General features: G+C 42.5%; 3 protein-coding genes and 1 pseudogene across 4 annotated transcripts in view; 2 read left to right on the top strand and 2 right to left on the bottom strand.

The window, feature by feature from the left end:
- Positions 1-7,442: 7,442 nt before the first annotated feature.
- LOC309550505 (uncharacterized protein) lies at positions 7,443-8,921 on the top strand (the record flags this gene model as incomplete). The annotated part of the gene is made up of 1 exon (XM_082250870.1): positions 7,443-8,921. The coding sequence occupies one exon, from the start codon at positions 7,443-7,445 to the stop codon at positions 8,919-8,921; it is 1,479 nt and encodes a 492-aa protein (XP_082106996.1).
- A 3,813-nt stretch (positions 8,922-12,734) lies between these two features.
- On the top strand, positions 12,735-14,466 carry LOC309550504 (annotated as a pseudogene). Its single transcript has one exon. The product of its transcript is annotated as an uncharacterized misc_RNA (transcript).
- A 46,224-nt stretch (positions 14,467-60,690) lies between these two features.
- On the bottom strand, positions 60,691-257,029 carry MUC4 (mucin 4, cell surface associated; the record flags this gene model as incomplete). The annotated part of the gene is made up of 56 exons (XM_082250869.1): positions 60,691-61,049; positions 62,139-62,245; positions 62,359-62,402; positions 68,790-68,978; positions 70,097-70,238; positions 72,615-72,787; positions 85,293-85,372; positions 89,262-89,335; positions 90,567-90,737; positions 119,574-119,675; positions 120,800-120,959; positions 147,574-147,749; positions 148,047-148,187; positions 148,386-148,625; positions 151,010-151,111; positions 151,244-151,417; positions 152,024-152,102; positions 159,203-159,408; positions 159,547-159,666; positions 161,279-161,419; positions 162,554-162,733; positions 163,800-163,849; positions 164,299-164,426; positions 164,512-164,658; positions 164,866-165,030; positions 165,122-165,255; positions 167,657-169,177; positions 170,808-170,936; positions 173,713-173,835; positions 174,009-174,131; positions 174,380-174,616; positions 174,978-175,091; positions 178,958-179,083; positions 179,262-179,387; positions 179,932-180,112; positions 180,259-180,440; positions 180,536-180,682; positions 182,850-183,113; positions 185,460-185,573; positions 185,697-185,864; positions 186,671-186,740; positions 186,902-187,107; positions 187,452-187,571; positions 187,852-188,088; positions 190,283-190,510; positions 190,658-190,779; positions 216,409-216,542; positions 235,040-235,213; positions 237,547-237,714; positions 241,916-242,040; positions 246,770-246,892; positions 247,010-247,120; positions 247,401-247,514; positions 247,641-247,757; positions 253,545-253,661; positions 256,888-257,029. The coding sequence occupies 56 exons, from the start codon at positions 257,027-257,029 to the stop codon at positions 60,999-61,001; spliced, it is 9,339 nt and encodes a 3,112-aa protein (XP_082106995.1). The 3' UTR covers positions 60,691-60,998.
- A 14,983-nt stretch (positions 257,030-272,012) lies between these two features.
- LOC309550501 (uncharacterized protein) overlaps positions 272,013-288,358 on the bottom strand; it is a gene marked incomplete at both ends in the record, with an annotated part of 47,879 nt that continues 31,533 nt past the window's right edge. The window contains 4 exons of the mRNA XM_082250868.1: positions 272,013-273,082; positions 283,802-284,047; positions 284,678-284,887; positions 285,155-287,705. Of these exons, the coding sequence (XP_082106994.1) occupies positions 272,013-273,082; positions 283,802-284,047; positions 284,678-284,887; positions 285,155-287,705 (4,077 nt within the window). The remainder of the gene's footprint in view (positions 273,083-283,801; positions 284,048-284,677; positions 284,888-285,154; positions 287,706-288,358) is intronic.

Here is a 288,358-nt window from a genome sequence, read left to right as displayed (position 1 = left end):
ACCGACCCAACAGGTGATCCTGCTGATCAAGTCTGGCAACCAGCGTGGGTAGCGAGGATGGCCCTGTACCGTCAGAATTCATGGCTTGGTCCTAATGTCACGGAACCATGAACCAGACGTACAACAACAGATAAGTGAAAATAAGAAGGCTTTATTGAAAAACAAGCTGTAAAGCAAAAGTCCAAACGGATGGCGAAACCGAGGCAGAGTCCTTGCGAAGCCAGAGGTCAGGAACCAGGAGGGTAGTCAGACGAAGCCAGGATCAGGAACCAGCAGGGTAGTCAGACGAAGCCAGGATCAGGAACCAGCAGGGTAGTCAGACGAAGCCAGGATCAGGAACCAGCAGGGTAGTCAGACAAAGCCAGGATCAGGAACCAGCAGGGTAGTCAGACGAAGCCAGGATCAGGGACCAGAAGCAGCAGCAGTCTTAGAAGCATGTGAACACAGGAGGACCAAGCAAGGAACTGAAGCCACAGACCTCCTATATATATGAGCTAGGCATCCAGCTCCTCCCAGTGGGAAGGAGGAGCCGCAGGGTGGGAGGCTACAAGAAACCCAGAAACCAAGATGGCCGCCAGCACATGTCAAACGAAGGAGAACAGCAAGAAGGTAAGACCATGACAGACCTCTGTTCTTGGGACCTTTCCCAATCAAGAAACTTATTGGAAAAGCTGCAGTACAGCTTACATTGCCAATAGACCTCAAAATACATCCCATTTTCCATGTGTCGCTACTGAAGCCCCATGTTCCTGACCAAGGAATAAGGCCTACTATCCCACCTCCTCCTCCTGTACAAGTTGAAGGTGGAGAAGAATATGAGATAAAAGAGATTCTGGATTCTCGTATCCACAGAGGAAGACTTCAGTACTTGGTTCGATGGAAGAACTATGGGGCCCAAGACGACACCTGGCTAAACACCTCTGACATACATGCCTCTAGATTAATCCGCAATTTTCATGCGAAGTACCCAGACAAACCAGCTCCAGAGGCCTTCAGGAGCCGGCCTTAAGGGGGGGTACTGTAATGTTCTGGTACCTTTGGGTACCCTAATTACTCTTTCATAAGTGTATGCGCCCCACCATTCTCTTTTGGTAAGGTGCGCATACACCTTTAAGACTGATGCTGTCATCACTGAGCGCCGGACTGGATGGCTATTTAGATCGCCGGCTCTCACTCACATGTGTTCGTTCAAACTGCTTTGTGCCTTGATGCTAACCTGTCTTTAAGCTCACATGCTTGCAAGCATACCTCGCTGTCGGAACCACGCTGCGCTGATCCCTGTATCCCGCTACCGGATCATCCGCTCTTGCCGAACCTCTCCTCTGCTACATTGCTATTAGTGATAAGTACCCCACAGGGGAAACCTCTATAACCTTTATACTAAAGCTTACACTATCTAGCTCTGCATACTAAGGACTATTACTACATCTGCATTATCTAAGATTGCTAGCTCTTGAGCCTACTACCACCTGTTCTTGCACTGGGTTGATCTCTCTTGTATGTCCACCTGCTACTCTGTCATCTACTACCATACAAGATTGCTAAACCTATCTGCATCCCATCTGCTACTATCTTACTTTCAAGAACATTTCCTTTCAAGTGTCTGTCATCTACCATCTCTACCCAACCTGTCTCTTCAGCCTATCATCACTGTGTTACTATATACATAAGTCACTCTAGGAAACATCTTATTGAGTGTGTGTATTTACTTGCTGAATTGAGATCATCCACACATGATGAGTCATTGAGAGTTGGGAATGGTGTCTCAGCGTTTCTCTACATGACTACTGAAGTGGAATATTTCTGCAGCTGAAAATCCACATCATACGTAAAACGCAGGAGCGTTACAGATGGAAGGTCAAAGTAGGCCTTTTGCGGGTCACCAGTGAGGAAAGGGGAGATAATGCCAGCCCATTGGTCACGGGGCCACCCCTCTCTCTCTGCTATCCTCTCAAAGGTGGTAAGAAAAGCCTCCACATCATCGCTGGGTGTCAGTTTAAAATAACTGGCTCTCACGGACACCTGGTTGCCAGCAGCGACGACCGGTTGCTCATGTCCCTGAGCCAGACGTCGTACTGCCTCCTGCAAGGCCACCACTTCTGCTTGCGTGAACTCCTGCTGGGCAGTAAACTGGGTGGCTAGCAACCGTGTGCTTTCCTGTTATGCAGCTACAGCCTATGCCAGGGCCTGCTGCTGCTGGGCCATCGCTTCCTCATGGCGATGGTTTGCCTCTGCTGAGGCTTGCTGCTGGGTCACAGTGGCTTGCGCCAAAGCTTTGATGACCTCCTCCATGCTTTTTCTTGCTGTTTGCAGTGTCTGAGCTGATTTCACCCAAGACATGCCATAAGTACACTGTCTCTTTAAATGTCAGTTTTAAGTTTTTAAACGGCTTTTGCGGCTGCAAGTGCACTCTGCCCGCATCCGAAACACCAGTTGTAATGTTTGGGGGATTGTAGCAGCACAGGACCGAGTGCAAAACCGTTAAACTTCAAACAAAAAAGGCTTTTATTCAGCAGGTAACATAAAAATAAGGCTTCCAGCAGCACACTAGCACAAAAATACAAAATAAAGTCCGCTTATTTTCAGCACAAAAGTAAAAGCAAAAACACATACAGTTTGTAGTTGGGTCTTCGTCCCAAGGTTTAACAGTCCTTGTTAAGTCCTGTTTCTTGCAGCCTCCAGTCAAACTCACAGCTCTCCAAAACAGGTGCATACACCAACTCCTCCTCACCACTAGAGATGTACCGAACTGTTCGCCGGCGGACAGTTCCCGGCGAACATCGCTTGTTCGCGTCCGCCGCTGCGGGCGAACATATGCGATGTTCGGTCCGCCCCCTATAATTCATCATTGAGGCAAACTTTGACCCTGAACCTCACAGTCAGCAGATACATTCCAGCCAATCAGCATACCTCCCTCCCACACCCTCCCACCTCCTATAAAAAAGCAAGGGCAGCATCCATCTTAGATCATTCTGAAGCAGTGTGTTAGTGAGAGCAGGGAGAGTGCTGCTGCTGTTAATAGCTAGGGACAGTTGTTAGTCAGTGTTCTCGGTCTTGTTAGTCAGTGTTCTCGGTCCACTCCTGCTGTAAGGACAGCATCCTAAAAAGCACCCCAAAAAGCCCTTCTTAGGGCTGGTATTTGAGTATTTTTTATATATATATATATATATACATATATGTCTATTGTCCCCAAAAAGCCCTTTTTAGGGCTGGTATTTGAGTAATTTTATATATATATATATATATATATATATATATATATATATATATATATATATATATTGTGCAATTGCCTGCCCGCTGTGTGTGAGGGGCCACAGACCCACCACAGACTGTACTGTGTGCACACCACACTCATTTCGGGTGGCACAGGCACAGTACCTTGCAGTTTAAAAAATATTTTTTTTTCCTCTGTCATAATTGCAGTGAGTGTCAGGTCCACAGAGTGTACTGTGCCCACTGCAGTGCCCACCACGGATATATATACGGTGGCACAGCAGCTTGTTGCAAATTGAAAAAAAAAATATTTTTTTATAATTGCAGTTGCCTGGGCTGCCAGTGAGTGACTGTCAGGTCCACAGAGTGTACTGTGCCCACTGCAGTGCCACTGCCCACCACTGATATATACGGTGGCACAGCAGCTTGCAAGTTAAAAATATATATATTTTTTTATAATTGCAGTTGCCTGGGCTGCCAGTGACTGTCAGGTCCACAGAGTGTACTGTGCCCACTGCAGTGCCACTGCCCACCACTGATATATACGGTGGCACAGCAGCTTGCAAATTAAAAATGTATATATTTTTTTTATAATTGCAGTTGCCTGGGCTGCCAGTGAGTGACTGTCAGGTCCACAGAGTGTACTGTGCCCACTGCAGTGCCACTGCCCACCACAGATATATAAACGGTGGCACAGCAGCTTGCAAATTAAAAATATATATATATTTTTTTATAATTGCAGTTGCCTGGGCTGCCAGTGAGTGACTGTCAGGTCCACAGAGTGTACTGTGCCCACTGCAGTGCCACTGCCCACCACTGATATATACGGTGGCACAGCAGCTTGCAAATTAAAAATATATATATTTTTTTATAATTGCAGTTGCCTGGGCTGCCAGTGACTGTCAGGTCCACAGAGTGTACTGTGCCCACTGCAGTGCCACTGCCCACCACTGATATATACGGTGGCACAGCAGCTTGCAAATTAAAAATATATATATTTGTTTATAATTGCAGTTGCCTGGCATGCCAGTGACTGTCAGGTCCACAGAGTGTACTGTACCCACTGCCCAACACTCCTATAGGGTGGCACAGCACCTTGCACTCATAGTACTACAAATCTAAAAAAAAAATGACAGGCAGAGGCAGGCCACCCCGCAAGGGCCGTCGTGGTCGTGGTGCTGTGATTTCCTTTGGCCCTAGAATAATGCCCAGTGTTCAGAAGCCACAGACCCTGAACTCAAAAAATTCTGAGGACATAGTTGACTGGCTTATACAGGACACCCAATCTTCTACAGCTTATGCTCGGAACCTTAATGCACCATCCTCCTCCAGCTCAGCTTCGGGCACCTCTCAATTTACCACTCGCCCGCCCGCCGGCACCACCACCAACACTAGCACCACAGCTGCTTCACTTGATCTGTCAGAGGAGTTATTTACACATCAGTTGGAAGAAATAAGTGATGCGCAACCATTAGTGCCAGAGGATGTAGATAACGGGGATATGTCTCAGTCAGGCAGCATTATACACATGGACGTACATTGTGATGATGATGATGATGTTGTACCTGCTGCTGCTGCCTTTGCTGAGTTGTCAAGTGAAGCGGCTGATGATGACGATGTGTCCGTGGATGTCACCTGGGTGCCTGCTCGAAGAGCAGAAGAAGAGGGGGAAAGTTCAAATGGGGAGACAGAGACGAGGAGGAGACGAGTTGGAAGCAGGGGGAGGTCATCGCAAGGAGCTAGTGGCACAGTCAGACAGCATGTATTGGCACCCGGGGTCAGCCAGACAGCACACCAATCAACGCAAGCTGTTGCCACCACCAGAATGCCATCATTGCAAGGCTCAGCAGTGTGGCATTTTTTTGTGTGTCTGCCTCTGATAGCAGCGATGCCATTTGTAACCTGTGCCAAAAGAAACAGAGTCGTGGGAAGTCCAAAACCCATTGTCGCTATTGGGACACCGCAGTGGAAGGTACCCGGCCAAATTTTTTTTTCACAAAAGGCAATCCCCAACCTGTACTCTATTGTGCAAAAGGAAGTCATGTCATGTCTGGCACACAGTGTTGGGGCAAGGGTCCATCTGACCACTGATAGCTGGTCTGCAAAGCACGGTCAAGGCAGGTATATCACTTACACTGCGCATTGGGTAAACCTGCTGGCGGCTGCCAAGCATGGAATGCGTGGCTCTGCTGCAGAGGAGTTGGTGACACCGCCACGACTTGCAGGCAGGCCTGCTGCCACCTCCTCTACTCCTCCTACTCCATCCTCTTTGCTAACCTCCTCGGCTGAGTCCTCTTCTGCTGTTGCGTCTTGCTCCACACCAACTGCACCCCCCCCCAGCTCCCCAGGGGCTATTCCACATGCCGGATACAACAGTGTCACGCTGTCTTGGGGTTGACTTGCCTGAAAGCAGAGAGTCACACCGGACCAGCACTACTGTCCGCCCTGAATGCACAGGTGGATCAGTGGCTGACCCCGCACCAACTGGAGATCGGCAAAGTGGTGTGTGACAACGGAAGCAATTTGTTGGCGGCATTGAATTTGGGCAAGTTGACACGTGCCGTGCATGGCACATGTGTTGAATCTGATTGTACAACGCTTTGTGCAGAAGTACCCAGGCTTACAAGACTTCCTCAAGCAGGCCAGGAAGGTGTGTGCCCATTTCAGGCGTTCCTAGACGGCCATGGCGCACTTTTCAGATATTCAGTGGACGAAACAACATGCCAGTGAGGCGCTTGATTTGCGACAGCCCGACACGTTGGAATTCAACACTGCTAATGTTCGACCGCCTGCTCCAACAAGAAAAAGCGGTCAACGAGTATTTGTATGACCGGGGTGCTAGGACAGCCTCTGCGGAGCTGGGTATTTTTTTGCCACGTTACTGGACGCTCATGCGCAATGCCTGTAGGCTCATGCGTCCTTTTGAGGAGGTGACAAACATAGTAAGTCGCACCGAAGGCACCATCAGTGACATCATCCCATATGTTTTCTTCCTGGAGCGTTCCCTGCGAAGAGTGCTGGATCAGGCCGTAGATTAGCGTGAAGAGGAAGAGGAAGAGTTGTGGTCACCATCAGAGGCGTAACTAGAACCTTCAGGGCCCTGATGCAAGAAACCATGAAGGGCCCCCCAGACCCCTGGCCGGGGCCCTTACCTTCAAGCCCAGGGCTCTTCCCACTAATCCTGGGGCTCTTTACACTCGTTGCATGGCCTTTTATTATGGTCCCGCAGCAGGATTCTTTCACAAGTTCTGCAGTGGGCCCCCTTCCTGCAATCTTGGGGCCTCCCCACAGTGGTGCAATGCCAGGGTCCGGTTGCAAGTGTGACCTTTGCGATCCTGGAAGTTCACCCAATGGTTTGCTACCGGGCCCCCTGGAGCATGGGGCCCGGTAGCGATTGCAACCCCTGCAACCCCTGTAGTTACGCCCCTGGTCACCATCACCACCAGAAACAGCCTTACCGTCTGTGCTGCCTTCGCACTATATTTCATGTGCTCGGCACTCAGCAGTGTCTGTCCCTTTAAGACCCTCCATTTTCTTGTAGCCTAGGGGTGGGTCTTCTCCCTTCTGCTTTGGGCAAGTCTAAACTTGTCTATCCATTCCAGCGTGAGACACCATAGGGAACAGACATAGGACCTCTCAAGCTAATCTATTGCAAATCTGATGAACACCAAAAGCATGTAAGTAAAGGATTTGCTAGTTCAGCCTGTATAGAGGGATGTTAGACCTTTGTATAGATAATATGTGTTCCAGTATGTAGTAAGCACATGTTAGTTAGTCCCTATCTTCTGCATAACTATGTATAATGTATGATGTTGAATAGCCATACTTATACCTGTCTTTGATATGTTTGTTTTACAGTTTTAACACACATACTTTTATGTCCTCTCATGTCCACCACATATCTGCTTATTCATATGTAAAGGCACATGTATGGATTATATCTCAGTAAAGGTTGCATCAAAGAAACCAGCGCTTCTTTCATTGAGATTTGGTTATTACTTGATGTGAAGCTGTGTACTGTACCTCAAGCAACACACAGCCGAGACATTACAGTAAAAAGGCTTTAAAACGTTGTCAGAAGCAGTTAAACAGCTTTGAATCGTCTGCAGCAGTAAAAGGACTCATAAATCCAGTCTGTGTAGGAGCAAAACGAAAGTGAAACTAATTTCACAAGGCTGTGTGTTCAGTCATCATCATCATCAGCAGCATCTCACACTGTTAGCAAAATGGAGAAGCAGGACACAGAGAACAACACTCTGTCAGTTAACCCTCAATGCTCCTGTAAAGAGGAAGACACATGCAGCTTGCCAAGAACTAGGTCTAGATGCACAACACTGTCCGGAACATCCAGTCAAGCAGATCTGACTCCAGCTAGCGCCGGTGCAGCAAGATCTAAACGCACTAGTTCTAGACATTCAAGCATCACTAGTTCTAGACATTCAAGCATAACTAGTTCTAGACATTCAAGCATCACCAGTCTGTCATCAGTTAGCGTCAAAGCAACCAAGGCAGGAGCTAAAGCAGAAGCAGCCTGTGCGATGGCTTCCTATGCAGAACAGGAAGCTGAATTGATGAGAGAGCAAGCAAAAGGTGAATCTGAGGCACTTAGGAAAAAAGCAGAAGTGCAAGCATCTTTACACTTACTCAAACAGCAGAAAAACGCTGCAGCAGCCTTAGCAGAGGCAGAAGTTCTTGCAAGGGCTGCCGAAGCTCAGTTCGCTGGCATAGAAACCCAGACGTCAACCCACAGCGCAATCCAACGCACTAGTGAGTACATACAGTCACAAGCAACGATGTACACTGACCAGCCGTCCAATGACATACCTAGGTCATCATTGACTCCACCAGCAGTAAGCAACTTTGATACTACGCAACACTGCAAGACTGAATCAGAACCTCAGCATGAGGAGTCAAGTGGTCGCATGCTCAGAGACCAATCTGCCAACCCTCCAAGAGTGCAAGCAGATGCTGACGTAATCCCTCCTCAAGCAAATACAAGCCTGGATTATAGCAGAAAGATTTACAACAGACGAGAAAAAAAACCTAACCAAAGTGGACTTAGTCAAGCGTCTAATAAGCCTTACCAACCGCAGCCATACCCTGAGTTTACACCCAGGAAGTACTCACCAGACGCAGCAAGAGCTACAGAAGTCGCAAGATTCCTGATGCTCCGTGAGGTAGTGAGCGCTGGTCTCATTAAATTCGATGACCGTCCAGAAAACTACTGGGCCTGGAAGTCCTCTTTCCTGAGCGGTACCCAAGACTTAGATCTGACAGACAGAGAAATGCTTGACCAGCTCGTCAAATGGCTAGGACCAGAGTCCACTGAGCAAGCCCAAAGAATCAGGTCAGTACATGTTCATGACGCAGCAGCAGGACTTGCAATGGTGTGGCAGAGACTAGAACAATGCTATGGATCACCTGAAGTGATCGAGGATGCGCTTCTGAAGAGGATAGAAAACTATCCAAGAATAACAAACAAGGACAATCAAAAGCTGAGAGGTTTAGGGGACCTACTCTTAGAAATAGAAGCCGCTAAGTCTAGTGGATATCTGCCAGGTCTCTCATACTTGGATACAGCACATGGAATTGATCCCATAATCGAGAAACTTCCTTACAACTTGCAAGAAAGGTGGGTCACTCAAGCACCAAAGATACAAGAAAGATCGTCGAGTTGCGTTTCCACCGTTTGCTTTCCTTGCTGAATTCATCGTAGACCAAGCAGAAACACGCAAAGATCCAAGCTTTGCTTTCCTGAACAAGAGAACGGCAAGCTTCCCAAAGGTAGAACAAAAACCTCCAGTGCTTTACAAAGAATGCAGAGCAACAGTTTCTGTACGGAAGACAGAAGTCCCTACTGAATCTGCAGCCAATCAGGAAGACTACGCAAGTAAGAAAGTGGAGGAGCCAGACAAAATATGTCCGATCCACAACAAGCCTCACCCACTAAGAAAATGTCGCAGTTTCAGAAGTAAGACATTAGAAGAGCGCAAAGCTTACCTTAAAGACAATCGCATTTGTTTCAGATGTTGCGCTTCAATTCAACATCTTGCAAAAGACTGTACAAAAACCATACAATGCACAGAGTGCAACAGTGACAAACACCTGTCAATAGTGATGTCGCGAACATAAAATTCGCTGTTCGCGAACGGCGAACGCGAAAATCGGCGAATGTTCGCGAACCGGCGAACATTGCGAACCGCCATAGATTTTAATAGGCAGGCGAATTTTAAAACCCACAGGGACTCTTTCTGGCCACAATAGTAATGGAAAAGTTGTTTCAAGGGGACAAACACCTGGACTGTGGCATGCCGGAGAGGGATCACACAAAAAAAAGTTCTTAAAAATGTAATTTTTTGATAGAGAGCCAATTATTATTTTAAAAAAAATAAAAATAAAAAATTTCTTTGGATTTAGCATCTGGGGGGGTCTAAAAAGTGTACCTGTGAAGTTTCAGCTCTGTAGCATGTCCGGAACCAGAAAAAAACATGAATTAGGGTTAGGGTTAGGGCTAGGGTTAGGGTTAGGGTTAGGGCTAGGGTTAGGGCTAGGGCTAGGGTTAGGGTTAGGGTTAGGGTTATTTTTATGGCTAGGCTTAGAGGGTTAGGGTTAAGGTTAGAGGGTTATGGTTAGAGGGTTAGGTTTAGTGTTAGGGGCTAGGGTTAGGGTTACGGTGAGATACTTAGGGTTAGAGTTAGTAGCCCTACCCCTACCCCTCTAACTCTAACCCTAAGCACTAAAAATAACCCTAACCTTAGCCCTGACCCTAACCCTAGCCCTAACCCTAACCCTAACCCTAACCCTGATTCTATTTTTTTTCTGGTTCTGGACATGCTGCAGAGCTGAAACTTCACAGGTACACTTTTTAGACCCCCCAGACAATAAATCCAAAGAATTTTTTTTTTTGTTAAGTTTTTTTTTTTTTCCCAATAATTGGCTCTCTATCAAAAATGACAATTTTTAAGAACTTTTTTTTGTGTGATTTAGTGTCTAGGGGGTCTAAAAAGTGTACCTGTGAAGTTTCAGCTCTGTAGCATGTCCAGAACCAGAAAAAAAAGATAATTTTTCAGTAGAGCAGGGATGGTGAGAACCCCTTTTACACCTATATGATCTTTTTTTTCTGGTTCTGGACATGCTACATATATATATATATATATATATATTAAAAAAATACTCAAATACCAGCCCTCAAAGGGGCTTTTGGGGACAATATATATATATATATATATATATATATATATATATATATATATATATATATATCACAGAACAAAAAAAATTACACAAATACCAGCCCTCAAAAGGGCTTTTGGGGACAATAGATATATATATATATATATATATATATATATATATATATCACAGAACAAAAAAAATTACACAAATACCAGCCCTCAAAAGGGCTTTTGGGGACAATATATATATATATATATATATATATATATATATATATATATATATATATATATCACAGAACAAAAAAAATTACACAAATACCAGCCCTCAAAAGGGCTTTTGGGGACAATAGATATATATATATATATATATATATATATCCAAAAAAAAACTCAAATACCAGCCCTAGGAAGGGCTTTTTGGGGTGCTGTCCTTACAGCAGGAGTGTACCAAGAACACTGGCTAACAAGACCGGGAACTGTCCCCAGCTATAACAGCAGCAGCAGCACCAGCACTTTCCCTGCTCTCAGTAACACAGAAATGATCTAAAATGGATGCTGCCCTTGCTTATTTATAGGAGGTGGGAGGGTGTGGGAGGGAGGTATGCTGATTGGCCTGGAATGTGTCTGCTGACTGTGATGTTCAGGGTCAAAGTTTGCCTCAATGATGATGTATAGGAGGCGGACCGAACATCGCATATGTTCGCCCGCAGCGGCGAACACGAACGTTCGAAGTTCGCCGGGAACCGTTCGCCGGCGAACCGTTCGGTACATCTCTACCTGTCAACACTGCACCCAGGACCATCACCATGGAAGCAAGAAGTTCCAGCAACTCAAGAAGATCATGGTGGGAAGCAAGACGAGAGTACAACGCCAGCAGTAACCTCCAAGTGCACAGAGATCTGTACAGAGCAGGGCCGTCCTAGATCATGCTCCAAGATATGCTTAGTCAAGGTGTATCCTGCAGGTTTCAGAGAAAAGGCAATCAAGATGTACACAGTCTTGGATGAACAGAGTAACAGATCTCTGGCAAAAACAGAGTTCTTTGACTTCTTCGATGACAAAGGAAGTCCAACTCCATACAGCTTGAAGACTTGTTCTGGAGTTGTAGAGACGACAGGGAGAAGAGCAAACAACTACATCATCGAGTCATTAGATGGAAAGACAAAAGTGACTCTTCCTACCCTCATAGAATGTGATGAGATACCAGACGAAAAGTCAGAGATCCCCACACCTGAAGTTGCTCGTCATCACCCTCATCTAGTGAGAATAGCTGACCAGATACCAGCACTAGATCCAAATGCTGCAATCACCCTTCTACTTGGGAGAGATATCCTCAGAGTGCACAAAGTCAGAGAACAGTACAATGGGCCACACAACGCACCATTTGCACAACGCCTTGATCTCGGATGGGTCATCGTTGGAGAAGTATGTCTAGACGGACTGCACAGACCAGCAAAGGTAAATGTTTACAGAACACATCTGTTACAGAATGGTCGTACATCTTGTCTTTACCCATGTACCAACAGTCTACACATTAAAGAGAGATTAGGTAGCCCAACACATCAGCGGAGTATCCAGAGGTGCATGGAAGACTTAGCCTCAACTGGAGATACAGATGAACTAGGCTGCAAAGTGTTTGAAAGAACACGAGACGACGACAAGCCAGCACCCTCGGTGGAAGATACACTCTTCCTTGAGATCATGGACAGAGAAGTCTTCAGAGACAAGTCAGGCAGCTGGGTAGCGTCTCTACCCTTCCGGTCACCACGCCATCGCCTTCCTGACAACAGGGTACAAGCTGAGAAAAGCTTCACGTCTTTGCAACGCACTCTACAAAGAAAGCCAAGTATGAAGAAACACTTCCAAGCCTTCGTGCAAAAGATCTTTGACAACGAGCAAGCAGAAATGGCACCACCACTACAGGAAAACCAAGAACACTGATACTTACCAATATTTGGGGTGTACCATCCTCAGAAACCAGGTTAGATACGTGTAGTATTTGACTCTAGTGTGAAGCATGAAGGCATCTCACTAAATGATGTCCTTCTCAGCGGTTCTGACCTGAACAATACACTCCTGGGAGTACTCTTCAGGTTCAGAAAAGAACTTGTAGCAGTAACAGCAGACGTACAACAGATGTTCTACTGTTTCCTTGTTCGAGAAGATCACAGAGACTACTTAAGGTTCCTGTGGTATGCAGACAATGACTTTAACAAAGACATCACAGAGTACAGGATGAAGGTACATGTGTTTGGAAACAGCCCTTCTCCAGCTGTAGCTATCTACAACTTGAGATGAGCAGCACAGCAAGATAAAGGACATGGTCAAGAAGCCAAACAGTCCATCATGAAGAACTTTTACGTAGATGATGGACTTGCTTCTTTCTCCAGCAACGAAGAAGCTATTAAGGTCTTGAAAAGTACAAGAGAAATGTTGGCAGAATCCAACATAAGATTGAATAAGATAGCTTCCAACAGCAGCAGAGTTATGGAAGCATTTCCAATGGAAGACCGTGCTAAAGACCTCAAAGGCCTGGATCTAGGAACAGAATCACCACCCTTGCAAAGAAGTCTTGGACTTAGTTGGGACCTGAAGACTGACAGTTTCACCTTCAAGGTCGCCAGAGAAGAGAAGCCATTTACAAAAAGAGGTGTCCTATCTACAGTCAACAGTCTTTATGACCCCCTGGGATTCGTAGCACCTATCATCATGCAAGGCAAAGCTCTTTTGAGACAGTTCACTATTGAGCAAGAACAAAGTGACTGGGACGTACCTCTACCTGAAGAGAAGGAAATGCAGTGGAAGTTGTGGAAAGACTCATTGTTAGAGCTTGAACAACTCAGCATCCCAAGACCGTACGCACCTGTTTCCTTATCTGCTACAAAGAGAAGAGAAATATGCGTATTCTCTGACGCTTCCACTATGGCTATCGCAGCTGTAACCTACCTTAGGGTAAAAGACACTGAGGGACAAAGCCATGTCGGGTTCATTATGGGAAAATCTAAACTGGCTCCGAGACCCGCTCATACTGTCCCACGTCTAGAACTTTGTGCTGCTGTCTTAGCTGTAGAGATGGCAGACATGATTACGACAGAACTGGACATTGAGATCCATGCAGTGAACTTTTATACAGACAGCAAGATTATGTTAGGATATATTTACAACGCTTCAAGAAGATTTTATACATACGTGGCCAACAGAGTGACACGTATCAGAAAGTCTACAAGTCCAGAACAGTGGCATCACATCAGCACGGACAAGAACCCAGCTGATCAAGGGACAAGACTGATGTCAGCCGCTGTACTCAAGCAAACTAACTGGTTCGTAGGTCCTTTCTTTCTTGGTAAGCCAGAAACCAAAGAGACTACTCAGGTAGAGACTTTTCAGCTCATAGAACCAGATCAAGACAAAGAGGTAAGACCTCAAGTTGCAGTTTGCAAGACTTTAGTTACAAGAGACAGTCTGGGCGCCCATAGATTTGAAAAGTTTTCCAGCTGGAAGTCGCTGACCCGTGCAATCGGAAAACGTATCTGTCTAGCCAGATACTCCTGCAGAGCTACCAATACTGATCATCGTAGCAAAGACCACCTTGAACAAGCCAAGGTCACGATCATCAGATGTGTCCAGCAGGAAGTCTTTTAAGAAGAAATCCAAAGCCTTCTGAAAAAGGAAGAGATTTCTCGACACAGCTCGACCCAGAAGATGGAACCAGTGACAGCTCCCACAGGAGACTTTGACCTCAAGGACTTGTACAACAAGTACAACAAGCAATGGAGACAAGTTCAAAGACTTGCAGACATTTTCTGGAAGAGGTGGAGACAAGAATACCTGGTGACACTGCAGTCACGCAAGAAATGGCAAGATGACAAGCCCAACTTACAAATTGGAGACGTCTTACTAAAAGACACTCAGGCCCACAGGAACGAGTGGCCTATTGGACTCATTTTTGGGAACCGATCCTAGTAGTGATGCTAAAGTTAGAAAAGTTGAAGTTAGAGTTGTTAGACAGGGCACTCCCAAGGTGTATGCTAGGCCAATTTCTGAAGTAATTTTACTTCTGTCCAATGGTTAGTGGCATAACAAAAAGTATGCCAGGTGGGGAGTGTGCTGCCTTCGCACTATATTTCATGTGCTCGGCACTCAGCAGTGTCTGTTCCTTTAAGACCCTCCATTTTCTTGTAGCCTAGGGGCGGGTCTTCTCCCTTCTGCTTTGGGCAAGTCTAAACTTGTCTATCCATTCCAGCGTGAGACACCATAGGGAACAGACATAGGACCTCTCAAGCTAATCTATTGCAAATCTGATGAACACCAAAAGCATGTAAGTAAAGGATTTGCTAGTTCAGCCTGTATAGAGGGATGTTAGACCTTTGTATAGATAATATGTGTTCCAGTATGTAGTAAGCACATGTTAGTTAGTCTCTATCTTCTGCATAACTACAGTATGTATAATGTATGATGTTGAATAGCCATACTTATACCTGTCTTTGATATGTTTGTTTTACAGTTTTAACACACATACTTTTATGTCCTCTCATGTCCACCACATATCTGCTTATTCATATGTAAAGGCACATGTATGGATTATATCTCAGTAAAGGTTGCATCAAAGAAACCAGCGCTTCTTTCATTGAGATTTGGTTATTACTTGATGTGAAGCTGTGTACCTCAAGCAACACACAGCCGAGACATTACACCATCGCTTGCTGGACCTGCGGCAACGCTGGAAGAGGAGTCTGAGGAAGAGGAGTCAGAGGAGGAATGTGGCTTTGAGGAGGAGGAACACCAACCACAGCAGGCATCCCAGGGTGCTCATTGTCACCTATCTGGTACCCGTGGTGTTGTACGTGGCTGTAGGGAAGAACACACCTTCAATGACATCAGTGAGGACGAGGAATTGGACATGAGTAGCTCGGCATCCAACCTTGTGCAAATGGGGTCTTTCATGCTGTCATGCCTGTTGAGGGACCCTCGTATAAAAAGGCTGAAGGAGAACGACCTGTACTGGGTGGCCACGCTAATAGACCCCCGGTATAAGCAGAAAGTGTCTGATATGTTACCGAATTACCGGCAGTCGCAAAGGATGCAGCAGCTACAAAATAAGTTAAACAGTATGCTTTACACAGCGTATAAAGGTGATGTCACAGCACAACGGGAATCCAACAGGGGAAGAGGTGAAAGTAATCCTCCTCCTACCACAACCATGCCGGCAAGGACAGGACGCTTTACAGACGTCTTGTTGATGGAGGACATGCAGAGCTTTTTAGTCCTACGCATCGCCACAGCCCTTCGGGGTCCACCCTCAGAGAACGACTGGACCGACAGGTAGCAGACTACCTTGCCTTAACTGCAGATATCGACACTCTGAGGAGCGATGAACCCCTTGACTACTGGGTGTGCAGGCTTGACCTGTGGCCTGAGCTATCCCAATTTGCCATTCAACTTCTGGCCTGCCCCGCTTCAAGTGTCCTGTCAGAAAGGACCTTCAGCGCAGCAGGAGGTATTGTCACTGAGAAGAGAAGTCGCCTAGGTCAAAAAAGTCTAGATTACCTTACCTTTATTAAGATGAATGAGGCATGGATCCCGAAGGGACTGACAGTGGGGGATGCATTTGACTAAAAAATGCCTGATGAGATGCCTTGGGCTAAAAATGGTCCACACACTGCTGTATTTAATCTCTGCATGTCGGATGACTTATGTGACGTCCCCGCCACCAACTACGGTTCAAGCCGCAATGTTTTAGTGCACTTTCTGCCTTGAAAACCTCAAGGCTGCAACAATACCTGCTTTTTCATGCATGTGTACATGCCTAATTTTTCTGGCCTCTGGTGCTACACTGTGGCTGCAAAAAAACAAAAAAAAGGCACATACATGTGTCAATTCCCCTTCGTGATCGTTACCTTGTTGTGGTGAAGGGGCTTGCGTATCACAATGAAGCGACCACCTCTAGGAGTGTGTTGGCACACCCCAGATGATAAGGTCGTTGCTTCATTGTGAACAGAAGCGATCCGCGGGATAATTTTTCATAGAAAAAACATTAATTTTCTTTAATTTAAAAAAAATAGGACAGCCTCTGAGGAGCTGGGTATTTTTTGGCCGCGGTACTGAATGCTCATGCACAATGGCTGTAGGGTCATGCGTCCTTTTGCGGAGGTGACAAACCTGGTCAGTCGAACCCAAGGCAACATCATCGATCTCATCCCATATGCGTTTTTTCTGGAGCGTGCCCTGCGAAGAGTACTGGATCAGGCTGTAGATGACCATGAAGAGAAAGAGTTGTGGTCCCCATCACCACCAGAAGCAGACTTGTCGTTGTCGATTGCTAGACCTGTGGCAATGCAGAGAGAGGAGTCTGAAGAAGAGAAGTCAGAGGAGGAAGGTGGCTTTGAGGAGGTGGAAGACCAACCACAGCAGGCGCCCCAGGGGGCTTGTTGTCACCTTTCGGGGACCCTTGGTGTTGTACATGGCTGGGTGGAGGAAGAGACCTTCAATGACGTCAGTGAGGACAAGGACGGGACATGGCTAGCTTGGTATCCAACCTTGTGGAAATGGGGTGTTTGCGGTTGTGCAAATGGACTGACTGACTGTTTAATGGGTGTCAGGTCACCTGTGGCCAGGTGACAACTTCACCCTGTTGGAGGCAGGGGCGCAGCGCAAGGTAGTGAACCCGATAGCAGACTGCTGCGGATGGACCGGAACATGAGCCCAAGATTCCCCAGGGCGCGGAGTCTAAGACCCAGCAGGTGTTCACCAGAGCCTCTAGTGGTGAGGATGGACTTGGCTGCAGCTGGGCCCAGGTCGCGGCCCCTGGGGTCCCCCAGGTCACGCTCCGTAGGGAGAGAAGGGAAGCAGCCACTCAGGACACACGGAATGGTGATGGGTAAGCCGAGGTCGGGGTAACAGGCAGACAAGGGTAACCACAGGACAGGCCAAAGGTCAGGGTAACAGCCAAACAGGAACAGTCAGAGACAAGCCAAAGTCAGTACACAGAACAGTAGATCAAGCACACAGGAAACAGGAAACTAGCAACAGGGAACAGCAAAGCTGACCTGCAGTGCACTGGTTAATATAGACTTCCTGGAATGGCCTGGGGTGGAGCCAAACAGGGAAGAGAGATGATAAAAGCAGCCAGAAGGAAGAGTCTGGCCCTTAATGCAGACATGAGGATGAGGAACAGCTAAACTACCAGACATTTATTGCATGTCCATGACAATGGGGAGTTTTGTCTGTCAGAGTTTGGTCAGACTGTCACTGTGAAGCGGGCGTAACCCTTACACTACCTGATTGATACAACATCATACCTGATCGTCTACACACACTGGATGTTTTAAAGCACATTATTCCAAACAATTTAGGAATGTTAGGTGATTTATGCCCTTTATGGATTAAAACCCGACTGCGTCAACTACCTAATTTTCCATGGGAGTTTTGCCATGGATCCCCCTCCAGCATGCCACAGTCCAGGTGTTAGTCCCCTTGAAACAACTTTTCCATCACTATTGTGGCCAGAAAGAGTCCCCGTGGGTTTCAAAATTTGCCTGCCTATGGAAGTCTATGGCGGTTCGCCCGGTTCGCGAACATTTGCCGATGTTCGCGTTCGCCGTTCGCGAACGGCAAATTTTAGGCTCGCAACATCACTACTCACCACCCCACCTATCACTACTTCCTGTCTTTTAAGAGCTGCTTCCTGGAGGTTCTTAACCCTGTGTGTGCTGGAATCCTCATAGTCAGAGGTGGAGACCCCTTCCCACCCGAATATCGCTTCAGGGTCTCCGAAATCCCGGGTCACAAATATTTCTCTATTAAACCAGAGAGAACTGCGAGTCAGTCCTCACCTGTTTCAGGCTATTCCCGGGAATTCCTCACCCGTCCTGGGTGACCCCCTGAGTACTTCCACACTTCCCTTAAAGGGACCATAACCCAAAAATTGGTGCTATATAGCACCCGTCCAGGACCCAACCTTGGCATCCTGTACAATATATATATATATATATATATATATATATATATAGATGTAGCCAGGTGAATAAATCAATTCCGGCATTAATAAGGCTGATGGACTCTCTCTTTAATTTCGGGATCTCTGTCAAGAGGATGGTGTGTTGGATTGTGGGAAATGTAGTCTTGAAGCGGATGAAGACTGTGGAGGATGGATTGGATTGAGCTATACTCCCAGGGAACTGTGGGTTCCGTGGGGGCTGATGGGAGAATCTATAAATTGGGGGTGGGACCAGAGGTTCGCTCTCTTACCTCGAGGACAGCGTGCTGTGCGGACGGAGGGAAGAGCTGCTGCTGAGTGCAGAGAAGGAGAGGCCGCGGGCCTAGCGGAAGACACCTTGGAGAGGTGGCGTGTGTCACGGAGGAAGGTGACGGACTGAGCGCAGAGACACCGGAGAGAGGCGGCGAGTGTTACTGGCCTGGTGTGGAGGTCTGCTGAGCGAGGACACCAACGGATTGGGTGAGAGACATCTGATTACAGCAAACACTGTAGTTTACAAATACAGTACCAGGACAGGCCTGTAATGCAGTATAAATACTGAGGAAACGTTTCTACTATAGAACAGTTGCCATAGGACACTGCAGTTTGTAATAATGTGTGGCAAACCAGAAGGCCTCAACTAAACACACGTCAGCCCTTAGACTGTATACATCCTAGACAGATCCTGGATAATAATATTTCTTTTTCCCTGTTGGATTACAAATATTTCCCTTTCTCATACTGGATTACAAATATCATTCTTGGAATGATTAAAGAGCTTCACTGCCGGCGAAGATAAGCAAGGCCTTGCCCAGGAGGAGACTCATATAATCCACAGAGAAGGGGGTCCCCTATAGGTGACAGAGTGCACTCTGTTAGGTTGTGTTGCAATACAGTGTTAGAGCAGATGAGCTAATTCATACTAAATACATTATTCTTTTATAAACTGAGGATATTTATTTATACCTTTTTGGTCACCCTCACATCTCTAAGGGAGGAATGATCTATTGAAGTAGCAGCTAAGATATTATTCCTCAATCAACGCAGTAATATATTTACATTTGTTTATTTGGGGACTGAGTCTTGAATCCCCTTTTGCATTGGGGTTTTGGGACTCAGAGGCTTAGTTTGGTTATCTTTACCTATATTTCCTGTTTGTGTTGAACTCACAATTGTTCATTTTTTTCTGCTAAAAGACAGTAAAACTGATCTTTCGTTATTGAACCTTTGTTGTTAACTATTTACTCACTATGTCAGAACCCATAGTTACAGCCGGGTCGGAAGGGCCTCAGGGTCCAGGAAGTGAGGAGGATCTGAACACACTCTGCTACCCCTGTAGGAGTAGTGCTACATATATATATATATATATATATATATATATATATATATATATATATATATATATACTGTATATATATATATATCTTTATATATCTATTACTAAACTGCTGAAATTTGGCTTCGAAATCTGATGTGTCAAATTGAGAAGAACAGAATCTATATGGCCAGAAAAGCATGAAGATCCTCACTTCCCCCTACTCTATACCAAGCCATTTGTGTCTGGGAAAAACTACAGCCTTTCTTTCTGGCAGAAAATCTTACCTTTCCTTTTCTACCTATTATGCATTTTAATTGGGCAGTGAGGCAACCCATCATATCAATGGCAAATCGGTATGTGTGGGAGGCAGGAGGAACTTTTTACCATACGTGTCTGAGCTTGGACTGCTAAGAATGTCCCAATGTTTGAGTGTACAGGGGCTCTGCAGTCTGGTAGCATTTTTTTTTTTTTTTTTGTCAGCTATCATTTCTAGAAAAAAAAACAAGTTTTTTCTTGTTATGGAAATGAGGAAAGTGGGTGACCTACCTGGTAATGAGGAAGCATTTTTCTCAGTAATTCCAGTTTCTTTTCTTTGCAATATTTACACTGCTTTTGTTTGACATTTTACCTCATATTTTACACCAATTCTCTACTCTTTCTGCAAATATGTATGTTAGAAATGCTTTTCACATCAATCTAGTTTTTACCTTCGGCACTAGTAACTTTGACCTTCCATTTTTTTGAGGAAGCTAAACATGAATTAAATGCTGCTTATCTTAGGGATTTGACAAAAGCAAGGGCATAAACGGTTAGGCATATCTGCAGTATGTACACATTTCCTTAGTTTACAGTTTAAACCCAGTAAAGTAACATCGGAAATTCCCTCTGACTTGCACAAACCTAAAAGCACCCAAAATAGATGTGTGGAGTTCATAGACTTTTTATAGACAAATATCCATGCATAGTGTCCGTAAAGTTTCTCCTGCTTTGTACAACATTGAGATAAAATAAATTTCTCCATGTGAATGAAACATTTTTTTTTTAGTTCCACTGCTCCAATATGCAAAACATCCCATCTGGTGGGGCCAGAGATACAAGAGTTCTATATTGGCGCTGATACCCAAACTTGTATATATATATATATATATATATATATATATATCTAGAGACAAGACTAGATTTATCCTCTATCCTAAAATGTATTACTTATGACTATCACTAAGCTCAGGAGCTGTCAGAAGAGGGTGTGCCAAATCCAATCCACGTGCAAAGGTAGTGGGATTTCTGTTAAAAAATGACAATGGATTCGGGATATGATAAATGGTACACACCATAGTTGTATACAATGCTAAATTCTAAGCTACCCATTTACACTGGCAGTAAAGAACACCAATAATTGTATACCAATGCCTGAATTTTGGGAAGGAACAGGTGATAGATAACAGTGCCAGAAAAGTACACATAGGGTGAAGCTGCCAAAGTGTGCCCCCACCCCTTCCCCTCCATCCCAGCTGACAAAGGCAAAGTGTTTAAATGTCCGCATGCTGTCTGCCTGTCCTGCATTACTGCCATTTGGTCCATAGAATATCAAACAAGGTGAAGGTTGGGATGTTGCATCATGGTTAAACTTGTGTGATTTAGTCATTATGAGTAGAAAACAAAGCCAGGATTTCATTAATTTTATTTTAACCAAAATGTTCTCTTCTATCTGGTAAATAAAGTAGCTTAAAACTCATTGAATGTACACATTTTATTATGTGATTGTTCCCTTTATTAACCATTTGCTTACTGGGCACTTATACCCCTTTCCAGGCCAATTTTCAGCTTTCAGCGCTCTCACATTTTTAATGACAATTGCACAATAATGCAATACGGTACCCATATGAAATAGTTAATTTTTTTTCACACAAATAGAGCTTTCTTTTGATGGTATTTAATTACCGCTGGGGTTTTTATTTTTTGCTAAACAAACAAACAAACAAAAAAAAAAAAACACTGAAAATTTTGAATAAAACAGGTAATTTTTCTCCTTCACTGATGTGCAGTGATGAGACAGCACTGATGGGCACCAATAGGCTGCACTGATGGGCACTAATATGCTGCACTGATGGACACTGATGAGGTGGCATTGATGGGCACTGATGAGGCGGGAATGGTGGGCACTTCTCAGGAGGCAGATATGAGGCCGCACTGATGGGTGGCACTGATGGGCACTGATAGGTGGCACAGAGAGGTGGTAATGATAGGTGGCATTGATGGGCACTGAGAGACAAAACTGATGGGCACTGATAGGCACTGGTAGGCAGCACTGACAGGCAGCACTGATAAGTGACACTGATGATGAAGCCCCGATGGGCACTGATGGACACTGATAGATGGCACTGATTAGCAGCAATGCAGGGCACTGATTAGCATCACTGGAGGGCACAGATAACAGCACTGATGTGCACTGTGTGGGACCAATGTCCCTCTAACAGACCTGGTTAATGGCTTTCTTCTTTTCTTCACGCTGACAGTGTAAAGAAAAAAAAAAGCAAATAACTGGCTTCTGTTTACTTCCGTGATCAGCTGTAATTTGCTGACAGCTGATCATGTAGTAAAGGGCCCACTGTGATTGGCCCTTTACCCGATCTATGATCAGCCGAGTCCCAAGGACTCGGCGATCAAAGAGCATGCCGCCGGCGTGCAGTGCGAGAATAGGAAGACATCTTTGAATGCCCTCCCAACATTTAAGCCTATCTTTCGGCTATAGAGCAGGTGCCAAGTAATTAAAGGCAAGTTATGTTTCTGTAGCAAAGCATTTTTAATATGACACTACAAAAACAAACCAATGGAAATTTTGGCTAAAAGAAGAAAGGGATGAAGTAATAATGATTACTTGAGAGAGAGAAGGGGTATCCGCGCTAAGGAATAGGGACAGCAGGGGGAGAGGAAAAGTATATATAAATAGAGAAATTGGCTGCAGCCCACTACAAGATATAACCCTGAAAAGGGCTATATAATAAATGTGTAAAAAAGAGGGGTGAAGTGATGGCACTGCCAGGAATGGTGTCTAATGAACTGGTATGATTAAGATTGTGTGGTGTCAGTAATTCAATAAATAGCAATCAATGTCCTCTGGCTGTGTATAGTGTACCAGTAGCCTCAGACCAATGCTTTCCTATATATCATATAAATAAAGATAAAAATCTCAATGCAAATAAAGTGACCGTACATCAAGGAAATATCTACACGTATTTCACATAAATATCTCAAGTGCAAATAAGGTGGTCATATATTCAAGGAACTCTCCTTACATATATCACATATACGTAGGATATATAGTGTGCAATATGTGCAATAATAGACAAGTGGTAAGAAATAAATGAATATAAATGAATATAAATCGAAGATATTATATATAAAAAATCTAAGTGATTTAAAGTGCTGAGTGGTAGTGAAAAAAAAATATATAAAATAATTTTGATCAATCCTGAATAAATTGACCGATAGTTAATAGTAAAGTGGAGGATCAATGTGCACGGATCCCGACATATAAAGTGCAAAAAAACTGGTACATAAAAATGATGGTGATAGTGGCAGTGTGCAGCCAAGAATGGTGGTCGGGATTACTAGAACTGTGCTAAACCCACAGACTAGTGGTTCCAATATAAGGTGCAAAATCAATAAGTGATGTGATAGCTATTAAAGAATAAGTGTAAAGAACTCCTTAAATAATAAAAATAGTAATATATATATATATATATATATATATATATATATATATATAAATATATGTGCAAAAAAGTCCTAAAGCAGTACAGGTGCAAAGTCCACAAAATTGATAGAGTGCTCCCTTGAAGTGATTCGAGTGGGTGTGCGGGTGAGAATCCTGTGTTTCCCTCTCAATGTAGCCTGCGCTTACCAGAGCTAGATACCCCTACAGGGGTAAACCGCTTTTCGATATTGGGGATCGCTCCCGTGTAGCAGGGGTCCGGGACCCTGTTCAGCCTGGCCGAGGGCCTCCTCTCCAATCACTTCCTGGGGGTCTCAGTATGGGCTCATATACATAAAGCAGGCATCAATATTCTCAAGGTGAAAGAAGTAATCCCAGGACATGTATAAAGGAATAATCCTCATATAGTGAAGTATTGCTTAAGAAATTGTTCCTTTATTGTAATAAAATCAAGTACTCACATTATCAGTAATTCAAAATCTTGCACGTCTGTCATAGGGACCGCAACTTTCTCGTTAGCGGTGAATGTCCGAGACGCCGTGCGTTCCACACGCCAGATGTGCGTTCCAGACCGACAGACCAACAAGCGGAAATGACGTAGTTATGCTCTCGACGCGTTTCGTCACAATGACGTCATCAGGAGAAGAGTGAACCACGTCTATTCCGCCTGAGATATATACTAAGAGGTTACCAGGCAACCGGATGGACATCTGTAAATAATTAGTGTCCCGCCAATCATATGTGTCAGTTCTATTGTGTCTACTGTTGCCGGGTAGATTTCATTTATACAAATTTCTTTGAAACTGAACCAGCCAATAGTTAAAAATATATATGTCGATTCTCTTATGTATACTGTTGCCGGGTAGATTTTGTGTATGCACAATTCTGGAAACTAGGCCAGCCAATAGATAGACCTAAGATTCTTGCATTCTATTTGCTAGGCAGAAGTTGCTGATAAGAAAAACGCATGTAACTTCTCATATTATATTTGATTAGTAAAAAATTATAATTATGAGGGCAGAAAAATCCAAGGAATATCCGTATGAAGGGTGTATATAAAAATAGGATGTCTGGGTACTTTTATGGTCAAAGTATATAAATATAAATGAAAAATGGAAAAATGAAAAAAAGGGGAATGTATATTTAATATAATAAATATATAAAAGAGGAATGTAAATATAGATGTATTATAAAAATGTAATCAGGTATATATAAATTGAATATGAGTAAAAAATCTAAATATACGTAAAAAATCTGTAAAAGCCTGTAAAAATTCCCATAAACCATTTGCTAAAAATATAAATATATGTGTCTAAGGGAAGATGTAATGTGTTATAAAATATATATATATATATATATATTGGTGAAACCGGAGATATAATGTGTGGTCAAGGTTATATGCCCCTGATAATCACCTAGTATACATATATATACTCTTAATAAATATGCAGACCCAAAAATACATGTTTAAAAATGACTACATTACATCAATGCAGGTAAACGTTATACATAAATTGCGGCATATAAACATTAAAAATATATTTCATATGTATAATATAAATATATCGCAAAAAGTATGGTAAGAGATGTATCAAAGATAAACAATAAGTATGATATGAATCTCTGTGACTCAAAGACTAAATATACATATATATAATAGTGTTAATATCTATGTTGTTGTTTCCTGTGAGGTGAATAGGATAACGGATATATTAAAAGGAAGGTGTTAGTTATGAGGATATGTAAACGTATGGACATATGGGTAGGGGTGTGTCGAATAAATATATAAGGGTATAAAAATATAAAAATATATATATATATATATATATATATATATATATATATATATATATATAAGAAATTGCATACCCTACATATGAATATGCGCATTCCTGTGGCCTAATAGATATATGTGTAGGGGGGTGGTTTTACGGTAGAAAGGTGGAGATCAAGAGTATAAGTGAATATTAGAGAAAGTATTAATAATTAGAAGTGAAACAATTCAAATCTATGTCCAGATTTAAACCTCTGGGCTGGAGTGACTCTAGCTGGTAGATCCATTTTGTTTTGTTTTTGGATATTTTTCTAGTTTTATTTTCTCTCCTCCAATGCTCTTTTATAATGTCTATCCCATAGAAGACTAATCCCTGTGGATTCTTATTATGGGTCTCCAGGAAATGTCTGGACAGACTGTGCTTGGGGAAGCCCTTTTCTATGTTGTTAATATGTTCCCTTATGTGTACAAAGAGAGGTCTGGTGGTCCTGCCGACATATTGGCGTCGGCAGGGACATTCAATAATATATGTCACGTGAGTGCTAGAGCAAGTAATTAAATTGTTAATCTTGAAATTCCTTTTATTCACATTAGATTTGAATTGTGTTGTTTTTCTTGGTTGAAGTGGGTTGTTTCTGCATGCCAAACATTAGCGACAGCGTATAAAGCCCTTCATATCTGGGAAAAGTTTAATCTGTTTAGGTGGATCTACTACGTTGTGGACCAATCTGTAAGAATATTTAATAATAAATATCTTGCGCTCGTACTTAATTATGTCAGAATATTTATACTGCTCTGAATATAGCAGTGTCTATGGTTAATAAGCAAAGATCTGTGAAAAAGGAGAGTCTTCACCTATTGCCATAAATCAATGTTGTGAATTCTTTTTAATTGATTAATTTCTTTTTAAAAGCATATACCAATCTTAGTGAGTACAGTCTACAGGGTGGAATATATATAAAAATATTTATTCTCAAGACATGTAAATCACAATATATGATCAAACAAGAAATGACACAAAAAGATAACTCTACAGAAAAAAACTACTAACTTCAAACAATCAATGCAATGTGATGTTTAGCTCAATAATGAAAGTGAAACTGAAACAAAGTGAAAGCAAAACGAAAGCAAGATTACCATTTCTTCCCAGGTATAGTATAAACCATAGGTGTTCTATATAACAGACTACAATGGTCTGCGTAATGCATAGCCGAAAGTCACTTCACTGCAGATGAGTGAGAATAAGCCATGCAAAACGGAAGACTTAAAATTGCAAATAATGCACTAAATCTGATATTAATAAAAATGTATAAAAACAAAAATCAGCTTTTTAGAGAAAAATCTACCATGGTTTATACGGCTGGGATTGTAATCTCATTACCCTTAAATATGCAATATAAAACATATAAGGAAAGAATAAACAATTGTTGAATAAAATCAAATAACATAGCAAGGCATCTTTACCACACTTAAGATGGCCGCTAGCTTCAAATGGGCGTTACCAGAGTCCTAAGATGGACGCCTTTCTTAAGATGGTGGCTTCTCTTCAAGTTTCAGATGAATGATGGACCAGGGAGTATGTCTGGATGAGTCTAAAGTCGAAAAATGTAATAGCGTGTGTGTGATGTAAGTGTATTGTATGTTGGGCAATGTAATGTCTCCCTCTCATCTGGGTTGGTCTTTTATATGGTAAGAACAAAGAGCTATAAAAATTACCATAAGTAAAACCCAGAGGGATGAAACATTATCTCCATTGGTCGGGATATTCTATACCTAAACTGGTGAGGTCAGAGACACACCTCTTTTGATAATTAACCCAATACTTTGTATAATAAAATTAAAGGATGATTTCTCTATATGTAAGAGTAATCATAAAACTATATAAAACTTTGTCCAGACTCCCAGTACATACATGAATGTCCATCTGTATCTCCATCATTCACCTTGGCAAGTAATGCCATTTCAATAATTATATTTTTAATACAATATAATATTTCTTACATGAGAAATATCTAAAATATCCCAAAACTGCATTTGGTATTCGTCTATAGAGGGCAGTATCGTACCGTTCATTAGATTTTGTAGTTAAATAATAATTAAAACATTTTGTTATCTGGTGATCTTTAACCTCTGGCTAGTGAAGATCCATTAATTATTTGGATTCTGACATAACTTGTCAGACATCTAGTCTAGGATAGGAAGATCTATGATACCTCTGAACACTTAGACACAAACTTCTCTGAAATGAGGTAATTAGTGACGAGATACATCTGTCCTACACTTAAAAATAATGTATTCTTAGTAAGATTACTACTGTAAGAATATAAACCCAAAAGGTAATATAACATTCCTAAATATATATGTATATGCCTTACACAATATAATGACATAATTATGGCTAATATCTTCTCACATATAATGATGTACCTTTAACATTTATATTTTATATGTCTGATGAAGAACACTGAGCCATTGTCTATTGTTAAATACAGATAAGATTACAAGCTAGACTAGTATGGTGTCTCGCTAATTGTCATTATCTGATAGAGATGTCAAAAGGGATCTTATTTATGATTTTAAAAGAAATACAAAGATCTCTGTTGAAACCATAGACCCTTTGTAAGCCTGTGAGAGACATTTTGTTTAACAAGTACATAATGAACTCTATTTCACCTTAAAAACAAAATGGAGGCTGCACCATTCAGAATCTCATATGCATAATATGAAATATACATGGCTTTTAAAATAATTTTTATTCTATTATTATTTTAATCAACCACCCCCAATAGTCCCGACAAATCTGTTTCTCAGCGCTGGCGCTTTACGATATATAAATTTTGGTTTGTTTGGCAAAATCTTAGCAAGTGTTTTGTCGGATTTTAAGATAGGCCAATATTTGTTAAAAATCTTCTCCATCTCTTTGTATTGGTTATTAAAACTCGTAATAAAAGCACAGTCAAATTGTGTATTCTCATTCCTAATTATTTTGGTAAGTAAGTCCTCCCTTCTCAAGTTCTTCACTTTATTTTTTGTTACTTCCAATGTTTCTCTTCGGAATCCTTTCTCTATAAATCTTTCCGTAAGTATTTCAGCTTGTTCCTCGTATTCCTCCAATCTTCCACAGTTATGTCTGAGTCTCATATACTGCCCCTTAGGAATGTTTTGTTTCCACTTGGGGTGGTGGCAGCTGGAAATGGGTACGTATCCGTTTTTGTCTTTCGGTTTGAAATATGTTCTCGTTTGTAATCTTTCGTTCTCCTTAAATATTTGTAAATCCAGAAAATCTATCTGTGATTTATCCTGGTTTCCTGTTAACTTGATACCAAATCTGTTGTTATTTAGCTGCTCAATAAAAACATCCAATGATTCTTGTGTCCCTTCCCATATCATAAGAATATCATCAATATAGCTGTGATAAAAATGTAAATGTGGTCTATGTGTTTCATAAATTAATTAGTCTTCAAGTAGGTTCATAAAAAGATTCGCAACACTTGGGGCATAACGTGCCCCCATTGCGACGCCTTTTGTTTGAACATAAAAAGTGTTGGAATACCAAAAATAGTTGCTAGACATAGCTAACTGTAAACCTTCAAGTATAAACTTGATTTGTCGCAAATGTTTGGCATGCAGAAACAACCCACTTCAACCAAGAAAAACAACACAATTCAAATCTAATGTGAATAAAAGGCATTTCAAGATTAACGATTTAATTACTTGCTCTAGCACTCACGTGACATATATTATTGAATGTCCCTGCCGACTCCAATATGTCGGCAGGACCACCAGACCTCTCTTTGTACGCATAAGGGAACATATTAACAACATAAAAAAGGGCTTCCCCAAGCACAGTCTGTGCAGACATTTCCTGGAGACCCATAATAAGAATCCACAGGGATTAGTCTTCTATGGGATAGACATTATAAAAGAGCATTGGAGGGGAGAAAATAAAACTAGAAAAATATCCAAAAACGAAACAAAATGGATCTACCAGCTAGAGTCACTCCAGCCCGGAGGTTTAAATCTGGACATAGATTTGAATTGTTTCACTTCTAATTATTAATACTTTCTCTAATATTCACTTATACTCTTGATCTCCACCTTTCTACCGTAAAACCGCCCCCCCTACACATATATCTATTAGGCAACAGGAATGTGCATATTCATATGTAGGGTATGCAATTTTTTATATATATATATATATATATATATATATATTTTTTTTTTTTTATATTTTTATATATTTTTATACCCTTATATATTTATTGGACACACCCCTACCCATATGTCCATACGTTTACATATCCTCATAACTAACACCTTTCTTTTAATATATCCATTATCCTATTCACCTTATAGGAAACAACAACATAGATATTAACATTATTATATATATGTATATTTAGTCTTTGAGTCACAGAGATTCATATCATGCTTATTATTTATCTTTGATACATCTCTTACCATACTTTTTGCAATATATTTTTATTATACATATTAAATATATTTTTAATGTTTATATGCCGTAATTTATGTATAACGTTTACCTGCATTGATGTAATGTAGTCATTTTTAAACATGTATTTTTGGGTCTGCATATATATTAAGAGTATATATATGTATAGTAGGTGATTATCAGACTATGGGCATATAACCTTGACCACACACTATATCTCTGGTTTCACCAATATATATATATATATATATATATATATATATATATATATATATATATATATATATTTTATAACACATTACATATTCCCTTAAACACATATATTTATATTTTTAGCAAATGGTTTCTGGGAATTTTTACAGGCTTTTATGTATTTTTTTATGTATATTCCGATTTTTTACACCTATTCAATTTATATATACCTGATTACAATTTTATAATACATCTATATTTACATTCCTCTTTTATATATTTCTTATATTAAATATACAGTCCCCTTTTTCCATTTTTCCATTTTTCATTTATATTTATATACTTTGACCATAAAAGTACCCAGACATCCTATTTTTATATACACCCTTCATACAGATATTCCTTGGATTTTTCTGCCCCCATAATTATTATTTTTTACTAATCAAACATAATATGAGAAGTTACATGCGTTTTTCTTATCAGCAACTTCTACCTAGCAACTAGAATGCAAGAATCTTAGGTCTATCTATTGGCTGGCCTAGTTTCCAGAATTGTGCATACACAAAATCTACCCGGCAACAGTATACATAAGAGAATCAACATATATATTTTTAACTATTGGCTGGTTCAGTTTCAAAGAAATTTGCATAAATGAAATCTACCCGGCAACAGTAGACACAATAGAACTGATACATATGATTGGCGGGACACTAATTATTTACAGATGGCCATCCGGTTGCCTGGTAACCTCTTAGTATATATCTCAGGCGGAATAGACGTGGTTCACGCTACTCCTGATGACGTCATTGTGACGAAACGCGCCGAGAGCGTAACTACGTCATTTCCGCTTGTTGGTCTGTCGGTCTGGAACGCACATCCGGCGTGTGGAACGCACGGTGTCCTGGACATTCACCGCTAACGAGGAAGTTGCGGTCCCTATGACAGACGTGCAAGATTTTGAATTACTGATAATGTGAGTACTTGATTTTATTACAATAAAGGAACAATTTCTTAAGCAATACTTCACTATATGAGGATTATTCCTTTATACATGTCCTGGGAATCAGATGTGTGACATTACTTTAATCTATAAATTAGTTCTGAAACTGCATAGCTGACTGATGGGGAACAGATGAGATGCAGTCCTACTAATTAGGTTCCATAGCACATGTCTACCTTCAGATTTACATCTAGTTATGATTCTCAAGACACAGGAGTGCCCTTCAGTGTCGATAATCAATGCCCTGCATTTAGAAAGTGCACTGCTAATTTGTAGGAGAAATTCAAAGCAAAAGTTAGATTTTTCAGGGTACTGCTAAGGCACAAATTAAATGTCTAAATATTCCTCGATGAGATAGACGAGTTAATCTAGTAAATACTGGACCTAGAAAGATCTGTGCAGCTAATGCTTGTGCACATGTACCAGCACACAGATGAGCGTATGTCTTCGCATTAGCCCTAGACGGCCTATTTAAAGGACACCCTGCTTGATACTAGCTGCTGGATGTTCTTCAGTTTCCTCTGGCCATGTTCCTGTGTACCTTCTTGTGCTGACTGATCTTCCGTAGCTGACCTGGATTGTTCTTGACATTGCTCTGTGGATTCGGGATTCTGACCTTGGCTTGCCTCTGACTATTCTCTGTCTGATCTTCTAAAGTTGAGTTGACCTCAGCTTGTTACTGAACCTTGCTTTGCCTGCTTCCCTGGTACAGAGCCCAGCCTGCCTCCTGACCATGCTGCTGTCTCACAGTGTATGACCCTGGCTCACCTTGGCTACGTCCCTGACCCTGACAGCCATCTGCTTATAAGCTACTGGCACCCATGCTTCTTTGAGCTTTGTAACTCTGTCACCACATTCAGGGGAGCTCGGTCCAAAGCCGCAAGGGAAGCCCTCTTGTCAACTCGGCCTCCAACCAAGGTACGTGATATATAGACAATGAAATACTCAGTATTGGAGCTGCCTAGGTTCCAGGCATCACCTTCAGCCAAGTTTAAAGATATGCATTTTGGGACAAATTAAAAAAAAATGCATGTGTTTTCATATTATTAGGAACATTTATTGCTTGGGTTGACAGCCTTCCCATCAGCAAGGAGCTTGTCAATTTTATGTTTTTCTCTATGAGGTAAATGTTATATTGTGGATTTGAATGACCAATGGTGTTTCTACAGGTATAATAAAATTACAGCAAGCATCTAATCTTCACTTGAATCCAGCTGCACTATATCCAATGCTACGGCCAGAGACTTATAAATTACTTTTAATTCAATTTTTTAGTTCTTATTCAGGAACTGATAAATGAATGCATAATAGTATAATTTGTTACATACTGCTAAGCTTGTACAGTGTGTTCAAGAAATCATGTGAACACAATCCATGGTGCAAAGGTTGGCTTTGTCTCTTTGGGAAATAGTTGGATCTCCTTATTTCTGCTTCTAGTCCCTTGCAGGATGCATGTAAACTCAATTGAAATTCCAATAGTGGCTACTTTAAATTTTAACCACTTCCTGCCCGTTATATAGCAAAATGACAGCTGCAAAGTGGTTAAGTTATCCTGACTGGGCGTTATATGACGTCCAGCAGGAAAAGCCAATTGCGCGCACCCGTGGGTGCACTTAGAGCAGCGATCGGTGGTGAGCTGTGTGACTCTGACACAGCGCATCTCTGATCGCGGTAAAGAGCCTGACGTAGGCTCTTTACCATGTGATCAGCTGTGACCAATCACAGCTGGTCACATTGTAACCAGGAAGTGCTGTTTATCAGCTTTCCTCCATTCGCGCTGACCAGGTGCGAGTAGAGGAGAGCCTGACAGGGGGGGGGGGATGTCTGCACTGATAATCAGCACATTGATTATCTGTGCAGACGCATCAGGGATGCCCACTAGAGCCCACCAGGGATGCCAACCCATGGCCACCAGGGATGCCAATCAGATGCCAAGCAGTGCCCATTAGTAATTCATGTCAGTGCCTCATCAGTGCTGCATATTAGTGCCATCTATCAGTGCCCATCAGTGCTGCCTATCAGTGCCACCTATCACTGCCTATTAGTGCCACCAACAGTGCCCATTAGTGCCGCCTATCAGTGCCCATCAATGTTGCATATCAGTGCCACCTATCAGTGCCCATCAGTGCTGCATATCAATGCTACCGATCAGTGCCGCCTATCAGTACCCTATCAGCACCCATCTGTGTTACATATTAGTGCCTCATCATCAGTGCCCATCAGTGCCACCTCATCAGTGACTATCAGTGCCGCCTCATCAGTGCAGCCTCATCAGTGCTCGTCAGTGCAGGAGAAAACTTACTTATTTACAAAATCTTTAACATAAGCAAAGAAAAACTTTTTTGGTCTTTTTTTTATTTGTTTAGCAAAAAAAGAAAAACCCAGAAGTGATCAAATACCACCAAAAGAAAGCTCTATTAGTAGGCAAAAATGATAAAAATGTTGTTTGGGTACAGCGTTGCATGACCGTGCAATTATCATTCAAAGCGTGACACCGCTAAAAGCTGAAAATTGGCCTGGGCAGGAAGGGGGGGAAAGTACCCTGTATTGAAGTGGTTAATTACTGTATAAGAATAGTAGCAGACATTAGCAGGAAAAGTAGGACATTTCTGAGTATGTAGGATTAATAACAAAATATTTTATGGTCTTACCTTTGCATTATTAACCACTTGTCAATAATCTGTCTCTAACCCATAGTGGTAGGGTTTAGAGTGTTCATACAAGCCCCTACAGTTGAAAACAATGATACTTATATCATTGTCAGTTCAGATATCATTATCATGGTCAGGTAACTAGAGAGCAATGAGGTGGTCCTTTGAAGGGCAATACCAAGCAGTGTTGTGGTAGACATTTTCAAACATCTAAAATCAATGGACAGTACAATTATCATCTCCATTCCAATGGAGACTCTACTTTTCTTTGCGCATGTGACACACATAACATGAAATAGGGATACACTGTGAACCTGCAATGGGCAATGTAATGAGCAGACATTTCATTGCCAATCTTGCTAAGACATCTGCACATTTACAGCAATCCTCAGGGCCTGTGTCTGTCTGCTTTTGTTCATATAAGAGCTGCTTCTCTCCCCATATATAGATCAATAGGAATGCAAAAGCAGCATGAAGCAGCTTAATACTGCTTAGCAGAAAGCCAAATGCCCCATCAATAAACTGTATGACTCAAACTGAAATCAATAAAAGATAAATGCACCTGAAAGCAAGCGGGATTTGCTCATCAACACAAGATCTTATATGACATTCACACAGGCAACTAGTGCCAATGCAAGCACAAGATCTTATACGACATTCACACAGGCGACTAGTGCCAATGCAAGCACGAGATCTTATACGACATTCACACAGGCGACTAGTGCCAATGCAAGCACGAGATCTTATACGACATTCACACAGGCGACTAGTGCCAATGCGAATGACAGCAGCAGGAATCTGCTCATTCTTGCAGCTTTTCTAGCACTACAAGCAGCTAGCTGTAGCTGCCAAGCCTTGTGCACTTCGATGACAAGTTGGTGGCGGCCACAGCTATCTGTGGCTGTCTACACAGTCAGTGATCACCTGTGGTGACTACTGCTGGATGAACTTTGTGTGCTTCCAGGAGCGATCAGGGTAGGCAATCAATGGCTGTACAGACAGCCACAGATGGCTGCCACAACTGACCTGTCGTAGCAGTATAAAGGGTGTACCGGTCATAGCTAGCCCCTCACAGGTGGTAGAAACAGCTGCAGGAATCAGCAGATTCCTTCCACTGTCCTTCACACCAGGGCTAGTTGCCTAATTACATTTAACTACCAGCACAGCACAACAAGGCAAGAGATTCATAGTTTGCATACCAGAGCATCAAAACAGTCTAATATCTTAGACAAAACAATAGAACAACAAAGAATAGGGACAAAAACTTAAATAAAAAAAGGATATACGCAGAATTAAAGAAAACCAGTCAATTATAATGGGGCTTAGCCTTAAAGGTGCTCAATCCCCTGTGGTTGCCTGATGATTTATCCAACAAAATGACTGTTTATCAAATGTTTTCTGATAAAATAAATGTGCATTCTTTTTAAGCAACAGCATATGATCACCATTAGAGACAAAAGCCCCATTCAAAGCTGAACACTGGAAAAATAAGAGTGAGGCTCCCCTTGCAATGCAAGATTTAAATGTTTGTTTTGTCTCCCTTCTGCTGGCTTTCTCCAAAACATACACCTGGTATCAGAACCAGAACACCCAGCCACATCCGGGAGTGTTACAGAAAGAAGAGGGAGAAGGAAATATTAATACGAGAGTAAAAGCAATGCTAAAAGAAAAAGCTAGGTAAAAAAGGCATTGTCTTACACCCACATACAGGTCTGTACTGTTCTTTTTACAAGATCCTTCCCCTTACTCCCAAGCTCAGGTGGATGGTGCTTGTATGCTCATATGTACAATAGCTGGTTCCACAATTTCTGCACCCTGAGCAAAATGATGTCTGGTTTTAGTAACCATGTGTGGTTACCAGTGGATTCATTGTTGAAATTATATTTAATCACAAAGATCCTCAATGAAAGTGTTGAGGGATTCTATAAGTCTGCACAGCTACAAACCAGTGTTGTGAAAGCTGGTGGCTGGTAATTGTAGTTTCGCAAAGATGAAAGACCAAAACCGCAGTTAATACAAAAACTTACAATGTTTATTGGTCCAACAACAAACTTAAAAAGGATAAAAAGGCTCCTGTGTAAATAGACTGGACTGTGTAAGTGTCAATCACAGGTTGCTATGATCCCACATTCTACTGAAAAACTAAATGATGGGCACTCAAGGATGTTCTTATATCATAATTAAGAGTTAGGCATATCAAGTGTCTAAGTTTGCCAGTTTGCTTTTACTTAGTTTTCCTCATTACTATGTACTGGTTTACTCCCCCCCCCCCCCCTTCCTCTTTTGTATACTACAACCACCCAATCCAAATAAAAATTCACTGGAATTGAAATAATTTGTTTATTGAAAAAAGAAAAAACTCATAAAAATCACAAAACACATATTAAAAACGTCTGGCATGGTGAAAAAACCCACACCCAACCACAAGACAAACCAACACACACAGGACACACATGGATAAAATCAATCAAACATCATCATTCCCCCTCTATTCCTATATTCCTATATCATATAGATCATTTGTCAAAAGGTCGAAGAAATACCAAAATACTGTATATATATATATATATATATATATATATATATATATATATATATATATATAAGACCATTAAGTAACAAAGTGATGAGAGGCTGGTTATAGTGTGCAGTATAACTCTTGATAAATAAAGCACATAGGCTGGTGACAGGTGAAAGATTTGAAATCTCAGAACTTCATTTAATCTCCTGATGGATACTCAAACAAGTTTTCAATCCACATCATTGGGATAAAGCACTGTAGGTGCGCTGGACATCTCAAAAATGCATTTAATCTCCTGATGAATACTCAAACAAGGAATTAAATCTACAATACCAAAGGATGGGGGGAGGGGGAAGGAACACCAGGAAATCAACTCAGAGCCCCAAAATCCAAGGGCAAGAGGATGTGACACACTTAATTTTGATACATCATTACACTACCCAGCGGTATATGTCCGGTGAGCCAAGCAACTGAGACAGTAATTTAACAAAAGAAAGGAAAGAAGTTGCAAATATGGCTCAAACAAGGGTGTGATGTGGATAAAATTGGTACTTTATTAAGGCAAACAAAGAGACAGATAAAATATCAAAAACAAAAATGATTATAGAAAATGCTCATGGACATAAGATAAAACCATTCAAGAAGAGATCCTAACTCTCAAATCACGCTGATGTCGCCAAATTAGGCTCCACCCCCCACCCCACCTTCAAGCCAACAACCCGATAGCTCAGTGACTGCTTCTATTTCCATAAGTGAAATCCTGAGAATGATATGGGATTCAGCAGTGAGTAATATGTATCAAACGGTTTAAACAGCAAAATAGAGGGAAGCAGGCTTCAGGCACAGGGGTGGGTGCCCACTGGGTAATGCTCCTAAGGCAAATGTCACTCCTGTGGTGATCAAAGCAGGCGGCTTGAAGGCTCAACCACTAGTAACTCTGGCATACAAGCGTTTGGTTCCAGATGTAGATCCTCCGTAGGTGCATAGTCCTGTGAAAGCAAGTGTAGCAAAAGCACAGCAAAAGCACAACAGATGTATCGTGGATCCAGAGAAGCAGAGAAGCAGCAGGTAATGAAGTGACAAAAAGCAAATCAGCTGACAGGTATGTAAACCTCTTAAAATCAGAGTCCCTCCCAGGTCAATGCATCAGAGAGTTAAACATCACCTCTAGCAATGGATGTTAATGGAAGTCCATACAGAGTGATGGATATGGAGTCTATGACCGTAATAGGGTAGGGGATCGGTAATTACTCCAGGCTCAGGTGCTGGGACATAGAGGAGGTATATCAAGCGGCTGGAAGCAATGTGAAAGAAAATGCTGTAGCAGATAAAGGTTTTGCAAGCAAAGCAGCCGGCTGTTAGCGATAGAGTGCTTGTAAATCTGCATTCACATACCAGTTGTTGGTCAGTCTGTGGTCATCCGGTATCAATCTCGCAATCTAGCGATGATTCTGGATCAAGTTGCAGGGGATAAGGAGATCCCTAGGTGCCCACCAGAGGTGTGGGAGCTTGCCGCTGTCACCAAGAGAGGGGTTGGCGCCAAGTGAACCAGCATCAGCTGGAGCAGCCGGTGGTTGCGGTATGACGGTCCGGGTGGTGGGCGGAGCCAATGGCGTAGCAGCATGTGACGGCGACGCGTTTCGCGTGACGCAGCACGCTTCTTCAGGACGGGCTGCTCCAGCTGATGCCGGTTCACTTGGCGCCAACCCCTCTCTTGGTGACAGCGGCAAGCTCCCACACCACTGGTATGTAGAGATAAATGGGGCTGCTGTGTGTATGTAGTCCAGAGGGGGCTCATTCAAAAATCACTTGAAGACAGACTGAGCATATATAAGTCACTAGATCCATATAGATATACCTCCCTTGCACATCACAGAGAAGAAAGTGGCAGCAAATTTCCTAGGAGTAGTCCTCATATCCAAAATAAATAATATAGAATGATTGAAGTTGTATACTCATCCATCGATGGAGATCAGGTAGTTGTCCAGCAATGAGATTCAGGAGAAAACAAAGCTTGAAATTTTGATTGATCCCAGATAGAGTGCATCGCTGCCAATTTCTTCTCTGTGATGTGCGAGGGAGGTATATCTACATAGATCTAGTGACTTAAACATGCTCAGTCTGTCTTCAAATGATTTTTGAATGAGCCCCCTCTGGACCACATACACATAGCAGCCCCATTTATCTCTTTTGCATCTATGGATGATCGCCACATGCTGTTTTTTTGGTCCAGCGCACCTAAAGTGCTTTATCCCAATAATGTGGATTGAATCCTTGTTTGAGTATTCTTCTGGAGATTAAATGCAGTTTTGAAATGTCCAGCACACCTAAAGTGCTTTATCCCAATGATGTGGATTGAATCCTTGTTTGAGTATCCATCAGGAGATTAAATGCAGTTTTGAGATTTCAAATCTTTCACCTGTCACCAGCCTATGTGCTTTATTTATCAAGGGTTATACTGCACACTCCAAACCAGCCTCTCATCCCTTTGTTACTTCATGGTCTTATACAGTGGCGGCTGGTCAATACGGGGCACAGGGCCACCGCCCCCTCAAAGGCTAGTCTCATCTGTAACATCACCATTAAAAAAAAAAAGTGTACCTTTAATGGGAGCGGCCGGGGCGCCGGACACATTGCTGGTTATTGAGAGGGGTTGGGGATGTGGCATCACGTGTCTCCTTCTTTGAAGCTGATTGGCGTCCTTTCAGAGTGTCCTCGGGGCGCAGAGCATTGCGCCCGAACACTCCCACTGTGCGATTGCTGTCCTGTGATTGGTCCAGGATGTCATAGGGGCGGTGCTTGGGTGTCTCTCTGAGTCTCTCCCCATGCAGACGTCATCTCATCTGCAGGGCACACAGGACGATAGAAGACAGTGACAGTGTCTTCAGAGCAGCATCGTGAAATCAGTACATGTTAGTAGGTAAGTTAGGGGGTTCTGCCACCACTGATCTATTCACTTAATGATACTTACTAATACACTGTTGTTTGAGTTTGTATTTATGCATAATGTATAAAATTTTAGGTATGGGATGAGATTGTGAGTTGAGGAGATTTTCGTCACTATTCATTAGGTGATATACTTACACATTTACACTTGTATATATTTTGCACCTGTTAGGATTTTACATAGAGAGTGGACTGTTGTGCTGTATTCTTTATATCACTATTTAATCCTGGAATACAGCTCATGTCATCCAGAGTGCTTGGCAGTCTGCTGTTCTCAGGAATTTGGTCAAGGCTTAACACACCAGCATTCAGACTCTAACAGGTTCTCCCTGGCTGTAGTCACACACAGTAACAGGTCCCTCCATCTCTGGTCCCAGCACAGGAAACAACCTTTCAGTTGCTCAGTCCTCTGGCTCTCTGAGTACGCAGAACACTGTGATGGCAGGCTGCAGCCGTGTAGAAGAAGAAACCTCCTTGATCTGGCTGCTGCAGACAGACATCCTAGCTGGTGAGATCACCAGTGTTATAAATATCTTAAGCAGTGCCAGTGTGCAGGTTGGGTCTCTCACTAAAACTTAGCCATGCCTACCATCTCTGCATGCACACATCAAGCCTCTGGCTCAGTGCCAGATAGCCATTCACTCACCAAGTAGCTTCTGCTGCAGGAGCCACCGGGGGCAGCAAAATGCTCTTGGGATACCCCTCATTGGAAGAATGAGCTTTCCTTCCTTCTGTTTTCATATTATTTTTACTAGCTACCACTAACCTCTGGACCTCAGAATCAGCAGCAGCCCCCAAGCAGAAGAAAATTAAAGGACAACTTGCCAAGGGCTCCAGCAACGTCAAGAGAACCATCCCATCCTCCCCTGCAACCTCTTCTTCCTCCCTATCTCCAGAAAGTTTCCTGGCATCAGAGCCCAGGACTTCCCTGTGGAGCACGGCAGGGAGTGAAGGACTGGAAGCTTGTATTGCAGAGTAGGCATTGGCTTTCCCAATGTATTTTAGTAAGACATATTTGAAAAAAGTAGTATTGATCCACACCATCCTCTATCTACCGGACTGCCTTTGGCAGCGCTACACACTCTCTACAAGAGCATGATCGTTCTAAAAGTACATTAAACCTAATCAGTATAATAAATGAAACTGAAATATATATATATATATATATCACAGGACAGCGCTACAAAGCCAGCCAGCCCGGAGGACAGGACAGCAAGAGAGCGGAGGGAGCCCTCAGCCCAGTCGATCCCGACTTCAGTTCTGCAAACACAAAAGGTGAGTGGAAGCAAGGAAGGTCGCCCCAGGAAGTAGCGTCGCGGTAATGTGAACCGGCGCTTAATTGTATTTTTAGAGGACCAAATAAGAGAAATGTATTGTTAGTGTTTAAACACTTTAACCACTTTAGCCCCGGAAGAATTTTCCCCCTTCCTGACCAGGCCCTATTTTGCGATTCGGCACTGTGTTATTTTAACGGACAATTGCGCGGTCGTGCAACGCTGTACTCAAATAAAATTGATGTCCTTTTTTCCCATAAATAGAGCTTTCTTTTGGTGGTATTTGATCACCTGTGCAATTTTTAATTTTCGCGCTATAAACAAAAAAATAGCGACAATTTTGAAAAACAAAAAACAATATTTTTCACTTTCTGCTATACAACATTCCCAAAAAAAAAAAATTAAAAATCAAAATCTTTTAACATTTTAGGCCAATTTGATTTCTACTACATATTTTTGTACCTTGATTACTGAAGGCACTTTCACACTTGTGTGACCTCAAAGTCACGCAATTTTTTTACCTCGTTTTTTGCCACAAAGCAATGCCTATTACATTTTTCGGTTTGCGCCCCCCCCCCCCCAATTTTGAGCACCAGCCGCCACTGGTCTTATATACTGTATATATATATATATATATATATATATATATATATAGTGGGTACGGAAAGTATTCAGACCCCCTTAAATTTTTCACTCTTTGTTATATTGCAGCCATTTGCTAAAATCATTTAAGTTCATTCTTCTTCCTCATGAATGTACACATAGTACCCCATACTGACAGAAAAACACAGAATTGTTGACATTGTTGCAGATTTATTAACCTCCTCACATCCGCGCTACAGCCTATATACGGCTGCAGCGCGGACTCGAATTTTCGGGAGGCCGTTTTTAAACGGCCTCCAGTGACACGCCCCCCCGCGCGCTCCTGCGAGCGCGCAGCGGGGAGAATCTGTGTCGGCCGTGTCCAAGGGACACGGCCGATCACAGATCGTGGTGAATGGCCAATCACAGCGGCCATTCACCACGTGATCAAGCCGTCCAATGAGAGATGATCTCATATGTAAACATATGAGATCATCTCTCATCACCGGCGCTCCTTCCTCACACGGAGCCTGCAGTGTGAGGGAGGAGGGGGAGCCGACAGCCGCTGGGGACACAGAGACATGTAATCAGGGCACTGATCACCAGTGCCCTGATTACTGAAGGTAAAAAAAACACACACATTGCCCCCCCATCAGTGCCCACAGTGCCCGCCATCAGTGCCCCCATCAATGCCCACAATCAGTGCCCATAGTGCTGCCAGTCAGTGCCCATCAGTGCCTGCTCATCTAGGCACTGATGAGCACTGACTGGCAGCACTATGGGCACTGAGTGTGGGCACTGATGGTGCTGCCCATCAGTGCTCATCAGTGCCGCCCATCAGTGCTCATCAGTGCCACCCGTCAGTGTCCATCAGTGCCACCCGTTAGTGTCCATCAGTGCCGCCTATCAGTGCCCATCAGTGCCACCCGTCAGTGCCACCTCTCAGTGCCCAGCAGTGCCACCTCTCAGTACCCAGCAGTGCCACCTCTCAGTGCCTATCAGTGCTGCCTATCAGTGCCGCCTATCAGTGCCACCTATCAGTGCCACCTATCAGTGCTCATCAGTGCGGCATATTAGTACCTCCTCATCAGTGCCCATAAGTGCCACCTCATCAGTGCCCATAAGTGCCACCTCATCAGTGCCCATAAGTGCAGCCTATCAGTGCCCATAAGTGCAGCCTATCAGTGCCCATCAGTGCCACCTCATCAGCGCACATCAGTGAGGGAGAAAAATTTATTTTCAAAATTTACTCGCAGAAAATAAGAAAAACTTTTTTTTTTTTTCAAAATTTTCTGTCTTTTTTCTTTTTTTTTGTAAAAAATAAAAAACCCAGAGATGATTAAATACCACCAAAAGAAAGCTCTATTTGTGTGAAAAAAATGATAAAAATTTCATATGGGTACAGTGTAGCATGACAGCGCAATTGTCATTCAAAGTGTTAGAGCGCTGAAAGCTGAAAATTGGCCTGGATGGGAAGGGTGTTTAAGTGCACAGAAGGCAAGTAGTTAAAAAAGAAAAACTGAAATATCACATGGTCCTAAGTATTCAGACCCTTTGCTCAGTATTTAGTAGAAGCCCCCTTTTGATCTAATACAGCCAGGAGTCTTTTTGGGAAAGATGCAACAAGTCTTTCACACCTGGATTTGGGAATCCTCTGCCATTCCTCCTTGCAGATCATCTCCAGTTCTGTCAGGTTGGATGGTAAACGTTGGTGGACAGCCATTTTTAGGTCTCTCCAGAGATGCTCAATTGGGTTTAAGTCAGGGCTCTGGCTGGGCCATTCAAGAACAGTCACGGAGTTGTTGTGAAGCCACTCCTTCGTTATTTTAGTTGTGTGCTTAGGGTCATTGTCTTGTTGGAAGGTAAACCTTCGGCCCAGTCTGAGGTCCAGAGCACTCTGGAGAAGGTTTTTGTCCAGGATATCCCTGTATTTGGCCGCATTCATCTTTCCCTCGATTGCAACCAGTCGTCCTGTCCCTGCAGCTGAAAAACACCCCCACAGCATGATGCTGCCACCACCATGCTTCACTGTTGGGACTGTATTGGACAGGTGATGAGCAGTGCCTGGTTTTCTCCACACATACCGCTTAGAATTAAGGCCAAAAAGTTCTATTTTGGTCTCATCAGACCAGAGAATCTTATTTCTCACCATCTTGGAGTCCTTCAGGTGTTTTTTAGCAAACTCCATGCTGGCTTTCATGTGTCTTACACTGAGGAGAGGCTTCCGTCGGGCCACTCTGCCATAAAGCCCCGACTGGTGGAGGGCTGCAGTGATGGTTGACTTTCTACAACTTTCTCCCATCTCCTGACTGCATCTCCGGAGCTCAGCTACAGTGATCTTTGGGTTCTTCTTTACCTCTCTCACCAAGGCTCTTCTCCCCCAATAGCTCAGTTTGGCCGGACGGCCAGCTCTAGGAAGGGTTCTGGTCATGCCAAACGTCTTCAATTTGAGGATTATGGAGGCCACTGTACTCTTAGGAACCTTAAGTGCAGCAGAATTCTTTTTGTAACCTTGGCCAGATCTGTGCCTTGCCACAATTCTGTCTCTGAGCTCTTCAGGCAGTTCCTTTGACCTCATGATTCTCATTTGCTCTGACATGCATTGTGATCTGGAAGGTCTTATATAGACAGATGTGTGGCTTTCCTAATCAAGTCCAATAAGTATAATCAAACACAGCTGGACTCAAATGAAGGTGTAGAACCATCTCAATGATGATCAGAAGAAATGGAAAGCACCTGAGTTAAATATATGAGTGTCACAGCAAAGGGTCTGAATACTTAGGACCATGTGATATTTCAGTTTTTCTTTTTTAATAAATCTGCAACAATGTCAACAATTCTGTGTTTTTCTGTCAGTATGGGGTGCTATGTGTACATTCATGAGGAAGAAGAATGAACTTAAATGATTTTAGCAAATGGCTGCAATATAACAAAGAGTGAAAAATTTAAGGGGGTCTGAATACTTTCCGTACCCACTGTATATACAGTATTTTGATATTTCTTTGACCTTTTGACAAATGATCTATATGATATAGGAATAGAGGGGGAATGAGGATGTTTGATTGATTTTATCCATGTGTGTCCTGTATGTATTGGTTTGTCTTGTGGTTGGGTGCGTTTTTTTTCATCACACCAGAATTTTTTGATATATGTTTTGTGATTTTTATGAGTTTTTTTATTTTTTTTTAATAAATTAATTATTTCTATTTCAGTGAATTTTTTATTTGGATAGGGTGGTTGTAGTATACAAATCCAGGTTGCTTTTACTTAGTTTTCCTTATGATCCCACATAGACTTGAAAAGCTACAAACACATACCATTATTCAAGCAGGTGCTGGAAAGGAGAGAGGAGGTCATTTTCCCAGGTAAAACCACTCGTTCTCCCAGATGGACAAAAGCAGATGCTGTGGGAAGGATATGGCGAAGAGCCCAATGTGTACCGCTGTAATAGACTACTGGCACAATGTGGAAAAGCCAGGGATGTATTTTGCAGGCAAGGATGACATGAGGCTGTGCAGCAAGACTGCAGGCTCACTGATCAAACCCAGGACAATCCCGGGAGACTGATTTTACATGGGAAGATGACCTCCTTTCTCCCCTCTAGCCCCTGCTTGATTAATGGTATGTGTTTTCAGCTTTTCAAGTCACGTCCACGTGGGATCATAGCAACATGTGATTGACACTTAGACAGTCCAGTCTGTTTACACAGGAGCCTTTTTATCCTTTTTAAGTTTGTTGTTGGACCAATAAACATTTTATGTTTTTGTATTAACTGTGGTTTTGGTGTTTCAACTATGTGGCACCACAATTACCAGCCACTAGGTTTCACACTGGTTTGAGGTTGTACCGACTTATAGAATAACTCAGTGCTTTCATTGAGGATCTTTGTGGTTAAATTGTCATGCTTGGGCTCACGGTTTACCTCCCAGCTGCAAGGGATTTTTTTCCACCATTTTATGAACTGAGTATCATTGAATAGCACCTGAATTGTCTATTTTGTAATTTAAATGTTGAAAATATATGAGAAACTCACCAGTTCTAATATAGCCACCCTTCCCTCCCAAGAAAAATTCCTCCACCCTCTCACCCCAACTGTACATTCCCTCTTTTCCACAAGCAAAGATTTCCCTCACCTAACAAAAATGTGCCCCTCCCCCCAGTAAATGTCTCCCTCCCTACAAGCAAAAATCTCCCTGAAAACATTTACAAGACCTCAGATGGAGATTGTTGTTGGGCAAACTGTTTGAGCCAAGCAAAAGTTCGTCCTGAACATTTCCTGTTTGCCCATTGAGTGAATACCTGAACTTGTAGGGCGTTCAGCGAAATGTTCGCCCACCGAGCGCCCCACAATGCACTGCGTGCCTAAAATTTGTGGTGCTGCAGTGCTGTATACAGTGCTGTATACCCTGTCTTCTTTTGTTTGTTTTTTGTCTTTTTGTATTTTTTTTCTTTGTCCCCTGCCTTCCCTCTTTTGTTTAAATTGTCAGCCACAATTTTATGACTGCTTACCTGGTGTTCCCCTTTTTTAATTAATTTATTTTTTTTATAGTTTTTACATTGCTGTCAACCCTCAATTTAAAGTGCACCAAACAGCACTTTTCATTCAATAAAGTGCGTCCAATCACACATTTCCCAGTTTCTAAAACATTTGGGCAATAAGCCCCCCAAACATATCTGGGAGGCCAGCAAAGAGAGGCAGTATTTAGGGGGCCAGGAGCATCTGTGTCAATAGGCAAAGGTGGACGTGGTCTGTCCTCAGGCAGGACACATTTGTCTCTGTTTAGTTTTGTTGCCCATGCTATCCAGCCACTGCATGCAGAGGAGGTGGTGGACTGGCTTACCAAACCATCCTCATCCTCCTCATCCTCTATGACCCAAGCTGACACTAGTGCACAGTCCATTGCAGCTGCCAGAGAGGCTTATTCTGCCTCCTTGTCCACAGCTACTCCTGCCATGGCCCCAACATCATGCATGGAGGAGTCAGCTGAATTATTTGAACACAGCATCAGCCACCTGCTTTTTGAGGATGCACAGACATTACTTGATTCCAATGTTGGTTCTGATCTAGAGGAAGGGAGTAACATGAACCTACAGAGAGGGAAGAACACTGATAAACAACAAATTGGCAGTCATGTTCCCCCTGCCACAGTGTATTGACAAGTTGGCTTCAGTGATGATGAGGGGATGATGATGATGAGGTCACTGATGTGACTTGGGTGTTGGATAGAGCAGAGGAGGAAAGTGAGTGGGAGAAACAAACCCAACTAGGCAGGATGTCCTCCAGAAGCAGCCATCATGGAAGAGTACAGAGCAGCCATCCTATTCCATCAGATTGTGGAGCTGTTATCTCCCGGCCCACTTCCCAGAGCTCAGCTGTGTGGGCTTTTTTAGCATATGTGCAGCCATTTACACTGTTCCAATTTGCAATCTCTGCCACAAGAAGATCAAGTGTGGTAAAAATACCAGCCATTTGGGTACCACATGCTTGACAAGGCATTTAACCTTCCATTACTCAGCTCATTGGCAAGAGAACCTGAAAGCACACACGGGACACAATTCTCTTCCTCCTCATGCCTCACCTTTCATGTCAACCCCCGCTAGATCTCATGATGACCTCTCAGCAGCCTCCACTAATAGGGATGATGATATAGCAAAGGGTGTCACAGGTCCTTGCAACATGTCTGCCAGGGAAACACCACCAGCTATATAGTATAGCAGGCAAATTTCTCTGCCCCAGCTGCTGCAGCGAAGAAAAAATACACTCCCTGCCACCCACATGCCCAGCGTCTAAGTTCAAGCTTGTCCAAATTGCTACATTTGCGAGCTGTCCACGGCTCCAATGGTCAAATGGGCTCTTTGGCGTATGAGGCCTTTCCAGAAGGGGTTCCTACAACAGTGGAACCCGGAAGAGGGGGAGCAATACATTCACATCTCCTCCAGCATGAGATTCAGTCTTCTTTGGTGGCTCCAACGCAAGAATCTGCTCAACTGCCACTCTCTGGTTCCAGTCGCATGGACCATAATCACAACAGACGCCAGCAACTCAGGTTGGGGGGCTCATTGTCTGTCGGAAATGGCCCAAGGAAAATGGTCTTCTCAAAGACACATGCCAGTCTTCAATATACTGGAGCTCCGGGCAGCATATCAGGCTCTTCGATCCTTCCAACACCTGGTGGAAGGGAAATCGGTCATGATTCAGATGGACAACACCACGGCAGTGTCTTATGTGAAGAGACAAGGTGGGACACGGAGTCTCTCTCTACTACGAGAATTAGACCCAATTATCTATTGGGCTCAGGCTCATCTAGTCGATATATCAGCAGTCTACATTCCAGGCCCTCAGAATGTTCAAGCAGATTTTCTGTCCAGGGTCCAGATGAACCACAACGAGTGGTCTCTCCATGTGGAGTCGTTCAAATGGATCCTGTCGTTGGGAGTGTCTCCCGAAGTCGACCTGTTTGCCTCTCCTTGCAACCACAAGTTGGAGAAGTATGTCACGAGAGGCAGGTGCCATCAGGCCTACGGGACGGATGCGCTAACCGACAGGTGGGAGTTCAACAAGGCATATGCCTTTCCTCTGGTACCCATCATTCTCAAATTCCTGCAGGGACTTCAAGCGGAAGATGTAGAGATAGTGATGGTGGCGCCTTTCTGGCCGAACAGGCCATGGTTTCCGCTACTCCTACAGCTAAGTTACCGGGACCCGGTCCCTCTTCCCCTCAGACCAGACCTGCTCCTACAGGGAACGTCAGTACACCCCTGTCCTGCAATACTCTGGTTGACGGTCTGGTTCTTGAGGGGGAGAGGTTGGAATCGCTTGGCTGCCCACCAACAGCCATTTCCACCTTAATGAACGCTAGACGTCCGAGCACAAATAAGGTATATTGCAGAATCTGGTCAAGATTCATGAAGTCTGCATATCCAGAAGGTATGTCTTCCTCAGTTCCTGGGATTCAAAAAGTACTAAGATTTCTTCAGGCTGACTTAGATATGCCCCTTTCAGTATCAACTCTAAGAGTCCAAGTATCGGCATTATCTGCCTTCTCTGGGATCATGTGGACTCAACACCCACTTATTCAACAGTTCTTTAAAGGAGCAGCTAGGCTCAAACCTCAAAGAAAACCTATGTTTCCGAAATGCAGTGGCGACCCATGCATAGGGGGCGCCAGGGCGCCACCCGCCTTAAAAAAAGGAAAAAAAAAAATGACAAAAAAGAACAATAAAGTTCTAGAAAAAACGCCGGCCTATGTGGTGGCTAAAGGGGGGGTTGGGTTTATGACCCAGAAAGGCGCCGATTGGCTGCCTTCTGGGGGCATAACCTGGGCGCAGGAAAGAGCGCTTGTCCACCCCCACCTTCGTGATATCCTGGCTGTGATTGGTCCAGTCTCCAGCCTGGACCAATCATCATCCAGGACATCCGATCGCTGACGTCACAATGGGGGCGGTGCCGGTGCGTGTGTCAGTCACTCACCGTCACCGCCGCTTGGAGGACGAGGGAGAAGCCGCTCACCTTCCCGCCGCCACCGCCACAGAAGAGGACGAACTGGATCGGGGAAGGGAGAGCCCACCGCCGACAGGTAAGTGCATTAAATTGAAGGGAGCACGCACGCTGGTCTCTGCATTGATTGGGGGACAATGCTGTGGGCACTCTGCAACCATTGGGGTACGATGCTGTGGGCACTCTGCAATCATTGGGGTACAATGCTGTGGGCACTCTGCAATCATTGGGGTACAGTGCTGTGGCACTCTGCAATCATTGGGGTACAATTCTGTGGCACTCTGCAATCATTGGGGTACGATGCTGTGAGCACTCTGCAATCATTGGGGTACAATGCTGCGGCACTCTGCAATCATCGGGGTACAATGCTGTGGGCACTCTGCAATCATTGGGGTACAATGCTGTGGCACTCTGCAATCATTGGGGTACAATTCTGTGGCACTCTGCAATCATTGGGGTACAATGCTGTGGCACTCTGCAATCATTGGGGTACAATTCTGTGGCACTCTGCAATCATTGGGGTACAATGCTGTGGCACTCTGCAATCATTGGGGTACAATTCTGTGGCACTCTGCAATCATTGGGGTACGATGCTGTGGGCACTTTGCAATCATTGGGGTACAATGCTGTGGCACTCTGCAATCATTGGGGTACAATTCTGTGGCACTCTGCAATCATTGGGGTACAATTCTGTGGCACTCTGCAATCATTGGGATACAATGCTGTGGGCACTCTGCAATCATTGGGGTACAATGCTGTGGGCACTCTGAAATCATTGGGGTACAATTATGTGGCACTCTGCAATCATTGGGGTACAATGCTGTGGCACTCTGCAATCATTGGGGTACAATTCTGTGGCACTCTGCAATCATTGGGGTACAATGCTGTGGGCACTCTGCAATCATTGGGGTACAATGCTGTGGCACTCTGCAATCATTGGGGTACAATTCTGTGGCACTCTGCAATCATTGGGGTACAATGCTGTGGGCACTCTGCAATCATTGGGGTACAATGCTGTGGCACTCTGCAATCATTGGGGTACAATGATGTGGGCACTCTGCAATCATTGGGGTACAATGCTGTGGGCACTCTGCAATCATTGGGGTACAATGCTGTGGCACTCTGCAATCATTGGGGTACAATTCTGTGGCACTCTGCAATCATTGGGGTACAATGCTGTGGGCACTCTGCAATCATTGGGGTACAAGGCTGTGGCACTCTGCAATCATTGGGGTACAATGCTGTGGGCACTCTGCAATCATTGGGGTACAATGCTGTGGGCACTCTGCAATCATTGGGGTACAATGCTTTGGCACTCTGCAATCATTGGGGTACAATGCTGTGGCACTCTGCAATCATTGGGGTACAATGCTGTGGGCACTCTGCAATCATTGGGGTACAATGCTGTGGCACTCTGCAATCATTGGGGACAATGCTGTGGCGCTCTGCAGTGATTGGGGACAATGCTGTGGCGCTCTGCATTGAAAGGGGCACGCACGCTGAACTCTGCATTGATGGGGGCACGGAACAGTGTTCATTGCATTGAAGGGGGCACAGCACAGTTGCATTGAAGGGGGCACGCACGCTGAACTCTGCATTGTGGGGGCACAGCACAGTGTTCATTGCATTGAAGGGGGCACAGCACAGTGTTTATTGCATTGAAGGGGGCACAGCACAGTGTTTATTGCATTGAAGGGGTCACAGCACAGTGTTTATTGCATTGAAGGGGTCACAGCACATTGTTCATTGCATTGAAGGGGTCACAGCACATTGTTCATTGCATTGAAGGGGGCACAGCACAGTGTTTATTGCATTGAAGGGGGCACAGCACAGTGTTTATTGCATTGAAGGGGGCACAGCACAGTGTTTATTGCATTGAAGGGGGCACAGCACAGTGTTTATTGCATTGAAGGGGGCACAGCACAGTGTTTATTGCATTGAAGGGGGCACAGCACAGTGTTCATTGCATTGAAGGGGGCACGCATGCTGATCTCTGCATTAAAGGGGGCACGCACGCTGGTCTCTGCATTGAAAGGGGGCATGTACGCTGGTCTCTGCATTGAAAGGGGGCATGTACCATCTCCTGTACCATGACCTGTGGCATGCCTATACCATCTCTGTGCCATGCCTATACCATCTCCTGTACCATCACCTATGCCATGCCTATACCATCACCTGTGCCATGCCTGTACCATGACTTCAAAGTCACGCAATTTTTACTGCGTTTTTTGTCGCGAAGCAATACCTATTACATTTTTCTTTTTGCGCCCCCCCCCCCCCAAAAAAAATTTTGAGCACCAGCTGCCACTGCCGAAATGGGACCTTCCTCTTGTCCTGAATGCCTTCTCAAAAACGGGCATAGAATCTTCTTCTTCTATCAAGGACCTGACCATCTGGACAGTCTTCCTGGTAGCTATCACTTCGGCTAAAAGGGTCTCTGAAATAAGTTCCCTCGGCTATAGAGAACCATTCCTGACTTTCTTCCCAGATCGGGTAGTGCTGATACCCATGCTGAATTCAAATCCGAAAGTCACCTCGGTGTTTCACCAGAACCAGGAGATCGTCCTGCCTACTTTTCGGTCTTCTGATGAGTCTAATCCTCATCCGTTGGATGTAGGAGAATCCTTAAAAGTTTATCTTCAAGCAACTGCACCATTCAGGCAGTCTGACAACCTCTTTATCCTGTTCTGGGGGAAGAACAGAGGTAAATGTGCTTCATCCAGAACTATTGCATCATGGATAGTGGCGGCTATCCAACAGGCCTATAGAGCAGAGGGTTTGGCTCCTCCAGAGGAGGTGACGGCGCACTCTACAAGGAGTATTTCTACGTCCTGGGCGGCCTCGCGACACGTGGCTCCAGATGTGATTTGCAGAGCGGCTTCATGGTCTTCGGTCAATACTTTTATGACGCACTATTGTGTGGAGCCTGCTTCTTTGCCTTCAGTTAATTTTGGTTTGACTGTTTTGTCTGCAAATAGCATGAATTAAAGTTTCTTTGCTAAAGCATTCCCACCCGTGTGGCGTGAGCTAGTTATTTCCCACACGTAGGCTGCCATGGAGACTGCCAGGAAAACGGAAAATTCCTATCAAATACTTACCATAATTTTCCTTTCCTGGTAGTCTCCATGGCAGAGAGCTGAAATTTATGGGAGGGGGGTCCTATACCCTTGGAGTGGAGGCGGGGTTAACCCACACGTAGGCTGCCATGGAGACTACCAGGAAAGGAAAATTACGGTAAGTATTTGATAGGAATTTTCCGTTTTTTATGTTGGTAGCCCTCCTGTAGGAAACCTTGGGTTTGGTTGGGATGGTGTGTTTGAAGTGTGGGTCCTCAAGCAGAATAGGCCAGCGTCTAGTGATAATTTGTTCCATCTTCTTGTGTTTGGCATGGAACTGGCTGGTAGAACAGATGGGCTGTGGCTTGGAAGTCGGTGGGACTGAAAAGCCAGGAGGTGTATTCGATGAGTACTGGGATAAGTAATGGGAGTGGGCCTGTTGGATGAGGGGGAGTGGGTAGCCTTTTTGTGGAATTTTGTTGGTCAAGAGGGCCCTTTGTTCCAGATAGTCTTGTTGTTTGGTGCAATTTCTTTTTAAGGGAAATAAGTGGCTTTTGGGAATATTAGAGACCCGCCTGGGGTGATGGCAGCACTTGAAGTGTAGGAAGCAATAGCCAGCAGTTGGTTTTGTGCAATTTTTTGCCAGTATATGTCCATCCTGATGATACAGCAGGAGATCCAGAAAGGCCAATTCTGTAGGGTGACATACTGAGGTGAAAGATAGGTTGTACGAGTTGTTGTTGCAATGTTGCACATATTGTGTAAATGTGGGTTCTGGGCCGTCCCAGATGACAATGATGTCATCTATATATCTGGCATAGAAGATGACGTGAGCAGCAACAGGGTTGTTTTGCCAGATGCTGTTGACTTCCCAGAGGCCCATAGTGAGGTTGGCATAGCTGGGAGCAAAATTTGCCCCCATAGCTGTGCCAGTTATTTGGAGGTAGAAATCACCATTAAACTCAAAATAGTTTCTGGTGAGACAGAATTCTGTAGCCTCTACGATAAACTGGGCTTGTATAGGATTTAAAGTGGAAGCTTCAGTGAGGAAATGTGTCGCTTCCCTAAGGCCTACTTTGTCGGGGATAGAGGTGTAGAGTGAGTTAACATCCAGGGAAGCCGACATATAGGTGGGTTCCCAGGAGAAGTGGGTTAAGAGGTCTAGAAGGTAGGCTCCATCTCTAGTGTAGGAGGGGAGGTTTTGGGCTAGAGGTTGGGGAAACTGGCCAATATTTTGAGAAAAGGGACTGGTGATACTGTCCATGGCAGCTACTATGGGTCTTCCAGGTGGGTTGGTGGTATTTTTGTGAATTTTGGGTATATGGTAGAAATATGGTGTGGCGAAAAAATCCTTATTGAAGATTGCACTCTCATGCAACAGTATTTAGTGGCATGATTTTTAGTCAGCAGTATGTAGTGTCAGGGCAGTCAGTGAGTATTATTTAGGAGCAGGACAGTCAGTGATCAGTATGTAGTCTCAGGGCAGTCAATGAGCAGTATAGTCACAACGGGAGTCTGGCACTCCACAGTTTTAAATGCTTAAAAAATCACCTGGACTGTATATGTGGGGCATAAAAGAGATCTTCTGTCCATGCAGACTAGATACACTTGGATTTAGCTAGCCCCCCCTCAGAGAGTGCTCAAGCTCTGTAACACATACAAGAAGAAAAGAGGGGGGGAGGTGCCACTAAGTGCAGTTTTAAAAAAGTAAATTTATTCCACAAGATTAAAAGCACTTACAAGAGTATAACATTGACAGGCTGATCTGTGGCTGTATGATCCGGCTGTCCACTGAGTTCCTGGGGACTGTGTCTTCCCAAACATCTCTGGCCTGTTTCCTTGGATTGAGTGTCTGGTATTGATGGCCTCATGGTTTTTTTTCCTATTTTTGTGTGGGGTCCCCCTTGATTTCCATACCACATCTTCATCAAGGATAAGGTCTGGTGTTTTTTTTTTTTTGTGAGGTCCCCATTACCATCTGTACAACAACCTCATCAAGGGTCATCAAGGATCTGGTAAAGATTAAGGGAATTTGTGACCACTTTGTTTACAAACAGAAGTAAGTGACCCAGAGCTGTCATATGCTGGCAATTTAAATGACTTTTTTTCTTTGTAAATGTCAGTTTTTCCTTAGTGGATTGTATATATACATTATATGCAATAAGTAAACTGTGCTCTATACCTACCATAAAGCGAGACAATGGGAACAATATATAAAAACATCAATCAATACAGCATAAATCAATATTTATAAAAGTCCAACATAAATCAGTAATGATAAAGAATCCAGTGAAAGTCCACAGTGATTAATCAATATTTAGTGATTCCACTCTAATCATGCACAATAATCCAAACTTATTCAGTGGGGTGACTTCCCAGTGATTCACACTACCCATGCACTCTCCGGAGCTCCATGACCCATTTATTTCTAAAGGGGTCTAATAACTTTTATCTCCACAATCCTTATATGTGTCACTGGTATACTGAATCGTTTACCAAAGTTCCTCAGTGTCCCTCATATGGAAAAATGCCAAGACCAAAGAACAACCATCATTGCGCAACAAATGTATTAATATAGAAATCCCCTTAAAACTACCTTTAAGCTCACATGTATTTGGGCCTTAATACCGACACCCAGCATCCACTGAATGATTTGCCCTCAGCACACCCAGGTTGATCAATTTTCAAATTTTTATACCATAGATTGTAGACTCTACACTTTCACACAGACTAAATGATATACAGTGATTTGAGTTATTTTTGGCAAAGGAATGTAGCAGACCACATTTTAGCCTAACTTTATGTAGAAAAATTACTTGTTTGAAAAAAATTATAACAGAAACTAATAAAAATGTGGGTTTTTCTTCACAATTTTCATTTTTTTTGTTTATATAGCAATATTACAGTTTGCGCAGCACTTTACAATGCGAGGGAAGACAATACAGTTACAATATAATTCAATACAGGAGGTCCACCCTGCTCGTTAGGGCTTACAATCTAGAAGGGAGGATCAAGTGAAAAAAAAGGCAATAACTGTGGGGGATGAGCTGATGGAGAAAATGGAAGTATAGTTTTTAGGTGTGGGTAGGATAGGCTTCTCTGAAGAGGAGGGTTTTCAGGGATCGTCTAAAAGCTAATAGAGTAGGAGATAATCGGACAGATTGGGGTAAGGAGTTCCATAGGATTGAAGAGGCTCTGGAAAAGTCCTGGAGGCAAGCATGGGAGGAGGTTTTGAGAGGAACGAAGAGAGTGATTAGGCTGGTATTTTGAGACTAGGCTAGTGATATAGCTGGGGGCTAAACTGTGGATAGCTTTGTAAGATGTTGTTAGCATTTTGAATTTAATTTGTTGGGTGAGCGGAAGCCAGTGGAGGGCTTGACAGAGAGGAGTAGTGGACTCTGAGCGATTGATAAGGTGGATGAGTCTGGCAGCAGCATTCATGATGCATTGAAGGGGGGATAGCCTATGTAGAGGTAAGCCAATGAGAAGGGAATTGCAGTAGTCAAGGCACGAGATGACAAGGGAGTGAACTAAGAGCTTTGTTGTGTCATTGGTTAGAAAGGGGCGTATTTTGGAGATGTTGCGGAGGTTGAAGCAGCAAGATTTGGACAGTGCTTGGATGTGGGGCTTGAAGGAGAGTTCAGAGTCCAGGACAACAAATAGGACCTTGGCATGCGGGGATGGGCTGATAGTTGTGCCATTGATATTGACAGAGAGATCGGGGGAAGGGGCACATGGTGGAGGAAACATTATAAGTTTGGTTTTGGATAGATTGAGTTTGAGGAAGTGGTATGACATCCAGACTGATATATCTGATAGTAAATTAGTGATACATGAGGAGACTGAGGGAGTGAGCTGAGGGGTGGATAAATAGATTTGGGCATCGTCAGCATAGAGATGGTATTGGAAGCCGTGGGAGGCTATCAGCTGACCCAGAGAGGAGGTGTAGATTGAAATAGGAGAGGTCCAAGAACAGAACCCCAACAGAGAAGGGAAGGGGAGAGGAGGAAGTAGAATTGTAAGTAACACTAAAGGTGCAGTTGGATATGTAGGAAGAGAACCAGTGAAGAGTACAGTCACGAAGACCAAAGGCGTGGAGCTTTTTGAGGAGGAGGGGGTGGTCAACCGTATCAAAGGTAGCAGAAAGGTCCAGGAGTAAAAGTACAGAATAGTGTCCATTAGTTTTGGCCGATAGTAGATCGTTTGTAGTTTTAGGAGAGCAGTTTCTGTGGAGTGTTGAGGCCGAAATCCAGACTGAAGGGGATCAAGAAAGCTATTCTCGGCAAGGTGGTCGCACAGTCAGTTGTAGACCAGACGTTCAAAGAGTTTGGATAAAAAGGGGAGCAAAGAAAAAGGGCGTAAGTTGTTAAGATTGGTTGGGTCCAGTGAGGGCTTTTTAAGTATGGGGCTGACTAGTGCATGTTTTAGAGAGTTGAGGAAGATGCCAGAAGAGAGGGAGAAATTTAAGTTAAAGTAGTATATAGCAAATATGCCTTGATCATGAATAGTGATGGGGCGAACACCCCCCTGTTCGGTTCGCACCAGAACACCACGAACATGGGAAAATTTTGTTCAAACAAATGAACTCCATTGAAGTCTATGAGACTGGAACGTCAAAAATCAAACGGCCTCATTTTGAAGGCTTAAATGCAAGTTATTGCCCAAAAAAAATGTATGGGGTTCCGGGTCCTGACCTAGGGAACATTTAACAATGCAAAAAGATTTTTTAAAAATTATTGTTTTAAAAGGAGCAGTGATTAACTGATTTTAATGAGGCCTAAAGTGAAACTATAAAAATGAAAAATTACTTCAAATATCGTGCCTGGGGGGTCCCCTTAATGTGCCTGTAAAGTAGTGCATCTTTGGTCGTTGGTGGTGCCTGAGCACTGTAACTCCTCGCAGTTACTCTTGCTGGGCGCAGGAATGGGCCCTGCTGGTAAAAATTTCATACAAATTTGAAATCGCATGTACTTGTCATACAGGTGCCAAAAATTGGGCCTTTGCTGTTAGTGGTGCCTGAACACCGTAACCCCTCACAGTTACTCTTGCTAGGCGCAGGAACGGGACCTGTTGGTAAGAATTCTATACAAATTTGAAATTGCATGTACTTGTCATACAGGTGCCAAAAATTGGGCCTTTGCTGTTGGTGGTGCCTGAGCAATGTAACCCTTCACAGTTACTCTTGCTGGGTGCAGGAATGGGACCTGCTGGTAAGAATTCCATACAAATTTGAAATGGCATGTACTTGTCATACAGGTGCCAAAAATTGGGCCTTTGCTGTTGGTGGTGCCAGAACACCGTAATCCCTCACAGTTACTTTTGCTGGGCGCAGGAATAGGACCTGTTGGTAAGAATTCCATACAAATTTGAAATTGCATGTACTTGTCATACAGGTGCCAAAAATGTTCCTTTGCTGTTGGTGGTGCCTGAACACCATAACCCCTCGCAGTTACTCTTGCTGGGCGCAGGAATGGGCCCTGCTGGTAAAAATTCCATACAAATTTGAAATCGCATGTACTTGTCATACAGGTGCCAAAATTGGGCCTTGCTGTTAGTGGTGCCTGAACACCGCAACCCCTCACAGTTACTCTTGCTGGGTGCAGGAATGGGACCTGCTGGTAAGAATTCCATACAAATTTGAAATGGCATTTACTTGTCATACAGGTGCCAAAAATTGGGCCTTTGCTGTTGGTGGTGCCAGAACACTGTAACCCCTCACAGTTACTTTTGCTGGGCGCAGGAATAGGACCTGTTGGTAAGAATTCCATACAAATTTGAAATCGAATGTACTTGTCATACAGGTGCCAAAAATTTTCCTTTGCTGTTGGTGGTGCCTGAGCACCGTAACCCCTCACAGTTACTCTAGCGGGGCGCAGGAATGGGACCTGCTGGTAAGAATTCCATACAAATTTCAAATGGCATGTACTTGTCATACAGGTGCCAAAAATTGGGCCTTTGCTGTTGGTGGTGTCTGAGCACCGTAACCCCTCACAATTGCTCTTGCTGGGTGCAAGGCACAGGGACAGGGCCTGCTGTTAAAAATGACAAATACAATTTAAATTGTATGCACCTCTTATACAAGTGCAGAAAAATTAGGCCTTGGAGGTTGGTGGTGACCTAAACCAAAAACATTGTTGGAAGATAGCAGAATCAAAGTTGAGGAATAGGATAGGCAGCATATGCAGTCTTCAAGGGATGGTAGACCCCTAGTTAATTCAATCAGTTACTTCATCAGGGGCTTTATAGCTGCTGTTGATCCAGGACTGATTTATTTTGACAAAAGTCAGCTGATCAACAGAGTCTGTGGACAGACGCACTCTTTTGTCCATCACAAAACCTCCAGCAGCACTGAACATCCATTCGGAAAGCACGATGGAAGCGGGACAGGCCAGTAGCTCAATTGCATATTGAGCAAGTTCTGGCCAGTGATCCATCCTCAAGACCCAGTAACCCAGTGCATGCACACTTGGAAAGGTCTCCAAGTCTGCTCTTGCCCCTAGATAATTATGCACCATATGATGGAGACGCTGCCGATCGTTGCTTAAACCCAACAGCCCTGGGTTCTGCTGAGGACTAAAGAACTGTTTAAAGGCATCGGTCAGCTGGCCGCCTTCTCCACTGCTCCTCCTTTGGCTGAATGATGCCTCAGAAACATGTCTAGAGAATGTTAACCTCCCAGTGTCTGGAAAGGTGGTACACACATTTTTTTTTTCAAGGTCTCCTTAAGATGTTTCATCCTCTGCTCCCTCTGAGAAGGCAAGATGACCTCTGCAACTTTACCCTTGTAACGTGGATCAAGAAGGGTTGCCAACCAGTAATCATCCCTCTCCTTGATAGCACGAATCCTCGGGTCCTTTCGCAGATTTTTGCAGAAACATGGAGCCTATGCAAAGTAAGTTGGAGGAGGCATGAGCTTCTGAGTCCTCTGCGTCACTAAGGATGACATTGTCAGGAGCAACCTCTCCCCAACCACGTACAACTCCTGGGGTTTCTGGGGAATCAAAACCATCCCTTGAATGCTATCCACTACATCCATGTTGCCGCAATCCTCCTCTTCCTCCTGTGTGCTTTGTGGCCCTGCAGGAATGATATCTGCATATTGGGGGCCTTGTGAGGAAAGGAAGTCCTCCTCTTCATTTTGCTGTTCTGCCTCAAGTGCCCTGTCCATGATTCCACGAAGTGTGTGCTCCAGCAGGTAGACTAGAGGGATAGTGTCACTGATGCATGCATCATCCAGGCTCACCATCCTTGAGGCCTCCTCAAATGGTGACAGGACGGTGCATGCATCCTTTATCAAAAGCCACTGGCGTGGTGAAAAAAAGCTGGACAGCACTGGAAAAAAAGGACGGGCGTGCCCTGCCTGCAGAGGATGCACTATGTTGACTGTGACCACCACTTTTCACTGTGGACACAGAGGCTGCTTGCCCTCTTTTCATGGCCTGTGAGCGTCTGCCTCTCCTCATCAGCCTTTCGGACATGATGTGGATTTTGATATAATATATAATGCACTGCTGATATGTACTGAACTGACCAATAGATACTGAATGGCCTGATATCTAATCAATTGTCCTATACGTAGATAGAGATCAATACTTACGTTCGACTTACGATCGACTCGCACTCGAAGCTCATCCCTAATCAAGAAGGGGGTAAAACCTTCTAAAGGTCAAGTGATTAAAATTTCTGCTCCCTGCCAACCTAATGTTCTTTCCTTCGGTACATGTTCCCCCAGCACAGTGCCCAGTATCCCATGCTATTTGTATTACAATCCATTTCCTATTAGGACTGGAAGTGGTGACAAATTTCTTTAAAAGGGATACAGAAAAACATAAAAACTAACATTTGCACTGACACTAAATATGAAACACTTATATGTAGCACCCAGGGTTAAAGACCCCCTCCTGGACGCTGCATATATGTTTTATGCAGTCATATAGGGGTTAAATCTTTTCCACTCTCTACAAAACTAGAAAAAAAAAAGATTGGCTACAGTTAGGCTTTTAATTATGAAATTGCTATCTGATGATTTGGACCAATCTTTATAATCGTAGTTTCCAGCCTTAGTTTAGATGGGTACTATAATGTGTTAAACTCCTCCTCTGCAAATAATAGATGAACAAGTAAAAAACAGGTTACGCCCATAAACCAACAAAGTTAAATTAAATCTTAAGAGGTGAAATCAATCATTTTTATTAAAACTGTAAGGCATATAAATAGGAAGAACTACACCATCATCAATTTTGGTTCTAATCATTATCATACTAGAAACTCAGGTGCATTGTATAACAGATGCTCTGTTACATAGTTTCATACAATAATACATATTAGAGAATAAAAATACAACTTTAAAATCAAAGGCTGTACATGGCTGATACAAAAATATACTCTTCAGTCTTTTAACAGTAAGCAAAGACAGAAACAGTGCATTATAATATTGAGAAAAACCCTAATCTTCGGATATACTCAAGTTTAAAATCGCAATGACTAGTTTTCTAGCACTGCAATATATTGTCAGGTCATTGTGTAGTGTACAAACCATTCACAATTCCCATAAAACTACCCTTCATTATGGTACAGACCTGTGACAGATTTTAGACCTTTTAGAGCAGGGGTGTCAAACTCAATTTCATCGCGGGCCACATCACCATTATGGTCGCCCTCAGAGGGCCAGTTGTATCTGTAGCCCACCACTATCAGAAGCAAGAGCCCCCACCCTCCCTTACATCACAGTGCATCCCATTTACCATGTGCTGCTGCTGGGAAGAAGCTGGAGACAGAGCTGGGAAGCAGCAACTGCAGGGTCTGGAGGAGGGCTGGAGTCAGCTGCTGGAGTCTGCAGGATGCTGAGACCAGTGGAGGGGGAGAGGAGGAGGGTGCAGCAGCTGCACAGAGTGGTGCTGGATCTATGGGAGGAGTACACTCCTCTCTGCTGCCAACTGCTGAATTGGGGGGGGGGGTCCTCTCTGCAGCTGCAGAGGGAAGCACAGGATCTGGCAGAGGAGTTCTGTCCTCTCTGCTGCCAACTGCTGAAACAAGGTGGGGCAGAGATGAGGGAGATGCAGCAGCTGCAGGAGAGGTGCAGGGGCCACATGAAATGACCTGGAGGGCCGGATTCGGCCCACTAGCCTTGTGTTTGACACCTGTGTTTTAGAGCATTTCTGTAAATGTGAGGAAGGTTGGTTGCTAATAGGTTTTGATAGGATTATACCATGTAGGTTTAAAAGGTGGAATCCAATTGGTTGCCAAAAGTAACACTTTCAGTTTTACTTTGGCTCTCTGCAATAAAACATTGTAGATAGTGAGGGCTGGCATGGGCATAGACACTGCTCTGCATATTTAATCAAGGTAAAATAGGAGTATAGGCTTAAACTTGTAGTCCATCCTTTTTTAGCTTAGGGATTTCATTAATAATATAAAAGCAATAGATACGATCAGGCAGCATATTGTTCTTTTAGGGCAGAGTCATCATTTAATAAATAATTTTGCATTGATTTAATACAGAAGACATTCATCCTGTAATTATATAGAGATGCAATTACACAAAGATTTTATTACGCTTTGTAATTATTAGACAGTCTGTTCTCTGGACATACCAGTTTTAGGAAACTGGTTAAAACATCAGCTTGAGCATCGGCTTTCCCTGAGCTGTCTAATCATACAAGTTTAGATTAGGTTTAATTTCCGGTCGTTTAATCTTGACCTAGGAAAAAGTAAAGAAAATAAATCAGAAATATGATATGTATTATATATTAAGCATGCAAAAGATATAACAACATTGTATCTTGTCATGCAGGGTAGATTCGCTGGTTTGTTTTACTTCTGCTGCCTGAGTAGCTTATATGCAAAATGTATTCACTCCATCACTACTCTGTACAGTTGCTGAGTCAGAGGAACATACCCGCTACTTCTACATATTAATAAGCATGTGACTCAATACATGTGACAGTATTGCTGGACCAATTACCAAACACCAAGGCTGTCAAATGGGTTGAGTTCACAGACCTATGTACAATGTAATCTAACATTTGAATGAGGGGTTGATTTGCTAAAACTGGAGAGTGCAAAGTCTGGTGCAGCTATTCATGCTAGCCAATCAGCTTGTTCAATTAAGCTTTGACAAAAAAAAAAAAAACTGGAAGCTGAGTGGTTTCTATGAAGATTTTGCACTCTCCAGTTTTAGTAAATCAACAACCAAGTGAAATGTTGGGGAATGAAGGAAAGATAAGTATGTGAATTAGGTCAAATATTGAGATATTTCAACAGATGTGAGTGCACCAAAATGTTGAAACATCTCCAATTGTATGATCAAAATTGTTTTGGAAGCTAATCTGTTTTTTTTTTTTTTTGGGGGGGTCATTAAATATTTTTTAGAGCCTCTTAAGGTTTTGTTCATACTATATATGTGCTTTTGCCTGTAGCATAAAAATGTAGTATGTTTTGCTGCAAAAAGCAGGTCAGTTCAGAAATAATTCAGTTCAATGTAGCCTGCTGAGATCACCACACTGCATTGAAAAATGTTTTAATTGTAGAAATGAATGGAGTACACTGTAGGAAGAGGACTTGGCTGGGTCTTGTTTGCAAAGGCTCTGTGGCAAATGGCAGAGCCAGGCTATGCATGTTTTACCAAATGGATGTATATTGCACAAAACACACTATTATAGTGAAAATTAAAATTTACTAGGGCTAAACCTTTAATAATCCTACATTCAGTAAATTAAAAATAAATCAATACAAAAATATGATGAAGACTTGACTAGATGTCAATAAAGTTAAATAAAGTGATACATACCTCTGCCGCACTGTTTACTGTTTCTAAGTGTGGTTGCCAGTCAGCCAAATCGGATGACGCATCTGTGTTTAAAGATGAGTTATCCTTATCTCCCATTCTTTTAAAAGCTAGAAGTTTGAATGCATAGAAATGTTACATACCTTTCTGAGAAACATGTGTCACTAAAAGCAAAACATGTTTAAAAACAAATATATTAAATAATTAATAAAGATATACTCACATGGAAAGAGTGATGATTTCCAGCTAAATCGTGTTTGGAACAACCTGAATGAGAAAGAATGCATTTCATTCATATTATTGCTAGGACTTGTGTAAAGGCAGAAGGAATATAAATATGGTAATAATAATAGAATGTAATATAGAAAAAGCAGCTAGTCACAGACTAGAAAAAAGGAAACAGTGCTAAGGGAATAAAAAGGATCATGAGGTTGTTTTGCTACAGCAATATAAAGAGCTGTGCAAACTTAAAGTGGTTCTAAAGCCTTAAGGTTTTTCACCTTAATGCATTCTATGCATTAAGGTGAAAAACCTTTTGTGCTGCAGCTGTCCCCCAGACCCCCCTTTTTCCTTACCCAAGCCTATCCGATCCAGCCATGTGTATGAGCGCAGCAGCTCCCACCGCTGTCTCTCTCCTCATTGGACAGAGTGATAGACCACTGATTGATAGACTACCACTGCTGTTAATGAAATATGTTGACATGGGAGCGTGGAGTGAGCACGCACAGGTGTCCCCAGGAAAAAGGGCTTTCCCTGGGGGTACTCGATGAAGAAGTGGGGCCTGTCACACCAGCGAGGGACCCCAGAATAAGAGGGTCGAGGCTGCTCTGTTCAAAATCATTGCACAGAGCAGGTAGGTATAGGAATGTTTGTTATTTAAAAAATTATATTTTAGTTTAGTATCACATTAAGGCCCCTTTCACACAGGTGGACCGTTCAGATCCGTCTGTCCTTGTTTTTGCGGATCTAAACGGATGCCCCATGCATCTCTATGGGGCATCGGATGTCAGTGGAGACATGTCCGCTGACATCCGATCCGATCTGTCAAATCTGGACAGATGAAAACCCTATTTTCCATCCATCCAGCGGATCGGATTGGATGGGATCGGATGAGAACTGCAGACGGTCCGTTCCCATCCGATTCCCCCATAGAGAACAGCGGGACCTGACAGCTGTGTCTCTGCACACAGCTCGGAGACACAGCTGCCATCCGCCTGCTCAGCGGGGGATCGGCGGATGGATCCCCCGCTGAGATAAAAGGAGTCCGCCGACGGACCAGAATGTGTGAAAGGGGCCTTATTAGGGCCATCACATACAAAAATGTAACTCTCCAGCACCTACAAAAACTAAAACATCTGGTTGAGTGAGCTAATTCTTTAATCCCTACCGGCCATTTTTACCCCCTTCCTTCACGGGCTAATTTTCAGCCTTTTGCACTGTCACACTTTGACAGTTGTGCGGTCATGCAACACTGTACCCATAAAAAAAATGTATAATTTTTTTTCACACAAACAGAACTTTCTATTGGTGGTATTTATTTACCACTGGGTTTTTTATTTTTTGCTAAATAAACAAAAAAATACTGAAAATATTGGAAAAAGAAGTGTTTTTTCTTGGTTTCTGTAAAGAAATGATGCAAATAAATAGCCTTTCTTCATAAATTTAGGTCAAAATGTATTTTTGCTACATGGTAAAAGGCTATTGTGGTGAAAATAACCCAAATTAATGTATATGATTTAGTCTGTAGGGAAGTTATAGAGTCCACAAACTGGATGATTATATATATATATATATATATATATATATATATATATATATACAGCTGCAAGAAAAAGTATGTGAACCCTTTGGAATGATATGGATTTCTGCACAAATTGGTCATAAAATGTGATCTGATCATTATCTAAGTCAGAACAATAGACAATCACAGTCTGCTTAAACTAATAACACACAAAGAATGAAATGTTGCCATGTTTTTATTGAACACACCATGTAAACATTCACAGTGCAGGTGGAAAAAGTATGTGAACCCCTAGACTAATCTCCAAGAGCTAATTGGAGTGAGATGTCAACCAACTGGAGTCCAATCAATGAGATAAGATTGGAGGTGTTGGTTACAGCTGCCCTGCCCTATAAAAACACACACCAGTTCTGGTTTGCTTTTCACAAGAAGCATTGCCTGATGTGAATGATGCCTTGCACAAAAGAGCTATCAGAAGACCTACGATTAAGAATTTTCGACTTGCATAAAGCTAGAAAGGGTTATAAAAGTATCTCCAAAAGCCTTGCTGTTCATCAGTTCATGGTAAGACAAATTGTCTATGAATGGAGAAAGTTCAGTACTGCTGCTACTCTCCCTAGGAGTGGCTGTCCTGTAAAGATGACTGCAAGAGCACAGCGCAGACTGCTCAATGAGGTGAAGAAGAGTGTCAGCTAAAGACTTACAAAAGTCACTGGCAAATGCTAACATCCCTGTTAGCGAATCTACAATACGTAAAACACTAAACAAGAATGGATTTCATGGGAGGGTACCACAGAGGAAGCCACTGCTGTCCAAACAAAACATTGCTGCACATTTACAGTTTGCACAAGAGCACCTGGATGTTCCACAGCAGGACTGGCAAAATATTCTGTGGACAGATGAAACCAAAGTTGAGTTGCTTGGAAGAAACACACAACACTACGTGTGGCAAAAAAGAGGCACAGCACACCAACATCAAAACCTCATCCCAACTGTGAAGTATGGTGGGGGCATCATGGTTTGGGGCTGCTTTGCTGCGTCAAGGCCTGGACGGATTGCTATCATCAAAGGAAAAATGTATGCACAATTTTATCAAGACATTTTGAAGGAGAACTTAAGGCCATCTGTCTACCAGCTGAAGCTCAACAGAAGATGGGTGTTGCCACAGGACAATGACCCAAAGCATAGAAGTAAATCAACAACAGAATGGCTTAAGCAGAAGAAAATACACCTTTTGAAGTGGCCCAGTCCTGACCTCAACCCGATTGAGATGCTGTGGCATGACCTCAAGAAAGCGATTCACACCAGACATCCCAAGAATATTGCTGAACTGAAACAGTTCTGTAAAGAGGAATGGTCAAGAATTACTCCAGACCATTGTGCACGTCTGATCTGCAACTACAGGAAACATTTGGTTGAAGTTATTGCTGCTAAAGGAGCTTCAACCAGTTATTAAATCCAAGGGTTCACATACTTTTTCCACCTGCACTGTGAATGTTTACATGGTGTGTTCAATAAAAACAAGGCAACATTTCATTCTTTGTGTGTTATTAGTTTAAGCAGACTGTGGTTGTGACATAGATGATGATGATCAGATCACATTTTATGACCAATTTGTACAGAAATCCATATCATTCCAAAGGGTTCACATACTTTTTCTTGCAGCTGTACATACACACATATATATATATATATATATATATATATATATATATATATATATATATATATATATATATATATACATATATATATGAAAATCGATCAGTCCTGATATACTGATGCATATCTCATTTTTTGATGCCGGAAAATGCCAGGACAAATATCCCCTAAATTACATCTTTTTGGAATGTAGACAAGGTAAGGTGGAAAGGTTTTTAGTGAGAGGCATGGCAAGTTTTTTTAAGTTGTAATTTTTTTGTCACAATTGTTTGGAAAATGAAGAAATTAAAAAAAAAGTTTTCACATTTTCTTTTTTTTTACATACCGTCAGTGGCAGTGCAATACAGCATTATAATATAACTAGTGTGACAGTGATCAGGGACACTGACTGGTAAATATTATGTAGAAAACAAAAAACAAAATACACACTAAATTGTTTTATTTTATTTTATTTATTTATTTGTTCACAATTTTATTTTCTTAACACACTGTGACCAGAACAATAGTGTTACCATAATTACACTGTACAACTTTGGGGAAATGGAAAGAAAGTAGGGAAATGGCGCTGCCTAGTTGGGAAGATATGGTAGGAGATTGTTAAGGTGCAAATGTGCTGAGATAGAAAAATGATGCACTGAATAAAAATGTAATGCCCTTTACAAAGAAAAGGAGGTATATCCCCCTGATGGTAAACAAGCAATTTAAAGGTGCAAATTAAATATAGTACACTGTGGTACAGTGTGGAAGAAACCACTAATGTGGATATAGTGTAACAAATTGCAGTATGGCCTGTGATGTCACCAGAAAAGGTGTGCGTAAATGAAGTGATATAAAGTGGTGCTCTGAACCGGTATAAAATATTTGCAATGTATTAAATGAGCTACTATAGCTAAAAATTATAAATACATTAAAACATGCTAAGCAACACAAATGTGACCACACAATATCTAAATAAATAGTGAAATACGTGAAGTATACTTGAATATAAAGTGCTGATATAGGGAAGTGATCTATACCAAAATATATTAGTGACACAAAAATAGAATAAATAGAATAAATAGTGGTGACTGGACCCAAATATAGGTGACGAATAAATAAATATAGTGAAAAATAAATAGTTTAAATGGTGAAAAAATGTCCAAAGTGAGACCAGTGCCCGTGTGGGTATATAAAACACGATAAAATATGAAATATTCAAAAAAGTCCGTTATTAGCAGCAGATGACAATTTTCAAATGTGAACGTGCAATGGGTGCCTGGCTGCTGAAGACATACTGACGTACGAAACCGGTACAGCGTGTCGCATCACTTCCGGTATCGAGAAGGAGGCTTGGACCGCTCCGTGCTCCACCTACTGTCTTTACGAGCATTTCTCACCTCTAGCATATGTGAGTACCTCTCCTATTTGTATTAATAAACACCCTGTTTAAACGAGATTACACTATGTGCCTTTTATTACTTTAATATCCCGGTCCTATACGAGTGACTCCCTGGTGGAACCCGGCATACCCACGGTCTACGGTTGAGTTTTCCACATAGACCCCAGGCGCTCCCCACTTAGGAATCCTCCTCTGCAGACGCCCAATTCCAGGACCAGTGGAGGACACCAGGAGCCATACAGAGGATTTCCCCATATATACCCACTCTATACCCCTGTGTGGGGTGGGTATCTCTGGTGAGTGCATCATTCACTAGAGGGGTCACTAAGTACCTCACCGCCCACCACGGGGTCACCCATTGCACGTTCACATTTGAAAATTGTCATCTGCTGCTAATAACTGACTTTTTTGAATATTTCATATTTTATCGTGTTTTATATACCCACACGGCCACTGGTCTCACTTTGGACATTTTTTCACCATTTAAATTATTTATTTTTCACTATATTTATTTATTCGTCACCTATATTTGGGTCCAGTCACCACTATTTATTCTATTTATTCTATTTTTGTGTCACTAATATATTTTGATATAGATCACTTCCCTATATCAGCACTTTATATTCAAGTATACTTCACGTACTTCACTATTTATTTAGATATTGTGTGGTCACATTGGTGTTGCTTAGCATGTTTTAATGTATTTATAATTTTTAGCTATAGTAGCTCATCTAATACATTGCAAATATTTTATACCGGTTTAGAGCACCACTTTATATCACTTCATTTACGCACACCTTTTCTGGTGACACCACAGGCAATTTGTTACATTATATCCACATTAGTGGTTTCTTCCACACTGTACCAAAGTGTACTATATTTAATTTGCACCTTACACTTTAGATTGCTTGTTTACCATCAGGGGGATATACCTCCTTTTCTTTGTAAAGGGCATTACATTTTTATTCAGTGCATCATTTTTCTATCTCAGCACATTTGCACCTTAACAATCTCCTACCATATCTTCCCAACTAGGCAGCACCATTTCCCTACTTTCTTTCCATTTATTTTATAGCCTTCGGCTATAGTATAGGGGGCTGCAGCCTAGTTTCAATAATTTCACCAATTTTGCTAATTTTATCCATCTACTGTATATAACTAATTTTATCCATCTACTGTATCTATCTACTTTTATTCGAATAGTCCACAAGCGCTGAGTTTTTTATATAATAACTTTGGGGAAATGGTCAGGATTTTTTTTTTCTTCTTTTGCACTCTATGATTGTTAATACCATTGAATTTCTTTGGTATAAGCAACCATTTTTACTGATTGGTCACAGCGATCACATGACACTGGCAGCAGGTTGGTATAGCGATCAGTTGTGTGTGGTGGAACAGCTGGTGACAGATTGCACCAATGTGCGTCCCTATGGCCTTGAAAGCAGCCCCTTCTGAGAGGTCATCATAAGACTTCCACTCTGAAGGAGGAAACTGTTAAATCCTATGTAAAACACTTTTTACACATGACATACTGGGGCAGATTTGTTAAGTCTAATGTATGGCAATTACATGAACTAGATTTTTTCCCATTAAAGTATTTTAAGGGAACTGAAGGGAAATATAGATCAGCCACTTACTGTATAACACTCATCTCCTTACAGGAAAATAACCAACACAAAGCATGGTGATTATTGTGTATTTTTCACAGCTACATACTGTATATCACAGCTATATACTGCTAATAGTGGCAATAGCCCTTTCCCTGTAACTTCATACATTGTATGATGCTTTCTTAAGTAATACTCCTTTTAATATTAGCCCAAACATGGCATCCAAGAACATATTGGCAGACACTAAAAGATTTGTCACTTACTGGTCTGTATCGCCATGACCATTTTTGCTTTTCCTCTTTCTATAGATGTATATTCCCAACACTATGCCCAAGATCAACAGGAAGAGGAATGCCAAAGCTCCAAATAATATTCCAAAGAATGCATTAAGGTTCATTGAGAGGATTTCACATCGTTCACCAGAGGTGGTATAAATAGTGAACGGTTTGCAACTGAAATAAAAAAAAGATAATACATTTTAATTAATAAGACATAAACTGGCTGTTGATATAGTGACAATATTTAAAATGCTAAAAATACAGCCTCTTGCTAGGAAAATGTATTGATTTTACCAAATACTAAAGCCCCATACACACGTACTGATCGTCGGCCGAACGATCGGCCATCTTTTGTCCAGGGCTGTCGTGTCTGCTGAAAACTGCAAAAGACTGCACACGAATTTTGTCGGCCAACAACAGCCGACTGCAGAAGTGATGTCATGTGATGGTTAACTTTCCTTGTCTTTTTTCTTTTCTGAGCATGCCCAGTCTTGCTAATCTGCTGTCTGTCGGCCGAAATCTGTACTGACTGGCGAACAATCGGCCGTTCTGGTGACGGCCAACAAAAATTTTAAAGTCTGCACGACAGATTCTGTTCGGCCGAAAATGCGCTGTCGGCTGTCGGAAGCATCATACTAACAAGCCTACAATCGGCCGAACGGTCGTCGGCCGAATATTTACGGCCGACAATCGGTACGTGTGTACGGGGCTTAAGTGAACAGTTTGTCTTTCTAATAGCCACAAACAAAAAATAATCCACGAGAAAAGAACCCAGGGTGGCATTAATCTTTTCTATATAACTGCTTGTGAATTTAATTTAATGAATTCAACTATGTACCATAAATACAAAAGTGTTATTGCAGCACAGTGGCATAGGAATGGCAGTTTCCAAACTGGGACAAAGCTGCAGTTGTTTGCTGCCAACTTGCAGATACCCAAAATAAGGCTCTATTAATTATGTTCAACAGTCTGAACAGAGATACTCACAGATTTTGATTTTAGGGTAAGAAACATTTGTGCTTTTAAGACTCTATCTGTGATTCAAATGGACCAAGAGCTGTGCGTGTCACGTAGGAATTATGGTGCTGAGGACTCTTGGGTATATGAGGTGTGGATAAAACTGTGTGTAAGGTAGGAGTTACAGTGCTGAAGATTCATGGGTAAATGAGGTGTGGATAATACTGTGTGTGTGGGGATTATGTTGCTGGAGATTTTGGGGTATATGATGTATGGATAGGAGGATATTTCTGTAGGACTGGAGAAGAAATCATAAGAAGAGCATGTTAACTTACGTGCAGGTAGCATTGCCTTCTTTCAGAGTACAAGTTCCATCATTCCTACAGTATGAATAACACTTATAAACACATTGTAAATTATCATCCAAAAAAAAGTCACGCAAACATGACATATTCTGTGTCAGCTCAGATATGGTCACTAAGGAAAAAAAAGGATATACAATTATTATGATACATTTACCTTGGACGAGTTGAATGTCAAAAAATATTAAATAAAAAACTTTAGCATTCACACAAAGTCAAGCTATTTAGCAAAGTGTTGCATTGTGAGAAAAGGGAAATAAACCCTTGGTGAGGGGGATGGATGTAATCAGGCGCATAGAGACCTGCCTATAATTTGGGGTCAGTATTATATGATGAACAATCATTCATGAAGCAGTGGTATGCTGAAAAAGGCTTTTCACTAACTGGTGGGATGATGATGTTATAGAAGGAATAAGATTTATGGGCTTTAAGACCAGTGTTAATTTATTCGACAAAAATATTTTCGTCTACAAATTTAACACTATGTTAGTCGACTAAAACTTAAATAATTCAGATGACTAAAATACAACTAACACTAAAATGGCATTTTAGTCAAAAGGCTATGACTAAAAGTAAGTTGAAATTTGACATAAATTTTAACACTGGTTATACTGTATATCACAACGGCTAAATCAATGTCTGTAGTGCATGTTTAAACCCTAATGCCATAAATAATAACATGTTATTAGAATTTTACTCCAGGATTATATAATGAGTTTGGAAATTCTAAAAAAATGCTTAAATAACGCATCACAATTTAACCAAACCCATTATATTTTAGTCGACTAATATGTACTGGAGAATTTAGTAGACTAAAATATGATGAAAACAAAAACAATTCTGATGACTAAAACAGGACTAAAACTAAAATGGCATTTTATTCAAAAGACTATGTCTAAAACTAAATTGAAATTTGACATCAAAATTTACACTGTTTAAGACACATTTAGGGAAATTCAATCAAGCTATTGCTACTGTTCTCTGGCAGTAAAGCCCTTTAAAATGGCCTGCTCTAAATTCAAAAATCCCTGCTGCCTATTTCTGTACCTTTACTGACACATGCTTCAGAATCAGGTAGTTATTAATAGCACTAATACTGCACCAAATTAAAAAAGAATCACCTCCACTTGATAGAACTGGAGGTAATTAAGGCCAACTCTAAGTTGGCATACAGAGACAAGCACAGTGCCTGTCTCTGTGCGCTATGTAGCAGGTGGTATGTTTGCTGCTGATAGCCTGTCCCTTCTTGTCACTGGCTGTTAAGGACAATGTCAGCTTCAGAGCCAATAGCCTTCTAACAACCACTGAAACTGACAGTAAGTGAGGCCTGATGGGGATTCACAGGCACTAATTTTTCATCTGGTCTGTTCTAACCTTGTGACTGACAGTAGGCAGTGGGCAGATTCTGTAGCCAACAGCAAGCTGTCTACTGGCTATGGATCAACCCACTGCCTGCTGTCAATCACAAAGGGAGCAAACCTGATGGGGGAACTAGTGAATTGCCATCAGGCTATACTCACCCAGATTTTAGTTTCAGTATTCTCCCGCATGCATGTTTACAACAGGTAATTTGTCACCTGCATCTACATTTGTCACACCGAGGCACATTGGAAGCTTTTTTAAATTTCCCTGACTGTTTTGTGGGGACTTTTTTGTTCATGAGCACTTGAAGTGTAGCGCTTGATCATTTTTTTTTTTAATTAAATCTGTACAAAATATTTTGTAAGTAAGCTACTTCTTTGATCATATTATTGGTATAAACTGTTTTTTTTTTCCATATAAGCTTATCTTTATTTAAATGTGCAGTTTTTCATTGTATTATATTAACCCTAAACAAGTGCTGCAATTAAAAAATAAATAAATATTAATTGGGCATCTAAATTATCTTCAAAGCAAAAGATTTTAAGTTGCCCAGTTCCAGAACAGGCAAACATTTAATCATATAAAATAATGAAAAAAAAAAAAACAAATGCTATCAGTACATTAAAACAGGTTATAGGTTTTCACTATAAGATGTATCACTTATATAAATACATCAATGTAGTACCTCAATTCATCAAGGCATGGGATAAGGAAAATATGACAGGCATTATTACTTATTCAACTGTATCAAAGTGAATCCACCAGATGCATTGTAAACAGCAAGGTCCTGATATTTCAGAGTTTATTAATTGAATTCCCAATCAAAATCTTTTTTGTATTATAGTATATGATATAACTTTCCAATTCTAATTCCAATAAAATAGATTTTGCAGTATCTGATTGTTGTGGACATTTAACAAATACCTTTTTTAAACAAAAAGTATTTTCCAGGCATGACTCCATTGCTCCATATGCTTACACGGAATCTGGCCCTGGTTAATAGCACATACCAATCAATAAATTTTTTTAGTTGGCTAAAGCAACCCTAGCCGTTCTAGAAATAGATCTTTTAGCAAAGTAAAGAATACAGTAAAGATTCAGGAAACAGAAAAGGATAGTAAACACTTACACATGTCACCACCTATGGCGTTAGATATTGTAGGCCCTGTTGAACGTGTACTTCTTTCTTTATATTTATTAATATGATCCACCAATTCGTCATTTAGGAATTTAACCACTGTGATATTTGCTACATATGTAAACCGTGCTGTGAAATTTGCAGTCCAACCATTACTATTCTTCCTGAAAAGACAAAAATAATCAAGCCATAAAAATAAAAACATAATTACTAAAAATGAAATTCTAGCATTCACATTTAAATTTATATGTACAGAAACAGCAACATGTAACATGTCAAAGCAGCAACTTATTATACTAGATAACTAATAATGTAGACACCAAATTACTTGAAGCTGTGGCACTAATTGAAACTGGTTAGCGCTTCTGTATACATTCCCAATGATAATGGCAGCTGATAAATGATTGCATTGTGAGAAAATATATTTACATGTAGGAAAGGGATTTTAAATGCAGTTGTCAACAATGAGGTAAACCTCATTCTAAATGATGAAGCACCAAGTGGTGGATTCAGCTTAAGGCTGGCTGTGCAAATGTTTTGTTCTGAAGACTGTTTTAATCTATAGCTTTCAATACATATGGGTTGATTTAGTAACAGAGTAGAGACTGTTCACTTTGCAAACTCATCTTAGTACATTAAGGAGTTGTAAAGTCAGAAGGTTTTTTATCGTAATGCATTCTGTGCATTGGGATAAAAAGCCTTCTATATGTAGCAGCCTCCCCAGGACCCCCTAATACTTACCTGAGCCCATCTTTTTCCAGGAATGTCTGAGTCCCTTGGCCGTCCGGGCCTTCCACTTCTGATTGCCTGAGACACAGCCGTGGCTGTCAATCAAAGTCAGTTAGTCAATCAGGAAAGAGAGGGGGTGGGGCCAAACAGCAGCTCGGTGTCTGAATGGACACAGGGAGCTGCAGCTGGGTTAGGGTGCCCCCATAACAAGCTGCTTACTGTGGAGCACTCGACAGGAGGGAGGGGCTAGAAGGAGCAATGAAGGACTCAAGAAGAGGAGGATCCGGGCTGCCCTGTGCAAAACCAACTGCACAGAGGAGGTAAGTGTAAAATGTTTGTTATTTAAAAACAAAACAAAAAAAAATGAGACCTTACAATCACTTTAAAGCAGAACTGAATGCACAAATAAAAAATTGTGAACAGGCAGGCTCTTTATTGCAGACAAGCAATTCAATGTTTCTTCTGCAATAAAATAGGCTTACCTACATGTTCACAATCTTCCCCAGAATGTAAACGGAACTACGCTTGCATTACATTTTCAATACAATAACATCATCCTGCACCAGTCAATCAAGATGACCGAGGATCAGGGCCCCGGAGAAGTTGGGGAGAGGATGCCCTCTCCGGCGTTAGACCATAGGCGAGAATTTGTGCCTTTAGTTCCACTTTAGGGTGAAGTGGTCTGTATTTTAATTATATACTGTAAAGTGGACAGTCTCTACTCTTTTAACAATTCAACTACACAGAACTGAATGACAGTGGAAACTTTCTGTATATAAAATGTTTCTATTGCTCAAAATGATCCTCTAACTTGTTGAAAAATCATTTCTCTTCACTTCAGTGTTACTTTCTGAGAAATGCGATCTCTACAAATACTCATGCACAGTATAGGATAGTCACAGTCTACAATATCTATGCAGCTTTTTAACCCTTTTGCTGCCAGGTCTGTATGTCATACGGACCTGAAAGGGGGGGGGTTTACTCACTAGGGATGGTGTGTGAAACTGACATGTAGACCCCTGCCCGATCACTCACATACACTCCTGGTACCGGCTCCCTGTGCCACCGTGCTCCGCAATACTTTCCGGGCTTTACTTGCCAATCTGCGGGCCCGGGAGTGACATGGTGGGTGCCAGCTGCTGAAGTGAAAGGAGAAGAGTGGACACACATCCACTCTCCCCCCCTTATTTTTGTGACCTGAAAAGCAACGTTCATGACGTCACTTCTTGGTCAACCTCTTTATGTCCCCAGCTAGCTTAGCGGGGAAATAATGTTTTGCAATGCGATCTGCATTGCAAAACACTCAGTGGAGCCCAGAGGAGACACGCAGGGTCTTTTAGACCCTACATGTCTCAATAAAGAGAACCTGTCAACTAAGAAACATCACATAGGGATCACATTGTAAAAAAAAACATAAACCCTCCCCCGCAGAAAAATATTGAGGCCCCCCACCCCCACATATACACACATACGAATGTAAAATCATGCATCGTGGGTGCCTACTCGTGGAAGCATTGATTATGATACACATGTTACATATTGCTGCGCACGCTGGAGTGAAAGCATTAATTCTAACACAATACCTCCTTTGTAACACTAAACTGATACCTATAGGGGGCTTTTGAAGCTTTGCCTATAGAAAATACAGAGTATTGAGGTTTATCGCCATTTCAGGGGCGCACACAAATTTAGGGATTGACATGTTGGGTATCTATTTTATCTGTGCAACCTCCTCTTTTATTTTTTATCAAAAATATAGTCGTTTTTTGCATTGCCCTAGAATTCACTTTTGTGTGTTTTTCACTGAAATTTTGCGTTTCCTAGACCTTTGCGTTAATAACGTGTGACATACCAAAAACTACCACTATGTTATTTCCTAGGTTGTCTGCTTTCAGAAAAGATATATTGTTTGGGGGTTTTGTGTAATCTTCAGGCCTAAAATTATTTTTTAAATATGTATGCAAAGCAGCTCTGGCAGAGAAAGGGTTAAAGCACAAAGAAAAATAATTCACAGTTGCATTAGTCCCATAAATATCTCATCTATTTGGAGATGTAGAAAAAAATAGCCTGTCTATGGTCAGACTTAGTGCCGGTTCACACTCTTGCGGCTGCGGCGATCGCATGTAATATCGGAGCGCACTGCTCCTTCATGACATGCGATCGGGTGTGCGGTGCGAATTCAGCCATACACTTTGTATGGCTAAATTCGCACTGCACCCGCACTAAAGTCACACATTACCCTTTTTTTGAGCCGCATCAGGATCGGATCGCACAGTGGTTCACACTTGTGCGATCCGATCCTGTGCGAACTGTAAAGATCGCACTGCGATATTCGATCAAACTGGGGGTGTCGTTAACATTTCATTGACACCCCCAGTGTATAGCATATGGCAGTGTGAACTGCCAGGGGTGCGTTTGTGATGCAGGAACAGGCTGCGAATTCGCAGCCTTCCCGCATCGCATAAGTGTGAACCGGCACTTAGTGTTTTGTTTTCTGCAGCCATGCTTAGGACAATATCCTGTAATTTTATTATAAGAAACATGCAACACACCCATTTTGTAAAAGCTCCACATTCCACTTCTGTATGTGGTGAGAGTATATATGGCTCATATCATATTAACAGCATTCTGAGTGTATTGTAGACATCACTCTCACAAGATACTTTTGCACTACCTAATCATACAACAGACCAGTGAATACAGGAGACCAGTCTCATGTAGCAAATATATGTAAATATAGTAAAAATGTACTGTCAAAGTGATTCCTACAATGCATTTTGGAGGCATTTGAAGGTGTATTGTGAGAATTTTGATAATCCAATTCAATCCCTATCCATTTAAATCAAGTAATTTAATTCTTACTAGTATCATTCTTAGATATAGTTTTTATTTGTTGCTTTATTATTACTTTTTCTTAATATTTAAAAGTGTTGGATCACTGATCAAACAATAGAACACATAGTGTTCAAAAACTAATGAATGGGACTTTATATGAGGTGTGGCCAGTATGCGAATATTAATATGGTGTATTCATATGCTGGTAAGCAAGAGAATGTATAATTAATCAACATTTCGCCTTTATTAACAAACATATCATGGCAGTTAACAACGTTACAAATGAAGGTACAAGGACAGTAAACAGACATACATGGTATGTAAAAAAACAACCACACAAAGTATGTATGATAATGAAAATAGTTGGATAAACCCATGCACAATGGAAGAAACAATAAAATAATGATTGAATAGAAACTAGTTGGATGCATAATGTAGAAAACCAATAGTAGGTTTGGATGCATGATGGAACTTGCAAATATAGGTTGCCTCATAAGCTCAACGCGTTTCGTGAAACGAGTGTTCACTTCCTCAGGAGCAGGCATGGTTCTAATATCTAGAAGGATACATATCAGTAAATAAATGTTGCATCCAACAAAACGGGTATAGTTGGAATATTAAATAAGAATATAACTTACATAAGGGTATTAGCTGTCAGTGAGGATGTAGATCACCCAGTGGTAAGTCCCAGTTGGGAACTGAGAGAGTGTAAACCCCCGCACAGAGCACAGAGCCAGAGCGCATGGTCCATATAGACAGTGAACATCTCCATAATGGGTCTTGGAGGGCTCAGCTCGGTAATCAGGTAAAACTGTATAAAAGTATCGCAACGGTAAGTTATGTGATTAACATAAAATTATGTTAATATGGTGAGCGGGCCCAAAACCAAGATACCAGGGTGTGTAAGTGAAGTAGAATCAGAACAAGGATACCAAGAAGTGTGGAGAAAGTGTGTGTGAGGCTGTATATCAGCCAGCCAGGGTAAGGTGAAGGGTGAAAGGTGTAAAGCATTGCAAAACAAAGCTAAAACATAGACCCACTAATATAGTGCTGACACAATAGTCAATAACAAAATGGGAGACTAATACCAATAAATGTGCAGGGAAAACCTACTAAGAAAGAAATGGTGTAACCATAAATACATGCCTGGGTAGAGTGCAGAGGAGTGAATGAAGAAAGAGGACCTGCGCGGTGCTAAGGTGGGGGCAGCTCTCAGCGTCACGGTGCAATTCAAGGTAGTAGGAGTACCATCGGGCAGACAAATGTTGCCCAAGACGGTCACTGAGGCTTTTGTATCTCCCGGACTCTCCTCTTTGGGAACTACGATGCGCCCCGCCCGCTTCCGTTCCCGTCCCCCCGCCTCGGCCTTAGCCGGGATGCGGGGCGGGGGGTTCGGTCGCGGCCGCGGCGCATCGGTGTCACGTCATTCCGTGCAGAGCGTGGCGTCATTCTTTGGCGCCAACGCTCCTACACGTGATTCCACTGGCATTCATAATGGGGAGACCGTCTTGGGCAACATATGTCTGCCCGATGGTACTCCTACTCATATAAAGTCCCATTCATTAATTTTTGAACACTATGTGTTCTATTGTTTGATCATATACATAGGGATGGAGACTCGATGGCAAGAGTCTCATCTAAAGTCCCACCTTCCCTTATTTCCCTTCCCCCCGCCTCCCTTCCCCTCCCATTTTCCTTATTTATATACTAGATTCAGTGTTGGATCACTGATTGATCCAATGGTAATGCAGGATTCAACTGCACATGCGTTGTTATAATTTGAAGTATGCTGCATCGAAAAAGACCTGGATACATTTATCATATGTTGGATTTCTATTAAAACCAGTGCTTACTTGTTGTTACATTTTTAGTGATGAATTTGCGCAATAAGTATTTCACTTCATAAATCCTTTATGACATTGCAGTTGATTTACTAAATAGACTTTGCACTTTGTGAGTGCAGTTGCACTCATTTTCCCCAGACCTTAGTAACTGTGGTAGAGCTTCATTTTGTAAAGAATACCCAATCAGGTGCAAGGAAAATGAAAAGAAAAACAGTATTTTTGCTTGCAAGTGACTGGACAATGGAAATCAGCAGAGCTTTACCACATTTACTAAGCTCTGGGGAAAATGTGTGCAACTGCACTTGCAAATTGCATTGTCTGTTTGCCTTTAGTAAATTCCCCCTTTGTTTTTTTGCAGTGAATTTAGGGGTTTATAAAAAGATATATTAAAAGATAAATTAGAAGTAGCTGTCCACTGCTTTGCTTTTACTCTCTACACTGCAGTTTTCATTTGTGTTCTGAATAGAACATGGGAACAAATTATATGCATAAAAGTAAAGAACAGCATAAAGTTCAGTATAAAACGTCTCAGCCTTTTGGCTCATTGGGGTTGATTTACTAAAGGCAAATAGACTCTGCACTCTGCAAGCGCAGTTCCCTGAAGCTTTGTGAATGAAGTGAAACTCTGCTGATTTCCATCATCCAATCATGTGCAAGCAAAAATGTTGATTTTTTTTTTTTCATTTAACTTGCACCTGATTGGATATTATTTACAAAGAGAAGCTTCACTTTTACATTTAATAAGGAAAATGAGTGCAACTGCACTTGCAAAGTGCACAGTCCATTTGCGTTTAATAAATCAACTTCAATGTAACACATGTAAAATAATCAAGTACTTTTATATAAAATACTATACATTACCTGAAGAAAGGAAATATTGTTTTTTTTTTTTTTTTAAATACAATTCTGTACGTATTCTAAAAATTACAATCTTTAGTCCGAAACATAATAGTTACATATAGAAATAAAAATGCAGTGCTTTCTAATTGCAGAAAAGTCTTTTGAAAGCGTCCATATAAATCCAAGGCAAAAAAGCATGCAAGTTTGTACGTTTTTCTCCTATAAGAGATGAAAAGATTATCCACCAACACCACAGCACACTGGGCCTCTTACCCTCAAACATAGGCCACCAAATTATAAGCGTTCCAAATCCAATAATGCTCAATCGTCCATCAGACACGATCTGGCTCCCAGTAGACTTCACAGAGGTTAGGACTCAATCTTGGTCTCCCTTCCCTTTCGACCCACCCAAACTCAAATCACCTCACCATACATGTGTCAAAAGGAGAACAAAACCGCCTCATAATGTGGTATATTAGTACTTCAATATTTATTAAAAGATTCCAAAATACTCACAAAGTAAAAGATCGATTCAAGCATATCATTAATATCCTATAGAAGTTTCCAATCAACAAGGTGGCCCCGGTACTTGTGTGCAGTGACATTACGCATCCAAGCTTCACCCAACGTATTTCATTGTAATCAGACGTCATCAGGGGTGTGGCTAGCATCAGTCACTTATTTATAGGGTGGAGGCCAGAATGAGCCTCCTTCCCCTAAAGCCCAGAAACCGGAAGCAGAAATGACCAGGAGGATGTTGCCCCAATTACCAGGCTCAGTGATTACATTTTAGTCTGAAGATGCCATTATGTCATTTTCTGTTCTAGCTCTAAACATTGAGGATGTTGGAGTAATTTCCAGTTTTGGCTTAGCAAAATCATCCAGGTCGCTGTGTCCTTTCTGCTTCCGGCTAAGCATTTCTGAGCTTTGGAGCACAATTAGGGGGAAGCGGTTCATTACAGCCTCCACCCTATAAATAAGTGCAGTGACTGATGCTAACCATGTCCTGATGACATCTGATTATGACGAAATGCGTTTGGTGGAGCTTGGAAGTGTAATGTCACTGCACATGAGGACCGGGCCATCTTGCTGGTTTGGAAATTTTTATATGCTGGTAAAGATATGCTTGAATCTAACTTTTACTCTGTGAGTATTTTGGAATCTTTTAATAAATATTGATATACTTATATATTACATCATGTGGCGGTTTTGTTCTCCTTTTGACACACACGTATGGTGATCTGACCTTCAGTGGGGCGATCCTAGAAGGGAGACCAAGATTGGGTCCTAACCTCTGAAGTATTTTAGGAGCCAGGTCATGTCTGATGGACGATTGAGCATTGTTAAACCGCTTATAATTTGGTGGTCTATGTCTGAGGGTAAGAGGCCCAGTGTGCTGTGGTCTTGGTGGAACATCTTTTTCTCTCTTATAGGAGAAGAACTTACATACACCGGAGTTGCTTTTCGTACCTTGTATTTATATGGACACTTTTAAAAGACTTTTCTGCAATTAGAAAGCGCTGCATTTTTATTTTTTTGTGTATGTTAACTGTCACAGTGTATGCCAGCTGCTTTTTTAAGTTGAATTGTGTTACCCTAAGCACAGGTGGCTTTTTTATATTTATAATGAATACATAAAATTACATGAAGAATATATGCAAAAAACCTTTCACATTCCCTTAACCTCCCTGGCGGTATGATTATGTCAGGAATTATGTACCAAAAGCGGTACAATTTTTTGCATGGAAATTTGGCGTTATGTATTAAAGGCCTACAATTCTTAGTAAACACTTACTTAAAACTTAGCAAAACAAGACTCTAGTAGACATCCCAGATGTGATAAATTTGAAACACAAACACATGAATTATAATCTAATCAATAATATAATTTTATTCAACAATGCAATGAAAAATAATGAAATTTGTCAAACAAAGAAATTCAATACACATCCTGAGTGTGAAACAGTTTGAAGCATGGAACTAGACAAAGTCCGACGTTGAAATCAGGACAATAGTACCTTGTTTCCTTTCTGACTTTTCTTCCATTGCCATCCTTCTTAGAACAGCAAACGACGCACATCCTGGTAGGCGCTAACTTTCTTGCGGTTGGCGGTACAAAGTCTACAAAATGACTGCCTGTCAGGCGTTCTGGATTGCCAACATCAACAGCGCGTCGTTCGGGTCTGTTAGCAGATACTGATGGCGTCGGGTGGTTGACGAAAATCTGCTCAGCCACCTTCCAGATAAAGTCCAAATGAACAAGAGGTATGGTAGTGTTTGCTTTATAAAGGATATAGGAGTTCCAAAGGCACTGTTCAAGGAGATGCCTGAAAATCTTTTTGTAGTACTTTTTTTGTTGCTTCCACATCGTCGGGTAAAATGTCATTGCCTGATCGGCTCGGTCGACACCTCCCATTGTGTGATTATAGTCGATCACGACTTGCGGCTTCTGCACATCTGTTCCGTGTTTTGTGTGGACCATGGCAGTGGAGGTGCTGTGCATGGTGCTCATGAGACATACGTCCTTTTTGTCTCGCCACCGCATTGCCATAATTTTACCCTTTTGAAAGGCAACCATTTCTCCTTTTTTTAGCTTTTTCCTGCTAAACATTGATGGCATGTCACGCCGGTTTGGCCTAACAGTACCATACCCATCTGTTTTGTTTAGGAGCAAAACCTCATAAAGTTCCGGAGAGGTGTAAAAATTGTCCGTTGTCACGCAATATCCCTGGTTCAGCAGTGGGTCCAGCAGTGAAAGGACAGAGGATGTGGCCATCCCATAGCCGCTCTACCTGGGATTGAACTTGGTACCTTTCCCGGAGTAAATGATAGCATTCCATATATATCCTGTGGACGACTCACAGAGCATATAAAATTTGATCCCGAACCGCGCTCTTTTGGATGCAATAAATTGTATCCAGCTCAGGCGTCCCTTGTAGGCCATCAGACTTTCGTCCACACTGACATCCCTGTCTGGCACATAGGTTCACTGGAAGTTGGTGACAATAATTTGGCACACCTCCCAGATTTTTTTGAGTTTGGGCGCAGGATGTGTGGCCTCATCAAACTCTTCGTTGTTGGCGAAATGTAAATATTTCATGATCAGTGAAAAACAATATTCGGACATCACTGTGCCAAAAAATGGAGTGGCCAGTATCTTATTGGTGGTCCAATACCATTTCTGGAGCGGTTTCCCCACCACCCCCTGAAGGATGATGAGTCCCAGAAACTGCCAGATGTCCTCTTTACTGACCGGTTCCCATTTTCTGGATCGGGAAAATCTGGCACGCAGCGTAGCGGATTGCTGCTCATGGTAGCAGTTGGTTTCAGTGACGATTTTTAGAATTACCTCCTCAGTTAGAAATAACTTCAGGTACGCCAGAGGGTTGTCACTCTCCACATCAACCTTCATCCCAGGAGATCCAGTGAATCGGAATCTCGGGGGCGCTGCCTGGTCCGCATCGCTGTTTAGAGGGCACTAAGTGCACACATCACTTAGGTCAGGTGCGGGATCATCGGCGTCACTTTCTGGATCAGTGTCGGTTTCAGAGTCAGATGACAAATCTCCCCAAGACTCACTGTCACTCTGTTCTGCGAGCAGCTCCGTGTCGCTGCCGCTGTCGCTCATCTGATCCAAAAGCGCATATGTAGAACAGCGCTTTTTTGATGCCATTTTCAAATGATTTTATTTCTCACAAATGACAATGGCATGGGGCACTGAAAGGGCACTGTGTCTTTTACCAAAGTGATACAGTGTAATCCTCTCAGATTACACTGTATCACCTCCTTTTTATATGTTTGTGTTTGGTGCAAATTTCCCTCCCTAGTTCCGCTCCCATGCAGCATTGTTGCTGCAGGGAACGGAACCAGGAAGTCCTCATACCGACGGACGAGCGGCGGGGATCTCGGCTGGTGATCACAGCAATGGGGAGATCATCGCTGGATCACCAGGAGAAGGTAAGAGACACTTATTGCTCGCTCTACACATCCACCCCGAGCGTGACTCGAGGATACCGATAATAGCATAGAAAATCCACCCCGAGTCACGATTGGGGATACCGCTAAGCTGGTTAAAGCGGTATTAAAACCAAAAATGTAATATATAGCAGCTTACCAATCATTAGATAATGTGCCTGCATTTGTTTTCTTTTTTTTAGGCTCTTTTCCCCTCTGTTTTCACCTGATTATCTAGCCAGTAACACACCTCCTGTATTAGAGTGCTCCCACACTGGATGAATGAGAAAATGGGGCACCATCGGATAGCAGCATTGTTAGTCTGTGGGGAGGGGAGTGTTTGACTAGCAGATTTAGATACACTGACACTTTAAAGCTGAACTCCTGTTAACAGTTTATAAGCAGTTACTGCAACAGTAATTTCTACAATATTTCTTTTGGGATAAGGTTTTTATACTAATATATAAAAGATCATTGTAATCACCCCTGGCAGTGGTAAATGATTTTTCATTCATCCCTCTGACTGCTCCATTTGCAAGAGAGCTTGCTAAAACAACAAACTTACTGGCAGGATCACCAGGTGAAAAAAAGAAAGAAATAAAACCAAAAAAAGAAAACGAATGCAGCCATCACATCTAAGGATTGGTAGGCTACAATATAATAAATGTTTGCTTTTGGGTTGAATAACAATCAAAAAGGACAGATCCTGCACATGCTGATATACAACAAGTACAAAGAGGAGTACTTCACCAGCCCATGGCGCTGTCCATGTGTTCACCTCCTGTGTTTGTATGTTTTTAGCTGAAATGTCCTGGTTGCTACTGCTCCTCTCTCACTCCACTGGGGGGGGGGGGGGGGGGGGGGGCGGATCAAAACAATTCAAATCTGTAAAGAAAAGCGCACGCAACCTCGGGCAATAACCCTGAGTGTCACCACCGATGGGTATGTGTAGGTATATGTATATGTATTTCTCATGTGTGTATATATATATATATGAGAAATATTAACAACTGCTGTGTAGTATATTTGGTTGGCCTATATGGAGTAGTATCCTCATATACTAATTGATATTTGCATATGTGCCATATGGAATTGAATCTTATCTTATTGAATTTTAATGAGACTAGTATTTTTAATTATGTGTATTATCCTGACTTATGAAATTATTCTGGTAGATGGATGAGAGATAATGTGGAATTAATATGATCTGTCGACTATTGGTATTAGGAAATGCTGATGTAGCTTAGAGTCTTATATACATATATACTTTTAGGATACGTTTATGTATTTTTAGCAGGAGACAACCATTGCTATGTAGGGAATGTGATATTCAAACATGTATCTATAATAGCTCTGGTAATATCTGCACTGGTATTGTAATGTTTTAAATTATATTTTAAATTGTATTTTTAATATATGTTTTTTAAAAGTGGATAGCCCCTTGCTTCTCCCGTCCCAGCCAAGGTGGATAAGGATTATTGGTTACTGGCCCCTTTAAGAATACACAATTAAATAATTAGGGCTGATGGTATCCCGGGTATATAGGGAGGGGGGTTAGCAGGAAGCAAGGTGGGACCTGAGGAAGGAGGCTCCGCCTCTGAAACGCGTTGTCCGTAGTAACAGCAGAGGCAGTGCACCCATGTCTTGAATCCCCCACCTCGCAGCTCCGTACAACTTGTGGCTCCGGCTTTGGCTGAGGCTCTCCTGAGGCGCCGTAGATCACGTTGGTATAGTGTGCAGGCGCACTAGAATCGGCATCCGGTGACCAGGCAACACAGGAAGTGAAGGAGAGCGGGGATACAGCGGCGGCAGCCTCGGACGAGGAGACCGCAGAGTCACCATCTGGAGGGACGGGAGGAGTGAGTAGCTCCTGTTGGAATGCTGTAAAGCGATTGTCTTAAAGGAAAAGTGTGAGTGCATTTCCAATGTACTGTGTTATTGTCCTTTATTAAAGCGTTATTGCCCGAGGTTGCGTGCGCTTTTCTTTACAGATTTGAATTATTTTGGGTTGAATACCACTTTGAATATTCTAATGTTTGTCTGACTACTATGCTTAGCTGACTTGCTATCTCTAAAACAGTGAAAGGAGCCTGAGAAAACAAGTATGAAAACATCCCTTTAATTGCACTTGGTGTGTGTGTTTGAAGTGGGGAGGGTACCTACAGATGAGTAGGTTTCCTTTTAATGCCTGTAATATTACTTTGTGTGCTAAGAAAGACTGGGGACTACTGTGCCATTAATATTCTGTTGTTATGTAATAAAAAAAAAGTATTATACCACTAAAAATGTTATCCTAATACTGAAATGAACTGGATGGACTTATGTTTTTTTTTCCAATCAAATTAACTATGCAACTATGTAACTAATATAATCAATGTTGTCATGCACTTGTGATCTGCAATTAAAAAGGAAACAAAAACAGAAAAATACTTAAAGTAGAATAAAACAAGAAACAGTTTGCACTTACGTAGGGTCCGGCATTTCATTGCTTTCATTATTAAACACAGAATCGACATCAATTGGAGCATTTTCAAGAACTGTCCTAATCTGTATGGAAACATGATGATGAGATAAGTGGTATGAGAATTTTTGTTAGCTTATAACGATATTTTGTAAACAATAATTATTGATCAGAAAGTGACAGAAACACTTGATTCAGTCATGTAGGAATTGAAGAAACATAGCCCTAATGAGCTGTGCCTCTTCATCAATCCCCTGATATCCTAGCATCATACATTTTTAAAAGATCTTCTGTTTAAAATAGCTTACAACAGTAAGAACAGGTTTGCACATCCAACCTTCATGTTATGTCTTTGGCCCCTTTCACATGGACGTTAGATTGGGTCCGCCTGTTCGTTTTTCAGGCAGACCCGATTGGAACCTCCATTCTTCTCTATGGAGTGGTGGGTGTAAATGGTCATGTGTCTGTTTACACCCCCCTAAATCCAATCCAATCCAATCCAATCCACCAAAATCAGACATCCAGCAGATCAGATCGGATGGCAGTCGGGTGTAAATGGATAAGTGGTCCATTTACATAATTTACATCTTGTGTGCGAGTTGTGTTTATATTCGCTCTGCATAAGTGGAATAGACACAGGCCTGTCATCCATCTGTTCAGCAGGTATCAGCAGACAGATGCCCTGCTATGCAAACGGTTTGCAGTCTCAGTCCACCCCGTGTGAAAGGGGCCTCAAGATAGCTTAAAGTGATTGTAAATTTTTTTTTTAAACAACAAACATATAATACTTACCTGCTTTGTTGCAGTGGATTTGCACAGAGCAGCCCGGATCCTCCTCTTCTCGGGTCCCTCGTTGCTCCTCTAGCCCCTCCCTCTTGTTGAGTGCCCCCACAGCAAGCAGCTTGCTGTGGGGGCACCTAAGCTGGGCTGCAGCTCTGTGTGTCCATTCAGACACAGAGCTGCCATTCGGCCCCACCCCCTCTCTCTCCTGATTGGCTGACTGACTTTGATTGACAGCCGTGGGAGCCAATGACACCGCTGCTGTGTCTCAGCCAATCAGGAGGGAGAGTCCCGGACGACCGAGGTACTCGTGGACATCACTGGACAGAGATCAGGTTCAGGTAAGTATTAGGGGATGCTGGGGAGGCTGCTACACACAGAAGGCTTTTTATCTTAATGCAAAGAAAGCGTTAAGATAAAAAAAAAAACCTTCTGACTTTACAACTCCTTTAATTCATACCTGATGCCAAACTATGGACATTCAAAGTTTACAGCAGGAGTACTTAGGTCATTCTTTCAGCAACTCAGCTCACCTTGCTCAGGGAAAACTAATCAGCTAAAAGATCAACTTGGAATTATCTTATTGTTTCTGCTGTGAAATTTGAGGATATATACAGTAGATCTGCATAGTCTGACACTACAGAAGCTTATTTTAAAGCGCATTAACTGTTTTTTAAGAAATGCTATGTAAATAGCTATCCACAGGTTATCCTTAAAACACAAGTTTAACAAAAAATAAAAACATAAAGCAAAAGGGACATAATATACAGTTAGTATGAGTTGTCCTTTGTGTTGATATGTCTCCTTTCAGTAGAGATCTTTTTCTGTCCTAACCCATTACACCCAGCCGACCCCTCCATTATCCCCCGTAACCGCTGAAATAATCTTCTGGTGCATTGGAGATTATTATAGTAAAGGGATTGTCAGGAGATTTAATTAAGAGAGCTTGACTATTCCTTCCCTTTCCTGCCAAATCTGTCATTCATAGAAGTCATACTACAGCTTCTTTGAATCACACAGGATCTATGAATGGGAGACAGGTGGAAGATTGATAGCTCTGCACCTCCATTCAGAGTTCCCGTGTCTTTCATCTAAGCTGTAGCAAGGCTTTTATGAATAGTGGATCTGGCAGGAAAGGGCAGGCATAGTTGAGCTCTCTTGGTAACAGCTCCTGATAGCTGCTTTGCTGTGTTAACCCCTGCTGCACCGGAATTTTTTTTTTTTAAATTTGGGTTTTCAAAAGAAACGGCCAGAGAATTCAGAGCCAGTACAAAAGTATGTCAAAATACATAAAGCAATGCATAGAAGAAATTGCAATGTACATAAGAAAAATGCCTTTCTTGACTAAGTTAGACCTAGAAAACAGAGGCTCTTCTTTAAATCACATCATAACAAGAAAGAGGGACAAAAAAGGCGGCACAACAATCCATTAAACATTGTGTGTCATATAGAAGGGTAGGGGTAGAACTAAGTCTGACCTCGCCTTGTCTAGTGACAAAATGTATTTCAAAGTCAGTTTGTATACACATCAGTGGCAACCAAGGGGAAAAGGAAAATTGCTTTATGTCATATATATAGTCTAGCCAAAATTAAGGAGTGTGATCAGGGCAGAGAGGTGCACCGAAAGTAGATGGATCCCAAAAAGGCCATACATTATGAAATTATTCTAGGATATCCCCAACTTTGTTGTGAGATGTGACAGAGGTATATTTTAGCTTAAGAATCAACACAAGTCACACATCATAATAACTGTACGTTATGTTCCATGTGCTGCTTTTTACGTTTTTATTTTTGGCTAAACTTAGGATTTAAGGTAGCACTAAAGGCTCCTATTTTTTCCCTAAAATAAAAAAGAGGTTTATACATATCTGCTCTGTGCATTAATATTGCACAGAGCTGTCCCTTACCTCCTCAGCGCTGTCTACATATGCCCCTATAGCAAGCTGGGTGCTATGAGGGCACACGTTCAAGCACTCTCCTGAGCTGGGCTGTGTGTGTCAATAGACACCTCCGCTCCTTCTTCACAGGATTTAACTGACAGCAGCAGGAACCTATAGCTGCAGCTGTTCTCAGTGTGTCCTGTGTGAAGAGAGACCAGTGCTTTTGCAGACAAGCACATTGCTGGATCGAGAGTGGTCTCCAGTAAATATTTTTTGGCTGGGACAGCAAGTGGAAGATTTTTTGCCCTAATGCAGCCACTGCATGAAGGTAAAATAAACCTTTTGACTTTAGAAACACTTTACCGTTCTATTATATTCTATTATAGTATAGACATTGATTAATTAAATTGAGTGATCTTTATTAAGAGGGATTACGGTGCAGCCTCTGTTTCCTTAAAGGTATGTGGTTGATTTACTAAAGGCAAATAGACTGTGTGCTTTGCAAGTGCAGTTGCACTTATTTTCCTTAGTAAATTTAATGTGATGAAGCTTTGCTTTGTAAAGAATACCCAATCAGGTGCAAGCAAAATTAAAAAAAAAGCATTTTCACTTGCGCATGATTAGATGATGAAAATCAGCAGAGCTCCACTACATTCACTCAGCTGTGGGGAAAATGTGTGCACCTGCACTTGCAAAGTGCAGTCAATTTGCCTTTAGTAGTACTCCATGATGTATCAGTGTGACTTGTAATCCGGAACCATTGCTGATCAATACGAGCAGCTCTTTAGTATCTCACTTAAACAAAATTTGTGTTTGTGCCCACTCTCTAAACTATATCATGAATTATACCATAGCATGATTAGAATAGTTGGGTAGGTTTGCATCACATTTAGAAACCAGGGAGTTTTCTAGGATTCTATAAAAGGTAGCTCAGAAATAGCTGCTCACTGCTAGACCGTCTCACTTCATACAGAGCTGTAGGAACTATATATACATATGGGGAGCTGCATGTCCCTCCTCTGACTCATTTGGTTGTGTTCTAAACCGAGCTGTATATATGTTTATGTATAATAGAGTTATGTTATGCAGATGGTTTCAGAACTGCCTAGTAGTCTAACTGATTTAGACAACATTTACGGATTCCCTTGCGATTTTATTTATTTTTTTATCTTCATGCAATCAAGAATTTAATGATATTTATTTAGCAACTTTGTGCTTAATTATTTTTTACTACAATGCTTTTACATAATGTTTTGCATGAAGATCTATTTAAATTTATTTTCATAGATGTGTTGTTATTATAAAATACTCATACCTCATTATAACCGGCTTCTTCTGAGAAGGTATCTGAATGTGTAAAGGATACATACACGGACCTTTTTCTCGTACCTGTAAACATGAAATTAGCAGTTAGATCATTCGTTTGACAATAACAACATTTTCTTTACTTGGCAATAACAAAATCATATGGAAGAATCTTTAAAGTAAGGGACTATTTGTGTATTTTGTTGGCCAGATTTTAGTTTTTGAAAAGAACACATAAAAAAACATGAAATAACTGTGCAGGTCTGCTGACCTCTCCTCAGAAGGTTTTCCTGGCTGTCATGCTGAGACACTTTTTATACAAGTGTAGAAATAAAAAAATTATATTAATAAAAAATGTCAAAATATTTCTGACTCTCGTTTACATAATGCATGTTTCCAGTATGTAACCTAAATGTATTGAAGCAAAACACGGTCAGGTAACTAGCATTTTCAGAGGGAGGTCAGAAAAAACAGCCTCTAACCAGTTCCTACAGTGTTTTTCTGCAACCTGCATGGGGCTTCATGGGACTGGGTTGCAGGAGCTTTGAGGTGTGTTTCTTTCCCAATACACATCAGCTCACTAGTATGTGACACCTTCACAGGAACTGAGCTGTTCTCCTTCAGACTTGGTTTAGACTATGATGAGGAGAGCTTGCTGTATGATGGAACAATTCAAAGTTCTAAACAACTTTCAAATTAACCCTACTGTGTGTATATGGGAGTGGTGTGGGAATATTTCTTCAGGGATAGAGATCAAAGAAATGGTACAATGCATTCTGTAAAACACTACGAAAGAAGTGTCAGTGCTAAATAAGTAAAACCCTTATGATAGCTGAGCAAAGTTGCCAAATATAGAAGCACTGTTTACAGATATCATTTTTATACTATTTTAAAGCCCAAGTCCAGTCAAGATGTTTTATTTCATCTTGAATAGAGAAGGAAAGGGTTAGAGTGCCAGTCAGGTTTTTATCTGTCTGCATGCCTATAGAAGGAATTTGCCATCACTTCTTGTCAGAGCAAGGGTCACAAAGAGAAATAAAAACCTGACTAAATGTTCCACTCTTCCCTACTTTACCCAAGAAAAAAAAAGGCTGCAGGTTGCAGACTTGATCATTGATAGATTTCTGAACAAGAAACAAAAAGCATCCACCATATTCCCTACAACCAACCACATCCTCTATTCTAGTTACCCAGGGACAGGAAACAAAAGATATTTCCCCCGGGTGATTACACACAGAAATGCAAACCTGACAAGAGTCTAATACTTTTGTACCCTATCCAAAACTGAGTACAAATATAAATCTAAGCTGCTTACCTGGATTCAGTTGTGGTTGGTAACTGTCCTTTGTTTCCGTGCATCTTTCACCAGTGTATCCATCAAGGCACTGACATACAGGATTGCAGGATGGCAGATTTCTTGTACATGTTCCACCATTGTTGCAATAACCGGATTCACATATACATGAAGAACAGACAGTGTCATTCCCTGTAGATAAATTAAAACAGTATATTGGTTAGTTTACTTTCATGCTGAACATACTGGAACTTATTCAAATGATATGGAGAAGAAACATGATTCCACAAGTATAGTGTAAAAGGTGTGATGGGTAGCACTTTATAAAGGTGGGGACCACACTTAGAAGAAGTTCAGTTCCAGGTAAAACTGACATCTTAGTTGTGGAGTTGTGGGTGCATGTCTCTTATCCTCTTACAAAAGAGACCACCCCCCCCAGTATTTAAATCTGAGAGCTTCAAGATATACTATTTACTATAGAAGTTGAGGATCTTCACTCAGTAAAGTGTATGGAGATTATTAGGCTCTCCAAAGGGCCTGGTATGGACTGGGGGAGGGGGGGGGGGGCGTTCACTGTTTTTTTCATTTTTTATTTATCTGTATTACAGGGAGTTGGCAATACATTACAGCCAAAAGCAAAATGTCAGTATTGCTGCAGCAGGCTCCATACATCCTACAGATGCGCCACTTTCCAGCCACATTAAGGGGACAACCCAGGCACGACATTTAAAGGAATTTTTCATTTTTATAGTTTCAATTTAAGCATCATTAAAATTATTGCTCCTTTAAAAACAATTGTTTAAAAAATGTGTTTTTGCATTGGTACATGCCCCCCAGGGCAGTACCTAGGTCCCCATTCACTTTTGATGGCAATAACTTGCATATACGCCTTTAAAATTAGGACTTTTGATTTTTCATGTTTATGTCCCATAGACTTTAATAGAAAACACCTGCAATAACACACCTGGGCGTTTTTTTTGGCGCAGGCGTTTTTTTGGGCATTTTTTGTGGGTCTTTGGAGGCAGGTAAAACATCTGAACTTCTGTATAGGGGTATATATACACACACACTTATATGTATTTTACACATATATAGGTGTGATAGCAGCGGAGACATATTAGTGTTAATTATTTCATTAGCGCAAGTATAGTGTTCTGCTATTTTCACACCTATATGTGTGTAGGTGTATATATACATACATGTGTGTGTATATATACCCCTATACAGAAGTTCAGATGTTATGCCTGCCTCCAAAGACCCCAAAAAATGCCCCAAAAAAAGAAAAAGCCTGCAATAACACACCTGTGCATTTTTTTGGCGCAGGCGTTTTTTTGGGCATTTTTTGGGGGTCTTTGGAGGCAAGCATGACATCTGAACTTCTGTATAGGGGTATATATACACAAACATGTATGTATATATACACCTACACACATATAGGTGTGAAAATAGCAGAACACTATACTTGCGCTAATGAAATAATTAACACCAATATGTCTCCGCTCCTATCACACCTATATATGTGTATGTGTATATATACATATAAGTGTGTGTGTATATATAACCCTACACAGAAGTTCAGATGTTTTGCCTGCCCCAAAGACCCCAAAATAATGCCCAAAAAAAACCCCTGCAATAACAAACCTGGGCTTTTTTTTTGGCGCAGGCGTTTTTTTGGGCATTTTTTGGGGGTCTTTGGAGCCAGGCAAAACATCTGAACTTCTGTGTAGGGGTATATATACACACACACACACACACACACTTATATGTATATATACACATACACATATATAGGTGTGATATGAGCGGAGACATATTGGTGTTAATTATTTCATTAGCGCAAGCATAGTGTGTAGGTGTATATACACATACATGTGTGTGTATATATACCCCTATTCAGAAGTTCAGATGTCATGCCTGACTCCAAACTTGTCCTCAAAAAAGCCCTATGAACGCCTGCAGCAAAAAGCAGGCTGACCGGTGAGAAGCCATATCGCTGCTCTGTAAGTGACAAAAGAGAAAAAATCTTTTCTCTATAGCGGTCACCCTGAAATGGAAGGGTTTTGCCACCCTGCCATAACAGTCAGAGTCAGTTAACCCTACACTACACTACGGTCCCCTTACACTTAGGACTTTCCCTACAGAAACTAGATTATTAAAGCTAATTAAAGTGGAAAATAGCACCCTAACTACACTAGATATCCCTTTCCTCACACTAAAAATGACTAAATGACACTTTGTATCAGAAGTCACAGAACTGCTTCCACTCTCTTCCATGTCCCTGTATTACAATGCTAGGAATTTGGCGGGGGCTATCATATATACTGGGGGGCGTATTCACTAATGATTGGCCTCTGGACCCCTAGTCACTCCAATCACATTCCTAGCATTCTCCTGCCCCCTCAATTGGTTTTTACTGATGGTTCTGGTCCAATCACGGGCTTTTAAAGCCCATTTCCTGTCCCATTGCATTTTGGTCGGTTCTGGTTGCCGAATTCCGAACTTTTTCAGCAAAAAGTTCGGAATTCGGCCGAACCTCGAACAGCCAATGTTTGGGTCGAACCGATGGTTGACCCGAACCGTTCGATCATCCCTACTGAGGAGGCACAGCAGTTATCAGACAAGATGGTGAGATTTTACACAATCACAGATGTTCACAATCTCTTGTGTTTGCTATCTCCTGTATCATGTCTGCATCCTCTAACTATCTCCTGTACCATGTCTGCATCCTGTAACTATCTCCTGTATCATGTCCACAGCCTCTAACCAACACCTGTACCATGTCTGCATCCTCTAACCACCCCCTGTATCCTGTCTACGTTCTCTGCCACCTCCAGTATCCTGTCCACATCCTCCAACTGCCTCCTGTCTGCATCCTCTAACCACCTCCTGTATCCTGTCTTCAGTCTCTAATCACCTTATGTATCCTGTCAGCAGCCTCTAACCACCTCCTGTACCATGTTTGCAGCCTCTAACTACTTCCTGAACAAAGTCTGCAGCCTCTAACCACCTTCTGCAGCATGTCTGCAGCCTCTAGTCACCCCCTTTACCATGTCTGCAGCCTCTAACCATCTCTTTTGTCATGTCCGCTATCTCTGACCATCTCTTGTCTTGTATCATGTCTGCAGTCTATGAGGGGAAGCCTGGAGAGGAGTCAAGAGTGGGAGTCCCGCCGGGATGGGGGTTACAGGAAGAGTCAGACGTGTGAGGAGACTGTGAGATAAAACCAGAGCTGCCTGCCTGAGCCCTTCACTGTGCACCTGTCCGCATTCTTTAACCACCTCCTATACCATGTCCGCATCTTCTAACTACCTCTTGTATCATGTCCAGAGCTTCTAATCACCTACTTTATCCTTGTTTATCTTGTCAACAGGTTCCTAACACCTCTTGTATCCTGCCCACATCCTCTAAACACCTCCTGTATCAGGTCCACAGCCTCTAACCACCTCCTGTATCATGTCTACACCAGAGCCCCCCCATCAGAGTTCCTGGCGTTCCCCTTTACATCAGAGTCTGCAGGATTCCCCCTTACAATGCAAAGGGGAACTATGTGGACCCTGTTGTAATGGGGAACTCTGATGGAAAGCGCGATTCCACAGACCCTGATGTAAGTGATGTAAGTGACTCTGATATAAAGTGGTCTTATGTCCCCAGAGCAGGGCCGGGACAAGGGGTGGGCAGGAGTGGTGGCTGCAATGGGCACTGTGGTATCGTGGGAAGTGGGGGGGCAACACATGGAGGTTGGAGGTTTGGGGGAGGGGATGTGTTGGGAGGGGGAATTTGGGGGGTGGCAAGGGATAAGAAGTGTTCGAGGAGGGGAATTTTAGGGAGGTGTGCTAGGAGTAGTGATTTGAGGGAATTTTTGTTGGGAGGAGAAAAAAAACACTTGTGCTAGGAGGGGGGAATTATTTTTTTTTTGGGGGGGGGGGGTTGTGCTTAGAAAGAAAACAAAGGTAATATGATAGTGAGGAGTGGATTTTTTATTTTTATTCTTTTGGGGGGGGAGGATTTGTGCTAACAGGGATGATTAGGGGTATTTATGCTAGGAGGGGAAATGGGGGGGGGGGGGGTTGTGCTAGGATGGGGGATTAGGGAGAATTTGTGCTGTACCAGGAGGGGAGAATTTTTGTTTGGGGGGGGGTGAATTTATACTGGGGGCATATGGGAAATAAGAGGATTTGAGCTGGAGGGGTTGGGGGGCAGATTTTTATTGGGAGGAGGGGAAATTTATGCTTAGGGAATCCTTTTTATTTGGGGGGGGGAGTTTAGCATGCTTGCCCTGGGCTCTAGATGGCCTTGTCCTGGTGCTGCACCAGAGCCCCCCCTTACATCAGAGTTCCCCGTTATATCATGATCTGCAGCATTCCCCCTTCCGTCAGCGTTCCCTTTCACTTTAAGGGGCAATCCTGCAGACTCTGATGTATGGAGGAACTCTTTGCTGGCTGGGTTATATTAACCACTTAAGCCTCGGAGGATTTGGCTGCTCAAAGACCAGGGCCTATTTTGCGATTCGACACTGCGTGATTTTAACGGACAACTGCGTGGTCGTGTGATGCTGTATCCAAATGAAATTGACATCCTTTTTTTTTACCACAGACAGAGCTTTCTTTTGGTGGTATTTGATCACCTGTGTGATTTTTACTATTTGCGCTATAAACAAAAAAAGAGCGACAATTTTGAAAAAATAACAATATTTTTCAAATTTTTTTATATGAAATTCTCAACAAAAAAAAAATGTAAAAATCAATTTTTTTTAACATTTTAGGCCAATTTGTTTTCTGCTACATATTTTTGGTAAAAGAAAATTGCAATAAGCGGATTTTGATTGGTTTGCGCAAAAGTTATTGCGTTTACTAACTACGGGAAGGATTTATGTCATTTATATTGTTTTTTTATTGTTTTTTTTTTTAACTAGTAATGACGGCGATCTGCGATTTTTTTTGCGGGACTGCGACATTGCGGCGGACAGATCGGACCCCTGACTGACATTTTTGACACTTTTGGGGGTACCAGTGACATTACTACAGTAATCAGTGCTAAAAATATGCACTGTTACTGTAAAAATTACACTGGAAGGGGTTAACTTTATTAGTGATCAAGGGGTTAAGTGTGTCCCTAGGGGCGTGATTCTAACTGTCAAGGGGCGTGGCTTTTGATGTAACCACAGAGACATACGATCAACATAGCAGGATCGTATAGTCTCTGTAGTCACACCAGGGAGAATGACAGGCGACTTTGTTTACATTAGCCGCCTGCCTTTCTCCCTCTCCAGCGGGAGATCACGAGTGACCGGCGGACATCGGAGCCACCTGTCACTCGCGTGGGGATGTCAGGGAACGAGCGGGGCGGGAGCGCGCCTCCGGCGGCGTGCGCTCAACCCCTATAGGCTCGTGGGCGAGTGGCATACCAGTACGTCACTTTCCCCAGGAGGGGCTGACTATATATATATGTATATGTACTATATACTGTATATATATATATATATGTATATGTACTTGCGGCGGTCGGCAAGTGGTTAACCTGACCTTCATGTAAATGTAGAAATATGGTTTATGACTTTTATTCAACTTAAACACATTGCTAATATCACTAGCTGCAGGTTTATAGTTTAAATATTGATATTTGCACTGTTTAGCACTGAAATGTTAAGTACTTTTTGGCAGTGTCAGAGAAAATTCTGGTTCTGTCAGTAAATTTCATGATTTTTGCAAGTAAAAAAATTGGTGCTGTTTGCAAATTTTGGTGTCCTGTTAGTAAATTTCACTTTGGGGGGATGGCAACACTGATGTGGCTTCTCTGAGCTGCTGAGGGATGAGGAGCTAAAGAATTTACTGTATATTAAGGCCTGGTTCACACCTATGCATTTTTTAGTACAAAAAATAAAGGAACAGAGCGCACACCGCCCTAGTGTAACACCATTTATTTGAAGTTAATAGAACCCATAAAAACAGGTACTCACAAACAGATAGGAAGTCATGCATGGAAATAAATATCCCCGATGATGTTTACAGGGCTCTCTCCTCCTAGCCTCGGCGGCTCAGCTGTTCGTCCTGCACTGATCATTGAGTATAGTTAAGCCAACCGCCTCGGATTACTCAAGGAGACTCGATGTGGTGAGCCTGCGTATCGACTACATGTATGAAGCTGATACCATAGGGATTGGAATTGCAGTAGGCCACAAATTCAGAAACTGAATTGAGATCACCATCCCATATGATAATCACATTGTCGATGTAGCGCCCATAATAAACAAGATGCTTGGCAAATGGGTTCCGGGTCCAAATATGATTTTTCTCCCAGAAACCCATAAACAAGTTAGCATAGCTCGGCGCAAAATGTGCACCCATAAATTTTTATTAGATATGTACAATTCATGGATATATATGAATGTTTGGATATTATTGCCCCTGATTACAGGCTCTCTATTGTCATGTCCCTTTAAGAAATAGTGAGGGGAGGAGCCGCTATATTGTTATATAAATGAGGGCAAAGAATCTCTGGGGTGTTGAGATCTGAAGAAGGAGGCTACGCCTCCGAAACATTGTCCTTAGCAACCCCATGCAAGTCATGCTCTGGGTCCCGATCAGGGAGTCTCCCTCTGCTTAACCGCATTGTCAGTTTCTCTGAGCGGCTACAGCATCCGGCTCTTGGAGGGTGTGCGGCAGCGGCTGGACCGTGCGCAGGCTCACCACATCGAGTCTCCTTGAGTAATCCGAGGCGGTTGGCTTAGCCGTACGATACTCACTGATCAGTGCAGGACGAACAGCTGAGCCGCCGAGGTTAGGAGGAGAGAGCCCTGTAAACATCATCGGGGGATATTTATTTCCATGCATGACTTCCTATCTGTTTGTGAGTACCTGTTTTTATGGCTTCTATTAACTTCAAATAAATGGTGTTACACTAGGGCGGTGTGCGCTCTGTTCCTTTATTTTTTGTACAGCTTCTTTGCCTCATATCCCATGGAGGGTTAGGAGAGGTGCCACGCTTCATTCATGTGTTTCACCACAGGCCATATTACAAGATTCCCCAGCTTGAGAATCAATCTCCAGGATCTGCGCAGGGACTGGTAATGTGTGTTTTCTCTATGCATTTTTTAGTGCATTTTCAGTTTTGCAGAAACACACTACAGTCCATTTAACATGGTTTCCTATGGGTCATGTTTACATCTGTGCATTTTATGGAAAGGGCCAAAAACAAGCAGGTTGTGTTTTTGGTTCCATAGTTTTTAATGGATCAAAAATGTGTATTGAAAAATACAAAATGCACATAGAATATGCATCAACTGCAACCTGCATAGGTGTGAACCAGACCTAATTGAGCATGCCTAAAAACCCAGCGAGTTGTGGAAAATGGAGTCAAAGTGACTGCAACTGCATTTGAGCATGGTAGGGCTTGATTCACACCTATGCATGTTGCTTTTAAACATTTCTGTAGTGCGATTTTGCCACGATTTTACCACAATTCACGTTTTGCATTTTTTATGTTTTTTTTTTGGAAATTTGTTGTTGGGCAGATTTAGAAACGCAAATCACGGCAAAATCGCAGTAAAAAAAACGCAGTTATTGCGTTTTGGAATCAGGTCCATTGAAGTCTAATACATGCAGGAAAAAAAAGTCCCTGACCCTTTCCAAAAACACAGAGGCAGAAAAATGCATTGATGTGAACGTGTCCAATAGGAACCCATTGTAAAAAAAGGAAATGCATTCCTGCAAAAAGCATGAAAAAATGCTCTAGTGTGAATCCAGCCTAAATGGGCACTCCGCTATAATCTCATTTATGCACGCCCTGTCTTTTTTAGGCAACTTAAACCACTTTCAATTGTAAAAACAGCCTGAAGGATCATGGAAACATACCACCACACTTTTAAAGTCACGGTGTTGATATATACTATTGGTGGTAGGTTGTGTTCATGAATTTGGTGATTTTTTTCCAACCAAAATAGAGAAACCAGTTTCTGGTTGATATATTGTATATGGCTGGGTGATCAGCTATTGGAAGTTACATGCATGTTACATATACTGCATGATGTCTTTGTTTCTGCTTTAGACCATTTGACCACTTTAGTACAAAGTTTAAATAACGAATAACTTTTGTTGAGAAAAATGCACCCCTTATTAAAAAAAAGGGGGTCAAAAATTGCTCCTATAATGCAATAATACTATTTTTTTTATTCAAATGTTGAAAAATAAAGCAGTCACCAGGCTAAAGATCCCCAATGAAATCAAAACAAATGAAGGTTGGGCATTCAGGGAACAATTACCTATTTTTAGTATTTACCCCTTCCCGCCACCACCCCTTTATAATAGAATCTAAAAGCGGAGGTGGGCATTCCAATCAAGTGACCGCTGCGATTGGTTGTTACAGCGGTCACATGATCACAGGCTCACATTTGCAAGCATGCATCAGTAACTTCCCGCAACATTGTACTTACTGTCCTGGGAGCACATAGTGGGCATGTTTTCAGCACAGAAAACCATTCCCTTTGGGACGCATATATGCAGCCATTCAGTATTAAAGCCCACTTTAGTGGCCACATACAGTGGGTACGGAAAGTATTCAGACCCCCTTAAATTTTTCACTCTTTGTTATATTGCAGGTATTTGCTAAAATCATTTAGGTTCATTCTTCTTCCTCATGAATGTACACATAGCACCCCATACTGACAGAAAAACACAGAATTGTTGACATTGTTGCAGATTTATTAAAAAAGAAAAACTGAAATATCACATGGTCCTAAGTATTCAGACCCTTTGCTCAGTATTTAGTAGAAGCCCCCTTTTGATCTAATACAGCCAGGAGTCTTTTTGGGAAAGATGCAACAAGTCTTTCACACCTGGATTTGGGGATCCTCTGCCATTCCTCCTTGCAGATCCTCTCCAGTTCTGTCAGGTTGGATGGTAAACGTTGGTGGACAGCCATTTTTAGGTCTCTCCAGAGATGCTCAATTGGGTTTAAGTCAGGGCTCTGGCTGGGCCATTCAAGAACAGTCACGGAGTTGTTGTGAAGCCACTCCTTCGTTATTTTAGCTGTGTGCTTAAGGTCATTGTCTTGTTGGAAGGTAAACCTTCGGCCCAGTCTGAGGTCCAGAGCAATCTGGAGAAGGTTTTTGTCCAGGATATCCCTGTACTTGGTCGCATTCATCTTTTCCTCGATTGCAACCAGTCGTCCTGTCCCTGCAGCTGAAAAACACCCCCACAGCATGATGCTGCCACCACCATGCTTCACTGTTGGGACTGTATTGGACAGGTGATGAGCAGTTCCTGGTTTTCTCCACACATACCGCTTAGAATTAAGGCCAAAAAGTTCTATTTTGGTCTCATCAGACCAGAGAATCTTATTTCTCACCATCTTGGAGTCCTTCAGGTGTTTTTTTAGCAAACTCCATGCGGGCTTTCATGTGTCTTACACTGAGGAGAGGCTTCCGTCGTGCCACTCTGCCATAAAGCCCCGACTGGTGGAGGGCTGCAGTGATGGTTGACTTTCTACAACTTTCTCCCATCTCCTGACTGCATCTCTGGAGCTCAGCCACAGTGATCTTTGGGTTCTTCTTTACCTCTCTCACCAAGGCTCTTCTCCCCCAATAGCTCAGTTTGGCCGGACGGCCAGCTCTAGGAAGGGTTCTGGTCGTCCCAAACGTCTTCCATTTGAGGATTATGGAGGCCACTGTGCTCTTAGGAACCTTAAGTGCAGCAGAAATCTTTTTGTAACCTTGGCCAGATCTGTGCCTTGCCACAATTCTGTCTCTGAGCTCTTCAGGCAGTTCCTTTGACCTCATGATTCTCATTTGCTCTGACATGCATTGTGATCTGGAAGGTCTTATATAGACAGGTGTGTGGCTTTCCTAATCAAGTCCAATCAGTATAATCAAACACAGCTGGACTCAAATGAAGGTATAGAACCATCTCAAGGATGATCAGAAGAAATGGAAAGCACCTGAGTTAAATATATGAGTGTCACAGCAAAGGGTCTGAATACTTAGGACCATGTGATATTTCAGTTTTTCTTTTTTAATAAATCTGCAACAATGTCAACAATTCTGTGTTTTTCTGTCAGTATGGGGTGCTATGTGTACATTCATGAGGAAGAAGAATGAACCTAAATGATTTTAGCAAATGGCTGCAATATAACAAAGAGTGAAAAATTTAAGGGGGTCTGAATACTTTCCGTACCCACTGTATATGCGTATTGCTGGTGGGAACAGGTTAACTTTTTCATTGATTTCATTAAAATTTAAAAAAACCTTTTCAGGGTGCAGTTACACTGGCACTTTGAACTGTTTCCAGGTATGGTTTAGCCTCTTGGGCCAGTTTGTTTGTGTAGCGTGATTCAGGCACACCCAGGATTGGTTAAGTGTACCGTGCCCAAAAACACTTGGAAGAAGTGGTCCTAGGGACGGTTAACTTGTGGTCTGGAAGGGTTTACTGCAGTCTAAGTGCAAACCAGGCCGGAGTGCAGTTCTCTCCAAACAAAACTGTGTACAGAAGCATGGATCACTGGTCTAGTTAGCAGGAGTGAAGATGTAAGTGTGTCAGGGACCAGTTGTCTAGTGTGAGTGTAGACAAGCAGGGGAGTAGGGAGGGGGAACAAGTGAATTTCGGCCTGGTTCACTTCAACCATTCCCAGTGTGAGCGCATCCTAAGAGTATTTAAGAGGCAATTTATAAACATAATTTTCCTACTTTCAGCTTTTCCAGCTTTCTCTCTACCTGATTTTAACCTTTTGGATCAAACTATGAGTCTTTCAGTAGAATTTTTGTACAGTGGATAAAACAAAGTTAACCACTTGCCTACAGTGCACTTTCACCCCCTTCCTGCCCAGACCGATTTTCAGCTTTCAGCGCTCTCACACTTTGACTGAGAATTACTCAGTCATGCAACACTGTACCCATACAAAAATTGTGTCCTTTTTTTCACACAAATAGAGCTTTCTTTTGATGGTATTTGATCAATACTGGGTTTTTTATTTTTTGTGCTATAAATAAAAAAAGACTGAAAATATCGTGAAAAAACGCATTTTTCTTTGTTTCTGTCATAAAATTTTGCAAATTAGTAATTTTTCTTCACAAATTTTGGCCAAAATTTATACTGCTACTTATCTTTGGTAAAAATAACCCAAGTAAGTGTATATTATTTGGTCTTTGTGAAAGTTATAGAGTCCACAAGCTATCATTGAAAATTGATCACACTTGATCACACCTGATGTACTGAAGGCCTATCTCATTTCTTGAGACACTAAAAAGTCAGGAAAGTACAAATACCCCCCAAATGACCCCTTTTTGGAAAGTAGACATTCCAAGGTATTTAATAAGGGGCATGGTGAGTTTTTTGAAGTTGTAATTTTTTCCCACAATGCTTTGCAAAATGAAGATTTTTTTTTTTTTTTTTTTTACAAATTGCCGTATTAACAGGTTATTTCTCTCACACAGCACATGTATACTTGCAACTACACCCCAAAACACATTCTACTACTCCTCCTGAGTATGGCGATACCACATGTGTGAGACTTTTTCACAGCCTGGCCACATACAGAGGCCTAACATCCAAGTAGCAGCGTCCGCCATTCTAGGAGCACAAATTACACATATAATTTCCTGACAACCTATCGCACTTTTGAAGGCCCTGGAGCACCAGGACAATGGAAACCCCCATAAAATTACCCCATTTTGGAAAGCAAACAGCCCAACGTATAATTTTTGAGGCATAATGAGTCTTTTGAATATGTCATTTTTTTCCACAAGTTTTTGGAAAATGTGGAAAGAAAATGAAAACACATTTTTGTTACACAAAGCTGTCCATTTATGCAATATTTCTAACACATAGCATGTACATAGCAAAAATTGCACCCCAAAATACATTCTGCTATTCCTCCTGAGTATGGCGATACCACATGTGTAACACTTTTTCACAGCCTGGCCACATACATAGGCCTAACATCCAAGTAGCGCTTTACACAAAGTTGTCCATTTATCCACTTTAAGACTGGGCCTATTTTTGACACTTGGTGTATACAAGCTAAAATCATTTTTTTTGCTAGAAAACTACTTGGAACCCCCAAACATTATATATATATTTTTTTTAGCAGAGACCCTAGAGAATAAAATGGAGATCGTTGCAATATTTTTTATCACACCATATTTGCGCAGCAGTCTTCCAAATGCGATTTTTTTGAACTAAAAAATAAGAAAACAGTAAATTTAGCACAATTTTTTTCCATAATGTGAAAGATAATGTTACGCCGAGTAATTAGATACCCAACATGTCATGCTTCAAAATTGCGCATGTTCACAGAATGGCGTCAAACATTGGTACTTAAAAATCCCCATAGGCAACATTTTAAAAATTTCTGCAGGTTACCAGCTTAGAGTTACAGAGGAGGTCTAGGGCTCAAATTATTGCTCTCGCTCTAACGATCGCGGCGATACCTCACATGTATGGTTTGAACACCGTTTACATATGTGGGCGGGACTTGCGTATGCATTTGCTTCTGCGCGCGAGCTAACGGGGACAGGGCGCTTTAATTTTTTTTTCCTATTTATTTTATTTATTATTTTTTTTATTTTTACACAGTTTAAAAAAAAAAATGTTTTGATCATTTTTATTCCTATTACAAGGAATGTAAACATCCCTTGTAATAGAAATAGGCATGACAGGTCCTCTTTATTGTGAGATCTGGGGTCAAAAAGACCTCACACCTCACAACTACACTAAAAAAGAAAAAAAAATTGTTGAGAGAGGGAAAAAAAAAAAGCGGCCCTTTAAACCGGTTGCTAGGCAACGTCTTTTGACGTAGCTCCGGTCCTCCAAGACCATAGAGTCGAGTGAGGGCCATCTTGCCCTCACTCGACTTTCTGTCTCTGAGGATCCGGGACCGGATAGTTTTCCCCGCTGCCGGCGGGTCTGGTAAGCTGGGAAAACGTCTGGGACGCGGCAGGAGGGGGGCACCTCTTCCCCTGCACCGTAAGGGTAATTCCGCGGCGAATCCGCCACTGGGACCACCCTTATCTGAAAGCCGACCGCCCGCTGTTTCAAAAAATACCGGGGTTATGGGGGCTATCTGCTGCCATAACCCCAGTATTTAGCTTTTAATGGCCGACGCATATAGTCGTTAGGCGGTCAGTAAGTGATTGCATGTATATGGCAAACAGGTGACGATGACTGGTGGGGTGACAGGTGACGATGACTGATGGGGTGACAGGTGACAATGACTGATGGGGTGACAGGTGACGATGACTGATGGGGTGACAGGTGACAATGATTGATGAGGTGACAGGTGATGATGATTGATGAGGTGACAGGTGACGATGATTGATGGGGTGACAGATGACAATCACTGACGGGGTGACATGTGATGATGATTGATGGGGTGACAAGTGACGATCACTGATGGGGTGTCAAGTGACGATGATTGATAGGGTGACAGATGACGATGACTGATGGGGTGACAGGTGACGATGACTGATGGGGTGACAGGTGACAGGCAATGGTCACTGATGGGTGACAGGTGACGGGCGATGGTGCACGGCGGTACTGATGGCAGTCTCTGGTGACCGGTGAACTTTAGGCTATGTCCACATGTGAGCGTAGCGATCGCGGGCAGAATCACTGCGATTCCGCCCGTGATCCAGAAATCATTGCAAATCGCGGGACGCCTGTGCGTTGCCCGTGATTTGCAATAGCACCCCAAACGCTGTGCGATGTTGCTGCGATTTCCGCCTGCCGAATCGAGGTAACATCACGCAAACAACGCATGACGCCCCAAAGAAGCTCTTGTACCTTTTTTGGGCGTCATGCGATGTTTGCGCGATGTTACCGCGATTCGGCAGGCGGAAATGGCGGCAACATCGCACAGCATTTGGGGTGCTATTGCAAAAAACGGGCAACGCACAGGCGTCCCGCAATTTGCAATGATTTCCGGATCGAGGCAGAATCGCGGTGAATGGATTCACAGCCGATCACTTAGTAAACAGTCACTGTCAGTGACTGTTTACTACTGCCGGTGACAGCTGTGTTCCTACGGAATACAGTGCCACCGACATGACCGCGCTGCGCGCTCCCGATCGCGCATGCGCGGTCATCTCCCGGGCGCCTCCATTGTGATCGGCTGTGTCATTGGAACCAGTGCTGTATTTTGGCCTAGGCCGACAAGGCCCAGGCCTAGGGCGGCACTTTGCAGGGGGGCAGCAAACATCCACCCCCCTCCCCCTGAGACTCTTTTGGCCACTGGTTGCTAGAGCCGCCTCTCCCACCTCTCTCTCACCCCCCCTCCTCTCTCTCACCCCCCTCCTCTCTCTCTCCCCCCTCTCCCTTTCTCTCACCCCCCCTCTCTCTCTCTATCTCTCTCATCCCCCCTCTCTCTCTCTCTCCCTTTCATCTCCCTCTCTCGCGCTCTCTCTCTCATCCCCCCCTCTATCCCTCCCCCGCCCCCCCCTCTCTCACCCCTCACCCCCCTCTCACCCCCCTCTCTCTCTCATCCCCCTCTCTCTCTCTCATCCCCCCTCACCCTCCTCTCTCTCTCTAATCCCCCCTCTCTCTATCCCCCCCACCCCCCTCTCTCTCTCCCTCCCTCACCCACCCCCCCTCTCGTGAGATCTCAGGGGTTCATGCTGGGACTTGGAGTCCTTCCATTTTGGAGGGAGTCACATCTGTTAAAAAGGAAGGAGTGGGGCAAATTTACATAGGAGGGGAGAAGGGGGGCGCCCAATTTTAGTCTTGCCTAGGGCAGCACAAAACCAAAATACACCACTGATTGGAACACAGCCGATCACGTGGAAAATAGCCACGCCCATTGGCTGTTTCCCCCCTGCCGGTGACGGGGGGTGTCCCAGGGACACCCCGACACCGGCAGTGCAGGGCGGCGTGCACGCGATCGCGCGCCTGCCCTGCATTCCTGGGATCATGTCATATGACGTCTTCCCAGGATAATGGTCGCACCGCTCCGCCATCATATGACGGCGGGCGGGCGGCAAGTAGTTAAAGGAGTTGTAAAGTCCCAAGGAAAAACCTTTGGTGCTGCAGCTGTCCCCCATACCCCCCCTTTTTCTTACCCAAACCCAATCGTTCTAATGACGAGCATGAGCCCAGCAGCTCCACTGCTTACTTCGGGTCCTCATTGGATAGATTGATAACAGCAGGAGCCATTGGCTCCCACTGCTGTCAATCACATACAGTGACATGAGAGTGGGGGGGGGTGGGGCCGTGTCAACGGATGCAGAAGCAGGCTCTTGAGTGCACCAGCACGGGTGCCTCCATGGAAAGCGGCTCATCTTGGGGGCATCCAATGAAGAGGAGGAGCCAGAAGCGCCACCAGGGCACCCCAGAAAAGAAGGATCAAGGGCTGCTCTGTGCAAAACCCTTGCACTGAGCAGGTGAGTATAACATGTTTTTATTTTAAAAAAAGAAAAACAAACCTTTACAATCACTTTAAAAAGATAAATCAATGGGGCGTGGCTTCTGCATGGCGCCGGCTGGACGTGGTTGATCCGAGCTCTGACTGAACTCCGGCATACTTACCTCGAACAATGCCTGCTAAGACTCTTGGATAGTCAGGGAGGGGATCGGCAGCCAAACAAACTACCTCCGGCTCCATAAAGCTGTTTCTAGCCACAGTCCCAGCACGCTGAGCAGACAGGCCCAAGCCTCGAGGTCAAGTAGATCTCCCTCTGCACATGGTTCCCTCCCCACGCAGAGCCTCACCTGCCTCCACTTGCAGCTCAGAGCTAATGGAGGAACCTGTCTCCCCTGTGGGTTTAGATATGACATCCCTCATACACAGTCTAAAAGGTGAACTTGCAGGTTTGTTCCATAACCTGGAAAAATCCATTAAAAAAGAAATCACTGCTGTGAGGGCGGACATGTCACATTTATAGAGTGGAGGAAACGGAGAAGCGACAGGACATGCATGAGGGGGCCATAAAAAACTACAGGATAGAGTCACACAACTTGCTTTGGCACACCGCTCAGCTTTATACAAGTTGGAGGATATAGAAAATAGAAATTGCAGGAACAATTTGAGAATCCGCGGTTTACCCGAGGCCACCGTGGATTGTGATCTGGAGGACACAATCAGAGGCATTTTGAACTCAAACCTGAACAGATCTGCCACTGACCCTCTGAGATTTGACCGAGTTCACCATGCCTTACGCCCACATAATCTTTCCACAGACCTCCCTAGAGATGTAATTTGCCGTCTTCATTACTTTGAGGACAAAAAGCCATTATGATCAAACTTCGGGGCACACAGACCATAGACTTTGATGGAGCATCCCTCAACATGTACCCGGATCTCTCCAAAGACACCTTGGAGCACCGCAGAGCTCTTAAACCCCTTTTGGAGCAACTAAGAGAGGAAGGTGGCACTTATCATTGGGGTTTCCCCTCCTGTCTCATTGCAACCAAGAGCAGCCGCTCATCCACTCTAAGGTTCCCAGAGAACCTCCCGGCTTTCTTTCACGAAACCGGAGTGAGAACGGTAGAACTACCGGGATGGCACGATTGCATCCCAACGTTCTCGGTGACACCCAAATCACAATGGCGCAAAACACCTTCCAAAAATCGTCGCACAGGAACATCCCAGAAGCATGGGTGAGGAGGTAATCATCATTCTCCTGATGTTCCTTTGCCTGCTTAAAGAACAATCGCTTTCTGCATTCTCATGCATTTAAGGATGGGAACTCCTTTTATTGGACTTACTTGACACTTTCGTTTTGTGGACATTCATTTTTAGAGGTAAAAATTTTTCTTGTTATACGTTATTATTGCCAGTGTGGCTCCATCACAGGGCCACATGTTTTTTTACAAGCCCCTATTGCCCCCTTCCTTCGGGGGTAGAGACAACTGCAAGGATGTGCGGATTTGGCTGCTGGGCCTCGTCATCCCCCTGGGGATCACTGCAATTTATTGTGTGACTTAACTTTGTTACCCACAAGTGTTGATATAGATCTTCACAGGGCTTTTTTTCTGCCAGAATGCGGAGGAACGCCGTTCCGCCACCTATGGCAGCCCTCTCTACTCCGACCTGTCATATAACACATTAGCTGGCAGAGGAAGTTTTCTGCACAACTTACTTCCTCTACCGGCTTCTCTGTAATAGGAGCCCTGGTGAGTCCTGCTACCCTTGATCCATAGTGAGTCAGGTTCCAGCTGCTTGAGGTGATACGGGAGGGAGATTGCATCCCTGCCTGCCGCCGCTACGCTTTCAGGAGAGTGAATGTGTGCAGAGAGAGCTGTAAACGTGGGGTTTTGGGGAATTTGTACACAGGAGAACTGGGAAAGGGGGGGGGGGATTTTTCGCAGAGAGGAGAGCTGGGGAAAGCTTTTAGCAAAGAGGAGAGATGGAGGGGGCTTTAGCACAGAGGAGAGGTGGGGGGAGGGGGGTTAGCAGAAAGAATTGGGGGAGATTTTAGCAGAGAGGAGAGCTGGGGGGTGGGGGAGTTTAACAAAGAGGAGAGCTGGAGGGGGTTTTAGCACAGAGGAGAGCTGGGTGGTGGGGGTAAGCAGAAAGGAGAGTTGGGAGAGATTTCGGCAGAGAGGAGAGCTGGGGGGGGGGGGAGTTTAACAGAGAGGAGAGCTGGAGGGGATTTTAGCACAGAAGAGAGTGGGGGGAGGGGGTAATTTGTACACAGAGACAGAGGAGAGTTGGGGGGGAATTTAGCAATGAGGAGAGATGGGGGGGGATTTTAGCAGAGAGGAGAGTGGGGGGGGGGTCATTTGTGCAGAGAGATGAACTGTGGGTGGGAAGTTTAGCAGAGAGGAGAGCTGGGGGCGGTTTAAGCAGTGAGGGAAGCTGGGGGGGGGGGGGGGATTTTGCATGAAGGAGAACTGGGAAAGTGTGTGCGTGTGTGTGTAGGGGAGATTTATGCAAATAGGGGAACTGGGGGCAAATTTAGCAGAGAGAACAGGTGGGTGGAGATTTGTGCAGAGAGGAGAACTAGTAAAGGGGGAGATTTGTGCAGAGAGGGGAACTAGGAAAGGTGGAGATTTGTGCAGAGAGGGGAACTAGGAAAGGGGGAGATTTGTGCAGAGAGGAGAACTGGGAAAGGGGGAGATTTGTGCAGAGAGGAAAACTATGAAATTGAATGTGTACAATAAAAAAAGGGGACTTGCTGAGGAAGTCATGCCTATTGACGTAATGCATACGGGGGAAGGAAACTGACGTCACCCGCAGCTCTCTGAGATCCTGGAACACATGTCTGCACTTTCGCTTTCATCTGGCACTGTGACAGTGCCTTGCTTGTGAGTGATGCTTTATTTTTTACTTTAATAAATGTCCTTAATTAAGCGGAGAGCATTAGATCGTTTTATTTATCTTTTCCGGATTACCATACACAGGTTTCTGTGAACCTGTTGGATCCTGGATATACAGATCTTCTGGCTGTCTCTGGCTTACTGATATAAAGTGTTGTGACCCCTAGTGGTCGAATACAGGAGGTGAGAGGCTGTATTATCTGTGGTGGAGGAGTCACGTTTGCAGTGTCGTTTTAATTATTCCTGCTTTTCACTTTGGAAATCAGCTTTTAAGGACTTTATGATTTATGATCCACATGCTTTTTATTGTGCATTTTATACATTTTAATGTGAATGATTTTATGCACTATTTGTAATTTTATAACGCTGCACTTTATTTTCTTTTAATTTATTGAATGTGGATGTGAAACTTTACTCAAAGGTTATAGCCAACAGACTGTTACCACTTATCCTGAAATGGATCTCTGCTGACCAATCAGGATTCATTCCAGGCAGAGAAGCCAGGGACAACTCCCTACGCACCCTATCCATAATCCATTTTGTCCGCAAGTGCTCCCAGCCTACCTTGCTATTGACTACAGATGCCGAGAAGGCTTTTGATAGGGTTTACTGGGTGTACCTCATGTCCACACTTCAACACTTTGGTATAGGACCGAAGATGTTTAACTGGATCTCTTCCCTATACTCTGATCCCACGACCAGAATACGTGTTAACGGCCTGCTCAGTGAATCCTTTTTCCTACATAATGGTACCAGGCAAGGCTGTCCTCTTTCCCCTATACTGTTTGCCATATCACTAGAACCTTTCCACGCCTTAGACATAATAAGGATATAAACGGTGTGACCATAGGCCCCAGGACCCACAAATACGTTGCATATGCGGATGACATCTTGTTTTTCATTCAGCAACCACGTATCTTCCTCCCTAATTTAATGAAAACTTTTCATACCTTCCAATTACTCTCCAATTTTAAACTCAACCTCACAAAATTGGAAATTTTAAACATTAATATAGCACCCACTGAAGCCAACCGACTAAAACCCCTCTTTCCTTTCCAGTGGAAGATCCAGCAACTTAAAATATCTAGGGATCTTCCTCACCCCACATCTACACTCACTCTTCAAATATTGACATCCCCTTACTGAATAACATTAAGTCCAATCTCAGGAAATGGGCATCTCTGTCGCATTCACGGCTGGGGAAAATAAACGTCATAAAGACGAACATCCTCCCAAGGATTCTGTTCGTCTTTCAAATGTTACCATTGGGTTTACCTATAGGCTTCTTCTCGATATTGCAAAACATAATTTCACAATAATTTTGGTGTGGCATGATAAACATCCCCACATATCTATTTCACTCTAAACGATCTGGAGGACTTGCTTTTCCAAATGTTAAAGCATATTACCATGCTATTGTTTTAACCCATCTACTGGACTGGAAGTTTGCTAAGGAAACCAAATTATGGATTCAACTTGAAACACACTTGGTATATCTGACCACTGCCCCTTGGATACCAAGATCAGCAAGGAATCTCTTGATATCGAACTCACCCCTAACCACTTCATCACTGGACATCTGGGATTCATTACACAAAAAATACTCTTGGTCCTATGACTCACCATTGATGCCTTTGTTGAACCATAACGTCTCCCTACCTGGCTCCCTAGATAAAGGCTTTAATGCTTGGTCTCCCGGAGGCCTTCTGTTGCTGCACCATGTTATCAATGCCAAATGTCCCAAACCTCTTCAATCTCTACTGAAGTCCTCGCCAGCTTTGTTTATGGATATTTGGAGATACAACCAACTACTTCAATTTCTACGCTCTTTACCTCAACCGTTAAGTGACTTAAGTGACTTGACTACAGTGGAACTTATACTGTATTTATTCACAAATGTTCCCCATCACATGGTATATCATTGTTCTACAGGGCACTTGTTGAACTGGACTGCCCTTCGTACCCTGAATATCTGGATAAATGGCAAGTGGAACTTCAAATTTGCCTAACAGATAAAGAGAAAGACAATATCCTATTTCTCTCCCAATATTCATCCATTGCCTCAAAAATGGCTGAAAATAACGACAAACTTTTGGCCAAATGGCACTACACCCCACTAAAACTACACAGGATGTTCCCATCTAACTTCCTTTTGTGTTGGAGGAGTTGTGGGGGCACAGCTTCACATTCACATATATGGTGGGAGTGCCCCCGTATTCAACCCTACTGGACTGAGGTCATCAGTCTTATGCACCAGATCACAAAGCTTTTTATTCCATCTAAACCTTGGTTTATATTATTTCATTGTACTCATGAGCCAGTGGGCCTATATAGGCGTTCTCTCACACCCCATCTGCTAAATGCTGCAAAGGCTCTCATACTGTCCCTGTGGGGCCATCCCGAGACACCTACGTTGAAGCAATGGTTTCATAAAATAAACTAAGTGTGTCTCTTGGAAGAGCTTACCTACATTGTTAAGGGCGATAATGACTCTCATGCCAAAATATGGGCCCACGGGTTCGCCTTCAAAAATTCAAATAGTTATACAGCGATAATGATGGAAACGAATTAAGCTACAATTTCAGGTGATCCAGATAGTGGTGGGATCACTTCAGGGTCCTAACAGGTGTTATTTTTATTATTTGGTTCCCTGTGTTCTAAGCTTTTATAGAGACTTGCTCCACTGAAATCTGTTTGGTAAACAGGGACTCATTAGTATTAGTGCATGGAAGGAATGTTTCCCCTTAAATTTTCAGCTGACACCTCAGCCCTACCACAATGTTGCCTCACAAGTGCGTATTTAGAGGAGAATGTATCTCTCTCCTCTAAGCTTAAAAAACAGCACCAAGCTCACATCTCAGACTTGATGAAACAAATCCGAGAGTTAGAACTAGCTCACAAGCAAAGTAGCTGACTAAACTTACACATTAATAATACAGGCCCACAAGTTCTTGCTAGACGAGTTGGGGAAACAAACTAGGCATAAATTCTTGCTTACTTCAAAACTTTTTTACAAGCAATGAAATAAAAGTGGGCTACTACTAGCCAGATTGCTCCAGGGGAAAAAATTCCAAATTAATGTACTGTACACTCTATATGCGATAAACATGTCACCACAAATAAAACAACACGATCAACAATTTGTTAGATATTACACCCCCTATCATCTACCTGACAGCCCCCCCGGAAATATCAAATGGCCAAAATGCCATGGTCGCAATGGTATGCTTTGCAGCCATGGCAGAAATTAGAGCCTCGCTACTGCCACATCATGACACCTGTTTTGTTTTTTTTTTTACTTTTTTAAATGGCTGAATGGCAATTTTACATTGCGAGACCGCTTTGCAACTGTGAGCCAATTTTTTTTAACATGAAGGTGCAGAGCAGCCCCATTGAACTCAATGGGGAGTTTTACAGGTGGTGCTGCCTGTCATATTCTGCAGTCTGCGCTAAAAATGCCGCAGCTCTGAAGTAAAGCATCGCAGCCCTGGCATGTATACAGCCCTGTCTTACTATATGACACCCGACTTCTGTCGAAGGGGCATGACCAAAAAAAGGTCTTCCGACCATCTCCCAATTAGTGCTCTCAGCCAAGAGTATTCTGGCAGGGGGGTGGTCACCTTGTCAGAACACAATTGAAAAGCAGGGGAGTTTGCTGTACTAACATTGGATTGTTAGTACAGCGGCTCTGACCTGAGGGGTCAGTTTTTTTTCGTTCAGCTCGAGGGATTGAACGAAAAAAAAAATAGCGGTGTATACTTGGCACATTAGTCCACATTCACATTTGATGTTTCCTGAATGTGTGGCAAAGTGCACAGGTAACGGGTGCTTTGCAGTGACTTTTTAAATGTGTTACAAATGCGCAGAGTGCTAATTGTTAATGGCACCCCAAACACAATTAGCAGACCTGCGTTTTGTCATGTGGCAAAGCTGCATGCCTTAAAAGGTTCTAGAGCCTCTATGATGTGTTTGTCAAACATATGGCAGCCCATTCAGGTGAATGGCTACCTATGTGCAAAAAAGAAAACAAAATAAAAAACAGTGAGCTGGGCAGAGATGTCTGTCAGCTGGAGAGACAGATGTGTTCACTGGCTCCCAGCTCCAGCACTGCAGTAGTAGCTACCTGCAGTTCTAGGCTGGCTCAATATTCACCCCTCTCCAAAATCCTGAGGTTTCTGTCTCTTCACTCCAGCAGCAAACTCCCCCCCCCCCCCCCTCACCCCCTCCAGCAGAAGCACTGCTTCAGCCAAACCTGGAGGTCACAGTAAACACTGAGCAGTGAGAGCAGGATCTGGAGGGAGGGGGAGCAGAGGTTAGAAATCAGGGAGGAGGTGGAGCAAGCTTCCTTTTCATTCAATACACTGACAGGAGCTAACACTGCCATTTACTATGCACATTCAACTCTCTCTCACAACACTCATTCCCTCCTTCACAAATACGTAAAGCACATATGACATTCATAGAAAAGGAAAAGATTAAATACTAGTCCAAAATTATCGCCCAATCTCACATTAAACTGAAGATTTTTGCCAAGATTCCTGCTAATAGATTGCTCCCTTTTCTCACCTCCCTCATCTCACTCAATCAAGTGGATTTTGTCCCTGGCAGAGAAGCATGTGATAACACGACTAAAGCTACCAACATACATCATTGGCTATCAGACTGTGGCACAGAAGGCTTCTTTCTATCCACAGACACGGAGAAGGCTTTCTACAGAGTGGCCTGGGATTACATGGCGGTACTATCCTCTCTTGGGCTTGGGGCCTTTATGCGCGCATCTATAATGAGCCTCTACACAAACCCACAAGTGAGAGTTAAAGTAAATGGCCACCTGTCAGATGCCTTCCCTATCAGCAACAGCATCTGACAAAGGTTCCCCTTTTCCCCTATCATCTTTGGGCTCACGTTGGAACCTTTCCTCCATCACATTTGATTGAACGCAGACATTAGGCGCCTACTGATAGGTAATAAAGAACACAAAGTTGTGGCTTTCGCTGATGATGTCCTCTTTTTTTTTCCCCATCCACAAATTACCTTACCCAACCTGCTCAAGGAGTTCCAACACTACTTAGGAATTGTCAAGATAAGTTTCCTTTTATCTCGCACCCTAAGGCGATTACATATTTGGGGATCTAGCTCCCCTCGAACCTCACCGATCTATACTAATTGAATTTTCCCCCCTCCTTCAGGAGGCGAAAAAGACTCTGAATTCCTGGGAGAAATCGTATCTCTATTCATTTGGCAGGGCAGCAGCCATCAAGATGACTGTTCTACCTAGGTTCCTATATCTTTTCTAGGCTATTCCTATTAGCTTACTGGCCTCCTTCTTTTCATCTATCTGCTCACTTTTAGGCAGTTTATATGGTCAGGTTGTACCCCCAGACTGAGCTTAACCCATCTTTCTGCCCCTAAAAGCCAGGGGGGGGGGGATCAGTCTCCCAGACTTTAAAAAATTCCACAGTGTGACCTTTTTGACCAGATTGGTAGACTGGCATATACATGCATCATGTAAAGACTGGATATCTATTGAGCAACATATGGCAGAAGATGACATATCCACGATTCCCTGACTCCCTCCTAGTGACCATCACAAATGCCTCACACCCCCATGCTCATATTGGCTCCACTTTACGTTGCTTCCAGGAGACCCTAAAGCTAACACTATCTCTACAGTTCCAAGCCCCATGACCTCTATTTGCAACAATCCCAATTCCCCCCCCTGGTAACACCAGAGGTTTCCTGAATCCCAACTTTACCGTCCCCCACCCAAGAGCTCATCAGTTCTTCTCTAAAGGGCTTTTTACGAACCAGGGAGGATTTTACATCTCCATCTTATCCACCCCCCTTTTGGTCCTATCTACAACACTGTCATTTAATCAATAACTCGACTCACAAGGTTGCCTTCTGTAGATCAATTAGCCCTTTGAAAGATTGTGCTTGTCCACTTTACCACAGAGATGCCTGATATCATCCATTAACTCCTTATTGTTTGAGTCAAACCATGATCACCTCCCTCATATAATACATTTATGGCACAAGGAACTTTCTTCCCCCCAATTTGATAAAGACTGGGAGATGATGTGTAATTCTGCCTATAAGTGCTGGCACAATGTTTCAATTCAAGAACACAATTACAAAGTTCTCACACAGTGTATAGAGCCCCTACTTATTTACACAAGATCTTCCCCCAGGTACCCGACTCTTGCTGGAGGTGTAGTGGGGATGCTGGAACGATGCTCCATATTTGGTGGCACTGCCCCCAGATTCTCCCTTTCTGGGAACAAGTCCACAGACTGGTTTTAAATATCCCCACATATCAACTAGATTTCTCCCTCGCTCAATACCTACTTCCCCACTGTACTGTATTAAGCTATTCATATCACAAATCCCTCTCTATTCATTTGATCAACACCACCTGAATTTGCATCTCGGTGCTATGGAAACAAACCCGATCTCCTTCACTGAAAGACTGGTTTATAAGGCTGAATAGAGTGGCAGAAATGGAGGATCTATATGGGGGACCAGGACCCCCTTACAGTAGACCAGGGTGAGGTGAGGTCCTGTCCCCCATATAGACCTCCCCCTGTACAGTAGGCCAGGGTAAGGTGAGGTCCCATCCCCCATATAGATCCCTATAAATCCCCCTTACAGCATGCCAGGATGAGGTGAGGTCCCGTCCCCCATATAGATCTCCCCCCGTACAGTAGGCCAGGGTGAGGTGAGGTCCCCGGACCTCATCTCACCCTGGCCTGCTGTAAGGGGGATCTATATGGGGGATGTGACCTCACCTCATCCGGGCATGCTGTAAGGGGGGATCTATATGGGGGATGGGACCTCACCTTACCCTGGCCTACTGTACAAGGGGAGGTCTATATGGGTGACAGGACCTCACCTCACCCTGGTCTACTGTAAGGGGGGATCTATATGGGGGATCTCACATCACCCTGGCCTGCTGTAAAGGGGAGATCTATATGGGGGACGGGACCTCACCTCACCCTGGCCTGCTGTAAGGGGGATCTATATGGGGGACCTCGCCTCACCCTGGCCTGCTGTAAAGGAGGATCTATGGGGGACCTGCCCTGGTCTGCTCTAAAGGGGGATCTATAGGGATCCTGCTCTAAAGGGGATCTATGCCATATATCCCCTTTAGAGCAGGGTCCCCATAGATCCCCTTTAGAGCAGGGTCCCCATAGATCCCCTTTAGAGCAGGCCAGGGTCCCCATAGATCCCCTTTTGTGGAAAATAACTTATTTTTAGTGTAATTGAACACTTTGTATATTGACCCCCCAAAATAATACCTTGCCATCCCTTTGCCACCCCTGTTTTAAAAGTCTAGCTCTGCCACTGATCTGGATGCTTATCCCAAAACTTGGGTTTGCGGGATACATTTTCAATCATTTTAGGAATATCAAGCTATCATGGCCATGTAACGATACTACATATTGTCTACATCTCTAAGTCTTTTCTCCAAACTTTTTCTGTCCCCTCCCCCTTTCTGTTCTTGAACAAGATCAGCTCTCCTCAGAGATGGTGACATTGAGAAGAATAGTAGTGTGCATTTATGTGACTATTGTTCTCACTCACCCAAAAGATATAAAACTGCCTTCACCATACCTTTTATATGGCAGCTAAATTAATTAGCCATTCTTTTAAAAGAGACATTATCTGTATTTTGTATCTACATCTTAGGCGACTTGTCACTCTTATGAATTATACCCCACTGACCTCTTCTTATCAAATACATAAATGTTCTTGAGCAAATATGCTAATTTTTCTTTTATTATCCTGGTATTGTTCATTATTCACGTGCCTTTGGTCTCCCTGAATGTTTGCATATCTTATCACTTGATAACTTTCAATAAAATGTTTGTGGAATTAATATCAATCCATGTGAATCCATCTCCTTGTTAGACAAAAACATATACAATTAAAGACAAATATAGTTTATTTGGTAAAAGTTTTTTTTTCTTGGGGGGGGGGGGGGTATACACACCAGTAATGTTACACTTTATGTAGCTGTGTGAAGAAAAGTGTATACTTTGTCTCCATGATAGAACACTGCTCAGTTACATCTTTGCAATGCACATATATGTAAACCTTAGTGACAAAATGCTTTTATTTGTGTTTATTATTTTTAAATAATTATTAGTTTATTTGAACTGGACTGAAAAAGGCTAAATTGCAGTCCAGCACCTGCCATAGGTCCAAATTTACTAAAGCATTACATCATGTTCAATTTCAAAATGAAGTTTCACTTTGAAAAGTAAATTTTGTCCTATAATAGTGAAACAGAGTGAAAATTTCCTTTGCATATGCCCTATGATATACAAGGAAAATAAAAAAACTGGCATTTTACTTGTTCATGATTTTTTAATAGAAGTCAGCTCATTCACTAACCTAAATGTAAAAAAATCTGGCAAATTCACTTAGATTGGTGAATGGGGGGATGTTGTTTAATTATCCTTGTACATGTTTGGGTATTTTTGTGAAGTCAGTTTTCACTTTGCTTCCCCTCATTTACTAGTTTGCAAAATGGAAATTCACTTTGAAGGTGAACATGTTCTACTCTTTTAGTAAATAAATCCCAGTGTTCCTTTGACCAATTTCTCCATCACATCATGATTATTTACAGCACTGCTCATTTTAAAAATTCTGTGGGCTGGTTCACACCACATGCAGTCCAGTGCGTTTTTTTTCTGCCTCAAAAATGAAAGGACAGTAGGCTACATGGATTTCAATGGCAAAGTTTGCATCATTGCAGTGCAACCCAGTACAGTCAACAAAAGTAGAGCATGCTGCATTTTTCTGCAGGGAACTGCACTGGAATGTAGAAAAATGCATCAAAAATGCACCAGCACAAATGCATTACAGCAAAAAAAAAAAAAAAAAAAAAAAAAAAGGAAGGAAACTGGAAAAAAAAAGACAGGGGGAAAATGCACTGGAATGGATTAAAAACGCATCAAAAATGCACCGGATTGCATCAAAAACATGCATGTAGAAATACATCAGACTGCGCTTCTGTGGCGTGGACCACCCCTTAAACCTTTCCTTGTTATCTTAATTTTATTTTCTTTCCTGGTTCAAGCTTAAAGTGTTTGTTACCCCAGCATTTTTCATATTTCTGATATGTGCCTGCTGTACCATGTACTTTTATGAAAAAATATCCTGTTCTCTTTGTATTTTTTTTTTTTTTTCTGTTTTCTTTGTATTGCTTCTTTTGTGAGAAATCCCTGGTGTTCCTGCCTGTCCCTCTGCTTTCCTATTAAAAACTGACCACACTAATCAGGAGAACACATTATGGTCAGTTCTATAGCTGTGCTGGCAACTTAACCTGCTCTCCTCCAATAATCAGACTTGTACAGCCATTCGCTGGGAAAATCAGTGTGCTGTTGCTTCTTCTCCCCTAGCTCTTATGCAGCTGAGAACAGAAGGAATGTAATCACTTATAAAAGAAAGGAGAAATAAGGTATTTATAATGTTTTTTTTTTTATCTATACACATTTTTTTTGCCTTTTATTACAATTTTAAACTGAATGGACTGTTTTACACGGTGATCGTTTACAATCACTTTAAGCTGCACTTACATAACTGGGAAGAGGAATGGCAACACACAGGAACTGAAATGTCTCAAAATGGGGTCTATTTATATATACAGTTTATATATATATATATATATATATATATATAAAAAAATAAAAAATCACAGATAGATGACACAAGCATTCGCTCAGTTTTCATGAATTCTGACCATATCTTGCTTAAAAGCGGTTATAAACCGCTGCACTTTTTTTTTTCTTACCTGCAAGGCAAATACATAATGTGCTAGTATGCATCGCACACTAGCACATTATGTTAAAATTACCTGAAAATGAAGCGCTCCAGCGATGGCATGCCATAGCTGAAGGCAGCCTCCATCTCTACCCGATCTTCCTTCTGGGTTCGTGGCCCTGGCTCTATGACTGGCCGGAACTGCATTGATGTCACTCCTGTGCATGCGTGCAGGAGCTGCCAGTCACGGCACACTGCTCTGAAAAAACGGCATGGGTGGCCGTTTCTTCAGAGCGCATGTGCCAGTGATGTAACTGGCTGCTAGCTCAGTAAAAATCTCCTAAACGGTGCATATTTAGGAGATATTACACTACCTATAGGTAAGCGTTAATATAGGCTTACCTATAGGTAAAACGTAAAGATGGAAGTTTACTTCCTCTTTAATGCTGTAATTTTGTATGTAACCTCGAGTGGCCATAATGCAGTATTTCTTCTGATTGAGATATTTCAGGAAAATATCAAATTTTTGTCATTAGATGAAGCAGGCAATCATAGGAAATAACATATTAGGCAAAATGGCCGAATCTCTGAAGACTGAGTGAAAGCTTGTAACATTTGTCGAGCAAGTTTCTTATAACTGGACCCCTATGTGTTTCCTGAACATTTAACAGTATGTGTCTTCATTGGAACATCTAACTAACTGTATGTTACTAGCTGTATGTTACTACTGTATGTACAACTGTATGTTAGTCAGCCAGAATTTTCAGACATAGAAAGCAGAAAACCCATTGCTACTTGAAGCTAATTATAATAAATATAACCATATTGTATAAAAAGGTCTGTATGTCTAGGATTTTGGGTGTATATGATTCATGATTGGTTTACCAAGGTAATTTTCAAGATCGTTAAGTAATGAGTAATTGATTAATTCCCCTAGATTTATGCTATTTATGCTATAGCCATTGGACCCAGTACACTCAGATACTTGGTTTTACATTTATTTACAGGTTTAAATACTCACAAATAAATCCTTCTTTGCATGTGCAGGTATAACTCCCAATAGTATTGGTACAATTAGCGTTTTGATCACATTTATGAGTACCAGTGGAACATTCATCAATATCTATTAAAAAAACACATTATTATTATTATTATGGTGATGCTGTATTACAACAACTTCATAGAACATTTCCCTCTCATCAAGAAGGTTCAAAATACCTTAATGAAGAGGCCTATATTTATTAGTATGCACCTTTCTAGTCAGACCCCTAAATAATATTTGTAGGTCATTACAGGTATGAGAGTAGGGATGCAGCTTGGTGTATTGATGAGCAGTGACCACACAGAGGCCAAGGTGAATAAGAATGATGTAATTCCCAGCAATGCACAATTGGCCCCAGCAGATAGGCACAGCCGACCCGAACCACTTGCAAAATTTTAAAAGCAGAGCGTTTGCTTGAACTGATGCCGAGAGCTCCTGCAGTGGAAATGTGGGCTGGCCGATCCACACCCAAATAAGAGGCTTCCTAAAACCGAGGAAGGACATAGTCCTTGCACTGTTGCTACTCCTTCTGAACCTCTCCCTTACTCTCCCTACACTAACCACTCGCAAATTGTGCACCAAACCTGGAAACCAGTCTTAAATAAACACTGCCTTGACCCAAGATGACTGCCAAGGTCACAAGGGGCACGAGCATCCAATCAGACAGCTGCTCTGGTCACCACAAGAAATCATAAAGAATCCATGTTCCCTTGACTTCATTCCCCTTCTCTTCCCTTCCCTTTCATTCAAAATCCACCAACAGTGGAGAGTTAAGACTGCAAATACCAACAGGCAGTTTTCTAACAGTTTCAAACCACCTTTGGATAGCAAGAAAAATCACAAAAAGGAAGCTTATTACCAACAGTTTATGAATTTATATAGCAAAGATGCTGACTGGATTACTTGGTCATTTTTACAATCACTGTTAAATTGTTGGAAAATTGCCTGTTTGGAAGGTTGAGGGCTTTCTTGTTGTTTTTTTCTGGAGTGGAAAGTAGAAAAGTTATCTTCGTGAAAATTAGAAAACCTTACCAAATGTCTGGATAGGCAGGATTTTAGGAAATAACTTTTTCTAATTATATGTGATAAACACTTCTAAACATTTAGGGTAACCTACATTTAAAATGTATAGAAATAGAAACAATATTCTAGCTGTAGAGGATATGCATACTATACTGAAAGGAAAACAAATATACAACATATACCTGTACAATGGATCCCATCCCCAGAGAAGCCAGATGGACATGATCCACAGCCAGTTGTATTATCACAAGTTACATTAGGGTAGCAGCCTTGAATACACGGATTAGGTGGGTTCTGGCAGAATTCTCCTGTATAGTTGTTTACACAAATGCACCCAGCAATCTGTTAATTAAAACATGTTTAGGAGATTAGCAAACAGTTTTCCTGATTACATTTCAATTAATTGTATTTTATTCTGGTACAGGTGCATGTACATACATGAATAAACTGGTATTTCTGTTCTGAACGTCCTATGCAGATTAATTTTTTATATAAGCACATTAGAGAAGTGTCTAGAGAGGTATTATGCAAAGGTATTCTTTGTACATTTTTCATGTTTCCATCTGTTTGGGGGTTTTTTGTTGTTGTTTTGTTGTTTGTGCGTTTTTTGCTTTTGTTTTTTTTTTGTTTTTTTTACCTAAACATCAATTTACCTGGTAAAGCATCTTGTCAGCTAACTAAAGGTACAATTTAAATGCTGTCCCTATAAAGAAGACAATTAATTCTTACCGCTCCTACTGCCCACTCCCCTCTAGAAAATTAGAAAGCAAAAGCCTCCTAAAAAAACACTTTCGGTTTTGGGATGTCCAAGTGTCCTCAGCTGAGCTCCTTGGTTCTTCCCACCAACATCAGTGTCACTATAGAATACAGCAGTGACATTGGAGCTAAAAGAATAAACCACTGAGCCCAGCAGGTGAAAAAAATCAACATACAATAACTGGAAGTATTGGTTTGTAAGAAACCAGAGTTTTCTTAAACGTAGCAGCATTTGCAGGAAAGGTTTCTTCTTTATAGGGGACAGCATTTTATTGCACTTTTAGTTAGGTGAATGGGTTGCTTTTGGGTACTGGATAGAAAAATTGAGCTTAAAAAGACTATGTATAGAACTTTTGTATATACACTATATTACCAAAAGTAATTATAAAACAAAATTATGCAGCGCTAGCATCAATATTAATAGTTAGGTGAAGAGATATAAACCATATAATTAGATGGACTCAAATGTTCTATGCATAAAGTGCTCAGGTGCATAAATTATCAAATATATCCAAGTGAACAATAAACAATAAATAAATGCATAAAGAGCTCAGGTGCATAAATTATCAAATATATCCAAGTGAACAATAAACAATAAATATTAAGTGCATATAAAAGTCCTTGTATTGTGATCCAGATAAGGTGCCGAAGTGCCAAGATAAATAAAGGTGCTTTCAAAGTGATAAGGTGCCCCTCTTGGTTCCCCACTCACCAAATTGCCAATGTATAAAGACCTTTGTATGATATTGCACAATAGCCCAGGATCTTTAGGGAACTTCTCCAATATGACCTCCGATATTGTATGGGTCCGCTTCCGCTCTAATTTCCCAGCATTTGATCCTCACAGCACCGTGTTGTCATAGTTCAGCCTTTATGGTCATTTCACCATCAAACAAACATGGTGGCAATAAGCCATGTGCTCACATCTGTAGGCCAAAGGGCCCTTTGCCACCATGTTTGTTTGATGGTGAAATGACCATCAAGGCTGAACTATGACAACACGGTGCTGTGAGGATCAAATGCTGGGAAATTAGAGCGGAAGCGGACCCATACAATATCGGAGGTCATATTGGAGAAGTTCCCTAAAGATCCTGGGCTATTGTGCAATATCATACAAAGGTCTTTATACATTGGCAATTTGGTGAGTGGGGAACCGAGAGGGGCACCTTATCACTTTGAAAGCACCTTTATTTATCTTGGCACTTCGGCACCTTATCTGGATCACAATACAAGGACTTTTATATGCACTTAATATTTATTGTTTATTGTTCACTTGGATATATTTGATAATTTATGCACCTGAGCACTTTATGCATTTATTTATTGTTTATTGTTCACTTGGATATATTTGATAATTTATGCACCTGAGCACTTTATGCATAGAACATTTGAGTCCATCTAATTATATGGTTTATATCTCTTCACCTAACTATTAATATTGATGCTAGCGCTGCATAATTTTGTTTTATAATTATCTTCCCTAAGATTTTCTTTGTGTTTGCAGCAGCTGCACACACCTACACTTTTAATTTTTATACACATATAAATAAACACGTTGTGTAGCGCGGGTTTAAATTTGCTATTCATATTACCAAAAGTATTGGGACGCCTGCCTTTACACGCACATAAACTTAAATGTTATACCAGTCTTAGTCCAAAAGGTTTAATATTGAGTTGGCCCACCCTTTGCAGCTATAATAGTTTCAACTCTTCTAGGAAGGCTGTCCCCACAGTTTAGGGGTGATTCTTTGGGAATGTCTTGGTATGTTGACACCTTAAGAGTTCCCTTCACTGGAACTAGGGGTCCAAGCCCAACCCCTGAAAACAATCACACACTATAATCCTGCCTCCACCTAATGATTTGGACCAGTGCACAAAGCAAGGTCCATAAAGACATGGATGAGCAAGTTTGGAATAGGGGAACATGACTGGCCTGCACAGAATCCTGACCTCAACCCGATAGAACACCTTTGGATGAATTAGAGAAGAGACTGCAAGCAGGGCCTTCTTGTTCAACATCAGTGCCTGACCTCACAAATGCGCTTCCTGAAGAATTGTCAAACATTCCTATAGACACATTCCTAAACCTTGTGGACAGCCTTCCCAGAAGAGTTGTTATAGCTGCAAAGGGTGGGCCAACTCAATATTGAACCCCACAGACTAAGACTGGGATGCCATTAAAGTTCATATGCGTGTAAAGTCCCAATACTTTTTGGTAATATAGTGTATTTTAATTTAGTTTTGAAAAATAGATGAATAAAAATTAAATATTGAATATGAATGGGGGCGTGGCTTGCGCGCGTACTGGAATGGATGCCTGAGCGGTGAGCTCCCAGTACCTGGCCGGTAAATTCCACAGCGACGGGGAAGCACAGCATCTGCCCACGCTCATATCGCTCTCCTACGCTGCCCTACACACCCGGGGAGATGGCCAGCCGCAAGCGAAAAGACGGGAGAGGCCCTAAGAAGCTCACGGCCTTCTTTTTCAAGCCGCCCGCGCAGTCTGGAGGATTCCAAAATGGCGCCGACGCGCTGCCTGATCTCAGCGGGCCCGTGGCCTACACTGACTTACCTGACGCTGTTCCTTTGCCGGCGGAGCCCGCACCCCTCACCACGATGCCGGACTCCTCTCCTGTGTCCCCAGTCTCCAGAAGTCCTGAGAAATCTCGCATGCGAATGGATCCAGCAGATTCTTCTGATCCCACAGTGAGTAACTCCTTTGCCTCTATGCTCCCTATGTCTGCACTGCAATCATCCATTGCTGCCTTCCCTACCACGGGCCAGCCTGTCTTGGATACCACAATGAAAAACATGCTTATCACATTCCAATCCTCTCTGATGGCTAATCTCACCACTATAATGCACAAGTTCTCCTGTGAAATGAAAGGTGTGGGAAATAGGGTGTCACGTATTGAGCACAGCATGGAAGAATGCACTGAAACTGTGAATGAACTGGTTGAAGCCTACACTGACCAAAAGGAGGATACTGAGTGGATTAAACATAAACTGGCAGATCTTGAAGATCGCTCACGCCGCAACAACGTTAAGCTGCGAGGCATCCCAGAATCTGTTCCACCTGCTGAACTCTTGCAGTATGCATCTACTATGTTTTCCACAATGGTGCCTGAGTTAACCCCTATCGAATTAACTATCGACAGAATCCACAGGATTCCTAAACCGCGCCACCTTGAGGATTCAGTTCCTAGAGATGTATTATTACGCCTGCATTTTTACCCTGCTAAAGAAAAAATCCTTCAGGTATCCAGGCAGCTGGGCACCCTTCCAGCACCCTACGCAGACGTACAACTCTACGCGGACTTATCCCAGCACACCTTGCAGCAAAGGAGGCAACTGAAGACACTCACTAAGGCTCTTTACAACCATAAGATCACCTACAAATGGCGCCATCCTGCAACACTGCTCGTCACCTATAATGGGATACCTCACACCATCTCCACTATTGACGGCGGCATAAAACTCCTTCACTCCTGGGGAATCATACCTGAACCACCTCAAGGCTACCACGACGAGCCGAGACACTCTCATCCATCTCGCTCGGGAGGCCCCCCAGGGCAACAACGGCAGAAATATCGTCCATGAGACCTTGAGCCTCCCCTGCTTCAACGACTCTTAGCCCGGCCGGGCTACAACTTGCTATCATCTTCTGTTTTTTGGAAAACCCTTATTCACCCCGGTGAATGACCCCCACCTCTTTGTCAGTAAGCCCACCAAGGGATAACTCTTGCTGACTTTAGTTCACCAGTAGATATTCTGATTCACCACTTTGTTGATCAGTCCTGGTTCACTTCCACACCCACACAAGCCTAAGTATTTTTTGTGCTTCTATTCCCGCTTGGTTGTGGTATTTGTTTTTTTTTCTTTTGGTTTCTTTTTGTTTCTCTTTTTGTGTTTCCCGCACAGCATCTTCATCCAGCAGCAGTAACGTTTGGTCCCCGGGACAGTAAGTGCACGTCACCAAATCTTAGTGTGCTCCTCCTTCTACATTGATCGTTACACCAAAGAACGGACGTTCTCATCCAACATGACTTCAACGTTTAAGGTACCGACTGCCCTGTTGTCTCAGATCTCCACTCCCACTTTATTGTACGTATATCTCAGAGACCATGTCTTTTACTATCCTTTCTCTGAACGCTAGAGGACTTAATCCCCCCGCAAAATGGACCTCTCTGTGGTCTACAGCCAACTCCCTAAAATGTGACATCCTGTGTGTACAGGAGACACACTTTTCTCTAAATGCAGTCATATACAGTTCCCCGTTCTCTACATGGCTTCTGGGAAGAAGAAGCGTAAAGGTGTCCTTTTAGCTGTCCGACAATCCTTGGCCTTCCAGCACCATGAATCCATACTGGATACTAAAGGTCGCTCGCTACATTATACTTCGGTGCTCTATTGGCAATATTGAATATGAATATTTTATGTTTACATTTACAGCCAGCAGGTGAAAGTGTGAGCACCTTCACATATTTACTAGACTAATCTAGCTGCTCTGCTAAAAGAAAAAAAAAACAAAAAAAAAAAAAACAAAAGAAGAAGAGCTGCAGCAATTTATGCAATATTAATCCTATCTCTGGGACTGTCCAGACTCACTGACTTCTTGTCAAGTAACCCCGCTTTCCCAGAATGCACATCAGGCCTTCCTGGATTCATAGGAGAGTACCACAGTGATCAGCACCGCATGCAGCATTCAGAACCTGTCAACTGCTAGGGGAAGAAAGGGAGAAAGTGACACAGCAGTAGCATTCTGCCTTGAAACCCTAAATTCAGACATCCAATAAGGTTTAAGTCACTTTGATAATTTAGTTCCATGTGTAAGTTGTAGCATAATGCCCCGTACATACGATCAGATAATCAGGAGAAAAAAATATTTTTCGAATTGATCCCATGATAATCTGATCGTTAGTAAACAGCTTTCGACAGCCGATCACGACAGTTCATCCAATAATATCCGAAGGGACAAACACTAAAACTTTTCTTGTACGATAGCTTAGCAAACGACAGTCATTTAATCAGTACATTATGCGTTCGCTAAAAATCAATAGACAAAGACCAGGCATGATCGGAAACATGAAATAAACCGGAAGGAGATAGGAGAACGTAAACAATGTTTGAACCGCGAAACATATGACCAGAAAATCGTTTTCAGGCTATCACAATGTCTCTCAACATTCGGTCAGTACTTTTAAAATACAGCAATCATGATACAGGGGTCACACGTATATGACATCACTTCTTATACTTAGCTACGCAGACGGGAAGCTTTTCTAGAATCGTACGAAAAAAATCCTACCTAGTACGCATTATTGAATTCGATATTAGTATCATGCAACAAAATGCAAACGATAAGTCGTCCGTTTTTCTGATCATGCGTACAAGGCATAACATATTGAGCTCAGTAAACAAAAGATTTTTTTGCTTTGTGTTTTTAACAGACTGTAAGATAACACCTTAGTATGTGAAAAGAAGATAAGAGCGTCTCCTACTAGCCATAAACCTGATAAATGTTGTTATACAATAATTTTCTTCTGTCTGCAGCAAAGATGTGCAGCACTTTTTGGTTTTACATGAATGATCGCCGAGTGGAATGCACAAGAATTAAGTAAACCCTATACTGTATATATATATATATATATATATATATATATATATATATATATATATATATATTGTGACAGGAAGTCAGGTAAATCTGGGAATGTAGTCACTGAGAGGAGACACATTCCCACCTGCTTTGAAAAGTTCACTGATACTATAGGGTGTTGGCTGCAAAAAGAGCCAGCAGGAAGTTGAAAACCATTCAGCTGTTCAGAATGAGGAGATCAAGGCCTCTATAATTTGTCCAGAGAAAATCTATTGAGTGCTGCCTCCTGTCGCTGTGTGAGCTGGGAGAGGAGGACAGACATACGTGTACCTCCCGACGCCGTGTGGGCATGGGAGAAGGACTGCTGCCGCCTGTCGCCGTGTGGGCTGGGAGAGGGGGACAGTCGGATGTGTGCCTCCCGACAAGCTGGTGAGCATGGGAGAAGACCCCCTACAGCGATGTGAAGCTAAGGAGGGTAACCACGAGTGAAGACGTCTCAAAGGTGAGAAGACAAAGTGTTCCATGTGAAGAGTGTGAAGAGTAAAGGGACCTGTTAAATGAACTGTGTTCAATGTGAAGAATCTGAAGAGTAAAGGATCCTGTTATAAATGAACATGTGTTGATGTGAAAGAAACAAAGGGACATGTTCAATGGACAATGTTTGTGCTGTGTGAAAAGCAAACAAATGGACATTTGAGTGTCTGCTGTAGGATCAGCAGTGTCGGCCCAACAGTAGGTTGGAAAGACTTCTTAGGTAGGTTCCAGCGTGAGAAGGTAGCCGCCCACAGAGGCAAGGATTTATTTTGTCTTTTATTTTATTTTGGCTGTTTTGACGCTTGCAATTGTGTGAAGTAAATTGCATGAATAAATCAGTCTTGTTTTCAACCTCTGCTCGGCTATCTCTCTGTGAAAACGCACCCCCAAAGGGGTCACCCATACGCCTACCACCGAGCTAATCCCTTACATATGGTGGAGGTATGCAGTGGGCATAAGCAGAGATCCCTGCAAGGAAGTGCAAATGTTTGATGAACTTTATCTGGTGCATGAGATTGCACAATCTATGTGTGCAGGAGAGAAGATCCTGACAAAAAAAAAAAAAAGTGTTTTAAAGAGACAGCGGTCTCAAAATTATTTGATGAACTTTGTTGTGTCTGGTGCAAGTGACTGCACAAACTGTGTGTGCAGGAAAAGAGATCTTGCAAGAGAGAGAAAAACTACATGTGTTAAAGAGACAGTGGTCTGAAAATTTTTTGCTGGACTGTGAAAAATTTGTGGAGTTATTGAAGATGGGGCGATCCAAACGCCTGAAAAATGCAAAGATAGATGAAATGAGAGACCGGATTCTATGGATGGAGGGGATGTTGCCGTCTGAACCAGCCCCATCCATGCCTAAAGAGAGTCTACTAAAGAGGAAGGTTGTTGTCCCTAGCAACACTGATGAAACCGCTATGGAGACGCAGTGTGCTCAGATGAAAAGTAAACTCAAAATGGAGGAGATGTTGAAACATCTGATTATATCAAATGCAGCTCAACAGCAAGCAAATGCAGCTCAACAGCAGGCAAATGCGGATTTTCAGCAGAGCTTTGCAGCTCAACAAAAGGCTCATCAAGAGAGCATGGCAGGCTGGAAACAGAGACGCCAGCAGCCAATGGAGGCCATCGGTTTGGAGGAAACAGTGTATGTGTGCAGGGCTGAGTTGGGTGCCTTGCAACGGAAAATGGAAGAAAAGGAACAAGCCTTGGAATTGCTTAAAATGGAGCATAGAAACTTGCAGGAAATGAATGAACTACTCAAGTCTCATGTGTTACAGTGGGAAGAATCCACTGCTCTTCTTTTGGTCGAGTTGCAAAAATGTCAAGACACTATAAAGGAGAAAGATACCATCCTCATGGAAAAGGAAATTGAAATTCAGACTTTGCAGAAGCAAAGTATGTGTGACATGTTGGAGTTGCGTAATCAGCTGGAAAAAAGTCTTCAGTGTTTGGAAGTTACAAAAATAGACCTGCAGGAGTCGCAGGAACAGAATGTCGCTCTGAAAACGACATTGTCTCTCAGCGACAACGAGAAAAGTGAAAGAGAGGCTAAATTACTGAGTACTGTGTATGAGCTCACCACTTTGAGCAATGTGGTAGATGAATTACGTGCAGACTGTGAAAGTTGGAAAGGTGAAGCCCAACGTTTCCAGCAGCAGTTAAAGGAGAAAGAAGCCTGTGTGGCAGAATTACAGTCTCATTCCCAGAAACTAGCCAATGAGGTGAAGGCTCTTATGCAGGGAAAAGGAGATTGTGAACATAAGAGGGAAAAAGTAGAGGCACGGCTTCTGGAATCGCAAGTCAAGGTGTCAGAAGGTGACCGATTGTGTGCTAAGCTGTTAGAGAAGGCAAACCGACTGCAGGTTGAGTTGGACAATGTTACAAATCAGCTTTCTCAAGCAGACAGCAAATCTAGAGAAATTGCGGAAGATTTTTCTATCTTGGAATCGCAGCTGAAAGACACGCAGGAACTCTTACAGGAAGAGAGGTGTCAAAGGCTGAGTTTTAGCACAAAGCTCAAACAAATGGAAGATGAGAAAAATGACTTCCTGGAACAATTAAAAGAGGAGGAGGAAGCAAAGAAAAACCTATCAGAGCAAGTCGCAACATTGCAAGCTCAGATAGCAGATATGAAAAAACGCATGGAAGAAAGCGTTGGTTCATTAGAGTGTGTTGAAGATGTGAAAAAGAAGCTTGATCAGATGCTTGGTGAGGAGAAGACTGTGTCTGCAAAATATGCAGAAGAACGCGACCGTGCAAAAACGGAGGCGCGTGATAACGAGAGCAAAGCCCTGTTCTTGGCTCGCTCTTTGGAGGAAGCTCTAGAGTGTAAGGCTGAACTAGAAAGTGTTAACAAACAGCTGCGTACAAAAATGGAAGAATTGGTCAGCTCCAAGGATGATGTTGTGAAAAGCGTTCAGGAGCTAGAAGAGTCTAAGCGAGTCTTAGAACAGCAAGTAGAAGAGATGAAGATTCCGTTGCAGGAACTGGAAGAGGAATTCCAGGCAACAGAGGATCTGTCCCAAAGAGGGGATAGTGTGCCTGATGCAGTTTTTAAAAGGATCAGTGTTTTGGGGTCTGTCCTGAGTGAGCCTCAGAAATGTGATGACATGTGGCTTGAATCACCCCTTTGGAATAAACCGTTCCTTCAAAAACTTCAAGCATTGGAAAATGTATCATTAGAACTTCAGCAAACAAAGGAGCTGAGTAAGAAATGTGATGATTTCTCAGTTCAGGCTGAAAACCTAGTGGGGAAAACTAAGGCTGTTGGTGAAAACGTGAAGCAAATGAATAAGTGCCTTTCAGGGAGTGTTTCCAAAATGGAACTGGTGAAAGACGGGTGGCAGAAGTTTGATCGTGATCTTGAGATGCATTCCATGTGGAATTCAGATAGAGAAAAAGAACTAGGTGACCTTGAGCGGTCAAATAGTTCAGCAGAAAGTGCATTGAAGAAACCTGTAAAAGAATGTGTTGCAGTTCCATGCTTCTTCACTGATGCAGAGAGGAGGTCTATAATGGATACCACCCAGATCGCTGGGTTCAACTGTGTTGTTGCCTTTAACCCCTATGTTGGTGGAAGGAAAGTTGATGATGTTCTGGTTGGCTACTTCTGTGAAGAGTTTGGCAAGAAATATAAACTGAATATCAAATCAAATAGTAGGCCTTTACTGCGACTCGCTCAGGAGGGCGAAAAGTTTAAGAAGTTGATGAGTGCAAATGCTTCAGATCTGCCTATGAATATGAAATGTTTGAATGATATTGATATCTCTGGGAAAAGGAACAGGGGTCACTTTGAAGAAATGTGTGACAGCCTGTTGTCTCAATTGGAAAATCCTCTGCACAGCATCTTAGAGCAAGCAAAGCTCAAGAAGGAAGATCATTCCCTTTTACAACAAAAAGTCAATGATTGTGTACAGCTGTATGGAGAGGCAACTCAAGTCACAGAGGGATGTCAAGAGTCCCTACTTGGAACAAAGCTTAGTGAAGCAAAGGTTCTCAAAGTTTTGTGGAAAACATTTATGGATTGCAGAGAGAGGCGTCTTAAGAATGTTGAAGACATTAAGACTAGCCCAATTGAGTTGCCTATGGATCACGGTCCTCCATGGTGGATTGGACAGACGGTTATGAGGGACAAGCTGTCTGACATTTATGAGAAAGCTGTCAATGAAGATGACAGAAACGAGAAGGAGCAAAATTATGCCAAAAATGCAGTTGAAGAATGTGTATATGAGATGAGAGACAAACTGTGTGGCATTTATGAGAAATCTGTCAGTGAAGATGACAGAAACAGTTTCATCCGGAAGCTTGAGGATAATAGGAGGCTTATCAGTGAGTCAGCAGTGCCTGACACATGCGTGCCTGGAAATATGTGTCCCAACCCTAGGGTTGAAACAAGAGGGGGGGGTATGTGACAGGAAGTCAGGTAAATCTGGGAATGTAGTCACTGAGAGGAGACACATTCCCACCTGCTTTGAAAAGTTCACTGATACTATAGGGTGTTGGCTGCAAAAAGAGCCAGCAGGAAGTTGAAAACCATTCAGCTGTTCAGAATGAGGAGATCAAGGCCTCTATAATTTGTCCAGAGAAAATCTATTGAGTGCTGCCTCCTGTCGCTGTGTGAGCTGGGAGAGGAGGACAGACATACGTGTACCTCCCGACGCCGTGTGGGCATGGGAGAAGGACTGCTGCCGCCTGTCGCCGTGTGGGCTGGGAGAGGGGGACAGTCGGATGTGTGCCTCCCGACAAGCTGGTGAGCATGGGAGAAGACCCCCTACAGCGATGTGAAGCTAAGGAGGGTAACCACGAGTGAAGACGTCTCAAAGGTGAGAAGACAAAGTGTTCCATGTGAAGAGTGTGAAGAGTAAAGGGACCTGTTAAATGAACTGTGTTCAATGTGAAGAATCTGAAGAGTAAAGGATCCTGTTATAAATGAACATGTGTTGATGTGAAAGAAACAAAGGGACATGTTCAATGGACAATGTTTGTGCTGTGTGAAAAGCAAACAAATGGACATTTGAGTGTCTGCTGTAGGATCAGCAGTGTCGGCCCAACAGTAGGTTGGAAAGACTTCTTAGGTAGGTTCCAGCGTGAGAAGGTAGCCGCCCACAGAGGCAAGGATTTATTTTGTCTTTTATTTTATTTTGGCTGTTTTGACGCTTGCAATTGTGTGAAGTAAATTGCATGAATAAATCAGTCTTGTTTTCAACCTCTGCTCGGCTATCTCTCTGTGAAAACGCACCCCCAAAGGGGTCACCCATACGCCTACCACCGAGCTAATCCCTTACAATATATATACATATATATATATATATATACACACACACACTTTATTACCAAAAGTATTGCGACACCTGCCTTTAACCTTTACACGCACATGAACTTTAATGACATCCCAGTCTTAGTCCGTAGGGTTCAATATTGAGTTGGCCCACCCTTTGCAGCTATAACAGCTTTAACTCTTCTGAGAAGGCTGTCCACAAGGTTTAGGAATGTGTCTGTGGGAGTGTTTGACCATGCCTCTGTAAGCACATTTGTCAAGGTCAGGCATTGATTTTGGACGAGAAGGCCTGGTTCACAGTCTCTTCTCTAATTCATCCCAAAAGGTGTTCTATCGAGTTAAGGTCAGGGCTCTGTGCATGCCATTCAAGTTCCTCCACCCTAAACTTGCTCATCCATGTCTTTTTGGACTTTGTTTGTGCACTGGTGCGCAGTCATGTTGGACCAGGAAGGGGTCATCCCCAAACTGTTCCCACAAAATTGGGAGCATGAAATTGTCCAAAATGTCTTGGTATGCTGATGCCTTCATAGTTCCCTTCACTGGAACTAAGGGGCCAAGACCAACTCCTGATAAACAACCCCACATCATAATCCCCCCTCCACCAAATTATTTGGATTAGTGCACATTAAGCAAGGTCCAAAAAGACATGGATTACTGAGTTTCCGGTGGAGGAACTTGACTGGCCTGCCCAGAGTCTTGAACTCAACCCGATAGAACACCTTTGGGATGAATTAGAATGGAGACTGTGAGTTAGGCCTTCTTGTCCAACATCAGTGCCTGACCTCACAATTGTGCCCTAACACTAAACCTTGCGGATTGCCTTCCCAGGAGAATTAAAGCTGTTACAGCTGCAAAGGGTGGACCAACTCAATTTTGAACCCTACGGACAAAGACTGGGGTTTCATTAAAGTTCATGTGCGTGTAAAGGCTGGTGTCCCAATACTTTAGTAATATACACCCCAGCAGATTTTTTAGAAAACCTTTCCTTTCAGAATCAACACTTTCTATGGGACACTATACTACAAAATACTCCCACAAATGCAGGCCAATGATTGCAACCATGATTTGTTAATTTGCACACACAAAAAGTATTTTTCCTAACCAAGTAACCTTTCAGGGCTGGGCCCGCAGCAGCTCTCTTCTCTGCGCTCAGGCTGCTCAGCTGTCATATGATTGTCAGCACTCATTATTTCCTCGGTGGCTCACCTGGTTATCATTATCTGCTTGTCAATCCCGCCTTCAGCCAGCCCCTTCTGGCTATTTAAGCTGCCTTGTTAATTCCGTTTCTACCTTCGCCTGGTCAAGATATCATGAGTATCTATGCTGTGTTCCTTTTAAAGACTTTGCCTGGCTGACTTCCCTTCTGGTTCCTGATACTGACCTTCTACTTCCGACTACGCTGATTTCTGGCTCTCTGATCACTGGCTTGTCTGAATTCCCATTTTGGATTCCGAACCCTGTCTTGTCTGATTTCCCGTTTTGGCTTCCGAACCCTGTCTTATGTTTTGACTACAATCCTAATCTGTACTATTTTTACTATTACATTAAAGGTGTGATTTTTATTGCATTTTCTGTCTCGGTCTGAATAATGGTTCATGACATTAGATGAAGGCAATGATTTCAGAAGATGCAGGCAATAAACCAAGTGGTAATATTTTTTCAAGACTGAATGAGCAGGATCACCGCATGGATCAGTTTGCCATAGCGTTACAGACTCCCCTGACTCATACTACTCACCTGGATCCTCCCACTGTGGCTGTTCCGGTACAACCATTGTTGCAGGCCGTTCCTGATGCTACTCCCTGCTTCTGCTGTCTCTGTGCAGGCATCTGCCTCGAATGTTACCTCTTACCCCCTGTAAGCTGTATGTCTGGTCTCGCTCTGCTTCCCCAGCATTTTGGTGGTGATCCAGTTCAATGCAGAGGGTTTCTCAACCAGGTTAGGATAACATTGAGGTGCTGCCCCAGGAGTTCCCCATGGACAGAAGCAAAGTAGGCTTCATAATTTCTTTGCTTTATGATAAAGCCTTGGCCTAAACAAACTCTCTATGGGAGATGCAAGAACCAGTTGTCCTGAGTTAAGCCGAGTTTGTGTCTTCCTTTAAATGGGTATTTGACGTTCCAGCTCGCTCTACTTCTGTTGGCAAGAGCCTCATGTCCATCAAACAGAGTACATGAACTGTTACCGATTACGCCATTGAATTCTGTACCCTGGCAGCAGAGGTTGCTTGGAACAATGAGGCCCTCATGACTGCTTTTTCCCATGGTCTCTCAGATAACATTAAAGATGAGATAGCAGCTCGAGACATACCTACGGATCTGGAGAAGTTAATCAAGTTTGCCATTCTCATTGACTCCAGACTCTGAGAGAGATCTTCCTTTAAGGAGTGCTTGCGGAAGCCTCCTGTATGTCTGGCTCCGAGCTTTGCATTCCCACCCATGCCTCCCTCATCTAGCATGCCTTCTGGTACAGAGTCCACCAGTGAAGTAGAGCGCATGCAGTGTAACGCTCCTGCGTTTTTATTGTAAGCTGGATTTGCAGCTGCAGAATCTCCACTCAGTAGTCATGTAGAGATGTGTTGGAATACCAGATCCAACTCTCCAGACTCATCACTGTGGGCCTGTCTGCTTCAGCATACAGATATACACACACTCAATAAGATGTTCCTGGAGTGATAGGATGTATATGATAGTATGGAGGTGATGTGCTGAAGGGACAGGTGTGAGCAGTGACAGTAATGGTAAGCACTTGATAGTAATGTTCAGGAGAGTAGTAGATGGTAATAGGTAGAATGCAGATAGGTTAGTAATCATGTATGGTAACAGGTGGTAAGAACAGCAGATGACATATACAGGATAGACTAACCCAGTGCAAGGATAGATGGTAGTAGACTCAAGAGCTAGCAATCTATGTAACAGTGCAGATGGTAGAATTAGTATGCATAGATAGTAACAGGCCTTAATGTGCAGAAGATGATAGTGTAAGTTAGTTATGGAGGATTCCCCTGAGGGGTACTTATCACTAGTAAGGTTTAGTAAGTAGAGGGGTCCAGTAGTGAGGGAGTGATCCGGTAGCGAGATACGGGATCAGTAGCGAGGTTCCGGTCTGTTCCAGGTAAAGGCAAATAGCTGGAGGTTCCGACAGCAAGACAAGGCTTGTAAGCATGTAGGGACACATTGAACGAACAACGTGAGAGAGAACGCCGGCGATTGAAATAGCCGCTCAGCGGCGCTCAGCGATGACGTCATCCGTCTTAAAGGTGTATGCGTTCCACCTAACTAGAAAGGTGGGACGCAATGTTGAAAGGAAAATGGTAAATAAGGGTACCAAAGGCACCAGAATCTTACAGTACCCCCCCCCCCCCTTAAGGCCGGCTCCGGAAGGCCTATAGCACTGGTTTCTCCGGGTATTTCGAGTGAAACCTTCGTATAAGCCTAGGTGCTTGAACATCAGAGGTATCCAACCAGGTGTCGTCTTGGGGTCCATAGTTCTTCCATCTTATGAGATATTGGAGTCTTCCTCTGTGGATACGAGAATCCAAAATCTCCTTAATCTCATATTCTTCTCCGCCTTCAACTTGTACTGGAGGTGGAGGCAAGATGGTAGGCCTTATTCCTTGGTTAGGAACATGTGGCTTCAGTAGCGACACATGAAAGATGGGATGTATTTTGAGATCTGCCGGTAAGGTGAGTTGCACTGCAGCTTTTCCAATGAGTTTCTTAATTGGGAAGGGTCCCAGAAATAAAGGTCCAAGCTTTTTGCTAGGGATCTTTAATCTTAAATTTTTTGTCGATAGCCAAACGAGGTCCCCAATAGCATATTGCGGAGAAGGTCTTCTACGAAGGTCGTAGTACCTTTTTTGTTGACTATGAGCGTGTGAGATGGTGGTATTAAGTAAACCCAGAGAGTCTTTTATTTGGGTAAGATAATCTGAGGCTACTGGGTTACTTGATGGTAGGATGCGTGGTGGAAGAAGTGTGGGATGAAACCCATAGTTCAAGTAGAACGGACTTTGCTTAGTAGTACTGTGGGTTGCGTTGTTATAAGCAAATTCCGCCAGAGGGAGGAGGTCCACCCAATCATCCTGTAGGTATGATGTGTAGCAACGCAGATATTGTTCTATACACTGGTTGACTCTTTCAGTCTGTCCATTGGTCTGAGGGTGGTAAGGAGAAGTGAGCTTTCGCTCAATCCGTAGTATTTGACATAGAGCTTGCCAAAATTTGGAGATGAACTGTGAACCACGGTCGGATAAAAGAGTCTTTGGAATTCCATGTAACTTGAACACATGTTTCATTAGTAGTTCCGCTGTTTGTTTAGATGAAGGTAGTCTGCGAATAGCAATGAAATGTGCCATCTTTGTCAGATGGTCCACTGACACTAGAATGGTATTAAATCCTTTGGAAGGTGGTAGTTCTACTATAAAGTCTAAGGACACAACTTCCCATGGGACCTGGGGTATTGGTAGACTGCAGAGTAGACCAGATGGTTTTGTAGTGTCAATTTTGGACCTTGCACAGATGTCACATGAAGAAACAAATTTTTGTACAGACGTCTTCATATCAGGCCACCAAAACTGCCTGGTAAGCAAATTAAGGGTTTTCGTCATACCCATATGTCCTGCCATGGGCACATCATGTGATAATTCCAAGATCTTGGTGCGCATAGTAGGGGGTATGTAGAGTTTGTCGTGGTAATAGAGGAAGCCTTCTGCATCAGTACTTAGTTGTGGTGGAGGTGAATCCAATCCTATACTGTGCAAAATCTCTTCCTTCAGGGAACGAACAACACCAATAATACGTTCATAGGGTATTATAGGAATAGAAGGGATTTCGGCGCAGTTATCTTCGGTTAATCGTGATAGCGCATCCGCTTTTTTATTTTTGTCTGCAGGCGTGTAGGTCACTAGGAAGTTGAATCTTAGGAAGAATAATGACCATCGTACCTGCCGGTGGGAAAGAGTTTTGTTAGTCTGGAGGTATTGAAGGTTTTTATGATCTGTATATATGAGTATTGGTAATTGGGTACCTTCAAGTAGATGTCGCCAATTCTCCAGTGCCAGTTTTATGGCAAGCAACTCCTTTTCACCCACTGGGTAATTCACCTCTGGGCTGCTTAGTGATTTTGAGAAGAAAGCAACTGCGTGGAGTGGTGAAGTATTTGTTGGTCGTTGGGAGAGAACTTCTCCTACTGCCATATTTGACGCATCTACCTCCAGAATATATTGGAGGGATGGGTCTGGATGGCGTAGTATGGGAGCAGAAGTAAAGCTTGATTTTAACAAGCGGAAAGCTCAGTTTGCTTCTTCTGACCATTTGAACGGTTTCTTTATACTTGTAAGTTGTGTGAGAGGTCTCACAATAGCAGAGAAGTTCTTGATGAACTTCCTATAGAAGTTTGAAAATCCAAGGAATCGCTGTAATGCCTTACGAGTTGTTGGTATAGGCCAATCCAGAATACAGGATATCTTGCTCATATCCATCTTGATTCCGGTTTTGGATATGATGTATCCTAGGAATAATATTTCTTCTTTATGGAATAGGCATTTTTTTAATTTCACGTATAGATTGTGTGCGAGTAATCTGGATAACACAAGTCTTACATGTTTTATATGTTCAGACAGAGATCGAGAATAGATAAGTATATCGTCCAGATATACCACAACACAGACATCAAGTAAGTCTCTAAAGATGTCGTTTATGAACCTTTGAAAAGTTGCGGGAGCATTACACAACCCGAATGGCATCACAAGATATTCGAATAATCCGTATCTGGTTCTGAATGCTGTTTTCCACTCATCTCCGTCACGGATTCGGATTAGGTTGTATGCCCCTTTTAGGTCCAATTTAGAGAAGTAAGTAGCCCCACGCACTTGTTCAATGAGTTCAGGGATGAGCGGTAAAGGATAGCGATCCTTTATTGTAATGGTATTTAATTGCCTATAATCGATAATAGGCCTAAGACTTAAATCCTTATTGCGGACAAAGAAAAGTCCTGCAGCTGTGGAAGAAGTAGAGGGTCTGATGAACCCTTTTGTCAAATTCTCATCCAAGTATTCCTTGAGATGAGAGAGTTCATCCTGTGAAAGAGGATAAACATGACCGAAAGGCAATTTGCTGTTAGGGAGTAGATCGATAGTGCAATCATAATCCCTATGGGGAGGCAACACTTGAGCATTTTTCTCAAGGAATACTTCGGACAGATCCTGATAGCATAGTGGTGCAATCTCGTCTGACACCACAGACAGGATCTTTCCATAAGATGGGAGGTTACACGTAATCTCACAATAGTGAGAAGAGAAAGTTAAAGTCCGTCTTTTCCAATCTATGATTGGTTGATGTGTGTGTAACCAGGGGAGTCCCAAAATAATGGGAAAATGGGGTGAAGATAGTATATCAAAGGAGGTGGTCTCCATATGAGACTCGTTAGCAGTGACAAGGAGTGCTTGTGTCTGATTGGTGATTGGACCAGAAGATAGTGGGATACCGTTAATGAAACTAACAGAAACAGGTTTAGGTTTTGAAATAATAGGTATTTTATTTAAGGTAACAAAACGCGTATCGATATAGTTCCCACAAGATCCTGTGTCGATCATAGCCTTGTGGTAATCCTAGTCTGTTCCCACTGTAATGTTAAATGAACAAAGAGATAGGATTTAGAAAAGGAAGTCATTAATCCCCCTAGCAAGACATGTGAACACTCACCCTCTTTTTTGCGGACAAGGGGACAGACGCTTATCGAATGATCCGGGGATGCGCAGTACATGCAGAGATTACTGGATCTTCTCCTGGCTCGTTCAGTAGTTGATAAAGGTGGGCGTATGGTTCCTACCTCCATAGGAGTAGGGTCAACGGCCGAAATCCGAGAAGGACTAGACAATGGCATTCCCATTTTCTCAGCCTTTCTTTCTCGCAGTCGCCTGTCAATGTTGATACTGAGTTGTATTAAGGCATCCAAAGTGTCAGGTAAATCCGCTCGGGCGAGCTCGTCTTTAACGGCTTCTGACAACCCGAGTCTGAACTGAGTTCGCAGAGATGTATCATTCCACCCTGAATCAAGGGTCCATCTTTTGAACTCTGCTACAAAGTCTTCTACAGGTCTCCTTCCTTGTTTTAAAGCCCTCAATTGGATATCAGCAGTACTCTGCCTATTGGGGTCATCATATAAACTAGCGAGTTCCGCTAGGAATAAAGGATAGGAGTTGAGAAGCTGATCATTTTTCTCAAAGAGAGAGTCTGCCCAGGCCCGTGGATCACCCGTTAAGTATGAAATGACGGTACAGACTTTAATTTGATCAGCAGGGTAAGTACGAGGTTTTAGCAAAAAAAGCAATTGACATGCGTTTTTGAATTCACTAAATTTTTTCCGATCACCTGTAAACACTAGAGGAGGGTTTATTTTGGGTTCAGGGGGCTGAGCAGCAGTAAGCTGGGAAAGACGGGTTACCTGCTGTCTCAGAGTCTGATTGTCTTCTTTTACTTCAGTAAGAGCAAGTATTAATGCATTTACTTGTTGTGTTAATTGTGTCACTTGAGTGGGTAATTCTGCTGAATCCATTTTTTTAAGGTTCGTTCAATCTGTAACGCTCCTGCGTTTTTATTGTAAGCTGGATTTGCAGCTGCAGAATCTCCACTCAGTATTCATGTAGAGATGTGTTGGAATACCAGATCCAACTCTCCAGACTCATCACTGTGGGCCTGTCTGCTTCAGCATACAGATATACACACACTCAATAAGATGTTCCTGGAGTGATAGGATGTATATGATAGTATGGAGGTGATGTGCTGAAGGGACAGGTGTGAGCAGTGACAGTAATGGTAAGCACTTGATAGTAATGTTCAGGAGAGTAGTAGATGGTAATAGGTAGTATGCAGATAGGTTAGTAATCATGTATGGTAACAGGTGGTAAGGACAGCAGATGACATATACAGGATAGACTAACCCAGTGCAAGGATAGATGGTAGTAGACTCAAGAGCTAGCAATCTATGTAACAGTGCAGATGGTAGAATTAGTATGCATAGATAGTAACAGTCCTTAATGTGCAGAAGATGATAGTGTAAGTTAGTTATGGAGGATTCCCCTGTGGGATACTTATCACTAGTAAGGTTTAGTAAGTAGAGGGGTCCAGTAGTGAGGGAGTGATCCGGTAGCGAGATACGGGATCAGTAGCGAGGTTCCGGTCTGTTCCAGGTAAAGGCAAATAGCTGGAGGTTCCGACAGCAAGACAAAGGTTGTAAGCATGTAGGCACACATTGAACGAACAACGTGAGAGAGAACGCCGGCGATTGAAATAGCCACTCAGCGGCGCTCAGCGATGACGTCATCCGTCTTAAAGGTGTATGCGTTCCACCTAACTAGAAAGGTGGGATGCAATGTTGAAAGGAAAATGGTAAATAAGGGTACCAAAGGTACCAGAATCTTACATGCAGTTAGGTTTCAAAAGTCTCTCTACTGAAAAGAGGGCCTTTAGAGGATGGAGAGACTGTGCCTTTACTGTGATCAGACAGACCACTTTTTGAAGCCTTGTCCTACCTGTCCGGGCAGGCGTTTTTGCGTCCCCAGCTATCCCAAATGATAAGCCTCTAATTCCAATTACCCTTACTTACACAGGTTCTAATCGATTCTGGGGCTGCAGACTTGTTCATAGATAGTGCCTTTGTGTCTAAGCAATCAATTCCACTGCAGATTTATGCCACTCCACTTTGAGGTTATTGATGGGAGACCTTTACAGCCCGCCCATGTGACTCATGAGACTGCTCCGTTGACCATGGTCGTACCATGAGATAATCCATTCCTCATCTCATTACCCAGTGGCCATTGGTTATCCTTGGTTACAGAGACACAACCCCTCTTTTTATTGGCATCTTGCTGAGGTTCTTTCCTGGTCGCCACAATTCAGTAATACATGTTTTCAGAAAGTAGTTAAGGTCTTGTGCACCTCTTCACTCTTCTTCTTCTTGCCAGAGGAGTACCGAGAATTTAGCGATGTCTTTGACAAAGGTCAAGCCGGTAGTTTGCCTCCACACCAGTTGTATGATTGCGCAATTGACCTTCAAACTGGTGCCATGCCCCCTTGTGGCCGGGTCTACCCTTTGTCTGTCTCTGAGGATAAAGCCATGGAGGACTATGTTGCCGATTCACTTTCTTGAGGGTTCATCCACAAGTCCTCGTCTCCTGCTGGTGCTGTTTTCTTCTTTGTGAAAAAGAAGAGTGGTGAACTGAGATCTTGTATTAATTATAGGGATCTCAATTACATCACGATTAGGAATGCTTATCCAATTCCATTGATTACAGAATTAATTGACCACCTCAAGGGAGCCACGGTTTTCACTAAGCTTGATTTGAGAGGGGCATACAATCTCGTGAGGATCAAGGAGGGCGGCAAAAGGAAAACTGCGTTTAATACCAGGACCGGACATTATGAATACCTCATAATGCCGTTTGGTCTCTGCAACGCTCCTGTAGTTTTTCAGGAATTCATCAACAATGTCCTCCGAGATATGTTGCAGCAATGTGTGGTGGTTTACCTTGACAATATTCTCATATATTCAAAATCCCTAGAGAGCCACCACAAAGATATCTCCAGAGTGCTACAGAGGTTGAGAGATAAGAACCTGTATTGTAAGTTGGAGAAGTGTGAGCTCCATCCTGAACAGGTTACATTTCTGGGTTATGTCATTTCTACTGTCGGTTTTTTGACGGACCCAGAGAAACTATCTGTAGTTCTAGGGTGGCCTTCATTCTTGAGGTTGATGCATCTGGAACTGGAGTAGGCGCTCTTCTGTCTCAACCTCCTACCTCTGAGAGGGCTATGCACCCTTGTGGCTACTTTTCTAACAAATTCTCTCCTGCAGAATGCTATTACAAGATTGGGTACGGAGATTTTCTAGTTATAATTTTATCTCTTAAAGAATAGAGGAATCTCCTCGAGGGTACCACTGTACCGACCCTCATTTTGACTGACCACAAGAATTTAACATTGTTGTTGGAGGCTAAACACTTATCTCCCAGAAGGGCCGATGGGCTCTTTTTCTGTCAAGTTTCAATTACATAGTCTCATTGTTACCTGGAACTATGAATGTAAGGGCTGAAGCATTGTCACGACAGTTTTCCTCCTCTAAGATGGAGTTGGTTCCTACTCCTGTGATACCTCCAGATCGCATTCTAGCGACTATTTGAACTAGTCTCACTTCACCTTTGGGTGAGAGAATTCTCGCTGCTCAGATCCATTCTCCTCCTGAAAAACCTTGTGACTGCTGTTTTTTCCCCAAGACTTTACTCCGGACATACCATTCTCTCAGGGCAGTTGCCCCCCCTGGGAAGAATCAGCTTATCTGGTCTATTTCTCAACAGTTCTGGTGGCCTAGTCTCTGAGCTTTTGTAACCGCTTGTTTTGTGTCTGCTCAGAGTAAGACACCATGACACCATCCTGTGGATCTGTAACAACCCATACCCAAAGGAAAGAGGCATTGGACCCACTTGTCTATGGATTTTATTGTGGAGTTACCCAACTCCCAGGGCAACACAGTTATTCTTATGGTGGTTGACCAGTTCTCGAAGTGTCTCATTGTATTCCACTTAAGAAGTTGCCAACATTCAAAGAACTGGCATCCATTTTCGCTCAGGATATCTTTCAGTTACATGAGCTACCCAAGGTCATCATCTCAAACAGGGGTAGCCAGTTTGTGTCCAGGTTTTGGCAAGCCTTTTGTGCACAGTTGGGAATTCAGCTTTGCTTCTCCTCTGCGTATTACCCACAGTCCAATGGGGCCGCTGAACAAAGCCTTGGAGCAGTTGCTAGGTTGATATATTTCTGACCACCATACCAACTGGTCAGACCTCTTACCTTGGGCGGAGTTTGCTCACATAAGTGCTGTCAATGCTGCTTCCCGATTGTCTCAGTTTATAGCGAATTATGGTTTCCAGCCATCCATGTTGCCTGACACATTTGTTCCTCAAAGAATTCCTGGGTTAGAGGAGTATCTCTGGCATCTCCGTTCCACTTGGGTGCAGGTCCAAGAGTCCTTGTGACGTGCCAGTAATAGGTACAGACTCCATTCTGACCCCCGATGCCTAGCTGCGCCTTCCTACAAGGTTAGGGAGAGGGTCTGGCTGACATCTCGTAACCTCGGACTCCGTGTTCCCTCACTGAAACTGGCACCAAGGTATATTGGGGCTTTCCGCATTCTCAGTAGGATCAACCCTGTGGCTTATGCATTAGACCTTCCTTCTATCATGCATATTTTGAATGTATTTCACGTTCCCTTATTTAAACCTTTGGTGTGCAACTGCTTTACCACCTCTGTACCACATCCTTGCCCGGTTCAGGTTGAGAACCATGAGGAGTATGAGATACAATCGATCATTGACTCCCGTAGGTTCCGTGGGCGCATATATAACCTTGTTCATTGGAGTGGGTACGGTCCGGAGGAACGCTCTTGGGTCTCATCCTCGGACGTACATGCTCCTGTCCTCCTCCGTGCTTTCCCTAGATGGAGGAGAAGTAGTCGTTGAGGAGGGGGTACTGTCAGGGCTAGGCTCCCAGCAGCTCTGTTCTCTGTGCTCAGGCTGTGGATAATTGTCAGCACTCACTGTTTCCTCAGTGGCTCACCTGGTTGTCATTATCTGCTCGTCAGTCCCACCTACAGCCAGCCCCTTCTGAATATTTAAGCTGCCTCGTTAATTTTTTATTTTTTTTGCCTTCGCCTGGTCAAGATATCTTGAGTGTCTCTGCTGTGTTCCTGTAAAAACTTTGCCTGGCTGGCGTTACCTCTGGTTCCCGATCCCGACCTTCTGATTCTGACTACACTGATTTCTGGCTCCCTGATCACTGACTTCTCTGATTTTCCGTTTTGGCTTCCGAACCCTGTCTTATGTTTTGACTACAACCCTGATATGTACTATTTTTACAATTACATTAGAGGTGTGATTTGTATTGCATTTTCTGTCTCAGTCTGACAAGACCATGTTGCAAAAAAGAATACACCCCTATTAAGTCTTAGGAGTAAAGCTAAATTTTAGACAACAAAATCCTAATTAACAAGAAGTCAACTACAGGTGAGTCTAATTATTCATTAAACAGGTGTCCAGCAGACAGCTGATTATAAAAGGGGGTTACTTAAGAAAAAAACCCTTCCCACTTCATGCTGTCTGCAATGGCACCACATGGAAGAGAAATGTCACAAGGCTTGAAAAAAAAAAATAATTTCTTTACAAAAGAAAGGTGAAGGCTACATGAAGACCAGCAAAGCTTTACTTATCAGTCAGAATACTGTAGTAAAAGTGATACAAAAAAATTTAACAAAGATGGAACTGCAACTATCTCACAGAGATGTCCAGGCTGTCCACAGAAATTAACACCTCGACAAAAGCGTCTTCTGATGAGAAAGGTTGAAGACTAGAGTTCAGTGAAATCAGCTAAGGAAGTAAATAGCCAAACTGGGGTGATTGTTTCCCGTGACACAATATGGCATACACTGCCGAGAAATGGCATGCATGGGTGTCCTCAACGAAGGAAGCCTCTCCTAAAGCCCATGCACAAAAATGCTCGCCTACAATTTGCCAGGGCCCATGTTGAAAAAGAAGAAGACTACTGGGACTGTGTACTCCGGGGTGATGAGACCAAGATAAATGTTTTTGGAACTGATATAACGTTGCAAAGGTGAGGAGTACAAAGAAAATTGCATGGTGCCTACAGTAAAACATGGTGGGGGCATTGTCCTTCTGTGGGGCTGCATGAGTGTTTCTGATGTCAGGGAGCTGCATTTCATTGATGGTATCCTGAATTTACAGATTTACTGCTCTACATTGAAAGAGAAGATTCTACCATCACTCCGTGCCTTTGATCGTCGTGCACTTTTCCAACATGACAATAATCCAAAACACACATCTAAGGCCACTGTGGCATTTTTGAAGAAGAACATGGTGAAAGTGATTCAGTGGCCAAGTATGTCTCCCATAGGCGGCTCTCTAATTAGGCAAATTAGGCGGTCGCCTAAGGCCTTGCACCTACAGGGGCCTCGCGGCCAGTGGCGGAGCGACAACATTTAGAAGGGCACAGTCAGGGAAATCTCCCAAGTAAAAGATTGTTTTAAATCCTCGGATATAAAAGTTGCAGCAGTGTGCTGCAGTCCCTTCAATGCGGCTGCCAGGTGTCTGTTGTCTGCTGACACTTACCCTGCCTTCTCTGCCTGGGGATTGGCCGTCTGATCATGTAATCCTAAGATATGGAGGAATTGGTAGGCGTGTACCTTACCAGTAAGAAGTGACTGCCCGGTCAGATCACTCTGCTATCATCGGTTGTTGCTCTGGGAGGAGAGCTCTGCCCTGGCCCAGGAACATACAGGAAACCAGGCCCCGACTTGTCACTCTGCAGGCTGGTCATAGATTTGTGGTGTCTACTACGCAAAGGGGGTGAGTAGCCCCAAGGAAGTTGGAAGAGTCTTAGAATGGTTGGTGGAGGAGGAGGAGAAGAAGAAGGCCCTGGGTGGCTGGGGGAGGAGAGGGTGGCTGGAAGAGAAGGAGAGGGTCCCTGGGTGGCTAGGGGAAAAGGAGAGGGTCCCTGGGTGGCTAGGGGAAAAGGAGAGGGTCCCTGGGTGGCTAGGGGAAAAGGAGAGGGTCCCTGGATGGCTATGGGAAAGGTAGGGGGCCCCTGGGTGGCTAGAGGAAAAGGAGAGGGCCCCTGGGTGGCTAGGGGAAAAGGAGAGGGCCCCTGGGTGGCTAGGGGAAGGGGAAAGGGCCCCTGGGTGGCTGAAGGAGAAAGAGAGGGCACCTGGGTGGCTAAGGGAGGAGAGGGCCCCTGGGTGGCTGAAGGAGAAGGAGAGGGCCCCTGGGTGGCTGAGGGAGAAAGAGAGGGCCCCTGGGTGGCTGGAGGAGGAGAAGGAGAGGGACCCTGGGTGGCTGGAGGAGGAGAAGGAGAGGGACCCTGGGTGGCTGGAGAAGAAGAAGGAGAGGGCCCCTGGGTGGCTGGGGGAGAAGGAGAGGGCCCTGGGTGGCTGGGGGAGAAGGAGAGGGCCCCTGGGTGGCTGGGGGAGGAGGAGAGGCCCCCCAGTGACGCTAGAGTCAGTTGCCAGGGAAGAGAGTGGAGCTGAGCCAGTCCTGCATATCTGATATCAAAGCCAAACATGACAGCACCCGAGGTGGAAGGTGAGGGGTAGCGGGGCTGTGACATTATATAGCATATGGACTCTGTACATTATTGGTAGTTTTTTTGGAGTTGTCCTTTAGATGTTTAACTCTGTTGTTTTTTCCCCCCAGCTGTGAGGGACTGAGGAATGACAGCCCACTATGCTGGGACTTCTAGTGCCCTAGCCACTTAAGCCCCGGAAGATTTTACCCCCTTCCTGACCAGGGGGTATTTTGCGATTCGGCACTGCATGACTTTAACGGACAATTGCGCGTGCGGTCATGCGATGTTGTACCTAAACGAATTTGACGTCCTTTTTTTCCCACAAACAGAGCTTTCTTTTGGTGGTATTTGATCACCTGAGCGTCAATTTTGCAAAAATAACAATATTTTTCACATTTTTTTTATATGAAATTCCCCAAAAAAAATGTAAAAATCTAAATTTTTTAACATTTTCGGCCAATTTGTTTTATGCTACATATGTTTGGTAAGAAAAAATAGCAAAAAGCGTATTTTGATTGGTTTGCGCAAAAGTTATCGCGTTTACTAACAAAGGTAAAGATTTTTGTCATTTTTGTTTTTTGGTTTTTTTTTTTGTTTTTTTTTTTTAACACAAAAAGGTGCTTTATTGAAATAATCAAAACATGGTACAGAAACATCAACTTTTTTGAGATAGGAATTTTTTGAGATAGGAATTTTGGGTTTTCATGAGCTGTATGCCAAAATCATCAATATTAAAACAATAAAAGGCTTGCACTACTTCAGTTGTGTGTAATGAATCTAAAATATATGAAAGTCTAATGTTTATCAGTACATTACAGAAAATAATGAACTTTATCACAATATGCTAATTTTTTTGAGAGGGACCTGTAAATTATATATTAAATAATGAAAGTAAAAAATACAGTTTGTCAGGCCAAAAATCCAACCTGCCTTATCTTTACATTATTATGGAATTGGAAAATGTTAAATGATCTGTGTTTAAATACTTTATGATTCTGACAATATTTGGTATGATATTCCATAACAAAAATGTATAGGGGTCAGTACCTGATACATAATGGTCTTTTCCATCCCATTTTTAGCATTGTGGTATTTTTGAATGCTATTTAACCTTTGAAAACTAGAAATGTAGTAAATGTAAATTATATTAATCTGACTTACAGCAAGAGAGCTATCGATTTTCGTTGTCAAGGTGTAATTACACTGAGCTGAAAGCTTACAGTTACAGACCACAAAGCTGAGTTGGAGGGCAGATGACAGGTTTTTTGAGTCAGTAGCTACAAGGTTGAATGTAAATCCTGTTGTGCTTGTCGGTTTCCATGTCAGAGATCCGGTTGCTGTTAAAAACATATATTATTAATCTTTATATAATACTAAAACAGCTTTATATATGAGAATTACGTATATAAAAGGGAATGCTTAGTAATTTACTGTTTTTGATTAACAAACATGTTTTAATCAGTAGCATTCACATAAAAAAATGTATTTTGTGAAATTATGCTTCTTATCTTATATAGGCTTTTTGTTTAAAGAAAAAAAAAATGTTTAAGAGCATTCTTTTGTTGGTAACTCACTAACATGTCATTTAAAAAGAAGAGCAACTGATACATAATTAAATACGTGCAATTACTCACATGACACAGAAATGTCCGTGTTTGTGTTAGGGTCGCCTGAAAAAGTCACACCCATCCCATTGGAAGTATAATTTACTGTAATACTGGTGCTCATAAAGGTGAGAATGGTTTTATCACCAATGATATGAGGAGGTATGGCATCTGAAACAGACAAGTATAATATCCATTACTGCTGGAAACCATAGCAATAGAAAATCTGAAGACTTACTGGAAAGTTGGGGGTAGAAGCATGGTAATATATTGCTTGCTTTTGGTGAATTACACAAGCAAGTTTGGGAAATAAGAGTAGATATTGTGACATAAAATAATTAAACCACTTGTTATAATAAAGATACTTACTCAAAGTTTCATTAACTGCCTGTAAGGTGTCAGCTACACCTAATGTTGCTAAGCCCACGTTTGTTTTGTTGGTGCTCATAGCATCAAAGATACATTCTGTGTTGTTGCTGCATAAAGCTTGCAACTCTTTATACTGTGTTGAATTTTGAGCTATCAAATCTCTGAAGAAAATTGGAGTGAATACACTTCTTTCAAATATTTTAACATGTGTAAACAAGTTATTATTTCCTTTGGCCTCCCCTATATGATGAAAGAAAAAAAAAAAGAACATAATATTATACTAAGAATTAGAAAGACAGATTTGCCTAATACTAGTTATATGTTGGAAATCGTTTCTGTTATTCAGAGAAAAATGAGATGTCTGAGATGATAAAAATAACACACAATAAAATAGATCATAAGGAAATAAGGTGTTTAATAGATAAATGTTCACTTCATGTGAAAGAACATGCACATTACACATCTTGGGGGCATTTATGTTCACCGAATAAATGTTTTAAAAAATGTTTATAATATAAAATAAGTAGGGATGTTATAATAATGCATTCATTTTAGTGAATTGAACCTAGTGTGTGAACAGGTCCTCACTGAAATCTGAAACTCTTTTAAGAAGAATAGTGTTTATCATAAATTACTAGCATTAAAGACCATACTTTTAAAGGGATTGTATATTCTTTTTAATGTTTTTAGGCATGTATGTGACAAAGATCAGCTTGATGTAAATAAACATTTCAGTGTGTGATAAAGCAGAATATTACTAAGATAAAAATAATAGTCCATTAAAAGATACAATTTTCAATCCCAAGCTTTCCATTCAATAATTATTTTCCACCACAAGTTATCCTCAGTCTGATAGCCAGAATATTTAAAACCACTTCCTCTGAGCCCAGGTCATCCTTGACCCCCCCATCCTATGTCTAGACAGTGGAAGGGGAAGCACCACAGTGATGAGCTTTTCTGTATGTAACCCTGCTCCCTTTTCCTGTCATGAAAAAAACGAACAGAGGGTGCACCAGCTTAGTGCATTACCCTTGCAACAATTTATTATTAAAAAATGTATAAATTATACTCACAAAAAAATGCATATGTCAAGAAAAATACGGTCCACCAGGTGCTCCACCACCCAGCATGATCTGCTGGCAAGTGCCACTTGTGGAATGAAGAGTCCAAAAGAACTGATGTGTTTTGAGGGATGTCCCCTCTTCCTCAGAGCTCTTTTGCTTTTTCATTATAGAGTTCTATTTGGTCTCCCTGACCTGTTGTGAGTGGCAGCACAGCTAATGTGGAGGCTGAACTAGTGGAGACACACGATTTTAAAGTGGAGTTCCGGGCACAAAATTCAATTTCTAATAATTACTGCATTGTATTCCTTACTCTCCGCTGAGTCAGAATTGGATATTCCCATAGTTTTTTTTTTTTCACTTACCTGTTTACAGAGGTTTGTATACTCACCTTTCAAAGGACTTCCTCCCTCCTGTGCCTCGGCTCTCCTCGTCACTTCCTGCCGCAATGCGTCCTGGGAGCTCTTCCTCGGCCCTCCCATGATGCACTTTGCAGTCACATGGGCGCCCGACCACTGTTCTCATTTCTTGACTCACAGGCCTACGCCCACTGGAATCAGGAAGAAGGGAAGACATTTCCCCACAACGGACTCGGCAATCCACAACAAAGATGGCGCCGCACATCAGAAATTATATAAAGTAAGATTTTATTCTTGCAAACTCATTATTTCACCATTCTAACCAGGATTAGCGGATGTATCGATGTGTAAGGGTGATTGTTAGGGGGAGATTGAAAAAAAAAAAACGATTCTGTGCCCGGAACTCCGCTTTAACCAGCCACACATAAAGTTCTCAAGTGCAAGAGTATTGTTTTTCTCTTTTTCTGTCATGCTCCTTGTCAGTACACGAATGTTATGCTTCCTTCTGCTGCTACTTTTTCTAACACTCCATCCCTGCCTAACAAGAACTGCAATAGGCTGATACCAATTCAAATTCAGGTACTTATACTATTTCTATTAAAAAAAAAAAATCAATTTAAACAAATCTTGGTGGCATTTACACATCAGGTGTCTTATTATATACTCATTTTGGTATTTTTGTTCATTGTATTTCTTTCTCTATATATATATATATATACTGTATATATATATATATTAGAGCTGCATTCATTTGTGTATTTAATATCTGCATAAAGTTTGGCTTTAATGCTTTTAAAATCAGTTTTAATGTTTAATGTGTAATTATAAATGACTATGAGGACAACCTACTTCCTGCTATTTAGTGCTACAGAACAGTTTAGTTATTGCTCCTCTGCTTTTATGCGAAAATATAGGTCAGCCAGTTCATTAAAAACAGTGCATCTCTGTGTGGCTGATAAATAGGAAAGTGTTTGCTTTCTCTAGTAGCTAATGTACAAAACTAGATAATTTAACATATATACAGTATATGCAGTACATATCTAACTCAATACCTTTTCATTTAAGAAAGAAATACAATGAACAAAAATACCAAAATGAGTATATAATAAGACACCTGATGTGTAAATGCCACCAAGATTTGTTTAAATTGATTCTTAAAGCCAAGCTTATCATGTTATGGGATAATGTGAAACAAAGCACTCACATAGCAGTCCATAATTATATATATCTTCTTCTGAGCTGTTTGAGGGGATGGTTGTGCCATCTGGTTTCATGAAATCATCACTCTGGTCATTATTCCAGTTACCTATGAAATATTATGTTAGTAAACAAGAATTAATAACGCACAAGAAATGTATAAAAATTTGGAAATAATGGGAGCCTGTGAGTGCTGGGTCCAGGGCATGGTCAGCACTCTCATTATAAGATAGATACATACCTAGCAATCCTTTAGTTGTGCCAATAAACTCATTTGGAAGACTGGACACAGCACTAAACATTCCAGAATACTGAGACACTGACACAGACAGAATCCCTTCAAAGGTTGCAGTAATGGAGTCATTTTTGTGTAAAAAGACGGTCGGGTTGCTGTCATTAATCTCAGCATCCATGTCTGCAAATCAAAAAAATAAACACAGATTGTTACATTTACATAGCGCACAAATACATTTTCAAATGAACAACAAAAATAGAAGGAACTATAAGATCTGTTTGGTTTCTTATGTTGACGGTAAATAATCTTTTGTAAGATAAATTACTATATTGTAAGAAATGAAGGCTTTTAGTGCTTAAATAGCAATTTAAAAAAATGTGACCATGACTATGTGATATAATGACATCATAAAAACTATGAGGTTTTCTCACAAACTGGTATCTCTATTTACCCAGGTACAACCAATCAGATGACATAAGAAAAAATGATCTGCTTGGTGTAAAGTTGAACCAAAAAGCAGAAAAAAAAAGTGCCTGGCTATGCAGTGAGGAACGGGTGTATGGGTCACAGCACTGTAAATCCTTTAGTAGGTAAAACTATTTCATATATTGCTTACTGTATTTGAACTATTTTACCTTCCAAAGCTTTTTTTTCCCAAATTCTTCTAACCTCTGAAATCATAATGGCATGATAATTGTGTATAGTCCTCATGTAAACTTTAAGGATTGTACAATGAACTGTCACCTTTTTAATTTCTACTGTACCAAGGGGTATTTATGTACCTACCTTCTGAGTGAGTGAATGACACAATTTGACCATTTATAAGGGTGGATGTGGTGCCATTAATTTGAAGATACCACTCTACCTGTAAAAAATAGCAGCGCAATTATATTAAAATGTTAAATAGTTCCAATGTATTAGTCTGGCATTTGTCCTTTGCAGCAAGAGGCCATTTTATCCAGGCAGCCTAAAAGATGCCTCTTATAGCTAGTTGCATTTTATATAAAGCTCTAATTGGGGTAAAAAGATAGGCTCTCTGACGGCACAGTTGCTATGTTTTCCAGATAGCATTAGAAGTTTCCTAATTGATATTACTTGTTGCCTGGAGCTGCTCTTTAAAGAGTAAGTAAACTCTCCCCTTTTACTTGTACCTAGAGATAAGCCTATAATGAGGCTTACCTATAGGTACTGTGATTATCTCCTAAACTTGCACAGTTTAGGAGATATATAGAATGCATGTAGCCAATGATGTAATCGGCCCATGCACTCTGAAGGTCCGGCTTACCGTGTCGGACCTTCAGAGCCCTGGCCGCAAACAGGTGACTCCCACACGCATGTGCAGCAAAGACGTCTTAGCAGCTCTGGCCGCTCAGTGCTGGAGCCTGTGAACCCAGAAAAAACACCAGGGAAGATGTCAGCGATGTGCGGGTGCTGCTAAGACACCCTCATTCTAATTTAAGTATTTCATAATGAGCTAGTATACAATGCATACAAGCTCATTATGCATAATGTGCAGTACAAATTGAATGTTAACATCGGCAAAAATGAACTTATAATACATTTTTTTTTAAGTAAATGTTTACAAAAGTGCAACAATGGTTTATGTCATCCATGACAATTACTTCAGCTAGGAGTGACCTCTTGAAGTGGCCACTCCAATACTTTTGGTTATATGCACCATTACAACAAGTTAAACTTGGATAGGAATATGAAAAACAAATAAAAATGTTTAAAGAAATTTCAAAAAAATATAGTTTTCTTTAGTTTCCACAAAATAAACATAGGCAGCAGCACAGAATTGGGCCAAAAACATAGAAAAGAGCACTTTCAACAACTCTAGTAGGCCATATATTTAAAAAAAAACACATTTTTTGGAATATATGGCATGATGGATTTATTAAAGGAGCTTGGGTTACAAAGCATCAGTAAATTTGAGAAGGTAGTTCTGCCTTCAAATACAGATTACTGTAGAAAATTTGTTTTTTTTACCGCATTTTATTTGCTGTTATTTAACACTTAGTGCATTGACCCCTATATGTGTAAGTGGTACATTATTTTTGGTGGTATAAATTAGTCATGGAGTGATTACCTGTGAATAATCAGCCTAGATGTAGACAGTCTGCATCTACTGTATATTCCAATGCATGAAGTCCAAAGAGCAACACAGCTGATTAGCAATTACTAAAGCACACACATACTAAAACACATACAAATTGAATTCATATAGAGGCCGATTTGCTAAAGAAGCTGAGAATCTTTCTACTGTAAATGGTATAAACATGCAAATGAATAATGAATATTTACATAAAGATTATCAACTCTTTTGGTAAATAATTACTAATGTATATGCTCTTTTAGCTTCATTCAGTTCAGAGTGCAAATAGGAACCTGATACATATAACGGAATTTTTGTAAAATCTTACCGTAAAATTCCTTTCTCTGAGTCCTCCGACAGTCGCCGCCCACTCACAAGTCTTCACCAATGGGTATTGACCTTTGCTCCGCAGGAGTAGCTAGGCAACAAGAATTGTAAATAACAAAAGCTTTTAGCATAGACACACCCCTAGGGGCTGTCCCCTCAGTCAATACCTCCCTGCACCAGCATTTCCAACTCAGTTTGGTAGCATAGCAGTAAGAGTACACAAAAACCCCAAAAGAGGGGCGGGGGGCGGCGACTGTCGGAGGACTCAGAGAAAGGAATTTTACGGTAAGATTTTACAAAAATTCAGTTTTCTCTTACGTCCTCCGACAGTCGCCGCCCACTCACAAGTCTTCACCAATGGGATGTCCCAAAGCAGTGTAGACATGAGGGGTGGGAGACGCAACCGTAGAAAAGAGAAAGGAACCTTACCATAGTAAGAGAACCAACTGGGCAACAGGAAAACGTGCTCAACATGAGCAACAACCCAGGAAAACAAGTAACCCAGGGGTAAAACACCCCAATAGCCAAGGGCCCAAAAAAACAAGGGTCCCTAAGACACTGCCGCACTGAGAACTTTACGGCCAAAGGAGGCATCGGCCGATGTCTGAACATCCACCTTATAAAATTTTGAGAAGGTGTGAACGGACGACCAAGTCGCCGCCTTACACACCTGGGCCACAGAAGCCTGATGTCGGTAAGCCGAAGACGTACTCAAAAATCTGGTAGAGTGCGCCTTCACAGGGAAGGGAGGAACCTTCCCCTTCAAGGCATAGGCTTGCTCAATGGTCTGTCTGATCCATTTGGCGATGGTCGCAGCCGACGCCGCCATGCCCATCCGAGGACCCTCAGGAAGGACAAAGAGGGAATCCGACTTGCGAAAAGATTTAGTGGACGACAGGAAAACCCTGATCGCCCAGACAACATCCAAGGAATGCAAGGCAACCTCCTTCGGATGCTTAGGTTTCGCGCAGAGTGAAGGCAAGACAATGTCTTCATTAAGGTGAAACTCCGAGATCCTTTGCGGAAGAAAGGATGGGTTAGGTCGCAAGACCACCTTATCCTTGTGAATCACCAAGTAGGGAGAGCTGCAGGACAAAGCCGCCAGCTCCGACACCCTGCGAGCCGAAGTGATCGCCACCAAAAAGGCAACCTTTTTGGACAACAGAGACAACGAGATCTCCCTGATCTTTTCAAAGGGAGCCTGTTGTAACACGGACAGAACTAAGTTCAAGTCCCATGGAGGCAAAGGCTCCCTCCTAGGAGGGGCCAAATGTCGCACCCCCTGAACAAAGGCGCGAATCAACGAATTAGACGCCACAGGGCGTTGAAAGAGAACGGCCAGCGCAGAAATCTGACCCTTAATCGTGGCCAGTGCCAAACGCTGGTCCACTCCAGTTTGGAGGAAAGCCAACACTCTCGACACCGAGTATGAGCGAGGGGAATACCCCCTGGACTCACACCAGGCAAAGTATGCTCTCCAAGTACGGTAATAAATTTTACCTGAAGAGGCTTTTCTAGCCTTGATCAAAGTGGGAATGACCTCAGGGGAGAGACCCCTATCCTTCAGGACCTGGCTTTCAACAGCCAGGCCGTTAAAGCCAGCAACTGTAAAGCAGGATGGAATATCGGCCCTTGAGACAGAAGGTCTTCTCGAAGCGGCAGGCGCCACGGAGCGTCGACTGCCAGATTTACGAGGTCTGCGTACCAAGACCGGCGAGGCCAGTCCGGTGCCACCATAATCACCGTATGCGGTTCCGAGGCTAACCTGCGAAGGAGCCTGGACAGTAGTTGAATCAGGGGAAAGGCATACATCAGATGATACTGATGCCAGGGCGCCACCAACGTGTCCGAGGCGTCCGCCCGAGGATCGCGCATCATTGCCACGAACCTTTCACCTTGTTGTTTAGACGAGACGCAAACAGGTCCACATCTGGAGAACCCCACTTCGCGCACAACATCTGGAAGACATCCGGGTGAAGGGACCATTCCCCCTGGTCCAGGGTCTGGCGACTCAGATAGTCCGCCTGCCAGTTCTCCACCCCCAGTATGTGAACTGCCGTTATCGCCGGGACGTGCGTCTCGGCCCAAGACAGAATGTCGGCCACTTCCCGAGCCGCTCGGGCACTCCTGGTGCCCCCTTGATGGTTGATATAGGCCACTGCGGTGGCATTGTCCGTCTGAACCCGAACTGGACGGCCCCGAAGCCGGTCCGTCCATCGCAGAATACAAAGCTTTATCGCCCCCAATTCCAGGATGTTGATCGGAAGGGAGGACTCCTCCTCCGACCAAGTTCCCTGGGCGGACAGAACGCCCAGAACACCACCCCAGACCGACAGGCTGGCATCCGTGGTGATCACCGTCCACAATAATGGACGAAAAGACTTGCCCCCTGACACTGCCGGGGACTGGAGCCACCACAGAAGATCCCTTCTGGTGCGTTGGCTCAATGAGATCCGCAGATCCAGGGATCGCGGCCGCCCGTCCCACTCGGCAAGAATCTCCGCTTGGAGACCCCGCGTGTGAAACTGGGCAAAGGGGATCGCCTCGAAAGCCGAGACCATCAAACCTAGACATCTCATGCATGTCCGGAGAGACGAGTGCCAGTTGTCCCTGAGGGACCTGGCCTCGTCCTGAAGTGCCCGGAGCTTGTCTTCCGATAGGAAGACCCTCGCCTGAACAGAGTCTAGAATCATTCCCAGGTAGGGAAGACGAACCGAAGGGCACAGAGTCGACTTCGGAACGTTTACGGTCCAACCGAACTCTTGCAGAGTCCGCATTGTGGTGGACAGGTCGGTCATCAGGCTCTGACTGGCATTTGATCTTATCAGGATATCGTCCAGATACCCCAAGACAGCAATGCCCTGTGTTCGTAACAGGGCCAGAACCGGCGCCAGCACCTTGGTAAAAACCCGCGGAGCCGAAGCGAGACCGAAAGGTAACGCCACAAATTGGTAGTGATCCTCCGCAATGGCGAATCGAAGGTACCTCTGGTGACCCTCGAAAATGGGGATGTGTAGGTACGCATCCTTCAGATCGATGGAGGCCATGAATTCCCCCGGACTCAGGGCAGCCACTACTGAGCGCAGGGATTCCATGCGGAACTTGCGAACCCGCACAAAGCGGTTCAGAGCTTTTAAGTCCAGAATCGGACTCACCTTGCCCTCCTTTCTGGGCACAGTGAACAGATTGGAGTAAAACCCCCGAAATCTGTCCCGATGAGGCACCGGAACAACCACCCCTTGGGCCCGCAGGTCCCGCACCGCCAGGTGCAGATCCTGCAAGCGCTCCGGAGACAGCTGAAGATTTGAGGGAAAAAATCTGCCCGCCGGCCGAGAGAGAAATTCGATCTTGTAACCAGATCGAACGATTTCCTGAACCCAGCTGTCCCGAATGTGGGTCAGCCAAGGTTGTAGGAAACCGCGCAGACGTCCCCCCACCCCAGAAACGGGTGAGGGCGCCCCTTCAGGCGGAGTTGGCATGGGAAGTCGAACCGGACTGGCCAGACTTCTGTTTACCTGCCCACGGCTTCTTCTGGGAGCCTTGGCCTTTGAAGGGCTTGCCCTTGGATTGCGACCGAAAGGCACGAAAGGACCCCTGAGAGGGCCTAAGCGAGGAATTCCGTTTACCACGGAAGGACTTATGCTTGTGAGACTGGGGCAAGAGAGTACTTTTGCCCCCCGTAACTCCTTTAATCAGAGTATCCAAAGCCTCGCCCAAAAGGCGAGATCCCACGTAGGGAAAATCCGCCAGCGTCTTGCGAGAAGATTGGGCTCATCCTCTAGGTGCAGTGTCTCCTTGATAGAGGTAATCAGCTCATCCATGAGTGCAAGCTCTTCAGGAGAGCCAGGGGGAGAAACATCAACCCCCTCCACCTCCGCCTCCCCCTCAGACCCCATAAGGTCCAGAGATGAGCGAGACCCCGAGAAGGGCACGCCAGCCACATCGCCCTCTGAATCAGAGGAAATGGACAACCTTGCCCTTTTTGCGGATCGATCAGCCATCAGCATCTGCACCTGAGAAACTAAGGACGCCACTACCGCGGCCAGATCAGCCCCCTCGGGGGTGCAGCAGCCCCCTGGTCCCCCACCAGGGCGGGGGGAAACTTGATATCCTGAGAATCCATGCCCCAGCAATGAAAGGAAAAAAGAGTACTGGCCCTTTAACACCACGGCGAGCGCAGCCCACCGTACACTACTGTATGCACCGATCCCGCAGTGATAGAGGACACTGAGCAAGGAATGACAGGGCAAAGAAGGAAAAAACCTGGAGAGAGCACAAACAGGCTGCTGCCACCGATCGCTGTCCCAGAGAAAGAGGAAGTGATGCAATAACCGGCTGAGTGATATAGCCTATGAAGGCTCCGCAAACATGGCCGCTCGGCTGAGGGATGAGGCTACAAGAAAATGGCGCCGGCATGTGCTCAAAAGAGCGCGGCCTGCCAAAATAGCGGCGAATGGCGCCAAAACACGGCGCTGTACAGGGACAGGGCCGGCCATAGTAAATGTGCAAAAAAAAATGGCGGGTCGCATACATCGGCCGCCACACAAGCATGTCTGCACCCATTCAGAGCTCACAGCAGAGCGGGAGGGCCCCCCCCTTCGCAACCCACAAAGGCAATGCAATCCATACAGGGATCTGACAGGGAGCCCGCAGTTTACACAGACATGGGGGTTACACACAGCCACAGACTGACACCCACACAGAAGGTCCCCACACAGAAGGTACTTACCGTACCGGATGGCGTGGGGAACCGTCTCCAGCGACAAACCGCTATCAAGGCAGACAGGGAGTGCCGCAGCCAGGACGCTTGTGAACCGCAGCAAAAAAACGCAGCATGGCGTCCAGTGAGGTAGCCACCTCACAGGCAGCATCCCTGCAGCGAACAGGGATGGGTCGTTCAATGTGCCAGGGCGAACCTAAGCTGAACGCTCAATGGCAGGCTGGGGATCCATCTGGCACTCAGCCCTGAGATCCAGGGCGGCCAGTCCGAGACCCAGCTCCGCATAAACATCTTCATCCAAAGAACCCTAAACTAAAGCTGACAAAATAACAGCTAGTGAAAGGAAAGAAAAATACTTTGAAATAAAATCAAAAAAGGGTAGAAGGCTGAGACTGAAGCCCCAGCACAGGAAAGCCTGCTACTCCTAAGCTAGGCAAGATCAAACTGAGTTGGGAATGCTGGTGCAGGGAGGTATTGACTGAGGGGACAGCCCCTAGGGGTGTGTCTATGCTAAAAGCTTTTGTTATTAACAATTCTTGTTGCCTAGCTACTCCTGCGGAGCAAAGGTCAATACCCATTGGTGAAGACTTGTGAGTGGGCGGCGACTGTTGGAGGACGTAAGAGAAAATGTATTTTTTTGTTGTTGTTGGAAAAGTTCCTACATCTTTACCAAAGTATACACTTTTGGCACAGTTTTTACACTTTTAGCACAATATTATTAATATTTTTGTTCTTGATTTTCAGCTTTAGGGCATCACTAAGCCATATCGATTATTTATTTATTTAAGTTCAATGTGACAATTTTCACTTGACTGAAACTTACTTTAACGCTGGCAATACTGGAGGTGTACTGTACTGCAAATGCTGCAAAGTTGGTAGCCAGTGCAGTACCAGTCTGCACTGTACGTCCTTGTAGAATGAAGTTGATATTGTCAACTGATGCATTAACAAGTGTGAAATCTCCAAGTCCATTGAACGTGTAGCTGAGACCATCCAGGGTTGTGATATGAGGATCTCCAAACATCCATCCTGTAAAATGTAAAATAGCTTGTGTGTACCTCTGGAAACATTTTTCTTTTTAGCAAAAGAGGGCAAGTCTATACTACAATTTAGATTTATATTCGTTTTTTATTGATTATAGAAAAAAGGGACAGTAAAAAAGTTTACCAGGGACTAAAGGCCTGTAATTGCGGCAGCTGATTGGGAATCTCTTCTGCATATACATTGAACAAAACTGGGGATCATCCACTTCATTGCAGCATGTGTCAAAAGCATCCAGTTCACGATCTAAGGAGAAAATTGTGTTAAACCTTTTAAGGAATTCAGAATCTTTAAACTTTTTAAACATATATAAGTGAATGTGACGAGCATCATGCTGATAAGATATAAAAATGTGCTAATTTCTCATTTCATTTTTTTTGTATTATTGCAAAACATTTTGCACTTGCAGCTCAGTTTGCAAAACTATATGTACACCTATAGATCTACAAAATCCGACTAAATTATTGACACTCAGCTATTTTTAATGAGGGGGAGGGGAAAATAGTGGATATTTTGTCTATACTATACAGCACAAAATAAAGATTGGATAAAATAGCTGAGTGTCAATAATTTAGGCTAGTCTTGTGGATTTATAGGTAAAGTTAAGTAGCAACTAGACAGCAAATGGGACATTTATTAGGTTGGTATTCTGCCCATTTAAATATAAATGAACTAAAATATGCCTTTATTGGTTAATTAGCTCATGACACATGTATGACTTGCCAGCCATAAATGCCTATTACACACAGTATACTAGTCTGCTTCCTACTAAACTGATAATCATAGTTCACCCAATAGACATGTTCATACAATGAAAATTGAATGAAAGCTGACCTTGCACTAACAAACAAATACTAGAAAAAAGTAAGTAAGTGTGGGGGGGGGGAGTAAATATACACACTGTACCCCCAGCTTCTGCACTGTAAGGGGTGCCCTCATACTCCTTCCTGTAAGATCCCTGAAAATGTTGAGCAATCCAAATTATGGAAGAAAAGGCTCCAATATGATGCAAAAGCAAGACTGCAAAGTTTAGGATTACTCAGCATTCCCATGATCCCATAAGAAGCATGGCAACACCCTTGCCTAGGCTCTACATGCAGAAGTCAGGGATAAGTTAAGTATGGTTCACTTTCCCAAAACATTTGTTCAGCAGAGAGGGTATCTGAGCTGTGTGTACTGCCCTTTAAACCTTAAGGTATAGCTCCAGACATTTTTTTCTTTTGTTTTTGATAGAGAAAAGAGGGGTTGGACTTCGTTGGGGTTTTTTATTGCTGTCTTAGATCCCATTGAGGAGATTTGCCCGTGTTTCTTGTCCAGGCGATACCATTGTCAGTAGAACAGAAAGTGAAAGAAAATGTTTTCTAATAATAATGTTTTTATTGTAGCTTTGTCCCCAGAGAAGAGATAATTATTTTCTGTTTTGGTGATAAGGTAAAGAGAGATATTCCTGAAGGGGAAAGAGCAATAAAAACCATGACAGAAGTTTTAACCCTTCCCAACTCTACCAAAAAGTATTGCCCAGAGTTACACTTTAAAGTAATACCTCAAAAAGAGTAATCAGTTAAATATTTAATTATTTTCTTTATCGGTATGTAGATGCCGTGATCAGTTTCTTTCTATAGCATAGACTCAAGAGCCTATGGAATTTAGATACTAAAGGAGTGTTTCATTACCTTGCTAAAAAAAAAAAAAAAAAGCTTTGTTCAGTTTAAATACCCACCCATGTCTTTCGGAGTTTGAAAAAAAAAAAAGATTTTTGCTTACATATCTTTAAGTGACTGAAGGAATTACAGCTTCACTTTGCTTAGAGAACATTTGTTTTACCTTTAGTAAATTAACCCAAAGTATTTTCACTTACCAGATTTTGATGATGCAGGGATCCAAGACATTTCTTGGAACCCTTCTAGGAACTGATTCTTCCGGTAGTACACGCACCTTACACCAGCATTATTTCTATTGGGAGATGTGCTGCGGAGCAAGCTGATTATGCTGCTCCCACCTATAAGTCCCAAATACAAGATAACATAAAAAAAAAAGTAGACACGGTGCCTAAATTACAATGCTGCAGCTAAAAATTCCTTTTGACATAAACAAACAAACTTCTTTCATTCAGTAAACAGTACAAATAGCATTGTGCTAATTCTTAAACTCACAATTAGTCTGACTTTAGCAAGGGAATTTTGGTTGGTCACTATAGGTTACAGTACTTACAAATTAAAATATGGTCTTTTATTGAATAAGGGCAAAATGGTCTAGTGATTATAATGTAACAGCACAGTCTTAGTTTTAGTTCTACTCTATGCATGATTTATACATTCTAAACTCCTTAAACTTGTAATAGAATAATGAAGAGTTAGAAGCAAAGGGAAAGGGAGAGAAATACAAATAAATGAGGAACACAAAATAAACATGGGGAATTGAGAGGCAAATTTGTTAAAAGAAAAAAAAGAAAAAAAGGAAATTGCAAAGAACAACAAAGGAAAGAAAAGGGAAACAGAAGAAAGATGGAGAATGGGGAATGGGGAATGGAAAGTGAAAGAACTATGAAGAAGGGGTAAAGAGAAGAAAGATGGAGGAATAAGGATTGAAAAGTGAAAGCATTAGGAAGAGTATGGAAAGAAGAGATGGGACAGCAAAGTAAAGAAAAGGAAAATAGAAGAAGGATGGAGAATGGGGCAGGAGAGGAAAGGACAAAGGGAAGAACTATGGGGAATGAGAAGGCAAGTGGAAAGGTGAACAAAAATTGAGGATAGGAAGGGAAGTAGAGAGTAAAGTGACATAGATGCAGAATGGACAGAAAAGATGGGAAATTAAAGCAAAAGGTGAAGTAGCTTTTTTGGCAAAAAAAAAAAATCATCTAATTTACTCTAAAAGGAATGCTTCCTTACTTCCTGGTGTCATCCTAACTATTAAAAGTTAATGGTCACACTATCATAATAACCCCATGGTTAAAGTGAACATAAACATTTTCTCCATTTATTTTTTCAACCAAAATGTATATATGCTGCATTTCCATTTACAAATGTGAATCATATCTTTCTAGTGAAAGTTTATAGTTGTCCTAAGTAATAATCACATACAGTTTCATTTTAAAACTTTGGTACTAAAAATACATTTGGTATGCTTTTTGTACCTGCTTTTGTTGTTCTGAACCGGAAATCGGAGATCCCTTGTCTATACAAGCAAGGACAAGAGAGCAAGCCTGAATTCCACGACGATGGCAACGGCTGAACATTGTACCAGTTCAGACAATTCATACGACTGTTATCCAGACGTGTACTGTTCAGCGGATATATAATGAGATCTTGCAAATCTGCAAATAGAGATATAACAGAGATAGAACAGTCATGTAATGCATATAGATATCACAAATAGATACAACTTTAGTAGAAAAAATAATTGATACAATGAACAGATGAACATTTACTGAAAGAAAGTTCCTGGTAGAAAATGATTGTTATGGAACTGCTGGTATGCACAATGGATTTGCAATATCCTGGTACTAGACTCCACTCTTTAGTATCTTTTTTTTTAATCTGTTTATTGAACACTCTTTAGTATCTTACAGATGCAGCAGGCATACCAAAAAAACTGTGCCTACTAGCATTTTTTTTAGTTCTGTTTTAACTAAGCTTTAACTAAAAAGTAATGAATATGTTTTATAAAATGAAAAACTATGCAACATAACTTTTTTTTTTTTATCTCTATTTCTAATTCACTAGTTGTATAGTGATTTGCATAAGTTTTATATGATTAGGTATCTTTTGTTCTATTATGACAATCTGTAGTTTGAATTCCATAGTATATATCAAGTCAGTGGGGTTGATTTACTATAAGATTAAAGAATGTTCAGTTAGGAAAGTGAAACTATATTTACTTTGCATATCAATGTCATTTGCGGAGATATACAAACCAGAACTTTTGCCTTGCACATATGATTCACTACACCTTCACTTCTTTTGTGTGACAGGCAAGTTAGTGGGAACGCATATTTCTGAATTACCAATTTAGCCAGCTTTAAAAAAGGTTCGATGACCTCAATTTTTTCCAATGCAAATAAGGAAAATAGCCAACCCAAGCCAAGCTTGTGATTGAACAATGAAGAAGCAGCAACACAGTGAAGATCCTATGATCTTCTATTTTGTAAGCATGCTTCTCTTGTTATTTACTGTATGGCAGCACTGGGCAATGCAGTAGAACCTGATTTGCATGCGTTGCTGCCCCTTTCTCTTCCATTCTTGGTGCTGGCAATTAAAAAAGGCCTTTATTTATAATATGAAACCAGATTAAATGTCAGAGTTATCCAGACTTAAACTTACAAAAACATTTTTTTAAGGTGGGCATGACTTGCAGACAAACAGATTTTTAATAGTTCATACCTGAATTGCTATTTATAAAGGTGCTATTGAAAAATGATTCCCCATTGTCACTAGAAAAAGAAAAGGAACATTAATATCAAGGTCAGTCCTTTTAGATATCTGTGTAAAACTGTGTAAATACTGTTTTTATGTAGAGTTTGTAGGTACAGTATATACAGTCTACTATATGCATTAATAGGAAGTCAAATTTGTTCATTACATACTAAAGATCTGATTCATGATGAATGAGACTAAATCAAATGCAAAGTTAATTTAAAAATCTCTGTATTTAATGCAACAACAATATTTTTAAGCATTTAAAAATGTAACCATTTTATAAATTAGTTTAAGACTGACACTGCAATAATAACTAGTAATAATACTAAACTATGAACTAACTACAAATATCCATATAATGTACGTTTAAATAATTTCAAGAAATTTAGCAGACATCATTTTTAAATTAGAAGCATTTACCTACATGATTTGTAGACACAAAGTTGCAGCAATCAAACCTTACCTACAATAGCCCATCAATGGTTTTGTGAAGCGTGTAGTTAGATCCCAGTTCATGCCACCATCTTTATATAGCATCAGCACCCAGGAGACAAATCCATCCGTGGTCAGCACAGCCTGGTATGTGCTAGTCTATAAGTGTACAATATGACAGAATGTCACTTTTAGAAGTAAAACCATTGCTATCATGCTATAAGATTTATTGTATGCAATTTACCTTGACATAATTTTCAGTTGCTGGATAAGCAGAAGCATTCTCCCAGGTAATCTTCAATGTCCACTGAGCAGTGTATGATGTTTTCATATAGTTCTTAATCAAGCCTTCAACTCTTTGAACTACAGTGTTATTTCTTGAATCATATTCCTGTAATTTAAAAAATACGTATGAGTTACTATTCAGCTACTATCAAGCTTTCTTGCACTACATCCTCATCCTTTTACATTTTCTATGGCTATAGAAGTATTTATAGAATTTTATGGTGATAAAGGATGCATTGTACCGTATATATAATGAAGGTTTGAGAATTCTATTTAAAGAATAAAAGCATTAATGACATTTAGTAAGACTCACTTTGTAATAGGTAGTTCCCACATTTTTGGAAAAATCAGCATCATTCCAAAACACAGCTATTGATGCAGGGGTGCAACCTGTACTGAATCCATTGACTGGAGGATTTGGGTAAGAGAAGATATTATTTCTGGATGATGGAAAGATGATTTGTCCATTGTCTGTGTACTAAAGAGAAAGTAAACCAATACAATTGTTATTGTTCTAAAGCGATATATACACACTGACATTATAATCAAACTAAGCAATAAGAACTCACATAAAGGAAATTCCTTATTTGGTTTCCGAAGGGGAATCCCATCAATGGCTGGAACAAGGGAGAAGTAAAATCTGTTCTTCTTGATACATAGGCAATATCACCAGCACTTGTTCCATAATCAAAAAGGTCTACAGCTGTAACAATACAATATGTTACAATGCAAAATCATATTATTTTCATAAGTATGTTAACTGTGATGAAAGATGTGTAATAAAAGAGTCAGATTTACATCTCACAGTGCCAATATCTTAATTTGCATATTTTATATGTTAAAGCTGAAATTGATTCTGCTTATTTTTTGCCTTCCCTGGTTCCTCCCTTTGCCCTCTCATTAACATGCTACTAATGATATTTTCATTACATACCAAATTCTAGTGATGTCAACACTGGCTCTCTGTACTTCTCTATGCAACATATGCAGATCATGGCTGGCAAGAAGGGTCAATATAAGGGTTTGGGTCAAGGAAGGTTCATCAAACTGTACTGAAGTTCTGAGAATAATTGAAGACAATGGGAGCTGGATCTTTAAAATCAGTTCCAGACATTTTCAAGATTTATAGGCAAGGGATTGTTAACCTCCCAGGCGGTATGATTATGTCAGGAATTACATACCAAAAGCGGTACAATTCTTTTCATGGAAATTTGGCGTTATGTATTATAGGCCTACAATTCTTAGTAATTACTGACTTAAACCTGACCAAAACAAGAGTCTAGTAGACATCCCAGATGTGATAAATTTGAAACACAAACACGTGAATTATAATCGAATCAATAATATTATTTTATTATTTAATATATAATATATATGATAAAATTATATATATATAGATTATAATTCATGCATTATATATTATATATAGATATATGTGTGTGTGCATATATATATATATATATATATATATATATATATATATATATATATATATATATATATATATATATATGCATACATATATATATATATATATGCATATATATATACCGGTGTATATATATATATATATATATACATATATGCATATATATATACCGGTGTATATATATATATATATATATACATATATGCATATATATATACCGGTGTATATATATATATATATATATATATATATATATATATATATATATATATATATATATATATATATATATATATATATATATATATGCATATATATATATATATATATATATATATATATATATGCATATATATATATATATGCATATATATATATATATATATATATATATATATATATATATATATATGCATATATATATATATATATATATATATATATAATATAAAATGTGTTTTGTGCAACGTTTTTTTTTTTTTTAATTTCCCTCCCTAGTTCCGCTCCCATGCAGCATTGCTGCTGCAGAGAACGGAACTAGGAAGTGATCAGAGCGGCGGAGACCGACGGAGGAGCGGCGGGACTCTCGGCTGGCGGTCACAGCAATGAGAGATCATCGCTGGATCGACAGGATAAGGTAAGAGAACACCGCTCCGCTCTCTGCAATCCACCCCGAGCGTGACTCGGGGTTACCGCTCCTGATATGAAAAACCAACCCCGAGTCACGCTCGGGATTACCGCTAAGGAGGTTAAACAAATGGCATGGAAGACTGGACAATACCCGAGGGTACTAATGAACATGGCCACATTTGTTCAGTAATGTCAGCCCCTACCACTTCCTCTTTGTTTACATGCATACGTCAGCTGGAAATCCCCAGATGACAGTTGGATGGGCCAGGTGAGGTTGCTAGGAAGTCAGCAGGCCACTGGTTTCCTAAAAACCAGCCTGAGTAGGAAGCTATAACATTAAGCAGCACTAGCAATACCACTGCTAAATGTAACTGAAAGTTTTGTCCAGGAGGCATGTGAACAGCCCATTATGTTTACTGTTCCCCAAACATGAAACAGGCAAAATTCAGACCAGAATTCTAGTTCAGTCTGAATCTGAAACACATCCCTACTAACTTTATGGAAACATCATAGCACCCTGCCCTGGTACTCTTCTCAAGAGTCCTCAGCCTTGACGCAAGCAATCATCTGGCTCTTGGGAGGAGTTATTTAAATATCAAAATGCCTTGGTGAGTGAAGGCCAATCTTCAGAAGTGGGAGTTCCTAGGCAAACTTGCCTATATTCCCATCACACACATACCTGGATTAGAAGCCCACCTGTAGTGGGTGATGTAGTGTTTACCAGCTGGACACTGGATATATCACAGATCAATGCACACCATGGATCCTCAAATGCAGTCCAAAGCTGTTATTGCAGAGAGATCACATCACAAAAGAACAAGTGCAACATTTCAGTGCTGCACATGCCTGACAAAGGGGTCCTGAAACATTGCACTTGTTCTTTTGTTATGTGATCTCTCTGTATGACAGACATTTCAGAAGCCTGTACAACTGTGCAAGACTGAAGGTTCAGCTTTAAATAGTAAGATTGACATAAAACGTATATATCATCAAAACATATATAGCCTCTTCGTCTACTTTTATCCTCTGCTAGCATTGCTTTTACCTGCAGGTACACTTCCACTTGTGGTAGGCACAGTAGTGGTGGCTGCTGTTCTTGCTGTAGTTGTAGTAGTAGATGATGTTTTTTGAGTTGCGGTAGCAGTAATAGTTGTTGTTGATCCAGTTGTAGAGATCACAGATGTGCTGTTAGTAGACACTGGTGTAACTGATGTGTCTGTGGTCTGGTTTATATGTGTGGTTGAACTTGGACTTTGAACAGCTGCAGTGGTGGTTGTTGTCTGGTTTCCAGGTACTGTTGTGCCCTGGACTGTTACATTTACAGCAGATGTAACTGAAGTTTTGTTTGTTTCAGGTACTGAAGTGGTAACTTTGGTCTGTGTTGTTAACAGTATCGTGCTCATTTGGGTCTGTACAGTTAAATTGGTATTAGGGGTGACAGCACTAATGTTTGTTACTGGTGCTGCAGTGGTGGTTGTTGTCTGGTTTGTAGGTACTGTTGTGCCCTGGACAGTTACATTAACACCAGATGTAACTGAAGTTTTGTTTGTTTCAGGTACTGAAGTGGTAACTTTGGTCTGTGTTGTTGACATTATCGTGCTCATTTGGGTCTGTACAGTTAAATTGGTATTAGGGGTGACAGCACTAATGTTTGTTACTGGTGCTGCAGTGGTGGTTGTAGTCTGGTTTGTAGGTACTGTTGTGCCCTGGACTGTTACATTTACAGCAGATGTAACTGAAGTTTTGTTTGTTTCAGGTACTGAAGTGGTAACTTTGGTCTGTGTTGTTGACAGTATCGTGCTCATTTGGGTCTGTACAGTTAAATTGGTATTAGGGGTGACAGCACTAATGTTTGTTATTGGTGCTGCAGTGGTGGTTGTAGTCTGGTTTGTAGGTACTGTTGTGCCCTGGACAGTTACATTAACACCAGATGTAACTGAAGTTGTGTTTGTTTCAGATACTGAAGTGGTAACTTTGGTCTGTGTTGTTGGCAGTATAGTGCTCATTTGGGTCTGTACAGTTAAATTGGTATTAGGGGTGGCAGCACTAATGTTTGTTACTGGTGCTGCAATGGTGGTTGTTGTCTGGTTTGTAGGTCCTGTTGGACTTGTTACATTTACACTAGATGTGACTAAAGTAGTATGGGCTTCAGGTACTGGGGTGGTAACTGTGGTCTGGTTTGTTGGTAGCATTGTTGTACTTTGGCTCTGAACAGTTGAATTGACAACAGGGGTGCTTATATGTGTGACTGGAGCTTCAGTGGTGATCACAGTCTGGTTTGTAGGTCCTGTTGGACTTGTTCCCTGACCTGTTACATTTACATCAGATGTGACAAGAGTTATGTTTATCTCAGGCACTGGAGTCATCACTGTGGTCTGGTTTACAGGTGATGTTGGGCTCGGGCTCTGAATAGTTGCATTTACACCAGGTGTGACGCTACTGGCATTAGTGACAGGAACTAGGGTGGTGACAGAGGACTCATTTCCTGAGGGTGTGGCTGTATATCCTATTGTTGTTGTACTGTTAGGTTGAGGAGTAGCTGGAGCTTCAGTTGTCATATTTATGGCTATAAAAATAAAAAGTAAATTGTCATGATTTGCCTCTTAAGATTCTTAGGAACCTTAATACAAAGACTATAAAAAAAAACTATACACCTTTTAGTAATGTACAAGAGAACATACATGCCCAAACATAGATTTTCTTGACATACAATTAGAAGGAAAACTCAAATTTAGTATAAGGTTTATGACTGTTACACTAGCCATTTGGCATTATTTAGAAGCAGTTAAAGATCTCTATCAATGCCTGATACAGTCCTTGCTTTATATATGGTTATATATATATATATATATATATATATATATATATATATATATAAGTACAGTAAAACTGCAGGCAAGGGCACTGGGGGGGGGGGCAAACTAAGGTCAATTTATTTTATTTAGTAATGTAATCCAATAGAATTACAATATATCAGTGTGTTTGTGTGTTTTACTTTTTGAATTTGCCGCTGGTTCCACCCCCCCTGCGACGCGACACTCACAGATCCGGCCTCCGTACACTGCCGGATCCTGGGGACAAGGTAAGTAACATCTTCCAGGATCCAGCGACTTCTCCCTAGCGGTACCCCGAGTGTGGCTTGGGGTTACCGCTATTGGCACTGAAATTCCACCCAGAGTCACACTCGGGAATACCGCCAGAGAGGTTAATATGCAAAGCAAAGTCATCCATCTCTGTCTCCATGCTTTTTTTGTAGATAAATCAATTTGAAAAACACCCCATAGCACTGCAGTCTGTAGCCATGTTGAGTAAGGGCAGATGATTAATGTAGCATTGACTTTCTGGAATCAATCTGCCCTTAGTTAAGGTATGCAGGCAGCAGAAGGACATTTTTAGCTGAGAAAAACCCCTCCTTCCCTCCTGAAAACTCTTGGGATGTGTGGCATTGTTTGCCTAGGCCTGGAAGCCAGAAAATAATTGAAGAAATGTAAAAAAAAAAAAAAATGTTAAAACAAGTAAATATGATACACTTTCATATCTATTTCCTACTAATGGTAGCAGCATAAGGATTAAAAATAGTCAATATTGTTTGAGAGAGTGAAGTTTCACTATAACAAAGAAGAAACATTTTTGCTTTATTTATGTGATAAATTGTGTTAAAGGCATTTGTAAGAAGAGTGATGATGTTTAGAATGAATTTGATTATGTTGCTCCATCTATATAGATGACCTACATTGTATTATCAGTCTTGCAGTTATGCAGCATGTGTATTTGGTTTAAATGGTTACAAATATTAGGTGTAGTGCTAAAAAAACTGTATGCAAATATGCAATTACTATCACATTTGATGAGATAATTAGGCCATATTGCACATGATTATATTATCATCACTATAATATTTCATAATGGAAATGTAAGTCTTCCCGAAAGTTACCAACTTTCCACATGTAAAGTTAGCAAATCCTGTGGAGAAGATTACCCAATGCCCTTTGCATAATGTAAATATATAACACAACCCTGGCTTAAACATGAAAATATATGACTTCTTTAAGTCATAGAAAGTATCCCCAATATCAGCAGAGATTAGAGGTGGTCACAGTCCAATCTAAACAAAAATTTCTGGACAGACGTTTCTCCTTTTGTTACCTTCTAAAAAGTGTACATCATCTGAATTCAATACTATTGTGGTTACTTACCTGTGCAAATAACACCATTCCCTGTGTAGTTTGCCATGCATTCACACAAGAAATACCCAGCCACATTGGTGCAAATGGCATGCTCAGAACAGTTGTGAAACTCAGAAGAAAGACATTCATCAATAAGGCCTCATGCACACAGGGCGTTTTAAAAAATGGGCTGCAAAGCCAGCTCTGATGCCAGGAAAAAGCAGCTGTAAAAACGTGCTTTTGGAAGCGATGTATATTGGCGTTATTGCACGTTCTAGCCACGTTTAGCAACTTTAGCGTTTGGCAGCCTATCTCTTCCAACTACTACAGCTTAAAAATGTCTGACGTAGCCTAACGCTGTATGCGTCATTAAGAAGCCTTTAGCATGGTCAGGCGTTTTTACAGCTTAACGCTGCTGCTCCAGAACGCACTGGCCCTGATTTTTTTTACAGCTTAAAAATGCCTATGCCACTTACAACTCCTAAAAACCTGTGTGTGCATGAGGCCATAGAATAACATGGAGGGGCATTTTTAAGCTGCAAAAAAAACACCTGACGCTTCTAAAAGCAACTGTAAAAATGCCCTGTGTGTATGAAGCCTTACTGTCAAAACATCACTCCTTCTTCCTGCCCCCAATGCAGCACCCACCAACCAACATTGGCACACAGATTCTGGCACTGCCAACCGATCGCCTCCTTCTGGGACCAAGTCCTCGATTTTGTACAAGAAGTTACTGACTTGACTTTACCAAAATCCCCGCACATCCTGCTGTTCAGCGTTTGTCAACAGGGCACTTGTCCATCTCCCCACCAGATGGACAAAATCCCTCAATGGGTGCATATTTGCCTACTGGCAGCAAGGAAAACAATCCTAAAAACATGGACCGTCTCAACGCCACCGACAATCTCCGCAGTGCAAAAGGATCTTACAACACTTCTCTACAGAGAAAAAACGACCGCTATTCTGCAAAATGTTACCACCACTAACACATTCTTTATGAAATGGCGAAAATACATTGAGTACGCTTTCTCTCTAATAGAAATATCGACAATAATGTCTTCCTTCCAGTACACTGAATGGTATCTACAGGCATCTATAACTCAAACGCTGGGCAAACTGAAAGTTCAAATCCCATAGGCTGGACTGTGATATTTTTCACCTTACATTTGATCAAGCTATCTTGACGCTTCATCTCCCCCCCCCCCCCTCTTTTGGCTTAAGCAATGGTTTCAAAAGACTCATAGTTCTGTCATATGTTTAGATCGGTTACTTTAATGTCACATAGACCAGTATAGAGTCATCCCATAGGGTGGTTCTCTCTTCATGTTCCATGCGAGACAACCTACCCATATGGATGCATCTATAGTTGTTCTGTTTGATAACAGTTATATATATATATATTTATATATATAGTTATTTGCATTTTCTTGTGCTATATCTAATATTTGCATATAAATACTATTCATACTATGAATGTATATCGTGTCATGTTTATCCTTTGCACAACATTTTTCAATAAAAATATAAAAAAAATAAAAAAAATCACATATTTTATAATATAATATGCAGCATACAGTAACTTTAATAATGTAATTTAATTGTAAATTGATCAGATGTATTAATACTGTATGTAGTCTGAGTATTTGAGTATTATTCTTTACAGCAAGCACATTTATATAACGATTATCTTTGTTTGCACATACGAGTAGGGCTAGTTATTACAACATAAAAACAATAAAGTCCGTATGAAATATATACAATGATGTAGATTGCAAGGGATGCAAATCAGTAGACTCTTCACCTAGGTATTTGATATGGCATAAAAGTGACAAGCCCAGCCACCACACACTGACTCTTACCAAATGGTGAGAGATGTACAGCAGTAAGCAGTTAAGGGACCCCTAAACCCACATTCACAGACACCAAGCAGCCTAGGAACATCCACTGTTTATTGCCACCGCCTCCAACCTCCAAACATAGTTATTGGTACTCCACATAAAGCAAAGGATCCAATCCTCCTATGGTATCTTGATTGACAGTCAGCCGGTAACTGCTTTTCTGAGAGTCTTCCAGGACAGCCCTAGGTCTCCAGGTGGTTGCTGGGCTTGTCATTTTTATGCCATATCAAGCACCTGGGTGAAGAGTATACTGATTTACATCCCTTGCAGTCTACATCATTGCGTATATTTCATATGGACTTTATTGTTTTTATGTTGTAATAACTAGTGCTACTTGTATGTGCATATAAGTTTTCAAACTTTCCAGTGTTTGAGTCAGCTGCTGGTGTCCCACAGGGGCGCGGGGTTTGTTCTTTTGTGTATGATTTATCTTTGTTATTTAGTTAATAAACTGCTCTCACAGAATGATCTTTGTATCCTTTAAAATTTAGTCCAGCCTTTTCAAGACATTCAGATTTAACAGTTTCTACTTACAGCTTGGACCAATCCATTTACATTCTTTCCATCCTAATTTACTACAGTGTTTATACAAACTTTAGATTAACCAAATGAGTTATTTTTTCTTGCAATTATACAGATAATTTTAGATTCAAAAATCAAAAACAATTTGTTCATAGTATTATTTAGGCATCTCAAGGGTATAATCTGCTATATTGCATCCAGTGGTATCTGATAATGGCAGATGACACAAGAATAAGTCTATTTTCACACAGGGCAGTTCTTTACAGAAATCATGAGCTTTGCAATGTCCCACCTACATAGAGGGTGAGTACAACAAATGCTATATGCCCTATTTCCTTGGAAAACCCTATAATATCTATTATGTTCACAGTATGTTCACCATGAGTATAATTTATATTACACAACTGGTATCTCTGTTGCTAATTTCATGACAACCCAAAATGGTGGGTTCTAATTAATGATATTTGACTCAGATGTGGCTTTATAGCATCTGTATTAACAGTATTTATACATACCTGCGCAGATCTCATTAACTGATTGGTAACCTTGCTGACAACTGCAATTATAGCTGCCTTCTGTGTTTATACAACTTCTTCCTGTACATTTACTGTACTCTGGCAAGGCGCATTCATCAACAGAATATATTAAGGGGATGGGGGGGGGGGAATATTTCAGTTTTCTATAGCACAGAATTCAATTTCACAGCTGAAGCCTTGTTTGGCCACCATTCTTTTTTTCAACTTCATGTTTGCTACTTAGATTTGGAAAAAGTTGACTGGTGAACATTCAGAACCATTTAAACAATACGTACCTATGCAAATTCCATTCACCAAGGCAAATCCATCATCACAGTGGCAATCATAGCTGCCAACGGTATTGTTACAGGAAGCATGTGCTCCACAAATGGAAGCATTTGTTTGGCACTCATTAATATCTTAAAAAAAAAAAAATAAAGAATTCAGGATTTAATGCAAACAGAAATATACATGTAGATGACAAAAGAGGTATTTATAAGAGGACAACAAGGCCAGTAGTAAGGTAATAAATAATAATAAAAACAATTGTTATAAGCAAATATGATTGCTGTTTTTAAAACCTACATAACCTTGTGTAAGTGGCTGTTAAATAAATACGCTCCATTAGCAGTAATGGGGGGGGGGGATTCCAAGTTTGAAGACTTACCTACGCATTCCACTCCATCACCAGTGTATCCTGCCCTACAGGTGCAATTATAGGATCCTACAGTGTTCACACATTCTGCCCAACTACAGTTGTTGGTTCCAAGAGCGCATTCATCAATATCTGTGCAGTTTTCTCCAACAAAACCAACTTCACACGTACAGATGAAAGAGCCAATAGTATTATTACAGTTGGAATTTGGGGGACAGATTGTGGAATTTTCCAAACATTCATTTATATCTGTAAAATATAAACACATAAAAAGATTTTTAATTCTTGATGCTTCCTAGACTATATCCTCTACCTTATTCTCCTCCTAACCTAACCCCCAAAACTCCCAAGGGAAAAAACCTTGTTGGACATACTATATAGCCTAAAAACTATAAAACCAAAAAAATATTTTTGCAATCTGCTCCTTACACCTATTTCTTTTTTCTCTCTTTTTAATTCTACCAAACACACTTGAATTAGGTAATAAAACCAGATTTTACCATAAAGAAGAGTATTTTGGGGGCAATGGATGTAGCAAAATTAAATACACTGAAAAGCAAACAAATCTTTTTTGCTCATTGCTTGTCTCAGACTTGAGACTAAATCTTACCAGAGCAATTGGCTCCATCATATCCCGGAAGACAGTCACACTGATAGGATCCATTAGTGTTAATGCATAGAGATTGTTCGGGACACACAGTCTCATTCACACACTCGTTGGTATCTGCAAAGATTACAATGATGTAATTTTTTCCAACTGAAGAAAATGAAGATGACTGGTCAAAAATGATGGCTGTTTATCTATACATCTCTGCTTTCGAGTAATTATTGTAATGTTCACAATATTGGGGTCTATTTATGAATTGTTTGCACAGGATTCACACAAAGTTCACCCAGAACTTACACATTTATCAAATGTATTCCTTATAACTAGAAAACTGTTTGAATCTTAGCTGAAATGTCTGTGAGTTTTTGGTGAAAACATTTATAAATAGCCCCCCAAGTGTTTTAGAGTAATTTTCACATATCATATGTTTGTACTATTTTATAGGGATGGGTTTGATGTTGACTCGGACATCAGCTGTTCGTGTGTTCGCTGAACACAAGATCAAATGGGGCGCTCGGCGGGAAGTTCGCCAGCTGATGATCGCCCCATAATGCACTGCGCTAGTGCAGTGAATAAACTACTGATGATTGGCCAAAGCATGCACCTGACCTGTATGCTTTGGCCAATCACATCACAATGTCCTGTCAGAGCCATGATTGGCCAAAGGCAGGATGCCTTTAGCCAATCATGGCTCAGGTCCACACCCCACACTATATAAGAGTGCTGCTGTTTACATGGTAGCCATGTATAGAGTGATAATAGAGGTTAGGCAGGTAGTTAGTGAATAGTGAGTTGAATTAGTTTAGTGCAGTCAATGTAGTGTTCAGGTTATACCCCAGTTTTATAATGTAGTCCTGGGTCCCCTCTTGATGCTCCCCAAATTTTGTGTCCCTGTCACTTAAAGTTTGTGAGCAGTGCCATGCCAAGCTGGCCAAGATTTCCCATAGATGTCAATGCTAAAGACAGGGAGCAGTGCCATGTCAAGCTGACCAAGATTTTCCATAGATGCCAATGGTAAAGATGGGTTGAAGAAAGGGAGCAGTGTCATGCCAAGCTGACCCATTTTTCCCATAGATGCCAATGAGCACTGAAATCTGAAGCATGGTCTAGGCAGGAAGGGGGTGAAAGTGCAATGTATTTAAGTGGTTAAGGGGAACCCTATGACAGAATTTAAAAAAAACAGCATGGGGTTCCCCCCAAAATCCATACCAGGCCCTTTGGGTCTTGTACAGATTTTAAGGGGAACTCCATGCCAAACTTGAAAAAAAAAATATTGTGGGCCCCCCCAAAATCCATACCAGACCCTTATCTGAGCATGCAGCCTGGCAGGCCAGTATAGGGGGGATAAGCGGGCACTCCCCCTCCTGAACGATACCAGGCCACTTGCCCTCAACATGGGGAGGGTGCTTTGGGGTTGATGGGGACAAGGGCCTCTACCCAACATCCCTGGGCTGTGGTTGTGGGGGTCTGCGGGTGGGGGGCTTATCAGAATCTGGAAGCCCCCTTTAACAAGGGGGCCCCCATATCTTGCCCCCTCATGTGAATGGATCACATCATACCCCTACCCATTCACCAAAAAAGTGTACAAAAAAAAAATAAACACAAAAGACAGATTTTGACAAGTCCTTTATTAAAAAAAAAAAATAGTGTCCCTCAATGTAAAGGCATCGTCAATCACGACACTCGCCGCACCCGAAAAATAGAAAAAATTCAAAGATGCTTCTGCCTCTTCAGAGGCGTCCCACCAAATGACGCTCTTGAGCTTTGACAGCGCTTTTATAGACAAGGGACGGTGTCCACCCAATTACATCATTAGGTGGCACCGCCCCTTCTAACGTCACATGACGTCGGATGGGGCGTCGCCACAGGGTGATGTAATCGGGTGGCCCCGCCCCTTGCCTATAAAAGAGCTGTCAAAACTCAAGAGCGTCATTCGGCGGGTAGCCTCTGAAGAGGCAAAGTGTCTTTGCATTTGAACATCGGGGGACACTATTTTTTTATTTATGAATAAAGGACTTGTCAAAAAGTGTCTTTTGTATTTATTTTTTTTTGTACACTTTTTTGGGTAGGCGTACGATGTATCTGATACCCATTGTCATAGGGAGGGCTGGGATCTGGGCCCCCCCCTGTTAAAGGGGGCTTCCAGATTCCAATAAGCCCCCCACCCGCAGACCCCCAAAACCACAGCCCAGGGTTGTCAGGAAGAGGCTCTTGTCCCCATCAACATGGGGACAAGGTGATTTGGGGGCACCCCAAAGCACCCTCCCCATGTTGAGGGCAAGTGGCCTGATATGGTTCAAGAGGGGGGGGTTGCTCACTCGTCCCCCCTATCCTGGGCTGCCAGGCTGCACGCTCAGATAAGGGTCTGGTATGAATATTGGTGGGACCCCACGCCATTTATTTTTTTTTTGGCATGGGGTTCCCCTTAAAATCCATACCAGACCTGAAGCCTGAAGTTGACAATACATTACAGCCGCGAGCAAGTTTAAATTATATTTTCTCCTTTAGAAATGTCAGTATTGCTGCAACAGGCTACATACATCGTACAAATGTGCCACTTTACAGGCACATTAAGGGGACCCCCCAGGCAGGATATTTAAAGAAATTTTTAATGTTTCACTTTAAGCATTGTTAAAATCACTGCTTCTGTAAAAACCATTGTTTTAAAAATAGTTTTTTGCATTTATACATGTCCCCCAGTGCAGTACCCAGGTCCCCATACACTTTTTATGGCAATAGCTTGCATATAAGCCTTTAAAATGAGGACTTTTGATTTCTCATGTCCCATAGACTTTATTAGAGTTTGCTAGAACTTTTTCCCTGGTCGAGATGTTCTGGTACAAACCGCACAGGGGAGTGTTTGGCCCATCACTACTATTTTATTGAAATACACACAGGATGATTTTTTCTCTAGTGGTTATCTATATTTCCCTGCAGTCATTCAGACCTCTCTGATCAGAATCTGATATAATCTAGGCTACACAGAGAGTTTGATTATACGAGGGGAGGCCAATAAAGTTGTACCCTCACCGTGATCTAGATGTGCTAGAGATCTGAAATTTTGCAGGTTTATAGGGGATAACTTAGTAATATGCATGCCATTTTTTGTAGGTCGTGGTGAATTATATTTAGGGCCAAGAGTAATGGGTTCCCAGGCTACTGACACCTTTCCAAAAACAGCAACAAGTGGAATATGCACAAAGCATTTTGGACCTGTACCACAAAGATGGGGAGGACTTTTAAACAGATTATTGACCATGGATGAAAGCTGGGTATATCTATATGATCCTGTATATGATCCTGAGACTAAAGAAATTAGTAAAACATGGAAGCATACTTCATCACCCACCCCCAAAAAGGTGCAACATTCAGCCAGCAAGGTCATGTTGTTAGCTGGTTTTTCTCTAAATCTGCATACGTCTACGCAGATGGTATTAAAGGTCTGTTCCACAGATGTGAGAAGTGTGCAACCATGTGAGGTAGATATGTAGAGAAGGAGGAGTCAGTGAACTAAATTTCTGATCCCTAGCACATCTGGATCTTGGTGAGGGTAAGAACTTATTGGCCTCCCCTCGTACAATGTGAAAGATAAGCAGTACAGCTTGTGTGTATAATGAGAAAATATGAATGCCCTTTTGTATATACTTTGCAATCCAAATTAGGAAAGCAGGTAGTTTTTATATATTCGAACATATATTAATAAAAGGTCATTTAACTGATCACTTTTAAAGTTATGTCATAAAAACATTAACACATTTACTGCCTTGTCTGTAATGGTATCTATGTTTCAGAAAATAGCTGTGTAGAACCCTAAACCAGGGTCCTTTGTAAACTTTTGGCAAGGCGGTTTAAACACTAAGACCAGATTTCTTTAGAATGTAAATGTATTTGTTTGCAAGATAGCATATTAGTTATCTAAAATTTCCTTGAGTTTATCAATGTAAGTTGTTGGTTATATAGGACAGGGGAACTGTAATACCTACCTACACACATCCAAGCTGGATCACCTTCATAACCAGGCAAACATTTACAGGAGTAGTTTCCAGGTAAATTTGTACAATTGGCATTTATACCACATGGAGATGTGGCGTTGGCACATTCATCAATGTCTGAAAAGAAAAACGCAGAACTTACATTTCTTAAAATATTCTTTTAACCAAGGTTATACCTTGTCTCTATAGTATTCAAATGATCTTACTTTACATTAATGAATGCCAGTAAAGTGTCACCTTCTTATGATGTAATAATATTTTATTATGAAGCATGGGTTAATCATCATGGACTCACCATCACACAAGGAGCTGTTCAGTGAGTTCACTTCATAACCTTCCTTACAACTACAGTTGTATCCGTCCACATTATTGTTACAGGTTTGCTGACAAGTCGAAATATTTAGATAACATTCATTAATAGCTAGAAAAAAAAACAGAATATTTCAGATTAGTTCTTTATGGTGTCAACTTCTTGGACAATTCACCGTTTCCTTATCATAAATCCACTAATGCACAGAAATTCTAAAAGGCTTCTAAAAGACCTATTTATTGCAGCACAGGCCCATAGGAGGATTTTCTGGCCGAAGAGGTGTCGTGCCGAGGATGTCCCATATCTGATATTATGGCCAACCCGGAAAAGGTTAGCTTAAGACTAGGAAGGAGGAAGGGCCTACAAATTAAGTGTAACTGCACTGAATCCATTTACTTGACTGGTAAAATCTATTTCTAAGCTTACAATAACTAGCTAAGACACAATAACATTTTAGTAAAAATGTAATGTTATTTGATTGACTACAATAAATGTATGTAGTCCTTAGCCATGGAAATACTGTATGTGTCTTGTCCTCTTTTAGTCAATAGGGGAATTCCTCTAGCACCTGCCCAGCAAGCAAATTCTCATTGTTAGAAATACAATGTAAACTTGGCTACAGAATGGCAGAAAATGAAGAGATCAGTTTTCCTACCTGTACAGGTTATTCCATCTCCTGTTAAACCAGGAGGACATGCTCCACACGTAAATCCTGTTTCGGAAGATTTATTGTTTTCACAAGTATTGTTATCAAAACATTGGTTCTGTTTACAAGCATCAAAATCCTCCTCACAGTACATCCCTGTCCATGCAGCAGAACAGTTACATCCTGCAACCTGCAAAAAGACGAAAACGAATTTGTGACGTAAAACATATCAACATACAACACTGCTTTCAACATTGCCCGTCATAGCTGATATTAAATCTATTATTTATTTTTTATTTATTTTTTCTTTGAAAAAATAATGTTTTTACTGCTTACCATGAAAGTTGTGGTTTCATTTCCCAAGCTTACTTCGCTGTCATACAGACAACTGCCATTGTTGGTACAGTTGCAGAGAACCAAGGTTAGAATAACCAAAGCAGGGGTTTTGGAATTATTAGCTATTACAGAAACATTAATGGGAGAAGAACTGGTGGGAAGCCATACTAGCATTCCATTCTCTGCATGATAGAGAGGACACATAATTAGTGAGGCATCAGAAGGTGAATTTCTAGTCATGAAAAAGAATCATGGTACTGGTAAGCAATTTATTCACCTGTTATATTGATATCAGAAGAGTCTGTCTGCAAGGAAAAGATCACTGTGTCATTGTTGTTATCGGTGGCTGTATAGAATACTGTCACAGATTCAAAGAGCTTGGTCTGGAGGGTGGTTGGTCCGGTCACATTAGGTGGAAAGCTGTCTGTAGAAGAAATCATTGTTTAGCAAAAATCTTACCTGTATTTAGGGAGTAACATGTAGCATGTCGCTAAGCACCCCAATCCTCATCCCCTGATCTTCCTCCCTGTGACACCATGTGGGGGTTCCTCTCCCCCTCAGCCACTGTTACATTAAAAATTGGTGCAGCTGTGTGGAGCTCTTCCCACCCAGTTATTCATTCACAGAGATCTGTAAAAGAATAAACTACAAGCCCATCTGCCACCACAGCAGACAGACTTGTAGGTTCAAAGGTCTACGAGTACAGTTTTCTGCACACTTGAAGTCCATTAAATCTTTCTCCAGCTTTTTAGGTCAAAGCCCATACAGAGGTAAGAGCAGAAATCTGGAGGAAGAGCCTGCAGAAGCCTTACACTGCACCCATGATTAACTGATCATGGGTGCAATGCTTTGCAGGCTCCTGTGGTAAAAAAAATAATAAACGCCATTGATGAGCTTAGATGAACTTAGCTTTTTATTTGTTGCTGTGAGAAACGGTCCATGTATGTGTGTATGTGTGTCTGTATTATGCATGTATGACAGGGACTTTAAGCTCCAAGAGGGCAGGGACTGATATGCATGTACAATATAATATAATAAAAAAAATATGTAATGTAAAGCGCTGTATAAATTTATGTCACTGTATAAATGTCTGTAATTAATAAAATGGATATTAAAAGTCATTATTCACCATTTGAGTAAAGATTCTCATCTCCTTCAGTAAATCAGCTAATGTGGTTCATTACATCGCGCTAAGTTCAGTTTGTGTATGTCTGATTTAGTTAAAGCATTCAAAATGCTTTCAAACGTCTCAGCAACGGAGGGAGACAACAGAAAGTGAGAGGAAATCTCCCCCTAGGAAGGAAAATTCTCTCCTGTGAGAGTTATCATGGAAAAAAGGTGCCTCCACTGAAGCTTTATCACCAATACTGGTTTCTACAACAACCCAAACTTCTCAAAGTCCAATTGTCATAGGGACAGAAAGTGAGGTGAAATCTTCTGAACAGGGACACAGACAGCAAAACAAATGGTACAGAGGTGTTAACCATTGCCTATGATATCCAGAAAATGTAAAAAATGTTTATTTGGCTGGAGCTACACTTACAAAATGTACCTGTTCTGACTTACAAACAAATTCAGTTTCAGAACAAACCTACAGACCCTATCTTGTTTGTAACCTGGGGACATATACATATGTATATATATATATATATATATATATATATATATATAGGCCAGTGAATGAGACACTCACAGGTCTTGCATTTATATATACAATAAATATATAGAATTAGCATTTTAGTTATGGAGCCATACATTAACAATCAGGGGATACAAGCAAAAATATACAAGAGTACCCAAGAGCTATTATCTGCAAGTTTTAGCACTTCCTGGTAGATATGAAGGCTTGTCTGCCCCCGCCTCCCACAGCATTCCATCCATTTTCCTATCTCTATAATGAGTGGGTCTAACTGGCCAATTGGAAAGTAGAGTAGCTAGGAGGAAGTAGGCCAAGCTTCAACAGCATTAGGAAGTATTGCAACTTTTTTAGATCAGAGTGCCCATCTTATATGGGTAGCGTGGCACTCCTGAGGATATCTGAAAGTAGGTGTCTGAACTTTATACATGTTGTTAGGTATCAATTTTTTTTTTAATGAGAGGTGTACTTAAAAGTATTTGAGAACACCCTAATACAAAATCCCATTGTATTAGAGAAAATAATATTTTTTAATCTAATAATATTTAATTTGTTGATTTGCAGTTTCAAGTTGAGATTATCCTGACATGTTTGCATTCCATATAAATATTGGTACTGAACACAAATGGCTGCGGCTGTGTTGAAATATAATATAATGTACATCATTTCTACGCAAGTCATTTCAATCTTCAGCCAGTTATAATACTGTAATTTCTTAGCAATATGAACAACGATTTTGCAATGTAAAATTCATGTATATAGTTCACATGGACCTTGTTTTTCTTTCTTAATATTTACCAACTCTCAAGAAAACTGGAGTTTCACCTTACAATCTTAATGCCAACAGAAACATTGTTTTAAAATACTTTTGCTTTCCAAGTTTGCCTATTTTCTTTTATTTGCCATGATTAGTTAATTAAACAATAAAAGCATAATTTGATTGATCATGTCTTACTCATTGTGGTGCTCTGTTCCTCTGCAGCATTCACACTGTCCAGTGTGCTCTGTCCCACTTCAAAATTTTTAGTACTTAGAATGTCAAAAATACATTCATCATTTCCTTTGCATGTTTCATTTGCTCTGGTGATGAGTGCGGGGTCACTAGTCAGTAGCAACTGATCATAAAACAATGGCACAAAGCTGTTATTATTGTAAGTGTTCCAGGATTCTCCTTCTGTCTCATTGTAATTAAAAATACTGCTTAAGGGAGTTGTTTTCCCTGAAAAGAAAAACAATTATAATACATTTATAGCTTTATACAAAGCAAAGTTATTTACACGTTTTTTTTTTTATTGCACTAGATTTTATAAAAAGCACTCTAGTGTGGTATATCTGGACTGAATATAGGGTAAAAAGCTTCTGGCACAGTTTAGTTGTTGTTAAAAAAAAAGAACCATAAATAACACTAGGCGATGATAGACATAGATGTAATAAATCTACATATGCAGTGTGATGCATACGCATGCACTGACTCTTATTACAGACAGTTATAGAAAATGTGTGAGTAGAAGAAAGAATCTGCATAGTTTACTTGACAGGGAAGCAATACAGTGTTTACCAATAGTTTTAAATATGCTTTACCACAATCAAAGGTACAGTCTAATATGAATGATCTCTTATAGTCTAAAGCTGCCAATATACAGTACAATCTGTCTACCTATAAAAACACTCAATTTGAATTGAATCAGGCAGATCTTTGTACTACATAACTGTGGGTGAGTTTAAAGGCAATGGTACAAACATATTGTAACATACATAGTGAGCTTAAGGGGTCAGGAAACATTAGATCCAAAGGCTGCAAGCCTTTGGAGATAGGAACATGGTAATGAATGGCTAGGGTAGATAGAAAGATGGACAGAAAAAGAAGGTAGGTTTTAGGAGTATTTAACATTTTTCTGTCAAAAAACTCCAATCAAAAATACAAACCGGAGAGGGTTTTTTTTTCCTGCCTCTAAACGTCATATTGTGCATGGACACATAGGATAACATTGTGCTGCTTCTACAGGCAAAACAAAAAACTCCTGTAGAATCATTTTTTAAGCCAGTGTGCTGCTTGTGCTGCTTTGCAAAAAATATTAAATACATATATATTTGCAAAAACATATGTACATATTTTATTTTTTTTCTTTGCAAATGGGCCTGCAAAGCATTGCAGCCATGGCCGGCTGATCATTGGTACAATTCCAGGGTCCTGCAGACTGTTCCTCTAGTTTCCTGTTCGTAGTAAGGTATGGGCTCAAGTAAGTGTCAATAGACTATGAATGCGGTGATCACCTCATTTGTATTACCTTGAGATCTACAAGCCCACCTGGGAATTAATGTCCTGGCTGTGTGGGCAGAGCCCTACACAGCCTGCTGATTTCAAATCTGGCAGCTGCTTCTTTTTCTTTGGGGGGGGGGGGGTGTCTGCTTGGCACCATGTTACATGTAATATCTTAAATATGGGTATAACATGTAACATGTTCCTAAAGGTGAACTTAGCCCTTAAACATTTAAAAAATGGAGTCTATTATAATTGGACAAGTTAGATAATTGCAGAGAAATGGGGGCTGCTTTAGAAAAATCCTCTCATCGTGGATAGGAAGAGTTGGGAGTACAGTAATAGGCTGGTGGGGGAGCAGAGAGGGCAGTTTGGAGAGTTATTGTATATAAGCCTAGAAATAGAAGTAAAGAATGGGTTATGAATAGCCAAAGAAGAGTGAAAGCATAGTAGTTTGTATTTTATCCTCAGGTTGATTGAAAGCCAGCAAAGAGACTTATGTAGAAGAGCAGCAGGTGAAGGAGTAAAACATGAGTTTAAAAAAAAAAAAATGTATATATATATATATGTATATATATATATATATATATATATATATATATATATATATATATATATATATATATATATATATCCCTTTAAATGATACAATAACAAAACTAATTTGTGCTGTACTATTCACCTTCAATATAGATATTTCCTCCAAAGTACTTTTTTTGTGATGCAAGATATGATCAGCTGGCCAGCGTCATTCAACCTATTTACTCTGAGTCCAGATCATACTAGACCTGCCTTACCTTGTGACTGGGCAAGGAACAGATATGCAGCACAGTGATCAGCTTATCTCTCTGTCACTCTGCTTTCTTTTCCAATCAGCATGCTTCTTTAGGCACTTAAAGTCATTGGCTTCTTGTGCTGCTTCTGCATTTCACTGCAAATGGCTGATACTAGGTCAAGTAAGGTACTTACACTGCTTGCTTTTATAATACATTTAACAAGGTTAATTTACTAAAACTGGAAACTGCAAAATCTGATGCAGCTCTGCATGGAAAGCAATCAGCTGCCAGTTTTTTTTTTTTCGTCAAAGTTTAATTGAACATCTGAAGTTAGAAGCTGATTGGCTACCATGCACAACTGCACCAGATTTTTCAGTTTCCAGTTTTAGTAAATAAATTCTTATGTATTACTGATTAGAATGTCATTATTTTTTGTCTTTTAAATTTGTCTAGCGCTCAGTTTGTTTTTTTTTTTTTTGTTTTTTTTTTTTAACCAAATAGTATGTACATTTTTTGAACAGATACTTACATGTCATTCCAATTTCAAAAATAAGGGATTCATTGGGGAGCTTTACTCCATCAAATTCCAGTTTTGTTCCATTGGAAGCCATGAGATCATCAGTTTTATCATCATTGAACACACCTAAAATGACATTTCACCATTTAATTTTCACTTTCACTGCTGGACTTGCTATCATGATTAATCAATCTTCATGAAGGAAGAAGGGTTACTTTTCCTTTTGCAGTCAGAGTAAGTATAACTCACCCAAAAGGCCTTCTGTCTTGTTCTTGTAAATAACGTCTAGCATTGTGGTAAAGCTCAAAGCTCCCAACTTAGCAGACACTGTGACTGAGATCCCACCATCAAAAGTAGCCATTATTTCATTTTTCTCTGTCGTCTCCAGGGTCAACTTATCCAACTGTGTAGAATTATCTTTAAAAAATGCAAATCATTGAAAATTAAACTATATCTATGTGACACAGATAAAATGATCAAGTAATATATGTATACGTTAATGTTTAATTAATTCAGTTTGTTTTAAATTAAGAGGCTTACAGAAAGGGATTACAGATGATAGAATTAGAAACCATTAACATACTTTATAAACATGTGACCAACAAATGTAAGTGAATCTTGTAGGTTTGGTTTGAGCTGGGTACGGCGAACTTCGAAGGAGTTCGAAAGGGAACCCTATTGAAGTCAATGGAGCCAATTCTGTCAAATTAAAAATTCTAATTTTTTTGGGCTAATATGTGAAGGGTTGAAAAAAAAAAAAAAACATAGCAAGAGTGGAGGGAGTGGTGAGATGGAGGTAACATACACTACACTGGGGATCACTGAAAAAATAAAAAAACATTTGGCTGGGAGCAGTGAAGTTTTTTTTAAATCACTGACATTTACAAAGGAAAAAACTGTTTTAAATTGCCAGCAAATGACAGTTCCTTGAGCTGTTATCAGCTATATATGGGAAGAGGTAGAGATAGCGGAGACATTGTTGGCATATGTTTTTTTCCAAATTTGGCCTTGTAGCTATATTTAAACAGCCATGTAAATAATTGATGTCAGTGGTTGGTAAGGACCTAACAGGTGTAAGCACCCACTGTTTCCTTCGCAACCATTGACAGCTTGAAGCTGTCACGTTCACCCACACAGAATGCCCTAAACTTACATTAGGACCAAACACTGAGCTCATTCCTATTCAACACCCTACTTATTAATAAAAACTGAAGCTGTGTTACCTGGTAAGGTAAATGCGGTACCATTAATCTTCACAATGGTTGTATTGCTGTCCTGCAGTAACCACTCCAACTAAAACAAATAACCAACAACCATCAGTTATGCATTGTTTTCAGCTGTGGGCAGCACAAAAAAAAAACTTGTGTCATGTGGAAGTAATTGTTATTTCTGTTACCATACAAAACTACTGTAAAGCACCATAAAGGCTCCACTACCTGATACATAAATCTTACCGTTGTTTGATTTTGAATCATTGCAGCTAGTCCAACAAAGTTAGTTGCTTGTGTGTCATTGCCAGCCATGGCTGTGCGTCCTTGGAGTGTGAAGATAAGTGTGTTGTTCTCATCTCTAACATTGGCCAAGGTAAACTCCCCCAGTCCATTGAAAGTATACTGTACATCATCCAGTGTGTTGATGTGAGGGTCTCCAAAAAGGGATCCTGCAAAGATAAATACATAGATAAACTCACAATATTAGGGAGTCTGTTCTAAAAGTATAAAAACAAATTTAGTCAAATTTCCTAGTTTTTGCTCTTTTGATTTTTGAGCTATTCATATAGCCTTGTTTAGCGATGTTCCACATTATTTTAGTTTCACATGTTTATAAATAAGATAAAACGTGGTATAGGGTTAAAAACTCTGGTGAAATTAAAACCTGCAAATAAATACTTGATTCGGTGTTGTACAACACAGCCTAGTGACAGGTTCACTTTAAAATATAAATATGAATTTTGCTGTAATTCTACTTTGAAATGTGCTTAGTAGTGCTTTACTAATAGCTTACCAAATCTTGGAGGAACATATCCAGCACAGAAATCATAAGGTCTTCTTTGTCGGTATAAAGAACAGAGTTGTGAAGAACCAGAGTATAAACAACAGTTGTTATAAGGATCCACTTCATTTTCTACAAGCACAAAAAAGAAAACATGTAAAAATTCTAATACACCAATGGTAAAATCACTCTATAATTATTGTATAGACTTATGCTGGTGTAGGGCATAAAAATAATACTGTAGAATGTTATAAAGCAATATAGAAAATCAGGTGTAAAAATACCATCAAGAAGTCCTACAAATGTTTAGCGCAACCACTGCAAAAATAAAGTCTAGGCAAAGCATAATGTAGAAGAGAGTAATTTGTAAAGTATTTTTTTGTTGTTGTTGTTTTTGTGTGATATTAGTTACCTTGGTATTGGCGTCTGATTGTTTGCATCTGTGACAGGTAATAGCTATAATACCAATTGTAGTAATAGTACGGGTTATACCATCGAAGCCAACTGTTCTCATATTCCCAGGGAGTTGGTAAATATCTCTCTTTCTCTCCATAGTTCAAACTACCCCAGTAACTGTAGTAGCACCTGGTTCCTCCTCCAAACCAAGTTGAAAATGAAGTCTGATAAGTGTAGTACTGACTATACCAATCTGAAAGGGCGGAATAACAATTAGTGAATACCATAGATAACACATTTATGTGTACATATCTGAATAATAACATCACACCTGTTAGATGGACATTTGATATACTGTAATTCAAGAGTCAAAAACTTAAAAACTGCACCATCTGAAAATGTATGATTTGAAGTGTTTTTGTTAAAAAAAAAAACATATTAAAAACTTGAAACTGAGAATCAGTGTGAACATTGGAGTTGGTCTGTGTATTCGTTTCTGTACTAAAGCACTCTCTAAAATGTATCTCGCTCTTCATCTGAAAACTTAGCCTACCCCTAACACTCACCCCTGCAGTAAATCATTAACACTTTATTCCACCTCCTCCACAAATCTAAATTATAATCCCTGAAGTGAGCTCTTAATATCTAAATTTTCCTCCAAATAATAACCCCCAAAGAGAACACTTAAAGCATATCTATGGTAAAGATGTATAATCCTATATTCGTTTTCCACATTGCATTTCAATAATTTGTGGCCTACTCCTACTAATTTGAACAATCTTGAAGTTTGAAAAACACATCCTGTGAAGATCCCCACACATTTACTTCCTTGAATTCACAGAATCCCCCTTCTGAGCTACAGTGGTGCCAGGAGGATGAGTTTCAGGAGGCAAAATCAGTATAAGGATCACAGATTTCAGACAGCAATGTACCATGTAGTCCATTGAATTTAAAATAAGGCATCAGAGAAAAATCTTTACAGCATGCAGGGAATTCAGGATATTGTAGAAAGAGCCGCAGGCAGCAGTCACACAATGAGAGGAGATTTTTTAAGTAATTTTATTACTATTAATTCAGTTGTCAAAAATAACTTGTGTTGGTATTGTTATTACAATGCTAAAGAAAAAACAAGGGAAGTGCTCCCCTAGTATAAAACCTCCTTTATTTTGACATAAATGGAATCATGGAACACAAGTCTGTGTACTCCAAATGCTGTGGATACTGTAACTAGTTTCTGAGACCTCTCTAACTACTTAAAGCAGGTCATGAAAAATAAATTCCATATTTAGTAAAAATTTGGAAAGTTTTAACGGAAAGTTCTCTAGAAGCCCCCAGTTGTGGCTATCACAAAGATGGTATCCCACTACACTATTGGATTCTCTATAGTGCAAAATGTAACAAACTATAAGGGAGTCCAGATGTTAAAAAGTGACACCTTTGCTACAAATTTATTGTAAACATCTGATGGGGAGGAGCACGGAGGTAACTGACTGTATCCAGCATGAAGTTTCTAAAATATATACCAGCGGAAGCATAACACTGAGGGTGGGTTCACACTATTGCCAATCAGATGTGGGTTTCACCGCATCCAATTTGCATGTCAGAAGACTGTGACTGGCTCTCAATGGAGCCGGTTCTCACATCTCTGGAACGGCCGCGGAGCAGTTTGCAGAAGAGTCCTGTGCCTCTTCTGGTCTCTTTCAAGTCCGAATCCAGCCAAAAATGTGGGCCTGATTCATCCCTGAAACAAAGAACAAGGAGTGTGAACCCAGCCTAAAACTTCAGTCATGGTTTGGAGTTGGATTTTAACAATCCTCCCCAAATAAAATCGAAAAGTGCTAGTTATTACCTGAAGAAAATTCCCTAATAGCCTGGCATGTCATACATGCTTTTTGTTGTGTATATAAGCAAAATGTATTGTTTCATGCAGTGGTTGATTTGATTTTTTCATCCCTACATGAACCCTCCTCCCTTCCACCATATACTGTATGTTACACTGAATATTTTACAGTTTTTATGAACATTAGACATTATGGAAGTAATATTTACCGAGGCAATAAAAGTTTATAGAGCGTGGTTATTTTTTTACATGAAATTGTTGTTAGATCAAACAGAAGAGCAAAGTACAGGGGAAGTGCAATATGAGAGAAATATGAGGGACAGAAATAAACTCAGGCTGAGAGACATACTGTATATGCATGGTGTGATGTTTCCGGCATAGGGCTCTCAGATTTGGGGTTTTCTGCTCTGACATAAATGTGCTTTGCACTCTTACTTCCTAATATGATGGTAAAAAATGGACACTGACACAAAAATGCACATATGCTATGAGGAAGGCTTTTTTTGTATCATACTCATATATTTGTAGCCAATAAGGAATTTTCTTTGCAAGAGCACTCAGAGTCACTGGCTTTTATCTTATTAATATCTGACACAAAAAGACTGACCTGTGTGTTTCTGAGGAATGCCATAGCTTGATAGAATATTTGCCCGTCGGTAGGAAGAATCGAATAAGGCCTGCCGGTATGTACATGGGCATGGGCGTGAATAATACATCCAGTAAGGGTATACATATGAGTAAATTTCATTATAGTACCAGTTCAAACATTGCTTTCTGTAATTTGCTGTGTATCTTGAGTTATATTCCAACCGATATGCCCAGTAGCCTTTTTTTTCTGCAAGAAAAAAACAAAAAAACAATTTTAACACATGTATTTATGTAAGATTATGCAGAATATAGAATGCATTTGTTTCCCACCTGTTTTCTATGTAATAGGCACTTTATCAGTAAAATGTTTCAGGTGAAATATCAATGCACTTACCTGTGTTTTGTCCTATGTACTGATCTGGAGTGTATCTACTCTGGATACTAGCACCAGAACTTGTTTGTGGGTCATTGTATGCTGGGAAATTGGTAGCAGGACTGGAATATGAAGATTCTCCACTACAAATAAAACACAGTCATAGAAAACACAGTAAATATATAACATCATTTGTGGTTTGATAGTTAAGGATCACAAAACACAAGAACAAAAATGCAATATTTTGCAGCCTACAGTCCTTAGCTCTGGGGTAAGCATTTGCTTTTGTTTCTTTTTGTTTTTTGTTTTTTCAAGCTAAAAACATTTGCAGCACATACAGAAAATCATGGTCTTGCCATAAATGCCATGTCCTTGTCACTTCCTGAGAACTGCACCAAGGAATATCTACCTTTTGAGCTACCTTCAATAAACTACAAATTGCCTTGTCCCCCATATAATGAGGATGAAGAGATACAGACCATGAAGAGATACAGACCATGATATATATGATATGTAGTCCATATCATGAGAGCAGAATAGGGTGAAAACGAATGCTTCCTCCATAGATACAGTGGATGAGTTAATATAGCCACTGATGGACATGAAGTGTGTTATTAGCAGACACCACACCAAAGACTATTAAGCTGCAATATATTACATTGTTGGTTTGAGGTTTAGATACACTTTGCTGCTTATAAAAACTTTACAATCATGCTGTAAACAAAGAAGCAAAAAGTTATTGCAATATGTAGACCACGTTTTACAATCTAATAACTTTCTATTATAGTTCTTCAGATACAATTCAAGCTGTCATGGTTAGTGTTATAAACAATTTGCATGGATTATGTAAACTAAACCACATGGTTTATACACTGAGTAACTCAATTTCATTTTCTCCAGTTAATCATCTGCCAGAGGTAGGAAAGTTGAGCAAGGACAAGATCTATTGTAAGGAGTCAGCAAATATGTACATTTTGTAAAATGTGAAACTAAGGCACATGGATGGAGAAAATTCAAATGAGATTTTCAGTCTAAGCTCCTCATTTGTAGGGTGTCAGATGGACATTGAGAGTGTGTGGCAGGAAGGATGTTCCAGGTGCTTATTTGGATTCCATTTTGAATCACTGACAAATGCAACTATTCACCCTGTCCAAATGGGAAAAGTTCAAAACAGATGGGGGTTATTTACTAAAAGCAGAGAGTGCAAAATCTGGTGCAACTCTGCATAGAAACCAATAAGCTTCCAGGTTGTATTGCCAAAGCTTAATTGAATAAGCTGAAGTTAGAAGCTGATTGGCTACTATGCACAGCTGCACCAGATTCTAAGTGCACTAGTTTTAGTCAATCTACCCCACTGAATCTGGCGTGGGTAACATTTACCAAAATATAAACACCATGAATGTTACTGAGCTCTGAATTTTCCAATGAAGAATGGGAAATACAGATTACTAGAACATTTTAATCAGAACTAAATCCACCAATTTAACCATCCCTCCAACAGTTAAATTCAAGCCATACTGTAAGACCTGAGCATAGCGTCTTTGAGCGTTTTTCCTGCGTTTCTTGACGTGTTTTTAAGCGTGATCTTTGTGCATTTATTTGGGCAATTTGCGCATTTTTATACAGTGTTTGAGTGTTGGCATTTTCTATTAGGCAATAGAGAAAACGATAATTTGCTGAATCGTTTGTTACTAGGTATTTCAGCTTCTATAACTTTTTAGAAAGCTTTTATTTCTTTTTTTTTTATTACTATTATTATTTTCATGTATTTATTTATTTTTTGGGTTAAAGTTAAAGTTAGGTTAGGGTTAGGATTAGGGATTAGGGTTAGGATTAGGGGTTAGGGTTATTGATTTCTTTTTTTGATAGGGTGTTAATATTACTACTACTACTAATAATAATATTAATAATAATAATAATAATAATAATAAATCAATAAATAAATGTAAAATAAATGCACAAAAAATAAACATAATCAGAAATAAATAATAAATTAATTCAATAAATTAATATTATGTAATAACAAATACATAATTAACCACTAACCTTAACCCCTAACCCTTGATAATAATAATAAAAAAATTATAAATCACTAAACACCCTAACACAAAATAAATAAACTAATACTATTTGTGTTCAGGTTTTTGGGTGTTTATTATTTTATGATTATTATTATTATATTAATAATAATAAATGATTTCAACTTTTTTTATGTACTTTTTAAGTTATGGGTTAAATATTTATGTTTTATAACATTTTTATTAATTTATTTTATTTACTTATTTATTATTTATTTTTGATGATTTTTATTTATTTGTGTATTTTTTTTTACATCTATTATATGGTATTGCTATTTAATTTATTATTTTTTATTTTTTCATTTGAGCAGAAAATCACACAAAAACACTCAAATGCACATCAAAAAAGCGGGAATTTCAGTGGGAATAAAAACGTGCCTAAAACACACAAATCTGCCCAAATCAAGCTACAAAAAAAGCTCCAGAACTTTTTTTGAGCTTCAGATGACTTGGAGTGGAGATGGGAACCAACTCCATAGAGAATAATTGGATATTTTGTAAGAACTTACCATAAAATCCTTTTCTCTGAAGTCCATTGACAGACGCAGCTCCTCTTGCTTCATAACGAATGGGTTATGCGCCCTCTTCAGGAGTGGACTAGGCAGTACAAAAAACTTTCAGCTTTTCACCAAACACGCCTACAGGGGCTGTCCCTATTGACATAACCCCGGGCACAGAGTGCTCACATATCAGTTTCGTAGCTAGCAGTGAAAACACAACCAACCCCAAAGAGGGGGTGGGTGCTGCGTCTGTCAATGGACTTCAGAGAAAAGGATTTTACCGTAAGTTCTTTAAAAAAGTCCAATTTGGAGGCGCATGCGCGACGGCTTCCTGCATGGACGTGTGAGCGGGGAGCTCCGTCCCGCACCGGCACTACACAGCCAGCTATAAGCAGCACACACCGCAGATCGTCTTCGGACATACTCCCCTAGCTTCGGGCAGACACCAGGCATCCCTTTCATGCTGGGAGGCTCCGCTAGGAGGGACCTTTCAAGCGCCTTGAGTGCATCGTCGCTCCGACCTCAGTCAACCAAGATGGCCGCCCCCGCCACGCCGGCGGGTAGAGGCAGCGGGGAAGCAGACCTTGAGGACATCTCCGACCACACAGGCACCCCTCAACCTCTCCACCAACTCCCATGAAATGTGAGTCATCCACCATTGCCAGACTACTCCCCTGCCTCCACCAAATCCTTCATTGGACGACCCTGGAGGAGCTCCTATTATCTCCTATGGAGGGCCCTGACTCCAGCCCAGGCTTACACAATGCTACCCATTCCGGGGCTGATATTCCTTCTGATATGCACAGCCTTCTCTCCATCTTTTCAAAAATGCTAGCTAGGGGCTTGTCCCATACAGCAGCCCAGATCATCACTACGCTACAAGGGGATCTGCAAAATTTGGGCTCCCGCATTGAAGCTATTGAGCTTAAAACCGACCATGCTGTCACAAGGGTGAATCAAAATTCAGCCAGAATCTATGATCTCCAGGACCAATTAGAGACTGCTCTTAATAAGATTGATGACCTGGAGAATGGATCCAGACGTTATAATTTTAGGATTAGAGGCCTCCCGGAATCCATTACAGATGTGAAGGCTGCTGTTCAGACTCTGAATGGTGTGATGCTGAATTCATCTCTGGAATTATCCCGGACATACCAGCCCATCGTTTGGAACTGGACAGGGCACATAGACCCCTCCAACCCCCACGAAAAGATGGCCTTCCCAGGGACATTGTGGTGAAACCACACTTTTATTCAGTTAAGGAGGAAGTCATGAGGCATTCCCGCTCTACGGATCAACTCGTATTACTGGGACATTCTATTCAGATTTTTGCGGACATTTCGCCCACCACAATTCAAAGGAGACGCTCCCTCAAGCCCCTCCTTGCTGTTCTCTCCCAGAAAAGCATTAAATATTGGTGGTCATTTCCATTTCGCCTGAGCTTCTCTCATTAACAGAAGACATTTGGCTTTTCCTCCCTTGAAGAGGGGGAGAGGCTACTTCTTCGTCTGGGTCTCATATCCCAGGATCCATCGACCGCATCCTCTCAAAGGCCTGCATCGTCCAAGCGACCCACTCCAGGAAGTCCCCTGGTTCCTTTATGGCAGAAGCAACAATCCAAGAAGTCCAAGGAATCCAGGCCTCCCTGAGACGCTTTTGCTTTCCCTCCTGGGGAGCTTGGTTTAAATTTTTCCTTCCATCCTCTTTAGTAGGACACTGACGTTTTACACTCCAACTGCTTGCCTTTTCAGGTTTTTGTCATTTGCATAGTTTTTCTGTTTCCCCCCTAAGGGGGGGGTTCCTTTTTTTTGCAACCGCCCTCCCTTTTCTCTTTTCCACTTTGCCGGGCTGCCTACTGTCCCTATCCTGGGATACAGGTCTTTTTCCCTTTTGGGGAAGAATGTTTTTTTTTTTATTTACGGGTAGTGTTGAGCGAACACGGACTGTATTATTTGTGTTCGTACCGAAAAATTGGATTTTTGATACCCGAACACGGACACGGACACTTTACTGTATATTCGGGTAAAAATCCGTGTTCGGTCGTTTTATTTCCGGGTTTTGCATGCTTTGGCGCGCTTTTCATGGCGGGCTTTCAACAGCCAATCAACAAGCGTTTAACTGGTGTGCCTAAGCCATCCCAGCCATGCCTGCAAATGTATCAGTAGCTGTGATTGGCTGTCTGAAGCATGTGACCAAGTCTTTATAAGTTCGAGGCAGCGCCGCAGCGGCGTCATTCTGCTGCTTAGATCAGGGAGAGAGCACACATCAACGTGCTGGCTGCTGATTAGGGACAGACAGGCAGGAAAAAAACATTTGTGTCCGGATAGAATTGAGGGACAGGTCGGAGTGTGTTAGGCAGGGCGAGTTGTAGGCATTTTAGGGAGAGGCTGCTGCTGATTTTTAGGGAAAGTGTGTTCTACAAACTACAATCGATATTGCTGTGTGGGGTGGGGTCTGCACTCTGCACTCAGTCCCGATCTACGATCTCTTATCAATCCTGTTAGGGATAGAGTTTGCTGATTTTTAGGGAAAGTGTGTTCTACAAACTACAATCGATATTGCTGTGTGGGTTGGGGTCTGCACTCTGCACTCAGTCCCGATCTACGATCTCTTATCAATCCTGTTAGGGATAGAGTTTGCTGATTTTTAGGGAAAGTGTGTTCTACAAACTACAATCGATATTGCTATGTGGGGTGGGGTCTGCACTCTGCACTCAGTCCCGATCTACGATCTCTTATCAATCCTGTTAGGGATAGAGTTTGCTGATTTTTAAGGAAAGTGTGTTCTACAAACTACAATCAAGATTGCTGTGTGGTGTGGGATAGGAGATAGTGAACACAATCTTTTTGGGGTACAGTGAACACAATCTTTGTGGGGTGCAGTGAACACAATCCTTTTGGGGTGCAGTGAACACAATCTTTGTGGGGTGCAGTGAACACAATCTTTTTGGGGTGCAGTGAACAAAATCCTTTTGGGGTGCAGTGAACACAATCTTTGTGGGGTGCAGTGAACACAATCCTTTTGGGGTGCAGTGAACACAATCTTTGTGGGGTGCAGTGAACACAATCTTTTTGGGGTACAGTGAACACAATCTTTGTGGGGTGCAGTGAACACAATCCTTTTGGGGTGCAGTGAACACAATCTTTGTGGGGTGCAGTGAACACTATCTTTTTGGGGTGCAGTGAACACAATCCTTTTGGGGTGCAGTGAACACAATCTTTGTGGGGTGCAGTGAACACAATCTTTTTGGGGTGCAGTGAACAAAATCCTTTTGGGGTGCAGTGAACACAATCTTTGTGGGGTGCAGTGAACACAATCTTTGTGGGGTGCAGTGAACAAAATCCTTTTGGGGTGCAGTGAACACAATCTTTGTGGGGTGCAGTGAACACAATCCTTTTGGGGTGCAGTGAACACAATCTTTGTGGGGTGCAGTGAACACAATCCTTTTGGGGTGCAGTGAACACAATCTTTGTGGGGTGCAGTGAACACAATCTTTTTGGGGTACAGTGAACACAATCTTTGTGGGGTGCAGTGAACACAATCTTTTTGGGGTGCAGTGAACACAATCCTTTTGGGGTGCAGTGAACACAATCTTTGTGGGGTGCAGTGAACACAATCATTTTGGGGTGCAGTGAACACAATCTTTTTGGGGTACAGTGAACACAATCTTTGTGGGGTGCAGTGAACACAATCCTTTTGGGGTGCAGTGAACACAATCTTTGTGGGGTGCAGTGAACAAAATCCTTTTGAGGTGCATTGAACACAATCTTTGTGGGGTGCAGTGAACACAATCTTTGTGGGGTGCAGTGAACAAAATCCTTTTGGGGTGCAGTGAACACAATCTTTGTGGGGTGCAGTGAACACAATCTTTGTGGGGTGCAGTGAACAAAATCCTTTTGGGGTGCAGTGAACACAATCTTTGTGGGGTGCAGTGAACACAATCTTTTTGGGGTGCAGTGAACAAAATCCTTTTGGGGTGCAGTGAACACAATCTTTTTGGAGTGCAGTGAACACAATCTTTGTGGGGTGCAGTGAACAAAATCCTTTTGGGGTGCAGTGAACACAATCTTTTTGGAGTGCAGTGAACACAATCTTTGTGGGGTACAGTGAACACAATCTCATACTTCTGAAGATTTGCGGGTGCTGCCTGTTCCATACTCCTACTCCTCATCCATCCTTTTAGGGTTACAAACAATAGTAATTGGGGCCTAGTGTGGTTGTGTACGTGTGAGATACATACACTTTTTTTGATCATATTTCCTATTCCGCTATTCAATAAAAACCTTTGGGGATCAATTAAATTTCGGGATAGTCTGTGTCGGTACGTGTGAGATCAACCTTTCCAAGTTTTTGGGGTTCATCTCATACTTCTGAAGATTTGAGGGTGCTGCCTGTTCCATACTCCTCCTACTCCTTATCCATCCTTTTAGGGGTACAAACAATAGTAATTGGGGCCTAGTGTGGTTGTGTACGTGTGAGATACATACACTTTTTTTGATCATATTTCCTATTCCGCTATTCAATAAAAACCTTTGGGGATCAATTAAATTGCGGGATAGTCTGTGTCGGTACGTGTGAGATCAACCTTTCCAAGTTTTTGAGGTTCATCTCATACTTCTGAAGATTTGAGGGTGCTGCCTGTTCCATACTCCTACTCCTCATCCATCCTTTTAGGGGTACAAACAATAGTAATTGGGGCCTAGTGTGGTTGTGTACGTGTGAGATACATACACTTTTTTTGATCATATTTCCTATTCCGCTATTCGATAAAAACATTTGGGGATCAATTAAATTGCGGGGTAGTCTGTGTCGGTACGTGTGAGATCAACCTTTCCAAGTTTTTGAGGTTCATCTCATACTTCTGAAGATTTGAGGGTGCTGCCTGTTCCATACTCCTCCTACTCCTCATCCATCCTTTTAGGGGTACAAACAATAGTAATTGGGGCCTAGTGTGGTTGTGTACGTGTGAGATACATACACTTTTTTTGATCATATTTCCTTTTCCGCTATTCAATAAAAACCTTTGGGGATCAATTAAATTGCGGGATAGTCTGTGTCGGAACGTGTGAGATCAACCTTTCCAAGTTTTTGAGGTTCATCTCATACTTCTGAAGATTTAAGGGTGCTGCCTGTTCCATACTCCTCCTACTCCTCATCCATCCTTTTAGGGGTACAAACAATAGTAATTGGGGCCTAGTGTGGTTGTGTACGTGTGAGATACATACACTTTTTTTGATCATATTTCCTATTCCGCTATTCAATAAAAACATTTGGGGATCAATTAAATTGCGGGATAGTCTGTGTCGGTACGTGTGAGATCAACCTTTCCAAGTTTTTGGGGTTCATCTCATACTTCTGAAGATTTGAGGGTGCTGCCTGTTCCAAACTCCTCCTACTCCTCATCCATCCTTTTAGGGGTACAAACAATAGTAATTGGGGCCTAGTGTGGTTGTGTACGTGTGAGATACATACACTTTTTTTGATCATATTTCCTATTCCGCTATTCAATAAAAACCTTTGGGGATCAATTAAATTGCGGGATAGTCTGTGTCGGTACGTGTGAGATCAACCTTTCCAAGTTTTTGAGGTTCATCTCATACTTCTGAAGATTTGAGGGTGCTGCCTGTTCCATACTCCTCCTACTCCTCATCCATCCTTTTAGGGGTACAAACAATAGTAATTGGGGCCTAGTGTGGTTGTGTATGTGTGAGATACATACACTTTTTTTGATCATATTTCCTATTCCGCTATTCAATAAAAACCTTTGGGGATCAATTAAATTGCGGGATAGTCTGTGTCGGTACGTGTGAGATCAACCTTTCCAAGTTTTTGGGGTTCATCTCATACTTCTGAAGATTTGAGGGTGCTGCCTGTTCCATACTCCTCCTACTCCTCATCCTGCCTTTAGGGGTACAAACAGTAGTAATTGGGGCCTAGTGTGCTTCTGTACGTGTGAGATACATACACTTTTTTTGATCATATTTCCTATTCCGCTATTCAATAAAAACCTTTGGGGATCAATTAAATTGCGGGATAGTCTGTGTCGGTACGTGTGAGATACACCTTTCCAATTTTTGGGGCGCATCTCATACTGCCGAGGATTTGAGGGTGCTTCAGTCTGCCTCCTGCCTGTTCCGAACTCCTCCTACTCCTCATCCTGCCTTTAGGGTACAAAAAATTGTAATCGGGGCCTAGTTTGTGTTTGTACGTGTGAGATACACCGTTTTGTAAAATTTGTCCTATTCCGCTATTCAATATACACCCTGTTTGAGTGTAAAAAATTAAATTGCGGGATAGTCTGTATCGGTACATGTGAGATACACCTTTTTAAATTTGTTTGGCGCATCTCCTTCTACCGCCGAGGATTGCAGGGCGCTTCAGTTTGCCTCCTGTTCCCAACTCCCCCTACTCCTCTTCCTCATCCTGCCTTTAGGGTACAAAAAATTGTAATCGGGGCCTAGTCTGTGTTTGTACGTGTGAGATACACCGTATTATAAAATTTGTCCTATTCCGCTATTCAATATACACCCTGTTTGAGTGTAAAAAATTAAATTACGGCATAGTCTGTATCGGTACGTGTGAGATACACCTTTTAAATTAGTTTGGCGCATCTCCTTCCCCCGCCAAGGATTGCAGGGCGCTTCAGTTTGCCTCCTGTTCCCAACTCCTCCTACTCCTCTTCCTCATCCTCCCTTTAGGGTAGAAAAAAATTTAATCGGGCCTAGTCTGTGTTTGTATGTGTGAGATACACAGTTTTTGATCCTATTCCGCTATTCAATAAACACCCTTTTGTTGTAAAAAACATTAAATTGCGGCATAGTTTGCATATTTGACTGTGAGATACACCCGTGCGATACTGTTGTTGTTTTGTTCCGCTATTCAATAAACACCTTTCTAGGGCAAGATCTTAAATTACAGAAATATGAGGAGACCGTCAAATAAGGGCCGTGGCCTGGGTCGTGGTGCTGCTGGTAGAGCTCCTGTTGCAAGGAGAGGACGTGGTCGATCTGTGCCAGCTACACGCACAAGTGAAACACCTTCCTCAAGTGTGAGTAGGTGACAGAACCTGCATCAGTATTTGGTAGGGCATCATACGCCTCTAGAAGTGATGAGGCCAGAACACAGAGAGGCGATAGTAGATTGGTTTTCTGCTGACAGTGCCTCCAGTTCCTTCACATTGTCTCCCACCCAGTCTACTGCAGAAAGGTCAGAGTTGGCACCTGCAGCCGATGTCCAACCGTCTTTCACCTCACCCCCTTGCAAATCAGGCAAGCAGTCTGAGCCCCAAGCCATACAGCAGTCTCTTATTCTTTTTGAGGACTCTGTCATCAGGGTTTCCCAGGGCCATCCACCTAGCCCTGCCCCAGAAGTGGAAGAGATTGAGTGCAGCGATGCCCAACCACTTATTTCTCAAGATGAGTACATGCAAGGACCATCGCAGCACGTCTCCGATGATGACAAAACGCAGGTGCCAACTGCTGCGGCGTTCAGCATTGTGGAGACCGACAAGGAGGGCAGGGGTGAAGACTGGGTGGAAGATGATGTGGAGGACGATGAGGTCCTCGACCCCACATGGAATGAACGTCATGCAGGTGACCTGAGTAGTTTGGAGGAAGAGGCGGTGGTCGCACAGAGCCACCAGCACAGCAGAAGAGGGAGCAGGGTGCAGAAGCAGAGCGGCCGTGCCCTAGACACTACACCTGCTACTGCTCAACGCAGCAAGGGAACGAGCGCACCAAAGTCAGCTCAAAGGAGTTCTCTAGCGTGGAAGTTCTTTAGAAAATGTGCTGATGACAGGACACGAGTGGTTTACACCCTGTGCAATCAGAACCTGAAGCGAGGCATAAACCTTCTCAACCTGAGCACAACCTGCATGATCAGGCATCTAAGTGCAAAGCACGAGCTGCAGTGGAGTACACACCTTCAAAACCAAGAAACGTCTCTGGCTCATCCTGCTTCCTCTTCTGCTGCAGTCTCGGCCGCTCCAGCCACATCTGTAGTGATACCGGCACCTGCCACCCCGCAAACAGACGATCTGTCAGCAACACCACCACCTGGGTCACCAACAACCATCTCCACAATGTCCCGTGGAAGCGTTCAGCTTTCCATCTCCCAAACACTTGAGAGGAAGAGGAAGTACCCCCCTACCCACCCGCGATCCCTGGCCCTGAATGCCAGCATTTCAAAATTATTGGCCTTTGAAATGCTGTCATTCTGTCTGGTGGAGACGCCCAGTTTTAAAAACCTTATGTCGGTGGCTGTCCCACAGTACGTCGTGCCCAGCCGCCACTACTTTTCCAGGCAAGCCATCCCTTCCCTGCACAACCAAGTGGGGGAAAAAATCAGGTGTGCACTGCGCAACGCCATCTGTGCCAAGGTCCACCTAACTACCGATACGTGGATCAGTAAGCACGGTCAGGGGCGTTATATCTCCCTAACGGCACACTGGGTAAATGCAGTGGTGGATGGGCCTGAGGCGGATAGCAATTTGGCGCATGTCCTTCCACCACCGAGGATTGCAGGGCGCTTCAGTTTGCCTCCTGTTCCTAACTCCTCCTACTCCGCTTCCTCATCCTCTACCGCCTCCTCATCCGGACAGCGTAACACCTTCACCACCAACTTCAGCACGGCCAGGGGTAAACGACAGCAGGCAGTTTTACAACTTGCCTGTTTGGGGGACAAACCACACACTGCGCAGGAGTTGTGGAGGAGCATAGAACAGCAGACAAATGAGTGGTTGCTGCCAGCGAGCCTCAAGCCCGGCCTGGTGGTGTGCGATAACGGGCAAAATCTCATAGCAGCTCTGGGCCTAGCCGGTTTGACGCACATCCCTTGCCTGGCGCATGTGCTGAATTTGGTGGTGCAGAGGTTCCTTAAAAACTACCCCGATATGTCAGAGCTGCTGCAGAAAGTGCGGGCCGTCTGTGCGCACTTTCGGCGTTCTCACCCTGCTGCTGCTCGCCTGTCAGCGCTGCAGCGTAACTTCAGCCTTCCCGCTCACCGCCTCATATGTGACGTGCCCACAAGGTGGAACTAGACCTTGCACATGCTGCAAAGACTGTGCAAGCAGCAACAGGCCATAGTGGAGTTTCAGCTGCAGCACGCACGCGTGAGTCGCTCTGCGGAACAGCACCACTTCACCACCAATAACTGGGCCTCCATGCGAGACCTGTGTGCCTTGTTGCGCTGTTTTGAGTACTCCACCAACATGGCCAGTGGCGATGACGCCGTTCTCAGCTTAACTATCCCACTTCTATGCCTCCATGAAAAAACAATTCGGGCGATGATGGAAGAGGATGTGGCACAGGATGAGGAGGAGGAGGAGGAGGAGGATGAAGAGGTAACATTTCCAAGGCTTTCAGGGCAGTCATTCGCAAGGGGCTCCGAGGGTGGGTTCCTGCACACACAAACGCCAGGGACACAATTGTCCAGCAGGGGCACAGTTCTGGAGGATGAGGAGGAGGAGGAGCTGGAGGAGGAGATGGAACCATGTTCACAGCAGGGTGGCACCCAGGCCAGCTCATGGCCATCACTGGTGCGTGGCTGGGGGGATACAGAGGACACGGACGATACACCTCCCACAGAGGACAGCCTTTCGTTGCCTCTGGGCAGCCTGGCACACATGAGCGATTACATGCTGCAGTGTCTCCACAACGACCGCCGAGTTGCCCACATTCTAACTTGTGCTGATTACTGGGTGGCCACGCTGCTGGATCCCCGTTATAAGGACAACGTACCGTCCTTAATTCACTCACTGGAGCGCGATCGCAAGATGCGCGAGTACAAGCGCATGCTGGTAGACGCGATGCTGCTGGCATTCCCATCTGACAGCGGGGCCACAGTGGAAGCACAAGGCAGAGGAGGAGGAGGAGGAGGAGAAAGAGGTCGCCAACGCAACCAGGGCACTGCCAGCTCCTCAGAAGGCAGGGTTAGCATGGCAGAAATGTGGAAAAGCTTTGTCAGCACGCCACAACAAACAGCAGCACCAGCAGCTCAGATGGAACGTCTTAGCAGGAGGCAGCATTTTACCAACATGGTGGAGCAGTATGTGTGCACACGCCTATATGTAGTGAATGACGGGTCTGCCCCCTTCAACTTCTGGGTCTCCAAATTGGGCACATGGCCTGAGCTTGCCCTTTACGCCTTGGAGGTGCTGGCGTGCCCTGCAGCCAGTGTATTATCTGAACGGGTATTTAGCACGGCTGGGGGCGTTATAACAGACAAGCGCAGCCGCCTGTCCAGAGACAATGTGGACAAGCTCACGTTCATTAAAATGAACCAGGCATGGATCCCACGGGACTTTTCCGTACCTTGTTCAGAATAGCAATGGATACTGACCTTCCCCACCCATTGTTCCATTTTTGCTCTTTCTCACTCTTTTGGGGTGTACCCTCATTTAAAATTTGTGAAAAGAAGCAGTGTTGGCTACCTCGTCCTCCTCCTCCACCGCCGCTTCCACCTACACCGCCCATAGGTGTGCGCAGCCTATTGCATTAGGGTGTGCACCCCAAAGTTGAAATACACATGCATGTGTTTGCCTACATGTACATGGCCCCGATACATTACTCTCCCTGCTGGCAAAGAGAAATAGAGCAGAGCAGGTCCGAGGGAGATCTTTCCCATCTCCTCACTGGCAAACAGAGCGATAATGCTAATGTGCCCTAGGTGATTAGGGTGTGCCCAGGCACACCCGGCACACCCTGTGCGCACGCCTATGATACCGCCACATCCACCACCACCTCAACCTCCCTCCTACTCCATATGGGCCTCGTCCTTCTATTTTATAAAAGGCCTCGTCCTTTTATTTTTCTGTTTTTTTTTTGTTGTTTTAAGTTATTTCCCTATCCACATTTGTTTGCAGAGCACTTGCCATGCTCTTAATTACGTTTTGCTGCCATTTGCAGCACTCTAGCCCTTTCCTTTGGTGTTTTAGAGCCATTTTAGTGCCTGAAAGTTCGGGTCCCCATTGACTTCAATGGGGTTCGGTGTCCGGGAAAAGTTCGGCAAAAGTCCGGGACACGGACCCGGACTTTTTTTTAAAGTTCGGCCGAACCCGTCGAACACGGACATCCAGGTGTCCGCTCAACTCTATTTACGGGGCGTCTTAGTCTGTCTGAGTATTTTTCTTACTGTTTGCTGTTGTGCGTTGTTTTACATTAATTGTCTTTAGTTGACCCCTTGATAAATCTTGGGGTACTCTGGGAGCCTCCCCTGCCTCCCGTGCATCCAGGGGACCTCTCGTTGTATTCGTTTTGATTCTTTGTATGCTGTGCTTATCACTCTCCATCCTGTCACTGGGATGGGGCGTCGCATGTTTGCCTTTGCCGACTCTCTTGGTGTTCAGGGGGGGGCGCGGGAGGGATACGGGGGTTCTGTTTTCCCTGCCCGCCCGTGCCTGCCCCCGTGCTCTATTTGTGGGTGTCGGTGCAGTCCACATGCGCCTCCACTTGCTCTGGTTGATCACACGAGATGGCCGTCTCGTGCTCACCCGGAGCATTTGTGGACCCCCCTACGGGGGCTCCGCTGTTTCTTTCCTGGATTCCCACAAGTGCCTTGACGTCCCATGGCCGGTCCAGGCGTGGCGTTTTGCCACCCTTTTGTTATATATTTTCCTTCTGCTATATATGCTATGGTACGGCTCTAGTTTGATATTGTCTCTGGAATGTTCTAACACAGCCTCCCCCGCACCTCCCCCTCTTGTCTCTTTTTCTCCCTTTTCTTTTCTGCCCCCTCTTCTTTTTTCTTCTTCTGCTTTCCTTCACAGGTGGTTTGGCCTTCCTGGCCCCTCTCCGTCTCCTGGGTCCCTCTCTAACGCGAGGGGCATCGGATCCCTCCTTGGCGTCTTCTTACCGATGGATGAATGGCTATCTCTGACCCTGCAGCTTCCAACCTCCACTTAGCCTCACACAACGTCCAGGGCCTCAACTCACCAACTAAACGACGTAAGTTGTTTCAGTACTACCACTCCATGCATCTAGACATTCTGTTCCTTCAAGAGACACACTTCCCCGCTTCTTATAACCCATCCTTTGTCCACCCGAAATATCCCCTATTCTTTTTAGCGAACTCAGACACCAAGGCCAAAGGGGTGGGCATCTTCTTCTCCAGGTCTGTTAAGTTTACACCCTGAGCACACCCATCATCAAGGGCCCTGACGGTAGATATCTCCTGCTGACGGGGGAGCTTAACGGCTCTCCTTATACTTTCTTGAGCTACTATGCTCCTAATCAGGGCCAGGCTCGCTTTTTTTCAGATCTGGCCAAGGTAATTTCTGACAATACTGTCGGCACGCTTGTCATGGGCAGAGACTCAAACTTGGCCTTTGACCAGCGTCTCGATAAGTCCAGACCACTAACGTCACCGTATAAGCAACCTTCCAAACATAGTCTCCGCGTGGCTAGGCTTATCTCTTCTCTGCGCTTGGTTGATATCTGGTGGGAACTCAACCCCCGGACAAGAGATTATATGCACTTTTCTGCCCCTCACCAAACGTACACCCGCATCAACCACATTTTCCTCCCCACCCTGGCTGTTCCTCTTGCCCTGAAAGCTGGTATTAGGGATACCCCACTCTCTCACCATGCCATAGTGTATTTCTCCTTTCTCTCGCGACCTCCTTCTCAGGGATCTCCGATTTGGAGGCTCAACGAATCTCTTCTCTCGAACCTAGCCCATTGTTCTATGATTGAGGCGGACATTAAGGAATATTTCCTTCTTAATGACGTTGGTGATATATCTCCATCCTCCCTGTGGGCGTCTCATAAAGTCGTGCTCAGGGGGAAGATCATTCAACTCTCCTCGAAGCTCAAAAAGGAAAGACAGGCTGATGTACAGAAATTGGAGGACTCCTTTCTTTCTGCCCGCCGCAACCACAAGCAAAACCCCTTTAAAGACTCACTGGCACACCTGGATGCTGCACGCCTCGCATTAAATTTAGCCCTCACAACAGCGGCTGAGAAACATCTCCGATGGACCAAGGCCAGGTTCTATTCAGAGCGAAACTTACTCCCAAACTGTGCACTTTAATTTTCCCCAAAATTAGGTTGCCGTCTGGCTCCCTGTCCCAGAACCCGATATCTGTGATGGAGGCCTTCCGCTCCTTTTATCAGAATTTATATGCGGGGGGGGACTCACCCCCGTCCTCTGCTGACCAGAAATTTTTGGATGACCTTCCTCTTCCCAGGTTATCTGCCCAACATCGGGCGGAGATGGAGGCCCCCATCACAGAGAGAGAAGTCCTAGATGTCATTAAGAGACTTAAACTGGGTTCGGCACCGGGTCCGGATGGCTTTCCGGTATTATATTATAAGACTTTCGCTGACTCACTATCCCCGTATCTTGCAAAATTCTTTAATTCTCTAAAGTCTGGGGCCCCATTGCCTGGGGATCTCAATTTGGCCCTCCTAGCTGTTATTCCTAAACCTCATGAGGACGCTGGTGACGTCTCCAACTACCGACCCATCTCCCTGATCAACAATGACATCAAAATCCTCACAAAACTCCTCACTGACAGATTGTCCTCTTTTATAGCGTGCTATGTGTACAAGGACCAGTCTGGGTTCATTCCAGGGAGACAGGGTACGGACCAGATCCGTAGAGCTGTGGATATCATCTCCCTTCTGGGGTCAGCGTGGGATGGGGGGCCTAAACGTAGGGGCTTCCTCCTCTCACTAGATCTACAGAAGGCTTTTGATTCGGTCTCCTTGACGTACATTTTTGAAATGCTTGAGAGATGGGGGTTCGGTCCCCGTTTCACGGGTGTTCTTCAGGCACTGTACTCCTCCCCGTCTGCCTGAGTTCATCTCCAGGGGTGCTATTCTGACCTCTTTCTTATATGCAGGGGCACCCGTCAAGGTTGTCCCCTATCGCCACTGATCTTCGCTATTGCGATTGAGTCTCTGGCTATTGCTATACGACGGAGCCTGAACATACGGGGAGTCACTAATGGGGACATTGAGCATAAGTGCACCTTATTCGCGGACGATTTATTACTGTTTATCACTAACCCCTTGGTCTCGGTGCCTAATCTTCTCCGCATCCTTCGGACATTTGGCAACTTATCGGGACTTAAGGTCAACATGGCTAAATCCAGCGCCCTCAATGTCTCGCTTTCCCCCACTGAGATCTCTTCACTACAATCCAATTTCCCGTTTAGCTGGAGCTCTGATTCCATCCCTTACCTGGGTACTCGTCTCACCCCCTCCATCAGTTCGTTGTATAATGCCAACTATCCTCCCCTTATTAAATGACTCAAAGCAGACCTGTCCGCTTGGTCCTCTCACAACCTATCGTGGTTGGGCAGGATTAATGCCATTAAAATAACGCTACTCCCCCACATATTATACCTTTTCCGGGCCCTCCCGATCCCTGTTAATTATGCTCATTTGCAGGACCCTGACAAAATGCTATCATTCGTTTCGTCTGGGGCTCCAAGGGGCATCGCTTTTCTAAATCGATCCTGTTCCGATCCCGTCAGCAGGGGGGGCTTGCCCTTCCCCATCTGCACGACTATTATCTTGCTGCCCAATTGGCTCAGTTTTCAACCATTTATCGCAGGGGGGAAAACCTAACTGGGTCCATTTAGAACGTCAGGCAGTACCTCGGTTTACTCTTGACTTTCTTGCCTTGTGCCCCCCGAGAAACAGACCCCCTATTCTCGCTCCTACTCTCTCCCACTCCTTCCGTCTCAATGATCAACTTCTCAAACATCCTGGCTTAGTGTCTAAACTTAAACCCCTTACACATATATTCAATAACCCCAGCTTCCCCCCGGGTCAAAACATTTAAGCCTTTCAATGGTGGCTGAACAAAGGTCTGTTCCGCATAGGACACTTCTTTAATTCTATGGGTCCCCTTTCCTTTCCACATTGTGTCTCTGCCCTCAAAATCCCTCTTACTGAAAGGTATAGGCATTCCCAAATCTCTCACTTTCTGCACTCTACTTGGGACAACAGGCCAGAGCCCCCGCAGGTCACTGGCTATGAACGTTGGTGTGCTGAGGCCCAGGATCCGAGAGGCGGGATTTCTTTGATTTATTCTGCCCTATCCAACTCTGACGTGAAGCCCAAGTATGTCCTCGCCTGGGAGAGGGATCTGGAGATGGACTGGGATCTGGATCGCTGGGGCTCCTGCCTCCTCCGCTCTTTCAAAGGTATTATGAATGTTTCTCTTATTGAGGCTAACGTCAAACTGCTCACCAGGTGGTATTTGGTCCCAACACGTATTGCTGCTATGTTTCCGAATGCCACCCCTCTTTGCTTTCGGGGATGTGACTCTCGGGGGGATTATTTGCATATTTGGTGGTCTTGCCCCAAGCTTAGATCTTTTTGGAACAAATTGTTTCAGATCATTCGCAAAGTAATTGATCACCCTATACAGCAATCACCACTAATTGCTCTGCTTCATGACTACGTCCCCAAGCTTCCCAAACCCGCCCACACGCTCTTACACTTCATTTTACTAGGAGCCAAAATTACTATAGCCAGAGCGTGGAAATCACCTAGGATCTCCATTCGAGAATCCAAACTCAAAATTTCTTGGCTTATGTCACAGGAAAAGCTCACTAGTATCATTAATGACACTGTCCCTAAATTCGAGGCTGTTTGGGAACCTTGGGCCAAATATATGCAAATTTCTATTTAATTCCTGTGTTGGACTAGTTAACTCTTTCTTTATTTCCCTCCCTTTACTCCTTGCCCACCTCCGCCTTCTGTGCCTGCTCTCCCCCCCCCCCCTTTCTTCCTGGCTCTTTTCCCTTCTGTTTCCCCTTGTACGTCCTTTGACCACTCCTGCACACTTCGGACTGGTCCTCGGGGAGTGGTCTGGTTGGACCTGTATGTATCGCCACCCTTGGGGGGCACGGTGTCCTTCCTCATTCCTCCCCCTGGAGAGTATTCCTACACTTGTTGCTGATTTTAACCCTATGGCAAATGTCTGGTCCTCGCCCTTTGTCACATTGGGCGTCGTCATGTTCTCTATTCAGGTTAATTTTTTGTTTAAATGGATGGTGCACGTTTACTTACCATTCTTGTTTATACTGCCATTCTTATACATGTGGATGTACCTTCCTTTGACTGTATTTTTCTCTGCACTACAGTTATACCCAGTACCGTGCCTAATATGCCAGTTATGTTTTTGTTCTTTTTCTTTTTGTCTTGTACTGCAAATTCCTTCAATAAAATTTATTGAAAGAAAAAAATCAGATTTTCTCTATCGTCCATTGACAGACGCAGCTCCTATTGCTTCATAACGGATGGGACGTCCCAAAGCAGTATAGGCATGAGGGGTGGGAAGAACACAACCAAACTGGTAACGCAAGTTCCAAGGCCAAAACAAAAAAGAAACGTGACCAACAGGTCAGTAAAAGCTCACCAGTACAAACAGGAGCTTATCCACAAGACAAAATTCAACCCAAATAAAGAGAAAAAAATGAGTCTCTTTTGAACAGCAGCCTGAAAAACTTTGCAGCCAAAGGAGGCATCTGAGGATGCCATTAGATCAACCTTATAAAATTTTGTAAACGTATGAACGGACGACCAAGTCTCCGCTTTACACACTTGGGAAGCAGATGCCTGATGGCGAAAAGCCCAAGAGGCACTTAGCGCTCTAGTAGAGTGTGCGGACACAGGAAAAGGAGGAACCTGACCCTCCAAAGAATAAGCCTGTACAATCGTCTGCCTCACCCACCGAGATATGGTCGCAGCAGACACAGCCAAACCCTTATGAGATCCTTCAGTAAGGACAAATAAAGAGTCAGTAGTCCTAAAGGACTCTGTGGTAGACAGGTAAACCCTTACTGCCTGAACCACATCCAGAGAATACAGAGCAAACTCCTTAGGATGCTTCAGCTTAGGACAGAGCGAAGGTAACACAATGTCTTCATTGAGATGAAAATCAGACACTACTTTAGGAAGAAAAGTTTGATTAGGACAAAGAACCACTTTATCTTTATGGATAACCAGATAAGGCGAGCGACAGGAAAGCGCTGCCAATGCAGACAATCTGCGAGCAGAAGTAATGGCCACCAAAAAGGCCACTTTCTGAGACAATAGAGGCAGAGGAATGTCCCTGATATTCTCAAAAGGAGGCATTTGAAGAACAGATAAAACTAAGTTCAAATTCCACGGAGGCAATGGGGCGCTCCTAGGAGGAGCCATATGGAGCACCCCTTGAATGAAAAGTGCGGATCAATGGATTAGACACCAACGGACGTAGAAAATAAATGATACATTTTCCTGGAAGTCACTCCTAGCCCTCAACAAGGTAGGAATCACAGAGTCAGATAGACCCCTGTCCTTTAACACCCGGCTCTCAACAGCCATGCCGTTAAAGCCAGCGATTGTAAAGCAGGATGGAAGATCGGTCCTTGAGACAGCAGATCTTCTCTCAGAAGGCGGCTCCACGACCATCCTTATCATGTCCACTTACCACGACTGGTGAGGCCAGTCTGGTGCCACCAGAATCACTGACACAGATTCCATCGTCAGTCTGTGAAGAAACATCGGCAACAGTTGAATCGGAAGAAAGACATACATCAGCCGATATTTGTCCCAAGGGACCACCAAAGCCTCTGAGGCATCGGCCAGAGGGTCCCAAACCCTGGCCACAAACCTTCCTATGAGCACAGAGATCATTCAACACTCCACCCCAGCCCAACAGGCTGGCATCTGTGGTGACCACCGTCCACAGTACTGGGGGGAACGACCGGCCCTGGTTCAGAGCGGGTGATAGATGCCACCACGGCAGGTTTGACCTTGTGGACTGGCTCAGACAGATCATCTTGTCCAAGGACTGCGGATCCTTGTTCCACTTGACAAGGACCTCCGGGTTGCAGAGTTTTCGTGTGAATTTGAGCAAAGGGGATTGCCTCGAAGGATGAAACCAACAGCCCCAAAACTCGCATGCAAGTCCGCAGGGAGGAGAGATCTTTGTCCATAAGCAACCTGATCTCACTTTGCAGCGTCCGAAGTTTGTCTTCTGGGAGAAAGACTCTCACCCGAGCGGAGTCTAGAACCTTACCCAGGTAGGGCAACCGCACCGACGGCATCAGTGCCGACTTCTTGAAGTTTATGGTCCACCCAAACTCTTGAAGGTTTCGAATTGCGACTGACAGATCGCCCAACAGGGCAGGGTAAGACCTTGCTCTCAGCAAAAGATTGTCTAGGTACCCCCTTTTTGCGGAGCGGGGCCAACACTGGGCCAAAACCTTGGTGAAGACCGGGGGGGCGGAGGCCAGACCGAAGGGCAATGCCACAAATTGAAAGTGCTCCTCCACCACCGCTGATATCTCTGATGACCCTCGTATATAGGGATGTGCAGATACGCATCCTTGACTACCACTGACTGAATTTATTCCATCTGGAACTTCTGCACCCACACAAGGGGTTTAGAAACTAGAGGTCCAAGATAGGATGGACCTTGCCTTCCTTCCTGCGCACTGTTAATAGGTTTGAGTAAAAACTTTGAAACCTGTCCTGGTGAGGAATCGGCACGATCACTCCCTGTAAAAGGAGATCCTGCACCGCCTCCTTCAGATCCAGCAAGCGATCCGGAGACAGGTGGAGATTTGAGGGGAAAAACCTGTCTGCTGGATGTGACCGAAATTCGATCTTGTATCCTGATCGAACCAGTTCATGAACCTATTTGTCCTGGATGAGAGACATCCAGGGTTCTTGGAAATAACGCAGACATTTCCCCCCCCCCCCGAGTTGGGTGAGGGCTTCCCTTCATGCGGAGAAGGATTCGTCCACTGAACCGGACTGGTTGAGCTTGGTCTAACCGGACCAAACCTTCTTCCCTCCAGAGACCCTGAGCGGTGTATTTTTTCCCTTGCGCTCTTGGGGCATGAAAAGGCCGTTTGTGAACCATAAAAGAGGGCCCTCGCTTACTGCGAGGGGCCTTGCCACGTGAGGATTGAGGTAGTAAAGTACTCTTACCTCCCGTAAGGCCTTTGATTATTTCATCCAAAGACTCCCCAAATAGGCAATCACCCAGAAAGGGGAGATCCGCTGAGGCTTTCTTAGAAGCCTGATTGGCAGACCAGCTCTTCAGCCACACCATGCAGTGTATGACAATGCCCACCGTGGACACTCTGGCCACCAGAGGGGCCGCATCCATTGCCACATCACACAGGAACACTTGGCCCTGGGCCATCTGGTTTATGAGTTCAAATAAAGTCGGGGGAACCATCTCAGGGTTCAGGTGACCCCTAAGTACCTTAAACCATTTGGTAACTGTCTGCAAGACCAGAACGGATGCAAAGACCAGTTTACGCAGTGAGCCCGCCAACAAGTGTAGATGGTGGGTAAGGGATTCCACCCGCCTGTCCACCGTGTCCTTAAACACCAGAGAATCTTCCACCAGCACCAAGGTGGAATTGTTTAACCTGGAAAAAGGATGAGCTACTTTTGGTGACACCATCCAACGATTGGAGATCGAGTCAGCAAAGGGATAACGGCGGGCAAAGTGCTTAGGTACTGTCAGCACGTGCTTAACGCACCGCCATTGCTCATTCACAATATCATGAAATTAATCAGTACAAGGAAATACCTGGCCCGATTTGTGAGCTTTTCGGGATCCAAAAGACACCCTCTTTCCTGCCTGTGTGGGCTCATCCATTTGTAATGTGTCCCTTACTGAACAAATCAGTGCTTCCACAATAGCTCGTTCCCGTGCTGCAGTCGGGTAGGACACATCCTCCTCCCCATCAGACTGCGAGGACGGGACTGTCAATGGCAACCATATCTGGCTCAGATTCAGAGGACTGAGAAGGCATCGGCCGTTTTAAGGTGGTGACCTGTTGCATTACCAGATCCACCTTTGATGCCATAGTTTCCAATACTGCTGACAGAGACATGAGGGATGGCGATCCGGAAGTTCCGGCATTTGCACATGTAATGTCTGGGGGGGGGGGGGATTATTGTCTTAAGACTCTGTTTGCAGTATTTAGAAAAAAATAGTACTGTCCCTTTAAATCGCAGCCGCGGAGTGTACCGCCATTCCGCGCTATACCGCTGTATCCCCCTTTAGGGTTGCAAGAGAAAATGTGCCCAAGGAAAGCCCACCAAGATAGAATTAACCCCTGTACTTCACCCTTCTGAGCAGCAGCGCTGTGTCTGTTTCAGCATGCAGGAAGAACGTCTGACAGGAAGTGACAAAACACCCTAGAGGCCGAGTAGTGCCTATGTTTCCAGGCTATGCCAGTATTAGGTATAGGAAGCTCAGGGAAAATGGCCTCTGCCCTTACACATGGAGAGCCCATTGCCCACACTTAAAATGGCGCTGAAAAAATGCTGCCATGTGGTCAGGAAAGAACATGAGGCCACCACAGAGATCACTTTAAAGGGACCCCTCAGGACAAAGGTACAGTTGTACTACTCCCCCCCTCCCATGGCGGGAGATGCCAGACTAACGCCCCAAGGTGGGGCAGGAAGGGTAGGGCCTGTCCGGGTAGGCCTGGGGGATCTTTTAGGGGGCACAGCCCTGTTAACGCTGGGAGTGGGCCCACATCACCCCCCAAGGGTCTGCGCCAAGGACGTGGGGGGCGTAGTATCACTCACCATACCATGGACCCGGTGGGCTCCTCTCCGACGCAGATCACCTCCCACCCTCAGTGGGGGTGCTGCCAGCCAAAAATAGAACGATGCGATGCTGGGTCCTTCCCATCCCAGGTCGATGCGTCCCAGCTAGACGTCCACTCGCAGGCTCGTCCCCATCCGAGGGGCTCCATCGTGACGAGGCCTAGGTGGCACCACAACCTGCTCACACACGATGGCCAGGCTGGGAGACCGTAAGGATCTAGATTATCCAGTGCGAAACTGCAGCCAGCTGACGCTTGTAGTTCACCAGTAGAATCCCCCTGACACTAGCTAGCGATAGTAAATGAGAAAATAAATATAAAACATTTCCACAGAAAATAAAAAACCGAGACCGAAGTCCCAGCAGGAGGCCTAGGTCCTACTCCTACACTAGGCAGCAGGAAACTGATATGTGAGCACTCTGTACCCGGGGTTATGTCAATAGGGACTGCCCCTGTAGGCATGTCTGGTGAAAACCTGAAAGTTTTTTGTACTGCCTAGTCCACTCCTGAAGAAGGTGCATAACCCATCCGTTATGAAGCTAGAGGAGCTGCGTCTGTCAATGGACAATAGAGAAAATGTTTTTTTTTTTCTCCTCCAACATTTTATAGCTTTAAGCTAAAAAACACTGAGGTGTGAATGGGGGCTAAATTACAGTGCCTTGCGAAAGTATTCGGCCCCCTTAAACTTTTCGACCTTTTGCCACATTTCAGGCTTCAAACATAAAGATATAAAACTGTAATTTTTTGTGAAGAATCAACAACAAGTGGGACACAATCATGAAGTGGAACGAAATTTATTGGATATTTCAAACTTTGTTAACAAATAAAAAACTGAAAAATTAGGCGTGCAAAATTATTCAGCCCCTTTACTTTCAGTGCAGCAAACTCTCTCCAGAAGTTCAGCGAGGCTCTCTGAATGATCCAATGTTGACCTAAATGACTAATGATGATAAATAGAATCCACCTGTGTGTAATCAAGTCTCCGTATAAATGCACCTGCACTGTGATAGTCTCAGAGGTCCCTTTAAAGCGCAGAAAGCATCATGAACAGCAAGGAACACACCAGGCAGGTCCGAGATACTGTTGTGGAGAAGTTTAAAGCCGGATTTGGATACAAAAAGATTTCCCAAGCTTTAAACATCCCAAGGAGCACTGTGCAAGCGATAATATTGAAATGGAAGGAGTATCAGACCACTGCAAATCTATGAAGACCTGGCCGTCCCTCTAAACTTTCAGCTTATACAAGGAGAAGACTGTTCAGAGATGCAGCCAAGAGGCCCATGATCACTCTGGATGAACTGCAGAGATCTACAGCTGAGGTGGGGGACTCTGTCCATAGGACAACAATCAGTCTTATACTGCATAAATCTGCCCTTTATGGAAGAGTGGCAAGAAGAAAGCCGTTTCTTAAAGATATCCATAAAAAGTGTTGTTTAAAGTTTGCCACAAGCCACCTGGGAGACACACCAAACATGTGGAAGAAGGTGCTCTGGTCAGATGAAACCAAAATCAAACTTTTTGGCAACAATGCAAAACGTTATGTTTGGCGTAAAAGCAACACAGCTCATCACCCTGAACACACCATCCCCACTGTCAAACATGGTGGTGGCAGCATCATGGTTTGGGCCTGCTTTTCTTCAGCAGGGACAGGGAAGATGCTTAAAATTGATGGGAAGATGGATGGAGCCAAATACAGGACCATTCTGGAAGAAAACCTGATGGAGTCTGCAAAAGACCTGAGACTGGGATGGAGATTTGTCTTCCAACAAGACAATGATCCAAAACATAAAGCATAATCTACAATGGAATGGTTCACAAATAAACATATCCAGGTGTTAGAACGGCCAAGTCAAAGTCCAGACCTGAATCCAATCGAGAATCTGTGGAAAGAACTGAAAACTGCTGTTCACAAACGCTCTCCATCCAACCTCACTGAGCTTGAGTTGTTTTGCAAGGAGGAATGGGCAAAACTTTCAGTCTCTCGATGTGCAAAACTGATAGAGACATACCCCAAGCGACTTACAGCTGTAATCGCAGCAAAAGGTGGCACTACAAAGTATTAACTTAAGGGGGCTTAATAATTTTGCACGCCCAATTTTTCAGTTTTTTATTTGTTAAAAAAGTTTGAAATATCCAATAAATTTCGTTCCACTTCATGATTGTGTCCCACTTGTTGTTGATTCTTCACAAAAAAGTACAGTTTTATATCTTTAGGTTTGAAGCCTGAAATGTGGCAAAAGGTCGAAAAGTTCAAGGGGGCCGAATACTTTCGCAAAGCACTGTATAACTGTCATAGTTGCTTGAGCTCTCAACTAAACAGTCAAGCCATCAAATGGCTGGTGTCATAACTGATCACATGTAGAGTCCCATTGCAACTGCAGATCAACAATTGGCTAAGATCACAGCTTCTTTCGCTGTAAAGAATAACGGGGGTTTAGTTCTGCTTTAATTATGTAGTGTGTACAAACTACTAATAATTTAGGCACTGAACATGAACATGTATTGACATACAGATGTGTTCCAAGGACCATGACCAGTTCTTTATCATACTTTGAAAATAAAACATGAATATATTTGACATTTTCATACTCAGCTGTTACTTAAAGAGAGAAGTACCTAAAGTAGCCCATCTTGGGTAAGTAATTTGAAGGAATTGATAAATAATTCCAATTCATTCCTCCATCTGCAAAATACATTAAGCAGAACGAGTAGATGCCATCTGTGACAAGTACAGCTTGATAGGTGCTGGCCTGAAAAGGAACACATGAAAGCAAATTATGAAAACAGGCCAGTGATTTTAACACAAGTTACAATAGGGTGACCAAAATGTTATGCTAGCCAAATAAACCTGTAACCTTCCACCTGCTACAAATTACAAAAGTTATGATTACATTACAGAGGAAGGAAAGTTGAATTGTTATATGTTGAGGTATACAAGCAAAATAAATCAGCCTTCACATTGCATACATTATGCAGTCAGGTTCTGCTTTGTGTTTTGCTGTGCTCCACAATTGTTGCCCTTTACAAGTGTAAGGGGTGGTAGTTAAAGTGCTATTATAAAAAGAGCATGTTCCTTTAATATTTTAAAGCTTTTGTATAATGCAGATATATATTTAACCACCTCAATACCGGGCACTTTCTCCCCCTTCCTGCCCAGGCCAATTTTCAGCTTTCAGTGCTGTCGCACTTTGAATGACAATTGTGCAGTGAATTTTCTTCACACAAATAGAGCTTTCTTTTGGTGGTATTTGATCCTTGCTGTTTTTTTTTTGCTAAAAACACTAAAAAAGACCAAACATTTAAAAGAAAAAAAGGAAAAATATTTTTTCCTCACAGACTCCATGGCAGCACACGTATGGGTAGGGTCCGCCTCCTCCCCTACCCTATAGGACCCCACTCCCATAAATTTTTGCTCCATGCCAGGAGCCGTGTCTTTCCTTTTTTGTCCTCCTCCTGCAAGAGGAATCTTACTTTATAGGATGCATTTTAACATGGCGGCGTGTGGCTTCCTTCATGATGGTGACTCTTCTATGACAGTCCAGCAATCTCAGTTTAACTGGGTGGACACGGACAATAATAAATGATGCTTGGATAATGCCGTAAATCCTGAATGAGAGGTGGGCTGCATCGCTGGCCAAACGTCGTTGCTACTAGCAGGAGGCCCTCATGCCCTAATGCGCACGCCGGTCTCCTGTTGAGGAGCATTCCAGGTCCTACTGACGGTGCTGGTGGTAATGTATTAATCATCTGTCTTCCTGATTGTTATTTACTGTTTCCTGGTACAGTATGGCGGCTGGAACGCTCCTGCGTTCCAGACAGCCGCTCTTGGCTCCTCCCCCGCATTCCCTGACTTCCGATTGGGTGCTCAGGGTGAGGCTTGGCTCCCGCAGTGGTTCGCGCATGCGCGCACCGTATTTCCGGTTCTCTATGATGCAGCGGCGCTGTCAGAGCTGTTTTCTTTGGGATGTCTGTGGGCTTTGCGGCGGCCTCCCCACGCTGTGTCTCTGCCTGTGCTGGGTAAGTCCTGTGCTGGAAGATCCGGCGGATTCTCCAGCAAAACAGAGGAAGTATTTCAAACACCTTAAAAAAGAATGAGCTCACTTCCATTTCCTGGGCGACCTGGGAGAAATCATTGTGGACGAATGTGAAGGAGTTGAGAGGAAGAACTCCTTGTCCTCCAAGGTCTCCAGGATGTATCCCTTCAAGGGTGAAAAAGTGAAACATCTTGATTCTGCTTCTATAGTAGATGCGGCCTTAATGAGGTTGGTAAAACATGTCACCCTGCCGTTGGAAGATTCAGTTTCCTTCAAGGACAGTCTGGACTGACAAATTGATAAAGATCTTAAAGCGGAGTTCCGGGCACAGATGTCATTTTTCAATAAGCATACCCCCGGGACAGTCAGGGCTAGCACATTCCACAATGGCTAGCCTCTGATCTGTCCCGGTTCGCACTTACCTTTTAGAAGAAATACTTACTTATAAAATTTCTTCCACAGCGTTTCCATCTCTCTTGTGGGCAGCTGAAGCCGGCGCGGTCCTCTTCTGTGTCTTCTTCCGCGTTTTCTTCTCCCAGAATGCGCCGCACCGGCCCCTCTCGTCACTTCCGGCGTGGCGCCGCATTCCTAAACAGCTTCTGGGCATGCCCAGAAGCTGTTTAGCAGGGGAATGCGGCGTCGCCCGGAAGTGACGTGCGGGGCTGGTGCCGTCGCATTGATTCCTGGGAGCTATGACGTTCAGCTCCCAGGAATCATCGCGAGGCAGGAAGTGACGGGGTGAGCCGCGGCGCTGAGGGAGGAAGTACCCTGAGGTGAGTATTTACGATCTACAATTACAAGGTGAGTTTAAAAAAAAAAAAAAAAAAAAACCTAACTATCCAATTCCTTTTCAGGTTATACAGAACTAGCAGACGGGCACAAAAAAAAAAAACATTGATTTTGTGCCCGGAACTCCGCTTTAAGAGGATCTATTTGTCGGCAGACATGGCCTATAAGCCAGCCTTGGCTCTAGCAGCCACGTCCAAGGCTATGGAGGCCTGGGTAGACAATGTGGAGGCCACACTGTAGAGTGTCTCTGAGGAAGTGGCTAGAAGCTTGGCCATTCAAGAATTAAGGCTAACAACGGCTTTCTTGGGAGAGGCCTCCATTGATATCATCCGCTTGGTGGAGCAGGTCACGGTGTCCTCTGTCACGGCCAAACGCGCCTTATGGTTGCGTCCTTGGTTGGCTGACTCTGCCTCTAAGCAGGCTTGGTGTAGGTTTCCCTTTGAGGGTTCGTCCCTCTTTGGCAACACGCTGGACAGTGCCATTACCCGTGCCACTGGTGGCAAATCGGTGTTCCTTCCTCAGGATCGCTGTGTGCAAGACCATAGAAGATTTTAGCACAAACAGAGCTCGGAGCGATCTAGAGAAGCCCATTTGTCAGGGCTCCAGTAGTAGAAGAGGGTCTCTAGGACCCAGCATCAGTCAGGACACCAATGGCAGGAGAAGTGCTCTAGGACCCAGCATCTCAGCCAGCACATCACATGGGCCTTTATAAGGAAGTGTGCCAGTGATTGAAGTTGCTGATTGATCTTCAGCTTGTATCGTGTTCCTGTGATCCTTGTTCCTGAAAGTTCTCTGTTACCGACCCGAACTCGGCTTGTCTTTGGATATTCTCTCCTGTTACCTGTGTCTGATCTCGGCTTCCCTATCTGACCTTGCCTGCTCTGGTATCCTCCCGGCTCTGAACTCTGGCTTGAACTGACTTCCCATTGCCTTAGCGCAAACACAGACCTGCCACCTCTCACAGGCGCCACCTGGCTGCAGCCACTACTTCGCACATCAGAAACCTTTCTGAGTTCTTCTGCAATCAACATCACAGGCGACCTGTGCTACTTTGAGACTGACTCCTCCTGTTCTCACTTTCAGGGGAGTCTGGAACTTAGCCGCAAGGGAAGCCCTCTCTCCATTGGCCTCCACACCAGGTACGTGATACCATTTCTACAGGCCTGGTCGCGAGTTCAGAAAGAACTGGAAATGAACTCAGCCTACGGGTCAAAAGTTCGCCAAGGGGACATCTTCAGGTGGTCGGGAGGCTATGAAGTCTTTTTGATATCAGGCATGCCCAGACTGTGCGAGTAGGTGCTTGCTTACTTCTGATTGCGCACGTTTGGGCAGCCTCAATTAAAGATCAGTGGACCATCAAAACCGTTTTGCACGGTCACATCTGGTCCTTCTCAAAAAAAAAACCCTGTTCTTTAAGTCGTCCCTACGACTCTACCTCATTCGGAAGAAAAGAAGTTGATCCTTCTGTCATATGTGGATTCCCTGATTACTCAGGGTGCAGTCATCCCGGTTCCGGTCGAAGAAAGGTTTCAAGGCCTTTCCTCGCCTCTATTCATGGTATTGAAGAAAAGCGGCACCTGGAGGCCAGTCATAGATTTGACTCATCTGAATTCCTTCATAAGGAAAGAGAGGTTCAGGATGGAAACACTTTTTACCATTCGCCAAGTGGTGCAGCCAGAGGACTGGATGGTGTCTATAGATTTGAAGGATGCCTATTTTCACATCCCATTAGCAACAGAACTGCAAAAGTTTCTTCGCTTTGCGGTGGGTCAAGTGCATCTTCAGTTTACCTGTCTCCCTTTCAGGCTTACCACATCACCTCAAGTCTTTTCAAAGATCTTACTGGCTATAGTAGCCCTGATCAGATCAAAAGGGATTCGACTTTATCACTATCTGGACGATCTGCTTCTTCTTTCACAACACCAGGATCAGATTCTGCGACACAGGTCTCAAGTGATTTCCACCCTTCAGGAGCTCGGATGGCTCTTGAACATGGAAAAAAGCCATCTAGAGCCTACAAAATTCTTGGTCTTCCTGGGGGCCCTCTTCAACACTCCAGAGGCACCATCTCCCTGCCATTGGAGAAGATTCCAGTGATTCACAGCAGGATACACCCAGCGCTGTCAGCCTCTCATCTCCGGGCTTCTCAGTGCCTAAGAATAATAGGAACTATGGTCTCCACAGCTCCAATGGTGAAGTGGGCACAGTGAAGGATGAGGCCCCTTTCAGACAGGTTTTCTCCAACAGTGGAGTCCCGGGAACCCGGACACTCCTATCCGGATAACATCCTCCATGAGGGAGAGCCTGACTTGGTGGCTCCAAGAGGAAAATCTTCTAAATTGCCACTCGATTGTTTCTGTTCCTTGGGTGGTCATGACATCGGACGCCAGCAGGACGGGCTGGGGCACACACTGCTTGTCAGAGGTGGCCCAGGGCAGATGGGACTTTCCCAATCTCGGGGTGGTCTCAAATGTCCTGGAGCTTCGGGCAGCTTTCTGTGCCCTCCGGGCTTTTCATCATCTGGTGACCGGAGCCTCGGTTCTCCTAAGGCTGGACAATACGACAGCAGTCACGTATATAAAGAGACAAGGGGGTACCCACAGTTCCTCCCTTCTGTGAGAAGTGAAACCAATTATGTCATGGGCCCAACGGAATCTGTCCGACCCGTCAGCTGCCTACCTCCCTGGAGTCCAAAACGTCCAGGCAGATTTCCAGTCAAGGACCAATCTAGACAACAACGAGTGGTCCCTTCATCCAGAGACCTTCAGGTGAGTCACCTCGCTGGGGAATCTCCCAGAGGTAGATCTGTTTGCCTCTCCAAACAATGCCAAACTGAGGAAGTTTCATACGAGATGGTGTTATTCCCAGGCCTACGGGGTGGATGCTCTGACGGACCACTGGAAGTTCCACAAAGCATATGCCTTTCCCCCAATACCAGTCATATTCAAATTCCTGCAGAGACTCAGGAGAGAAAGAGTAGAGGTCATAGTGATCCTTCCGTTCTGGCTGAGGAGACCTTGGTTTCCTCTGTTGCTTCAGCTGAGCTCTCGGGATCCTGTTCCTCTGCCGTTCAGGCCAGACCTTCTGTCTCAAGGTCCTGTGCTACATCCCTGCCCAGCGCAACTACATCTCATGGTCTGGTTCTTGAGAGGGAAAGATTGAAGGCCCTTGGTTGTCCAAGCAAAGCAATCCCTATAATGATGAACACCAGAAGGCCAGGCACCAACAAAATTTATGAGAGGATTTGGTCTAGATTCAAGGATTACATGGCTAATGAGTCTGATTCCATTACTGATCCAAAGATTCATAATGTCCTGGGTTTTCTCCAGTCAGGACTGGACCTATCCCTAGCGGTCAGCTCTCTCCGAGTCCAAGTCTCACCCATCTCTGCCTTCACAGGGACTGCATGGGCAAAACATCCTCTGGTTCCCCAGTTTTTCAGAGGGGCTACTAGACTGAGACCTCCTAGGAAGCCCAGATTTCCCAAATGGGATCTCCCGTTAGTCCTGGATTTTCTTTCTTCAACGGTTTTGGAGCATGAGGATTCGTTCTTCTTTAAAAATCTTTCCATGAAGACAGCGTTTCTGGTGGCAATTACATCAGCGAAACGTGTTTCTGAAATCGGTGCATTGGGATGTAAAGAACCATTCCTGACATTCTTCCCTGATCGGGTCGTTTTGGTGCCTATGCTGGGATCCAATCCAAAGGTAACGTCGGTCTTTCATGTCAACCAGGAAATTGTTTTACCTACATTCATATCTCAGGATGACCCGAGTGCCCATCCGTTGGATGTGGGTAAAACCCTTCAGTTGTACCTGAGGATCACAGCTCCTTTCCGCCAATCAGACCACCTATTTGTTCTCTTCTACGCGGAAAAACAAAGGCAAGCGTGCTTCTTCTAGATCTATAGCAAGTTGGATAGTTCAGACCATCCAATGGGCATATAGAGCCAAGGAGGGACTGGCTCCTCTGGAGGTGGTGACGGCTCATTCCACCAGAGGGATCTCTACATCATGGGCGGCTTCCCTTCATGTCGCACCTGCTGTCATTTGCAGAGCGACCTCTTGGTCCTCGTTCAATACCTTCATGTCGTATTATTGTGTTGAACCGGCTTCTTTATCCTCAGTTAATTTTGGTTTAAAAGTTTTGTATGTTGACGGTGCAAATTAGACCTGTTTTCTGTTTGAACAGCAGTTGCCCACCCGGGTGTTTATGGCTAGTTATTTCCCATACGTGTGCTGCCATGGAGTCTGTCAGTAAAACTGAAAATTTCCTATCAATACTTACCGTAATTTTCCTTTCCATGGCAGCAGGAGTTCCCTTCCATCTGCTGGAGTAGTCTATTCATGGAACACGGCTCCTGGCATTGAGCAAAAATTTATGGGAGTGGGGTCCTATAGGGTAGGAGAGGAGGTGGAGCCTACCCATACGTGTGCTGCCATGGTGTAACGCTCCTGCGTTTCATGTATGGTGTGGATTTTCAGCTGCAGAAATATTCCACTTCAGTAGTCATGTAAGAGAGATGCTGAGATACCATTCCCAACCTCAATGACTCATCATGTGTGGAAGGTCTTAATTCAGCTAGTAAATACACACACTCAACAAGCTGGTTCCTAGAGTGACTTTATGTATGTAGTAACACAGTGATGAAGATTTAAGAGACAGGTTGAGTGGAGGTGGTAGGTGACAGACACTTGAAGGTAAGACAGTAGCAGATGGATGCAGGTAGGTTTAGCAATCATGTATGGTAGCAGATGACAGAGTAGCAGGTGGACATACAAGAGTGATCAACCCAGTGCAGGAATAAGTAGCAGTAGTCTTAAGAGCTAGCAATCTAGATATGCAGATGTGATAAATAGTCTTTACTATGCAGAGCTAGATAGTGTAAGCTTAGTATAAGTTTATAGAGGGTTCCCCTGCGGGGTACTTAGCACTAATACAGCCGAAGGTTGGTTCAGGAGGAGCGGATGATCCGGAAGCGGGATGCAGGGATCAGCGCAGCGAGGTTCCGTCAGCGAGGTATGCTTGCAAGCACGAAAGCTTCAAGCCAAGTTATCATCCAGGTAAGGGTGTTTGAACGAACACATGTGAGTGAGAACCGGCGATTTAAATAGCCATCTAGTCCGGCGCTGAGTGATGACAGCTTCAGTCTTAAAGGTGTATGCGCACCTTTCCAAAAGAGAATGGTGGGGCGCATACACTTGTGAAAAAGAGTAATTTAGGGTACCAAAGGTACCGGAACATTACAATACCCCCCCCTTAAGACCGGCTCCTGAAGGCCTCTGGAGCTGGTTTGTCTGGGTATCTCGCATGAAAATTGCGGATTAATCTAGGGGCATGTATTTCAGAGGTGTTTAGCCAGGTGTAGTCTTGGGGCCCATAGTTCTTCCATCTAACCAAGTACTGAAGTCTTCTTCTGTAGATACGAGAATCCAGAATCTCTTTTATCTCGTATTCTTCTCCACCTTCAACTTGTACAGGAGGCGGAGGTGGAATTTTAGGCCTTATTCCTTGGTCAGGAACATGGGGCTTCAGTAGCGACACATGGAAAATGGGATGGATTTTTAGGTCTATTGGCAATGTAAGCTGTACTGCAGCTTTTCCAATAAGTTTTTTGATTGGGAAAGGTCCCAAGAACAGAGGTCCAAGCTTTTTGCTAGGGATCTTCAGTCTTAAATTTTTTGTTGAGAGCCAAACGAGGTCCCCGATAGTGTACTGTGGAGAAAGTCTTCTGCGAAGATCATAGTACTTCTTTTGTTGACTGTGAGCGTGTGCAATGGTAGTATTTAATAAACCCAGAGAATCCTTTATTTGGGTAAGATAGTCTGAGGCTACTGGGTTGTTTGAAGGAAGGATGCGTGGTGGAAGAATAGAGGGATGAAACCCATAGTTCAAGTAGAACGGACTCTGCTTGGTTGTACTGTGGGTTGCGTTGTTGTAGGCAAATTCTGCCAGAGGGAGAAGATCCACCCAATCATCCTGTTGGTAAGAAGTGTAACAACGTAAATACTGCTCGATGCATTGGTTGACTCTTTCAGTCTGTCCGTTGGTCTGCGGATGGTAAGGAGAAGTGAGCTTCCGCTCGATCCGTAGTATGTGACATAGTTCTTGCCAGAACTTAGAAATAAATTGGGATCCACGGTCAGACAGAAGAGTTTTTGGGATACCATGTAATCTAAAGACATGTTTCATCAGGAGTTCTGCCGTTTGTTTGGACGAAGGTAGTCTGCGAATAGCAATGAAATGTGCCATCTTTGTCAGATGGTCCACTGACACCAAGATGGTATTAAATCCTTTGGAAAGAGGCAATTCTACGATGAAGTCCAAGGACAAAACTTCCCATGGAGTTTGGGGTATTGGTAGACTGCATAGTAGACCGGATGGTCTCGTAGTGTCAATTTTGGACCTGGCACAGACATTGCATGAAGAGACGAATTTTTGTATAGATGTTTTCATGTCAGGCCACCAGAATTGCCGGGAAATCAAATTAAGAGTCTTTGTCATACCCATATGTCCTGCCATAGGCACATCATGAGATAATTCCAAGATCTTGGTGCGTAGGGTAGGTGGTATGTAAAGTTTGTCGTTGTAGTAGAGGAAGCCTTCTGCATTAGTATTTAGTTGTGGTGGGGGTGAATCCAAACTTATACCATGCAAAACCTCTTCCTTCAAGGAACGGACAACTCCAATAATGCGTTTGTGAGGTATTATAGGAACGGAAGGGATTTCAAAGTAGTTTTCTTCAGTTAGTCGTGATAGTGCATCCGCCTTTTTGTTCTTATCTGCAGGTGTGTAAGTCACTAGGAAGTTAAACCTTAGAAAGAATAATGACCATCGTACCTGTCGGTGCGAGAGAGTTTTGCTAGTCTGAAGATATTGGAGGTTTTTATGGTCCGTGTATATAATTATTGGTAATTGGGTGCCTTCGAGTAAATGTCGCCAATTCTCCAGAGCCAATTTTATAGCAAGCAGTTCCTTTTCACCCATGGGGTAATTTATCTCGGGACTGCTTAGGGATTTAGAAAAAAAGGCGACTGGATGAAGTGGTGAAGTGTGGGTTGGTCGTTGGGAGAGTATTGCTCCTACTGCCATGTTTGACGCATCTACCTCCAGAATGTATTGGAGGGATGGGTCTGGATGGCGTAATATGGGAGCGGAAGTAAACCTTGTCTTTAACAAGTGAAAAGCTTTATTGGCTTCTTCTGACAATTTGAATGGTTTTTTTATGCTAGTGAGCTGTGTGAGGGGTCTCACAATAGCAGAAAAGTTTTTAATGAACTTCCTGTAGAAATTTGAAAATCCCAGGAATCGCTGTAGCGCCTTGCGTGTGGTTGGTGTAGGCCAATCCTGAATGCAGGATATTTTACTCATGTCCATCTCGATTCCTGTTTTGGATATGATGTAGCCTAGAAAGAGTACCTCATCTTTATGAAACAAGCATTTCTTCAGTTTCACATAAAGGTTATGTGCAAGCAATCTCGATAGTACAAGTCTTACATGTCTTATGTGTTCAGACAGGGATCGTGAATATATAAGTATATCGTCCAGATATACCACAACACAGACATCTAGTAAGTCTTTAAAAATATCGTTTATAAATCGTTGGAAAACTGCAGGGGCGTTGCATAGCCCGAATGGCATCACAAGATATTCGAACAATCCGTATCTGGTTCTGAATGCAGTCTTCCACTCGTCTCCATCACGGATTCGAATGAGATTGTATGCTCCTTTCAGGTCCAATTTTGAAAAATAGGTAGCTCCACGCACCTGCTCAATGAGCTCAGGGATAAGCGGTAGAGGATAGCGATCTTTTATTGTGATAGCATTCAATTTCCTGTAGTCGATGATAGGTCTGAGACTTGAGTCCTTATTGCGAACAAAAAAGAGTCCTGCTGCTGTGGAAGAAGTGGAAGGTCTAATAAAACCTTTTTCCAAGTTCTCATCCAAATAGGTTTTGAGGTGGGAAAGTTCATCCTGTGAAAGAGGATAAACATGACCGAACGGCAATTTGCTATTTGGGAGTAGATCAATGCTATAATCATAGTCTCGATGAGGAGGTAATGCTTGAGCATTTTTCTCAAGAAAAACCTCAGAAAGATCCTGATAACATAGTGGTGCAATCTCATCTGTCACCATAGACAGAATCTTCCCGGAAGACGGGAGGTTACACGTATCCTCGCAATAGCAAGAGAGGAAGGCCAAGGACCGTTCCTTCCAATCTATGGTTGGTTGGTGTGTGTGTAACCAGGGAAGTCCCAACACAATGGGAAAGTGGGGTGAAGATATTAAATCGAAGGTAGTAGTCTCCCTATGAGACTCGTTAATAGTGACTAGAAGTGCTTGTGTCTGATCGGTGATCGGACCAGAGGATAACGGAACACCGGTAATAAGACTTACTGAGACAGGTTTAAGTTTAGAAATAATAGGAATTTTATTTGAAGCAGCAAAACATATATCAATATAATTTCCACAAGATCCTGTGTCAATCATGGCCTTAGTAGTAATCCTGTTCTGGTCCCACTGTAATGTCAAACAAACAAAAATGTAAGGGTTAGTGAATGAAGTTGTCAATCCCCCTAGGAGGACATGTGAACACTCACCCTTCTTTTTGTTGACTAGGGGACAGACATTTATCTTGTGATCCGGGGATGCACAGTACAAGCAGAGATTTTCATATCGTCTTTTGGCTTTTTCCATAGTTGATAGCGGTGGGCGTATGGTTCCTACCTCCATAGGAACGGGGTTAACGGCCGGAATCCGAGAGGAAACGGATAATGGCATTCCCATTTTCTCAGCCTTTCTTTCCCGTAGTCTTCTATCTATGGTAATACTGAGTTGTATTAATGCATCCAGGGTTTTTGGTAGATCCGCTCGGGCGAGCTCGTCCTTAATGGCTTCTGATAGGCCAAGCCTAAATTGGGTTTTCAGAGATGCATCATTCCATTCTGAATCAAGGGTCCATCTCTTGAATTCCGCGACAAAGTCTTCTACAGGCCTCCTTCCTTGTTTCAAGGATCTTAATTGAAGATCGGCAGTACTCTGTCTATTGGGGTCATCATATAGGCTAGTGAGTTCTGCTAGGAACAAGGCATAGGAGTTGAGAAGCTGGTCGTTTTTCTCAAAAAGAGAGTCTGCCCAGGCTCGAGGATCGCCTGTTAGGTAAGAAATAATAGTACAAACCTTAATGTGATCAGTAAGGTAGGTACGAGGTTTTAGCAAAAAAAGTAACTCACATGCGTTTTTAAATTCGCGAAATTTTTTGCGATCGCCTGTAAATACCAAAGGGGGATTTATCTTGGGTTCAGGGGACTGAGCAGAGGTAAGTTGTGTCAGTCTAATTACCTGCTGCGACAGAGCCTGATTGTCTTCTTTTAATTCAGCAAGTGCGTGTATTAACGCAGTTACTTGCTGTTTTAATTGTGTCACCTGAGTGGTTATTTCTGCTGAATCCATTTGTGGGTTCGTTCAATCTGTAACGCTCCTGCGTTTCATGTATGGTGTGGATTTTCAGCTGCAGAAATATTCCACTTCAGTAGTCATGTAAGAGAGATGCTGAGATACCATTCCCAACCTCAATGACTCATCATGTGTGGAAGGTCTTAATTCAGCTAGTAAATACACACACTCAACAAGCTGGTTCCTAGAGTGACTTTATGTATGTAGTAACACAGTGATGAAGATTTAAGAGACAGGTTGAGTGGAGGTGGTAGGTGACAGACACTTGAAGGTAAGACAGTAGCAGATGGATGCAGGTAGGTTTAGCAATCATGTATGGTAGCAGATGACAGAGTAGCAGGTGGACATACAAGAGTGATCAACTCAGTGCAGGAATAAGTAGCAGTAGTCTTAAGAGCTAGCAATCTAGATATGCAGATGTGATAAATAGTCTTTACTATGCAGAGCTAGATAGTGTAAGCTTAGTATAAGTTTATAGAGGGTTCCCCTGCGGGGTACTTAGCACTAATAGCAATACAGCCGAAGGTTGGTTCAGGAGGAGCGGATGATCCGGAAGCGAGATGCAGGGATCAGCGCAGCGAGGTTCCGTCAGCGAGGTATGCTTGCAAGCACGAAAGCTTCAAGCCAAGTTAGCATCCAGGTAAGGGTGTTTGAACGAACACATGTGAGTGAGAACCGGCGATTTAAATAGCCATCTAGTCCGGCGCTGAGTGATGACAGCTTCAGTTTTAAAGGTGTATGCGCACCTTTCCAAAAGAGAATGGTGGGGCACATACACTTGTGAAAAAGAGTAATTTAGGGTACCAAAGGTACCAGAACATTACACATGGAGTCCATCAGGAAAGGAAAGTTACGGTAACTGTTGATAGGAGATTTTCCGTTTTCTTAGTTGCTGTAAGAAAATTTTGTAAATAAGTAAATTTTCTCCTTTACTGAAGTGTGTTGATGAGGCTCACTGATGGGCACTGATAGGCTGCACTAATGGACATTGATGAGGTGGCACTGATGAGGCGCACTGAGGGGCACTGATGAGGCGGCACTAAAAGGCACTGATGTGGAGGCACTAATATGCGTCACTGATGGGCACTGATTGGTGGCACTGATAGGCAGCACTAATGGGTACTGATAGGTGGCACTGATGGGCACTGATAGGTGGCACTTATAGGCAATGATAGGTGGCATTAATGGGCAGCACTGATGGGTGGCACTGGTGGGCAGGCACTGATGGGTACTAAAAAGGCGCACTGATTGGAATCACTGATTGGCACAGACTGGTGTCACTGATGGGTACAGAGTGGCATCAATGATAGGCACTCCTGGGGCTGCATTGTAATCAGGGTACCGATGATCAGTGCTCTGATTACCTATACATGTCTCCCCTGTAAGGAGATGCCGGTGATTGGCTATCCTATCCTCACACTCTGTCAGTGTGAGGCGAGGAGAGCTGATAAATGGCATCTCGTTGTTTACATGTGATCAGCTGTGATTGGCCATGGCCCTTTGCCGAGATCGGGGCTATACTGGGTGCCGTTACTGGACGTCGTCCCAGAACAAGAGTCGCCCGCTCCGCCATCATTTGTCTATACTGCAGGTGGGAGGCGGCTAAACATGTACATGTGTATAAATAGCATATTGGTACACGTGCGCTCTGGTAACAGACATCAACCAAAGAGAACTATGAGTGAAAGGAGAACTCTGAAGGCACACAGTTAGTAGATTGACGTAGTTCATTGACCATACTGTCAGTGAGTCATGCAGAAGTCACTGCTCTAAGCCTCTACTTCTACTAATCCATACAGGTGCTGGTCTAAAGAGCCCGTCCTTGCTCTGTGAAGATATAGAAAAGTAGATGCCACACGGTGTTGATGTTACTCAGCTCATCGGGGCTGAACTGTGCTGATTTTAGGGCTAAATAAAAATAAGTGATGTCATCAGTGTGCAACTCCTGTTCTAGGCCACTGACCCTGTCAGGTCTCAGAAATGTGTCCCAGTTGCATCTCAGTGAGTGAACAAGAACCAGTAGGAAATTTACATTTACGGCTTACTCACAGTATTTGTGCATGGAGAGTGGAGACCCAGAGGCAGCTGTCCCTCCATTTCTGCATCACAGGACTACATAGGGTAAAGGGAATTGGAGTAAGAGGGTGCTTAGCTAAAATTAAGTCCAGGCTTTGGAGGCCAGAGGTAAACCACTAACTTCTCTCATACATTAACAACCTCGATACTGGACGCTTTTACTTCCTTCCTGCCCAAGTCAATTTTCACCTTTCAGCACTCTCACACTTTAAATGACAATTACTCAGTCATGCAACACTGTACCCATATGACATATAGAGCCAAGGAGGGACTGGCTCCTCTGGAGGTATCTTTTTTTTTCCACACAAATAGAGCTTTCTTTTGGTGGTATTTAATCACCACTGGGTTTTTTATTTTTTGCACTATAAACTAAAAAAGACTGAAAAGTTTGAAGAAAAACACGTTTTTCTTAGTGTCTGCTATAACATTTTGCAAATAAGTAATTTTTCTTCCTAAATTTTGACCAACATTTATATTGCTACATTTCTTTTGGTAAAAACAATCCAAATCAGTGTATGTTTTTTGGTCTGAAAGTTAGTCTACAAGCTATGGTACCAATCATTGAAAATTGATCACACCTGATGTAGTGACGGCCTCTCCCATTCCCTTAGGCCCTAACATGCCAGGACAATAGTACAAATACCTCTACAAATTACAATTTTTAGGAAAGTGGACAGTCCAAGGTTTACTAAGACACTAAGAGGCATGGTAAGTTTCCCACAATTATTTGGAAAATAAAGTAAATAATAAAACAATATTTTTCCAAAAAATTGTCATATTAACAAGTTATTTCTCACACATGGCATAGGCATACTTGCAAACATTACAGTGGTGATCGAAAGTTTGGGCACCCCAGGTAAAAGATAGAAGCCAAGGAAAGATGGAAAAATCTCCAAAAGGCATCAAATTACAGATTAGACATTCTTATAATATGTCAACAAAAGTTAGATATTATTTCCATCATTTACACTTTCAAAATAACAGAAAACAAAAAAATGGTGTATGCAAAAGTTTGGGCACCCTGCAGAGTTAATATCTTGTACTGCCCCCTTTGGCAAGTATCACCGCTTGTAAACGTTTTTTGTAGCCAGCCAAGAGTCTTTCAATTCTTGTTTGAGGTATCTTTGCCCATTCTTCCTTACAAAAGTCTTCCAGTTCTTTGAGATTTCTGGGCTGTCTGTCACGTACTGCTCTTTTAAGGTCTATCCATAGATTTTCAATTATGTTGAGGTCAGGAGATTGTGAAGGCCATGGCAAAACCTTCAGTTTACGCCTCTTGATGTAATCCCCCGTGGATTTCGAGGTGTGTTTAGGATCATTATCCATTTGTAAAAGCCATCCTCTCTTTAACTTCTGCTTTTTCACAGATGGCATCAAGTTACGATCGAAAATTTGCTGAAATTTTATTGAATCAATTTTTCCTTCTATTCGTGAGATGTTCCCTGTGCCACTGGCTGCAATACAACCCCAAAGCATGATTGATCCACCCCCATGCTCAACAGTTGGACAGAGGTTCTTTTCATTAAATTCTGTGCCCCTTCTTCTCCAAACGTACCTTTCCTCTTTCCGGCCAAAAAGTTCAATTTTAACCTCATCGGTCCACAGAACTTGTTTCCAAAATGCATCAGGCTTGTCTATATGTTCATTTGCAAAGTTCAAACGCTGATTTTTGTGGTGAGGACGTAGAAGAGGTTTTCTTCTGATGACTCTTCCATGAAGACCATATTTGTACAAGTATCTCTTTATAGTGGAATAGTGTACCACAACTCCAGTGTCTGCCAGATCTTTCTGGAGGGGATCGTGCAGTCAAACATGGGTTTTGAATTGTTTTTATCACAATCCTGCGAGCTGTTCTGTCTGATATTTTTCTTGATCTTCCAGATCTTGCTTTAACTTCCACTGTTCCTGATGAGTGCCATTTCCTAATTACATTCCGAACAGAGGATATTGACATCTGAAAACGCTTTGCTATCTTCTTATAGCCTTCTCCAGCTTTGTGAGCGTCAACTATTTTCAGTTTCAGTTTTCTAGACATCTGCTTAGAAGATCCCATGGTACTGATTGTTGGGGCAAGGTCAGATGAGTTTGGGCATTTAAAACCTTTAAAAATTGACATCACCTGGTCTTCCCAGACGATGATTGAGAACAATCCATGACACTGGCAGGTCTCAGCCTTGCAAAGGGGGCAGTGCATGCTATAAATTCTACAGGGTGCCCAAACTTTTGCAGATGCCATTTTTTTTGTTTTCTGTAATTTTGAAAGCGTCAATGATGGAAATAAAATCTAACTATTGTTAAAATATTATAATAATGTCTAATCTGTAATTTGATGCCTTTTGGAGTTTTTTCTATCTTTCCTTGGCTTCTTTATGCACATTAATACAAATTTGTACCTGGGGTGGCCAAACTTTTCGATCACCGCCGTATATATATATATATATATATATATATATATATTTTTAGCAGAGGCCCTAGAGAATGAAATGGTGGGTTTCACAATTTTATATGTTACACAGTATTTGTGCAACTGTTATCAGAATGCAACTATTGGGGGGGGGGGGGGGGAACATTTAATGAATCTTAAAGTGAATGTAAAGTATAGTTTTTAAAAAAAAAAGAATAACAAACATGTTATACTTACCTCCTCTGTGCAGTTGGTTTTGCACAGGGCAGCCTGGATCCTACTCTTCTCGGGTCCCTCATTGCTGCTCCTGGCCCCTTCCTCCTGTTGAGTGCCCTCACAGGAAGCACCTTGCTATGGGGGTTCCTGAGCTGAGCTGCAGCTCCGTGTGTCTATTCAGACACAGAGCTGCCATTCAGCCCCGCCCCCTCTTTCCCCTGATTGGCTCACTGACTTTGATTGAAAGCTGCGGGAGCCAATGGTGCCATGGTTTTATCTCAGCCAATCAGGAGGGAGAGTCCCAGGATGGCCGAGGGACTTATGGACATCACTAGACAGAGAGGGGGCACAGGTAAGTATTAGGGGGCTGAGGGCGGCTGCTGCACACAGAAAGCTTTTTATCTTAATGCACAGAATGCATTAAGAAAAATCCTTCCTGACTTTACAACTCGTTTAATGCACACAAACACAATATAATACAATTTTTTTTGTTAAATTATAAAATATGGTGTTGCAGTAATGCCTATGCCTCTTTTAGCAACATCCTAGCAATATCCTGGAAGTATTCCTGTTAGGCTTCATGAGATATGTAATTGGCCTAGTCTTAAAGTTAGTGCATTACTCAACTTTACTTAACCACTTGCCGACTGCCGCACAACTATATACGGCGGCAGTCAGCCCCTCGCAGGCAAGGTGACGTAGGGGTACGTCAGCCTGTAAAGCTCCCGCTCGGTCATGGACCCCCCCCCCCCGTGCGTGTGAGCGGCGGACCCGATGTCCGCCGCTCACTCGCGATTGTCGGTTACACCAGGAGAAAGGCAGGCGGCTAATGTAAACAAAGCCGCCTGTCAATCTCCCCTGTGTAACAGCAGAGATCATACGGTCCTGCTATGTAGGACCATAGATCTCTGCTGTTACATGAAAAGCCACATCCAATCACAGTTAGAATCATGCCCCTAGGGACACACTTAACCCCTCCTTCTCAAATAAATTTAACCCCTTCCCTGCCAGTGTCATTTTTACAGTAACAGTGCATATGTATAGCACTGATTACTGTAGTAATGTCACTGGTACCCCCAAAAGTGTCAAATATATCAGTCAAGGGTAGGATCTGTCTGCTGCAATGTCGCAGTCCCGCAAAAAAAATCGCAGATCGCCGCGATTACTCGTTAAAAAAGAAAAAAAAATGACAAAAATCTTTCCCTTAGTTAGTAAACGCAATAACTTTTGCGCAAACCAATCAAAATACGCTTTTTGCGATTTTTTTACCAAACATAGGTAGCAGAAAACAAATTGGCCAAAAATATTAAAACATTTTGATTTTTACATTTTTTTGGGGGGAATTTCATATTAAAAAATAATAAGAAAAATATTGTTATTTTTTTGTTTATAGCGCATGATCAAAAAATCGCACAGGTGATCAAATACCACTAAAAGAAAGCTCTGTTTGTGGGGAAAAATCGACGCCAATTTCATTTGATTACAGCGTTGCAGGACCGCGCAATCGTCCGTTAAAATCACACAGTGCCGAATCACAAAATAGGCCCTGGTCAGGAAGGGGGTAAAATCTTCCGAGGCTTAAGTGGTTAAAACTGTACAGTTTGTTTTTATCTACAGACTTATCTACATCAGCAGTTTTTGGTAAAGGTGAACTAACTCTTTAAGCAGTGGTTACTCAATAATGAAAAGAACCCAAGCCACTGAACCACATATACCGCTCTGTCAATGTGCAGCTGCTATCATAAAAGTGTACCATAAACACTTATTATGAAAAATATATAAAACTGTGGCTCCAAAAATGTCCACGGCTGCAAGATTTCTAGCAAGGTTATGCAAAATACTAATGAACTAAATCTGCGTCACTAGACCACTAATATCTGTTTGTCAATGTACAGCTGCTATAATGTAAAATAACAAATATATAAAACTGTAACAGTGGATACATATTACATCCGAATTTGCAACATCTACCCTATTACTTTGTCATAAATTATTTCCTATAAATAATTAATGCTCTGTTACCAGAAAATATATATAAAGCTGTCTCCATACACTTGGATTTTATCTCAACTATAATCTGTCAGGTCCATAAAAATGTATCAACAATCAAGGGCATAGCTAAACAATATCTTCAGATTATATCCAAGGAGGCAGATCCTCATGGTATAAAGCTGTTGGAAAAATTTTTGTGTCAACATATAAAATCTGAAACAAAATGTGTGGCCATCATAACACATATGAATGGCATGCAAGCATTCTAGTACAATTGTACCTGTGAAGGACTGAAGTAATATTCAGGATATGGTAAAACTTGATGCCAAGTTATCTTTATTGCCCAGAGAGCCTTGAAATCTGAAGGAGTGGAGGGGAAATTCAATTTTATTTGCAATTCCAGTTTAGTTTTAAAATCTGTATTCTGGCTTGGATTGGCCTGGAAGTCATAAATCTGGAAAACATATATACAAATGTTATAAACAACCTCTCAGTGCTTACTGCCAAGGCATTAAACCACTTAGGAAGCAACAATCAGATGAACCAATCAGAGCTACAGAACATTCTTATTAGCATTATGGGGAGTGAGGGTGAATGATATTTACAGTATCTCACAAAAGTGAGTACACCCCTCACATTTTTGTAAATATTTTATTATATCTTTTCATGTGACTGAAGAAATGACACTTTGCTACAATGTAAAGTAGTGAGTGTACAGCTTGTATAACAGTGTACATTTGCTGTCCCCTCAAAATAACTCAACACACAGCCATTAATGTCTAAACCACTGGCAACAAAAGTGAGTACGCCCCTAAGTTAAAATGTTCAAATTGGGCCAAAAGTGTCAATATTTTGTGTGGCCACCATTATTTTCCAGCACTGCCTTAACCCTCTTGGGCATGGAGTTCACCAGAGCTTCACAGGTTTGTACTGGAGTCCTCTTCCACCCCTCTATGACCACATCACTGAGCTGGTGAATGTTAGAGACCTTACACTCCTCCACCTTCCATTTGAGGATCCCCCACAGATGCTCAATAGGGTTTAGGTCTGGAGACAAGCTTGGTCAGTCCATCGACTTTACCCTCAGCTTCTTTAGCAAGGCAGTGGTCATCTTAGAGGTGTTTTTGGGGTCGTTATCTTGTTGGAATATTGCCCTGCGGCCCAGTCTCCGAAGGGAAGGGATCATGCTCTGCTTCAGAATGTCACAGTACATGTTGGCATTCACGGTTCGGCTGTAGCTCCCCAGTTCCGGCATCACTCTTGCAGTCCCAGGCCATGACACTCTCACCACCATGCTTGACTGTAGGCAAGACACTTGTCTTTGTACACCTCACCTGGTTGCCACCACACACGCTTGACACCATCTGAACCAAATAACTTTATCTTGGTTTCACAAGACCACAGGACATGGTTCTAGTAATCCATGTCCTTAGTCTGCTTGTCTGCAGTAAACTGTTTGCAGGCTTTCTTGTGTATCATCTTTATAAGAGGCTTCCTTCTGGGACGATAGCCATGCAATTTGATGCAGTGTGCGGTGTATGGTCTGAGCACTGACAGGCTGACTCCCCCACCCATTCAACCTCTGCAGCAATTCTGGCAGCACTCATATGTCTATTTCCCAAAGACAACCTCTGGATATAACGCTGAGCATGTGCACTCAACTTCTTTGGTCGACCATGGCGAGGACTGTTCTTAGTGGAACCTGTCCTGTTAAACTGCTGTATGGCCTTGGCCTCCATGCTGCAGCTCAGTTTCAGGGTCTTGGCAAACTTCTTACAGCCTAGGCCATCTTTATGTAGAGCAACAGTTTTGTTTTTCAGATCCTCAGAGAGTTCTTTGCCATGAGATGCCATATTGAACTTCCAGTGACCAGTCTGGGAGAGTGAGAGTTATAACACCAAATTTAACACACCTGATCCCCATTCACACCTAAGACCTTGTAACACTTATAAGTCACATGACACTGGGGAGGGAAAATGGATTATTGGGCCCAATTTGCACATTTTCCCTTACTGGAGTGCTCACTTTTGTTGCCAGCGGTTTAAACATTAATATATTTACCATTATAATGTTATACCAGCTGTACACTCACTACATTGTAACAAAGTGTCATTTCTTCACTGTTGTCACATGAAAAGATATAATAAAAATTCTACAAAAATGTAAGAGTGTACTCACTTTTGTGAGATATTGTATATAACTGATCACTGAAAACAGCAATTGGAAAAACAGATGTTTACTAATTATCAAAGAATCATTATTCTTAATCTATCATCTCTAGAATAATGTTTTATTATAATTAAAAAGTCACTATATTTTTAATACATTTCTGCGGAACAGTACTGTCAGCTCATAACAGGGAGGCTTTCTGGTCAGAGATTTAAAGTGTATCTAAAGCCAGCTTATCGTAGACTAGAAAAGAGATGCAACGTAGAACATCTATCATATTGTATTGCTGCCTGTATCCTTACTGGGAATATTCATCCTCTCTATGTGATCTCCTGAACATAGTCACTGAAAGTAAAGAAAAATTAAACATTTTAAATTGTCAAGGGAAGAGGAAGAAAGTGGAATATTTTAATGAGGACTGGTGACAACTTGCTTTAAACACCTGTTGTGTCTACAGGACAGGACAGGAAGTGAACTTAATTCTAGCCAATGAGACACATTTGGCAGAAAAAGTAAAAAAAAACTGGCAAAAAATAGGCAAAATCGGTTTCAATATATCAGGCTGTAATATAATTTTAAATACTATCTTAAGTTTCTTACAGTTTTCATTTGTCTCACCTGGTAGTACAAATCCCCCGTATGGGAGAAGTCAGCATCTGCCCAGAAAACGGCAATCATGGGTGGGGTGGAATAGTCGTTGTTGTAGAAAGTGCTTAATGGGTAAGGCAGTGTGTAAATGGGGTCATAAGAATTCCGACGAAATATGATAACACCATTGTCTGTGAACTGTGCAAAAGATAAAAAAAATAATTTTGATCAGTTTAGGCAGAAGAAGATCTATAAATGAATAGTACATAAGGGTTTATTATGAATTAGTGATTCAAATATTCCACAATTATTTGCAGCCAAGCATTTAAGAATGGGTTACAAGATGGAGTCTCCAATTTTTTCTCAGCCATCGTACAAAATTATTAGTATAATGGTACTCCAAAATACTCATTTTGTTGTTAAATTAGAAAGTGAGGAGAATCTTCATTTCAAAATGGGATGAATATTTACTTAAACTATCCAATCATATAATCAGATATTCAAAATGAACAGGAATTTGTTTTTCACATGATTAAAGTAAATTGTCGCAGTTTTTTTGAGTGAAGATTGAAGATTGTCAACTTCTTTGGTACATTAACATGAATATGTCTAACACAACAATGAAAATTGCTTTTTAGTAGAATGGGAAAAGGTTCTGGTGAGCAACGATTTTCAGGTGGAGGTGAGTTGTGAAAAGAGGAGTGGCTTCTTCTTTGAGCTCAAGAACCACTGTGACGCTATTTTATTGGTTCTTTCATTGGGCAAAGATTGCTGTACCAGTTCTTTAGGTCGATTATAGGTGAGTTCAGCCTCTCACAGAATGAATGCAGTTCTTCCGATACTTTCAGCAGAGTTGATCAACCTAGGGGACCTGCTGATAAACAGAAAGGGAATTTCCATCTGTATAGTATTCCCCTTTCTCTGAGGAAATCAAGCAGGGGGCGCAGGTCTTTGCATTGTTGTAATATTATCTGAGATAAGCCCTGGAAAAGTTTAATTTCTATACCTTGGTATTGAATGTGACCTCTAGCAATTGCTCTGCATAAGATGTCTTCTTTTAGCTGGAAATTACCAATATGACAAACCACATCTCTCGGGGGTTCATTGTCTCTTCTGCTGGGTCTTAGGGATCTGTGGTATCTTTCCATTTCAATTGGTACCTCTGGAGGCCTTCCCAAGAGGTTATTGAAAATAGCATGTAAACCTGGTGTATATGCTCTAGGTTCCACATTTTCAGATAGACCCCTCACTCTTAGGTTGTGTCTGCACCCTCTGTTATCTAGGTCTTCTAGATGGCACCGCATATCACGTAATTGGGAGTCAGCTATTTATTTTGTGTCTCTTATCTCTTGGTCATGGCGTGTGGTGATCTCTTCAACCTCCTCTTGTCTGGACACTACTCCTTGGAAGTCAAGGCGCAGTTCTGCTATGGCCGCTGAAAGTGTTTCTTTAATATCTGCAGCAACTGAACAAAGGTCTTTTAGGCTAAGGGTGTTTGTTACCTTCTCCGGCAGTTCTCTGGCTTGAGTGCCTGACGCTGTGCTCACTCTTCTAGGGGGGCTCAGGCTAGCATGCCTCGGGGAGGCCCTTGCAGCCACCGCCATGTCCCGTGAATGAGAGCGGAAAAGATCCAGTATATTGCACCCAAGTTGGGAATTAGAACCTCAAGGCGAGGTTTTCGTGTCGTTTTTGCCCATGATGCTGAAGTATATCCCCCCCTGCAGCTGAACAATGGACCACGTAGTGCAGGAGGAATGAAGTCAAGCGTCGATCTTCCTCAATGTCCAGACCACGCCCCCCCCCCCACCCAGTAAAGAATCTAACTCTATCTCTAGAAAAATAGTTGTAGTTCTACTCTAAAGCTAAATGTATGGCATTGTTTACCACAAGTAAAGGTATTGTAGCTATTTATTTTTTTAACCACTTTAGCCCCAGCCACTGTGCTGCTACTGCGGCACAGTGGCTCGTTCCCGTCCAGCGACGTAGACCTACGTCGCTGGACTCCTCCCCCTGTAGGCGGCGCTCGCGCGCCGCCGGAGGTGCGCTCCCACTGTTTTCATTCACAGCGGGAGTCGGGCCAGGGGAGGAGCGGCGGCGATCGCCGCTGCTCTGCCTCGATCGTCGGGGAATCGAGTGAGGAGATCCGCCCGCCTGTGTAAACAGAGCGGGTGGATCTCCTAAGTGACAGGGACTGACTGATCGGAGTGTTCAGCATAGCTGAACATCCGATCTGTCCTTCTGTCACTCAGTCACCTCCCCCCCCCACACGTCAGTAAGCACCAGGCATACATTAACCCCTCCCTCTCCAATAAAATTAACCCCTTCCCTGCCAGTGTCATTTTTACAGTAACCGTGCATATATATAGCACTGATTACTGCAGTAATGTCACTGGTACCCCCAAAAGTGTCAAAAATGTCAGTCAAGGGTCCGATCTGTCCGCCGCAATGTCGCAGTCCCGCAAAAAAAATCACAGATCACCGCCATTACTCGTTAAAAAAAAAAACACCAAAAATGACAGAAATCTTTCCCTTAGTTAGTAAACGCAATAACTTTTGCGCAAACCAATCAAAATACGCTTATTGCGATTTTTTTTACCAAACATAGGTAGCAGAAAACAAATTGGCCAAAAATTTTAAAAAAATTTGATTTTTACATTTTTTGGGGGGGGGGGAATTTCATATAAAAAAATGTTAAAAATATTGTTATTTTTTCAAAATAAACGCTCTTTTTTTGTTTATAGCGCAAAAATTAAACATCGCACAGGTGATCAAATACCACAAAAAGAAAGCTCTGTTTGTGGGAAAAAAAGGACGTAAATTTCGTTTGGGTACAGCGTCACACGACCGCGCAATTGTTAGTTAAAGTCGCACAGCGCCGAATCGCAAAAAGTGGCCTGGACGGAAGACAGCAAAATCCTCCGGTGGTAAAGTGGTTAAACAATATTGTCATGTACCTTATGAAAATCATTCAGTTTATTCATTTTTCCCATGGTTTTAACCTAAAAAATCATGGACTGTTAACCAAGAATTTATTACAGCATTTGCATATTGAATACGTTTTAAACTTAAAGAAGAAATAAACTCTCACTTTTTAATTTTTAGCTCTGCCACCCACCCCCATTCTCACCTAGGCCAGAATTATGTGTTCCTGGCCCTGCAGCATCATCAATTATGCAGTATTTTTCTCACTTTAGTGAAAGATTTCTTACATCTGATGAAATTTACAATTTTAGTTAGTCCAATGCTATGTCTGAGCAGCAAGAAACCCACAAAATAATGTGCAAGCTAATGATAAATGTGTCTTGCACATCCCTAGTGATTTCTCTTCTGTGTGCCTTTGCATTCAAGATTCTGCTTTCTACTGTTCTAATGATAAGCTGAGTATTTACCGCATCCAGCATTGCTTTAAATTTTTTCGCTCTGCTTCCTGATTTCTTTTTAGAGTAAAAGTACTTAAAACGACAGTGTTCTTTGTATATATCCTCTTTATTATTTATGTGCAGGACCAAGCATTTAATAATATTTTAGTGTTGTTAGATAAATATGGCATATTGCTTAATATATTTGCATATTCTAGCCAGCATATAGAGCTTGAGGTTCCTTTTCTCATGTTCCCAGGCTAATCCTAACTACTGTAGTGAAAATGTGTGTTGGTAGGGCTCAGTAGCTGGAGGCCAGCTACTAAGAACAGCTGAATTATTGAAAAAAGTGACTCATAATAACCTCTCCTACTATATAATTCTCTATAAAAACTTTTAACGCTGTGTGACACTAATGAAATGTGTTTATGTATACCATAAAGATCTATTTGAACAGTAAGCTAAAGAAAACTATTTGAACATTAGTTTAAAAAACTCTTAAAAGTAATATATATTAAAGATTGCTTAATAGCATTATAGTTTTCCCTTAGCTTTTTCATTTTGTTTTTCTTCATTGTCTGCAAGTGTGTGTGTAGTGAGGTTGTCTTTTGCATTTTCAATAGTGCAATCATATGTTTTTTTCAGCTGTCAAAGATGTTCATGTGAACAGGGGCTGTATCTCACACACACACATCCACCCATGGACATGCAGTGGTGACCAATGTACTAGATATAGATGTATAGATATAGCCTCATGTGTGGTCACTGACATTACCAAAGAGCTGCTCGTTATATTCCACATACAGTATGTAATGCTACAGATTGTCAGAGACTGTGGACATACAGCAAGAGATGGTCAGAGATGGGAACATTTTATATGAGACTGCTAGAAATCACTGCCCAAACTGATTTTTAAAAAAATGCTCCCATGTTTGTTCTACCTAAAAAACCCTTAGTAATCACACTTGATATCCTTTATATTGCCAGAATTGTAAGCCTGTCCCTGATGTTATAACAGTAGTTAAAAATGCATGACTTACATATAATGAGCTGTAAAAAGAGCCACCAAAAGGAAATCCCATTGGGACATTGATTATAGGAGAGTTAAAATCCTTGTTGCGCCGGGTTACTCTGTACCCACCAAAATATTCAAACAGTCTGTCCTCTAAAAAGTTAAAAAAAAAAAAAAAGTCATTTATTTAGGTTACAAATGATACATACTATGTAATAACTATGCTCCACTTTTCCCTAGCTTTATTGTCCACATGGAACTGTAACATCTGCATAAATTAGGGAGATGTTCAGACTAAAGCTGTGATTCTGCCCGCAATTTCAAAATGCCCAGGTGTGAATGACAAATTGTACAATGCACAGTTCAGATGCCATTCATGTGAATGGCATCTAAAAATGCGGTGTAGTTCTGCCGCAATGGTTGCACAATAAATCGCCCTTCAATCATCGCAAACATCATCATGGGAAGCTTGTCCCCCCAAAAAAGTTCAGGAGCTTCTTTTGGGCGACATGCTTCAAGAGATGCGATTTGCTGGGATTGCAGCGTGGTCTATCGCGTCACAATCGTGGCAGAACCGCACCATGTTTTTAGGGGCCATTCATATGAATGGCATCTGAAATGTGCATTGTGCGATTTGTCATTCACACCTGGGCATTTTGAAATCGCTGCCAGAATCGTGGCGATTCTGCCCGCAATTCAAAACACCCACGTATGAATTTAGCCTAAGACATATCCTTCTTTTCACCGTCGATATGTGGTCACAGTATACAGTGGGTACGGAAAGTATTCAGACCCCCTTAAATTTTTCACTCTTTGTTATATTGCAGCCATTTGCTAAAATCATTTAGGTTCATTCTTCTTCCTCATGAATGTACACACAGCTCCCCATATTGACAGAAAAACACAGAATTGTTGACATTGTTGCAGATTTATTAAAAAAGAAAAACTGAAATATCACATGGTCCTAAGTATTCAGACCCTTTGCTCAGTATTTAGTAGAAGCCCCCTTTTGATCTAATACAGCCAGGAGTCTTTTTGGGAAAGATGCAACAAGTCTTTCACACCTGGATTTGGGGATCCTCTGCCATTCCTCCTTGCAGATCCTCTCCAGTTCTGTCAGGTTGGATGGTAAACGTTGGTGGACAGCCATTTTTAGGTCTCTCCAGAGATGCTCATTAGGGTTTAAGTCAGGGCTCTGGCTGGGCCATTCAAGAACAGTCACGAAGTTGTTGTGAAGCCACTCCTTCATTATTTTAGCTGTGTGCTTAGGGTCATTGTCTTGTTAGAAGGTAAACCTTCGGCCCATTCTGAGGTCCAGAGCACTCTGGAGAAGGTTTTTGTCCAGGATATCCCTGTACTTGGCCGCATTCATCTTTCCCTCGATTCCAACCAGTCGTCCTGTCCCTGCAGCTGAAAAACACCCCCACAGCATGATGCTGCCACCACCATGCTTCACTGTTGGGACTGTATTGGACAGGTGATGAGCAGTGCCTGGTTTTCTCCACACATACCGCTTAGAATTAAGGTCAAAAAGTTCTATTTTGGTCTCATCAAACCAGAGAATCTTATTTCTCACCATCTTGGAGTCCTTCAGGTGTTTTTTTTAGCAAACTCCATGCGGGCTTGCATGTGTCTAACACTGAGGAGAGGCTTCCGTCGGGCCACTCTGCCATAAAGCCCCGACTGGTGGAGGGCTGCAGTGATGGTTGACTTTCTACAACTTTCTCCCATCTCCTGACTGCATCTCTGGAGCTCAGCCACAGTGATCTTTGGTTTCTTCTTTACCTTTCTAACCAAGGCTCTTCTCCCCCGATAGCTCAGTTTGGCCGGACGGCCAGCTCTAGGAAGGGTTCTGGTCGTCCCAAACGTCTTCCATTTGAGGATTATGGAGGCCACTGTGCTCTTAGGAACCTTAAGTGCAGCAGAAATCTTTTTGTAACCTTGGCCAGATCTGTGCCTTGCCACAATTCTGTCTCTGAGCTCTTCAGGCAGTTCCTTTGACCTCATGATTCTCATTTGCTCTGACATGCATTGTGATCTGGAAGGTCTTATATAGACAGGTGTGTGGCTTTCCTAATCAAGTCCAATCAGTATAATCAAACACAGCTGGACTAAAATGAAGGTGTAGAACCATCTCAAGGATGATCAGAAGAAATGGAAAGCACCTGAGTTAAATATATGAGTGTCACAGCAAAGGGTCTGAATACTTAGGGCCATGTGATATTTCAGTTTTTCTTTTTTAATAAATCTGCAACAATGTCAACAATTCTGTGTTTTTCTATCAGTATGGGGTGCTATGTGTACATTCATGAGGAAGAAGAATGAACCTAAATGATTTTAGCAAATGGCTGCAATATAACAAAGAGTGAAAAAGTTAAGGGGGTCTGAATACTTTCCGTACCCACTGTATATGCACATGTTCAGAAGGTAAAGGAATGATGTTTGCAGCCTTGGCTTAGTGATAAAACCAATGACCTCGCGCTTGTGGTAAAAAATAAATAAATTGATTCGTGTAAGCTGCCTGCTGCAGTGAAAAAAGTGCTAGTGCTTTTTAGATATGGGTTGACGGAGTTTGCAGCGCTGTTTAAATACCTGTGCTAAATCCTAAATAAATAAATAAATAAAGATACATCAATGTGTGCAAAAATGTGCAAACAATTCTGGACTGTGCAAAGATTATGTGTATAATTTAAAGTTGAAAATAAAGTGCATCAAAAAATGTCCATAAAATAAGTCCTTTTTAATCACAAAAAAGTGCTTGGTGCTTGTTCCGTGCTTGCTTGAGGGGTTACCCCCTATGTGATTGTACTTACCACAATGTGGTCAAAACAGAAGCTAGCCATTGGTCGAGCGGATTGCCACGTCATTTCCGGCCGGTGAGGCGCACGCTGCGGAAGCAGCTGACCACCGAGCCTAGTTCTATTATGCCCATGATTTTAACATGTTTGTGAGTATTCCCTTTACTTTATTGAATAAACGTTATGTTTAAAACGATCTTCACCATATGAAGCTTCTTTTTTACGAGGAAACTCGGGAATACCACACTTATTGAAAGGATCTACTCCGGCATTAATACAACAAGTCCATAAGGAGTCCAAGGATAACAGGATCTTTATTCCATGCCTCTGTTTTGACCACATTGTGGTAAGTACAATCACATAGGGGGGTAACCCCTCAAGCAAGCACGGAACAAGCACCAAGCACTTTTTTGTGATAAAAAGGACTTATTTTATGGACATTTTTTGATGCACTTTATTATCAACTTTAAATTATACACATAATCTTTGCACAGTTCAGAATTGTTTGCACATTTTTGCACACATTGATGTATCTTTATTTATTTATTTATTTAGGATTTAGCACAGGTATTTAAGCAGTGCTGCAAACTCCAGCCTTGGCTTAGTACTTAGTAATATTTTGGTTTAGCAAAGCTAATAATGGTAAAAAAAATGTGCAAACACATCTGAAAATGAAAGTCATTTGCAGGGTCTGCAGCTCCAGGCAATGGCCTATGTAGGAAGAAGGCAGCAACTCTAAGGCCCCGTTCACACTGGGGCGACCTGTCAGGCGACCTGGTCGCCTGACAGGTCGCCTGCCATAGAGAAGCTGCGGACCCATTCTAATAGGAGCGACACAAGTCACTCCGACTTAGAAAAAGGGTCCGGAGCTTCTTTGGGGCGACCCGGAGCGACCTGCATAGACTTCAATGTTATGAAGTGCGTGCCGGCTGCTCCGAGGTCGCGGTGCGAGCAGCGCGCCGCGACCTATGATGTCGCCCCGGCAAGTAGCGTCGCCCCAGTGTGAACGGGGCCTAAACCAGCGTTTCTCAACTCCGGTCCTCAGGGCACACTAACAGGCCAGATTTTAAGTATTACCTTGGAGAGATGCAGACTAGAATACTGCAAATCACCGAGCAGGACATGGTATCACCTATGATGTGGGGGGTGTGAGGTAGTTGGCGCTGCCTGTGTTATGTTAATCAAGGTGTAATAAGTAGGTGTGTATACCTCATAAATTATTAGTGTGATAATAAAAATCACATTAAATAGATAATAAAACATAAACCATAAATACAAAGACATAAATATAAAGTGCAAATAGTGCAATAAAGTGACAAGTGGTTATGCCTGAAAGAATACTTGGTGGTATTGTTAAAAAACAAAAAATATAAATATTAAGGTGGCTCAAGTGATTGAATGTACAAGGTGATAGTGCAAAAATTGACAAAATCAATAAATTAATAAGAACAATAAAGAATCTATTTATGATAAGGTGGAATAAAATATAAAGGGTAGTGGGTGAGTAAATAGATTTGGAGAAATTAAACTGCTAAATAAAGTGCAACAATACCAAATATGGTATTAAGGTGACTAGTGTGGATATGGGCCCGCTCTGTCCACTGGTTGGTGGGTTATCCAAAAAACACAAAAACGAGATAGTAATATATATAGGTAAATTAGTAGGTGACTAGGGGTAATGATTAAAAGTCCATATAATAGTATTCAGTGCAAAAGTCCAAAGACTTGAATCAAGTGATTTCTTGAGGTGATCCGGAGTGGATGTGCGGGTGAGGAATCTTGTGCTCCCCTCTCAATACAACCCGCACTTACCAGAGCTATGTACCCCTACAGGGGGGACCAGCGTGTATTTAATAATGGGTTTTACTCCTGTATGGCAGGGGTCCTGGGCACTGTTATCATTAGCTGTGGTTTTCCATTTAGATCATCTCTCAAGAATAGTATCTTGGACTCAATGGGATCGATGGGCATGTAAACACTGCAAGCTCTTGTTGTCTACATGTATTTCTGAGTTTCAGAGTATTCATCCATGCTCTAAAGATCTACCTATCTAGAAGCAACTCAAAATAAACATTTAGCTATACCTCTGCAGGTAAATCCATCCCCAATGTATCCAGATTGGCATGTACAATAATATGATCCAACAGTGTTAGTACAGCTTGCATAAGGACTGCATCGGCTTTGTCCATTTATACATTCATTCACATCTGAAACATAAAAGTGTTTATTGGCTTAATCATTTTGTTTCCTAATTGATAACAATTGCTCTGTGATAACAATAGCAACAATAATAATAATAACAATAATAATACATATATTATTACCATCACTACACGTCTTCCCCTGCCAGTTAGATGGACAAAAGCACATGAAATCATTTGTCAGACTAGAGCAGACGCCACCATTCTTGCATGGAGTTCTGGTGCAGACATTATCTGTAATTACAAAAGAAAAGACATGTATGCCAAATATGTTTTTCTTTTTTTTATTTTTTTCTTGTATACTGGCAGCAATATAAAGGCAGAGTCATTCCTGGCTTATTAAAACTATGATCCATCCATCCAACCTCTTTCCATTCACACACAGCCATGCCCACATTTGGACACACCACACCCGTTTTGGCTAAGCTCTGCCTATGTTGGGCCCAATAATTGTTACTTTACCACCCAAATAAGTTCAGCTGTACAACACAAATTTGGATATTGTATTACTTACTTATTTCACAGAACCTGCCAGTGAAACCTGGAGTACAGGTACAGGAGAACGCATTGATGAGATCTTTGCATGTGGCACCATTCCTACAGGGATTGCTCAGACACTCATTAATATCTGTGGGTGTAAAAACAAATATTAGTGAAGTGCACAAACACTATTGCAAACATAAATAAAAAGATTAAAGAGATGCAAAGCAGGGAATATCTACTAATGTTGACTGGAAAGAGTATATTGACTCACTGGTTTGACAGTTGACCCCAGTGTATCCAGGATGACATGAACATTCATAGCTTCCTATAATGTTGGAACAAGTTCCATTACTGCCACATGGGTTAGAAGAAACGCACTCATCGATATCTAAAATGAATTAAATAAGGCATGTAAGATTTAAAAAGCTAGCTACAGGCAATGAAGCAAACCGTAAAATAAAACAATCAAAACAGAATTATTCATGTATATTACAGTTGATGTAATAAAGGAGTAAGACATTTTACTTTGCAAAGTGCATGTTCACTTCGTAAAATGAATGTTCATTTAGCGATAAGGTGAAGCTGCATTCACTTCAATCACGCTAACATGTGCAAGTTAAAATCCAGTTTTTTGGGGGTTTAGTAAACTGCAAAAAAGAAAAACAAAAATCTTCTCCATCCACACTAAGAGTATAATGTGTTAGTATGCATTGCATACTAGCACATGATGAAAGACTTATCTGAAAGCGAAGCCCTCCAGCGGTGCACTTTCACAGCTAACACGGCTTCCATCTTCATCTGGTCTTCATCCCAGGTTCGTGGGCTGCAGCCGTTTAAATGGCCAAGCCGTGATTACGTCACTCCCACGCATGCACACGGGAGTCAAGGCCAAGCCACAGCTCTTTCAATAGGACTGCACGTGGTCCATTGAGAGCGCAGTGCGCATGCGCCGGTGACATAACTGGTACTGCTAAAGTAAATATCTCCTAAACAGTGAACATTTAGGAGATTTTTACTGTATTAATATAATAGGTAAGCTTTATTATAGGCTTCCCTTTAGGTATAAACTAAGAAAAAGGACTTTACTACTACTTTAAGTGGGTAGTATATGATTGGATATTCTGAGTGTACTATTCCTTCCAGTTACTTACTTTTTTCCAAAGATGTAACAATTCAGGACAAATCTGAACAAACTATATGTATGGGGGAGACTAAAGGAATCATGCAATGACTCTATCCTGTAGCAAAAAAAGTAAGTGTACAATTCATTCTCCATATTTCCCTTTTCATAAATTATTATGCCCTATCAGAAAACAGATGAGGGTGGCAGTAGATGTGATAGGCCACATTTTAAATGACTGGGACTATATAGATAGCAAAAGGAAGTTTGTAACCTGTGTACTGAGCTAGGGCATAAGCCAAACTAATTAATCTGAACCCTCTAGTTTATAAGCACTGCCTTCACTAAAGCTGGCCATGGGGGTCATCCGGGTCAGCAGTGTCCAATCAAACAGAGGCTTATCCGATTACATATGAGGAGGTCTATGAGAAATGTGCTTTCTTCCTGTTCTGCACTTTCCCTGGCAGGTGGTTGTGACAGCACTACATGTGTAGGGAGGTCATCCTATGCCTGTCTACACAGTTATATACAGATTTATCACGGTAATAAATATTAAGTTATATGTTGTGTCTATTCAGAGTCAGGATTGATGTGTTGTTTTTACTTGTATTTTGTAGGTTCACTTTAAAGTAAACGTGTCCTTTGGTCATGCAGGTTAAATTACCAGATTTAAATGTTGCCTAATACTTGGTTGTTCAGGCATTAAGTGCTCCATCATAGGAGAATAGGAGAACTGGGCAAGGTTTACATCCTCCCCATGCCCAGAAATGCCCCTTCCCTTTAACCACTTTACCACCGGAGGATTTTCCTGCTTTACGTCCAGACCACTTTTTGCGATTCGGCACTGTGCGGCTTTAACCACTTGCCGACCGCCGCCCGACTATATACGGCGGCGGTCAGCCCCTCCCAGGCAAAGTGACGTACCGGTACGTCACTAGCCTGGGAGCGAATAGGGGGGGAGCGCGAGCCGCCGGAGGCATGCTCCCGCCCCCGCTCGTACCCGAAGAAGCTGTCGCGTGTGACCGGCGGACCCGATCCAATGACAGTAAGAAACACGTCCCTAGGGACACACTTAACCCCTCCCTCTCCAATAAAGTTAACACCTTCCTTCCCAGTGTAATTTTTACAGTAACAGTGCATATGTATAGCACTGATTACTGTAGTAATGTCACTGGTACCCCCAAAAGTGTCAAAAATGTCAGCCAAGGGTCCGATCTGTCCGCCGCAATGTCGCAGTCCCCCAAAAAAAAAAATCGCAGATCGCCGCCATTACTCGTTAAAAAAAAAAATAAAAATGACAAAAATCTTTCCCTTAGTTAGTAAACGCAATAACTTTTGTGCAAACCAATCAAAATACACTTTTTGTGATTTTTTTTACCAAACATATGTAGCAGAAAACAAATTGGCCTAAAATGTTAAAAAATTTTGATTTTTTAATTTTTTTGGGGGGGAATTTCATATAAAAAAATGTGAAAAATATTGTTATTTTTGCAAAATTGTCGCTCTTTTTTTGTTTATAGCGCATGATAAAAAAAATCGCACAGGTGATCAAATACCACCAAAAGAAAGCTCTGTTTGTGGGAAAAAAAGAATGTCAAATTAATTTGGGTACAGCGTCGCACAACCGCGCAATTGTCCGTTAAAGTCACGCAGTGCCGAATCGCAAAATACCCCCTGGTCAGGAAGGGGGTAAAATCTTCCGGGGCTTAAGTGGTTAACTGACAATTGCGTGGTCATGCAACGCCGTACCCAAACTAAATTTACGTCCTTTTTTCCCCACAAACAGAGCTTTCTTATGGTGGTATTTGATCACCTCTGCGCTTTTTATTTTTTGCAATATTAATAAAAAAAGAGCGACAATTTTGAAAAAATAACAATATTTTTCTACTTTGACAGTTAAAAAATATCCAAAATATTCAATTTTTGTCATATATTTAGGCCAAAATGTATTTAACTACATGTCTTTGACAAAAAAATTCTCAATGAGCATATTTTTAACCACTTTAAGACCGGAAGGTTTTACCCCCTTCCTGACCAGGCCATATTTTGCGATTCGGCACTTTGTTACCTTAATGGACAATTGCGCAGTCGTGCGGCGCTGTGCCCAAATTAAATTTATGTCCTTTTTTTCCCCCACAAATAGAGCTTTTGGTGGTATTTGATCACCTGTGCGATTTTTACTTTTTGCGCTATAAACAAAAAATAGCGACAATTTTGGAAAAATAACAATATTTTTCACATTTTTTTATATGGAATTCCCCCCAAAAAAATGTAAAAATCAAATTTTTAAACATTTTAGACCAATTTGTTTTCTTCTACATATTTTTGGTAAAAAAAATCACAATAAGTGTATTTTGATTGGTTTGCGCAAAAGTTATCGCAGCTACTAACTACGGGAAATGTATGTCATTTCTATTGTTTTTTTTTTTAACTAGTAATGGCGGCGATCTGCGATTTTTTTTGCGGGACTGCGACATTGCGGCGGACAGATCGGACCCCTGACTGACATTTTTGACACTTTTGGGGGGTACCAGTGACATTACTACAGTAATAAGTGCTAAAAATATGCACTGTTACTGTAATAATGACACTGGCAGGGAAGGGGTTAACTTTATTGGTGATCTAGGGGTTAATTGTATGCCTGGTGCTTACTGACATGTGTGGGGGGAGGGGATTGAGTGACACAGGCACAGATCGCAGGTTCAGCTATGCTGAATCCTGTAATCTGTGACTGCCTGTCAAAGAGGAGAACCGCCCACTTTGTTTACACAAGCGGGCAGATCTCCACACTCGATCCCCGACGATCGGGGAAGAGCAGTGGTGATCACCGCCTCTCCTCCCCTGGCCCGACTCCCGCTGTGTCTGAATACAGCGGGAGCGAGCCTCTGGCAGCGGGCGCACGCCGCCCACAAGGGGAGGAGTCCAGCGACATAGGTCTACGTCACTGGATGGAATCGAGCCACTTTGCCGCAGTACCAGCTCAGTGAGCGGTCGGCAAGTGGTTAACCTCTTGCCAACCAGCCACCGTAGTTTTGCTGTGGCAGGTCTGCTCTATTACACAAAACTGTGTACACGTATTACAGTGGGGGAGCCTATCAGTGGGTCCGGCGGACGCGATGTCTGCCGGCCACCCACGATCGCTCCCCAGAGAGACAGAACAGTGGTCTGCTTATGTAAAAAAGGCAGACCACCGTTCTGTCACAGATGAACACAGTGTTCATCTATTGAATACATCCCCCACACAGTTAGAAAGTACTCCCTAAGTGCACACTTAACCCTTTGATCGCCCCTGGTGTTGACCCCTTCCCTGCCAGTGTCATTAGTACAGTAACAGTGCATATTTTTAGCACTGATTACTGTAGTAATGTCACTGGTCCCCTCAAAAGTGTCAGTTAGGTGTCCGATCTGTCTGCCGCAATGTCAAAGTCGTGCTAAAAATCGCTGATCGCTGCCATTACAAAAAATTAATAAAAATTACATAAATCTATCCCCTAGTTTGTAGATGTGATAACTTTTACGCAAACCAATCAATATACGCTTATTGGGATTTTATTTACCAAAAATATGTAGCAGAATACATATTGTCCTAAATTTATGAAAAAATTAGATTTTTTAATTTTTTTTTAATTTGGTATGTTTTATAGCAGAAAGTAAAAAAATATTGTCAGAATTTTCGCTCTTTTTTTATTTATAGCGCAAAAAATAAAAATTGCAGAGGTAATCAAACGTTTCAAAAAGAAAGCTCTATTTGAGGGGAAAAAGGACATCAATTTTGTTTGGGTACAGCATCAAACAACTGCGCAATTGTCAGTTAACCACTTAAGCCCCGGAGGATTTGGCTGCTAAAGGACCAGGGGTTTTTTTGCGATTTTTTACTGCGTGACTTTAACGGACAATTGCGCGGTCGTGCGACGCTGTACCTAAACGAATTTGACGTCCTTTTTTTCCCACAAACAGAGCTTTCTTTTGGTGGTATTTGATCACCTGTGCGATTTTTTGATCACGCGCTATAAACAAAAAAAGAGCGTAAATTTTGCAAAAATAACAATATTTTTCACATTTTTTTATATGAAATTCCCCAAAAAAAAAAGTAAAAATCAAAATTTTTTAACATTTTTCGGCCAATTTGTTTTATGCTACCTATGTTTGGTAAAAAAAATCGCAAAAAGCGTATTTTGATTGGTTTGCGCAAAAGTTATCGCGTTTACTAACAAAGAGAAAGATTTTTGTCATTTTTGGTGTTTTTTTTTTTAACGCGTAATGGCGGCGATCTGCGATTTTTTTTTCGGTACTGCGACATTGCGGCGGACAGATCGGACCCTTGACTGACATTTTTGACACTTTTGGGGTTACCAGTGACATTACTGCAGTAATCAGTGCTATACATATGCACTGTTACTGCAAAAATGACACTGGCAGGGAAGGGGTTAACTTTATTGGACAGGGAGGGGTTAAGTGTGTCCTAGGGGCGTGCTTTCTACTGTGTAGGGACATTGCTATTGGTGTAAAAGCAAAGATCAACCGTTCTACATAGTAGAACGGTCAGATCTTTACTTTTACACAGGGAGAACTGACAGGCAGCTTGTTTACACAAGCTGCTCTGTCTTTCTCCCTTCACAGGAGCGATCGCAGTGTGACTGGCGGACATCGAGTCCGCCGGTCACACGCACTGACTTGCCTGTGAACGAGCCGCGGCGGGCGCGCGCCTCGGCGGGCGCGCGCCCGCCCGCTATAGGCTCGCAAGTCAGTGACAGGCGAGTGACGTACCGATACGTCACTCTGCCTGGCCGGGGCTGACCGCCGCAGTATATAGTCGTGCGGCGGTCGGCAACCGGTTAAATGAATGCAGTGTCGTATCGCAAAAAATGGTCTGGTCATTAAGGGGGTAAATCCTTTCGGTCCTTAAGTGAGTAAACTGTTGAACAAAGCAGCAAGGGATGAGGATATGAAGTTTTGGGGGCATGCATCATAAAGAATATTTTGTTTTGCCTTGCATGGGTAAAGGAAAAGATTACTTCAAGATTAGAGAAGATGAGTTCTTAATTTGATACTTACCAATAGTGCATAATGGTCCAGTCCATCCAGGCATGCAAATGCAGGTGTAGGAGCCCTGGGCGTTATGGCAAGTGCCATGCGAGCTGCAGGGATTGTTTCTCACACATTCATTAATATCTAATGGAGCAAGAAAAATATTTTATCTGAACATACAATGGTAGCGCTTATCTAGACCAGTACATTAAAATATACAATCACCGGCACGCCTATTCAACTGCTTGGTAACACAAATTATTAATCAGCCAATCACATGGCAGCAACAGAATGTAGGTGGCTTAAAGAACACTTAATATTGGGTGTGGCTTAAATGGCGTGTGGTTTAATAGAGTCTGAGATGACTTACATAGTGCAGAATGCGGTACTATTAAATAGGGAAAGTACAGTGCAGAGTGTACAGCGGTGGGTAGTATGTGCAGGAGAGGGGTATGGAGTTTTTGGCAGTTAGTGGTATGTGCAGGAAAGGGGTGCGGAGTGTATGGAGGTGGTTAGTATGCTCAGGAGAGGGGTGCAGAGTGTAAAATTGTTTAGTATTTGTTTTTCATTTTTTCAAAATGCATTTTGGGGGCCAGTGGATGGTGTCAGTAGAGCAATAGACAGTGTCAGAATTTTTTTTATTTACTAAAAATTTTTTTATTATTTTTTTACAATTTATTGTTGGATTTTCTTCAAAATGATCGATGGGTAGCGGACAGTGTTAGTAGGGCAGTGGATGGAGGTGAAGTGGCTGTCAGCTATACAGGCAGATCGGCGCTTACTGTTGTCCATCCTGCCGCACCGATCATCCCCCACTGTCAACCAAGTGTGCAATGTGGGTCACAGTGGGCTCCCCTCCTTGGGGCCCTTGTGCAGTGAACACCCTGCACACATGGATGATACTCCACTGGCAGACTGGTTCGAGATGATAGGAAGTAACTCTAATAACCACTCGTTACAACCAAGGTATGCAGAATACCATCTCTGAATACCCAATACATCGAACCTTGAAGCAGATGGGCTACAGCAGCAGACGACCACACCAGGTGGCACTATTGTCAGCTAAGATCAGAAAACTGAGGCTGAAATTCACACAGGCTCACCAAAATTGGACAATAGAAGATTGGAAAAATGTTGACTGTCTGGTGAGTCTCAATTTCAGCTGCGTCATTCAGATGGGTCAGAATTTGACGTAAGCAACATGAAATAATAGATCCATCCTGCCTTGTATCAATGGTTCAGGCTGGTGGTGGTGGTGTAATGGTGTGGGGGATATTTTCTTGGCACACTTTGGGCCCCTTAGTACCAATTGAGCATCCTTTAAACGCCATGGCCTACCTGAATATTGTTGCTGACCATGTCCATCCCTATGACCACAGTGTACCCACTGGCTACTTCTGGCAGGATAATGCACCATGTCACAAAGCTCAAATCATCTCAAACTGTTTTCTTGAACATGACAATCGGTTCACTGTACTACAATGGCCTCCACAATCACCAGATCTCAAATCCAATAGAGCACCTTTGGGATGTGGTGGAATGGGTGTTTTGCATCATGGATGTGCAGCCAACAAATCTGCAGCATCTGCGTGATGCTATCGTGTCAATATGGACAAAAATCTCTGAGGAATGTTTTCAATATCTTTTTGAATCTATGCCACAAATAATTAAGGCAGTTGTGAAGGCAAAAGGGGGTCGAACTCAGTACTAGCAAGGTGTACCTAATAAAATGGCTGGTGTGTGTAGAAGTACTTTCAAGTATGCAGTACAAGTGGCTTTGAAACAGGAATCAGAGAGGTTGCAATTACTATGAGTTTTAGATACCCGGGGTTTCAGTGGGTCCCCCAACAGCAAAACAAATCACAGCATCACTCTCTCTTATTCCACTTTGGTTTTCTTTCTTCTTGATTGGCCTCCTATTAGTATCAGCACTCAGGTACAGTACTATGCTTTCTGTACTAAACAAAGTGAGCATGATCTACTTTTTTTACCTCAGCAATCAAACATCCATTTTGGTAACATTTTAAAAAAATAAAGTATTTTTCTTAGGCTACCCTACTGTACTTGAAGCAACCACAGAATTTCCCATGCCTAAAATGTTTGCTTTAGGCAAAATATTGCAATAGAAAGCAACACTGTATATTCTTTTAATTTAATTTGTAATGGAATTTGCAAATTATCATCTATGCTGATATTTAGGGGTAAATTTATAAAGCATTCTTTAAACATTAATTGCAGGTGAACCTTCCTGGTGCATTTGTTTTAAATGACAATGTTTGGCTTACTACCAGTGAATGTTTGATGAAAGTCACAGTCACTGCTTAATAAATATACCCCTTAATGTCATGTCAAGTGAAAATGTCTCCCACTCCTACTATAGCTTCAGTACAATTTGAGATACGTGCATACAGGGCTTTTTTTTCCCCAAAGAATAGGTGCAGGAACTCCACCTTTTTGAGTCACCCAATTTCTACGTCCCCACCGATCTCCAAGGACTGTTCCTTGGTTCCACACCCTGCCTCACCTCCCAGTATTTTATAGAGAATACAGAACCAAGTATTATTTTATTATGCCAAGTAATTTGTATGGAATCTGGTAATGATAACAAGAAAAGCAGTAAAATAGATCCCATGCAGCCAGCAACAACAATATAACCTTCAACAACAATATACCCCCCAACAACAATGAACCACCCGCAGCAAAATACCCCCCAGCAACAATAGACCTCCAGCAGCAACAACAGATCTCCCCACAGCTAGCAACAATAGACCGTTACCTCAATCATTTTTCCTAGAAACAACTGACCCCTAGTAACATAAAATCCACCCCCATCATTAATAGACCCCCCTCTAGTAACATTAGACTTCCCCAGCAACAATAGATTCCCTGTGCAAAAAAAGATCCCCTCCAACTATAATAGATCCTCCAGCAGTAAGCATCAGTAGACCATTTAACACACCCCTCTACCCCCTTACATACATTCAGTGCTGGAGGTGCCGGAAAACTGCATTCCCCACATTCCTGCTGAAAAAAAGCCCTGGATACATACATGCTTAGATGCTAAAGTCAACCCCACACTCTAAACACTGTAACAGCATGGCCTGGCAACAAGCAGACAGTGATGTAAATTTCCTTTTGAATGCCCTGTGTGTATACAATGAAGGTTCTCTGCTGGACATGATTGTGTTGTGCATGCACCTATGCATTAGGTGACTGCATTGGAGCTCTTCGACCAGATTTAAAAAACAGTTTCTCAAAAACCTTCTAATTCATTTGTTATCCCTTGATGAATGTTAGAACTATTTGACAAATGTTAATAACTGAAAAATGCTGTATCTAATATCAATTGGAAACTATTGCTATGACTTACCTGTGTTACACGTGGATCCCTCCCATCCAGCATTGCCCAGGCATACAGAGTTATACAGAGTATTATAACACTGACCATGAACACAGGGAGAGAGCTTTTGCAACTTAGGGGGGCATTGGGGAATATGGTAGGCTGTAATCATTGCAGCACATGCTGTAACCCAGTGGTCCTCAACTCCGTTCCTCAGGGCCCACTAACAGGCCAGATTTTAGGTATTACCTTGGGGAGATATATGAATATATTGTTTGATGGACTTTATTATTTGATTTATTTTTTGAATGTCATTTATTTGTATCAGCATTTTTTGTTTATCTTGTGAAGTCATATATACTTTGTGTCATGCCTCCAGCATAAGGAAATAATTAATGCTATTGGAACTTGTAATACCAATATGGTCCACAAGATGCCACTGTGACATAGACTGTTGTACAGTACTTTATGGTACTTCCTGTACTCTATTGCTGGATATTAGTTCCACCCCTCTCTGAGAGAATCTCCATTTTAGATTTACCTCAGGAAGGAGCAGACAGCACCTGAGGTTGCTGTGGGAAGATTCCTGAACCCCCTTTGAAGCATCGCTGGTATGCTCAGAACTGTCAGTTATATACTCAATGCATATATTGTTTGTGTTTGTACACTGATTGTATGTTTATCTGTTTATTCACAGTTTCACCTCATATTCACAATCCTATTCGCATATCCATTCTGACTTGTAACCTGTTCATGTGACCACTATTCTATCTCTGGAATAAAGCCTTAAGTTACAAAAGGACTGGTTATTGCAGGATTAAAGGTTTAGCTGTATGTTGAGCTGCACACACCTGGGGCATATGTGTAGTGAGAACAGAACAGTGAAACAGCGGCTATCCAGCAAGTGGGATTTAGGACAGCGACTATACAGAGGCCTGCTACCCTGCCAGCGCAGTCATCTGCATATGCAATATAGCAGTCTCTACACAGTCAAGCCTTCCTGCAAGCAGCATGTCACATAGCCAGTCATCCTCACTCAAGACAAGGTCTCGAGTTTCCGGCTCCTCTAGATCTTCCTCCGCAAGCAATGCACTCGCCATAGCACGTGCGAAAGCTGAAGCCGCCAAGGCGCGAGCAGCCTTTACTGAGCAAGAAATGCAGATTAAACAGGAGAAAGTAAGGATAAAAAAAGAGACAGTGGAAGCTCTCCTAAAAGCAAAGACAGAGGAAGCTCTCCGAAAAGCAAAGACAGAGGAAGCCCTCCTAAAAGCAAAGGCAGAGGAAGCCCTCCTAAAAATGCAGAAAGAGGCAGAGGAGGCCCTCATAGAAGTAGCCCTAGAGAAACTCGCCGTAGAGAAGGAAGTAGCAGAAGCCATAGCTGAAGCAGACGCCTTAGAATTAGCTGTATACCCGAGAAGTGAACGCAGCAGACGCAGCAATATTCTCGATCCAGCAGCTGAAACTTCAAATTCTCTACAACAAACTTCAGATTACATCAATCAACACTTTAAAACAAGCAGTGTCAAAGATGATGTCAAAGAGACAAGCCAAAGACACTCCAATGTACCGCCGTAAGTCAGTGATAAGCCTCAAGCCTGCAAACGGGAGAAATCCGTGCAAAGTGACATCTCCTACAACAGACTCCCCATAAGTGAGATAATCGCCCTCCAGAACCAACACCCAAGCCAGAACGGTACATCAGAGGACAGCTCAGTGCCAGCAAAAGGTATGACTACACACAGCCATCTTACCATGACAACACACAATAGGCTAACCAAGCCACCATAGACTTTGCAAGGTTCTTTGCACGACGCGAGTTAGTCACCAAAGGACTTAAAAAAAGTTTAATGACCGCCCTGAAAACTACAGAGCCTGGCGGTCATCCTTTCAAAACACTATCAGAGACTTAGGGCTATCTTGCAGCGAAGAGATAGACCTCCTGATCAAATAGCTTGGAAATGAGTCTGCCGAGCATACCAGGCGAATCAGGAAATAAATATAAACTACCCAGACACTGGTCTTAGAACAATCTGGGATAGACTTGATGAGTGGTATGGTTCAGCAGAAGTAGTAGAAAATGCATTATTCAAAAGACTTGATAACTTTCCCAGAATACCTAGCAAAGCCTACCATAAACTTAGAGAGTTAAGTGACTTGTTAATGGAACTTCAAGTAGCTAAATCCGAGGGAGACTTACAAGGACTTGCATTCCTTGACACAGCCAGAGGTGTCAATCCCATTGTGCAAAAGTTACCCTATAACTTGCAAGAGCAGTGGATTACACACGGATCCCGATATAAAAGACAGCATGATGTTCCATTCCCTCCTTTTTCTGTTTTTGTGGACTTTGTGTGCCAGCAAGCTAAAACAAGAAATGATCCAAGTTTTGATTTTACGCTGTTGTGTGCTGCTCCTGTGGGAATTAATCCTCGCAAACCTCCAGTAGCAGTACACAAAACTAACGTGTCTCCTCCAGGTTCCTTTCACAGGTCTGCCAACTTCTCTAACTCAGAGACAAAAGTCAACGATCCTGGTAAGCAGTGTCCCTTGCATCGGAAGCCACATCCTCTCCTAAAATGCAGAGCCTTCAGAGAGAAAACCCTGCAGGACCGCAAAGCCTTCCTCAAGGAGAATCACATCTGCTACAGGTGCTGCTCTTCAACATCTCATCTCGCCAAGGACTGTAAGGTCAGTTTGAAATGCACAGAAAGTGACAGCTCAGATTACAACACAGGGTTACATCCTGGGCCAGCTCCATGGACTTTATAACACACCCTCAGCACTAGTGAGCACGGCGGGGAGGAGGAGCACACCACCACAACTACACCAGAGGTCACTTCACAATGTACAGAGATCTGCAAAGGAACCATAGGTGGTAGGTCCTGCTCCAAAATCTGCCTAGTCAGAGTCTACCCAGCAGGCCAAAAAGACAAAGCTATTAGGCTTTATGTAATCCTGGATGATCAAAGTAACAAGTCATTAGCCAGCTCAACTTTCTTTGACATGTTCGGCATTAAAGGCCCCAGCATTCCCTACTCCTTAAAAACTTGTGCAGGAATCGTGGAGACGGCCGGTAGGAGAGCATCCGGCTACCAAATCGAGTCCATCGATGGGCGATCTCGCTTGTCTTTGCCAACTCTTATCGAATGCAATCAGATCCCTGATCACAGATCTAAAAATTCCTATACCAGATGTAGCTGCTCATCACCCACACTTGAAACGCATAGCACATCTGATACCAGAACTTGATCCTCAGGCTCAGATTATCCTACTCCTCGGGAGAGATATCTTACAAGCCCACAAATCAAGAGCTCAAATTAATGGTCCCAATAACGCTCCTTATGCTTAGAAGTTAGACCTCGGATGGGTCATCATAGGAGATGTCTGTCTACGAAGCGTGCACAAACCTAACTCCGTTAGCAGCATGCTCACAAATACCCTAGAGAATGGATGTCCCTCTCTTTTCCAGCCATGCCACAACCATTTCCTTGTTAAGGAATCAGCCTACGCCACCCACTCATCTTGTCCCTTCACAAGCCTCTCTAGTGACAACTTTGCCTGTGACAGTGACCAAGACCATTTAGGGTGCACAGTCTTTCAGAGAACTAAAGAAGACAATCGTGTGGCAATGTCTATCGAAGACAAACTCTTCTTAGAAATAATGGAGCAAGGTCTAGTCAAAGACAGCACAAACAGCTGGGTTGCACCTCTTCCCTTCAGACCACAGAGACAACGCTTACCCAATAACAAAGAACACGCGTTACAACGTTTTGCTTCCCTTAAACGTAATTTACAAAGAAAGCCAGAGATGAAGGAACATTTCTTTTCTTTCATGGGGAAGATCTTTGAGAACGGTCATGCCGAGGTGGCTCCCACCCCTAAAGACTCTAAAGAGTGTTGGTATCTCCCTATATTCGGAGTGTACCATCCCAAAAAGCCAGGTCAAATCAGAGTAGTGTTTGACTCTAGTGCCAAATACAAGGGTATCTCCTTAAACGATGTCCTCTTGACAGGCCCAGACCTTAACAACAAACTCCTGGGAGTGCTCTTGCGCTTCCGAAAAGATTCTATTGCCTTCATAGCTGACATCCAGCAGATGTTCCATTGTTTCTTAGTCAGAGAGAAAGACAGGAACTTCCTAAGGTTCCTTTGGTTCCAAGACAATGATCCTTCAAAAGATATCTCAGAGTATCGCATGAGGGTACACATCTTTGGCAATAGCCCTTCACCTGCAGTCGCTATCTACGGACTCAGACATTCTGCCCAAGAAGGTGAACTTGAGTTTGGCTCAGATGCAAGACAATTCGTAGAGAAAGACTTTTATGTGGATGACTGTTTAAAATCCTTACCTTCCAGTGATTCTGGAATCTGTCTTCTTAAAAGAGCGCAGGAAATGCTTGCTTGCTCCAATCTCAGGCTTCACAAGATTGCTTCTAACAGCAAAGAGGTAATGGAAGCTTTCCCCTCTCAAGACCATTCCAGCGATCTAAAGGACTTAGATCTGGGTACAGACTCTTTACCTGTACTACACAGTCTAGGTCTACTTTGGGACTTGAAATCCGATTCCTTTACCTTCCAAGTAAATGGAGAAGAAAGACCCTTCACTCGCAGAGGTGTCTTGTCTACAATCAATAGCCTGTACGATCCATTAGGATTTGCGGCACCTGTTACAATTCAAGGCAAAGCCTTACTTAGAGACTTGATTCGATAAACATCCGATTGGGATGCCCCACTACCCCTTGATAAGAGGAACTCTTGGGTAGAGTGGAGGGACTCTCTATCAGTCTTATCTGATCTCCATGTTTCACGCCCATATGCTCCTGTACCTTCTACAGAGATACAGAGTCAAAACCTTTGCATATTCTGTGATGCTTCTGTCAAGGCAATAGCTGCTGTGGCCTACTTAAGGACTGTTGACACTACAGCACGATGCCACGTAGGATTCATCATGGGCAAAGCAAAGCTTGCTCCACACCCTGAGCACACTATACCTAGGCTAGAACTTTGTGCTGCAGTACTAGCTGTTGAACTAGCAGAGCTAATAGCCTCAGAGATGGACATTGACCTCAAGGATGTTCAACTCTACACAGACAGCAAGGTAGTTCTAGGCTACATCTACAATGAGACCAGACTTTCTACGTTTATGTCAACAACAGAGTGTTGAGGATTAGGAGATCCACCAGTCCAACACAATGGCACTATGTACCTACTGACTATAACCCTGCAGACCATGCTACAAGAGCTGTTGCTGCATGTAACCTTAAAGACACAACATGGTTTACAGGACCTGCATTCTTGTACGATGCAGAACAAACCTTTCCTAAAAGTGACACGATTGAACTAATAGATCCAGACTCAGATACTGACATCCGTCCTGAGATCTCAACATTTCATACTGCAACTTCAGGTTGCCAGCTTAAATCTGACAGATTTACCAGATTCTCAAAATGGAAGACACTTGTTCAAGCTATTTCTTGTCTTATCCATATAGCTCGCTCCTTTAAAGGTGACTCAAACAGCTGTGACCGCAAGGGATGGCACCATTGTCAAAGGATCAGTTCAGTATTAGAGCTACAGCAGTCTCAGGATCTTATCATCCGCACTGTACAGCATGAAGCCTATGCTAAGGAGATTGACTGTATCTTGAACGGGAAACCTATCCCTAGAGACAGTGCCCTGAGAAAACCTGACCCATTCCTTGATCAAAATGGACTACTTAGGGTAGGTGGTCGTCTAAGGCAAGCCAATCTAGAGTCAGATGAGAGAAACCCTCTAATAGTTCCTGTTCACAACCACATCGCTTACTCGATTGTGTCACATCATCACTCCCATGTAAAGTGGAAGTCAAGATCCAGAGAATCAAGGAGACAAAGTTGTTCCTCAGACCAGTTTCTGAACTAGTTTTGTTGTTATCAACTGAGGAATAAATAGTGGTATCTGATGATACCAGGCGGGGAGTGTCATGCCTCCAGCATAAGGAAATAATTAATGCTATTGGAACTTGTAATACCAATATGGTCCACAAGATGCCACTGTGACATAGACTGTTGTACAGTACTTTATGGTACTTCCTGTACTCTATTGCTGGATATTAGTTCCACCCCTCTCTGAGAGAATCTCCATTTTAGATTTACCTCAGGAAGGAGCAGACAGCATCTGAGGTTGCTGTGGGAAGATTCCTGAACCCCCCCTTTGAAGCTTTGCTGGTATGCTCAGAACTGTCAGTGATATACTTAATGCATATATTGTTTGTGTTTGTACACTGATTGTATGTTTATCTGTTTATTCACAGTTTTACCTCATATTCACAATCCTATTCGCATATCCATTCTGACTTGTAACCTGTTCATGTGACCACTATTCTATCTCTGGAATAAAGCCTTAAGTTACAAAAGGACTGGTTATTGCAGGATTAAAGGTTTAGCCATATGTTGAGCTGCACACGCCTGGGGCATACGTGTAGTGAGAACAGAACACTTTGCAAACATTTATTTTCTTAGGCAAAATATATAACAGGGCACCTTTTTTTTACACAGATCTAACTTCAATTTGTTCATTTAGGCTTTGACAGAAAAAAAATGGAAGCTAATTGGTTTCTATGCAGAGCTGCACCCGATTTTGCTCTCTCTAGTTTTAGTAAATCAACCCCATGGACACTTTTGCCTATTTTGCAGTGGCATCATTGGGTTTATAATAATAACTCTAACCAAATTGTGTCTGTTTTTTTTTCTGTTTTTGTTTTTTTAGGATATTGCTTTAACCCCTTGCCAACCACCCACAGTACTTTTACTGCGGGTGGCCATCACAGATGGCCTGGATCATGTACATGTATGTCATCCAGTCTGTTCCGGGTTAGGGGTGTGCTGCGCCGACACAGCAGAATGCGGATCCCAGGACTTGTTGCCCGGTGATAATGTGATCACATAATCACAATGCAATGCAAACAAAGATTTCTAGCTCCCTTGTCTCAATAACCTCTATGCAGGCTATCTCCTATCATGAACGCTGCCAGACTCGTCCACCTTACCAACCGCTCAGTTTCCTGAGCTACATCACCAATCTTGTCTCGATATAACACCCAAACTGGCCTCTCCGCTCCCCCCAAGATCCCTTGTTTCCTTCTCCCATGCACCTCTCTAGGACTTCTTCAGAGCCTCTCCCAGCCTATGTAACTCCCTACACCAATATCTTTGGCTAACTCCAAATCTGTCCTCTTTTAGATGATCCCGGAAAATTCATCTTTTCAGGGAAGCCTAACCCGCCTCCACCTAACAACTATACTTTTAATTGTTCCATCAGCCCAAATCATGCAAGCCGTGTGTGAGGCAATCCACTGCCCGCACCACGCAGCAGCAAATATAACTTAATGCGACGTCACTGCGAAACATTACAATAAAGTTTGTTTAAAAAAAAAAGTGAACAATGTGATGCGCCACAATCAGTGCATCAACTCTGCAGTTATTATGTCAAATCGCACTGCACACTAGCCACTGCATTGTAACACAACAGTTGGTGTAAATAGACCCAAGTGTCGTGCAAGAATAAGTAAAAACAACAACTTCACATTACCTTATCAGTAATGTTTTTGACAAGTTTTTTCTGATAAAAAAACACTTCCTCTAGACACAGGAAAGAACCGCTTTTGCTGACAGATGTTCATTTTACAGTCATTTGGAGCTTTTTTTTTTTTTTAAAGATATATTAAACCAAAAAGCAAACATTACTTACAATGCAGCTTATACATTTTTAGATATGATGGCTGCATTTGTTTTCTTTTTTCTATTTTCATCTGGTGATCCAGCCAGTAAGAGCCGGTTCACACTAACCGCGACCAGAAAGTCGCCTCATAAGGGGCGACTTGTTAGCGCGACTTTCAGCGCGACTTTCAGCGCGACTTCAGCGCGACTTCAGCGCGACTTGTGAATTATTTTAAGCGACTTATATGATAGACGACTTTATACAACTTTGTATTTGGCCAATCAGAATATAATGTGTTGTGACCTAATTCCCCTTTTCTGTTTTTTTTTTTTAACTCATTTACTCATTGCCCACCAAAAAAAAGTTCTTAAAAATTGTCGTTTTTGATAGAGAGCCAATTATTGAAAAAATTATTTAAAAAAAAAAAAAAGAGATTTCTTTGGATTTAGTGTCTGTGGGGTCTAAAAAAGTGTACCTCTGAAGTCTCAGCTCTGTAGCATGTCCAGAACCAGAAAAAAAAGATAATTTTTCTTAGAATTTTTATTAGCGCAGGGATGGGGTTCCGCTCCTGTCACACCTGGGCGTTTTTGTTTCGGGCGTTTATTGGGCATTTTTTGGGCATCTTTGGAGGCAGGCATGACATCTGAACTTCTGTATAGAGGTATATACACACACACACACACACATATATATATATATATATATATATATACACATAGACACATATAGGTGTGAAAGGAGCGGAACCCTATCCCTGCGCTACTGAAATTATTTGCAGGGATGGTGCATGTGTGTATGTGTATATATATATATATGTGTGTGTGTGTATATATACCCCTATACAGAAGTTCAGATGTCATGCCTGCCTCCAAAGACGCCCAAAAAAAGCCCAATAAATGCCTGAAACAAAAATGTCCAGGTGTGTTGTTTCAGGCGTTTATTGGGCATTTTTTGGGCGTCTTTGGAGGCAGGCATGACATCTGAACTTCTGTATAGGGGTATATATACACACACACACACACATATATATATACACATACACACATATAGGTGTGAAAGGAGGGTAACACCATCCCTGCAAATAATTTCAGTAGCGCAGGGATAGGGTTCCGCTCCTTTCACACCTATATGTGTGTATGTGTATATATACATATATGTGTGTGTGTGTGTGTGTGTGTGTGTATATACCCCTACACAGAAGTTCAGATGTCATGCCTGCCTCCAAAGACGTCCACAAAAAAGCCCAATAAATGCCTGAAACAAAAATGCCCAGGTGTAAAAAGAGCGGAGCCCCATCCCTGCTCTACTAATAATTCTAAGAAAAATTATCTTTTTCTTATGGCGGTCACCCTGACATGGATGAGTTCTGTCACCCTGGCATAAAAGGAGCGGAGCCCCATCCCTGCTCTACTAATAATTCTAAGAAAAATGATCTTTTTCTTATGGCGGTCACCCTGACATGGATGAGTTCTGTCACCCTGGCATAGCAGTCAGAGTCAGTTCACCCTAAACTACATTACGGTCACCCTGACACTTAACACTTTCCCTACAGAAACTAGATTATTGAATCTAACTATAGTGGTATATAGTACCCTAACTACACTGCATATCTCTTTCCTCACACTAATGCCCCATACACACGTGCAGATTATCTGCAGACTTTTGTCTGCAGACTTACCTTTTCTATATAGTGCAAGGGCCTGCCGGATTGCATACAAATTGAAAGTGTTTAGGTTTGACCTCATATTATATGGTTTTGGTAAGTCTGCAGACAAAAGTCTGCAGATAATCTGCACATGTGTACGGGGCATTAGTGTCCACCAGTGCCACGTATCAGTGCCATGTATTAGTGCCACGAATCAGTGTCCACCAGTGCCACTGCCCACCAGTGCCACGTGTCAGTGCCACAAATCAGTGTCCACCAGTGCCACGTATCAGTGCCACATATCAGTGCCCCGAATCAGTGTCCACCAGTGCCACTGCCCACCGGTGCCACGAATCAGTGTCCACCAGTGCCACGTATCAGTGCCACGTATCAGTGCCACATATCAGTGCCACAAATCAGTGTCCACCAGTGCCACGTATCAGTGCCACGAATCAGTGTCCACCAGTGACACATATCAGTGCCAGGTATCAGTACAACGAATCAGTGTCCACCAGTGCCACGTAGCAGTGCCATGAATCAGTGTCCACCAGTGCCACGTATCAGTGACACGTATCAGTGCCACGAATCAGTGTCCACCAGTGCCACATATCAGTGCCACATATCAGTGCCACAAATCAATGTCCACCAGTGCCACATATCAATGCCACAAATCAGTGTCCACCAGTGCCACATATCAGTGCCACGTATCAGTGCCACGAATCAGTGTCCACCAGTGCCATGAATCAGTGCCACGAATCAGTGTTCACCAGTGCCATGTATCAGTGTCCACCAGTGCCACTGCCCACCAGTGCCACTTATCTGTGTCCACCAGTGCCACTCACACAGACCAGGCAGAGATAATGGTATATAGGAACTGTAGGCATGGCTGCAATGTGGGGAATGCCTGGCTAATTTTCCTTCTTCTTCCTGGAAAGTCGGATCACAAGTCGCTTCAAATAAGATAAGGATCCGACTTGGAGGCGACTCCCATTGAAGTCTATTGGTACAAGTCAGATACAAGTCGCCTCAAAGTAGTACAGGACCCTTTTCTGAAGTCGGAGCGACTTCAGTAGTGCATATTAAGACGTCTCTCATTGATTTTATTCTGACTCGGATTGTTGTGGTAGTGATCTAACCCTTGTGAGACCTCTGTGCCTGGCCTGTATAAGCAGATACGGTCACTGCGGACAATCCTCCTCAGATAGCTTGAACTCACCAATCCTGGTTTCATCCAAAAGCTGGTTTATTCTGAACATCACACAACAGGAATACAGCAGAATGAATGGATTTCAGTATTATGCGATCAAAAGATGATGCTTTCCTTAGCTTGGCATGTAGATACAAGAGTCTCTGTTACATGAGGTAAATGCAGCCATGACACAGGAAATACAACAAGAGCAGGGGGTGGAGTTTACATACAAGGAAATTATGTATCATGCTCACAGGAGAAACAAGAGCATTACTGCCACCTCCAGGCCTTTTTTGGTAAATACCTACCCATAGAAAAATACATGGTAAATAAATCACAGAATATACTATGTAAATTGCATCTACAATAAAGAGAATATTAACTGTGTAACAGCACACTCCCCGTCTGACATTGTAAATGTCACTATTTTATACCATAACGGTAGTTATACAAGTGCAAATAAACAACAGTGCAATTTGCTTGATGTCTTGAGAACCTGAAAGACATAAAGAAAAAACATGCAAAAAATGCAACAACTTCAAGTTAACATTAACGTCCAAGACTCTTCCTTCTTGAAGTCAAAGGTAAGAACAAACAGCATACGCAAGTAAGTTCATTCTCCAAAGGGCAAGAGCAGAATAAGTTCAGTGATAGGTCTGATGAAGGTCTTTACAGTCCCCTGTCTTGCAACGTTCACCTCCACCTTGCGTACCTTGCCATCATCGCTAGGAACACTCTTTATAATGAGTCCCATAGGCCACTCGAGTCTCCCAGCTTGTTGATCCTTGAGCAGAACAAGATCTCCAACCTTAATGTGAGGATTTGGGTGTTGTCATTTCCTGCGTCCTTGCAGAGTAGAAAGATACTCCATCTTCCAACGATTCCAGAAGCAGTTGGCGAGGGGTTGCACTCGCTTCCACTGGTCATAGTGCAGGTTTCCTGAGTTAAAGTTTCCGGGGTGGGACAGGAATGGACCCAAGCTTTTGGGTAAGCAGAGTAGTTGGGGTTAGGATAGTTGGATTCTCTGGATCTGTTGACAAAGTCTTGTTCCGGTCTGACCCAGACACTATAGCCTCTTCATTCAGGGATTCAATACAATCAAGAGTGTCTGTGAGTGGGACATCGTCATGAACAACAGGTGCTTTTGAAATGGCAGCAAGTGGACAACGGGCTGGTGGTGGCACGTTATTCAAACTTTGCGAGGCAATGCTAGGCTGTGCTTCACATGTTTCATCATAAATGGTAAATGGTTCATTAGAGGACAGCGTTGATGACAGGTCAGTACATTTGGGTTGGTTTTGATCCAAGATATTAATGCTTGGTGAAAGAAGAGCAGGAAGGGTGCATCGCACAGGATCCACATCATCTTTGAAAGTGTGCAATCGCTGGATGCTGCGGTCTGCTCAGATTGAGGCTCACTTTCTACTATCTCCGGAATTCTATTGGACCCTTCAGCTGGTGCTGCCTCCATGCCCACTTGTTCTTGGTTTTCAGTGCATGAGCCTTTTAGCCTCTTCTCCAACTCTTCAATCTGCCTCTCCATCTCCTGTCTACGTAGAGCACTGGCTAGGAGATCTTCTTCTCTCTTCTTGCAAACTTTTGCCATGTAAATTTCTGCACGGATTTCCTCGATTGAAAACTCTTCCACTCCAGCATAGACTTTGTTTTTACAATAAATAACCATCTCCTCTTTCCCTTGTGTGCAGCTCTGCATCCTCTGTAGAGGATCCTCCTCCTTGCTAGACTTCCGAGCACTCAAGACACTAGTAACTGAGGGGTTAATCTTGCATGGTGTGACTGTCTGTTGCTTGGCCAATTCATCCACATAGGGTGTGAAGCTGGGAAGACTTGGAGTTGAATCATGGCTGGAAGTCTGATGGGTGCTGCGCGGTACCCGGCCAGAGTTCCAGGGCCCTACTTTGAGTTCATTTTCTTTGGCCCGTGATTGAGGCAATGCTGCCCAGGGTTGAGCAGCAAGTGTTGATTGACTTTCAGGGACATGAATGCCTGTATTTTCATCAAACACAGCAAAACCAGTCCGGCTGGGGCTTTGTTGTGGGGGAGCCATCGAAGCGCTAAAACTCTGGCTAGAGCGTTTTAGGTTATCTCCCACTCTGCTCACTGGAGCTCTTGCTTTGTTGTTTCCTCTGGCTTTTAAATCCACCAGAGAGCTGCGCTGAGGTTCAGAGGATACAGACTCCTCAACATCTTCATCAGCAAGACTCTTTAACACTTGACGAGAAACCCAGGCCTGGAACTGTCTGTGACTGGCCTCCAGTTTATCCAGAGGTTCAGCTCTGCGTTGGATGCCATCCAAGAATACGGAATCCGCTTTCTTGAAATTGCCTTTGGCTTCATAATGACGAGGGCATCGTTTGAAGTGGGAGGCACGTCCATTCCCCAATATGTAAGTTTTGAAGGAGCGGATCTCAGATGACGTACGCTTCCTGTCTAGGCATACATCGCCCACTATTACCCAGCCTAGGTCAAGTCTTTGTGCATAAGGGGCGTCGTCAGGTCCATCACACTGGTCGCACACTTTATGTACTCTGAGGATGTCTCTTCCTAGGAGAACCAAAATTTCAGCATTCATGTCCATTGCAGGAATCTCATCAACAAGTTGCCTTAAGTGAGGATGGTGATATGCGGCTTCTGGAGTGGGAATCTCTTGCCTTTCATCTGGTATCTGGTCACACTCAACTAATGTTGGTAGGAGTATACCCTGTCCCCCTTTGATGTGAGAAACCATGAACCCATCCACTCTTCTGCCAAAGGCCTCTACACGACCAGAACAGGTTCTAAGAGTATACGGTGTGGGATGACCCTCTATGCCAAAGATCTCAAAGAATTTAGGCTTAACCAGGGATCTATTGCTCTGTTCATCTATTATGGCATACATCTTAGTAGCTTTCTCAGGATGGTCCTTTGGGTATATCTTGACTAGGCATACCTTGGCGCAGCATTTGTGATCCAAGCCTTCTCCACAGACTTCTGTGCATGAAGAGAGAACGTTATCCTTGGCTGGAGCATGACTTTGTTGCTCCCCGCCATAACTTGAGGCAGGTGAGGAGGTAGGTGGCTGCTGTAACTTGTCTGGAAGTGGAGTAGGATGCATAGCTGTAACATGTTTGTCGCTGCTGCATTCTGTGCACTTGATGAGGGCTTCACAGTCTTTAGCAAGATGGCTATAAGAAGCACAGCACTTGAAGCATATTCCAAGTTTCTGGAGAATCTCCCTGCGCTCTTGTAGAGTCTTTGCCCTAAGTCCACGACATTTCTTAAGAGGGTGAGGCTTCTTGTGAATAGGGCACTGGTGATTAGGATCTTTATCAACCACGCACTCATCACTAGGTGAGGTGACGGAGGGTGAGATGTCTGTCCTCTTGACAGATATTGCTTTATTAAAGTCTCTACGTTTAGGTGCTGTGTTATCATACCTTGATGATGATGAGGATGAAGCAGGCATGTTGGGTTCACTGAAGCTGAAGCTGGGGTCATTTCTCATCCAAGCTTGATCACTAATGAACCTGCAAAAGTATGAGAATGGAGAAAAAGATACATTATATTCTCTTTTATACTTTGATCCTTGTTGTGCCTGTCAGGGTCCGGACTGGCGGGAGATGACGACACTAGGGGTGGATCCTCTGTGTCAGTGAGGGATTGGCGAGGACCGTACTAGAGGACCGGTTCTAAGTTACTACCGGTTTTCACCAGATCCCGCCACAAGGCGGGATGGACTTGCTGCGGCGGTAGCAACCAGGTCGTGTCCCCCGGTAACTGCTCAACCTCAATAACAGCTGAGACAGGCGTGGTACAGTAGGACAAGGCAAAGGCAAGGTCAGACGTAGCAGAAGGTCAGGGCAGGCGGCAAAGGTTCGAAGTCAGAGGCAACGGCAGAAGGTCAGATACACAGGCAAGGCAAACACAAATCGCTTAGGCCCCTTAAATTTCAAACAATCGGCGCGCGCGCCCTATGGTGCAGGGGTGCATGCGTCGGGAACCACGTGAGCGGGGAGCGGAGGAGGGAGCCGGAGCGGGCACAGGTGAGTGGATCTGGAACGAACGCCGCGAGCGCTCCGGTCCAGAAGCAGGGACCGGAGCGCTCAGTGTTACAGTGCCCATTTCTCTTGTAGGCTGTATGGCAGTTTAGATACCACTGGGTTGACACCATGAGCAGTGTCCAGGAAGCTTAGTCCAGGTAGACGTGGATCTCTCTTTGCCAACTCCAACTCCATGAGGAGGTAACTTAGATCTTGCAGCTTGCAATGGTCTTTGTTTGATATTTTTGGAAAGTTTTGCAGTCTCTTGAATAGAGCACTTTCTATGGCTTCAGAACTACCATAAGTTTGCTCAAGTCTTGCCCATGCAGCAGAGAGACCTGCATCTGGGTGGTCAACATGTACTGTTCTCAGTCTTTTAACACGATTGGAAGATTCTGGTCCCAACCATTTTATGATCAAATCAAGTTCTTCCCTAGCAGTAAGGTTGAGATCAGCAATAGCAGCCTTGAATGTTGCTCTCCAGGCCCTGTAGCTCTCTGCACTATCGTCAAACCTTGAGAGGCTTGTGTTAATGAGCTCACGGCGCACCATATATCTGGCAAAGTCATTCAAATCTGATTTCTCACTCTTTGGTGCCAAAGTAACTTGTGGAACCCTTTGGCTGTGAAAGTTCACCAGGGTAGAATGATGTAGCATGAGCATTTAACTTTGGCTTAGTCTCTAAGGCTTGTGCTGGCGGTGGCTTCAGATGCAGCTTGTCACCGAAAGTCACATTGTTGTTTGCAGGAGAAGATGTGGTTGGCTGCATAGATGTACCTGTATTGTAGACTTGAAGAGGCTCAGGCATATTGTGTTGAGAGGTCTCCCTGTTGAGAGTCAGAACAGTGTTGCTTGTAGGAAGTACAGGAGATGACTCTGAATCCTTGCAAATGTTATGCTTTAGTATATATTCACTGGTGCGTTCAACTGGATCTTCCAGTTCTGCTGGGATAAGACAGTCCAGATTAGTGCTTTGTCCCATTGCTTGTTCGAGGACTTTTAGCCTTGCTAGGGAAGCTGTTTTCTCACCTTCCATTTGCAGAATCTTTATTTGTGCTTCTTCCTCTGCTTGCTTTCTGATAAAAGAGCTTTGCGCCTTTTTTGCTTCAGCATCAGCATGGGCCTCAATAAGCTTATCACTTAATGATGAATTTCTGGAGCGAGAGGATCTCGAAGAAGGTGCAGTGTGCTTGGTTGAGGTGGATCTGTGAGATCTGGTCTCCAGCAAATGAGCTATGCGGAGTTCTGCCTTAAGCTTAGCATTTTGCACTTCAAGATCCCTTTGTTGGTTTAGTGCATTGGTCCTGGTCAGTTCTGCTGAAGAATCCTCTATATTAGAGTCCTGCAAGAAGGCTGAGTATTTTACAGACAAACGCTTATAGCGTTCATATGTGGCACAAAGGCGATTTACAGAGTCTCTTAATTCAGCCGGTTGATCAGTAAAATTTGACAAAACTGACATGCAGTGTGAGGTTCTGTCCCAGAGGTCTGACAGATTACTGGAGAACTCAGCTCTAGTTGCTTCATAGTTTTCTCTGAGTTTCTGTGTCGGTTTTATTATACGTTTGGCCTTTACACTTTGTTCTGTAATATCTGCTGGATCTGTTCCCTGTGCACCTTCTGGTTCAGAGGCATGATGTATCTGTATTGTTTCTGCCATAAAAGAGTGTTCAGAGTGTTGACTAGACATTTTATATTGTTTTGCAAAAAATGGTACTGTCTCTTTAAGAAACCACACAGCAGCTTAGATGGCAGTTTAGACAGGTAACACAGTTCAGTGTAGAGAAACTGCTTCAATGTTCACATGAAGTGCAGTTAGAATGCAGTAAGAACAGATCATATGCAGTGCAGTGATCTTCAGCCTCCATGTGCTTCACAAGATGGGGGATGGGACTGAGCTAGATTGTAAATTATGCTCTCACATATACACAGCAGCTGCAGGAATTCTATGCATCTTTTGACTGCATAATACTGAAATCCATTCATTCTGCTGTATTCCTGTTGTGTGATGTTCAGAATAAACCAGCTTTTGGATGAAACCAGTATTGGTGAGTTCAAGCTATCTGAGGAGGATTGCCCGCAGTGACCGTATCTGCTTATACAGGCCAGGCACAGAGGTCTCACAAGGGTTAGATCACTACCACAACAATCCAAGTCAGAATAGTCAAAAGATGGTTTATTCTGAACATCACACAACAGGAAAAGTGATCTAACCCTTGTGAGACCTCTGTGCCTGGCCTGTATAAGCAGATACGGTCACTGCGGACAATCCTCCTGAGATAGCTGAACTCACTAATACTGGTTTCATCCAAAAGCTGGTTTATTCTGAACATCACACAACAGGAATACAGCAGAATGAATGGATTTCAGTATTATGCATGCAGCCATGACACAGGAAATACAACAAGAGCAGGGGGTGGAGTTTACATACAAGGAAATGATGTATCATGCTCACAGGAGAAACAAGAGCATTACTGCCACCTTCTGGCAGTAAGGTAAATTGCATCTACAATAAAGAGAATGTTAACTGTGTAACAGCACAGATTTACATTGCATTTGTTATGTCAAGCGACTTGGGGCGACTTGAGGGCACACAAGTCGCCTGACAAGTCGCGGCAGTGTGAATGGAGTCTAAGTATGTTGTTTTTCAAAAGAACAAGCTCTCCAGCAAATGTATCAGATACAGTGATGAGTGAAACTATTTTAACACTGACAGGGGTGATTACAATGATCAGCTTTTATTTATTTATGTAAAAACTTTATCCCCAAAGGAAATAAACCTGTTTGCTGTAACTGCATATACAGTGGGGATAGAAAGTTTGGGCACCCCAGGTAAAAATTTGTATTAATGTGCATAAAGAAGCCAAGGAAAGATGGAAAAAATCTCCAAAAAGGCATCAAATTACAGATTAGACATTCTTATAATATATCAACAAAAGTTAGATTTTATTTCCATCATTTACCCTTTCAAAATAACAGAAAACAAAAAAATGGTGTCTGCAAAAGTTTGGGCACCCTGCAGAGTTAATATCTTGTACTGCCCGCTTTGGCAAGTATCACAGCTTGTAAACCCTTTTTGTAGCCAGCCAAGAGTCTTTCAATTCTTGTTTGAGGTACCTTTGCCCATTCTTCCTTACAAAAGTCTTCCAGCCCAGAAGATTTCTGGGCTGTCTGTCACGCACTGCTCTTTTAAGGTCTATCCATAGATTTTCAATTATGTTGAGGTCAGGAGATTGTGAAGGCCATGGCAAAATCTTCAGTTTACGCCTCTTGATGTAATCCCGGTGTTTAGGATCATTATCCATTTGTCGAAGCCATCCTCTCTTTAACTTCAGCTTTTTCACAGATGGCATCAAGTTACCATCCAAAATTTACTGAAATTTTATTGAATCCATTTTCCTTATACACGTGACTCGTGAGATGTCAACTGTGCCACTGGCTGCAATACAATCCCAAAGCATGATTGATCCACCCCCATGCTTAACAGTTGGACAGAGGTTCTTTTCATTAAATTCTGTGCCCCTTCTTCTCCAAACGTACCTTTGCTCATTCCGGCCAAAAAGTTCAATTTTAACCTCATCGGTCCACAGAACTTGTTTCCAAAATGCATCAGGCTTGTCTATATGTTCATTTGCAAAGTTCAAACGCAGATTTTTGTGGTGAGGACGTAGAAGAGGTTTTCTTCTGATGACTCTTCCATGAAGACCATATTTGTACAAGTATCTCTTTATAGTGGAATAGTGTACCACAACTCCAGTGTCTGCCAGATCTTTCTGGAGGGGATCGTGCTGTCAAACTTTTTTTGAGTTGTTTTTATCACAATCCTGTGAGCTGTTCTGTCTGATATTTTTCTTGGTCTTCCAGATCTTGCTTTAACTTCCACTGTTCTTGATGACTGCCATTTCTTAATTACATTCCGAACAGAGGATATTGACATCTGAAAACGCTTTGCTATCTTCTTATAGCCTTCTCCAGCTTTGTGAGCATCAACTATTTTCAGTTTCAGTTTTCTAGACAACTGCTTAGAAGATCCCATGGTGCTGATTGTTGGGGCAAGGTCAGATGAGTCTGGGCATTTAACCACTTGCCAACCGCCGCAAGTACATATACTGCGGCGGTCAGCCCCCCCTGGGCAAAGTGACGTATGGGTACGTCCCTCACCCGCGAGCCAATAGGAGGCGAGCGCGCACCGCCGGAGGCGCGCTCCCGCTCCCACTGGTTCACTGCCATCCCAGCGCGAGTGACCTGGGGCTCCGATGTCCGCCGTTCATTCGCAATCTCCCGCTGGAGAAGGAGAAAGGCAGGCGGCTAATGTAAACAAAGCCGCCTGTCATTCTCCCTGATGTATCTGCAGAGATCATACGATCCTGCTATGTAGGATTGTATGTCTCTGTGGTTACATCAAAAGCCACGCCCCTTTACAGTTAGAAGCACGCCTCTAGGGACACACTTAACCCCTGGATGTCTAATAAAGTTAACCCCTTCCCTGCCAGTGTAATTTTTACAGTAACAGTGCATATGTATAGCACTGATTACTGTAGTAATGTCACTGGTACCCCCCAAAAGTGTCAAAAATGTCACTAGAGGGTCCGCTCTGTCCGCCGCAATGTCTCAGTCCCGCAAAAAAAATCGTAGATCACCGCCATTACTAGTTAAAAAAAACAATATAAATTACATAAATCTTTCCCTTAGTTAGTAGACGCAATAACTTTTGCGCAAACCAATCAAAATACGCTTATTGTGATGTTTTTCACCAAAAATATGTAGCAGAAAACAAATTGGCCTAAAATGTTAAAAAATTTTGATTTTTACATTTTTTTGGGAGGAATTTCATATAAAAAATGTGAAAAATATAGTTTTTTTTTCAAAATTGTTGCTCTTTTTTGTTTATAGCGCAAAAAGTAAAAATTGCACAGGTGATCAAATACCACCATAAGAAAGCTCTGTTTGTGGGAAAAAAAGGAAGTCAATTTAATTTGGGTACAGCGTCGCACGACCGCGCAATTGTCCGTTAAAATTACGCAGTGCCGAATCGCAAAAAAGGCCCTGGTCTTTGAGCAGCCAAATCCTCCGTGGCTTAAGTGGTTAAAACCTTTGAGATTGACATCACCTGGTCTTCCCAGACGATGATTGAGAACAATCCATGATACTGGCAGGTCTCAGCCTTGCAAAGGGGGCAGTGCATGCTATAAATTCTGCAGGGTGCCTAAACTTTTGCAGACACCATTTTTTTGTTTTCTGTAATTTTGAAAGTGTCAATGATGGAAATAAAATCTAACTTTTGTTGACATATTATAAGAATGTCTAATCTGTAATTTGTTTGTTTTTTTTTTGGAGATTTTTCCATCTTTCCTTGGCTTCTTTATGCACATTAATACAAATTTTTACCCTGGGGTGCCCAAACTTTCGATCCCCACTGTAATGTGTTAGCTGGAGTTTGTCTTTTTAGTGTATCTAATATTGCTAACAAACAACCTCCTCCCCCAGACTCACAATGCTGATGTCCAAAGATGCCCTTGCGCTCCTTCATCCAAAGTGGAGGCACTCTAATACAGGAGGTGTGTTACTGGCCAGATAACCAGGTACAGAGAGATAAAAAAACAAACAAAAGAAAACGGATGCAGCCACCACATCTAATGATTGGTAAGCTGCAATATATTACATTTTTTGTTTTGGATTTAATAACCCGCCTAAAAAGAAAATCAACTTTACAATGTTGAAGTGTAGAAAGGATGGATTAAAACAACATTTTGCAAAATACAAAATTGTAGTGTAGCTGACATAGATAGACGCACAAATGAAAAGGCTCTTAGCTCTCGGATCACATGGCTGTAATTCAATGATGCGGAAAACCATTTAGTACAAAAAGTTTTGTTAAAATGAATTTGCATAGCCAATTGGTTTGTTGGTATTAATGCATTGAAAGGCTGGGAGTTACTGTATTGTCCCATGTTTCTTTTAAATCCTAGGCTCTTGCTTGTCTTGATCCATTCTGGAAAAGTTCTTTCCACACTCTGTATACACATAGGTGTTGATTTAGGAAAATAATAGAGAATTTCCCCTTTGAAAAGTAAATGTTCTTGTAGCAAAGAAAGAAAGCAGTCACACTCTAAAACATCCTAATGACAAGTAGATTTACTCAGTGCTGTATTTTGGCCTAGGCCAACAAGGCCCAGGCCTAGGGCGACACTTTTCAGGGGGGGCAGCAAAAAGCCGCCCCCCCCTCCACCTGAGACTATTTTGGCCACTGGTTGCTAGAGCTGCCTCTCCCACCCCTCTCTCTCTCTCCCCTCCTCTCTCTGACTCACCCCTCCCCTCTCTCTCTCTCCCACCCCCTCTCTCTTTCTTTCACCCCTCCTTTCTCTCACCCCCCTCTCTCTCAACCCCTCCTGTCTCATCCCCCATCTCTCTCCCTCCCTCTCATCCCCCCTCTCTCTCTCTCTCTCTCTCTCACATCCCCTCTCTCTCTCCCTCCCTCCCTCCCCCAATACCCTCTCTCTCTCTCCCATCCCCTCTAACTCCCCCCCTCTCTCATGAGATCTCAGGGGTTCATGCTGGGACTTGGAGTCCTTCAATTTTGGAGGGAGTCGCATCCATTAAAAAGGAAGGAGTGGGGCACATTTACATAGTATGGGGAAGGGAGGCGCCCAATTTTAGTCTTGCCTAGGGCAGCACAAAACCAAAATACACCACTGGATTTACTCCCAATCATGAATATGGACTGAGAGTTGTCTTTAACAGCTCAATCACTGTGCTGGGAGGATGCAACAAGCACTCTTTTAGAACGAAAAGCTCTGCAGCCCATGGACACATATATGCAGCATACGGGCATTAAAGCCCACCCTCTTTACTGCCTCTCATATGAGTTACGTGAACGGCAAGAGGTTAAGATGCACAACAGGCCCCTTTGCAAGTCTCCACCCTTTCTAACACATTTTACTCTCTACCACATTCCAGAACTGGATTAACCACAGAGGTTATAGACAAATTAAGAATAAATCTACCCCTTCTTGGAATGTTTTGAAATGTGGCCACTTTCTTTGCTGTATGTGTCGAAAACGGGAACAACCTCTTTGGCAGTAGTGCACCTGACAAAGAAGAGTAGCTGATGGGGAGTCGGTTTTCACACTTGCCTGTCTTCTTACAGCAAAACTCCTACATTGGGCTGCAAGAAGGTGGATTGAAATCAAATTTCCTATATTGCCGGTTCACATGTATGTGTTACAGCTTAATGTGAAAGGGCAAGGAAAACTGCCCTAAGAGGGCGAACATACCTGCACACACCATGCTTACTGCAAAGCACACAGAACAATGTTAGACATGTGCAGTTCATTTTGTTCTGAATCGAAATTCGGGCAAACTTTTCATTATTCAGAAATTCAGATGTATCCAAATTTCTGAATTACAATAGTAACGAATTTAAACTAATCTGAAATAAATTAAACAAAATTTGGCCGAAATTTTAATCGAATTTGAATTTTATTTGACAACTAAATCAAATTCAAAAACAAAGATAGATTAAAATAGAATAGAAAATAAAGGAATATAATAGAAAAATAGAATAGAAAAGAAAAGAATAGAACAGAAAAAACAATAGCATACAATAAAATAGAATAGAACCGTCTTCCAAAATTCGAATTTCGAAAAGAATACGTTCTAATTTGAATGCTGATTAAAATGTTCTGAACTCAGTTGAATTGAATTAAATTCAACTGAATTAGGAAAATTTCGAATTGAATTCAAATACAAATAAATGAAAAAAAATCGTAAAAACGAATTAAAGGAATTTAACAAATTTACTCCCTAAAATGAAACAAAATTAATTTAATAAGGAATAAAACTAAACAGAACAATTTTTTTTTTCATTTTGCACATGTCTAAACAATGTAAATCAAGCCTAAATGTTCACTTAGGTTAGCAGTGAAGCTGTGTTTACTTTGATCACACAAAAACTGTACAGGCAAGGAAAAATCAATTTTTTGGGCGGGGGGAATGACTAAGCTCCAAGGGGCAGAACAAAGCGTGTTGGAGGCGTGGCCTGGCGGGAACACAGGCTGAGGTTGCCACTCTTATCACTACTACTATACTTCATGGATGTGTGGCAATAGGGAGTCTTTCCTCCTTTAAAAAAATCTACCCAAGTATGTATTCTTAAAGCGGAGTTCCACCCATTTTTAATAGGTTGGAATACATAGATCTATGTAATCCCCTTTAAAACTGCTTTTACCAATGGAAACTTTTTTTTTTTTGCTAGTAAATACCTTAATTTCTGCTTTATTCCTCCTCTCCTCACTTCTGGGTCCGATCGGCGATGACGTCATTCGGCGATTCGCAGTGTGTGCTGGGATTATTTCTATTCCAGAAATCTCGCAGGAGCTGAGCTGTACTGAGCCGTGCCTGCCCCGCCTCCGCCCCGCCTCCTCTCATTGAGTTGTATTGTATGCAATGTATTCAGGCCGTTCTCTGCCCCGCCTCCGCCCCGCCTCCTCTCATTGAGTTGTATTGTATGCAATGTATTAAGGCCATTCTCTGCCCCGCCTCCGCCCGCCTCCTCTGTGAGTTGCATTGTATGCCATGTATTCAGGCCGTTCTCTGCCCCGCATCCGCCCCGCAACCTCTCAGTGAGCTCAGTAAGGATATAATTATTTCAGTCCTCGCTCACTGAGAGGAGGCGGGGCAGAGGCGGGGCAGAACGGCCTGAATACATGGCATACAATAAAACTCAATGAGAGGAGGCGGGGCGGATGCGGGGCAGGCACGGCTCACTACAGCTCAGCTCCTGCGAGATTTCTGGAATAGAATACATCCCAGCACACACTGCGAATCGCCGAATGACGTCATCGCCGATCAGACCCGGAAGTGAGGAGAGGAGGAATAAAGCAGAAATTAAGGTATTTACTAGCAAAAAAAAAAAAAAAAAGTTTCCATTGGTAAAAGCCATTTTAAAGGGGATTACATAGATCTAAAGTTCCAAAAATGGGTGGAACTCCACTTTAACTCAAGAATGTATGCTCTATTAAACTCAGCCTCCTCCAAATCTCCAAATTCTTTTTTTTTGCCGCTGCTGTAATTTGACTTTCTGTAGAGGGTTGCTTCGTTTGTTGTCTATGGTCCCCCTGAATGTAAGAACACTCTATCCTACTCACTTCAGATGGACTAGGAACTATAGAGTATGGGATTCGTAGTGTGGATAGAGCAGTGCACATGATCATAACCAGGCCTTTTTTTCTGCTGTAACGTGGTGGGACAGCATTCCACCACCTCTGGCAGCCCTGTCCTCTCCATCCAGTCACTGAACACAGAAGGCTGTAGAGGAAGTTTTTGCACAACTCGCTTCATCCACCGGCTTCTGTGTCCTATTTCCAGACACTCAGCACATGTGTAGAGCAGTGCATGTGTCAGTGGGTGCCCCCGAGTCCCCACACAGAGACTGCAGTATATTTTTTATTTTTCTGGAGCTTCGGGAGCCATGGCTCCCGTTCCACCCAGCCCCACCCTGTGGTTCTTGCCACTGTACCACCTGCCCCCCTGAGTAGTGGGGAGGGGGGGGTGATACAGTGGCAAGAACTGTGAAGGGAGGGTTGGCAGGTTGTTTAGAGGTGACAGGGGGTGAAGAGGTGAATGTTGGAGGATAAAAGAGACAAGAGCTTTGAATTGGGGTAATCTGTAGATGGGGATGCAGAAGTGAAATGTGGAAGGGGGGTAGAGACAAGCTGTAGTTGTGGACTAGGGGTATATGCTGTGGATGGAGGGGTGTAGAGTTGAGTTGTTGACAGGGGGTACAATGGTGAGTTGTGGGGGGTGCTACAGTGAACTGTGGACAGGGCTGTAGAATTGAGGAGAGATGGGGAAAAAAGAGGTGTTTTGCGGACGGGGGGAAGAATTGGTAAGTTGGGGAGGATGGTGAGCAAACAGAGGGGGAGAAGTGGCGAGCTGCAGATGGGGGAGGGGGTTGAAGTGGTGAGCTATAGACAGGGTGAAGGAGAAGTGGTGAGCTATAGACAGGGGGGGGGGGGTAGTGGTGACTTGGAGATGGGGGGAAGAATTAGTAAGCTGTGGACACGGGGAAGAAGTGGTAAGTTGTGGATGGGGGGTAGAAGTGGTGAGCTGTGGATGGAGACAAGGGGGGGTCGAAGTGGTGAATTGTGGAGGGACGGGGAGGGGAGAAGTGAGATTCAGATGGGGAGAAGAATTTGTAAGCTGCAGACAGAGGGAAAGAAGAGGTGAATTGTGGATGGGGGGGGGGGGGGGGAGGTGAGCTGTGGACAAAAGTTTTAGAGATTAGGTTTGAATGGGGGGCACACAGGTGACCAATAGATGGTTACATTGGGGGGGGGGGGGGATATGTAAGTAATGTCCCTTATGCTGATTTTTTTCTGTGCCCTGTGTAATACACACACCTCATCTCTGCAGAGTACACTTTCCTATGCCGTTTGGGCCTACGCAGATTTGGCGTCGCTTTACTTCTTTCCTCGCAGAACGATGAGGTTGGAGGCAGAGATTTGGCTGGGGAGGATGAGTTCCTGTACCTATTCTCTGAGAAAAAAAGCCCTGATCATAACTAGAGTGCACTGCTTATTTCAAACTAAAGGAAACTAGGGGGGAAAGGGAGGGGGGGGAGCTCACAGAGGACTTTTCTAAGAGGAAGAAAAACACAGTAAGAATTTATGTCATGAAAAAGAGATTAAAGGGTGATACAGTAGTCGTTATGTATGAATTATGTTTGGAGCATAAGGGTATAGTTTAGTGTCTCTGTAAAGCTGAACACTGGGCAAACTAATAAATATACAGATGATGAAATACAATAAAGGGAACTGTGTTGCCTGCCAAGGGATTTTTAATTCTGTCCAATTAGTTCTGAGATGTACACAACCATAGCAGGGTAGAAGACCAGTTAATTAGCATCTAACAGGTCAGGTTCCTCCCACCCTGTGGCTGGTTAATGAAGGAGAAATGCAGCAGATATTGAACGTTTCTCTCTCTCTCATTCTGCTCTCTCCTCCTATGAGCCTTTCCCTTTTTAACACATGAGCACTGTAACATAACTGATTGGTTCCATATGCTGCTTCACTCTGTCCCTGTCTAAATTCTGCTGTAAAGGGGGTTGCAGAAGGCTGATAAAGGGGGTTGCTGAAAGCTCAATTTTCTAAGAGTTATTTTACTCTTAACAAAAAACGCTACTAAAATAAAGCATGAGTTATTTTATCAAAATGTGAGGTATTTTACTCATGAAACCATGTGGTATTTTATCTCATGACATGATAACAGAGGAAAAAGATTAGAACCCCTATCCGTTTTTATTGCTAATAAAGAAGTAAAATGGTTTAACTCTTTTGCTGCCAAATGGGTTTTTGCACACATGTTTAAAAAATCTTTTTATGCCTGAAGATTACACAAAACCCCTAAACATTATATATTTTCTGAAAACAGACACCCTAGAGAATAGTGATAGTTCAAACTTTTTAAGTCACACTTCATTACCACTAAAGTAAATTTTAGGGCAAACACAATAAACCACCCACATTTTTGGTAAAATATAAAAAAGGCAAGTTTGCACCAAGTAAATAGATACCCAACATATCAAACCTTAAATTTGTGTGCGCCTGTGAAATGGCGATGAACTTCAGTCCCCTATATTTTCTATAGTGTTTTTGATTTGTGAGGTAAATAACTCATGAGGTGATAGTGAATGAACATTTTCAGCATCTCATGAGATACTTAGAGAAATTGTGCCACATGATTTTCTTTAGTGAATTGAGCCCAATAAATGATTAAAGTGGATGGAAACCTGATTCATGAAATTTGACCTAGCCACATATATCTGCAGTGTTTTCTTATCTCTCTCCAAAACCCTGAGTCCCTTGTGTTTCTCCTGCTCCGTTCTTTTGTTATTAGCATGATAACTTCTGTCAAGTTCTCTGACAACTGAGATAAATCCATGCTGAAATTTGTGTTAGGGTGGGTGCTATAAATAGATTAGCAGAGAGCTTGTCTATTCATGGCACATTCCTTTCTTCCTTTGCTTATGTGGAGTAGGGATGTGTGCCTTTCCTCCAATCAGCTGTCTCACAGTGTCCGCCAAGACTACACTCCCAATGCTGAACAGGAAGAGAAAAATTCTAACACAATGTGCATTTTCTAAAGAGTATAGCAAGCTGAAGACAGCAGATATACATGTAAAACTTATGTAGGGAGATTTGTTTCATCTCTGTGTATCATCTGAGGCTGTTCAATTCACTTGGTATATGTGAGGGTTTACATCCATTTTAAGGATTGCATTCTTTTGTGTCTTTATATCAGCCTGGAATTCATCTTTACTATTAAAACTATTCTACTTTATGTCTTAAGTCATATTAAATGCACCATACTCACCTTGTGTTGTTATGGCCAGAGTTGTGGGATTTATCCAGGATGATGTAGACGGTAAAGGCAAAAAAGCTGTTGTTATACTTGTGTATCTAGTAGAAATTGGTCCATTGGTGGTTGTCATAGGTGTATATGTTGTCACAGTAGTATTTACAATCCCCACAGTGGTTACTATACCTGTGTATCCAGGGGTTGTAGTACTAGTGGTTAATATAGTTAAAGTAGGTTCAATAGTACTGGTAGTGGTTGCTTCTGTGGTGTGTGTGGAGATGATAGTGGTAGGACTGTATGTACTGGTGGTCCGAGTTGTTGTAGAACTGACAACTTCTGGCGTAGTCTGTTTAGTTGTACTAAAGGTTGCAGGGGTTGCTGTTTGTTCATTTGTAAATTGAGCTGAGCTCGGCACAGAAGTGGTACTGGTAATGATGCCAGTTGTGCTTGTCTGAGATTGTGTGCTTGTGAGAGTAACAACTGCAGAAGGTGTTCCAGGTGTGCTGGATTCAAGCTCAGTTTTAGTTGTTCTTACTTCAGAAGTACTGGTTTGAGCAGTTTGACTCGTAACTGCAATTGCAGACCTAGTAGTAGTTGGCTGAGGTACAGAACTAACACTAGTCTCCCCTGTGATAATAGTCTCTGTAGTCCTGTTTACAGTGGTCGTGACTTCAGACTGAGTAGTAGGATTTAAAATGCCCACAGAGGTTACTGTAGTTGTGTATCCAGGGGTTGCAGTGCCGGTGGATATTATGGTTGAATTAGGTGTAATGGTAGTGGGAGTACTGGTTACTTCTGTGGTGTGTGTGGAGATGATAGTGGTAGGACTGTATGTACTGGTGATCCGAGTTGTAGAACTGACAACTTCTGGCGTAGTCTGTTTAGTTGTACTAAAGGTTGCAGGGGTTGCTGTTTGTTCATTTGTAGATTGAGCTGAGCTCGGCACAGAAGTGGTACTGGTAATGATGCCAGTTGTGCTTGTCTGAGATTGTGTGCTTGTGAGAGTAACAACTGCAGAAGGTGTTCCAGGTGTGCTGGATTCAAGCTCAGTTTTAGTTGTTCTTACTTCAGAAGTACTGGTTTGGGGAGTTTGACTTGTAACTGCAATTGCAGACCTAGTAGTAGTTGGCTGAGGTACAGAACTAACACTGGTCTCCCCTGTGATAATAGTCTCTGTAGTCCTGTTTACAGTGGTGGTAACTTCAGACTGAGTAGTAGGATTTAAAATGCCCACAGAGGTTACTGTAGTTGTGTATCCAGGGGTTGTAGTGCCGGTGGATATTATGGTTGAATTAGGTGTAATGGTAGTGGGAGTATTGGTTGCTTCTGTGGTGTGTGTGGAGATGATAGTGGTAGGACTGTATGTACTGGTGGTCCGAGTTGTTGTAGAACTGACAACTTCTGGCGTAGTCTGTTTAGTTGTACTAAAGGTTGCAGGGGTTGCTGTTTGTTCATTTGTAGATCGAGCTGAGCTTGGCACAGAAGTGGTAGTGGTAATGATGCCAGTTGTGCTTGTCTGAGATTGTGTGCCAATGGGAGTAACAACTGCAGAAGGTGTTCCAGGTGTTCTGGTTTCAAGCTCAGATGTAGTTGTTTCTTCAGAAGTACTGGTTTGGGGAGTTTGACTTGTTACTGCAATTGCAGACCTAGTAGTAGTTGGCTGAGGTACAGAACTAACACTAGTCTCCCCTGTGATAATAGTTTCTGTAGTCCTGTTTACAGTGGTGGTAACTTCAGACTGAGTAGTAGGATTTAAAATGCCCACAGAGGTTACTGTAGTTGTGTATCCAGGGGTTGTAGTGCCGGTGGATATTATGGTTGAATTATGTGTAATGGTAGTGGGAGTACTGGTTACTTCTGTGGTGTGTGTGGAGATGATAGTGGTAGGACTGTATGTACTGGTGATCCGAGTTGTAGAACTGACAACTTCTGGCGTAGTCTGTTTAGTTGTACTAAAGGTTGCAGGGGTTGCTGTTTGTTCATTTGTAAATTGAGCTGAGCTTGGCACAGAAGTGGTACTGGTAATGATGCCAGTTGTGCTTGTCTGAGATTGTGTGCTTGTGAGAGTAACAACTGCAGAAGGTGTTCCAGGTGTGCTGGATTCAAGCTCAGTTTTAGTTGTTCTTACTTCAGAAGTACTGGTTTGGGGAGTTTGACTTGTAACTGCAATTGCAGACCTAGTAGTAGTTGGCTGAGGTACAGAACTAACACTGGTCTCCCCTGTGATAATAGTCTCTGTAGTCCTGTTTACAGTGGTGGTAACTTCAGACTGAGTAGTAGGATTTAAAATGCCCACAGAGGTTACTGTAGTTGTGTATCCAGGGGTTGTAGTGCCGGTGGATATTATGGTTGAATTAGGTGTAATGGTAGTGGGAGTACTGGTTACTTCTGTGGTGTGTGTGGAGATGATAGTGGTAGGACTGTATGTACTGGTGATCCGAGTTGTAGAACTGACAACTTCTGGCGTAGTCTGTTTAGTTGTACTAAAGGTTGCAGGGGTTGCTGTTTGTTCATTTGTAAATTGAGCTGAGCTCGGCACAGAAGTGGTAGTGGTAATGATGCCAGTTGTGCTTGTCTGAGATTGCGTGCCAATGGGAGTAACAACTGCAGAAGGTGTTCCAGGTGTGCTGGTTTCAAGCTCAGATGTAGTTGTTTCTTCAGAAGTACTGGTTTGGGGAGTTTGACTTGTAACTGCAATTGTAGACCTAGTAGTAGTTGGCTGAGGTACAGAACTAGCACTGGTCTCCCCTGTGATAATAGTCTCTGTAGTCCTGTTTACAGTGGTCGTGACTTCAGGCTGAGTAGTAGGATTTAAAATGCCCACAGAGGTTACTGTAGTTGTGTATCCAGGGGTTGTAGTGCCGGTGGATATTATTATGGTTGAATTAGGTGTAATGGTAGTGGGAGTATTGGTTGCTTCTGTGGTGAGTGTGGAGATTATAATGGTAGGACTGTATGTACTGGTTATCTGAGTTGTTGTAGAACTGACAACCGGTGGTGTGGTCTGTTCAGTTGTTCTAAAGGTTTCAGGGGTTGTTGTCTTTTCAGTTGTAGATTGAGCTGAACTTGGCACAGAAGAGGAACTAGTAATGCTGTCATTTGTGCTTGGCTGAGATTGTGTGCTGGTGAGAGTAACAACTGCAGAAGGTGTTCCAGGTGTGCTGGATTCCAGCTCAGATTCAGTTGTTCTTTCTTCAGAAGTACTGATTTCAGGAGTTTGACTTGTAACTGCAATTGCAGAGCTAGTAGTAGTTAGCTGAGGTCCGGCACTAACACTGGTCTCCTCTGTGATAATAGCCTCTGTAGTCCTGTTTCTAGTGGTGATAATTTCAGGCTGAGTAGTAGGACTTATCACACCAGTGGTTTGCTCAGCATTGATTTGTGATGTTGTTAAAAGTATTTCTGCTGTAGTTTTTACTTCACTGCTACTGGTGTTGATGTCAGCATTTGTGGTGATACCAGCCGTTGAAGGCCTTTCTTCAGTAGTACTAAGTTCATGTGGTATGCTGGTTCCTATAAAAGGCGTTGTTCTTTCTTCTGTTGTCTTTTGCCCTGGTTCAGATGTGGCAATGATGCTGCCAGAGGTTATACTTCCTGTGGTACTTGGTTCTAGTGGTATATTTGTGACTGGACCATTTGTTGTGGGAATAACAGTTCTCCCAGAATCTGAACTTATTTCAAATGCAGTGGTGTTAGTTATCTCTGTCGTTGGACTTTCTCTTGTAGAGCTTATTTCTGATATGGCACTGTTAGTGACATCCCTTGTAGACATTGCTGTAGATGTACCCAGATTTACAGGTACAGTAGTAGGTTCAGAATTCATAGATGGACTTTGCTCAACTGCATTAGTAGTGATGACATCAAATGTGCTTTGTTCAGTGGTCTGGGATGTTTCAGTGGTCTGGGATATTTCAGTGGTCTGGGATGTTTCAGCAGTCTGGGATATTTTAGTGGTCTGGGATGTTTCAGTGGTCTGGGATGTTTCAGTGGTCTGGGATGTTTCAGCAGTCTGGGATATTTCAGTGGTCTGGGATGTTTCAGCAGTCTGGGATGTTTCAGCAGTCTGGGATATTTTAGTGGTCTGGGATGTTTCAGTGGTCTGGGATGTTTCAGTGGTCTGGGATGTTTCAGTGGTCTGGGATGTTTCAGTGGCCTGGGATGTTTCAGCAGTCTGGGATATTTCAGTGGTCTGGGATGTTTCAGTGGTCTGGGATGTTTCAGTGGTCTGGGATATTTCAGTGGTCTGTGATGTTTCAGTGGTCTGGGATGTTTCAGCAGTCTGGGATATTTCAGTGGTCTGGGATGTTTCAGCAGTCTGGGATATTTCAGTGGCCTGGGATGTTTCAGCAGTCTGGGATGTTTCAGCAGTCTGGGATGTTTCAGTGGTCTGGGATATTTCAGTGGTCTGGGATGTTTCAGCAGTCTGGGATGTTTCAGCGGTCTGGGATGTTTCAGCGGTCTGAGATGTTTCAGCAGTCTGGGATGTTTCAGCAGTCTGGGATGTTTCAGCAGTCTGGGATGTTTCAGTGGTCTGGGATGTTTCAGTGGCCTGGAATGTTTCAGTGGTCTGGG

Source organism: Pelophylax lessonae (assembly GCF_965119305.1).
Source record: "Pelophylax lessonae genome assembly, chromosome: 3".
In the NCBI taxonomy this organism is placed as follows: domain Eukaryota; kingdom Metazoa; phylum Chordata; class Amphibia; order Anura; family Ranidae; genus Pelophylax; species Pelophylax lessonae.
This window is presented reverse-complemented; position numbering and strand designations above follow the sequence as displayed.